This window comes from Macaca thibetana, chromosome 3 (genome assembly GCF_024542745.1).
Source record: "Macaca thibetana thibetana isolate TM-01 chromosome 3, ASM2454274v1, whole genome shotgun sequence".
NCBI lineage: Eukaryota > Metazoa > Chordata > Mammalia > Primates > Cercopithecidae > Macaca > Macaca thibetana.
The window spans coordinates 144745298-145026555 of NC_065580.1; the positions used below are offsets into that span (position 1 = coordinate 144745298).

A 281258-nucleotide genomic window follows, 5' to 3' on the forward strand; every position below is an offset into this window, starting at 1 on the left:
CCTGTAATCCCAGCACTTTTGGGAGGCTGAGGTGGGTGGATCACCTGAGGTCAGGAGTTTCAGACCAGCCTGGCCAACATGACAAAATCCCGTCTCTACTGAAAATACAAAAAATTAGCCGGGCGTGGTGGCGGGTGCCTGTAATCCCAGCTACTCAGGAGGCTGAGGCAGGAGAATTGCTCGAACCCGGGAAGTGGAGGTTGCAGTGAGCTGAGATCATACCACTGAAGACTCCATCTAATAAAAAAGTCAGGGGGCCGGGCACGGTGGCTCACGCCTGTAATCCCAGCACTTTGGGAGGCCAAGGCGGGCGGATCACGAGGTCAGGAGATCGAGACCATCCTGGCTAACACAGTGAAACCCCGTCTCTAGTAAAAATACAAAAAAATTAGCCAGGCGTGGTGGTGGATGCCTGTAGTCCCAGCTACTCAGGAGGCTGAGGCAGGAGAATAGCGTGAACCCAGGAGGCGGAGCTTGCAGTGAGCAGACATTGTGCTACTGCACTCCAGCCTGGGTGACAGAGCAAGACTCCACCTCAAAAAAAAAAAAAAAAAAAGGTGGGGGTGGATTAAGATGGGTAAATGTGATGTGCATTTTACCACAATTTTAAAAGAAGTGCCAAAGTTAGCAACTCAGGAGATGTGGCTTTGCAAGTATGGCCAGCATTGTCTAAACTCACCAATACCTGGTTTTTCTCCCCTTCCTGGGCACAGCAAAACTCTCCAGCACCCCTCAGCTAAGTGTGATCATGTGGGCTGTGAGCACCAGGGACATGGGAGTCTGTGCATGCCCCATGGTGACCTCACATGCAGGTGGACAACTCGTGAACTCTAAGTGGCTCAGGTTGTCCAGACACCACAAGGAGGTCAGTGGCCTGGGAGCAGCACCTGGGCTGTGTTGACAATATGAAGAGGAGAATATGTTTTTCTGTGTTGCATCAAGCCATTGAGATGTAGGGGATATTTCTCACTGCAGCATAACCTGGCCTATTCTGACTGATAGACCAGCTTCCCTGGAACAACAGCAGATCTGGCACCCTGGAGACAGCTGGTTGGAACTGCCAGGAGCTACAAGGGTCAATGGTTCTCACTTGACCCTTGTAGGCTCTTAGATTTGGGATGGTGTCTGAGTCTCTTTGAGCTGCCATAGTGAGGTGTCACTAACTGGTGGTTTAAACAACAGAAATGTATTCTCTTACCGTTCTAGAGGCTTGAAGTCCAAGATCAAGTCTCTAGTCCAAGGTGGCAGGTGTTGGCAGAGCGTGAGGGGTCTGTCCCAGGCCTCTCTGGTGTGTCCACCCCCCTCCACATCTTTCTACATTATCTTCCCTCCATAGCTGTTTGACTCCAAATATCTTCCTTTTATTGGTGACAGGATCTTGCTCTATTGCTCAGGCTGAAGTGCAGTGGCATGATCACAGCTCACTGCAGCCTCGACTTCCTGGGCTCAAGCCATCTTCCCACCTCAGCCTCCCAAGCTGCTGGGACTACAGGCATGTGCCAGTATGCCTGGTTAATTGAAAAAACAAAAAATTTGTAGAGGCAGGGTCTTGCCCAGTCTGGCCTCAAACTCCTGGGCTTAAGCAATTCTCCTGCCTCAGCCTCCCAAATTGCTGGGATTACAGGCATGAGCCACTGCACCCAAATGTCCTCTTTTTATAAGGACATCAGTCATGTTGAATTAGGGCCCACTGGACTCCAGTATGACCTGATCTTAATTACATCTGCAATGACCCTCTCTCCAAATAAGGTCACATTTCAAGGTATTAGGGGTTAGGAATCAAATATATGAATTTGGGGGGGACTCTCTTCAATCTACAACAGATAGCCCCACAGAGGAGGATCTGTGGCAATCGGGCCAGGAGAGGAGGGCAGGGGCAGGGGCAGGTAGGGGACGACCAGACACCTCCAGCAGATGGAACTAAGTGAGCAGGTCTTTCTGGCAGGAACAGCTCTAGAATATTCTTGTTTTGTTTTTTTGGAACAGAGTCTTGCTCTGTTGCCCAGGCTGTAGTACAATGACATGATCTCAGCTCACTGCAGCCTCCGCCTCTCGAGTTCAAGCAATTATCCTGCCTCAGCCTCCTGAGTAGCTGGGACTACAGACACCCACCACCAAGCCCAGTTAATTCTTGTATTTTTAGTGGAGACGTGGTTTCACCATGTTGGCCAGGCTGGTCTCGAACTCTCAACCTCAGGTGATCCACCTGCCTTGGCCTCTTAAGTGCTGGGATTACTGGCGTGAGCCACCACGCCTGGCTTAGAAGGTTCTTTAGAGAGTCTCCATGGCCATAGAAACTGGGTGTGTGTGTGCCTGTCTGTGTGTGTGTGTGATAGGATTCCTACCTCCTGCCCCTCTCTGGGGTGAAGGCAGACCAATACATGAAGAGAGAGTGTAGGGCAGCCGGGAGGGGCCTGTCAGGCTTGATCTCTGTAGGTTTGTTTTTGACTCAACGCTGGCTCTAGAAATGGATTGACATTGGGGTGGGTGTGGGATGGAGGCTGAAAGGAGAGGGAAGCTTTCAAAGCTGTAGCCATGGGAAATGTTTTTATTTTCTGCTTGAAAGAAAATGCCAAAGAAGGATAAAAAGGAAAAAAAGGGGGGGGGAGGGGAGAGGTGATGAGAGAGACTGTGTGTGTGTGTGTGTGTGTGTGTGTGTGTGTGTGAGAGAGAGAGAGAGAGAGAGAGAGAGAGAGAGAGAGAGAGAGAGAAAGCCGGGATGCCTTTTTGTATGAGAGACTTCTAGATTGGGAAATGAAGCTCGGCCAGGCGTGGTGGCTCACACCTGTGAGTGGCTTCCAGCACTTTGAGAGGCCGAGGAGGGAGGATTGCTTGAAGCCAGGAGTCCGAGACCAGCCTGCGCAACATCATTAGACCTCCCCTCCCCGCATCTCTATAAAACATTAAAAAAAAAAAAAAAAAAAGGCCGGGCGCGGTGGCTCAAGCCTGTAATCCCAGCACTTTGGGAGGCCGAGATGGGTGGATCACGAGGTCAGGAGATCGAGACCATCCTGGCTAACACGGTGAAACCTCATCTCTACTAAAAATACAAAAAAATTAGCCGGGCAAGGTGGCAGGCGCCTGTAGTCCCAGCTACTCGGGAGGCTGAGGCAGGAGAATGGCGTGAACCCGGGAAGCAGAGCTTGCAGTGAGCCGAGATAGTGCCACTGCACTCCAGCCTGGGTGACAGAGCAAGACTCCGTCTCAAAAAAAAAAAAAAAAAAGCTACCTGGCGTGGTGGCACACATCTGTAGTCCCAGCTACTTGGGAGGCTGAGGCAGGAGAATTTTTTGAGCTGGAAAGGCTGAGGCTGCAGCGAGCTGTGGTTGCACTGCTGCACTACAGCCTGGGCGACAGAGCAAGTCCCTGTCTCAAAAAGAAAAAAAGAAGAGACCCCAAGGGAGGCCAAGCTTGGTGGTTTGGGTCTGTAATCCCCGCACTTTGGGAGGCTGAGGTGGGAGGATTGCTTGAAGCCAGGACTTCAAGACCAGCTGGGGTAACATAGCGAGACCCCATCTCTCCAAAAAAAAAAAAAAAAAAAAAAAAAAGATGATCCCAAGGGACAGGGGATATGGATTCTCCAGGTTTGCCCTGAACCTCAGTCTTCGCTAGGTTCTGTGGAATTACACAGGAGCTCCTGCTCTCCAGCCACGGCTCTCCTGATCTCCAAGGTGACCCCTGGGTTACTTTGACCTCATCCCCCTACTGCGCCCCAGGCCAAACCAGGGTCTCATACTGCTCCTCTGACCTTCACTGCCCCCCTTCTTCACCATGCCAGGCCAGGGAAGGAGACAGCCTCTACCAAGTGGCAGGGAGGACTGATGGTTAGCACAGTACATGGGTGGCGGAGTGTGTCACGTGTCATGGGAGTGGCCTTGCCTCTACCTTTTTTTTTTTTTTTTTGAGACAGAGTTTTGCTCTTTTTGCCCAGGCTGGAGTGCAATGGCGCGATCTCGGCTCACCGCAACCTCTGCCTCCTGGGTTCAAGCGATTCTCCTGCCTCAGCCTCCCGAGTAGCTGGGATTACAGGCATGTGCCACCACCCTGGCTAATTTTGTATTTTTAGTAGAGACGGGGTTTCTCCATGTTGGTCAGGCTGGTCTTGAACTCCCGACCTCAGGTGATCCACCTGCCTCAGCCTCCCAAAGTGCTGGGATTACAAGCATGAGCGACCGCGCCCGGCCGCCTCTACCTTCTCTAAGTGAGTCTCAGCCAGGCTGGGGCTCCCAGGGGCACAGGGCTTCCACACTGGGGTCCCCAGCAAGCTGCCTGGTTTAGTTCAGGGTGCCTGCTACTTCCTGGCTGCATGGGCTTGTCACGTCTCCTTTCTGCCCTCAACTTTCTCATCTGTTAAATGGGTATGCCGGTGCCCCAATAATAGGGTTGTCAAAGCCTGCCTGAAGCAGGGCTCAGAGCGCACCACGAGGAATTCAGACAGGAAAAGAGGAAACTGGGAAGGCTCTGCGTGGGAAGGGGGTGGGACAGCCTGGATTTGGGACGCAAGGCGTGTGCTAAGGAGGTGGAGCTAGGAGAGGTGGGGCGTGCAGAGGTGCCTCTGAGGGCCAGGCTGGCAGTGGAATTTGCTGCAGAACTCTCAGCTTGCACAGGCCTGCCTGGGAGGGGATCAGAGGCCTAAACAAAGCGGGGAGCCGGCAGGGAGGGGGTAAGGGAAGGAACCTCTAAGAGAAGGAACAGTCCTCTCCCGGGGCACCCACTCCCCACCTAGGTGCAGCGCCTCTCCCCAAACACACGTGCTGCCAAGCCCTTCATCAGTCACCCTGGCACTGACATCCATAAATCCCATTAGTCACACCGCCACAAACACATCCAGTCCCAGGCAGACAAAGACACGGGGCCCCAAAGCGGCTGTGTCTGTCCCCAGTGGCGCTTTCCCCATGCCTAGAACTGTGCGGACACCGCAGGCGCTCCGTGCAATTGTTGAACCGACAGCAAGCAGCACTCCTCGCAATCACAAACGCCTCCTGATCGCGTAACTACAGGCCCCCGGATAACCACAGTTGTTCCTTTCCCCCATTCCAAGTCTCTCCCATCCCCTCTGGGTACACACGTACTGCTGTGATCACCCACGAATGCCCTTGGCCATTCCCTCTTCTGCGTCTCTCTGGAGGGGGTAGGGCTGACACTGCGCCCCCCTCCCCCAAGCCTGTGCTCCGACGGGTCAGGCAGAAAAACCATCCCCCAAGGTCACCAAAGCTCTTCAGCAGGCGCCCCCGGGAGCTGATTTATTGGCGGCTTATTTGGAGAAATGCTATCGCTCTTAGATTCCGGAGGGGGGAAAAAACACGCTCGCGGTGGACTTTAACCTTGGGCTGAAACCACAGCGCTTTGTTTTCAGAGGTGCTTCCTACGGCGCCGCGGCGGGGCTGGGGCCTAGCGGGGGAAGCTCGGCCGGAATGTGGCCCAGCAGCCTCTCCACTCCCAGGCTGCGCTCCCGCCTGCCCTGGCAAGCGCTCAAATTCCTCTGGGCCCGGCCGGAAGCCCTCGGTCCCTCCAAAAGTGCTTCTAGAAATTCTAGGAAGGAGCCGAAGCTCCTTGGATGAGGGCGTCCTTGGAGCGAGGTTTCCAAACCCTCCCATCCCAAGCCCCCGGCATGGGCCACCGCCGTTCGCAGTCGTGTTACTGGCATGGTGAGGTTTTCGGGAGGCACCCAGGAAGGGCTGAATGCTTCGGTTTCCGCGCACCTTAAGTCCGGAGCAAAACCCCGCTGGAGGTAGTTGGCTCCGATCGCGTGCATGGTTTGCTTGGCTGATGTAAGACACCAGCGCGAAGGCCTGTTCCCGCCCCTCTGGCAGAGATAAATTAAGCGTTATTATTGCAAATGCACCCTCTCTGGATCTGCTCCCCACGACTGTTCCGTGTGTCAAAACCGCCGCTTCCACCAGGCAGCCACAAGGGCGAGACCAATTACCGCTTTCCCCATGGTTGTGCCAAAGCACGCAGCCAACGAGGGCTCCAAGCCGGGACCCCGGTTGAGAAAAACCTGGGGCATCCGGCAGCACCGACGGTGGGAACCAGATGAACCCCCGCCTCCGCGCATGGTGCCCACAGTCACCCCCCCGCCTTGGTCCTCCTATGCCAAAAAAAAAAAAAAAAAAAAAAAAAAAAAAAAAAAAAGGCTCATCATGCGCCCGCAGAGGGCTCTGAGGAGACACGGGATGAAGGCAGGGTCCGCGGAGAAGTGGCAAGCTAAATTCTGAGAAGCCGCTTCGACCCTGACCCTGGCGTCGCCCCTCCGTAGTGCAGGTGGCACCGGAGTTGGGCTCGAGTGGACAGCTGCACGCCCATCCCAGTCTCACCGAGCCTTTCTAAGAGGAATGCCAGGCCCGGGCGCCCCTACCCCAAGGCGGTGATCCCGTGAAGCTCGGGCCACCTCAGGGTCCAGCGCCCTCAGGGATGGATGGTGCTGGCACCGAGGGACGAGGCCGTTCCCTCTCTTTGGTGAACGGAGAAGCTCTTGGCGTGGTTCCCTGCGCAGTCTTGGGGTCCCCAGGCCGTGATGGGGTGAGCAGGGCGTGCAGCGTGGCCTGGGATGCGAGACCAGTCTGGAGCACCCCCGCGTGAGCGACGGGAAGGAGGGCCCGCCCGGAGATTTATGGCCGCAGCCGGCCCCCTGCGCACCGACCGCGTCTCCGTCCTTTCCCAGCCAAACAGTGGAGTGGAGGACCCGACCCTGGCTGGAGGAAGAGGCCGGGGCCGGAGGCGGGGCCGAGAGGAGCTGGAATCCATCGGGGCTGGGCCTGGCGCTTCAGTCCCAATTCTGCCCGCCTTGCGCCCTGGTCTCGGTGGGGTGTGGGGCGATGGCGCCGTGTCCCTGGTCTTCCAGGCAGGTTCGGGCAGCTCCCGGCTGGGTTGGCCCAGCCGCGACTTGGCGCTGTATCTTGGCGCTGTATCGCGGCTGGGTCTGTCGCAGCGAGGGGACGGCGAACGTGGCTTTCCCGGGCACAGCCTCTCCGGGTTTTAGCCGCGCCCGCCAGACACGGGACCTGCGGAAACCGGAGCTTAAGACACCCAGCCACATGGCCTCTGAGCGGGCAGTAGAAGCCGGCAATCCCTCAGGGGGTGCCCTTCACCGAGATGCCAGCGGAGAATGGGGGGCTTCGGTCCCTGCCTGGAAAGGCGGTTGGGGAGATGGGTGAAGTGGCTCGGGTGGCCGCGCCAAGGAAAGGATGCTGGCTTTTTCTTCCCCCGCTGGGGGAAGGATAAGGGGAGAACGTGTCCAAGCGGCCAGCAACACCAGAATTTGGGAAGAACCGGGTTCAACGCCGAATTGAGGGAGGCCGTCTGATCGCGGGAGCTTCACCAGTCGGGGCTGAGCCTGCGCCAACAAAAGCGCGACAGGGGTGACGGCCGGGCTCAAGGTTGGCCTGTCCTTTGGTTTTAAAACAAAGAGGGAGAATTTTGTCAGTCGGGACGCGTCCAGGGAGCAGAGGCCGGAGCCGGTAGCCTAGGAACACAGGAAAGGCCTCGGCTCCGGTGGCCCAGACTGGCTGCGGAGAAGCACGGTGGGCCGGGCCTCAGCTAGCCAGGGCAGATTCTCCCGCAACTGCGGTGGTTTGGGGCTACAAGGAAGACCCACCCCGCTCCCCCAAGTCGATTTTTCACCCAGTCAGTAAAACACACACACACACCCACACCCACACACACACACCCACCCACCCCAACTGCGTCCACAGGGTTTTTGGCCACCTATCCCGCTGGGTAAACAAAAGTGTGAGGGGGCGGGGAGGGGGAAGGGGAAGGGACGGAATGGGGGTGGGGCGCGTAAGATGGCGGCTGGACCTGGTGGCCTATGGCCTGTGCCCTATGGCCGTGGCACCCAGGCCTGGTTTTTACATTTAAATGTGGCCCACCATACTGGGGAGGGCGTTTCCCTGGACCCTGAACCCTTGTTAGGGATGTCCTAGAGGCTCCCCTTTACGAATGGAGGCACCTGGGCTGCACCCACTACTTCGCTTGGGATCTGTCCTCCGCCCCAAGATGGCTCCCAGTCGCTGTTTACTCAGCGACTGCGGGGACACCAGGGCGCGGGGCTGGGGAGCAGGCGTTGATCAGGGCGCGTATAGATTGGCCTGGGCAGGCGGCCTCTCCGCGTAGCCCGCCCGCGCCCCCACGCACTTGGCATCCCTGGAAAACCAGCGTGGGCAGGATGCATCCTGGCCGCCCCCACCACCACCGCGTCCCCAGGCCCTGCGCCCTGGCCGGGCTCCGGTGGCTGCAGGGCCGCGCAAATGTGGAATGGGTGCTGGGGGCGGGTATGGAAGGGGCCCGCGCGAGGGGGCTGGGCGCACAAAGCCCAGGCACCACGGCCCTAATGAAATACCGGCTGGGTTCGTCACGCTGCCGAGGCGCACACTTGAAAAATGCAAACGCCATTGGCAAATCCAGGGCAAACAGGCAGAATTTTTATTAGCAACTAAATGATTTATGGCACACGTACCCCGCCGTTACAATTACGGCGTCTCGGAGCATCCAGGGGGTGAAAACATTAAACATTTATAAAAATGGGCCTTTGTTTTTTTCTACTCCGCAACCCTTTGTTTTCCCCACCCCAACTCTCTCAAGATATACATATTTTTTCCTTGAGCTATATTAAAATAAAGAAAAACATTCCCCAAATCCAGGGCGGGGTAATGCGGTGGAGAATTAGGGTCTGGGCTTGTAATATTGGTGGGCAAAGAGAGTGGAGAGGAAGCGATGGGGCCTCAGGCGTGGGAGGGCTTAACTAGGAACACACAAGACCTCTGCGTAAGGCTCAAGGGCGCTCTGCGCCCCCACACACGGCCCCCTTCCCCCGCCTGGGCTTCCAGCAGCCCCGCGCAGCTCGACTGCGTTTATTCGATTCCTGCAGTCCCCTCCTCCCCTAAGGCACACAGACACAATACCTCCTTTCTCTAACCCCCCTCTCCTCTCCGTCTTTGCTCCTGGCCGTCCCGGGGATGCACCGGGCGCCTCTCGCCGCCCCGAATGCCGAGGCCGCCACTGAGACCCGCACGGCCAGCTCCAAACGCGGACACCGTGGCTTGTTCCCCTCGGCTCCGGCTATTTTCGTTCCTTTCTTTCCTTTTCACTCCTCCTTCCTCCCCAGCGGAGCTACAGCTTCCAAAAGAGGGCAGCCTAGAAACCAACGCAGGAAGCTCCGGGAAGGGCAACTTGAAACTGCCCTCAAGAGGCTGAACTTTTTTCCTCAAATTTATCCTGGAATTAAATTAGACACCCCCCAGTTCGTTCTCGAAGCCTCCCCCCACCTTTTTTTTTTTCTAAAAGTGGAGAAAAGAAAATAGAACGAATGGGCACTAACGCGCTCATTTTCCCCCCTCCCGAAAAGTTGCCTTAAAAATTGATTTAAAAAAACAGAACGGGCAATGCGAAAACGCTGAGTCCGCAGCGCGGGGCGAAAGAGCGGGCTCCTCTTGTTTTAATTAAAATCTTATCACCGCAGTTGCTCTTCGAGGCAGGATTGGAAGGATTTCTGCCCCTCCAAGCTTCCTTTCCAGGGTACGTAATGCCTAGCCGGGCTCGGGGGCCTGCAGGGCTGCAGAGAGGGTGCGGGGGCCCCCAGGACAGTTCTGCTGGCGTGGTCCGCACTCCCTGCGCCCCCGGTCAGGTAGGTCGGCCGCGGGCAGCTCACGGCTACTCAACCCAGAAAGGATTTTGCTGAAAGAGCAAAATAAAAGTACAAAGTCTGGGGGATTGGGGCTCCCTTCCCCCTACGGCCGCCGTGGCCAGCCAAGCACTTTTTGGGCTTGGCGGCTACTTCCTCTGAGCTCAACAGATTTTTTTTTCCCCGGTCTCGCCCTCCCTGGAGGGGGCGCGGCGGATGGAAGGCGAGAGAGGCCCCCAGCCAAGAGGTTTTTAATATTACACTTTAATAGGTTTCAGAAGGCTCCGTGGAGAAATGCTAATAGGCTGAAATGTCAGAATCGAGAGGGATTCAGTTCGCGCTCAGCCGATCTAATCCTTTTTTCTGCTCTGATTTTTTTGTGGGGGGGGGGAAGGAGAGGGGAGCGCCCACGCAAAGAGGGACTTTGGGGAGGGGCGCGCTGTGCGAAGCGCCGCAGCCCCGGCCTGGGCCGAGCGGGGGGCGCGCCCCGATCCGCGTTTCTATAGGAACCCCTTTTAGAAGATTAGAGACTCACCCGCTGCCCGCCGCCGCGGCCTCTCCAAAATATTAATCAGTAACCATCTGACACCGCGTTTCAGGGAGGGACCCGCAGGCCAGTGCTAGGAAAACGGCCTTCTCGCCTGCCCATCCCACCCGACCGCGCTGCTGGGGGAGAGGGAATGAATCGCTGCTTTGTTTTAAAAGGAAGAAAAAAAACAAGGGAAAAAGCAGCCCTTGTCTGTTTCGGCGTCTCCACCGCGCGTACTAGAAGCGCACCCCAGGGGAGGTCGGGGCCCGGGGCCCGGGGCGCGGGGTGCAGCCCGCCGGGCCCCAGGCCCTCCCCGGCTCGCTTGGCTTGTCACCTCCTCCTGCGAGCAGGAAGCTGACAGGCGGCCCATTAAACCGCGCCTTGCAAAGCCCTGGATTGCGGCGACAACCATCTTCCTCTATTTTGATCACTCAGCCCAGACGCTGGGGGAGGGGGGAAGGAAAAGGGAGGAGAAGGAGAAAGGAGGGAGGGGGGGTCCGAGCTGGTGGAGGGGGAGGGCTGCCTAGAAACGGCCCGGAAAAATTCTCACCACCAGTTTTGATCATTCAGCCCCGCCGAGGGGAGCCTGGAAACTGCTGGAGCCCCTAGGTCCGTAATTGGTTTTATAGGAATGGCTGTGGGCCAAGGTGTTTACATGCGCGTGATTGGCGGCGCGCGCGGCCAATGCACGGCGGCCGGGGGCCGGGCTAGGGGGGGCGGGCGCCCGGGAACAATGCGTGTTTCTTTGCCGGAGAGTGCTCCCCTCCCCCAACCCCCTCCAACCTCCCCCCCCGCTGCCTTTTTTTTTTTTTTTTTTTTTTTTTTTTTTTTTTTTTTTTAGATCCAGCGAGAGGAACTTGAAAGGGGGGTTGTGTAATGTACCTTTTCCAATCCCGGGCTGTATATGGAGATTTGGGATTCTTTAAACCGGCGCTACCTGGATTTTATTAAAAAGCGGGGAGCTCGGCGGGAGGAAAGCTGGCTTTTCCGGGGGCTGCGGGAGCCGGGCCGCGGGAGGGCGGAGGAGTTGGCGCGCCGAGCGCTCGGCCCGGGGAGCGGTTTTCTACCAAAAAAAGGAAAGGCGGGCAAAAAGTGTGAGGCGGCTGCGGGTGGCGGAGGGGAGCGGCGGCCGCGGGATGGCAGGCAGCACGGGCGCCTAGCTGCGCCGGGAGCCGGGGCCGCCACCGGAGTCGTTGTCGCCGGAGCCCGGAGCCGTGAACCCAGCCGCGCCAGGTACGCCGCCGGTCAGCCTGCCGGCCCCCGGCCGGGCGCGATGGTCTTCAAACTTCTCCAGCTCGACCCTTCAACCACGCCTGCCCCTCGGGGTGCGCGGGGGGGATCCCCGCTACTGTCTGGCTCCCGATTACAGAATCGGGGACCAGGGCCGGCTGGGAGGGGGCGCCCTGGGAGGGGTGGGGGTGGGCTGCTGCGCCCCGGGCGCCCACGGGAGCCCCCAGCCCCGCTCCGGCCCGCCTGGCCCGGCCGAGGGGCGGCGGTTCCTCTCTTGGTTCCCAGCAGGCGGCGGGGGAGCCTGGGACGCCGAGACATTTTCGATTATAGGCTGTTTTTAATTAAAAGCCGGAATTCAGCCATTTTAACTCCATTTAAGAGGGGGAGAAAAGTAGGGAGAACGCAGCGGAGCCCGCAGATGGCCGATGCAGCTTGTTTGCCAGTGCGAGGGTGTTCCTGGGGGCTTCACCCCGACTTCCCCGAACTGGGGCGCCTGGTCATACTGCGAGGCACTGGCTTTTAAAAAGCTACCCAAAGAATCTCTTACCAAAAAAAAAAAAAAAAAAAAATCACGGGAAGCTCATCGCCTCCTTAAGACATGTATCCTCGGATGTGGCGATCTTAGATTTTTCCAAAGTAAACGCGGATCTGGTAACCAGAGCCTGATGGGAGAGAGCGAGGGAGGGAGGGGGTGTTTGTAACCAAAACCGAGTTAAAATAGGCACCCTTAGCAAAGTTGGGGAGGGAGGCTGGAGAGGAAGGCCGGCGGGTTTGGCCAGGGGTTTTGCAGCCAAGGGGGTCTCCTGCTAGGGGGCTGGGCGCGGAGTGCAGGGCGCCGGGCGGGCACCCGGGAGCCGGTGGCTTTGGCGTGATCGGCGGCTCTAAGAGCGCCCAGGCCTCCTAGAATCAGGAATGTGAGCTGCTGCAGACAGACAGATCGAGGGAAGGGTGGGCTCCAAGACCCCCTCCGATCCCCAAGAGAATCCGCAAACGACAAATCTTTTAAACAAACAGCTTTAAACTGGAACTACAGGGGGATTTACCCAACGGTGGGGGAGGCGCCCCTTGGCCGGCCCGCGCTGCAAAGGTTTTCTTTGTAGGTTATTTTGGGGGGTGGGTGTGTGGGGGGGAAGCTAGGAGTAGAAGCGAGATCCTTGATCCCTTTCCTTCTCCTCTTGACATCCCCCAAATCCCCCACGCCAGGCCACGTCCTCGGGCTGCAGGATCTCAGGCCAGGGCGTTGGAAAATGAAACCAAAGCTTGTTTTGTAGGATTCTTTCCAGTCCTTAGGCGAGAATGCCACGTCTCGGGTCCTCGGACTCGAGCTCTGGGACTCGTAGTGCCCCCGGGGGGAGAAAGGGGGGGGGGACCACGAGCCTCTTTAAAAATAATAATCCCGCTTTGGACCCTCCCTCCTCCCACCCCCAGAAAAACACCATTCCGTCGGCGGTTCAAGGCGAGCTCAGGAAAAACCAAACTCGGAAAAGGGAGGCGAGGTCTCCAAAAGGTTAAATATTAAACTTTGCGGATCAGATAGTGCCAGAGTGTTTTGGGAGACACTTCGGACCTCTTGTGGCAAGGCTTCACGGTTTTAAACCCCGGAGCATTTGACGCCCAGGAATAAAATACACTTAAGAGGTTTGTATTTACGCTGTCCGGGCGCAGCCGAGGAGCCCTGCCCGGTTTCGGGAGGACCCGGCAGCCGCTGAGGCAGAGTCTGGGCTGGGGCGCAGCGCGCCACCGCCGCCGGTCACTTTTCCGAGCCAGGTCCCGGGAGCCTGAAGCCGCCGGCGGAAGGAGTATGGATTTTACTTTTCACTGAAAAGGGGCTACTCCTGATTTCATTTCTGGCCACTTGGTCGGCACCCCCCGATCCTGAAGGGCGAGGCGACTTTCTGAAACTTATTTATTTTTTTTTCCCTTTTTCCTTTCCCCCTTTATATTTCTTCCGCGGCCCGTCTCCTCCCCGCCAAGACGCCGTGTGCGCCGCCTCGCGCAGCTCCGCCTGGCCGCCCGGAGGGGCCCCACCGCCGGCCGCCTGTGCGCCCCGGGCCGCGGGCCCGCCGCCGAGCGCAAGCCCAGCTGGCCGCCGCCATGCACGCCGCGGAGCCCCCGCCGCCCGAGGACTCTGGGACTACGCCGAGGCCGGACTTTTAGGTCCCACTGAGCTAGGCCTGCGGGCCGGGTGGGGGGCTGGCCGCGGCACTCCCGCGGAGGATGGATGGCCGAGACTTCGGGCCCCAGCGGTCCGTGCACGGTCCCCCGCCGCCGCTGCTGTCCGGCTTGGCCATGGATAGCCACCGCGTGGGCGCGGCCACTGCCGGACGCTTGCCCGCCTCGGGCTTGCCCGGCCCGCTGCCGCCTGGGAAGTACATGGCTGGCCTGAATCTCCATCCGCACCCGGGTAAGTGCCCCACGCCCTGCCCATCCCCTGCTGTGTTCCCCGGGAGATCCACTCGGCGGGGTCCTCCTGTGCACTCGCGGCCGGGGCTCGGCGACTCTCCTTCGGCCGGCCACGAGGGTGCGGGCGGACTCAGACCCCAGGGCGGGGAAACTCCTGGCCCTGGAGCCGAGGCCAGTCCGGCGGCTCCGGCAGTGGAAAAGGCTCGGTTGCCTTTTCCTCACCATGTCCGGCCCTAGTGAGCCGAAAGCGGGTGCCGTAGCCCGAGCCACCGGGGGCGATTCCAATCCCCGGGGGCCCCGGCGGCACAAGCCTGGGCTGGAGTTTTAAAAATCTGGGCGAGAAAAGAACAAACCGGCCCCCGCACCCCGCGAGACACCCGCTCCCCGAGCTCGATTCTTTTTCTTGGCAAACGCCCCTTTTGGCGCCCGTGGGCCCTCCTGGGTTCTGTTCCCAGCTCCACCACCCGCGCCGAGCCGGGTCCCTGGCAGTTACCTAGCGCCGGGGGATGCGGGAGTACGGTGACCCCAGCCCTGGGACCCTGGCCTCGTGGCGGGCGGGATGCCCCTTTCTTCCCGGGGAGAACGGCGGCCTTGGGAACCAGCACCCCGTTAGGAGGGCGGCGACCCGGGCCCTCGGGGACCCAGTGTTCTCCGGCGCTAAAGAGTGCGGAGGCGCGGCAGGGACGCCGAAATGGGGCCACCACCGTCCCGAACCTAGAGGGAAAGAAGAGAGCGGGTCGGGCAGGGCCCAGGCAGCGGAGGGGAAAACCCTGCTGCGGGAGGAGGTGGCCGAGAAGGTCCCGTGGCCTCCGCCATTTCCCAAGAGGGGCTGCCCAGGCACGGTGGGGACGGTGTCCGGGCAGGCGCTTCGCCGGGGCGGGAGATTATCGCTCTGGTCAGTCCGCGGCCGCTGCAGCCAGCGAGGCGGGAAGGAGCTCGGGGACCTCCAGACCAGCCCGGCCGCCGCCCCAGGACACCCGGTTCCTCCTCCTTGGGCTGCCCTGGCTTTTGCGCTTGGTGTCCCAAGTCTCGACTTAAAAAAAAAATCCACCTTCTCTTCGAATTGCAGTTTCGGATTTTTGCGTTTTCCAGAGTAGCCCCCGATGTCCCCCTCTTCTTTGGGGTCTTGCAGGAGACACCCCCGGCCCAGAGCTGCTGCCTCGGCCTTGCCTCGCCCGCTCGGCGGAACTCGCCGATTTTGCCTCTCTCTTTGATTTTTCTCCTGGAACTTTTCAGGAATTGGAGTCCCGGGGGCTCGGCGGGACAAAGGGCCTTTGTGAGGCGCCGGGCGGGGGAGGGGCGGGCGCCCGGGGGCCGGGAGCTCGGAGATCCCCGCCGGCCGGGGTGCTAGAACCGGGTCTTGGCCCTCGGACCTGCTTGTGCCCCTCCGGAGCTGGGGGCGCATTCCGCCCGGGGTCTGCGACCCGGGCAAGGGGTTGTTCCCGAGTGGTGTGTTGTGGCGAGGGAGGGGCGCGGGGGACCCCCGAGTAAGAAATTGGGGGGCAGCCCTGGGGTACAGAGGCCATCTGAACTGTCCCCTTCTGCGCTCCCCACAAGTCCACCGTGATGTGTGTGTGCATGTGCTTTTTGGGTCATTTGGTCCAGCCCGGAGTGGTGGCAGGGGGGGCCCCCCCAAGCCTGGCAATCGGTGCCCGTGTCTCTCTGACTGGCAGGGCCTGCGCTTGGCTTTTTCGAGGCTGGGAACGGGCGTCGCGCACTCCCCGCCTGCGATCTGGCTCCGGCCTGGCAAGGCAAAGTGCCCTAATGCGAAGCGGTGAAAACAGCTACTACTCATGCATGAGTGCACCGTGCCAGGGCCGCGCCTAATCTGACGCAGCAGTCAGACGGCCTAGTGCCCATTTGCTGGATGGTGAGGCTGAGGTGGAGGGAAGGCCAAGCCTCGGAAGCCCAGCGGGAGGTAGCCTCGGAGCTCTGCCTCTGCGCACCTTCTGCGCTCACTGGGAGCTGCCTGACTTCTACACGCCGAGGCTGAGGTCGGGGAGGAAACAGCAGGAGGACTGCTGCCGCCCCCTGAACCCCGTGCTCACCCGGGAGGGAAAGGGGGGGCCGGTGCTGCTTCTGGCTGCCCCCCTCCCCAACTTCGAGTGGCCGCACGGAGACCTCGGACCCCAGGCCAACGCCCAGAGCCAAGCCCGTGCTAATCCCATTAGCCACGAGGTGGGAGCAGCTCCCATTCACTCTCTGCTTGGGGCTGGGCCGGATTACACATTCCTCAGCCCAGCACACCCTCCCCCTCCCGGGTTTTCTTTGTGGGGTGCAGGTGCTAAATTTTCCCTTCTGACGCACCTCCCTCTCTTCCTTGACTGTCAGCACCTTAGGTCTTGCCAGCTTTATCAGTCCCATCTTTATTTGTTTATTTTTGTACCGGGAAGTCCTGAGTGGTTGAGCCACTTGCTTGGGGTCACACAGCTAGGGAGAGGCACATTACCGTTGGGCTCTGGGGACGTGGATGAGCGCTGCCAGGGCTTATAAAGCCCCTCCTAGGCCGAGGGAGGTTCCCTGGAGAGAGCTCAGAGCTGGAGGGGCCCTCGGAGAAAGATCCCCTGGGAGGAATCCCATCCAAGCTAGCATTGACAGCCATCTGCTGGGGTGGGTCCTCTGGAAGAGCTGGTTTCTGCTTATGGGTCAAGATGGAGGGGTTTGGCCTCTTCTCTGCAGAAGAGGAGGTGATTTTAAGAATGAATGGGGTTTGGGATCAGGAAAGGGTGGTTTTTTAAGTTTCCTATTATCTTGAGCCTTGCTACATTGTGAACAAAATAGTCATAGCCTGATCGGGGAGATGGGCATGTAACTGACAAGCACCTGGGGCTTGGCTCTGTGCTCTGGGCTTGGGAGGCCTGGACTCAGTTGTCCTCACAGGCTGCAATTAAAGAGTTATTAGTAGGATTTTGTACTTGGATGTTTATTCTCCCTGCCCCCGCACCCTAGGCTGGCCCTGGGAGGGTCCATGAATAGAGGATGGGACTCAGGGATCTGGGTGGGGAGGCCCTGCACTCTGGCCTGGCCAGCCGTCAACAGGGGGCCATGGACCTTCTCCAGGGTCTGATCAGATCCATCTCTGGAATCCAGTCTGTCAGCCTACTGGGATTGATTTGGAAAGATTCATCAGTGAAGACTGCTGGCAGAGTGATGGAGAGATAAGGACGATTTGCAAGGGGCTTCCTTCTCTGGTTAGAGGCGACAAGGGAGGCCCTGGGAGAGTTCTGGAATCTGGAAGGGCCACTTGGTGGGGAGGAGGCTCTCTCTCTTGGTTCTTCAGCTCCCAACACCGGTGCTTTCCTTCTTTTCTCACTTGCTCATTTACTCAGCAAATAATTTCCAAGTGCTTCCTGCGTGCCAGGCACCGCTCGGGTCCCAGGAATGCGGCAGTGAACCCAACAGACAGAAGTCTCTGCCCTCATTGGAGCTCACGTTATTCAGGGGAGTTGGAGTGAACACACAAATACCAGAAGGAAATTTTTTTTTTTTTTTTTTTTTTTGAGATAAGGTCTTTGTCTGTTACCCAGGCTGGAATGCAATAGCGTGATCTCAGCTCACTGCAACCTCCACCTCCCAGGCTCAGTCCATCCTCCTACCTCAGCCTCCTGAGTAGCTAGAGTTACAGGCGCGTGCTACCACGCTCTGCTAACTTTTTGTATTTTTTAGTAGAGGTAGGGTCTTGCTGTGTTGCCCACGTTAGTGTTGAACTCCTGAGCTCAAGTAATCCTCCTGCCTTGGCCTCCCAAAGTGCTGGGATTTCAGGTGTGTACCACTGCACCCAACTGATTTTGTTACTTAAATTTTTTTTTTTTATTTTTAAGAGACAGGGTTTTACTCTGTCACCCAGGCTGGAGTGCAGTGGTGCAATTATAGCTCATTGCGGCCTCAAACTCCTGGCCTCCCTGCCTTGGCCTACCAAAGTGCTGGGATTTCAGGGGTGCACCACTGCACCCAGCTGATTTTGTTACTTTTAAAATTATTTATTTGTTTACTTATTTATTTATTTTGAGACGGAGTCTCGTTCTGTCGCCCAGGCTGGAGTGCAGTGGCCAGATCTCGACTCACTGCAAGCTCCGCCTCCCGGGTTCACGCCATTCTCCTGCCTCAGCCTCCCGAGTAGCTGGGACTACAGGCGCCCGCCACCTCGCCCGGCTAGTTTTTTGTATTTTTTAGTAGAGACAGGGTTTCACCAGGTTAGCCAGGATGGTCTCGATCTCCTGACCTCCTGATCCGCCCGTCTCGGCCTCCCAAAGTGCTGGGATTACAGGCTTGAGCCACCGTGCCTGGCCAATTTTTTATTTTTAGAGACAGGGTTTTACTCTGTCACCCAGGATGGAGTGCAGTGGTGCAATTATAACTCATTGCAGCCTCAAACTCCTGGGCTTCTCCTGCCTTGGCCTCTTGAGTAGCTAGGACTAGGGTATGTACCACCATGCCTGGCTAATTTTAAAATTTTCTGTGGGAGACAGGGTCTTGCTGTGTTGTCCGGCGGGTCTCGAACTCCTGGGCTCAAGAGATTCTCCTGCCTCAGCCTCCCGAGTAGCTGGTACTAAAGTCCAGCGCCAGGTTGGAGTGCAGTGGTGCAGTCTTGGTTCATTGCAACCTCTGCCCTCCTGGGTTCAAGTGATTCTCCCTCCTCAGCCTCCTGAGTAGCTGGGATTACAGGTGTGTGCTGCGACACCCAGCTAATTTTTTTTATTTTCAGTAGAGACAGGGTTTCACTGTTGGCCAGGCTGGTCTCAAACTCCTGGCCTCAAGTGATCTGCCTGCCTTGGCCTCCCAAAGTGCTGGGATTACAGGCATGAGCCACGGTGCCTGGCCTAATTTTAAAATTTTCTGTAGAGACAGGTCTCTCTATGTTATCCAGCTGGTCTCAAACTCCTGGGCTTTAGAGATCCTCCTGTCTCAGCCTCCCGAGTAGCGGGGACTATAGTCCAACGCCACTGTGCTTGGTTAAGCAAATGATTTTTTTTTTCCGAGAGGGAGTCTCACTCTGTCGCCCAGGATGGAGTGCAGTGGCGCGATCTAGGCTTACCACAACCTCCGCCTCCTGGGTTCAAGCGATTCTTCTGCTTCAGCCTCCTCAAGTAGCTGGGATGACAGGCACCCGCCACCACGCCCAGCCAATTTTTTTTGTATTTTTAGTAGAGATGCGGTTTCGCCATCTGGGCCAGGCTGGTCTCAAACTCCTGACCTCAGGTGATCCACCTGCCCAGGCCTCCCAAAGTGCTGGGATTACAGGCGTGAGTGAGCCACCATGCCCAGTTTAACTTCAACTTATTTTTAAGTGAAAGTTTCCCAACAGTGAAAGTTGCCAATTTTCCCTGGACAACCAACTGGAGAAAGGATTCTCATATTGTTTTGTAATCTGATGTTTAAAAATGTAACGCTACACTGTGGAGTCTTATGCAGGCCGGGCTCAGTGGCTCACTCCTGTGATCCCAGCACTTTGGGAGGCTGAGGCAGGCTGATCACCTGAGGTCAGGAGTTTGAGACCAGCCTGACCAACATGGCGAAACCCCGTCTCTACTGAAAATACCAAAAAAATTGGCTGGGCGTGGTGGCGGGTGCCTGTAATCCCAGCGATTCGGGGAGGCTGAAGCAGGATAATCGCTTGAACCCGGGAGGCGAAGGTTGCAGTGAGCCAAGATCACACCACTATACTCCAGTCTGGGAGACAGAGATTCCATCTCAAAAAAATAAATAAATAAATAAATAAAAATAAATAAAAAAGGAACACAGACCATGCAGAAAACAAAATGGTAAAGGTCTGGTCTGGTCTGGTCCGAGAGGTGAGGGGCTGTATTAGTGCAGCCCACCCCCACCCAACTGATCTGGAGGGGTGACCTTTTTTCCTGCATGCAAAGGGCAGAAAAGTGTGGTGAAGGTGGACAGAACACAAAAATCAGAACCCGGCATATCTGAGCTGGCAGAATGGCTGTAGCTGGTGGGAGGGAATGTGGGGGAGGTGGGATCCTTCAGGTCCCTGAAGGCCAGTCATGAGGTCTTGGAATTTTAAACTGAGGAATGAGGAGGCAGTGGAGGGTTTAAGTGGAAGGAGTAATTGAAATTGAGGGACGTTTCACAGAACTGGTCTGGACTCTTAAAAAAATGTCAATTGGTGCTACTGCTAAAGGCAATGTGTGGCTCTCGATTGGATCTTGGGATCAGGGAAGAAATTGCTCCAAAGAACATCATTGGGACAATTGAGAAAACTGGAATATGGACTGTAGATTAGCAGATAGTATCAGATCACTGTTAGGTTTTATGAAGTGGATAACTGTGTGTGGTTGTGTAAGAGAATGTCCTTGTTCTTAGGAAATAAGAATACTGAAATATTTACAGGCAAGGGACCTAGAGTCTATAACTTGTCCTTGGAATGGTTCAGGAAAAGAAAAAATATATATATGGGAGACAATGGTACCTCAAGTATTAACATCAAAAAACACAGTGAGGGGGGCGTGGGGTTCATGCCTGTAATCCCAGCACTTTGGGAGGCTGAAGTGGGTGGATCACCTGAGGTCAGGAGTTCAAGACCAGCCTGGCCAAAGTGGCAAAACCCCATCTCTACTAACAATACAAAAATTAGCTGGGTGTGGTGGAGGGCACCTGTAATCCCAGCTACTTGGGAGGCTGAGGCAGGAGTATTGCTTGAACCCAGGAGGTTGCAGTGAGCCGAGATCGTTCCACTGCACTCTAGCCTGGGAGATAGGATGAGACTCCATCTCAAAGAAAATGAAAAAATAAGACAGTGAGAGACCAGCCAGTTGTTGGATCTGGTGAAGGTCATAGGGCAATTCATTGTACTATTTCTTTTTCTTTTTTTTTTTTGAGACAGTCTCACTCTGTTGCCCAGGCTGGGGTGCAGTGGCCGGATCTCAGCTCACTGCAAGCTCCGCCTCCCGGGTTTACGCCATTCTACTACCTCAGCCTGCCGAGTAGCTGGGACTCGCCCGGCTAGTTTTTTTGTGTGTGTTTTTTAGTAGAGAGGGGGTTTCACCGTGTTAGCCAGGATGGTCTCGATCTCCTGATCTTGTGATCCGCCCGTTTCAGCCTCCCAAAGTGCTGGGATTACAGGCTTGAGCCACCGCACCCGGCCTCGTTGTACTATTTCAAACTTTTCTGAATTGGAAATGATTTCAAAATAAGCATTTAAAAACAACACTAGGGGCTGGGCATGGTGGCTCATGGCTGTAATCCCACCACTTTGGGAGGCCTAGGCGGCTGGATTGCTTGAGGCCAGGAGTAGGAAAGAAGTCTGGGCAACATAGCAAGACCTTGTCTTTACAAAATGTTTAAAAAATTAGTCAGGCATGGTGGCAAATGCCTGGAAGTCCCAGCTACTTGGGAGTCTGAGACGGGAGGATTGCTTGAGCCCCAGAGACTGAGGCTGCGGTGAGTTGTGATTGCACCAATGCACTCCAGCCTGGGCAACAGAGTGAGACCCTGTCTCAAAACAAAAGAAATGAGGCTGGGTTGCTAGCCAGAGATAGTCTGGTAGACGAGGAGAGAAGCAGGAGATAATTAGGAGGTGTTGGTGACTAGGGAGGGAGGCTGGAGGTGGCCAGGGTTCTGTGCCCTTTGGAGGTGGGGCAAGTAAGACGGATGGGGAGAGGAGGGAAGGAGGAAGGGGAACTCAATGGCTTGGGTCCCAGCTGCTTGTGGAGGGATGGGGAGGGGCAGATTTGAGGAGAGGCTGGGGATTGGGTATTCTTGTTTTGGATGTGGCTGGCGGGGGCTGCTCTTGGCTCCCCGTCATGAACCAGTCTGTGGTCTGGCCCGACTCCTCCTATCCTGTCATGTACTGTAGCCTTGTCCTCCAACCAGACCCTTGCACCGGCTTTTCAGGCATCCCAGCCCAGCTTTTTAGGGGACAGGCTGGAGCTGTTCTCAGCACAGGTATCGGGCCTCCCCAGGGCCTGCTGGGAGCCCTGGTCAGTGGTCAGTCAGGGCCAGGGTCCTTACCACATCTGCTGCCCGCAGAGGCCTGGCATGTGCCTTGGGAGGAAGTCTAGGCCACTAGGTGGGAGCCACTCAAGTTCCTTGTCACTTCTCCCAGGCCACCAGTGTACTCAGCATTGCAGTGAGGTTTTTTCAGGCGATAAGGAAAGTGGTGGACCCTCAGCCTGGGGGAAAACCTTGACTTCCCACATCCTCACCAACCATTTGACACATTGCTGAGCCTTTTGGGGGTCCCGGGAAGCTCCTTGCAATCGCCAGATAGAACATTGCTCCATCTAGAGGAAGGATGGCCTCCAAGCTGAGGTGTGGGTGTTGTTCCCCCAGTTAAAGAGCATGTGATGACTTTCTAAACCTCAATTTTTTCATCTATAAAATGGGTTAATTAGAGTGAATGAATTCATTTGGTGGTTGTGAGGTTTGTTTTTATTTTGTTTGTTTTTATTTTATTTTTTTTGGGACAGTGTCTCGCTCCGTCTGCCAGACTGGAGTACAGTGGTGCAATCTCAGCCCACTGCAACCTCCACCTCCCATGTTCAAGCGATTCTCCTGCCTCAGTTTCCCGAGTAGCCGAGATTACAGGTGCCTGCCACCACTCCCGGCTAAATTTTGAATTTTTAGTAGAGATGGGGTTTAACCATGTTGGCCAGGCTGGTCTCAAACTTGTGGCCTCAGATGGTCCACCCACCTTGGGCTCCCAAAATGCTGAGATTACAGATATGAGCCACCATGCCTGGCTGAAAATTCATTTCTTTATTTTCTGGAGTTACTGTCTTTTTTTTTTTTTTTTCATTTGGAATTCCTTAGAATATTTGGCTTCCAGTTTCTCTCTCTCTTTTTTTTAAGAGATTGGGTCTCGCTCTGTTGCCCAGGCTGGAGTGCCATGGCATTCTCGTGACTCACTGCAGCCTGAACCTCCTGGGCTCAAATGAGCCTCCCACTTCAGTGCCTCCTGAGTAGCTAGGACTACAGGTGCATTCCACCACACCTGGCTAACTGTTACATTTTTTGTAGAGATGGGGTCTCTCGCCATGTTGCCCAGGTTGGTCTTGAACTCCTGAGCTCAAATAATCCTCTTGCCTGGACTATCCTAAGTGCTGAGATTATAGGTGTGAGTTACCTCACCTAGCCAGCCTTCTGGTCCCTTGATATATTTTTTTCATTTGTCATATCTATTGGATGAGCTGCTTTGTTTTCTTGGAGATTTCCTTCCTGGAATTTTCCATCTTCCTTCTCTAGTCTGGTTGGCCCGGTTCTTGGGTATGCTGTAGAGCCATTGTTCTTCAAACTCCCTTTACCTCTCTGCTGTGTGTCTGATTCCCTTGCCTTCCCGTTTCCTGTTTTACTGCCTCCTTTCTGTAGAGCACATCCTGCGGTTACTTTCTGTGAAAGGGTACGAGGAAGGCAACGTTTTTGGGGCCTAGTATGCCTGAAAAATGCTTTTGTTCTACCTTCACACTTGAGTGCTATTTGGGAAATACTTTCCCTTTCCCTCTAGGAATTTTTTTTTTCTTTTTTAATGAAGCCTTGCTCTGTCACCCAGGCTGGAGTGCAATGGCGTAATCTCGGCTCACTGCAAACTCCGCCTCCCGGGTTCAAGCGATTCTTTTGCCTCAGCCTCCTGAGTAGCAGGGATTACAGGTGTGAGTCACTGCATCCGGCCTTCCCTCTAGGATTCTGAAAGAATTGCAACATCACCTTCCATATTCCACTGTTACTTTTCAGGAATATGATGCCATTTTGAGTCTCGATCTTTGTGTATGAACCTCCCGCCACCCCCTTTCTTTTCCTTTCTTTTTTTTTTTTTTTTTTTTTTTTTTTTTTTTTTTGAGATGGAGTCTCACTCTGTAGCCCAACCTGGAGTGCAGTGGCACGATCTCAGCTCATTGCAACCTTTGCCTCCTGGGTTCAAGCGATTCTCTTGCCTCAGCCTCCCAAGTAGCAAGTAGCTGGGATTACAGGCATGTACCACCATGCCCAGCTAATTCTGTATTTTTTTTTTAACGGAGATGGAGTTTCACCATGTTGACCAGGCTGGTCTCAAACTCCTGACCTCAAGTGATCCACCTGCCTCGGCCTCCCAAAGTGCTGGAATTACAGGTGTGAGCCACCACGCCCAGCCTTCTTTCTTTTCCCTTCTCTTCTTCTTTTTTTATTATTATTATTTTTTGAGATGGAGTCACACTCTATTGTCCAGACTGGATTGCAGTGGCGAGTTCTCAGCTCACTGCAACCTCCGCCTCCCGGGTTCAAGCGATTTTCATGTCTCAGCCTCCCAAGTAGCTGGGATTATAGTCTTATACCATCACACCTGACTAACTTTTGTATTTTTAGTGAAGATGGGGTTTTACAATGTTGGCCAGGCTGGTTTTGAACTTCTGGCCTCAGGTGATTCAGCCACCTCGGTCTCCCAGAGTGCTGAGACTCCAGGCATGAGCCACTCCGCCTGGCTGCAGTTATTCTTATTCTTCATCACTGTTCTGAAATTTCATGTTGATGTGTTTTGTTACGGGGTCTTTTTGCATTTACTGTCTTGGGTGCCGTATAGACCGTAGCAAACTGGAAACTCAAGTCTTTCAGACTGAAAATTTTTGTATTAGTTTTATTTTTAAATTTCCTTCCCAGTATTTTTGCTCTTCTCTCTAGTATTCCTATTAGTTAGGTATCCTGGGTCTCCTAGGCTAATCATTGAATTTTCTTTTTGTTTTTTTGTTTTTTTGAGACAGAGTCTTGCTCTCTTGTCCAGGCTGGAGTGCAGCGGCATGATCTCGGCTCATTGCAACCTCCGCCTCTTGGGTTCAAGTGATTTTCGTTCCTCAGTCTCCCAAGTACCTGGGATTTCAGGTGCGTGCCACCGTGGTTGGCTAATTTTTGTATTTTTAGTAGAGATGGGGTTTTGCCATGTTGGCCAGGCTGGTCTCAAACTCCTGGCCACAACTGATCCGCCCACTTCAGCCTCCCAAAGTGTTGGGATTACAGGTGTGAGCCACTGCACCTGGTCTGATTATTGAATTATTTATTTATTTTTTATTTATTTTATTTATTTTTTTTTGAGACAGAGTCTCGCTCTGTCACCCAGGCTGGAGTGCAGTGGCGAGATCTCGGCTTACTGCAAGCTCTGCCTCCCAGGTTCATGCCATTCTCCTGCCTCACCCTCCCAAGTAGCTGGGACTACAGGCGCCCGCCACCACGCCTGGCTAATTTTTTTTTTTTTGGATTTTTTAACAGAGATGGGGTTTCACCGTGTTAGCCAGGATGGTCTCGATCTCCTGACCTTGTGATCCACCCACCTCGGCCTCCCAAAGTGCTGGGATTACAGGCATGAGCCACCACGCCTGGCCTTCTTTTGTATTTTGTATGTCTTGCAGTTTTTTCTTTCTGGGAGATTTTCTTAATATTTTCTTAATGGTATCTTCTAACATTTCAATTTTTTTTTTTTTTTTTTTGAGACAGATTCTCCCTCTGTTACTGGGGCTGGAGTTCAGGGGTGCAATCACTGCTCACTGCAACCTCAAACTCAAACGACTGGGGCTCAAACGATCCCTCCTGCCTCAGCCTCCTGGGACCACCACGCCTGGCGTACACCAATTTTTGTAGAATTTAATTTTTGAATTTGAGCTATCATATTTTTCTGTCCCAAGAGCTCTTATAACCTGGGTGCTCTGTTTTTTTTTTTTTTTTTTTTTTTTTAAATAGTATCCTGTTCTTGTTTCATGGATACATGATATTAATTGTATTTTTTTCCCCTGGCGTTTTCTTCTTCTTTTTTTTTTTTTTTTTTGAGACGGAGTCTCGCTGTCACCCAGGCTGGAGTGCAGTGGCGCAATCTCGGCTCACTGCAAGCTCCGCCTCCCGGGTTCACGCCATTCTCCTGCCTCAGCCTCCCCAGTAGCTGGGGCTACAGGTGCCCGCCACCGCGCTCGGCTAGTAGTTTTGTATTTTTTTAGTAGAGACGGGGTTTCACCGTGTTAGCCAGATGGTCTCGATCTCCTGACCTCGTGATCCGCTCATCTCGGCCTCCCAAAGTGCTGGGATTACAGGCTTGAGCCACCGTGCCTGGCCCGTTTTCTTCTTTCATGCATTGTCTTTGTTTTCTGAGTCTTTTTTCTCTTTTCTCTTTCACCTTGGAGACTTCCCGCGGGCCCCTGCCAATGATCATTCTCAGGTGCCCCTTGTTTAAGAAAAAGCAGATGGGATTCAGATGTAAGGGTGGGACTTGTTGGCCATTGAGGAGCTTCTTGAATGTCCTCTGTAGAAAGATCTTTCTTTGTTGACCTTGTAAATCTCACGGGCAAGAATTCACTGGTTTCTTGCCTGTTGACATTGAAGCCAGGCTGTTCCTGTCCCAAGAGCTGAGTGTGCATGTTAAGGTTGACGATTCGCACTCCGATTCCTGTTTTTCCTTTGGTCTACACCCTAGTCCTGAGACTGCATACCCTCAATGTTCCATCTTTCCCTAGTAAACAGAGGGATCAGTGCTTCTGTGGTGAAACCAACTCTTGTCAGCTATTCTGTGAACCCTGGCTTTACAGGCACTAGGGTCTCTGGGTTCAGTCTCCAGAACTGCTGGTTTCCTGATTGCTCCAAGCTTAAGTGTTTCATTTCCCCACTCACCACCCTGCCAAGCTGCACATCTTCTGTCCCTCTGCTTTCTTTTTTTTTTGAGACGGAGTCTCGCTCTGTCACCTAGGCTGGAGTGCAGTGGCCAGATCTCAGCTCACTGCAAGCTCCGCCTTTTGGGTTCACGCCAATCATTCTCCGGCCTCAGCCTCCCGAGTAGCTGGGACTAGAGGCACCCGCCACCACACCCAGCTAGTTTTTTTGTATTTTTTAGTAGAGACGGGGTTTCACCGGGTTAGCCAGGATGGTCTCGATCTCCTGACCTTGTGATCCGCCCGTCTCGGCCTCCCAAAGTGCTGAGATTACAGGCTTGAGCCACCGCGCCTGGCCCTCTCTGCTTTCTTGCTTCCAAATGGTGGTTTTTTTTTTTTTTTTTTTTTTTGAGACGGAGTCTCACTCTGTCACTCAGGCTGGAGTGCAGTGGCGTGATCTCGGCTCACTGCAACCTCCGCCTCCTGGGTTCAGGCAATTCTCCTGCCTCAGCCTCCTGAGTAGCTGGGACTACAGGCATGCGCCGCCACACCCAGCTAATTTTTATATTTTTAGTAGAGATGGGGTTTCATCATGTTGGCCAGGCTGGTCTCGAACTCCTGACCTCAGGTGATCCACCCGCCATGGGCTCCCAAAGTGCTGGGATTACAGGCGTGAGCTATGCGCCTGGCCAGGGGGGTGTTTCCTTTTTCCTTTCCACTTCTCTCCTGTCTCGCTTTCTTTCCTTTTTTTTTTTTTTTGTTAAGACAGAAGTCTTGTTCTGTCGCCAGGCTGGAGTGCGGTGGTGCTGATCTCAGCTCACTGCAGCCTCCGCTTCCCGGGTTAGGCACGCACACCACGCCCAGCTAATTTTTTTTATTTTAGCAGAGACGGCGTTTCACCATGTTGGCCAGAATGGTCTCGATCTCCTAACCGCATGATCTGCCCCTGCTGCGCCCGGCCACTTTCGTTCCTTTTGAAACTGTATTACTGTCATTTTTGTGAGGTTCTGGTGTTTGGGAAAGGATTTGTAAAGATCAAACACCGTGCAGTCTCTTGTAGGCTCACACTCCTCCTCTTGCTACTTTGCCTGGGAGACTTGGTTCTTCTGTCTCTGCTAAGAGGCATCTGATGTCTTCTAGCTTTTGCCCGAGCAGTTCCTAGAAGGCCCTCCACCCCTACCTCTTTTTCCACCCTGGGAGGTGGAGTCTCCGTAGGGGGGAAACCAATCACTGGGGAAATCCTTTGTGATTGCTTGAGAATTGACGAAGTCTGGAGCCCTAGGGGCAAGGCTGAGATGGACGTATTTGCATATCCTTGGCTGGCCTGAGGCCTTGACCTCTCCTTGGCCGCCTTTGGGATTCCTTTTATTTAAATTCGAGCACTTATTTTGTGGGCTGGGTACCTGATTGGAGCAAGACAAAGTCCCTGCCCATATTTGAGGATTGGGGAGGGACTGGGATTAAGCCAGAATTGCCTGCTCGTGCTGTGGTCCCAGGTGGGGAGTAACTGGGAGCCCAGCTTGATGGATATTTTTTGGAACTCTGCTCACCTGGTGGGGAGGTCAGCGATGGCTTTCCGCTGGAGTGGAGGCTGGAGGTGTAGGAGGGGCAGGATGGGGTGAGGAGGCTGGGAGGGGCAGGATGGGGTGAGGAGGCTGGGGTGGGCCCTCCTTCTCCCTGGGGCCATCCCCCAGGCCCTCCTGGTGGGGCAGGGTCGAAGCAGGTTGATCTGGGCTGGTGGCTACTGCAGTCTTGGTCCTGGTTCTGGTCCCAGCATAGCTTGGAGGAGACTGCAGCCTCGGACTCTAACTTGCCTCTTTTCTGTGCGGATGGGAGCTCCAGGATGGCGGCGGTGGCCACAGGTCCGATGGCCCAGCCGCAGTACCAAGGACATGCAGGGTGAGCCCCTGTCCCACCACCCTAGTCTCGAGCTCTGTCACCTGAGGGGAGGGGGGATGCCGCAGACGTCCCTGCGAGGCCGGGACACAGAACCTTGCCATTTTAGGCTCAGAGTGTGAGATGCCCACCCCAGGTCCCACAGTGGGAGGTGAGGGGTTCGAGGCCCTAGCTCCCTGCAGGAACACTGGGGGCTGGTAGGGAGGTGGGGGTGTTGATAGGAATTTGTCTTTTTTTTTTTTTTTTTTTTGCTTCTTGGTTTGTTTTTCTTTTCTTTTTCTTTTTTTTTCCCCGGAGACAGAGTCTCGCTCTGTCGTCCAGGCTGGAGTGCAGTGGTACGATCTCAGCTCACTACAACCTCCGCCTCCTGGGTTCAAGTAACTCTCCTGCCTCAGCCTCCTGAGTGGCTTCAATTACAGGCACCTGCCACCACACCCAGCTAATTTTTGTAGTTTTAATAGAGACGGGGTTTCACCCTGTTGGCCAGGCTGGTCTTGAACTCCTGACTTCAGGCGATCCGCCTGCTTCTGCCTCCCAAAGTGCAGGGATTACAGGTGTGAGCCACCGTGCCCGGCCTCTACTTTCTGTGTCTACGGATGTGAGTACTGTAGGTACCTCAAAAGTGGAATGACATACAGTATTTGTTTTTTGAAAAATTAAAAAAAAATTTTTTTTTTTTTGAGACAGAGTCTCGCTTTATTACCCAGGCTGGAGTGCAGTGGTGCGATCTCGGCTCACCGCAACCTCCGCCTCTTGGGTTCAAGCGATCCTCTCACCTCAGCCTCCCTAGTAGCTGGGATTACAGGTGCCCGCCACCACGATGGGCTATTTTTTGTATTTTTTGTAGATGGGATTTCACCATGTTGGTCAGGCTGGTCTCCAACTCCTGACTTCAAGTGATTTGCCTGCCTCGGCCTCCCAAAGTGCTGGGATTACAGGCGTGAGCCACCGCGCCTGGCCCTAGTATTTGTTGTTTATGTCTGGCTTATTTCACTCAGCTTCATGTCCTCAAGGTACATCCATGTTGTAGAATGTATTGGATTGTCCTTCCTTTTTAGGGCTGAATAATATTCCACTGGCTGGATGGACCCCATTTTGTTTATTGATTCATGGATGGACACGTGGGTTCTTTCCACCCTTGACTATTGTGAATAGTGATGCTGTGAACATAGGTATACAAATATATGTTCGAGTTTTGGATTTCAGCGTCTGCATACTTTTCTATTTTTTAAAATAGAAACAGGGTCTCATGAGGTTGCCGAGACTGGTCTCAAACTCCTGACCTCAGATGATCCTCCTGCCTTGGCTTCTCAAAATGTTGAGATTACGGGCATGAGCCACTGTGCCTGGCCTGATTTCTGTATACTTTTTATTTTTATTTTTATTTTTGAGACAGAGTCTTGGCTCTTTGCCTAGGCTGGAGTGCAGTGGCCCAATCTCGGCTCACTGCAACCTCCATCTCCCAGGTTCAAGGGATTCTCCTGCCTCAGCCTCCTGAGTAGCTGGGATTACAGGCATGCACCACCACACTTGGCTAATTTTTGTATTTTTAGTAGAGACAGCGTTTTACCATGTTGGCCAGGCTGGTTTCAAACTCCTAACCTCAAGTGATCCACCCACCTCGGCCTCCCGAAGTATTGGGATTACATATGTGAGCCGCAGTGCCTGGCCCTGGCTAACTTTTGTATTTTTAGTAGAGACGAGGTTTTGCCATGTTGTCCAGTCTGGTCTTGAACTCCTGAGCTCAAGTGATCCTCCTGCCTCAACTTCCAAAGTGCTGGGATTATGGGTGTGAGCCACTGTGCCCGGCCTAATTTCTGTATACTATTTTTTTTTGAGACAAAGTCTCACTCTATCGCCCAGGCTGGAGTGCAGTGGCACAATCTCGGCTCAGTGCAACCTCCACCTTCCAGGTTCAAGCAATTCTCCTGCCTCAGCCTCCCAAATAGCTGGGACTACAGGCGCACGTCGCCACACCTAATTTTTTTTTTTTTTGTATTTTAGTAGAGACGGAGTTTCACCGTGTTGGCCAGGCTGATCGTGAACTCCTGAGCTCAATCTTCCTGCCTCGGCCTCCCAAAGTGCTAGGATTACTGGCCTGAGCCGCCGTGCCCTGCCGTTTCTGTATACTTTTTAGAGACACCTTTTCATTTTACACACAAGTGTGCATGCGCTGCTGGGGTTTTGATGGGGATTACATGGAATCTGCAGATCATTTTGGTTGCAGGAGCATCCCAGTAGATAGGTCTGCCTGTTTCCTTAGGAGGGATCCCCAGAAGTGGGTCTGGGCGCCTGCAGTCCTCGGTAAGCCTTGTGGATTTGTTTTCGAAAAGCTGGAGATGAATTGGCTCAGTTGTCATCCTTCCTGGGCAGCTATAACCACCCAGCGCCCTCCACAACTAGAAGCAAAAATTTGCTGATTTGATGGAATGGAAATGACATCACTGTTTTAATACTTCTTTGTAATGCTGATGGCGTTGAAATTTCGATGGAGTTTGGCCATTTATAGGTTCTCTTTTTCAAATTACCTGGGATTTTTTTTTTTCTTCCTCAAGCCAGAGTCTTGCTCTGTCACCCAGGTTGGAGTGCAGTGGCACAACCTCAGCTCACTGCAACCTCCACTTCCCAGGTTCAAGCAATTCTCCTGCCTCAGCCTCCTAAGTAGCTGGGATTACAGGCGCCTGCCACCACACCCAGCTAATTTTTGTATTCTTAATAGAGATGGGGTTTTACCACGTTGGCTAGGCTGGCCTTGAACTCTTGACCTCGTGATCCAACCACCTTGGCCTCCCAAAGTGCTGGGATTATAGGCATGGGCCACTGCACCCAGCCCTGCCTGGGATTCTTACAACATTCTCAGAATCTTTATACAGCCAGAGTGATAACCCATTCTTTGGCTTAGATATTACAGAATTCTCTGGATCTTGGGATCCGTGGCAGTTTGAAGGTCATTCTATCCGGAGGGTCCTTGCAGGATTTTTAGCTATCTTGGAAACACCTACATCACCTGTCAGTGCTTGGGGCCAGAATAATGTCTTTCTGGGTGACAATTCTGGTTTGATTAAGTCTATGAAGATGCTCTCATCATCTGTTGACATAAGGAATGCAGCTTTTTTTCTTTTTTTTTTTTTTTTTTTTTTTAAAACAGCCAGGGTCTCACTCTTGCCCAGGCTGGAGTGCAGTGGCACAGTCTTAGCTCAATACTTCTAATTCCTGGGCTCAAATGATCCTCCCGCCTTCAACCTCCCGAGTAGCTGGGACTACAGGTGTGCACCACTAAGCCTGGCTAATTTTTAAATTTTTTTTGTATAGATTGCTGGGGGGGGGGTCTTGCTAGGTTGCCGAGGCTGGTCTTGAACTCCTGGCCTCAAACGATCCTCCTGCTTCGGCCTCCCAAAGTCCTAGGATTAATAGGTGTGAGCCACCAGACCGCGCAGTCTGGGATGCAATTGTTGTGAGAGGTCAAGATGTTTCCAAAAATGAAGATAAAGCAGGTGAGGTGGTTTGGGAGGCCAAGGCGGGCGGATCATCTGAGGTCAGGAGTTCAAGACCAGCCTGACAACGTGGAGAAACCGCCGTCTCTACTAAAAATACAAATTTAGCTGGGCCTGGTGGTACATGCCTGTAATCCCAGCTACTCGGGAGGCTGAGGCAGGAGAATTGCTTGAACCCAGGAGGTGGAGGTTGCGATGAGCCGAGATCACGCCATTGGACTCCAGCCTGGGCAACAAGAGCGAAACTCTGTCTCAAAAAAACAAAGTGAAGATTAAATGTTATGTGTTTGATTATGAAGGGCTGTTTGGGATTGAAAATGTGCAGCCTATGCCTGATGAATGCTTCTGCTCTGTCTGGGTGCGGCTGAGTGGAGAAGTGTAGGTTTGGGAGTCAGAGCCTCAGTCTCCTTATCTGTAGAAGGGACACCAGTCCCTCTCCCAGTTGACAGGAGTGGGGAGCACAGGGTAGAGAAGCAGGTCCCAGAGAAGCCTGCAGGGAAGGCCGGGGCTCCCTTCCTCTAGCTAATCAGGACCTTGCCCCATTCCACACCATAAATACTATTTTCTTTTCTCTTTTTGTGTGTGTGTGTGTGTTTTTTTTTTTTTTTTTTTTTTTTTTTTTTTTTTGAGACAGAGTCTCAGTCTGTTGCCAGGGCTGGAGTGCAGTTGCACTGTGTTGGCTTACTGCAACTTCCGTCTCCTGGGTTCAGGCAATTCTCCTGCCTTAGCCTCCCGAGTAGCTGGGATTACAGGCGTCCACCACCACGCCCGGCTAGTTTTTATATTTTTAGTAGAGACGGGGTTTCACCATGTTGGCCAGGCTGGTCTGAAACTCCCGACCGCCAGGTGATCCGTCTGCCTCGGCCTCCCAAAGTGCTGGGATTACAGGCGTGAGCCACCACGCCTGGCGGCATAAATATTATTTTCTGATTTTTTTTTTGTTGTTTGTCCTTTTGAGACGGGGTCTTGCTCTGTCACAGGCTGGAGTGTGTTGGCGCGATCTCGGCTTACTGCGCCCTCCGCCTCCCGGGCTCAAGCCATCCTCCCACCTCAGCCTCCTAAGTAGCTGGGATTACAGGCCCACACCGCCATGCATGGCTAATTGTTTTTAATTTTTGTAGAGATGGAGTCTCACTGTGTTGCCCAGGCTGGTCTCAAACTCCTGACCTCAAGTGATCTGTCTGCCTTGGCCTCCCAAAGTGCTGGAATTACAGGCATGAGCCACTACACCCGTCCTAAAATAAGTTTTTTTGGGATGGGGTCTTGCTCTGTTGCCCAGGCTGCTCTTAAACTCCTGGTTATCCTCCCACTTTGGCCTTCCAAAGTGTTGAGATTATAGACATGAGCCACAGTGCCCAGCTCCTACCATAAATACGACTTGAGTACCTCCTATGTGCAGCATAGGACTGGGAATAGAAAATAACCTGTAGCACTCCTAGTAATGCTGGGGTGAGCAATCTGGCCAAATGTGGCCCACGTCCTGTTTTTATAAAGAAAGTTTTATTGGTACAGAGCAACGCCCAGTTGTTTACTGTCTGGGTGCTTTCCTTTCAACAGGCAGCAGACACCCTTTCAAAGAAAAACTTGCTGTCTTAAGTGGGCAGAGACGATAAGGAACTAACACCTGTGATAACAGGTGATAGGCACTGGAGAAAAACATTTCAGGAAAGGGCGTGGTGGGGTAAGTTGCAACGTTAAAAAGGCAGTTAGGGAAGGCTGAGCTATAAGAGAAGGGAGTGAGGGAGTTAGGGTATAGACAGGCGGGAATGTGCAGGGTCTTCCCTGTATCTGGAGGGAGGACCTGATTCAGGGCGAGGTGCAGAGGTGGCTGGAGCTACTCTGGACCAGCCCATTGACAGTGACAAAGCCTTCTGGTTCTTTGCTGTGCAAGAAACTGATGTCATCGTCACCATGATCACATGCAGCCTCCCGCCCTGACTGGAACCAGGGAGAACTTCAGGTGCCCACCATACAGTTTCTGGAAGGGTCCCCAGCAGCTCTACTGTTGCAAAGGGAAGATTGCATTGCTGGGCCAGGCATGGTGGATGGATCACTCGGCCTCCCAAAGTGTTGGGATTACAGGCGTGAGCCACCGCACCTGGCCTTAGTTTTAATTTTATATATATATATATATATATATTTTTTTTTTTTTTTTTTTGAGACGGAGTCTTGCTCTGTCGCCCAGGCTGGAGTGCAGTGGCGCGATCTCGGCTCACTGCGAGCTCCACCTCCCGGGTTCACGCTATTCTCCTGCCTCAGCCTCCCGAGTAGCTGGGACTACAGGCGCCTGCCAACTCGCCCTGGCTAGTTTGTTTGTATTTTTTTTAGTAGAGACGAGGTTTCACCGTGTTCGCCAGGATGGTCTCGATCTCCTGACCTCGTGATCCACCCGTCTCGGCCTCCCAAAGTGCTGGGATTACAGGCTTGAGCCACCGCGCCTGGCCAATATATATATTTTTTGAGACAGGGTCTTGCTCTGTCTCCCAGGCTGCACGCAATCTCAGCTCACTGCAGCCTCAGCCTTCTGTGTTCAAGCGATCCTCCCACCTCAGCTTCCAGAGTAGCTGGGTTACAGGCGTGCACCACCACACCCGGTTAATTTTTTTGTATTTTTTTTTTTTGTAGAGATAAGAGTCTCTATCAGCCCAGGCTGGTCTTGAACTCCTGGGCTCAAGTGATCTGCCCACCTTGGCCTCAGGTAGTGCTGAGATTAAAGGTGTGAGCCACCACACTGGGCTAGAGCTTGCATTTTTTTTTCATGGAGGTGAAATTCACATAGTATACAATTAACCATTTGAAACGTGCACCCTTCAGTGGTATTTGGTGTACTCATCCTGTGTAATCACCATCTATCTGTGGTTTCAAAATTGAATATTTATTTGAGAGAGAGTCTCACTCTGTCGCCCAGGCTGGAGTGCAGTGGCATGATCTCGACTCACTGCACCCTCTACCTCCTAGGTTCAAGCGATTCTCCTACCTCAGCCTCCTGAGTAGCTGGGACTATAGGGACACGCCACCATGCCTGGCTAATTTTTGTATTTTAAGTAGAGATGGGGTTTCACCATGTTGGTCAGGCTGGTCTAGAACCCCTGACCTCAGGTGATCCGCCCGCCTCTGCCTCCCAAAGTGCTGTGATTACAGGCATGAGCCACCACTCCCAGCCCTGAATTTTTATTTTAAGCAAGGATAAATGGCATTTTGCTAGAAGCAGTCACGGACTCTGACGTCGTAGTAGGTGCTTAGCTTCTCTGAGCTCCAGAGTTTATAACCATAAAGAATAACAATAATCATAGACCAGACACAGTGGCTCAGGTCTGTCATCCCAGCACTTCGGGAGGCCAAGGTGGGAGGATCGCTTGAGTCCAGGAGTTCTAGACCCCAGACTGGGCAACATAATGAGATCTTGACTCTATGAAAAAAAATTAAAAGTAGCTGTACATGGTGGTGCATGCCTGTAGTCCCAGCTACTCAGGAGGCAAAGGTGGGGCAATTGCTTGAGCCTGGGAGATTGAGGCTGCAGTGAGTCATGATTGCACCACCTCAGCTCCCCAGGTAGCTGGGTCTACAGGCGCCTGCTACCACGCCAGCTAATTTTTGTATTTATAATAGAGATGGGGGGGGTTTCACCATATTGGCCAGGCTGGTCTCGAACTCCTGACCTCAAGTGATCCGCCTGCCTTGGCCTCCCAAAGTGCTGGGATTATAGGTATGAGCCATCGTGCCCGGCTGTGTGTTTTAGATTTTTTTTTTTTTTTTGAGACACAGTGTCGCACTGTCGCCCAGGCTGGAGTTCAGTGGTGCGATCTCGGCTCACTGCAGCTTCCGCCTCCTGGGTTCAAGCAATTCCCTTGCCTCAGCCTCCCAGTAGCTGGGATTACAGGTGCGTGCCACCACGCCCAGCTAATTTTTGTATTATTAATAGAGACAGGGTTTTACCACGTCTGCCAGGCTGAACTCCTGGCCTCAAGTGATCCGCCCACCTCGGCCTCCCAAAGTGCTGGGATGGCAGACCTGAGCCACTGTGTCTGGTCTATGATTATTGTTATTCTTTATGGTTCACAGGTGTGAACCACTGTGCCCAGCTTTGTGTTTTAGGTTTTGACAGTCATTGGTCTTCGCTTCTAAGGTGTCGGGTGAGATAATTACCGGGGTGAGCAGGCGGCAGCCAGTTACTTGATTTGGGGAGCTAGGTCTTGAGCTCAGCCTAGGGCGGGAGGCAGGGAGACCCCCATACCGCAGGTTGGCATGAGGGATTCCAACCAAGTCTTTGGAGAGGCCAGTGAGCTCTGGGCCTAACTCTGAGTGAGCCCTGACACCCTGCGGCCTGCACCCTTCTTGGTGAAACGGGGGGATGGCAACTGCTCGGTCCTTGGGTGTGGGTGTGAGCAGTGGGTGGGGTGGGGGGCACTGTGGGGGGTTGGGGTACAGTGTAGAGATACAAGGAGACAAGGCAGGATGGCCTGTGCTTCCTCAGGGTTTATTTTAGAGCCTCTCTTGTGGGTTGCGGGATGCCTTGACCCTCTCCTCGTCCTAATGTGAATTTCTTTGCTTTGGCCCTGGGAACACTGGAAATCTCATTTATGGCCAGGCGCGGTGGCTCACACCTGTAATCCCAGCACTTTGTGAGGCCAAGGCAGGAGGATTGCTTGAGGCCAGGAGTTTGAGATCAGCCTGGGCAACACAGCAAGATCCCATCTCTGCAAAAAAGAAAAAAAAATTAGTTGGGCATGGTGGTGTGTGCCTGTGGGCCCTGCTACCCAGGAGGCTGAGGCTAGAGGATTGATTGAGCTCAGGATTGGAGGCTGTAGTGAGCCATGATTGAGCCACTGTAGTACAGTGTGGGTGAACAGAGAGAGACCCTGTCTTTAAAAAAAAGAGGCCGGGCGTGGTGGCTCGCTCCCGTAATCCCAGCACTTTGGGAGGCCAAGGCAGGAGGATTGCTTGAGGCCTGGAGTTTGAGACCAGCCTGGGCAACATAGCAAGACCCTATCTCTGAAAAAAATAAAAAGAAAAAAATTAGGTGGGTGGCCAGGCACAGTGGCTCATGCCTGTAATCCCAGCACTTTGGGAGGATGAGGTGGTTGGATCACCTGAGGTTGGGAGTTCAAGACCAGCCTGACCAACATGGAGAAACCCCATCTCTACTAAAAATACAAAATTAGCCGGGCGTGGTGGTGCATGCCTGTAATCCCGGGTACTTGGGAGGCTGAGGCAGGAGAATCGCTTGAACCTGGGAGGCGGAGGTTGTGGTGACCCGAGATCGTGCCATTGCACTCCACCCTAGGCAACAAGAGTGAAACTCCATCTCAAAAAAAAAAAAAAAAAACAAAAATTAGTTGGGCCTGATGATGTGTGCCTGTGGTCCCTGCTACCCAGGAAGCTGAGGCTAGAGGATTGATTGAGCTCAGGAGTTGGAGGCTGCAGTGAGCTGTGATTGAGCCACTGCACTGCAGCCTGGGTGAACAGAGTGAGACCCTGTCTCTAAAAAAAGAAAACACTTAGCGATCGGATAATCCCCAATACAAGTATGCCCTGGGTGGCAGGTCACAGGTGGCAGGTTCCAGCCACTGTGATGTGGCAGGAAGTGAGGCAGCTAGTCCCCGCTTTCAGGGAGGGAACTCTCGGGAAGACAGAGGCATGAAATACACAAGGAGGCTGGCAGATCTGTTTCTGAGGGGCCGTGGATGGTCACAGTGTCACTTGGGGCCTGCTTGGGTTGTGTGGTTGTTGGGGGCTTCTCTGGGGCCCAGGGAGGCCTGAGGTGGGAGTGAAGGAGGAGGGTTCTAGGAGGCCTGGGAGCTCGTGCCTGAGGGGCCAGGCAGGAAAGCGGGCAGGCACGGGGATGTGACCAGGGAGAAGTTTGTTCTGGAGAGAGAGGTGGGGGCGGGTGATGGGCGAGTGCTGGCCTTATTGCCCTAGCTGAGTAGGGATCGTGTGTCCATTTTACAGAGTTGCAAACTGAGGCCCTGGGAACGGCACTGACTTGCTGGGGATGCTGGGGGTTCCCAGATGCCCCGCCCAGCCCGGGAGGAGGGGCTTTGGGTGCCGTTGAGCCCTGTGGCTGGCAGGAGCCGTTGGCTGGCATCCGGGCCTGGGTGCTGCTGGGCGGGTTTCACAAGCCCGGTCAGGGGCCGGCCTGGGCCGCTAGGCTTCCGTGCAGCCTGGGGCAGGAAGAGCTGGCGGCTGATGTAAGCTCTTGCGCAAACCCTGGCTGCTGGCTTCCGGAGCCTTCTACCCATCCGCCTGCCACAGCAAGGCGGAAGCCCGGGGCTCGGCAGGGCTCAGAGGCCCTGCTGCCCCGGCTTGGGCCGCATGGATGGACTGACTGGCCACCGAGGCCCTGGGGCCCAAGGGCTTGGCGCTGGAGTCCGGTGAGGGGGCTGGGCCTGGCTGGACTGGAGTGTTGGGGTCCGGACATGGGGCGGTGGTGACAGGGCATGTGGTCAGAGGGCACCCCCTGCTGCTCTGCCCACTCCTGTCTCTGGTGCCCAAGGTGGAGGCCCTGCCTTTCTCTGCCTCAGTTTCCCCACATGTACCCCAAAGAAGCTGGGTTGGACATTCTGGGATCTCTTACGGTACTTGTTGACTATGGGTCTCATGCTGGTATTTAGCCTCAGATGGAGTTTATCACACGCTTTGGGCTGCATTCCCAAGCAACCCGACTCCGGGAAGACCCGGGCCCGGCATGCCAGGGGTCGCTACCGGCCTCACACTGTCCACAGGCCGGGCCTTGATCAGAAGGACTTGGGCGGTCACTGAGGCCATTTGTTGGGGAGCCGGGGGGCACTTGGGACCCAGAGGCTGGACTTGGGCTTGTGAGCTCCCACAGGCTGGACCGGGGCCATCTGGGAGCCCGCATCTCCTGCAAAGCCACATAACTTATCCGTGCCACCTGTAAACAGTGTCCACGACACAGGGACTTAAAGGAGGTGGCTCTAGGGTACACACGGAATCCCTCCGCTGGGGGCTGGCTTTGCTGCCACCTACCTGAGGGCGTTGCCGGGAGGGTTTGAAATCACCTGCACGGTGCCTGGTGCATGCCAAGTTTTAGTGAATCGGTGCCACGGCTGGTTATGGTTGTTGTTATTTATATTTTGAGTCCAGGTCTTATTCTGTGGTCCGGATTGGAGTGCAGTGTGAAAACCTCACTCACAGCCCACCGCAGTCTCCAACTCTTGGGCTCAAGCCATCCTCTCGCCTCAGCCTCCAGAGACGACAGGCGAGAGCCACCTTGCCTGGCCTGTTGTCATTATTTATCGTTATATATATATATATATATTTTTTTTGAGACGGAGTCTCACTCTGTCGCCCAGGCTGGAGTGCAATGGCATGATCTCAGCTGACTAACCTCCGCCTCCTGGGTTCAAGTGATTTTCCCGCCTCGGCCTCCCGAGTAGCTGAAATTACAGGTGCCTGCCACCACGCCCAGCTAATTTTTTGTTTTTGTTTTTGTTTTTTTGAGACGGAGTCTCACTCTGTCACCCAGGCTGGAGTGCAGTGGCGCGATCTCGGCTCACTGCAACCTCTGCCTCCTGGGTACAAGGGATTCTTCTGCCTCAGCCTCCCAAGTAGCTGGGACTACAGGTGCCCGCCACCATGCCCAGCTAATGTTTTGTATTTGTCTTTTTAGTAGGGACAGGGTTTCACCATGTTGGCGAGGCTGGTCTCTAACTCATGACCTCGTGATTCGCCTGCCTCAGCCTCCCAGAGTGCTGGGATTAGAGGCGTGAGCCACCGCGCCCGGCCTCATTATGTTGTTACTGTGATTAAACATATGCTTCCTTCCTTGTCATTCCCAGAGGGAGGCATTTTTATCCCCATTTTGTTGATACGCAAACTGAGACCTGGTAAGGGAAGCCCCTTGCCCCAGGGCCTGCATGCTTCTCTCTGACCTGTTACCCAGAGGCCTGCCAGGGTCTTCCCTTAGAAGGGGTGGCGTTTGGGGCTTGTGGGACAGTGCCTTGGGTGGCAGCTGGGAGGCACCCTGTCCGATGTGGGCCTGCCCATGTGGGGTGTGGCGGGGCTGGCTGTGGCTTCCACCCCGGCCCCAGCTGATTTCCATCATCTTTCTGAGCAGCAGTCAGCCTGTGGCCCCTATAGGCAGTAACCCCAGGTGTGTGGGGCCTGCTGTCTGCAGGGGTTGCCCTTGATGGGGCTCCCTTAGTGACCCCCATGTCTGCCACTCCATGCATTCACAGATTCATCCCCTAAGCCACTGTGGCTCGGTGGTGCCAAGTCCCTGCTTTCTGGCTGTGTGACCTGGCACTTCCCATCTCTGAGCCTCACTTTCTTTGTCTGTTAAATGGGCACACGGGGCTGGCTAGGGCTGCCGTGGGAGGTCATTCTCCGGCTGGAGGGTGGGTGTCCTCTCGGCCTGCAGAGCTCAGCATATGAGCCACCCGCCTGTGAGTCCCCCACCGCCTTGCCCTGTGGCCTCTGGAAGTCCCAGTGCCCCACCGACTTCAGGATTCCCCCTGCAGATGGGGAGAACGGTGCCAAGCCGGATCTGGGCTGGTTGGGCGGCAGGGGTAGAAGGCCCTCCTCTGAGGGTGTGGGGTGCCGAGGGCTGAGGGTCTGCTGTTGGGGGCTTCCTGCCATCTTGTGCTTTCTCAAGCCCTGGGTCTGGTTGGGTTGACCCAGGCCCATCCTGCGGCCCAGGGGTGGGGCCGGAGCAGGGGAACCCTCTTGGTCAGTTGGCCATTATCAGTTCCACACAGTTGGGGAGAGGCGGGGGTCTCGGGGTGGTGGGCTGGGGCGGCGGCGCTGGCCTGACTGGCTGCCTGACGGTCCTCCCAACTTCTCTCTGCAGGCGAGGCCTTCTTGGGCAGTTTTGTGGCCAGCGGGATGGGGCCCTCGGCCTCATCCCATGGGAGCCCGGTGCCACTGCCCTCTGACCTCTCCTTCCGCTCCCCAACCCCTAGCAACCTGCCCATGGTGCAGCTGTGGGCTGCCCACGCCCATGAAGGTAAGGAGCATGCCGGGGTCGGGGCTGAGGGCTGCTGGGCTGACGTCCCAGCCACTCTGGCCACTTCATATGCCCCTCTATTGTCATCACTGAGCTGGGGCTGGTGGGCCCCAGGTCACCTGGCCTCCCTGTCATTTCTCAAACGCTCAGGGCTTCCTGTTGTCACAATCACAGGGCTTTTGTACGAGCTGTTCTCTCTCCTTCCAGCCTGACACCCCATGCCACAGACCACTTTCCATTTCTCCTCCAGCTCAGCTCAGAGACCCCCTCTTCCCCACCCCCTTCCATCACTCTCTTGTGACGACAGATTATCTGATCCTTCATGAACCCCTGCTTTCCCACCGGAGTGAGCCCTGAGTGCAGGGCCTGGTTTGATCTACTCAGCACTGTATCCTTGGTGCACAGTAGGCTCATTAATAATTAGAGGAGCAGGCCGGGCGTGGTGGCTCACAGCTGTAATCCCAACACTTTGGGAGGTTGAGGTGGGAAGATCACTTGAGGGCAGGCGTTCGAGACCAGCCTGGGCAACATAGCGAGACCCCATCTCTAAAAAAAAAATTTCCCGGAGCCTGGGGACCTGGGGCTGTTGGGGCCTCTTCTTTTGCATTTCTGCAGCCATGCCCCTCAATGTAGGGGCTCTGCAGGCCTGGCTTCCCCCAGGCCATGAGCAGATTCTGGATTTCTGTAGAGCCTCACTTTCATTCTCTGCCTGTAAAGGAATGGGCCTGAGGACCTCTGAGCTCCTCCTCTCCTCCTTTGACAGGTTCTGGATGTTGGGCGCTAGGTACCTCCTTCCTCCTTCCTCCTCCCTCCTCCCAGGTGTCCTGTAGGTGCTCATGGTTCCTGGAAGGTTACAGCCCTGGAGCTCCTGCTGCAGGCTTAGGGCTCTTCTGGCCCTCCCCAGCTACTGTCCCTCCCCTTCTTCCAGTGGGGTCAGGTCTGACCGAGTGCTCACCGTCATCCCGAATCCTGTGGCTACTGCGTTCAGCCCAGGAGGAGACAGGTTCAGCCAGAGGCGTCCCCAGCCACAGGACCCTATCCAGTCCTTACAGTACGGTGCCCGTTGTACAGATGAGGTCAGCGAGTCTGCTCCTCCTGGACACTCTGGGGAAGGCATCTGAATCCAGGCACGAGGGTGTCTGGCCTGCACAGAGGGGGCCTTCTAGGCTGGGGTCCCACCTGAGCCTGCCACTTTAACCAGCCAAGGCAGGTGCCTGGGCGAGAAGAGCCTGCCTCTCGGGCCTGTCTGCCAGCAGCTCGTTACCTCTGTCTCCCTGAGACTTCCTTTTCTCTTTGGCCAACAAATCCTAGTAATGACCGCAAACACACAGGGTGCTTACCACAGCCCAGTGCACACTCAGCTCACTTCAGCCTCAGAGCCAGCCCTGCCTGGGGGAGGGACTGTTAGGCCCTTATTTTTACAGACAGGGTCTTGCTCTGTCGCCCAGGCTGGAGTGCTGTGGTGCAATCTCGGCTCACTGAAACCTCTGCCTCCCAGGCTCAAGCCATTCTCCCACCTGAGCCTCCTGAGTAGCTGGAACTATAGGTGCATACCATCACACCCAGTTAACCACTAGATTTTGTTTTGGTGGAGTCGGGGTTTCACCATGTGTCCCAGGCTGGTCTTGAACTGCTAGGCCCAAGCGATCCCCCCACCTTGACCTCCCAAAGTGCTGGGATTATAGGCATGAGCCACTGTGCCTGGCCTATTAAGCCCATTAGGTCCATTTTACAGACGGGAGAGCAGAGACCTGGTGCCTGTGTGGGAGTGCTGTTTTTTTTTTTTTTTTGTTTGTTTGTTTGTTTGTTTAGACGGAGTCTCGCTCTGTCGCCCAGGCTGGAGTGCAGTGGCCCGATCTCAGCTCACTGCAAGCTCCGCCTCCCGGGTTCACGCCATTCTCCTGCCTCAGCCTCCGGAGCAGCTGGGACTACAGGCGCCCGCCACCTCGCCCGGCTAGTTTTTTGTATTTTTTTTTAGTAGAGACGGGGTTTCACCATGTTAGCCAGGATGGTCTCGATCTCCTGACCTCGTGATCCACCCGTCTCGGCCTCCCAAAGTGCTGGGATTACAGGCTTGAGCCACCACACCCGGCCTGTTTGTTTTTTATTGGTTGTATTTTTAAATTTTTTTTAATTTTTTGAGATGGAGTCTTGCTCTGTCGCCCAGGCTGGAGTACAGTGGCACGATCTCGGCTCATTGCAACCTCTGCCTCCCGGGTTCAAGCGATTTTCCTGCCTCAACCTCCTGAGTAGCTGGGATTACAGGCGTGCACCACCACACTTGTAATCCCAGCACTTTGGGAGGCTGAGGTGGGCGGATCACTTGAGGCCAGGAGTTCCAGACCAGCCCCACCAACATGGTGAAACTCCTTCTCTACTAAGAATACAAAGATGAACCGGGTGTGGTAGCAGGCGCCTGTAATCCCAGCTCCTCGGGAGGCTGTGGCAGGAGGACCTCTTGAACTCAGGAGGCGGAGGCTGCCGTGAACCGAGATCCTGCTACTGCACTCCAGCCTGGGCCACAGAGTAAGACTCTGTCTCCAAAAAAACAAAACAAACAAAAAATTGTGAATAGTTGAAGTCAGCAGGTCCTGATGCTGGGCATTGCTGGTGGGGGGTCTTTGGGGAGGCGGGGAGGATCTTTGGTGGGGGGAATTCCTTCCTGGCAGCTTCTGCCTGGGAGACCCAGCAGCTGAAGATGCTGGGTCCTCTGAGGTTCAGAGAAGGCAAGTGACCAGCTTGGGGTGACACAACAGAGAAAGGGCCCGTGTTAGGCTGAGGTTAAGAGTCCTGGCTCCAGGGTTTGATGGCCTCGGTCCAAAGCCAGGCAGCTCTGCTGTATCTCCTTGGGCAAGTGGCCTTCTCTGAATTTTCTCATCTTTAAAGTAAGGACATTAAGTCTCTTCCTCGTAGGTCGTTTCTGAGGTTTAAATGAGGATGACAGTGGCAAAGCTCTTGGTCATGTTTGGTAGACTGTTATCGGGCCCTGCTAGTTGGATCCATTCTGATCCTCTTCCTGTGGGGACTGGAGACCCCATCCTCCCATGAGGGCTTCCTGGGCCTGGAGAGAGACCCAGGGTTGGGGAGCAGGGGAATGCCCTGAGGAGCTGCTGTTAAACCTCGAAGCTCCCTACACCAGCGGTCACCTGCCGAAATAGTTTATTTCCAGGAGCTGGAAGGAAGCTCCTGGTGGGCAGCACAAATTGGCCCGGCCCAGCTTTTCTCTTTTCTCTGTTACAGGCTTCTCCCACCTGCCCAGCGGGCTGTACCCATCCTACCTCCACCTGAGCCACCTGGAGCCCCCCAGCAGTGGGAGCCCCCTCCTCAGCCAGCTGGGTCAGCCCAGCATTTTCGATACCCAGAAAGGTCAGGGGCCAGGAGGAGGTAAGACTGTGGAGTCCGGGGTGGGGGGTGGCACAGGGGCCTTCTGACAGGCTTCTGGGGCCTTTGGCAGCATCCAGCTAGCCACCAGCTCTGTCCAGGATGCTTGCTTTTTTTTTTTTTTTGAGACAGGGTCTCACTATGTTGCCCAGGCTGACGTACCCCACCACACCCAGCTGACTTTTTAACTTTTTGTAGAGGTGGAGTCTTGCTGTGTTGCCCAGGATGGTTTCAAACTCCTGGCCTCAAGCAATCCTCCTACCTCGGCTTCCCAGAGTGCTGGGATTACAGATGTGAGCCTCAGATGCTCTTTTGAGACCTGAGTCCCTAAGACCCCCACAGACTCCTTGGGCCCACCCACAGCCCTGGGTGCCTTCTGGTCACACTCTCCTCTTCGGGGCCCTGCTAGGCCTTCTGGGAAGCTCTGAAAACAACCCCTGGTCTTTCCTTTTACAGATGAGGAAACTGAGGCACGGGAAGGGTAGATTTAAACTTGGTTCTAGATATTTCCAGAGCCTGCACTCTCTAGCTGGGTTGCCCATTTCTTCTCTTCTTGCCCTGGGGAGATGCCTTGCCTTGCTGTGAAACCTCGGGGCTCCCTGCACCAAACTAGTTTAATTTCCAAGAGAAAGCACTGGGCCGAGTGCGGCTCACGCCTGTAATCCCAGCACTTTAGGAGGCTGAGACAGGTGGATCACCTGAGGTCAAGAGTTCAAGACCAGCCTGACGAACATGGTGAAACCCCGCCTGTATTAAAAATACAATAATTAGCCGTGCATGGTGGGGTGCGCCTGTAATCCCAGCCACTCGGGAGGCTGAGGCAGGAGAATCGCTTGAATCCAGGAGGCAGTGAGCCAAGATTGCGCCATTGCACTGCAGCCTGGGCGACAAGAGCGAGACTGTCTCAAAAAAACAAAAAAACAAAAAAACAAACAAAAAAAACACTGGGGGAGGCATGGGTTGGCCCAGCTCCCTCTCAGGTGTCCTCCTCCGCCCAGGCAGGGGTGGGAGGTGGCGCTCTCTCACTGCCTGCTGCTCTCTTCTCTGCAGACGGCTTCTACCTGCCCACCGCGGGGGCTCCGGGCGCCCTGCACTCTCACGCGCCCTCGGCCCGGACCCCTGGCGGCGGCCACTCCTCGGGCCCCCCTGCAAAAGGCTCGTCGTCGCGGGACGGTCCAGCCAAGGAGCGGGCGGGCCGCGGCGGGGAGCCGCCTCTGCTGTTTGGCAAGAAGGACCCGCGCGCCCGGGGCGAGGAGGCCTCGGGGCCACGCGGCGTGGTGGACCTGACCCAGGAGGCGCGTGCGGAGGGCCGCCAGGACCGGGGGCCCCCGCGCCTGGCTGAGCGCCTGTCGCCCTTCCTGACTGAGTCCAAGACCAAGAACGCGGCACTGCAGCCGTCGGTACTAACCATGTGCAACGGCGGCGCCGGGGACGCGGGGCTGCCCGCGCTGGTGGCCGAAGCGGGGCGCGGGGGTGCTAAGGAGGCCGCCCGGCAGGACGAGGGCGCGCGGCTGCTGCGGCGCACGGAGACGCTGCTACCCGGGCCGCGCCCCTGCCCCTCACCGCTGCCCCCGCCGCCTGCGCCCCCCAAGGGGCCTCCCGCACCCCCCGCGGCCACCCCCGCCGGTGTCTACACCGTCTTCCGCGAGCAGGGCCGTGAGCACCGCGTGGTGGCGCCCACCTTCGTGCCTTCTGTAGAGGTCTTCGACGAGCGCCCCGGGCCCATCCAGATCGCATCCCAGGCGCGTGATGCCCGGGCCCGCGAGCGTGAGGCTGGTAGACCAGGGGTCCTGCAGGCGCCCCCCGGCTCCCCGCGGCCTCTGGACCGGCCCGAGGGCCTGCGCGAGAAGAACTCGGTCATCCGCTCGCTCAAGCGGCCGTCGCCTGCAGATGCCCCCACGGTGCGGGCTGCACGCGCCTCCCCGGACCCCCGCGCCTACCTGCCTGCCAAGGAGCTGCTCAAGCCCGAGGCGGACCCGAGGCCCTGCGAGCGTGCGCCCCGCGGCCCAGCCGGTCCTGCAGCCCAACAGGCCGCCAAGCTCTTCGGCCTGGAGCCCGGGCGCCCCCCGCCCACCGGCCCTGAGCACAAATGGAAACCCTTCGAGCTGGGCAACTTCGCCACCACGCAGATGGCCGTGCTGGCTGCGCAGCACCACCACAGCCGCGCCGAAGAGGAGGCCGCCGTGGTCGCTGCCTCCTCCTCCAAGAAGGCCTACCTGGACCCTGGGGCTGTGCTGCCCCGCTCAGCGGCCACCTGCAGCCGGCCTATCGCCGACATGCACTCTACAGCCCACGGGCCTGGAGAGGCCTCTGCCATGCAGAGCCTTATAAAGTACAGTGGCAGTTTCGCCCGGGAGGCTGTGGCCGTGCGCCCTGGTGGCTGTGGCAAGAAGAGCCCTTTTGGAGGTTTGGGCACCATGAAACCCGAGCCTGCGCCCACCTCTGCTGGTGCCCCCCGAGCCCAGGGCCGACTCCCACACTCTGGAGGCCCTGCAGCGGGTGGCAGCCGGCAGCTGAAGCGAGACCCGGAGAGGCCCGAGAGCGCCAAGGCTTTTGGGCGCGAGGGCTCTGGTGCCCAGGGTGAGGCAGAAGTGCGACACCCGCCCGTGGGCATTGCAGTGGCTGTGGCCCGGCAGAAGGACAGTGGTGGCAGTGGCCGGCTGGGGCCTGGGCTGGCGGACCAGGACCGCTCTCTGTCGCTGAGTAATGTCAAAGGTAGGTCCTGGGTCTCTACCCCAGCCCCTTCCTTTCCTTGTTTTGTGCCACCCCGACATTCCATTTCTCCATCTCCCTTTCCACCTTCCCTGGCACACCCTCACATCTCCCTGCCTTCCAAGCACCATTTGTCCTTTCTCTCACTTGTGGGCTGTGGCCGCTTTTAGAAGTTTATTGGTTTTTCCTTTGTGCACATAGAAAAATGTGTAAAATACGGCCGGGCGCGGTGGCTCAAGCCTGTAATCCCAGCACTTTGGGAGGCCGAGACGGGCGGATCACGAGGTCAGGAGATCGAGACCATCCCAACATGGGCTAACATGGTGAAACCCCGTCTCCACTAAAAAAAATACAAAAAACTAGCCGGGCGAGGTGGCGGGCGCCTGTAGTCCCAGCTATTCGGGAGGCTGAGGCAGGAGAATGGCGTGAACCCGGGAGGCGGAGCTTGCAGTGAGCTGAGATCCGGCCACTGCATTCCAGCCTGGGGGACAGAGCGAGACTCCGTCTCAAAAAAAAAAAAAAAACTAGCCGGGCGAGATGGCGGGCGCCTGTAGTCCCAGCTACTCGGGAGGCTGAGGCAGGAGAATGGCGGGAACCCGGGAGGCGGAGCTTGCAGTGAGCTGAGATCCGGCCACTGCACTCCAGCCTGGGCGACAGAGCGAGCCTCCGTCTCAAAAAATAAAAAAAAAATAAAAAAAAAAAAAAAAAAAGAAAAATGTGTAAAATACAGAAAAAGAGAACAAAGGAAAAGGGCCATTATATTTTCTCAATACCCTGAGTCTTTCTGTGTCTTCTTCTGAATTCATTTTATGGTGCAATGTGCTTCTACCTGCAGAGCCCCTGGTGCATATAGGATCTTGGGCCTCTGTGTCTTTTCCCGAATGTTACCGTGTGGGTCCTTTCCCTTCGTTATTGCTAAGTCTTTATAAGTACAATTTTTTTAATGGCCTTAAATGTTCTGCTGAGAGCATGTACCGTGGTTCCGTTCTCCATTTCCTTGGTAGGCATTTTATTTGTTCCTTCTCCGATGTTTTCTGTTCCGAACGTTGCTTTCGGTCTGTGTGCATTGAACCTTCATGATATTTTTAGTCATTTCCTGAGAATAGATGGTCTTGGGAATAGACAAATATCAAACGTTCAATTTTAAGTCATCAAGGGACCTAACTGCGCCTTACTGATTCCAGTGGCCTCAGTACCTAGCCATCCTGGGCTCTGGCACGTAGTAGGTGTTTGATGGATGAGTGAATGAGTGTTTGAGGAACAGACAGAAACTGGGGTTCCGACATCCTCACCATCTTGATACTTCGTACCTGAGTGACTTTTTAGGTAGAGAGTTTACGTGCCTGTAAGCGGTTTATGAGTCTCTGTTATATTTTGGATTCTTCAGAATTGTTTTATTTATTTATTTATTTTTGAAACAGAGTTTCGCCCTTGTTGCCCAGGCTGGAATCCAATGGCAGGATCTCAGCTCATGGCAACCTCCGCCTCCCAAGTTCAAGTGATTCTCCTGGCTCAGCCTCCCGAGTAGCTGGGATTACAGGCATGCGCCACCATGCTCGGCTCATTTTGTATTTTTAGTAGAGACGGTTTCTCCAAGTTGGTCAGGCTGGTCTCAAACTCCTGACCTCAGGTGACCCACCCATCTTGGCCTTCCAAAGTGCTGGGATTACAGGCATGAGCCACTGCGCCCGGCCTGTTTTATTTTTTAGTTTATAAATTATTATTTTGTCTTAGAGATAGGGTCTTGCTCTGTCACACAGGCCGTGGTGCAGTGGTGCAATCATAGCTTAGTGTAGCCTTGACCTCCTGGGTTCAAGTGATCCTCCCGCCTCAGCCTCCCAAGTATCTGGGACCGCAGGTATGTGCCACCACACCTGACTAATTTTTTCTTTTTCTTTTTTTTTTTGGAGACAGAGTCTTGCACTGTTGCCCACACTGGAGTACTGTGGTGCCATCTTGGCTCACTGCAATCTCCACCTCCTGGGTTCAAGCAATCCTGCCTCAATCTCCCCAGTAGCTGGGATTACAGGCGTGCATCACCACGCCTGGCTAATTTTTGTATTTTAAGTAGAGATGGGGTTTTGCCATATTGGCCAGGCTGGTCTCAGACTCCTGACCTCAGGTGATCTGCCTGCCTTGGCCTCCCAAAGTGCTGGGATTACAGGCGCGAGCCACCGGGCCCAGCCAATTTTTTCATTTTTTTGTAGAGACAGGGTCCTCTTGTGTTGCCCAGGCTGGTCTCGAACTCTTGGCCTCAAGTGTTCCTGCTCTGGCCTCCCAAATTGCTGGGCTTACTTACAGGGGTGGCCACCACTGTGCCCGACCACAACTTGAGTTTTTATTTTTTTAAACTGTTGCTGCCAGGTAGGCCTGGGTGACAGAATGAAACCCTATCTCAGGAAAAAATAAAACTAAAATGAAAAGAATAAGAAGGTTGATAATTTCAGTAGGGGAGGATAGTGCATTTCTGTAAGTTTTGAGCGTTTCTGCAGATCTTGGCTGGCAGTCAAATTTCCTGTGTCCCTTCTTGTCTAGTTTGCTGTTGGGATTCCTCCTGGGATTTTGGGGGGAGTTCACATCTGAGGTGTGTTTGTTGGAACTCCTGACTTGGTCTGTCCGGAAGGTGGCCCACTGTTGAGCCAAGACCCCCGCCTGAGACTGTGTTTAGCCTGCGTGGTGTGAGGTTGCAGGCTGGAGTAAGGGCCAGGGAAGTGATGTTCGGCTGCTTCTAGAGGCTTGACAGTCAGCCTCTTCCCCCAGCCCCATGAGCCCAGCCCACGTCCCATGCTCACTTGCTGGGAGCTCACACCTGTCCCAGTGTCTGGGTCCTTGTTTGTGGCACCCACAGGACTCCTTTCCCTTCGTGTCCCAGACTCTACTACTGCAGGCTGCATAGGCACCATGGGTGCCTATCTTCTGGGGCTCCGTCCTTCCCCAGCCTGGCCTTCCAGGCCTACCTGGGCTTGGACCTTGGTCCATGGCAAGTGGCATGGCTGGGTCCTGTCACCACCACCTCCTACTTCCACTGTCTCAACCTTGTTTTCCCAGACAGCCCAGGAGGGCACAGGCCACCCTCGTCACACCAGCCCTGCCTCCCCAATGTTCGTGTACACCATGGCTGCAGAGGACCCTGTAGATGCCACTCTGTGTTCCCCTCCCAGAGTCCACCCCGACCCGCTACTCTGAGGATGGGAGTCTGGGCCTCTCTGGCTGAATCTCCTACTTGTGTTACTTTTTTTTTTTTTGAGACGGAGTCTTGCTCTGTTACCCAGGCTGGAGTGCAGTGGCACGATCTCAGCTCACTGCAACATCCGCCTCCCGGGTTCAAGCGGTTCTTCTGCCTCAGCCTCCCAAGTAGCTGGGACTACAGGCACGCGCCACCACACTTGGCTAATTTTTGTATTTTTTAGTAGAGACAGGGTTTCACCATGTTGGCCAGGCCAGTCTCAAACTCCTGACCTCAAGTAATCCGCCCGCCTTGGCCTCCCAAAGTGCTGGGATTACAGGCATGAGCCACCGCATCCGGCTTTTTTATTTTTTTGAAACAGAGTTTTGCTCTGTTGCCCAGGCTGGAATGCAGTGGCACGATCTTGGCTCACTGCAACCTCTGCCTCTCGGGTGCAAGTGATTCTCCTGCCTCAGCCTCATGAGTAGCTGGGTCACAGGCACCTGCCACCATGCCCAGCTAATTTTGTATTTTTTAGGTAGAGATGGGGTTTCACTATGTTGGTCAGGCTGGTCTCGAACTCCTAACCTCAAGGGATCTGCCCGCCTTGGCCTTCCGAAGTGCTGGGATTACAGGCGTGAGCCACTGCGCCCGGCCAGCTGTGTCACTTTCCCACCACCTTGACGCGTGCCCCAGCTGGTCCTGGGTATGTGATGCTGGACCTCCTGCCTGCAGCGCCCTTCCCACTTCCTGCACGGCCACGTCTCCTCATCCTCTGTGCCTTCACCTCCCCGTGGAGCCACCTTGGATGGGGGCTGCTTTGGCCGAGCTCCAGATGCTCCTGCCTTCTGGGGATGGCCCTGGAGTCTTTGGATTTTGAGTTGGGAGGTGGGGCTCTGTCAGGCTTGTCTTGGAATTCTCTTCATCCAGCAGGACTGGCTCAGTGAGCGATGCTCAGTGAGTGTTTGCTGACTGACTGAATGAGCACACGGTCCTGTGTGGAGCTCCGGGGAGCCAGGGAAGCCCCGCTACACTCTGACCCTGGAGCTTTGCACGAGCATCGGCCTTATTCTGGGACAGAAGGAGGAAGCGGCCAATAGCCCTTGGATTGGAGGTGGCCATTTGGTGATAGAAAAGTCTCCTGCCCAGAGCTTTGGGGCTGGGGGGCCCTGGGAGGCAGGAGATCTCTTTGAGCCTTTCTCTGGAAGGATCCTCCTGTCGCATGGGGTGGCACCTTTGTTGGGGGCTCACGGTCAGTGGAGTCCATCTGAGATCCCAGAGTACCTGTCTGTGTCCAAGAGGCCGTGAATGTGTGTGTGTGGAGGGGAGGGGGACAATGTGAATGTGAGAGAGGGAGGGAGGGTGTGCCAGAAGTTTGAGATGAGATGTTTGGGGATTTATCTGAAGCCGCCCTTCTCTGTTGGTGCTGATGTTTGAAAGTCGGTGACTGGTTGGGGGCCGGGCATGGTGGCTCACGCCTGTAATCCCAGCACTTCGGAAGGCCAAAGTAGGAGGATCACTTGAGCTTAGGAGTTTAAGGCCAGCCTGGGCAACCTAGCAAGACCTTGTCTCTACAAAAAATAAAATAAAAATAGTCTGGGCGTGGTGGCTCAAACCTGTAATCCCAGCACTTTGGTAGACCGAGGCAGGTGGGATCACCCGAGGTCAGGAGTTTGAGATCAGCCTGGCTAACGTGGTAAAACCGCATCTCTACTAACTAAAAATACAAAATTAGCCGAGCATGGTGGCACATACCTGTAATCCCAGCTATCTGAGAGGCTGAGGCAGGAGAATCGCTTGAACCCGGGAGGAGGAAGTTGCAGTGAGCTGAGATCGTGCCATTGCACTCCAGCCTGGGCAACAGAGCGAAACTCCACCTCAAAAAATGAAAAAATAAAAAATAAAAAAATCATCTGGGTATGCTGGTGTGTCTGTAGTCCCAGCTACTCAGGAGGCTGAAGTCGGAGGATAATTTGAGCCCGGGAGGTCAGGGCTGCACTGAACTATGCTTGTACTACTGCACTCCAGTCTGGGCAACAGAGTGAGAACCCGTCTCTAAAAGAATAAAAAAGTACGTGGCTGGATTCTTTCTGTCCTTAAAAAAAAAATCCCATAAGAAGTGGTCATTTCTCTCTGGGCAGCCCAGTCTGAATGCTGAGCAGCTTTGAAAGGAGGGAGGAGAGAGACGCACTGGGGTGCCTGTGCCTGGGCAGTTCTCCCAGCTGAGGACAGTCAGGTTGTCACCCTGGTCTCCTGGGGTCTCGCCCCAGTCTCTTGCTTTTTGGAGCGAGCCCTCTCCCTCTGTCAATGGTTTTAAGTCCAGGCTCTGCCCTTTGTAGCTACGTAACCTCGAACAAGAGCCTTGAGCCCTCTCGGCTCTGGGGGCAGCTCATCTGCTTGATGCCAGGTAGGCTGACGGGCACATAGTGGGCCTCTCTCTCATCTGCTCATATTTAGGCATTAGGGTCTTAGAGTGCGCCTGCCTGTACAGGGGAGCCCTGGGTCCTCCTGTCCTCACATAGGATCTAGGTCTGGCCTTAGGCTGTCTTGGACCTTGAGATGGATGAAGGACAGGCATTACTTACATTTGTGAGCCCCACGCAGTCAGAGCCCCCACGCCCGAGAACCCAGGAACCCTAAGAGTCATCCTTGCTAGATGCAGCGACTCATGCCTGTAATTCCAGCTCTTTGGGAGGCCAAGGTGGGTAGATCGCTTGAGCTCAGGAGTTGGAGACTAGCGTGGGCAACACAGTGAAACCCCAGCTCTAAAAAAAAAAAAAAAAAAAAAAAAAAAAAAAAAAAAAAAAAAGCCAGGCACGGTGGCTCACGCCTATAATCCCAGCACGTTGGGAGGCTGAGGCGCGTGGACCACAAGGTCAGGAGTTCAAGACCAGCCTGGCCAAGATGGTGAAACCCCATCGCTACTAAAAATACCAAAAAAATTAGCAGGGCGTGGTGGCGGGCGCCTGTAATCACAGCTACTTGGGAGGCTGAGGCAGAGAATCGCTTGAATCCGGGAGGTGGAGGTTGCAGTGAGCTGAGATCATGCCACTGCACTCCAGCCTGGGTGACAGAGACTCCACCTCAAAAAAAAAATAATAATAATAAAATAAAAATAAACGATCCGAGCATAGTGGCGTGGCACCTGTAGTCCCAGCTACAGGGAGGCTGAGGCAGGGGAGGATCACTTGAGCCCAGCAGGTCGAGGCTGCAGTGAGATTGCACCACTGCGCTCCAACCTGGGTGACAGAGTAAGATCCTGTCCCCCAACCGCCCCCCAGGAAAGAAAGCAATCATTGCCATTGAGCCAGCAGCCTGTATGAACAGACAGCTCCATGAGGCCTCCTGTGAGGACGTGGACCTGTGCAGAGGAGGGGCTGTTACTCTCCCCGTTCACAGATGGGGAGACTGAGGCCTGCAGGGATGAGGCAAGGCTGAGTGGGGAACCCTGAGCTGAGCTTTGTCTCTCCCACCTCTTCACTGGCCCATCACCTCTAGGGTGGGACCAGGTCTGGGAGGGAGGGGCTGTGGGGATGTCCCCACCTCCAGCATCACAGGGGGTGGCTGGGGGTGCAGAGCCAGGTGTACGCCATGGTGTTGGTGACAAGCCTGCTGGGGCCTCTATCCCTTCACGGCCCCCCCACCATCCACTTCCCCGGACCCCTGGAGAGCAACCCTATCTGGAGCTGTTCAGAGAGAGGCCAGGAAGGGGTTGCCATGGGAACGGGGCCTCTGCGTGATCCTTGGGCTCCTAATGGCTGCAGTGTGGGGCGTGTGACCTGTGATGGGGGTCGTTAGCGCTGCAGACTGGGGGGCTTTTGCTGCACGACACCCTCACCCCACCATGGGCCCTGGGGTGGGGCTGGGCCTCTGGGCGGCCTGCAGATAGGGGACAGCAGTGACGTGGCTAGACAGGGCCGTGTGGCACTCCCTACATGGGGCCGTGTATGTTGGCAGTCAGCAGGGCCGACTTGGACGCTGATCCCAGCCATGACGCGTCCATGTTAGTCTTGTGACCTGGGCGTGTTTCTTTATCTCCCTGTGCCTCAGCTTCCTCATCTGGAAGATAGGGATGAGGGCTGGGATCTACCTCCTGGGTTGATGGTGATTGAGTTCATGTGTGCAAAGTGGCCTGGTGCCCTACTGGGCACAGGGACAGCCTCTGTTTATTTATCCACTTTATCTTATTTTTAATTTATTTTTATTTTATTTTATTTATTTGATGGAGTCTGGCTCTGTCGCCCAGGCTGGAGTGCAGTGGTGTGATCTTGGTTCACTGCAACCTCCCTCTCCCAGGTTCAAGTGATACTCCTGCCTCAGCCTTCTGAATAGCTGGGATTACAGGCACCTGCCACCATGCCCAGCTAATTTTTGTTTTTTTGTTTTTTTTTTTTTTTTTTTTTTGAGACGGAGTCTCGCTCTGTCGCCCAGGCTGGAGTGCAGTGGCCGGATCTCAGCTCACTGCAAGCTCCGCCTCCCGAGTTTACGCCATTCTCCTGCCTCAGCCTCCCGAGTAGCTGGGACTACAGGCGCCCGCCACCTCGCCCGGCTAGTTTTTTGTATTTTTTAGTAGAGACGGGGTTTCACTGGGTTAGCCAGGATGGTCTCCATCTCCTGACCTTGTGATCGCCCGTCTCGGCCTCCCAAAGTGCTGGGATTACAGGCTTGAGCCACCGTGCCCGGCCAATTTTTGTATTTTTAGTAGAGACAGGGTTTCACCATGTTAGCCACTCTGGTCTTGAACTTCTGACCTTGGGTGATCCGCCCACCTCGGCCTCTCAAAGTGCTGGGATTCCAGGCGTGAACCACCATGCCCGACCTGAGTTTACTTCTCTTTCTTTCAGTCTTTCCTTCTTTCTTTCCTTCTTTTTTTCTATTCTTTCTCTCTTTTTTTCTTTTTTTGGAGACAAGGTCTCACTCCGTCGCCCAGGTTGGAGTTCAGTGGTTCTGTCATGGCTCACTGCAGCCTTTAGAACACAGATAGTGTTCAATAAGCAGAATAGCTGTGTGGAATCAAGAGAAGCGTGATGGAGCAGAGGTGGTCGGGGGGGGCTTCCTGGAGGAGGTGGCACTTGAAGCTGAGCTCTGATGGTGGAGGTCCAGGTGGTGGGAATGGTGTGTGTGTGGCCCAGAGGTGGGGAAGGGATGAGTGTGACATGTGCAGAGAGTGTGGGGCACCCTTGAGGGGCCAGCCAGGTCCCCACTTGGCCCCATGGGGTGACAGATGGGACCAGGATTAGAGCAGATGGGGGGGGGCGACAGAGTGAGGAGGGTAGAGCAGGAGCCTGGCAGGGGTAGGGGACAGAGGGCTCACTATATCTCTTCAGAGGCCAACCACATTTGTAGGGAGCAGCCTGGGGCTGTGACCCTTGAGGCCCTGAGGGGGGCAGGTGCTCTGAGAGGGGGCTGGCGAGTAGACTGGCTTCGGTGGCAGGTGGCGCCCAGGATGGAAGCCCCTGAGACCATTCGCAGTGACAGCCGGGACAGTCGGGGGCACAGAGGACTTGGGGCTGAGCCCAGGCTGCACGCTCAGTGCCCGCCTCTTCTGGGGGTACCAGGAGTGCCCTGTGCTCAAAATTTGTCCCAGACTCCAGGAGGAGCCAGGGGACGTGAGGGTGGCCCCTTCAGGTGGCTGAGCCTCCGGGATTCTGTAAGCTGGAACGGCTGTCTCCCCTGGGAGAAAGAAGCTTGAGCTCATGACCCGATTTCTCAGCACAGCTGTGGGACTCTGGGGTGGCCCTCTGTTGTCCCAGTCCTGCCCGAGACCTGTCACTGCCCTTCTGGGCCTCAGTTTCCCCGTGAGGTCCCCAGGCAGGGCCCCTTTCAGTCCCGACTAAGGGGTGCCTTGTGAGCTCAGGTTCTCCTTTGATACAGGAGCGACACTGTTGTTGGAGGTCCAGGTGGGCCTGGAGGCCCATGTCCAGCCGCCCTCATCGACATGCCCCTCCTGCTGCCGGGCTGCTCAGCAGTCCCTCCATACACTCGGTCCTGCAGGCATCTGGGCCGGCATGACTGTGCCCCTCTCTGGGTTCCTTTCTTCTGCTTCTGGGACGGGTGGATTCCCACCTTCCTCTTGGCTAATTTTTTATGTTTTTGTAGAGGTGGGGACTCACTGTGTTCCCCAGGTTGGTCTCAAACTCCTGGACTCCAGTGATCCTCCCACCTCGGCCTCCCAAAGTGCTGGGATTACAGGTGTAAGCCATTCTGCTGAGCCTGGGGCACTGCTCATTAGGAGCTCCCGGTATTTGGGGGTGTGGGAAGGGAGAGATGAGAGGAGAAGCTTGATTCCAAGGTTCCTCACCCATTAGGGTCATGGCTGTGGAGCCACTGTAGACCCCAGCTAGGGCAGCTGGGTGGGGACCTTGTCTCCAGCAGAAGGATAGTGTCTCTGTGCTGGGGGCCGAGCCCCTGACACTGCTGCTGGCAGTGCTGGACTGGGCCCTTGGGGGTGGCTGATGGCCGGTATCTGCCCGCAGTAGCCCTGGGTCGGAGGACCTAGCTCCCAGCCCACCCCTCTTCCTGGCAGCCCTGGGAAGGCCGGCCCCGAGGGGAGTATCAACCATGCCTCAGCCTGTGCGAGTGGCACCCGGGAGCCGACGGGCAGGTTTCTGAGCTGCACACCTGGTGGCCTCTGCCGTGGTGCTCAGCTTCCTCCCGTGCTCTTGCCTGTCCGGTGTGTCCCATCTCTGGCTCATAGTGTTAAACACTCAAAGAGGGGCCAGGGCAGGGTGGCAGGGACGAGGAGGGACCGAGAGGGACAGACGGGGCTCCTGCCACTCCACCGCTCCCCGTCCCCTCTCCTCTGGTGACCATCCATGTGCCAGGCCTGGGACTCAGGGGCTGGCCATGGGGAGGGACAGGGATGGGTGAGCCTGGTGGCATCTCCCACTCTGGGGGCCAAGGCCACCCCCTCCACCCAAGTGGATAATGTTCTTTGGGTTTACTTTTCTGTCTTAATTATTTTTTCTTTAGAGTCTGGGTCTCGCTCTGTCACCCAGGCTGGAGTGAAGTGGTGCAATCATGATAGGGGATCGCTGCAGCCTCGACTTCCTAGGCACAAGCGATCCTCCCACCTCAGCCTCCTGAGTAGCTGGGACTACTGGTGCATGCCACTATGCCTGTCTAAATTTTTATTTGGGTTTTTTTTTTCTTTTTGAGATGGAGTCTCGTTTTGTCTGTCGTCCAGGCTAGAGTGCACTGGGGCAATCTCGGCTCACTGCAACCTCTGCCTCCTGGGTTCAAAAGATTCTCCTGCCTCAGCCTCCCGAGTAGCTGGGATTGCAGGGCGCACACCACTACGTCCGGCTAATTTTTGTATTTTTTTAGTAGAGATGGGATTTCGCCATGTTGGCTAGGCTGGTCTCGAACTCCTGACCTCAGGTGATCCACACCCCCCTTGGCCTCCCAAAGTGCTGGGATTACAGGCGTGAGCCACCTTGCGCAGCTAGCCATGTGTATTTAAACTGTCTTGGGACACACAGCCTGCATGGTTGGGACCACAGCCTGGCTTAATGTGACCCAGGTCTGGCTAGTTTTTGGGTTGTGGTTTTTTTTCCATTTGGACTGTGCCCTATCCTCACCAAACCGCAGCTCAGAATCTGCTTTCCCATCATTAAAACAGCATTAGTGGCTGGGCGCGGTACCTGTAATCCCAGCACTTTGGGAGGCCAAGATGGGTGGATCATGAGGTCAGGAGATCGAGACCATCCTGGCAAACCTGGTGAAACCCCGTCTCTACTAAAAATATTAAAAAAATTTAGCCGGGCGTGGTGGTGGGCGCCTGTAGTCCCAGCTACTCGGGAGGCTGAGGCAGGAGAATGGCGTGAACTGGGAGGCGGAGCTTGCAGTGAGCCGAGATCGAGCCACTTTACTCCAGCCTGGGCGACAGAGCGAGACTCCGTCTCAAGTAAAAAAAAAAAAAAAAGTAAAATAGCATTAGCAAGTGCACCTAGCCTCACGTTTCATTGTTATGTGACAGGTTTTACGACATTTTCTTATAATATCCATGGCTGTTGTTCTAATTATTGCCACGGTTGCCTGTCTAGGGAACATAGGCCTTTTGGATGGGGGATGACAGAAGGGATGGATGATTCCTGGCCCTGAGAAACCCCGATTGGGGTTTGGGGGAGCTTGGTGTGTCATAAGGAAAGGTGTTGGGGTGAAGGTACTGCACAGATGGCTGTGCAGGACCGTTGGGACTCTGGGGGGCCCAGGGAGGGGTGAGGGCAGTGGGACCAGTGGGTCTGGGGTGGGCTGGGCGCTGGCTGGGGGCTCACTTCCGCCTGTCCCCCTGCAGGACACGGCCGAGCAGATGAGGACTGTGTGGATGACCGGGCCAGACACCGGGAGGAACGGCTGCTCGGGGCGCGGCTGGACCGGGATCAGGAGAAGCTGCTCAGGTGAGGGCATTGGGGGAGACTGAGGGTCTGGGGGGTGTCTGGGAGCCCCTGGAGGTGAGGGGCAGCTGGACGACCCCAGGTGGGCTTCGCCCCTTGACCCACGGATGCTGTGGTACTGAGAGCGGGAGCTGCCCTGATCCTCAGCACTGGGCCAGCCCTGCCCAGGCCAGATGACCCCACGACCCCTTCCAGTGAGTCTGGAAGGCCCTGGGAGGTCCTTCAGTTCCGAGCAGTGGTTGTCCTGACTCATGGCCTGGTGGCAAACAGTTCCTTGGGGCAACCCCCTTCTCCCTCTTGTCCCCTGGCTGTCCGAGCTGTCGCTGACACCTGTGATCCTCCTTCCAGAGAGAGTAAGGAGCTGGCTGACCTGGCCCGCCTGCACCCTACCAGCTGTGCTCCTAACGGCCTGAACCCCAACCTCATGGTGACAGGGGGCCCGGCGCTGGCGGGCTCGGGTCGCTGGTCTGCCGACCCCGCAGCCCACCTGGCCACGCACCCCTGGTTACCCCGCTCGGGCAGCACATCCATGTGGCTCGCCGGACACCCCTACGGTGAGTGTGGGGTGCAGGGACTCTCCCCTTATCTGAGGGAGGGGTGGGAGGGGGCGGGTACAGGACAAGAGTTCAGGGCTGACTCCTGCCTGCCGTTTCCTGGGGGTCCTGGGCCTGGCCTCCACTTTTGTCCGAAGAAGGAATGATAATGGCTTCTGCCTCATGGGGCCCCTCTGCCATACCTGTTCGGGGCAGATGCCCAATGCGGGTGGCTCTGTGAGGTTCTTTGCAGCCAGCGAACATCCCTGTCCCTTGGCTTCTCCACTGGAGGCCCCAGGAGGTTCAGGACTTGGGAGATGGTGCTGGGCTGGGGCCGCCCGAGGACAAACCGCCTGGGGTCCCCCAGCACTGACTCAGGCCTGGGCTTCTCCTCCTAGGCTTGGGCCCCCCATCTCTGCACCAGGGCATGGCCCCTGCGTTCCCACCCGGCCTTGGAGGCTCCCTGCCATCGGCCTACCAGTTTGTCAGGGACCCCCAGTCGGGCCAGCTGGTGGTCATTCCCAGCGATCACCTGCCTCACTTTGGTAAGTGGACCCTCTGGGTGGCCACCGTGGGCCAGGCTGGCCGTGCCCAGCGAGGTGGGCTCTGATGCCAAGGGCCTCCCGCTGAGGGGTGGCGGCCGGCAGATCCGGGGTTTGGGGAGGCGGACCGGGGTTCAGAGAGAACATCTGTTGCCAGCGTTATAAAGCCTTGGGATCTTTGTTGCAATGAGCTCCTGCCCAAAAACTCCACAAAGAGAAGCAAGACAGGCAGCCCTGGGTGGGGGCTGGGATTCCCCTTACCTGGCGCCACCGTCTCCTCGAATCCACGTCGAAGGCCGCTGGAGGCTGGGCGCGGTGGCCCAAGCCTGTAATCCCAGCACTTTGGGAGGCCGAGACGGGTGGATCACGAGGTCAGGAGATCGAGACCATCCTGGCTAACATGGTGAAACCCCGTCTCTACTAAAAAATACAAAAAAACTAGCCGAGCGAGGTGGTGGGCGCCTGTAGTCCCAGCTACTTGGGAGACTGAGGCAGGAGAATGGCGTGAACCCGGGAGGCGGAGCTTGCAGTGAGCTGAGATCCGGCCACTGCACTCCAGCCTGGGCGACAGAGCCAGACTCCGTCTCAAAAAAAAAAGACGATCACTGGGAGGGGCGGGAGAAGGTGTTCCCTGGGTCCTCACAGTGGACCTCTTACACGTCTGCATGCTGACCTGCTCTGGTTGTCAGGCTGTGGGGACATCCCATCCCGGGTGTGGACAGGGCTGTGTTCCCGAGCCTGGGGTGCACATGTGGCCTATGGAGGACAGGACAAGCTTCCTGCCCCTAGGGAGCAGCCGGGGGCCCTGCAGAGCCCAGCTCCCCGCTGTGTGTGTGGCCCCTCTCTGGCCTCGGCTTCCCCTCTGTAAATGGGCATGGTGGTGCAGCATCAGGCCGCAGGTGCAGCACACTGTCTGTGTCCCCGCAGCGGAGCTGATGGAGCGGGCCACCGTACCACCCCTCTGGCCCGCCCTGTACCCGCCAGGCCGCAGCCCTCTGCACCATGCACAGCAGCTGCAGCTCTTCTCGCAGCAACACTTCCTACGGCAGCAGGAGTTCCTGTACCTGCAGCAGCAGGCGGCCCAGGCCTTGGAACTGCAGAGGAGCGCCCAGCTGGTGGTGAGTCGGGGAGGATGAGGCGCAGCTCCCTCTGGGGGCCCCATGGGTGATGAGGCAGATGAGTCAGCCAGCAGAAACTCCAGACAGTTACAGGGAGGGAGAAAACAGCAGAGGGGCAGGTGGTCAGGGAGGGCTTCCTGGTGGAGGCAGCACTGGAACAGAGACCTGGAACCGTCTGTGGAAAAGCTCTCCAGGCAGAGGGAGCTGTGAACAGAGGTAGATGGAGCCTGGAAGGGCAGGGTGCAGGAACAAGGGGGAAACCAAGGCAGAGAGGTGGCCTTGGGGACTGGGGAAGGGTGATTGGACGCTGAAGGAGTCCAGTGGGCTCCCGCTGTTGCCTGAGCCCAGCCTGGCCTCTTCTCTCTAGGTGGCCTCTTGGAGAGGCACAAGGAGGCCTGGCCAGCTGTCTCTTGATGGCATGGTCCCATAAGATAGGGTACAGGAGGAGTCTGCTCTGGAGGAGTCGGCCCAGGTGGTACATACAGCAAGGAGCTCTCAGAGCCTGAGCCCCAGTTCTGAATCTTAGCTCTGCCAGGCCTGGCTGTGTGCTCATGGGGAAGTACCTTTACTTCTCTGGGCTTCAAGTTTCCTCTCCTAGAAACAGATGCTAGCGTTGTGTAGTCCTTGGGTTGCTAAATGTAACTGTTTAGTAATCGGGAGAGTGGCCTGTCTTAGAGCGCTTCATCCTGGTGTTTTTTGTTTGTTTGTGTAGTTTTTTTGAAGTGGAGTCTTGCTCTGTCGCCCAGGCTGGAGTGCAGTGGTGCGATCTCGGGTCACTGCAACCTCCACCTCCTGGGTTCAAACGATTCTCCTGTCTCAGCTTCCCGAGTAGCTGGAATTACAGGCGCATGCCATCTTGCATGGCTAATTTTTTTTTTTTTTTGAGATGGAGTTTCGCTCTTGTTGCCCAGGCTGGAGTGCAGTGGCGTGATCTCAGCTCACCGCACCCTCCGCTTCCCGGGTTCAAGCGATTGTCCTGCCTCAGCCTCCAAGTAGCTAGGATTACAGGCATGCGCCACCAAGCCCGGCTAATTTTTGTATTTTTAGTAGAGATGGGTTTCACCATGTTGGTCAGGCTGGTCTCGAACTTCTGACTTCAGATGATCCACCCGCCTTAGCCTCCCAAAGTGCTGGGATTACAGGTGTGAGCCACCATGCCTGGCCCTCTAGCGTGTTTTGTGTATTGACTGACCAGCCCAGGTAGGCACTGGTGGTCACGGAGCCGACTCCCTCCCATTTCCTCATAAGAGACATGCCTGGGCTCCTCCTGTCCGCTTTGGGGCATTGTGAGACCATAAAATGATGATGCAGTGAAGCAGGAAGGTTGAGCAGGTAGTGAGCGCTCCGTGAAGGCATCTGTCCCAATGCCATCGAGGGGTGGCCCCCCTGCCCTGACTGTGAGGGTCCCTGCAGGGCCGGGGTCCTGGTGGAGGTTCCCCATCAGCCCTGGTTCAAAGGGCCCCACCAGAGCTTCTCACCCCCAGCCCTGCCTTTTGGGGTTCTGCATGGAATGCTGTGCTTGTGACACATGGACTGGGATGGAATGTCCTCCGTCTCCAGCCTGGGAGGGGGTGGGCAGCCTGGACCCCAGGCCCTGCATGAGGTTCTCCTTGGGCTGGGGGACCCTAAGGGGACAGGGCAGGTGCGGGGGTGTGGGGCAGGGAACTCGTGCCGTGCTGACCCTGCCTGCCGGCCCCTCCCCAGCAGGAGCGGTTGAAGGCGCAGGAGCACCGGGCGGAGATGGAAGAGAAGGGGAGCAAGCGGGGCTTGGAGGCTGCGGGCAAGGCTGGCCTGGCCACTGCTGGCCCCGGGCTGCTGCCGCGGAAGCCCCCCGGCCTGACCGCCGGCCCCGCGGGCACCTATGGCAAGGCTGTGAGCCCGCCACCATCACCCCGCGCATCCCCTGTGGCTGCCCTGAAGGCCAAGGTCATCCAGAAGCTGGAGGACGTGTCCAAGCCACCTGCCTATGCCTACCCCGCCACCCCCAGCTCCCACCCCACCAGCCCGCCGCCCGCTTCCCCGCCACCCACCCCAGGTATCACCCGCAAGGAGGAGGCTCCCGAGAATGTGGTCGAGAAGAAAGACTTGGAGTTGGAGAAGGAAGCCCCCAGCCCCTTCCAGGCCCTTTTCTCAGGTAGGATGCAGCCGAGACCCTCAGGGTCTCACTCTGGCCCTGGCGCGGTAAAACTGCTCACCCATCTCTTCATTGACCCATTCGGTCGTTCATTCATTCCAACTCCACGGAGCACCTCCTGCGTACCAGACCCGCCGCCAGACACTGAGACGAACACAGGAGCCCACAGTCACATCCAGCCTCTCCCCGGCCCCTTCTCAGCAGTAGTGTCAGGGAAATGGGCGAAATATTAGAAACTGCTTCAGGACAAGTTGTTCTGAGCTTTCCACCGAGCCACACCTGTCGCATACTCAGTATGCAGTCAGCACTAAGTTCTACTTTGGTGATGATGGTCCAGGGACGCCCGTTCCGTGGGTCGCATGCACACACCCACTCTTCCCGTCTTCTGCATCAGGTGGCATTGCAGCAGGTGGCTTTGGGGGCTGGGACTGTGTTCTTCCTTCCTGGGGGGTGTTAGGCATGTGAGCGCGTGCTTGGGAGGACTTTGGTTCAAATTCAGATTCTGGCACCAAGGCTGGGTGAGCTCGGGTCAGTGGTGGCAGTTACTGAGCTTGGCCTGGCGCCTGTCTCTCCTTTGTCAGTTTCCTTTTGTGTGCCTCCAGCTGCTGGGCTGGGAGTGGTGCAGAGAATCAGGGGCACACAGCCCTACTCTCAGGGAGATTATACCTGGGGACAGAACTGGGTTGCTATTCCTTTTTCTTTTTCTTTTTTTTTTTTTTTGAGATGGGATCCTCACTGTGTCACGCAAGCTTGTACTACAGTGGTACAATCACAGCTCACTGCAGCCTTGAACATCTGGGCTCAAGTGATCCTCCTGCCTCAGCCTCCCAAGCAGCTGGGACCATAGGCACGCATCACTGGACTTGGCTGTTTATTTATTTTTATTTATTGATTTAATTTTGAGACTGAGTTTCACTCTTGTTGCCCAGGCTGGAGTGCAGTGGCGCAATCTCGGCTCACTGCAACCTCCGCTTCCCAGGTTCAAATGATTCTCCTGCCTCAGCCTCCCTCGTAGCTGGGATTATAGGCATGTGCCACCACACCCGGCTAATTTTGTATTTTTAGTAGAGACGGGGTTTCTCCATGTTGGTCAGGCTGGTCTCGAGCTCTCAATCTCAGGTGATCCACCCACCTCAGCCTCCCAAAGTGCTGGGATTACAGGCGTGAGCCACCACGCCCAGCCAATTTATTTTTTATATTCATACAGATGTGTCTTGCTTTGTTGCCAAGGCTGATCTTGATCTCCTGGGCTCAAGCAATCCTCCTACCCTGGCCTCCCGAAGTGCTGGGATTGTAGGCTTGAGCCACTGCAGCTAGCCCTGCTGTTGTATTTTGTTTTGAGATAGGGTCTCACTCTGTCACCCAGTCTGAAGTGCAGTGGTGCCATCATAACTCACTGCAGCCTTGATCTCGTAGGCTCAAGTGATCTTTCCACCTTTGCCTCCCAAGTAGCTGGGATTACAGGGGTGCACCACCATGACCAGCTAATTTTTCTTTGTAGAGATGGAGTTTTGCAGGCCAGGCACAGTGGCTCACTCCTATAATCCCAGCACTTTGGGAGGCTGAGGCGGGTGGATCACTTGAGTTTAGGAGTTTGAGACCAGCCTGGCCAACATGGTGAATCCCTGTCTCTACTAAAAATATAAAAAATTAGCTGGGCACAGCCGGGCGCAGCGGCTCACGCCTATAATCCCAGCACTTTGGGAAGCCAAGGTGGGCAGATCATGAGGTCAGGAGATGGAGACCATCCTGGCTAACATGGTGAAACCCCATCTCTACTAAAAATACAAAAAAAAAAATTTAGCCAGGTATGATGGTGGGTGCCTGCAGTCCCAGCTACTTGGGATGCTGAGGCAGGAGAAGGGCGTGAACCCAGGAGGCGGAGCTTGCAGTAAGCTGAGATCGTGCCACTGTACTCCAGCCAGCCTGGGTGACAGAGCGAGACTCCATCTAAAAAAAAAAATTGGCCAGGCGTGGTGGCTCATGCTCATGCCTGTAGTCCTAGCTGCTCGTGAGGCTGAGGCAGGAGAATCGCTTGAATCCAAGAGGCAGAGGTTGCAGTGAGCCGAGATGGCACCATTGCATTCCAGCCTGGGCGACAAGAGTGAAATTCCATCTCAAAAAAAAAAAAAAAAAAAAAAAAGAAATAGGGTCTCACTTTTGCCCAGACTGGTCTTGAACTTCTGATCTCAAGCAATCATCCCACTTTAGCCTCCTAAAGTGCTGGGATTACAGGCGTGGCCCACCACACCTGGCCTTGCTGTTACGTTTTGAACAACTGCTTTAATGGGGTGGAGCAGCAGGTTCGTGGGGAGTGGAGGCCAGACCACACAAGGTGGGTAAAGGCAGTTGTAGGCCTTTGCAGACCTCATGAAGTGTTTGCTTCTGCTCTAGCCTTGTGCTGGGTGCGGAGTGGGAAAGGGACGAGAAACAACTGTGGTTCTCTGCCTTCAACACCACAAGACCCTGGGGACAGGAAGGTGGCTGATTTTTCACTGTGGGGCCGCTGCATGGCCCTGGGGTCTCTGAGATCCCACCTAGAACAGCTCCCAGCCCTGCAGCTGGGTGAGCAGAGGGCAGCTGTGTCCCGCGTCTCTGGGGTGGTGGGCAGTGTCAATGGGGACATGGGATATGAGATCCTAGGGCTCCCATGCTGACCCCTGTGTTCTTGGCAGATATCCCGCCCAGGTACCCGTTCCAAGCCCTGCCACCACACTACGGGAGGCCCTACCCTTTCCTGCTGCAGCCCACGGCAGCCGCCGACGCGGATGGCCTGGCCCCCGACGTGCCACTCCCGGCTGATGGGCCCGAGCGCCTGGCACTCTCACCCGAAGACAAGCCCATCCGCTTGTCGCCCTCCAAGATCACAGAGCCGCTGCGGGAGGGCCCGGAGGAAGAACCGCTGGCTGAGCGGGAGGTGAAGGCAGAGGTGGAGGACATGGACGAGGGCCCCACAGAACTGCCGCCTCTGGAGTCGCCACTGCCACTGCCCGCCGCGGAAGCCATGGCTACCCCCAGCCCTACAGGGGGTTGTGGAGGTGGCCTGTTGGAGGCCCAGGCGCTGAGTGCCACTGGGCAGAGCTGCGCAGAGCCCTCCGAGTGCCCAGACTTTGTGGAGGGGCCTGAACCACGGGTGGATTCCCCAGGCCGGACAGAACCCTGCACTGCCGCCCTGGACCTGGGGGTGCAGCTGACACCCGAGACGCTGGTGGAGGCCAAGGAGGAGCCGGTGGAGGTGCCTGTGGCGGTGCCCGTGGTGGAGGCAGTGCCCGAGGAAGGCCTGGCGCAAGTGGCACCAAGCGAGTCCCAGCCCACCCTAGAAATGTCAGACTGTGACGTGCCCGCCGGGGAGGGACAGTGCCCGAGCCTGGAGCCCCAAGAGGCCGTGCCTGTGCCTGGCAGCACCTGCTACCTGGAAGAGGCAAGCTCTGACCAGTTCCTGCCCAGTCTAGAGGACCCACTGGCTGGCATGAACGCCCTGGCGGCGGCTGCGGAGCTGCCCCAGGCCAGGCCTCTGCCCTCCCCGGGTGCTGCTGGAGCCCAGGCCTTGGAGAAGCTGGAAGCAGCTGAGAGCCTTGTCTTGGAGCAGAGCTTCCTGCACGGCATCACCCTGCTGAGTGAGATCGCAGAGCTGGAGCTGGAGAGGAGGAGCCAGGAGATAGGTGAGAGTGCACAACCTCTGAGTTCTGCAGATCTGTGAATTTTATTTTTGTGGCGACGGGGTCTTGCTATGTTGCCCAGACTGGAATGCAGTGGCACAGTCTTAGCTGTCTGCAGCCTCAAACTCCTGGGCTCAAGTGATCTTCCCTTCCCAGCCTCCCAGGTAGCTTGGGCTACAGGCATCCACTACCCTGCCCAGCTAACTTTTTTAAAAGATCTTTTTTTTTTTTTTTTTTTTTTTAGAGATGGGGTCTTGCTCTGTTGTCCCAGTCTGGTCTCAAACTCCTGGACTCAAGCGATTTTTGCCCACCTCGACCTCCCACAGTACTGGGATTATAGGTGTGAGCCACTGTGCCCGACCCCTTAAACATTTTTTAATAAGATTTTTAAATTATGAAAAACTGGGAATGTGGTTTATTCATATTTGTTTTTTAAAACAATTGTGATAAGATACACATAACAAAATGTTCCATCTTGAGCATTTTTAAGCGTCCTGTTGAGTGGCATGTTAAGTGTGTTTGCACTGTGCAGCCGGTCTGTAGGTTTTCTGGTGGCGAAATTTCGCATTCTATCAATGGTGTGTTTTTGCAGGATTTCTTGGGTTGCAAGGAACAGAAACTCTTATTTAAATTGGTTTAGGCAGGAGGAATTAATTGGCTCTTGGAACTGAAGTCCAGCAGTAATTAGGTAATTTCAGGTATGGCTGGATCTAGGTGTTCAAGCCAAGAAACCAAGTTTCTCTTCTCCTACACAGGACCTTCCCTAGTCTCTCTCTCTGTGTCCCTATCTCCTTCCCTCTTGTTCGACTTTTCTCTCTGTTGGCCTCATTCAAGGCCGACTTACTGTCGCTTAACCGTCTTCATTGGGTTGGGGGGTGTGGTCTGTCAATTCCTCCCAGATCCCTGGGCCTGCTCAGCAGCCTCACAAAAGACGCCACCTCTTTCTTGCTAGCTTTGGCAAAAACACTGAGATTCACTCTCGTAGGCTGACTGCGGTTCATGCTTTGTTTTTTTTTTTTTCTGAGACAGTCTCCCTCTATCACCCAGGCTGGTGTGCAGTGGCATCATCTCGGCTCACTGCAGCCTCCGCCCTCCCGGGTTCAAGTGATTCTCCTACTTCAGCCTCCTGAGTACCTGGGATTACAGGCACGCACCACCATGCCTGGCTATCTTTTTGTATTTTTAGTGGAGATGGGGTTTCACCATGTTGGCCAGGCTGGTCTTGAACTCCTGACTTCTAGTGATCCACCCACCTTGGCCACCTGAAGTGCTGGGATTACAGGCGTGAGCCACCATGCCCGACCGTTTTACTTAAAATGTTCTTTTTTTTTTTTTTTTTTTTTTTGAGACAGAGTTTTGCTCTTTTTGCCCAGGCTGGAGTGCAATGGCGCGATCTCGGCTCACCGCAACCTCCACCTCCCGGGTTCAGGCGATTCTCCTGCCTCAGCCTCCCTCGTAGCTGGGATTACAGGCATGTGCCACCACCCCGGCTAATTTTGTATTTTTAGTAGAGACGGGGTTTCTCCATGTTGGTCAGGCTGGTCTTGAACTCCCAACCTCAGGTGATCTACCTGCCTCGGCCTCCCAAAGTGCTGGGATTACAAGCGTGAGCCACCGCGCCCGGCTAAAATGTTCTTTATTAAACAGTTTTCAAAGTTGTGGGTTTAAATTAATTTTTTTTTTTTTTTTTTTTTTTTTTTTTTTTTTTTTTTTTTTAACAAAAAGTAGAGGTGGGGTTTCGCCGTGTTGGCCAGGCTGGTCGCGAACCCCTGACCTCAAGTGATTTTCCCACCTTGGCCTCCCAAATTGCTGGGATTACAAGCATGAGCTGCCAGCTTAAAGCTGTGGTTAAAAAAAAAAAAATCATTGTTTTAGGAACTGCCCAATTTTCTGCCTGGTGGTGGCCCTGGCCCTCGATGACCCAGTCTTAGATGGTCAGGCATTTTCTTTTGCTTTAAAACAAAGTTTATTTATTTATTTTTTTCTGTTGCAAATAACGGGATGGTTATCCTTGAAGAAAAAAAATCTTTGTCCATATCTCTGAATTGCCTTGGATTATATGCCCAGAGGTAGAACTGTTGGGTCCAAACAAGGCCACATTTTTCAAGGCTTTCTGATTGTCATGGTCAGATGACCCTCAAGGAAGCCTGGAGAAGCCACGCTCCCATTGGCCTGTGTGAGCAACGCCCCTTCCCCACTGGGCGGCCGTTGTCCTAAAGTTCATTGCTGCTTTTCTCTCACTAAAATAGTTCAATAGAAACTTTTTTTTTTGGTAGAAGAAAATCAAAATTCCCTTGGTCGGCTGGGCATGGTGACTCACGCCTGTAATCCCAGCATTTTGGGAGGCCGAGGCAACAAGAGTGGAACTCCATCTCAAAAAAAAAAAAAAAAAAAAAAAAAAAAATTTCTTTGGTCTTCCTACCTGGTATTGGGTTTTATGTGTGTGTGTGTGTGTGTGTGTGTGTGTGTGTGTTTTGTTTTGTTTTGTTTTAAATTTTTTCTTGGACAGAATCTCGCTCTGTTGCCCAGGCTGGAGTGCAGTGGTGTGATCTCAGCTCACTGCAACCTCTGCCTACTGGGTTCAGGTGATTCTCCTGCCTCAGCCTCCCAAGTAGCTGGGATTACAGGTGCATGCCACCATGTCCAGCTAATTTTTGTATTTTTAGTAGAGATGGGGTTTCGCCATGTTGGCTGTGCTGGTCTTGAACTCCTGGCCTCAAGTGATCTGCCCACCTCGGCCGCCCGAAGTGCTGGGATCACAAGTGTGAGTCACTGCACCCAGCCCAGAATTCTCCACCCTAGTAGGACACCAGCCTTACGGAATTAAGACCCACTGTCATGACTTGAACTTGACCACCTCTGCAAAAGCCCTGTCTCCCACAGAGGTCACCTTCTGAGGTTACGGGGCGGTTAGGACTCTCACATATTAAATTAGTGGGGAAATGACTGAACCCCTCACTGCTTGGCATGCCTTGTCTGATCAGTTAAGAGCTTCGGGAAAATAGGTTTGTGGGAGGGTGAAGGAGGTGACACAGTTGTACCTTGGTCCCCTCCTGGAGAACAGAGCAGCCCTCCGTCCTTACCTGACATTGTAGACTCCACGTCTCGCAGGAACTTGGGGCGGGGGTAGGTGGCGCAGAGGCATCACCGTGGGGTGGGCGAGACGGTTTCAATCTAACATCAGCCTTTGGGAGCTGATCAGGTTTGCGGCTTTGTGGCCTCAGTTTCCCTAAAGATATAAGAAGAGCAGCTGGGCGCAGTGGCTCACGCCTGGAATCCCAGCACTTTGGGAGGCCAAGGCGGGTGGATCACTTGAGGTCAGGAGTACGAGACCAGCCTGGCTGACATGGCGAAACCCTGTCTCTACTAAAAATAAAATTAGCTGGGCGTGGTGACACATACTTGTAATCCCAGCTACTCGGGAGGCTGAGGCAGGAGAATTGCTCGAACCCAGGAAGCGGAGGTTGCAGTGAGTCGAGATTGTCACTGCACTCCAGCTTGGGCGACAGAGTGAGATGACAGAGTGAGATGACAGTGAGATTCAGTCTCAAAAAAAAAAAAAAAAAAAATATAAGAAGAGCAAAACAAGTATTCTCAACTAGAGGTGATTTTGTTCCCCCAGGGGACATTGGCAACTGCAGTTTTGGTTGTCACAGCTTGGGGGGAGCACTACTGCCATCTAGTGGGTAAAGGCAGGGACTCAGCAAGACACCCTACAGTGAAGGCAGAGGACAGCCCTCAGCAGGGATGCGAATGAATAGTGAAATGTGAATGGTGCCAAGGAAGAGAAGCTCCCCCCTCAGCAGCATCATTAGTCATGTCTGTCTGTGGAACTTTGCCAATAGAGAATATGGTTCTCGGCTCACCACAGTCTCCGCCTCTCAGGTTCAAGCGATTCTCCTGCCTCAGCCTCCTGAGTAGCTAGCACTACAGGCATGGGCCACCATGCCCGGCCAATTTTTTGTATTTTTAGTAGAGATGGGGTTTCTCCATGTTGGTCAGGCTGGTCTTGAACTCCTGACCTCAGGTGATCCGCCCACCTCGGCCTCCCAAAGTGCTGGGATTACAGGTGTGAGCCTCTGCGCCCGGCCAAAAATTGGTATTTTAGATCACAAAGAAAATGTCAGCTGGGCATGGTGGCTCGCGTTTGTAATCCCAGCACTTTGGGAGGCCGAGGCAGAAGGACTGCTTGTGCCCAGGAGTTTAAGACCCGCCCGGGCAACATGGCGAGACCTCGTCTGCATTAAAAAAATGAAATGTCAATTAAAAAATTGTAATAGGACTCATTTAAATTTGGTGGAGACCAAAGCAAGATCTCTGTGGTTGAAGCACTCTTTCTGGAGGGTTGGGGGAGTATTTATCAGAGAGAGAGAGAGAACTGCACACACCTGGTCATATTAATCACATTGGTGAGGCTTTTCCTACCACACGTGTCCCAGCTATGTGCCCATGTGCTCCTATTACAAAAAGACAGGAGGCTGGACACAGTGGCTCACGCCTGTAATCTCAGCACTTTGGGAGACTGAGGTGGGAGGATCAGTTGAGCCCAGGAGTTCGAGACCAGCCTGGGCAACGCAGCAAGACCCCATCTCTACAAAAAATATAAAAACTAGCTGGGTGTGATGGCATGTGCCTGTGGTCCCAGCTACTCAGGAGGCTGAGGCAGGGCGATTGCTTGAGCCTGGGAGCTTGAGGCTGTGGTGATGTGTGATGGTGAACTCCAGCCTGGGGCACAGAGTGAGACCCTATCTTTAAAAAAAAAAAAAAAAAAAGGGAAGAACCTAAATGCCATGAATGGGAGATGACTGACTTGGATGAATCAAAACTCATCAGTTCAAGAGGGTTCTAGGCTGCTCCTCCGCCCCGCCCCCTCGCATGATTCTGCGTCAGCTCCTTCTTTGCACGTTTGACCATTTAAAATTGCTGACATTCTAGTGTTTTTGACCTTTAGAGATGGCAATTTTTATAAGGTTCAAGCTGATAATAATGAGGTAAATGTTTGCTTTGTGCTGAGAAAAGACATTAAGCAGAAAAAAAAGCAAAGTGTGATACAGTGTTGAGATTTTTTTTTTTTTTTTTTTCCCCTGAGACAGTCTCCCTCTGTCGCCCAGGCTGGAGTGCAGTGGGGCTATCATGGCTCCCCGAAACCTCTGCCTCCAGGGTTCAAGCGATTCTCGTGCCTCAGCCTCCCAAGTAGTTGGGATTACAGGTGGTCACCACCGCATCCAGCTAATTTTTGTATTTTTAGTAGCGGGGTGGTTTTACCATGTTGGCCAGACTGGTCTCAAACTCCTGGCCTCAAGCCATCCACCCACCTCGGCCTCCCAGAAGTGCTGGGATTACAGGCATGAGCCACCGTGCCCAGCCTGAGATTTGTGTTGGTGTGTGTTTGTGTGTGTGTGTGTGTGTACGTTTTTTCTTTGAGACAGGCTTGCTATGTTGCCTGGGCTGGAGTGCAGATGTGATCGTGGCTCACTGCAGTCTCACCTTCCTGGGTTCAAGTGATCTTCTTGCCTCAGCCTCCCGAGTAGCTGGGACTGCAGGCACCCAGTTTACATTTATATATATATATATTTTGAGCCGGGGTCTCACTCTGTTGCCCAGGTTGGAGTGGCTCAATCTCAGCTCGCTGCAACTTCTGCCTCCTGAGTTTACGCAGTTATGCTTCAACCCGCGAATAGCTGCGACTACAGGTGCTGGCCACCATGCCCAGTTAATTTTTGAATTTTTAGTAGAGACAGGGTTTCACCATGTTGGCCAGGATGGTCTCAAAACTGCTCACCTCAAATTATCTGCCTGCCTTGGCCTCCCAAAGTGCTGGGATTACAGGCGTGAGCCACTGCGCCCAGCTTATTTTTATATTTTAAAAGATGCCCGTGGATGTCATGTGCATTTGAATATGCATAATCATTTCTGGAACTGTCTTCTGGAAACTGCACCCACAGTGGCCTCCCAAGGGGGGGACCTGTGTGTTGCAGGAGGAAGGAAGAAGACTTTTTTTTTTTTTTTTTTGAGACGGAGTCTCGCTCTGTCGCCCAGGCTGGAGTGCAGTGGCCGGATCTCAGCTCACTGCAAGCTCCGCCTCCCGGGTTTACGCCATTCTCCTGCCTCAGCCTCCCGAGTAGCTGGGACCACAGGCGCCCGCCACCTCGCCCGGCTAGTTTTTTGTATGTTTTTTAGTAGAGACGGGGTTTCACCGTGTTAGCCAGGATGGTCTGGATCTCCTGACCTCGTGATCCGCCCGTCTCAGCCTCCCAAAGTGCTGGGATTACAGGCTTGAGCCACCGCGCCTGGCCGCAGACTGTCTTTTTTTTTTATAACTTTCTGCTTGGTTTGTATTTTTCATCCTGGACTTTTTTCTGATTATAAGAGCCATGTATATTAGCTATGGAAAAATGTACATACAAATAAGTGAAAGGAGAGCTGTACTGCTGGGAAGTACCCTTCGGCCTTTGGAGGCCCTCCCTCTGGAGGTTTTGCTGTGCCCAGTGTACTCTGGGAATAGAGCACAGGACCCTGTGGCGGGCGTGCTGCCTTCTCTCCTGTTCTGTTGATAGATGGACTGAGACAGAGTCTCGCTCTGTCGCCCAGGCTGGAGTGCAGTGGTGCCATCTTGGCTCACTGCGTTTCACCGTGTTAGCCAGGATGGTCTCGATCTCCTGACCTCATGATCTGCCCGCCTCGGCCTCCCAAAGGGTTGGGATTACAGGCGTGAGCCACCGCGCCCGGCCTATTTTTTTTTTTTTTGGAGATGGAGTCTTGCTCTATTGCCCAGGCTGGCATGCAGTGGTGCAAACTCAGCTCACTGCAACCTCTGTCTCCTGGGTTCAGGCGATTCTCCCACCTCAGTCTCCTGAGTAGCTGGGATTCCAGGCGTGTGCCACTACAGCCGGCTAGTTTTTGTTATTTTTAGTAGAGATGGGGTTTCACCGTTTTCCCATGTTGGCCAGGCTGGTCTTGAACTCCCGGCCTCAGGTGATCCGCCCGCCTCAGCCAGCCAAAGTGCTGGGATTATAAGCATGAGCCACTGTGCCCGTCCTTCTCCCCCGTTCTTGTTGAGAGATGCTCAGGACTTCTGGCATGTCACAAAGGCCCCTGTCCACTCAGCACCTTGGGGGATGGGTACGTGTGGCCTGGGGCCTGTGCTTGCCCTGGGTCTTGCCATCCCCGTTTGGGGTCGGGTGGGGCGGTGGTCGGCAGCGCCCTGTTACCTGCCTCCTGTCTGCAGGTGCGGAGCGGGCCCTGGTGGCCCGGCCCTCACTGGAGAGTCTGCTGGCAGCGGGCAGCCACATGCTGAGGGAGGTGCTGGATGGGCCTGTAGTGGACCCGCTCAAGAACCTGCGGCTCCCGCGGGAGCTAAAGCCCAACAAGAAGTACAGCTGGATGCGCAAGAAGGAGGAGCGGGTGAGTGGCCGGCTGCTTCCTCCCTGGGGCTCGCGGGCTGAGGCCGGGTGGGAGTCCCCTCTGTGGAGGTGCCCTTCTGCTCGGGCGTGGCTGGCTTTGGCGCCAGAGAGGGCTGAGCTACATTCAGCTCCTTGTGCTGACATGCTATGTGGTCCCAGGCAAGTGGTTGCCCTTCTCGGGGACTCAGTTTACCCATCTGCTAGCATGTCGGGCACACCATACAGGTCGCGGTGTGATCCAGTGGCAAGAGAGTAGCCCAGGGTCACATGTAGCTCTGGCCTTAGGTGCCCACTGGGCCTGGGGCTGCAGCATCCCCTCACTGAGCCTCCGTTTATAAATGACACAATGGCCCTCACTGATGGAGCAGGTGTCATACGCAAGTGCTGTGCTTCAGGCATGCCATCTAATTGAGCTCTGCCACAGCCCCGCAGAGCCAGCACAGGGTCCTTTGCCTAGGATGAGGCCATGGCCTCAGTTAGGAGGTGGCAGCGGTGGGACTCGAGCCCCAGCTCCCAGTGCCGTCTCCCCTTCCTCGGGGCACCTGGGTGGGCGGTGGGCGTCGTTGGGCAGTGGCGTCCTCACCCCCTCCTCCTCTCCCGGTTCTTCCCCCAGATGTACGCCATGAAGTCTTCCCTGGAGGACATGGACGCCCTGGAGCTGGACTTCCGGATGCGGCTGGCCGAGGTCCAGCGCCAGTACAAGGAGAAGCAGCGTGAGCTGGTGAAGCTGCAGCGCCGCCGGGACTCCGAGTGAGTGTGTCCCCCGCCCGACCCGTGGGGCCCCGCCCCGGCCGGCCAGGCCCCCAGGCGCGCAGCAGCCGTCGAGGTGTGCGTGGACCCGACGCCGTGTGTGCGTCGTGTGCCCGTTCTCCACGTCCCGCCCGAACCCCAGCGTCACAGCCAAGCGTGTGATTCTTTTTAAGGGACAGGCGCGAGGAACCCCATAGAAGCTTGGCACGCAGAGGCCCTGGCAGGCCGCGGAAACGGACCCACGCCCCGAGCACCCTGTCGCCCCCCCGCAAGAGAGGGAAGAGCGGCCACAGTAGCGGAAAGTAAGGCTGGCCCCTCGGTGGGTCGGGGACTGGCACACAGCTTGAGGGGAGGAGCCCGGGCCCCACGCGGGGCCTGCCTCGGGGTACTGGGGGACCTCGCGTCCCTCGGGCTCTGACCTACCTGCAGCAGTGGCCCTCGGGGAGCACGGACTGTGCTGCCCGGGCCAGGAGGGAGCGAGGCCAGTGCTGAAGTGGATGGATGGCTCCTGCGACAGATTTTTCCCATGTCCTAACCCAGCGCTTCACCTGTCTTCCTGCCACGCCTGCCTCCTCACGCCTAGGGCCTAATTCCTCCTCTTTTACATGCGCCTCCTCCCTGCGGAAGGACCCGCTGGGCTGCCAGCCTTGCTTGCTGGGACGGACTGTGACCCGGCTGTGGCTCGGTCTCCGCCATGCCGGACCTGCTGGCTTGCCCCCGAGACCAGGGCTGGCTCCTTCTGGCACTTGGGGACAAGCTCCTCCTCCTCGGGTGGCGGTCGCAGCCTTGTGGGGCGCCTGTGTGGGTCTTTCTGAACGCCAGCTGGAACGAGAGCTTTTCCCGCAGGGCGAGGCGTACACAGAAAAGATGCTTCATCCTTCCCTCGGTGTCTGTAGCACGGGCGGAAAGGGGCCCGTCAAGGAAAGGGGCCGGAGTGTTCTGAGCCTGGGACAGGAGGGTGGGGTAGACGCTAGGTGGCTCAAGACCTGCCCTGAGGAAGCAGGAGGAGCCCGGGAGCCTTCGGGGGGCACAGGAGAGGCAGTAGGAAGGCCACAGGTCTTCTCAGGATAAAACAGCCCCAAGGCCCCCACGTCTTGCATTTAACATCCTTGGATGTTTCTGAGTGAAGAGAGGATGGAGAGTGGTAGAAATATCCCTCCCCGGCCACAGCAGGGGCAGGGAGAGTTTCCTGGAGAAGACGGCAGGAGGCTGCGGCCACTAGCAGTGTGGTGGTCAGGGGTGTGGCCTGCACTGGTTAAATTTCCTATTCTTGAGTCCCAGCACCATCCCTTAATGTGACTGACCTCAGGCCAGGTGTCTGCTTTTCTGAGCCTATTTTCTCATCTAAAAAAATTAAGTACACAGGTTGGCCACGGTGGCTCATGCCTATAATCCCAGCACTTTGGGAGGCCACCGAGGCAGGCGGATCACTTGAGGTCAGGAGTTTGAGACCAGCCTGGGCAACATGGAGAAACCCCATCTCTACTAAAAATACAAAAATTAGCCGGGCGTGGTGGTGTGTGCCTGTAGTCCTAGCTATTTGGGAGGCTGAGGTGGGAGAATTGCTTGAACCTGGGAGGCAGAGGCTGCAGTGAGCTGAAATTGAGCCACTGCACTGCATCCTGGGCAACCGAGTGAGACTCCATCCAAAAAATAAAAATAAAAAAAAATAAAATACAGCAGCACCAAACGTTTGGGGCCAAGATATATGTCACTAACAGTGCAAGACACACAGTGAGTGAGTGCCAAGTACAGATTGGCTGTTTCGATCACCTGTGAAGTTTCAGCTTAAGCAAGTGGGGCTTCTAAGCCATGTCTGTGTCCCCATTGCCACTGCGCACGGGATTCCGGAGACCAGCAAATGGCTCCTTTTTTGTTTTTTTTTCCTTGCTGGAGAAGAGAGACTGGAATCCTTCTTCGTGTAAACTTGTGTCCTAAACTCCCCCTGCCATCCTGGTGGATTTCGTTGGCGTTTCTGATCTTTGTTCTTGGCACGATATGGTTAATAGGTATCTGACCACACAGAGATGTGTGTGAGTGTACGCGTGAAAGCACACAAGAAAGAAAACGCTTTTTTCCTTCTTTCACCTTAAACTCTAATTCTGCCTCATTCACAAATATCCCAGAATTCCAGCACTGTTGTAATTTACAAGATCCATCTCCCCACGCCCATCACTCTGCCATCACTGTCCACGCTTCAGGGTCCAGAGCCCAACCCTTCAGGGCCACGAGGGTGGACCCCAGCCCGCAAGTCTTGTCTGGCCAGGGTGCTGACCGGTAGTGCGTCTGCGTTTCAGGCTGAACAGCAAGTCTCTGCTGACATCAGATGACTATGAGCTGGGAGCAGGGATAAGAAAGAGACACAAGGGGTCTGAGGAGGAACATGATGCCCTCGTTGGAATGGGGAAAGCCAGGGGGAGGAACCAGACTTGGGATGAACATGAGGCCTCGTCCGACTTCATCAGTCAGGTGAGTAACCCAGTCTTCCAGGTGTGTGAGATCTTTCAGGGAGGTGTCTGGAGGGTATGTTAAGAGTTCACGCTCCCTTTGCAGGCCCCTTGTTCCTGTACAGAAACCTTAGAAGTGGCTGTCTTAGTGCCAGAATGACGACTCTTCTCCAATCCTTATTTTACAGAGGGGGAGATTAAGGCCCAGAGGAGGTCAGAGACCTACCGAAGTAACACAGCCTCAGAGACAAGAGACCTAAAAGCTATCTCCCTCTGTGTGCTGCATGACCCTTTGCTAAAGCCAAGCAGAGATACAAGTTCTTAACCAAATAATGCAATTGCTCTGTTGTTTAACGGTGTAATTGTTTAATGAGTGGCTTTGCCATTCTATAGTTCTAAGAAACAAGGGCTTGGTGCCATGGTAATTTCCTCTCTGAACTCTCCAGGGGTAATGGGCTGAGAGCCAACTCCTTGAGTCTTCTTATTTCTTCAGAGCATTGAAATCATCCACTTAAGGTGCCTTTCTGTAAATACTAATGTACCTTGTCATCCCTCCCCATAAAGCCCAGTGCAAAGGGGTAGTTTTTTGTTTTGTTTTGTTTCTTTGAGACGGAGTCACTCTGTTGCCCAGGTTGGAGTGCAGTGGCACAATCTCAGCTCACTGCAACGTCTGCCTCCCAGGTTCAAGCGATTCTCCTGCCTCAGCCTCCCGAGTAGCTGGAATTACAGGCGCCCACCACCATGCCTGGCTAATTTTTGTATTTTTAGTAGAGACAGGGTTTCACCATCTTGGCCAGGCTGGCCTTGAACCCCTGACCTCAGGTGATCTGCCTACCTCAGCCTCCCAAAGTGCTGAGATTCCAGGTGTGAGCCACTGCACCCGGCTGAGGGGTATTTTGGTTGACCTGGCTGAGAAAGCATGTTTTCTTAAGAAAATAAGAAGTGTTTATGGAGTCAGAGTTAAGATATTGTCACCTGCTTTATGGGGCTGTTGGGGCAGGCTCAAGGAGGGAGACAGGGTCTAGGAAGAGAACGATCGCCAGTGTGTACACCAGATATTTTTTACTTTAAAATTGTGGTAAGGGATGCTTTTGTTTTAATTGCCACCATCCCAACTTTTTTCTTAAGAAATGTCACCTGATTAAAGAAAATCGAGATAAAATGTTCAAACGTGGGGCATCAATGGCTTTGAAACTGCATGTTTCACTTCAACAAATGACTACAGCTGACAATAGACGTGCAGGCAGGAATTTAATCTGTGAAATCGCTAATGGTTCTTTCTGCTTCAGGCATCCAAGGAACACTTGAGGCATTTTTTTTTTGGCAGGTTTGGCCCCTTTAGTTGGGCAAACTGGTTTGGACTGTGCACTAGTCTTTGTCAGCTGCTGTAGGTGACTGAGGCATATCAGCTGCGCTTCAATCTGGGGTTTTGATCTTGATTCCTTTCCTCCTCTCTTAATCCAGCTGCCTTCTCCAGGCCATTGGCAGCAGCACTTGCAAGTGCTTCCTTAGGAGACAGCAGGCAGTGCCACGGAAAGCCAGGGCCAGGGATTAATGTAACCACAGCACTGGCTGTTTAATAAGTGGTTACCTTGTACCAGACATTGTGGTCACTGCATACCTTACCCGAGTTCATCTTCAGAAGCACCTTGTAAAGCCAGACACAAGTATCCCCATTTTACAGAGTTAAACATTGAAGCTGGCCAGTTGTGGTGGCTTACGCTTGGAATCCCAACACTTTGGGAGGCTGAGGTGGGAGAATGCCTTGAGCCTAAAAGTTTGAGACCAGCCTGTGCAACACGGTGAAACCCCATCACTACAAAAATAAAAATAAAAAAAATTAGGAGTGGTGGCACACGCCTGTATTCATCCAGCTACCAGAGAAGCTGAGGCGGGAGGGTCACAGAGCCCAGAGGTTGAGGCTGCAGTGACTTCCGACTCCCAGCTAGTCGGGAGCCTGAGGCAGGAGAATTGCTTGGACCTGGGAGGTGGAGGTAGCAGTGAGCCGAGATCGCGCCACTGTGCCCCAGCCTGGGCAACAGAGCGAGACTCCGTCTCTAAATATATATATATATATGTGTGTGTATATATATAAAAAAATATATATATAAATATGTATATTTATAGATATAGAAGCTAAGAGGAGTTAAATCACAGAGGCAGGGGAAGGATTGGAGCCCAGGCTAGGCAGAGCATGTGCACAGACACCCACTACGCTGTTTTGTCAAATCTTTTAACCCATGACCCACCTTCCCTCTCCAGCTAAAGATTAAGAAGAAGAAGATGGCCAGCGACCAGGAGCAGCTGGCAAGCAAGCTCGACAAGGCCCTCTCCCTCACCAAGCAGGACAAGTTGAAGTCGCCCTTCAAGTTTTCGGACAGTGCTGGGGGGAAATCGAAAACTGGCGGGGGCTGCGGCAGGTACTTGACTCCTTACGACAGCCTGCTGGGGAAGGACAGGAAGGCGATGGCCAAGGGCCTCGGCCTGTCTCTGAAATCCTCCAGAGAAGGTAAACACAAAAGGGCCGCCAAAGCCAGGAAGATGGAGGTGGGGTTCAAGGCCAGAGGCCAGCCCAAGTCGGCCCATTCCCCGTTCGCCTCGGAAGTGAGCAGCTACTCTTACAGTAAGTAGCGAATGCCGCGCCACCTTTGGTCCGCTGCTTTCTCTTTCGCTCCCCTCTTCTCTCCACCGTTCTCCTCCCCTCTCTCTCTCTCTCTCTCTCTTTCTGGGGCGCACTAAAGTGCCTAGGCTTGGCATGGCCGCCAAGCCGGAAGTTGGGGGGAGGCTGCCTGAAGCGGATATGCCTGTGATTGGCGAGTGTGATGCCGGGCTGGTGCCGGTGATTGGTGGGCGCCCTTGATTGGCGATTGGAAGCCGACGTCCGCCAGCTCTCTCCTTACCCGCCGTCCGCTTGCCTTCCGGATGCCATTGGCGTGGAGGCCTTGCGCGTCATAGATTTTGCAGCTGTTTGGCCTAGACAGGTCTGGAGTGCGACTGCTCTTGAGGGTCCTAGAGGTGACTGGACTCCCCTACCCACAGGAAGCATGCTGTCTGTTGCAGACCACAGCTTTGTAGCGAAGTGTTGGCGGAAACAGCATTTATGGAGCGCCCAGTGCTGGGCTCTGGATGCAGGGCTTCACTGGCATTATTGTGTCTATGGCAGCTCTGACAGTGGTACCCACATGTTGTTGCTGGGGATGCTGAGGCCTGAGAGCCAGAGGGAGTGTGTGCGCTCAGGTGCGAAGAGGCGACTCGGGGTTAAAACTGGTTTGGCCTGACCCACCTACTCACTGGAACCTGCTGCCATCATGGCTGTGGCCCACTATTGAGTTGTTTTTGTTTTTTGGGTTTTGTTTTTGCTTTTTTTTTTTTTTTTTGAGACGGAGTCTCACTCTGTCATCCAGGCTGGAGCACAGTGGTGCGATCTTGGCTCACTGCAACTTCCACCTTCTGGGTTCAAGCAATTCCCTTGTCTCGGCCTCCGGAGTAGCTGGGACTACAGGCATGTGCCACCACGCCCAGCTAATTTTGTATTTTTAGTAGAGATGGGGTTTTGCCATGTTGGCCAGGCTGGTCCCGAACTCCTGACCTCAGGTGATCCACCCGCCTCGGCCTCCAAAGTGCTGGGATTACAGGAGTGAGCTACCGCGCCCTGCGTTTCTTGAGACAGTGTCTCTCCTTATTGCCTAGGCTGGAGTGCAGTGGGGCCATCATAACTCACTGCAGCCTTGAGCTCCTTGGGTCAAGTGATCCTCCTGCTTTAGCTCCCCCAAGTAGCTGAGACTAGGTGAGCACCACCACACCCGGCTAATTTTAAAATTTTTTTGTAGAGACAGGGTCTTGCTGTGTTTCCCGGGCTGGTGCCTGGGCTCAGGCAGTCCTCCCCTCTGAGCCTCCTGAGTACCTGGAACTACAGCTGTGTACCACCGCGTGCAGCTAATTTATGTTGATTTTCGTAGAGATGGGGTCTCCGTGTTTTCCAGGCTAATCTGGAACTCCTGACCTCAAGCAAGCCTCCCGCTTTAGCCTCCCGAATAGCTGGGACCGTAGGCGCACACTACTACATTCAGCTAATCTATTTTTATTTTATTTTTATTTTTATTTTTATATATTTTTTTGAGACGGAGTCTTGCTCAGTCGCCCAGGCTGGAGTGCAGTGGCCGGATCTCGGCTCACTGCAAGCTCCGCCTCCCGGGTTTACGCCATTCTCCTGCCTCAGCCTCCGGAGTAGCTGGGACTACAGGCGCCCGCCACCATGCCCGGCTAGTTTTTTGTATTTTTTTAGTAGAGACGGGGTTTCACAGTGTTAGCCAGGATGGTCTCGATCTCGTGACCTCGTGATCCGCCCATCTCGGCCTCCCAAAGTGCTGGGATTACAGGCTTGAGCCACCGCGCCTGGCCTTATTTTTATTTTTATAGAAGCTAAGTCTTGCTGTGTTGTCCATGCTGGTCTTAAACTCCTGGGCTCGAGATCTTCTGCCTCAGCCTCCCAAAGTGCTGCAATTATAGGCGTGAACTGCCTTGCCCAGCTGCTATTGAGCTCTTGAAATGGAGCAGTCCTGGTGGGACTGAAGAATGGAGTTTTATCTCATTTAATAAGAGACTGCCAGATTGGAGTGCCCTCATGGTCATGGCCTCTTGTGGCCCAGAGCCTGCTGCCTGTTTGGTTGAGGGTGCTTGCTCAGTATTTGTGGACAGGTGCTAAGTTTGTGGCTGCTGCAGGGAGGCCAGGAGGAGCCTCCTGGGTTCTAGCCCATGTCAGTGTCTGTGGTGGCTGTTCTGGGAATCCCCAGTCCCTGGGGCGTGTGGAGAGCTTTTGCATTGGCAACTGCCTGGTTCTGTGTATCTGGAGCTTTTGATTGGCTCTGGCCGGTTCATGGGCGGAGAAGGGGGAAGTTTGAATGTCAAGGGCAAAAAGTGGACACATTGGCCGGGCGCAGTGGCTCAAGCCTGTAATCCCAGCACTTTGGGAGGCCGAGATGGGCGGATCACAAGGTCAGGAGATGGAGACCATCCTGGCTAACACGGTGAAACCCCGTCTCTACTAAAAAATACAAAAAACTAGCCGGGCGAGGTGGCGGGCGCCTGTAGTCCCAGCTACTCGGGAGGCTGAGGCAGAAGAATGGCGGGAACCCGGGAGGCAGAGCTTGCAGTGAGCTGAGATCTGGCCACTGCACTCCAGCCTGGGCGACAGAGCCAGACTCCATCTCAAAAAAGAAAAAAAAAAAAGTGGACACGTTTACTGATACAGTAAAGTGTGTTTTCTTAAGGAAAGAAAATAAAAAGTGTTTGCTTTATGGGGCTGTTGGGGGGCCTTAAGTGAGCTCACGTGGGCAGAGAGTGGAATGTGGCACTTGGCACAGGATTAAGCTGCTGGTTTTTTTGGGGTACATGTGTTTTTCCTGGGCTAGCAGGTCACCAGGACTGATGCTCCCCATGGGTGTGAGTTAAGCTGCTGACTCGTGCCTTCTGTGCTGAGGACGTATGAGAGTGTCGTGGCTTCCGTGCCTCTCTGATTGGGATGGGTGTGATCACAGAAGTACAGCACAGGCTCCTGGCCAGTGTGCGTGGGCACAAGCAGGGAGGGACAGTGCCAGAGACTCATCACTCTGAGGGGGGAAAGGGAGGGGCTTTCTTTGGCTCTCTCAATCTCTGCTCATTTTGGAAAAGTAAAGGGGGTTCAGCAAAGTGGGGGGAGATTGCTGTTCTTTTGATCTTCTGAGGGAGTGGGGTCGGTGGATGCAGTCTGGGTGACAGCTGGAAGAATTCCCCACTTTCAGGCGGATGTGGATGGAGTCCAACCGAAGGTCAGAGATGAGCTCTGTCCCTGAGGTCTCTGGAGTGCTCCAAGCTGGTGTGTTCACTCTTGGCGCGTGTGAGGGAATGTTCGTTTTATTTATTTATTATTATTATTATTTTGAGATGGAGTTTCACTCTTGTTGCCCAGTCTGGAGTGCAATGGCATGATCTCGGCTCACTGCAACCTCCGCCTCCTAGGTTCAAGTGATTGTCCTGCCTCAGCCTCCTGAGTAGCTGGGGTTACAGGCACGCACCACCACGCCTAGCTAATTTTGTAATTTTTAATAGAGACAGGGTTTCATCACACTGGCCAGGCTGGTCTTGAGCTCCTGACCTCAGGTGATCCGCCTGCCTCAGCCTCCCAAAGTGCTGGGATTAGAGGCGTGAGCTGCCGTGCCCGGTCTGGGAATGGTCAGCTGGGCACCCTCACTTCATCTTGCCTTTGTTGAAAACTCCACTGTCCCAGATGAGAGAAACAGACTAATGTAGCAGTGAGGAATTCAGTGGGCCTGGCTCCAGTGGGATGGTGGCTGTGGGATTCACGTGGCTCTGCAGAGCGCTCCTCTATTTTTTATAATCTGCTTTTCTGCACTTCTGGGTCAGAGAGAGTGCAGGGTCCACAAGCAGGTAGGGATGTGTCCGGCAGGGAGGCGCTGAACTGGACGAGGTCGAAGCGAGAACGGTTTCCTCTTGCTTTTTCAGTTTCGATTGTAGGGGTCGGTGGCATGCCCTGTGGGTTTTTGTTTTTTGGTTTTTTTGTTTGTTTGTTTTTAGATGATGTCTTGCTCTGTTGCTCAGGCTAGAGTGCAGTGGTGTGATCTTGGCCTCACTGCAACCTCCACCTCCCGGATTCAAGTGATCCTCCCACCTCAGCCTCCTGAGTAGCTGGGATTACAGGCGCCGACCACCACAATACAATACAAATAGAAAATACAACAGTTTTTGTATTTTTTTAAAATACAGATGAGATTTCGCCTTGTTGGCCAGGCTAGTCTCGAACTCCTGGCCTCATGTGTGCTGCCCGCTTCAGCCTCCCAAAGTGGTGGGATTATAGATGCAAGCCACCATGCCCAACCTCCCTGTGGGTTCTTGTAGGAGGCCAAGTTGATTGTCACCCACTGGTCTCTCCAGCCTGGGACACAGCCTTGGGAGGGACAGATTGGAGCATACAAGAGAGAGTGTGCTTTGACTGGTAGATGGGCAGGGGCTGGTAGCCTGGCGGGGACTGGACCTTGTCCCACCCCAGAGTTGCCGGACCATCCTGAGGTTAGGGTCTTGCTGGAGTGAAAGCTTAGGTGTTGGTGGGAGCAGTCAGAGGAATGCCTGCCGTGGACGCGTGCATGTGGTTTCTCTTGGAGGTGGCAGGTGCTGCCAGAACTGTAGCTGTGCTGGTTCACGTTCCCCCCGTTGGCAGTGGATTTCAGCAGATCAAGGGATTATTCTGTCTCTGGAATCCCTGTCTTCCCATCTTGCCCAGTATGAGAAACAAATCAAAATGGCATGAGCATGGCGGGGACTGGAGCAATGCCTGCTTTGCAGGCTCCCCTCCCAAAGCTGGCGGTTGTCTCTCCGGAAGGTTTGAAGACTCCTGTCCTCCATTGTATAGTGAGGCTGGAGGCTTCGGGGCAGCCACCAGTGGTGTGTCGGCGCACCGGCTTGTAGAAAGAAGAGCAAGGGAATAGCTAGCGGTAACAGCATTTGCCCATTTCCATGGCGTAAACACCCTTACCGTGGCCTGTCTCGTGCTGCCATTAGGAGGCCGCTGGGGGGGGCGTTGGGAAGAGAACGTGTGATCTGCTCATGAGCCCTTCCCCTCCTGAGTCAGGTCCTCTGCAGTTGTTGCCCTTGGGTCATTGTAATCCCATGGGACAGGCAGTGACCACCGTGACCAGGGGACAGTCCTTCCTGAGCATAGGGCTCCTCTCATCCCCTGGTGCCCGGAAAGGCTGGAGTGACTGGTGGGTGAGGCTGGAAGCATCCAGTCTAGGAAGGGCCTGGGTCCAGCACTCGGAAGATGCCGTGCAATGGCCGAGGCACCTGGAGCAAGGAAGAAGCCTGGACTGGGAGGGGAGCTGGTGACATTGGGCAAGGCCTTCCCACGGCTGCCTACTAGGTATTCAGACCTGTTTGTTCTGGCACCTTCCAGTGCGTTCTCAGAACCATTAAAACCAATACAATGACACCAGCTCCCGCTGCCCTGTGACTTATCTCTATTAAAAACTACTTTGACTGCAGATACGGACTCAGAGGAAGACGAAGAATTCCTGAAGGACGAGTGGCCCGCCCAAGGCCCCTCCAGCTCCAAACTGACGCCTTCTCTCCTGTGTGGCATGGTGGCAAAGAACAGCAAGGCGGCTGGCGGCCCCAAGCTGACCAAGAGGGGCCTGGTGGCCCCCCGGACTCTGAAACCCAAGCCGGCCACCAGCAGGAAGCAGCCGTTTTGTTTGCTGCTTCGAGAGGCCGAGGCGCGTTCCTCCTTCAGCGACTCCTCGGAGGAATCGTTTGACCAAGGTTACTAGCTCCAAACACAAAATACCTTCCGTGTTTCCTAGCGAGAGAGTGCGTGCGAGTGAGCGAGAGGGAAGCGAGTGGGCGCACGGGAGAGATGGCGGGTGAGGAGGCCTGTGCGGATGGCCGCGAGAAGGCTGCCATCTGGGTTCTTGGCAGCGTAGCCTGCTGTTAATCAGCTGAATGGTTTTGATTTTTGCTTTGATTTGTACTGTATCATTGTGATAATATCACCGGCTGGCTCTTTTTGAGCTCTTATATGGACTGCTTTTGAGTCTGCGTTTTTCTCCACTTTCCCTCTTCCCTGCCCTCCTCCCCCTCTCCCCGAGTTCCCCCCAACTCCCGCACTCACCTTTTCTGCCCACCCAGAGACCCCAGGCTTGGGTCGGGTTCTCTTTGGGCGCGGGTTTGGTGGAGGCTTCCCGAGGAACATTTTGTAAATGGAATTCTGTCGTGTGGGCGTGTGACTTGATGTTTGTACTGCGATTTTGGTAATACCAAGCTTTATTAAACATATCGAGTTCATTTTTAACTAAACCTGTGTGCCTTGTCTCTCTTGCTGTGTCCTTACTAGACATTAGGTTGACGCTTCCCTCTCATTTTGTTTCTCCCCCACCTCCTCCCCTCCCTCCTCCCCACCCAGAAGGAGTAGGGACGGGACCGTGCCGCCTGCCGCTTGCCTGTGTTATTCAAATATCCCTGGTAGCGATTGGCATTCATTTCATTTTTCAGGTTTAAAATCAAGCGCCTTCACCTCCAGCATTGTCATGTTTTTTAGTTGCTTGTTTTGTCTTTTATTTTCTTAAAGCTCTGTTCTTACTTGCCAGTGGTTAAAAACTATTATTTATAAACACTTGGCTTCTCACGTGTATTTCTGTTTTGAAGGGCGTGTAGGCAGCGCAGGGCCCAGAGCCTTTGATACCCCCGGTCTCTGTCATTCAGTACGAAAGCGGCTCTGTTGCCGTGTCTAGGGACAGAATGTCATGCTTTGTTTGGAGAGAGGCTGCCCTGGTCTCAGCTTGGGGTCCTCAGCCACCTCGGTTCTCAAAAGAGAGCCGCCTGGGCCCTGAGAACCCACTGGCCTTGCCGTCTCCAGTGTCAGAACTGTGCTTCTGAGATGAGACATGTGTGAGCCTTTCAGGCCCTTCAACCAGAAATGCCCCAAGAAAGGAAAGCAGGTGAAGCTCTGACATTTTTTCCTAGCCCTGGTTTTAGGATTTGCTTCAGGGTAAACTCCCCCTAGGGCCAGCCGAAGGGATCCCCCAGGCCCTGGGTAGCCACACCTGAATGTCAGCTACTCCCTGAGGAAAGCCTGGGGAGGGATGTCATCATGTCCCTGGGTCTGACCTGGCTCGGGCACCCCGGGACCTGAACGCTGTCCCCCCACCCCGCCCTGTTTTTCCAGCCCTGCTCTCGAATTCCTGGTCTACCACCTCCCCTCCCAGACCTCCCCTCCAAATTGGCAGAGATCCATTTGGGTGACCAGGAGGTGGTATGGCAAGGAGTACGATGCCCCAGGGCCCATGTTCCCCTGGGCTGCTACTACCCCTCTGAGCGAACGCCGCCCGGGCCAAGAAGAAAGGCCCGTGACCCACTGGCCAGCCTCATTTTCTGAGGCCTCCCCCTGCCCTGGCCGTCCGTGGATGAGTCGGGTTAGTTTATGATTCCCTTGTCCCTCCCCAGCCTCCTCCCTCTCCCCCATCTCCCCCATGGGCTGGACCGCACGCTCCCACCCCACGCCTCCTTAAAGCCATGGTTCCCACTTCCAAGTTTTTGAGCCCTCCTGCCCCAGCTCAGACCCCACAGAGAAGCAGGCAGCCCCCTAGGCCTCTTAGGAAGGGGCTCCAGGCTGGATGCCGCAGTGCCAAGTGGACAGGACCCAGATAGGGGAGTGCGGGGGGCGAGGGGAGGCTGGGGAGGTCCAGGCTCCTCAGTGCCCCCCTCCACCCCCGCCAGTCCACCATTGAGCAGGTCTTGAAAGGGATATTTGGGTAATAGGGCCTCGCTGACCTGGTACTAAACTCCATAACTGGCTTGGCTTTTCTAGTGTGTCTGCTTCTTCCAGCAGCCCGACCATCCCTCCACCCTTGACCCCTCCCCATGACGCTTTGAATGTCTGTTTTGGTCTCTTGCATTTGCTCTCACGCTGCACTCTGGACGCAAAGCGAAGGCTGGGAGTAGGGCAGACGGCGCAGCGGGTCACTGAGCTTGGGTGCGAGCCTGGCTCGTTGCTCCGTAGGTAGGCAAAACGCTTTTCTTTCTGTCCTCCGTGCACCTCCCTCCTCGGGGTTCGCCCCCACCGGGTCTGGCAGCAGCAGATCGCTCTGACATTTACCACCAACCTGTCACCGCCAACCCCATGTCCTGAGCCAAGATCTTTTTTTGTTGTTGTTTTTTTCTTTAAATCATAATAAAAAAAAGTTTTTCTGCATTTCCTTGGGTTACTTTGATGGGACTTTTTTCCCCCCCTCCCTGTCCCCAACCCTTGGCAGGCTTTGTTGCCTCAGGTGTGGATAACTCCAGAAAGGTTTTCTTGGTCCTGAGAGCCCCTCTGCTCCCCGGCCTGCCGCAGACGCTAGCGGAGTGTGCCCCAGACCCCGCAGGGGCAGCAGGCGTGGCCTTGTCAAGCACGCAGGGAGGCGGGAGGGGCTCCCATGCCAGCATGCAGGCATCGAGCTGCTCCCGGCTTTCTGGGCTCTGGTGTGGACGTTGTGGGCGTCCAGAAACCCAGAGCTCGCCCTCCCGCCGCAGCCCCTGCTGGTTGAGAATTCCTCTGGATGGGAAAGATTTCTGGAGTCTGCACACCTGAGTGGCAAGAAGGGAAGATCCCTGGCCTCATGTCCAACCCTCCGCCCCCACCCCCTAACCAGCACCCCTCGGCACCACCCTGCTCAAATTGGCCCACCCCAGGGAGACCCGATGTGGGGGACCCAGGCGCTGTTGAAAGTCTGCCTACACTTAGCCTGCTTTGCCGCTGTGGCCCACTGGGGCGGAGACAGAGCCATGTGACGCCTGCAATGTGAATGATCGCAAGTGTGCACTGCCTGCCTGCCTGTCCCCGCCTGCCCGGCTGGCCTCTCCAGCCTGCTTCATCCATCGCTCTGGGGGCCAGTCTCCCTCTCACCCTCTTAACAAACCTCCTCCCTCTCCCTCTGGTTCCTCCCTCCCTCCCTCCCTCTACCCCTCTGCGGACTCCTCAGACTCATCACCGTCCTCTGTGAGGTGGCCCAGCAGAAATCCGGGCTCCCTCCAATACACGAGTAGACAGACAGAACCTCTGCCCTCATTGGCACCCCTGGGGCCACCGCTTTTGGCCACAAGTTGCTTAAGCAAGCAGGCGGCTTGGGGCATTGGCAGGAGACTGTGGAGTTGGCTGTCCGTCTTCCCCGTCCGTCTCCCCGAGCCTAGACTGCTCCCCATCCTGGAGAGAGAGGGTCTGGCATCTGCCTCTTCTTGCTGGAAGGGTCACCTTCCAGCCCTGCGGCACCCAGAGTCACCTTCCCGCTCCCAGCACTCTGGGAGCCACGAGGCAGACAGGCGCCCCTGTCACCTGCTTGTGGGTGACACTTTGGATGTGGCATCCCAGGGCGGAGTTTGCTCTCTGAGGCCTCCCACCTGCCTGTCCTTGGAAGTAAGTCTCTGCCTCAAGACAGTCTCTCTTTTTGGTGGGGGAGATTTTGGTTTGTGTGCAGGGAGCCTCTTGTCTGCCAGCTGCCTTTGTCCTGTGAGCCTGGGCTGGGCTCTGGGGGCTGCAAACTCTCAGGTAGGCAGGGAAGGTTACCGGATAATGCTCATCTTAAGTCACCAACCAGAGAGACAGGCTGGGGCTTCTTTATTTTTTTTTAAGTTTTTATTATTATTTTTTGAGATGGAGTCTCGCTCTGTCACCCAGGCTGGAGTGCAGTGGTGCGATCGTGGCTCCCTATGACCTCTGCCTCCCGGGTTCGAGTGATTCTTCTGCCTCAGCCTCCCGAGTAGCAGGGATTACAGGTGCCCGCCACCACGCCTGATTGATTTTTGTATTTTTAGTAGAGATGGAGTTTCACCAGGTTGGCCAGGCTGATCTCGATCTCCTGACATCGTGATCCACCTGCCTCAGCCTCCCAAAGTGCTGGGATGACAGGCATGAGCCACTGCGCTGGCCTATTTATTTTTGAGACAGGGTCTCGCTCTGCCACCCAGGCTGGACTCCAGTGGTGCCACCGTAACTCACAGCAGCCTCGGACTCCTGAGCTCAAGTGATCCTCCCGCTTCCGCCTCCGGCGTTGCTGGGACAGCAGGTGTGTGCCACCATGCCTGGCTAATTTTTAAAATTTTTTGGGGGGGCCGGGGGCGCTCACGCATGTCATCCCAGCGCTTTTGGGAGGCTGAGGTGGGCGGATCACGAGGTCAGCAGATGGAGACCATTCCTGGCTAACACGGTGAAACCCCATCTCTACTAAAAATACAAAAAAAAATTAGCTGGGCGTGGTGGCATGCGCCTATAGTCCCAGCTACTCGGGAGGCTGAGGCAGGAGAATGGCGTTAACTTGGGAGGCGGAGCTTGCAGTGAGCGAGATCGAGTCACTGCACTCTAGCCTGGGCGACAGTGCAAGACTCTGTCTCAAAAAAAAAAATTTTTTTTTTGGTAGAGACAAGGTTTGCTCTGTCGCCCAGGCTGGTCGCGAACTCCCAGCCTTGAGATCTTCCCGCCTCAGCCTCTCAAAGTGCTGGGATTACAGGAGTGAGCCACCTTGCCCAGCCCTGGGGCTTCTTTAGACAGTCTGCCAGCTCTGGGTTCGAGCCTGCTCTTCTACTGCCCAACTGCTTAACCCCGTTGGGCCTCAGTCTACCCCTGCCCTTCCTGGGCATCCCATGAGTGAAGTCACAGCTGGCTTTAGCTCCCTGGGCACGGGGACAGCACAGTTCCTGCCTGCAAGTCACAGGGGTGGCCCTGTTTCTGTTTGGTCGTCTTTAAGCTTGCAAATCGCTTCCTCCTCCATGCAAATGATTCTCTTTGGACCCTGCCCTTGGCTGAGCCAGTGGGCTGGGGAGGGTCACCCCTTGCTTGCTGCAGGTGAGAAAACAGAGGCTCAGAGAGGGCCAAGCACTTGCCCAGCCTCCTCAGAATGGGGGATTGCTAGGAGTCAACTTAATTTTTTAAAATTAATTTTTCTAAAAAATTAGACATGGGGACTCTCTACGTTGCCCAGGCTGGTCTGAAACTCCTGGGCTCAAGTGATCCTCCTGCCTCAGCCTCCCAAAGCATTGGGATTACAGGCGTGAGCCACTGCGCCCGGTCAGGAGTCAACTTTATTTTATTTTATTTTTTTGAGACCAAGTCTCACTCTTGTCACCCAGGCTGGAGTGCAGGGGCGTGATCTTGGCTCACTGCAATCTCCACCTCCCGGGTTCAAGCGATGCCAGGAGTCAACTTTAGACTCCAGATCCCTTCTCAGGGCTGAAACCATGGGGGTCCCCTGGCCCCCAGGAAGAGTCTGAACTCCACCTTCTCCTGCCGCCAGCCTCCAGGACTCAGCTGGTAAAGCTGCCGCGGGCACCTGTGCCCAGAACCCCTGGCCTGAGCCCCCAGGGCCCTCTTCCCTGCTCACCTTCCTCCGCTTCCTCTTTCCTTCTCCTCTCCTGCCTCTGTGTTGTGTGTTGGGGCGTGTGTGCGTGTGACCGTGGAGAGCGCTGTCTCCAGTCCTTGTCCGTGTGTCTGGCCCCTGCCACAGCACAGGTGCATGTTGGTGCCCTTCACAGAAGCCCACCCTGACACACAAGGCCGCTGCCCACCTCTGGGCTTTCCGGGATGCCCGCATTGGGCTCAGCTGGCCGGGGGCATTGGGCCATCGGGTGGGGGGAACCGTGGGCTGGGTCTGCATCCATCCCCGGCAGCCCCCTGCTGAGGACTGAGGGGCTAGGCTGGAGCCCAGAGGCCACTCCAGGCCAGGGGGTGGTGGGGGGCGGCCCTCGCCAAGGCTAAGGCTCTGACTCGGTCCCTGTTTTCTGCACGCCAGATGAGAGCTCGGAGGAGGAGGACGAGGAGGAGGAGCTCGAGGAGGAGGATGAGGCCAGCGGCAGCGGCTATAGGCTGGGTGCCCGGGAGCGGGCCCTGTCGCCGGGCCTGGAGGAGAGTGGGCTGGGCCTGCTGGCACGCTTTGCCGCCAGCGCCCTCCCCAGCCCCACGGTGGGCCCGTCCCTGTCTGTGGTACAGCTGGAGGCCAAGCAGAAGGCCCGGAAGAAAGAGGAGCGGCAGAGCCTGCTCGGTGAGTAGCAGCAGGTGGGCTGTGGTAGGGGGGCGCACACCATCGCCCCATCCCACAGGTGAGGAAACTGAGGCTCAGAGATGCAGGTGCAGAGCTGGGAACGGGCAGAACCCCAACCTCGTGGGCCAGCCCCATCCTGATCAGGGATACTGGTGACGGGCCCCAGCCTGCTATCTCCAAGGAGCGGACTCCTCGCCTTGCAAAGGGCAACCTCCTTCACTCTCATGCTTCCAGCAAACACGGTCCTGTTTGGGGCACTTGGGGGGCTGCGGGAGCTCCATGGAGGCCCCTGACCCAGCCTGGGGTTTGTGGGGGCCATTCCAGGTTGGTGACACCCAGTCTGGCCCGTGAGAGAGACGTGGGTGCTAGCTGAGACACAGGTGCAGGCGAAGGAACAGCCACGCCGTGGTAGGAAGAAGACAGAGCGCGTCTCGTTCAGGCTTTGCGGGGTGGTGGGGGTGCAGGCTGTGCCACGGGAGAATGGCTGGGACGGGCCTCATACGGCCTGGGCTTGAGCCTGGAGGAGTCAGGTGGGGTGGGCAGACACCAGGCTCTCTTCGACTTGCCCGCAATCCAGATAGGTAAACCAAGGCAGCAGGCGCTTACCCCAGTCCATGTCCTTCATGTGTCTGCATCTCTTGATTGTTTCCCTGCATCAGGGCCCTGCCTTCTTGGGACCCTCTCGTGGACCCTCCCTATTGTCACTAGGCTGAGTGCCCTCACATGGATGCAGCTCACCTGCAGCTGGGGTTGGTGCCGGAGATGGAGATGGTCATGCATGTGTTCAGGCTCTGAGTTCCCCTGGCCCCAGCAGGGAAGGGTCCTTCTGACCCCTCAGGCGTCCTTTTCTGAGCCACAGTAGGGGTAGGTATGAGGCCCTCCTGTCGGGCTGGGACAGAAAAACAGGCATTGCTTCCCCTGAAGGCCACCCAGCTGCCCCTGGCTTCATGTCCTCTGTAGGTTTGTGTAGCAAAGCCCCCCCCCGACCTCCAGTGTCTCTTGGAACCCCATTTGTGGCACCCATGCCAGGCTCCAGGCCCTGCCTTCCCCTCCTCCCTCTCACTCCCACACCCTGCCATTGTTTGCTGGGCTCCAGGCCTGGCTCTCCTAATAAAGAGGCACCAGGGCCCCCTACAAGGCTACCTATTCTTAGGTATTCTTCATACAGAAGCAGCTGGAGGGCATCTTCAGAGTGCACGCTTGGCCAGGCCACTCTTCTGCCCAGAACCTCCAAATGGCTTCCCGCTGCCCTCTGATCAGTGCTATCTGTCTGACTCACCACCATCAGACTGACTGCTTGGACAACATTATCCTGTCCACAGCTGCTACATGCACCAGCCGGGCTAGTACCCTCAGGCATTTACACTTGCTATTAATACAGCCCCAAATGTCCATTTCACCCAAACCGTCCAAAGTATTGGCATATGGTCCAAATTATTCCTTTATTCTACATTGACTGTCTGAAGGGTCTGTAGTGATGTCTCCTTTTTCATTGCTGATACGGATTGTTTCTTCTTACTCTATTGCTTGGTCAGTCTGCCTAGACGTGATCAGTTTCATTGGCTTCTACTCTTTGTTATTTTCTTCCTTCTCATTCCTTTGGGTCCACACGCATGTCTTGGAGATACTGCAGGATTGCTTCCAAACCATAAAGCGAATATCACAGTAAAGCAAGTCACATGAATGTTTTGGTTTCCTAGTGCATATCGAAGTTATGTTTAAACTATACTGTTGTCTATTAAGTGTGCAGTAGCATTATGTCTGAGAAAACGATGTACACACCTTAATTAAAAAACAGGTTATTGGCCATGCATGGTGGCTCACACCTATAATCTCGGCACTTTGGGAGGCCAAGGCAGGAGGATTGCTTGAGCTCAGTAGTTCAAGACCAGCCTGGGCAGCAGGGCAAGACCCCATCTCTACAAAAAAATAAACAGAAAAATTAGCCAGGCATGCACCTCTGGTCCCAGATACTTGGGAGGCTGATGCAGTGGGATCACTGGAGCTTGGGAGGTCGAGGCTGCAGTGAGCCGAGATTGCGCCACTGCACTCAAACCTAGGCAACAAAATGAGACCCTGTCTCAAAAATAAAAGACCAGGCAAGGCACAGTGGCTCACGCCTGTAACCCCAGCACTTTGGGAGGCCGAGGCAGGCAGATCACGAGGTCGGGAGATTGAGACCATCCTGGTTAATATGGTGAAACCCCATCTCTACAAAAAATTACAAAAAATTAGCCAGGCGTGGTGGCGGGCGCCTGTAGCCCCAGCTACTCGGGAGGCTGAGGCAGGAGAATGGCGTGAAGCTGGGAGGCGGAACTTGCAGTGAGCCGAGATCACGCCACTGCACTCCAGCCTGGGTGACAGAGCAAGACTCTATCTCAAAAAAAGAATAAATAAATAAACAAAAATAAAAGACCAAACAAAAAGCATATGTTTACACTATCCTGTAGTCTCTTAAGTGTGCAATAGTATTGTCTTTTTTTTTTTTTCTTGAGATCGAGTCTCGCTTTGTCACCCAGGCTGAAATGTAGTTGCGCAATCTCTGCTCACTGCAATCTCCACCTCCTGGGTTCAAGTGATTCTCCTGTCTCAGGCTCCCGAGTAACTAGGATTACAAGCACACACCACTACGCCTGGCTAATTTTTGTATTTTTATTTATTTATTTATTTATTTTTTGAGACAGAGTCTCGCTGTATCGCCCAGGCTGGAGTGCAGCGGCACAATCTCGGCTCACTGCAAGCTCCGCCTCCCAGGTTCACACCATTCTCCTGCCTCAGCCTCCCGAGTAGCTGAGACTACAGGCGCCCACCACCACGCCCGGCTAATTTTTTGTATTTTTAGTAGAGATGGGGTTTTACCGTGTTAGCCAGGATGTTCTCAATCTCCTGACGTCGTGATCTGCCTGTCTCGGCCTCCCAAAGTGCTGGGATTACAGGAGTGAGCCACTGCGCCCGGCCTGTATTTTTAATAGAGACAGGATTTCCCCATGTTGACCAGACTGATCTTGAACTCCTGAACTCAGGTGATTGCCCACCTCGGCCTCGCAAAGTGCTGGGATTCCAGGCATAAGCCACCGCGCCCGGCTGTCATAGCATTATGTCTAAGAAAACACTGTACGTACCTTAATTTAAAAATAGTTTATTGCCGAAAATGCTAATGATCATCTGAGCCTTTAGTGAGCTGTAATCTTTTTGCTGGTGGAGGGCCTTGCCTCGATGCTGATGGCTGCTTACTGATTAGGGTTGTGGTTGCTGAAGGTTGGGGTGGCCGTGGCAATTTCTTCAAATGAGATAACAGCGAAGTTTGCTGCATCGATTGACTCTTTCAAAGAAGATTTTTCTGTAATATGCAATACTGTTTGATAGCGTTTTACCTACAGGACTTCTTTCAACATTGGAGGCAGTCGTCTGAAACCCTGCCCCTGCTTTATCGTCTAAGCTTATGCAGTATTCTAAATGCTTTGTCATTTCGACAGTGTTCACAGCGTCTTCACCAGGAGTGGATGCCATCTCAAGAAGTCACTTGCTTTGCTCCTCCATAAAAAGTAGCTCCTCATCTTTTAAAATTGATCATGACATTGCAACAATTCAGTCCCATCTCCAGGCTTCATTCTAACCTGAGTTCTCTTGCTGTTTCCACCACGTCTGCAGTCACTTCCTCCAGTGAAGGCTTGCGCCTTTCATAGTTGTCCACGAGGGTTGGAATCAACTTCTTTTTTTTTTTTGAAATTGGGTCTCGCTGTGTCACCCAGGCTGGAATGCAGCGTTGTGATCTCGGCTCACTGCAACTTCCGCCTCCCTTGTTCAAGCGATTCTTGTGCCTCAGCCTCCCGAGTAGCTGGGATTACAGGTGCCTGCCACCATGCCTGGCTGATTTTTGTATTTTTAGTAGAGACAGGGTTTTGCCATGTCGGCCAGGCTGGTCTGGAACTCCTGGCCTCAAATGATCCACCTGCGTTGGCCTCCCAAAGTGCTGGGGTTACAGGCGTGAGCCACTGCACCTGGCCTAGAATAGTGAATTCTTTCCAGAAGGTTTTCCATTTACTTTGCCCAGATCCATCAGAGGAATCATCATCCGTGGCAGCTATAGCCTTACAAATTATATTCCTTAAGTAATGAGACTTGAAAGTCAAAATTACTCCTTGATCTATGGGCTACAGAATGGGCGCTGGGCTAGCAGGCATGGAACCAACATTCATCTCCTTGTACATCTCCCTCAGAGCTCTTGGATGACAAGGTACATTGTCAATGAGCAGTAATATTTTGAAATGAATTTTTTTTTCCTGAACAATAGGTCTCAACAGCAGGCTTAAAATATTCAGTAAATCATGCTGTGAACTGAGGTGCTGTTACCAAGGCTTTGTTGTTGCCTTTTTTTTTTTTTTTTTTTCCTTTCTGAGACGGAGTCTCGCTCTGTCACCCAGGCTGGCGTGCAGTGGCACGATCTGGGCTCACTACAAGCTCCGCCTCCTGGGTTCATGCCATTCTCCTGCCTCAGCCTCCCGAGTAGCTGGTACTATAGGCGCCCCCCACCATGCCCAGCTAACTGTTTTTGTATTTTTAGTAGAGACAGGGTTTCACCGTGTTAGCCAGGATGATCCTGATCTCCTGACCTCGTGATCCGCCTGCCTCAGCCTCCCACAGTGCTGGGATGACAGGCATGAGCCACCGCGCCCGGCCTGTTGTTCCACTGGTAAGAGCACTGGCAGAGGAGATTAGCATCATTCTTAAGGACCCTGGGGTTTTCAGAATGGTAAATGAGCATTGGCTTCAACTTAAAAGTCCCCAGCTGCATTAGCCCCCAACAAGAGTCGGGCTGTCCTTTGAAGCTTTGAAACCAGGCACTGACTTCTCCTCTCTATCGATGAAAGGCTTAGATGGCATCTGCTTTCAGTGGAAGGCTGTTGTGTCCACATTGCAAATCTGTTGGTTGGTGTAGCCACTTTAATCAGTGACCCTAGCTGGATCTTCTGGAGAACTCGCTGCAGCTTCTCCATCAACACTGGCTGCTTGTCCTTGCATTTTTATGTTATGGAGACGGCTTCTTTACTTTTTTTTTTCTCTGAGATGGAGATCTCACTCTGTTGCCCAGGCTGGAACACAGTGGTGCAATCTCAGCTCACTGCAACCTCTGCCTCCCGGGTTCAAGTGATTCTCCTGCCTCAGCCTCCCCAGTAGCTGGGATTATAGGCACCCGCCACCACGCCTGGCTAATTTTTGTATTTTTTTAGTAGATGTGGGGTTTCACCACATTGGCCAGGCTGGTCTCGAACTCCTGACTTCAAATGATCCGCCCGCCTTGGCTTCCTAAAGTACTGGGATGACAGGCGTGAGCCACTGCGCCCGACTGACAGCTTCTTTCCTTACACCTCATGAGACAGACTCTGCTGGCTTCAGACTTTTCCTTTGCAGCTTCCTCACCTGTCTCGGCCTTCACAGAATTGAAGAGAGTTGGGGCCTTGCTGTGGATGAGGATTTGGCTTTTGGCTTAAAGGAATATTGAGGGTGGTTTTTCTTCTCTCCAGATCACGCAGATTTTCTCCATGTCAGCAATGAGCTGTTTCACTTTCTTATTTGTGTGTTCACCAGAGCACTTTAAATTTCCTTCAAGAACTTTTTCTTGGCCGGGTGCGGTGGCTCAAGCCTGTAATCCCAGCACTTTGGGAGGCCGAGGCGGGCGGATCACAAGGTCAGGAGATCGAGACCACAGTGAAACCCCGTCTCTACTAAAAATACAAAAAATTAGCCGGGCGCGGTGGCGGGCGCCTGTAGTCCCAGCTACTCAGGAGGCTGAGGCAGGAGAATGGCGGGAACCCGGGAGGCGGAGCTTGCAGTGAGCCGAGATCGCGCCACTGCACTCCAGCCTGGGCAACAGCGTGAGACTCCGTCTCAAAAAAAAAAAAAAGAACTTTTTCTTTGCATTCGTAGCCTGGCTAACTGGCACAAGAGGCCTTGCTTTTAGGCTATCTCGGCTTTTGATTGGCTTAAGCCTTCCTCCCTAAGTTTAATCATTTCTAGCTTCCTTTTTTTTTTTGACACCGAGTCTTGCTCTGTCACCCAGGCTGGAGTGCAGTGGCCAGATCTCAGCTCACTGCAAGCTCCGCCTCCCGGGTTCACGCCGTTCTCCTGCCTCAGCCTCCCGAGTAGCTGGGACTACAGGCGCCCGCCACCTCGCCTGGCTAGTTTTTTGTATTTTTCAGTAGAGACGGGGTTTCACGGTGTTAGCCAGGATGGTCTCGATCTCCTGACCTCGTGATCCGCCAGTCTCGGCCTCTCAAAGTGCTGGGATTACAGGCTTGAGCCACCGCGCCCGGCCTCTAGCTTTCAATTTAAAGTGAGAGACATGTGACTCTTCAATTCACTTGAACATTTAGAGGCCATTGTAGGATTAATTGACCTAATTTCAATATTGTTGTGCTTCAGGGAATAGGGAGGCCCAAGGAGAAGGGAGAAAGATGAGGAAGGCCGGTTGGTGGAGCAGTCAACACACGCTTTTTTTTTTCTTCCTTGCTATATAAAGAACATACGGCTGGGTGCGGTGGCTCACGCCTGTAATCTCAGCACTTTGGGAGGCCGAGGTGGCTGGATCACTTGAGGTCAGGAGTTCGAGACCAGCCTGACCAGCATGGTGAAACCCCATCTCTACTAAAAATACAAAAATTATCCAGGTGTGGTGGTGGGCGCCTGTAATCCCAGCTACTCTGGAGGCTGAGACAGGAGAATCACTTGAACCTGGGAGGCGGAGTTTGCAGTGAGCAGAGATCGGGCCATTGCAGTGCACTTCAGCCTGGGTGACAAGAGTGACACTCTGTCTAAAAGAGAACACACATTGAGTCAGGTATGATAGCTCGCGCCTGTAATCCCAGCACTTTGGGAGGCCGAGGCAGATGGACCATCAGAGGTCAGGAGTTCGAGACCAGCCTGGCCAACATGGGGAAAGCCCATCTGTACTAAAAATATAAAAATTAGCCAGGCGTGGTTGTGGGCACCTGTAATCCCAGCTTCCTGGGAGGCTGTAGCATGAGAATCGCTTGAGCCCGGGAGGCAGAGGTTGCAGTGAGCCAAGACTGCACTGCTGCACTTCAGCCTGGGCAATAGAGTGAGACTCCATCTCAAAAAAAAAGAAAGAAAAGAAAAGAAAAACAACACATTTATCAGTGAAGTTTCCCATCTTATATGAGCATTGTTCATGGAGCCCCAAAACAGTTGCAATTTTTTGTGGAGAAGAGGTCTCGCTCTGTTGCCCAGGCTGGTCTCGAACTCCTGTCCTCAAGTAATCTATCTACCCTCATTGGCCTCCCAAAGTGCTGGGACTACAGGTGTGAGCCATCGTGCCTGGCCTTGTCTAGTAGTTTTGGATTGTGTCTTGGACGTTGTGGGGCTGAGGTGGTGGAGAGTCAGAATGCCTTTTTTTTTTTCTTTTGAGACGGAGTTTCGCTCTTGTTGCCCAGGCTGGAGTGCAGTGGCGTGATCTCGGCTCACCACAACCTCTGCCTCCCAGGTTCAAGCGATTCTCCTGCTCAGCCTCCCAAGTAGCTGGGATTGCAGGCATGCGCCACCACGCCCGGCTAGTTTTGTATTTTTAGTAGAGATGGGGTTTCTCCATGTTGGTCAGGCTGGTCTCAAACTCCCGACCTCAGGTGATCTGCCCGCCTCGGCCTTCCAAAATGCTGGGATTACAGGCGTGAGCCACTGCGCCCAACTCTTTTTTTCTTTTCAAACACGGTGTTGCCCAGGCTGGAGTGCAGTGACACACTCTCAGCTCACTGCAACCTCTCTCTGCCTGTTGCCCAGGCTGGTCCTGACCTCAGCTGATCCGCCCACCTTGGCCTCCCAAAGTGCTGGGATTACAGGCCTGCGCCACCACGCTTGGCCCCTTTTATCATTTTAGAATGTTCTTCTTTGTTGCTAGTGACAATTTTTGTCTTAAAAAGTCTATTTGGTTTGTTGTTAGTATAGCCACTCCAGCTCTCTTGGTTCCTGTTTGCATGGTACACCTTTTTCATGCTTTGCCTTTCAATGTATTAGTGTCTTAGTCTTTAGTTTTTTGTCTAATTTTTGGTTCTCCTTTGCTGCCTTTTAAACAGATTTATTTGAATATGTTTAAGAATTCCATTTTAATTTTCCTGTTAGCTTTCTCAGTATCATTTTGTCATTTTTAAAAATAGAAAATAGAGATAACAATATACATTCCTAACTTTTTACATCCACTTATCATGTGTTTTATTTCACATCCACATATCGTGTGTTTTTTTTCACATAAAATACAGAAATCTTGCAACTTTATCAGTCCTTATCATACCTCATATTTTATATTATATGTAATACTTCTTCGCATGGTATCAACCCCTGAAGACAATGTTACAAACTTAGTGTTTTTTTTTTTTTTTTAGGCAGAGTCTTACTCTGTCACTCAGGCTGAAGTGGAGTGGTGTGTTCTCAGCTCACTGCAACCTCTGCCTCCCGGGTTCAAGCGATTCTCCTGCCTCAGCCTCCCAAGTAGCTGGGATTACAGGCACCTGCCACCTCGCCTGGCTAATTTTTTTATTTTTAGTAGAGACAGGATTTCACCATCTTGGCCAGGCTGGTCTTGAACTCCTGAGCTCATGCTCCACCTGCCTCAACCTTCCAAAGTGCTGGGATTACGGGCATGAGCCACCGCACCCGGCCACAAGCTTAGTTTTAATGATTTAAATGGCTTATAAGGAAAATTTTTTTTTTTTTTTTTTTTGAGACGGAGTCTCGCTCTGCCACCCAGGCTGGAGTGCAGTGGCTGGATCTCAGCTCACTGCAAGCTCCGTCTCCCGGGTTCACGCCATTCTCCTGCCTCAGCCTCCTGAGTAGCTGGGACTACAGGCGCCCGCCGCCTCGCCCGGCTAATTTTTTGCATTTTTAGTAGAGACGGGGTTTCACCGTGTTAGCCAGGATGGTCTCGATCTCCTGACCTCGTGATCCGCCCGCCTCGGCCTCCCAAAGTGCTGGGATTACAGGCGTGAGCCACCGCGCCCGGCTAGTTTTATAATTTCTTTGCGGTGTTTGAGACAGGGTCTTGCTCTGTCACCCAGGCTGGAATGTAGGAGCACAATCATGGCTCACTGAAGCCTCAACCTCCTGGGCTCAGGTGATCCTCCCACCTCTGCCTCCTGAGTAGCTGGGACCACAGGTGCGTGCCACCATGACTGGCTAATTATTGTATTTTTTGTAGAGACAGAGTCTCACTATGTTGCCCACGCTGGTCTTGAACTCATGACCTCCTGACCTCTAGGGATCCTCCCACCTCAGTCTCCCAAAGTTCCGGGATTACAGGTGTGAACTGCTGTGCCTAGCCAGTTCTGTACTTAAAGTTGGTTCATTTGGTTCTTTTCTGTTGTTTCTGTTAGTCCTTCCTATTTCTCTGGTGAGATTTTCATGCATTGAAAACAAGTTTTATTTTACCTCTTTGAGGATTTCAGAAGCCTTGGCTGTTCGTTCCAACATGTGGTTCATCTCAGGGTCAGGTTCAGTTGCTTTTGTTTTCTCTCTGGAATGTGATGCATTTTCTTGGTTCTTCATTTGTCTAGTAATTTTTTTTTTTGAGACAGAGTCTCGCTCTGTTGCCCAGGCTGGAGTGCAGTGGTGTGATCTCTGCTCACTGCAAACTCTGCCTCCTGGGTTCAAGTGATTCTTGTGCCTCAACGTCCCAAGTAGCTGGAATTACAGATGCATGCCACCACGCCCAGATAATTTTTGTAGTTTTTGTAGAGATGGGGTTTTGCCATGTTGGCCAGGCTGGTCTCAAACTTCTCACCTCAAGTGATCTGCCCACTTTGACCTCCCCAAAGTGCTGGGATTACAGGTGTGAGCCACCGTGCCTGGCCTTGTCTCGTAATTTTGGATTGTATCTTAGACATTGTGGGGCTGAGGTGGTGGAGAGTCAGAATGCCTGCCTTTTTTTTTTTCCATTGAGTATTATCTCCTTTATTTTAGCAGATATTTCCTTGGTAGGGCTTGAAGTCCAGTTTCTTGGGTGGTGTCTCTGGCCTCTGTTCAGATCACTTTTTGCTGAGCCCTGGGCTGCTTGGAGTCTATTCTGTGTGTAGGTAGTTTCAGGGCCATTCAGAGACATGGGGGAGAGAGAGAGCACATGGGGACCCCTCTCTGGCTCCCTTTCTAATTTTTTTTTTTTTTTTGAGATGGAGTCTCACTCTGTCACCCAGACTGGAGTGCAATGGCACGATCTCAGCTCACTGCAACCTCTGCCTCCTGGGTTCAGGCGATTCTCCTGCCTCAGCCTCTTGAGTAGCTGGGACTACAGTGTGCGCCACCATGCCTGGCTAATTTTTGTATTTTTATTGGAGATGGGGTTTCCTCCTATTGGCCAGGCTGGTCTCGAACTCCTGACCTTGTGATCCACCCGCCTTGGCCTCCCAAAGTGCTGAGATTACAGGTGTGAGCCACCGCGCCCGGCCTCTGGCTCCCAATTTTTTTTTTTTTTTGAGTCAGATTCTCACTCTGTCGCCCAAGCTGGAATGCAGTGGTATAATCTCTGCTTACTGCAACCTCTGCCTCCAGGTTCAAGTGATTCTCCTGCCTCACCCTCCCAAGTAGCTGGGACTATAGGCGCCCTCCACCGTGCCCGGCTAATTTTTGTATTTTTAGTAGAGACAGGGTTTCACCATGTTGGCCAGGCTGGTCTTGAACTCCTGACCTCAGGTGATCCGCCCGCCTTGACCTCCCAAAGTGCTGGGGTTACAGGCGTGAGCCCCCGCACCCGGCCTCTGGCTCCCTTTCTACTCTCTTCTGTGTTGCTAGTTTCTAGACTTTTCTTTCCTGGTGCTGAGGTCAGTGGGACTCTATTTCTTTTCCATGTGGGCCCCACCTTCCCTGCTGTGTGTGCCAAGAAGACCGTGTCTAGTGCCAGGGTAGAAGGTGCAGGGGGATGTGCCTCCTGTGACTTCACTCTCTGCATTCCACATGAGCCTCGTCTCTGTCCACTGTCCCTCCCTGAACGATACACAATGGGCCCGTGAGGGATTATGGAAGCCAGGTGTTCCAGTGGATCTCTGGGGGGACTGTTACCGGGTGGTGCCTCATTCCGTCACACCCAGAGCAGAGCACTCAGGCTTGTGGCCTGCACCCACATCAGCCTCAAAAGCCCCTTGCTGCCTCCCTGCACCGTGGGAAGTTGGAAAGTCTGTTGGCAAAATATTAACGATCATGCCTGCAATCCCAGCACTTTGGGAGGCAAAGGCGGGTGGATCACAAGGTTAGGAGTTCGAGACCAGCCTGCTTAACACGGTGAAACCCCGTCTCTACTAAAAAAAAAAAAAACAAACGTAGCCGGGCATGGTGGCGGGCGCCTGTAGTCCCAGCTACTCAGGAGGCTGAGGCAGGAGAATGGCGTGATCCCGGGAGGCGGAGCTTGCAGTGAGCTGAGATCGCACCACTGTACTCCAGCCTGGGTGACAAAGCAAGACTCCGTCTCGAGAAAAAAAAAAAAAAATTAACGAATAGGATCATTACACTTTGCCGGTGACTCTTTCCCACTGGGCAGCCCCCGCCGGCCCCCTGTTGCTGTGACTTCCTCTACTGGCACAGTGCAGGGCAAGCCTCTCACAGCTGTCCCTGGGGTCGGTAGGCCTGGGATTGGGCCTTGGCTTTTCGGCTCCTGTGCTGGAGGATTTAAGGCAGACCACTGGCTCTCCGTGAGGTTGTTAACACAAGGGACTGTCACACAGATTGCATCCCTGAGTGAAGGCACCTTGGAGCCCCTGTCCTGGGGAGCAGTGCCGCCCACGCCTCACTCACACGCTCTTCCTGGATACCAGCTCTGACCTGGGGCTTTAGCTGGAGATCTCAGAGAACTCAGGGATCTGCTTCCCAGGGGCAGGGCAGGCTGGGATAAGCTGGGACCTGGGCATGGACAGAAATGCTAAGGTGTGGCATTGCCTGTGACAACAGAGGTGTGGCCAGAGAGGACTTCCCGGGGTGTGGGGTGGGTCTCCTTCTGAAGGACTTAGCGCTGTTCCAAGGAGAGGTCAGGGGAGCTGGTGCTCTGTGCAGAGGGGATGGCAGAGAGCAGAGCTTGCAGCTGGGAATGAGTGGGGATGGTAGGTGCTGAGCAAGTGCTGGGTGGCCTGTGCTCAAGAGGCTGTGCGTTCAAGGAGCCCAGGGGCTGGGACCCAGGATCCAGGACAGAGGGAAGCAGGCCCTTGGCTGTGCAATGGGTGGGGCTTGGGGTGGAAGGAGGGCTGTTGGGGTGGCCCTGTCGTGTAGAGAGGGCAGTGGGAGTGGACGATTCCTGGGACCACCCAGCTCTGACAGGCAGCACCAAGAACAGGGGAGAGAAGGCGAGTGGAACTTGGGGCTTCTCTGGGTTTCCCCGCCTGCCTGCCTTAGAGGGCTGCTGCCCTGCAGGTGTGGGGCCGGCCCGGCCCGCCCCGCCCAGCTGCCCTGGCTTTTGGGATTTCCACAAGTCACATGGGGCCTCGGAGGAGCTCAAGGGGCCCAGGATCTTTCCATGGGGCGAGGGGTTGGGAGCAGCGTCCGGTCAGCGGAGGTGGGTGAGGACAGGCATAGTAGGGACAGGCGTGGGCCTTGTGAGTCCTTTTCTGGGCCTCAGTTTCCTCTCCTGGAAACGGGGGAAGCGCTGCCATCGGCGGGGAGGTCCTGCGGGGGAGGAATGGTGCCCATGGGGTTGGGTCCCCACAAGCTTGTGACCAGCACGCTCTCCTCCCGCGTTCAGGAACAGAGTTCGAGTACACCGACTCGGAGAGCGAGGTCAAGGTGCGCAAGCGGTCGCCTGCGGGGCTCCTGCGGCCCAAGAAGGGACTGGGGGAACCGGCACCCTCCCTGGCCGCACCCACGCCTGGCGCCCGCGGCCCCGGCCCCAGCAGCCCGGACAAGGCCAAGCTGGCGGTGGAGAAGGGGCGCAAGGCCCGGAAGCTGCGGGGTCCCAAGGAGCCTGGCTTCGAGGCGGGGCCCGAGGCCAGCGACGACGACCTGTGGACACGGCGCCGCAGCGAGCGCATCTTCCTGCACGACGCCTCAGCTGCTGCACCAGCGCCCACCAGCACCGCGCCCGCCACCAAGGCCAGCCGCTGCGCCAAGGGCGGCCCCCTGAGCCCGCGCAAGGACACCGGGCGTGCAAAGGACAGGAAGGACCCCAGGAAGGTAGGGGCCGCGTGGGGAAGGGAGCCGCAGAAGGGTCCCTGGGGTTCCGTGAGGGAGGGGCCCTCCTCCCCTCCCAGCCTAGGGAAGCGGCTTCACTGTTAACGGACTCGGACTCGGCTCCAGGCCCGCCCAGAGCCCCTGCTAGGACTCAGCCCCAGGAGGAGCTGGGCACCTGTTCCTTTGTTTCTTAAGAGTCAAGTCTTGCTCTGTCACCAGGCTGGAGTACAGTGGCCTGATCATGGCTCACTGCAGCCTTCACCTCCTGGCCTCTAGCAGTCCTCCTGCCCCAGCCTCCCAAATAGCTGGATTTTCAGGCACATGTCACTGCAGCCGACTAATTTATTTTTTGTAGAGATGGGCTCTTGCCGTGTTGCCTGGGCTGATCTTGAACTCTTGACCTTTAGCGATTCTGCTGCCCCAACCTCCCAAAATGCTGAGATCACAGGCATGAGGCCACCATGCTTGGCCACCCATTTCTTTCTTTTTTTTTTTTTTTTTTGAGACAGAGTCTGGCTCTGTCACCCAGGCTGGAGTGCAGTGGCGCGATCTCGGCTCTCTGCAAGCTCCGCCCCCGGGGTTCACGCCATTCTCCTGCCTCAGCCTCCTGAGTAGCTGGGACTACAGGCCTCCGCCACCGCGCCCGGCTAATTTTTTGTATTTTTAATAGAGACGGGGTTTCACTGTGTTAGCCAGGATGGTCTCGATCTCCTGACCTTGTGATCCGCCTGCCTTGGCCTCCCAAAGTGCTGGGATTACAGGCGTGAGCCACCGCGCCCGGCTTACCACCCATTTCTTAGAGAGGCCCTTACTGTCTCTTCTTCTGTCTCAGAAGATGACTTTAAAAAGTGACTAAAATACTTGGAGGAGGCTGAGGCAGGAGAATGGCGTGAACCCGGGAGGCAGGGCTTGCAGTGAGCCGAGATCGCGCCACTGTAGTCCAGCCTGGGCGGCAGAGTGAGACTCCGTCTCAAAAAAAAAAAAAAACAAAAAAAAAAACCTGGGACCCCAAAGGAAGACAGTGATATTGACCACAGTTATCAAAATATTGAAAAGACCCTTCTGTGATATGGTACCTATATGTTCCTTTAGGGATGTATTTAATTAATAAGCACATCTGGCAGTGGGTCTAGTAAATACCATACTTAAAATTTTATTATTTTATGTTTTAGAGACAGAGTCTCACTCTGTCACCCAGGCCAGAGGGGAGTGCTGTGATCATGGTTCACTGTGACCTTGAACTCCTGGGCTCAAGCAGTCCTCCCACCTCAGACTCCTGAGTAGCTGGGACTACAGGTGCACACCATCATGCCCAGCTAATTTTTAAATTTTAAGTATAGACAATGTCTTGCTGCGTTGCCCAGGCTGGTTTCAAACTGTTCTCCTGCCTCAGCCTCTCAGAGTGCTGAGATTCCAGGCGTGAGCCACCGCACCCGGCTAGTGCAGTACTTCTGAAGCAATGAGTATAAAGGATGGTTTAAGGTCCCTGCAGTTAACTGTTGTGTGCTGCAAGACTCCGTGGTTTCCGTAGGTGGCAAAGTCACCGGTACTGCAGGTACTTTTGTGGTTTGTGGCCTCTACTCTCACCTGAAGGAAAACCCCCTTTTTTTTTTTTTTTTGAGGTAGAGTCTCGCTCTGTCGCCCAGGCTGGAGTGCAGTGGCCGGATCTCAGCTCACTGCAAGCTCCGCCTCCCAGGTTCACGCCATTCTCCTGCCTCAGCCTCCCGGGTAGCTGGGACTACAGGCGCCCGCCACCACACCCGGCTAATTTTTTGTATTTTTTGGTAGAAACGGGGTTTCACCATGTTAGCCAGGATGGTCTCGATCTCCTGACCTCGTGATCTGCCCGTCTCGGCCTCCCAAAGTGCTGGGATTACAGGCTTGAGCCACTGCACCCGGCTGAAAACCCCATTTTTTTAAAAGATTAAAATATGAAAATACAGGTGGGATTTTCTTTCCTACCCATTTACAGATTTCCTAAATTCTCTCTATGAACACCACAGAGTAAGAAAACTTGCTTTTCGACAACTTTATGATAATTGGACCTGTTACCCTTTTTGCACTGGCCACTGGGAAGCTAATGGCCAGTTGCTTCCTCCTCTTATTTGGATGCGTTCAGACTTAACAGCTAGGTTTTGACGGTGTTCTGACTCGGGCCTCTCCACCCTGAGCCCTGGATGTAGGACGAACCCTCAAATAACAATGACATTCTAGAGAAAATCACAAAAAAGATGAGAGTCACATTGATTTCCTGACAGAGGGGTAGTAGTGAGGAAGGGACCAATGTAAGCACCATCCATAGGCACCTTGGATTTGTGCTCTTGTCTCCTCGTGGCAGAGGCCAACTCAGGTTTTTGAAGGCCTTGCAGGACAGGTGTCAACAATTAGTAACAATAATAATAATGATCCAGCCAGGCGCGGTGGCTCATGCCTGTGATCCCAGCACTTTGGGAGGCCAAGGCCGGTGGATCACTTGAGGTCAGAAGTTTGAGACCAGCCTGGCAAACATGACAAAATCCTGTCTCCACTAAAAATACAAAAGTTAGCCGGGCATGGTGGCAGGCACCTGTAATCCCAGCTACTCGGGAGGCTGAGGCAGGAGAATCTCTTGAGCCCAGGAGGCGGAGGTTGCAGTGAGCTGAGATCACGCCACTGCCCTCCAGCCTGGGCAACAGAGTGAGACTCTGTCTCCAAAAATAAAGTAACAATGCTACCAAGTAGCACATAGTAGGCCCAGACATGTTCTAACCCCTTCACTGCGCACACTTAACATGCAGGACCATGTGAAGTGGGTTCCTCCTATGAACCATACTCTATAGGTGGCTTACATACTGACAGGCACCAGACTGGCTGTGGTGGCTCACACCTGTAATCCCAGCACTTTGAGGTGGGAGGAGCCCTTAAGGCCAGGAGTTTTGAGACTATCCTGGGCAACATAGCAAGACCCTGCCTCTACCCCAAAAAAAAAAAAAAATACAATTAGCTGAGAGTGGTGGTGGCAAGTTACTGTAGTCCCACCTACTCTGGAAGCTGAGGCAGAGAGATTGCTTGAGCCCAGGAGGTAAAGGCTGCAGTGAGCTATGATCTTACTGCCTCACTCCAGCCTGGGCAACAGAGCCCAAGACTCTGTCTCAAAATAAAGAAAAACACTGAGGCCGGGCGCGGTGGCTCAAGCCTGTAATCCCAGCACTTTGGGAGGCCGAGACGGGCGGATCACGAGGTCAGGAGATCTAGACCATCCTGGCTAACACCGTGAAACCCCGTCTCTACTAAAAAATACAAAAAAAACTAGCCGGGCGAGGTGGCGGGCGCCTGTAGTCCCAGCTACTCGGGAGGCTGAGGCAGGAGAGTGGCGTAAACCTGGGAGGCGGAGCTTGCAGTGAGCTGAGATCCGGCCACTACACTCCAACCTGGGCGACAGAGCGAGACTCCGTCTCAAAAAAAAAGAAAAACACTGGATGCAGTGGCTCACGCCTGTAATCCCAGCACTTTGGGAGGCCGAGGTGGGCAGATCACCTGAGGTCAGGAGTTCAAGACCAGCCTGGTCAACATGGTGAAACTCCATTTCTACTAAAAATAAAAAAAAAAATTAGCCGGGCGTGGTGGTGGGCACCTGTAGTCCCAGCTACTCGGGAGGCTGAGGCAGGAGAATCTCTTTAACCTGGGAGGCAGAGGTTGCAGTGAGCCGAGTTTGCGCCACTGTACTTCAGCCTGGGCGACAGAGTGAGACTCCGTCTCAAAAAAAACAAAAACAAAAAGAACAGCTATCTGTCCAAGGTTCCAGCAGCGAATGATCAACAGAGCAGGGCTTCAAACACTGGGGACATAGCTTCAGTTCTGGCTTCTTAACCGCTGCCTCTTTGGGCGTTTCCCAGGCGTTCCTTCTGTTGGAGCCCAGGGTTTCCAATTCCTGGCATCTGAACAGCTGAATACCCAGCTATTATATCCAGCTATAATACCAGAGGCTCACCCAGTGTCTGCCTTTTGATAGTGTAGCAGGAACCTGGAACAGAACGGATTCCTTGTTGACAAACAGAGGCTCAAACACCCAAGGAAAATCACCCCACATCCTAGCATCCCAAGAACAGATACTGTTAATGTTTTTTGTTTGTTTTTTGAGACAGGGTCTCCCTCTGTTGCCCATGCTGGAATACAGTGGTGCAGTCATGGCTCACTGCAGCCTCCACCTCCCAGGCTCAGGTGATCTTCCCACCTCAGCCTCTGGAGTAGCTAAGACTATACATGTGTACCAACATGCCTGGCTAATTTTTTTTTTTTTTTTGAGACGGAGTCTTGCTCTGTTGCCCAGGCGGGAGTGCAATGGCATGATCTCAGCTCACTGCAACGTCTGCCTCCTGGGTTCAAGCGATTATCCTGCCTCAGCCTCCCAAGTAGCTGGGATTACAGGCATACACCAGTACATCTGGCCAATTTTTGTATTTTTAATAGAGGCAGGGCTTCTCCATGTTGGCCAGGCTGGTCTCAAACTCCTGACCTCAGGTGATCTACCCACCTTGACCTCTCAAAGTGCTGGGATTACAGGCATGAGCCACCGCACCCAGCCTGCCTGGCTAATTTTTAAAAATTTTTTGTGGAGACAGGATCTCACTATGTTGCCCAGGCTGGTCTTGAACTCCTGGTTTCAAGCAGTTCACTCACCTCAGCCTCCCAAAGGGTTGAAATTATAGGTGTGAGCCACCACACCCGGCCCAACATTTTTTTGAAATATACTTTCATACAGTATTCCCCCCTTAGCTGTGGAGGATATGTTCTAAGGAGCCCTGTGGATGCCTAAGACCACCATGGATAATACTAAACCCTCTATTATAAGCAATCAGGTACTGTGGCTGTAACTTACAGCTTGAGGTGCAACAGCAAAACTAGCACAGGTGTTTTTCCTTCTTTACAGTTTCACAGATAGAAGAGTCTTTTTGTTTGTTTGTTTGTTTTTTGAGACACAGTCTTGCTCTTTCCTCCAGGCTGGAGTGCAGTGGTGCGATCTCAGCTCACTGCAGCCTCCGCCTCCTGGGTTCAAGCAAGCAGCTCTCTTGCCTCAGCCTCCCGAGTAGCTGAGATTACAGATGCCCACTACCATGCCCAGCTAATTTTTGTATTTTAGTAGAAACATGGTTTCACCATGTTGGTCAGGTTGATCTCGAACTCCTGACCTCAAATGATCTGCCCACCTCAGCCTCCCAAAGTGCGGAGATTCCAGTCACGGGCCACCGCGCCCGGCTGTATTCTGCTTTCCAGACTTAGTTCAGTCTGTGTTAGAGCATGTGTACTGCCACGTGGGACGGGCTTTTTCTTTTCTTTTTTTTTTTTTTGAGACGGAGTCTCGCTCTGTTGCCCAGGCTGGAGTGCAGTGGCGCGATCTCGGCTCACTGCAAGCTCCGCCTCCCAGGTTCCCACCATTCTCATGCCTCAGCCTCCCGAGTAGCTGGGACTACAGGCGCCCACCACCTTGCCCGGCTAGTTTTTTTTCTATTTTTTAGTAGAGACGGGGTTTCACCGTGTTAGCCAGGATGGTCTCGATCTCCTGACCTTGTGATCCGCCCGTCTCGGCCTCTCAAAGTGCTGGGATTACAGGCTTGAGCCACCGCGCCCAGCCTTTTTTTTTTTTTTTAAAAAAGACAGAATCTGTCCCACTGCACAGACTGGAGTACAGTGGTGAGATCTTGGTTCACTGAAACCTCTGCCTCCCAGGTTCAAGCGATTCTCTTGCCTCAGCCTCCCGAGTAGCTGGGATTACAGGCGTTCACCACCATGCCCGGCTAACTTTTGTGTTTTCAATAGAGACAAGGTTTCGCCATATTGGCCAGTCTCATCTCGAACTCCTGACCTCAGGTGATCTGCCCACCTCAGCCTCCCAAAGTGCTGGGATTACAGGCACGAGCCACCACGCCCGGCCTTCTATCTATATTTTTATTGTATTTATTTATAAGAGACAGAATATTGCTCTGTTGCCCAGTCTGGAGTGCAATGGCAATTGTAGCTCACTGCAGCCTCGAATTTCCAAGTTTAAGCAGTTCTCCTGCCTCAGTCTCCTCTGAGTAGGTGGGACCACAGGTGCACGCCACCACACCTTGCTAATTTTTTTTTTTTAATAAGAGATGGTGGTCTCTGCCAGGCGTGATGGCTCATACTTGTAATCCCAGCATTTTGGGAGACCAAGGCGGGTAGATCATGAGGTCAGGAGTTCGAGACCAGCCTGGCCAATATGGTGCAACCCTGCCTCTACTAAGAAAAATACAAAAAAATTAGCTGGGCATGGTGGTGGGTGCCTGTAGTCGCTACTTGGGAGGCTGAGGCAGAAGAATTGCTTGAACCTGGAAGGCGGAGGTTTCAGTGAGCCGAGATTGTGCCACTGCACTCCAGCCTGGGTGACAGAGCGAAACTCTGTCTCAAAAAAAAAAAAAAAAAAAAAAAAAAAAGGGGACAGCGGTCTCACTGTGTTGCTCAGGCTGGTTCAAACTCTTGGGCTCAAGTGATCCTCCTGCCTCGACCACCTAAAGTGCTGGGATTACAGGTGTATACCACCACGTCTGACTAATTAAAAAAATACATATTTTTGTGCAGATGGGGTGGGGTCTCCTTATGTTGCCCAGGCTGGTCTCGACCCCCTGGGCTCAAGCAGTCCTCCTGCCTTAGCCTCCCACAGTGCTGGGATTACAGGCATAAGCCACCACGCCTGGCCATCGGTATTTTTGTTTGTTTTTTGAGACAGAGTCTCACTCTTGTGACTGGAGTGCAGTGGCGCGACCTCAGCTCACTGCAACCTCTGCCTCCTGGGTTCAAGAGATTCTCTTGCTTCAGCTTCCTAAGTAGCTGGGATTACAGGCACATGCCCTCGCGCCTGGCTAATTCTTGTATTTTTAGTAGAGTTGAGATTTCACCATGTTGGCTGGGCTGGCCTTGAACTCCTGGTCTCAAGTGATCCGCCTGCCTTGGCCTCCCAAAGTGCTGGGATTACAGGCGTGAGCCCCACCACGCCTGGCTGTCAGTATTTTTGAATGGTTGAATGCCATCCCACTGCCTGCCTGTCTCCCACCACTGACCCTGCTGGCGGTTGGTGGTTTGGGTGATGATGGTGTTTTGCTGTCATAATTACCAAAGCAGTGAGTGTCTCTGTTTTGTGTACAGAGCTTCTATCATGTCGGAAGTTATTTTCTTATTTATTTTATTTTTTTTGCAAAAAAGTAGGGGAAGGCTCCCAGCCATGGGTGTTCTGATCAAAGGGAAAGAAAGAGTTACTGGTTTTATCTGATTATAACAGTAATTTGGAAGATAAAGAAAAGAAAAATCCACTCAGGCTTTTTTTTTTTTTTTTTTTTTTTCTGCTGTCATTTCCTTTTGTTCCCTTATGGGTACAGCTGCAGGGACATGTACCAGGAGCTGCAGCTATCTTCTTAATGACAGATCCCAGAGATATGGGGACAGCGCCACTAATATTCCTTCAACGCCTAAGATGCCTCTGATTCCAAAAGGATGACTTGCATTAAAGAGTTCAGCAGAAACAAGAAAATAAAACACACACACACACACATATACATGTATATATTTCCCCCCCAAAACGGGGATTAAACTGTATACTCTTTTTCCCTAGAACACGCTATTTTTTCTTTCTTTTAATGCTCTTTGCTTTGACTTTCATTTTGGATACGGACACTGTGACTTCTGTTGTTGTCTTGGTAACATTTGACCATTATTATCTTTATTTATTACTTTTCTACCTCTCCTGGCCTTGGTTATTTGGTTTTTTTTGTTGTTCTGTTTGTTTGTTTTTTGACAAAGAGTCTTGCTCCGTCATCCAGACTGGAGTGCAGTGGCCCAATCTCGGCTGACTGCAACCTCCACCTCCCACTTCAAGCTATTCTCCTGCCTCAGCCTTCCGAGTAGCTGGGACTACAGGCGCCCGCCACCACGCCCGGCTAATTTTTTTGTATTTTTAATAGAGACGGGGTTTCACCATGTTAGCAAGGATGGTCTCGATCTTCTGACCTCGTGATCCTCCCACCTCAACCTCCCAAAGTGCTGGGATTACAAGCATGAGTCACCACGCCTAGCCTTGTTTTTTTTTCTTAACTTTATTTTATTTTTGAGACGGAGTTTCGCTTTATTGCCCAGGCTGGAGTGCAATGGCATGATCTCGGCTCACTGCAACCTCCGCCTACCAGACGCAAGTGATGCTTCTGCCTCAGCCACCCAAGTAGCTGAGATCACAGGCACCCCCCACCATGCCCAGCTAATGGCCATTTGTTTTAGACATGTCCTTTTTAGAAAGTGTAGACTTTTTAGCTGGGCATGGCGGTGCATGTCTGTAGTCCCAGCGACTTGGGAGGCTGAAGCAGGAGGATCACTTGAACCCAGAAGTTGAGGCTACAGTGAACTGTCATTGCACCACGGCTCTCCAGCCTGGGCAACAGAGCGAGACCCTGTCTCAAAAACAACAACAAAACAGAGAGTGAAAAAACAGAGGCAGCCTACAGGTCCTTCTCACCGCGGGGGTGGTTAAAGTAAATGAATTACAGTTTCTCCATACCTTGGCTCAATAGGCTGCTGTTAAAATGAAGCTCCTTTTATGTGTATCAGTTGTGTTACGGGGGAAACGTTGCAAGGCAGGACTATTGGTAAATTCCTACCTGTGTGTGGGTGTTTTTTTTTTTTTTTTTTTTTTTAAATACTGTGTGTGCATGGTTGTGTCTGCATAGCCTTCATAATTACAGGGTTGTGTGTGTTTGTGGAAAGTTCTAGAAGGACACACCATGCTGTTACTAGTAGCTGACTCTGTGGAGTTGGTAGGAGAGTCACTGGAGAGGAACTCACAACATATATACACTTCAGTGTTGTCTTTTTGGGTAGAGGGGGCAACAAGTAATACTAGTAATAAGATAATACACATTAAAAACAGCCTGTAATCCAGCACTTTGGAAGGCCAAGGCAGGAGGATTGCTTGAGGCCAGAAGTTTGAGACCAGCCTGGGCAACATAGCAAGACCCTGTCTCTAAAAAAAATAAAAATAAAAATTTAGCTGGGTGTGGTGGTGTGCACCTGTAGTCCAGCTACTCAGGAGACTGAGGTGGGAGGGTTGCCTGAGCCCAGGAGGTCGAGGCTGCATTTAGTGGTGATGACGCCACTGTCCTCTGGCCTGGGCAACAAAGCGAGACCCTGTCTCCAAAAAAAAAAAAAAAAAACCCAAACCAAAAACTCTTGCAGGGGGAGAGAGAAGGGACGTTTTGTTCCTCCCGGGAGGGCACACTTGGGGTGGTACAAAACTTGGGGGAGTGAGTGAGTGAAGGGGACAGGGTTGCTGCCTGCACTTTCCCTGCCCTCTGATGGCTCCTCTCTGCTGCTTCCTCCTCCAGAAGAAGAAAGGGAAAGAGGCCGGGCCAGGAGCTGGGGTGCCGCCGCCCCGAGCTCCCACCTTGCCCTCTGAGGCTAGGGCTCCTCACGCCAGCTCCCTGACTGCTGCCAAGAGGAGCAAGGCCAAGGCCAAAGGGAAGGAGGTGAAGAAGGAGGTGAGGCTCGCGGTGCCCTGGTGGGGCACCGTGGGGGGGCTCAGCCATGCTCCTGTGGTCAGGGTAGGGGGCTCCACCTGCTGCTCTGTATTTACCCTCCCTGTAGCTGTGGCTCAGAGAGGTTGCAGGTGATGGGGGTGACCTGGCCGTCCCCGTGCTCCAGGGATAAGGAGATACTGGAGACTCCGCTCCTGTCCTCAGGAAATGCCTGCTGTAGCGGGGATGGGGGACACTGGAACAGAGACCAGGAGACCTGGGTGACAGGCCCCCAGCCCAGCACCAGGTCCTCACAGGGCCCTCAGGTTTGGGTGAATTTCTTAGCCTGAGTGGCGGATGATGGCGTGCCCACTCCCCACACCTGCTAGCCCCTGCCCGAGTGGTTTTTCCTGAAGCCCATTAGGTGTGGCTGGAGATGCTGCTGAAGTTTCTTTAAGGAGGGAACAGAGGCACTCACCGTAGTGATGAACAGAGGTGTGGTAGTGAGTGCTGAGCACTGAGTGTTGATACTGAGCACAGAGTACTGAGTATTGAGCACCAAGTACTGAGCACTGGCCAGCTGGGTTTCAGGCCTATTTCACCCTCCCCCTGGCCTCTGGGGTGCCCCCAGCTGGGATCCCCGCCATGCACGTGACAGATTCCCCCTGTGGCCTGATTGTGGCTCCAGGTTTCCAGAGGGGTCCCTAGCTCGGCAGGACCCCCGTGCCAGATCCTAAGTCATTTGTCGGCCGTGCTCTGTCCCCAGAACCGCGGCAAGGGGGGCGCCGTGAGCAAGCTGATGGAGAGCATGGCGGCCGAGGAGGACTTTGAACCCAACCAGGACTCGAGCTTCTCGGAGGATGAGCACCTACCGCGTGGCGGGGCCGTGGAGCGGCCGCTGACCCCGGGTGAGTGGCCGTGATGCTGCATGTGCCAGGCGGGGCTGCTGGAGCCTCCCTTGGGGAAGGTAGATCTGAGCAAGGCATGAGACGGAAGGGCTGGGCTAACTGGGGGCAGGGAACCGTAGGAGCAGAGGTCCTGAGGCCGTTACCCCGGTTGATGAGAAGGCTGGACTGGCTGCAGCTCAGTCCACTCTGGAGATGGGGCAAGAGAGCTGCCTTGGGGCCAGGGAGGAAGCAGGTCCTGTGGGGCTTGGGAAGGAGTTCCGTGTTGGCCCCAAGGAAAGTGAGCAGCTCTGTGAGGTTAGATGTGGAGATGCGATATGCTCAGATTGACTTTAAAATGAGCTGTCTGGGCTGGGCAGGGTGGCCCATGCCTGTAATCCCAGCACTTTAGGAGACCGAGATGGGCAGATCACTTGAGGTCAGGAGTTCCAGAGCAGCCAGGCCAACCTGGTGAAACCCTGATTCTACTGAAAAGACAAAAATTAGCTGGGTGTGGTAGCAGGTGCCTGTAATCCCAGCTATTAGGGAGGTGGGGGCGGGAGAATCGCTTGAACCTGGGAGGTGGAGGTTGCGGTGAGCCAAGATCATGCCACTGCACTCCAGCCTGGGCAACAAGAGCGAAATTGTCTTACCAAAAAAAAAAAAAAAAAAAAAAAAGCTGTCTGGTGCTGCACAGAGAATGAGTGGGGGCCCCAGGAAAATCAGGGAGTCTAGTTAGGAGGCTGTGCTGTCCAGGTGAGAGTGGGTTGTGGCCTGGGGCTGCCACAGGGGCAGCAGGGGGGGAGGCGGGGCAGGGCGTGCACATTAGGAGGGAGACTGGATGGGAGGCAGTGTTGGGGGTGCAGGCAGATGAGAGGGGAAGGGAAGGGTGAGGACAGGTTTGGGGGGGGCTGGGCAGAGGCCCTGTCCCTGAGACCCGGGTCAGAGAGGGTCATGTGCTGGGCTTTGATAACTCGAGTCTGGGGTGCCTGGGAGGCACCCCGGGAAGTCACGCCCAGGCTGGGACCCAGGGGTCTATAGCCCAGAGGCGAGATTGTGGGTATATAGGGGAGCGAGTGAGAGAAGGAGTTGTCTACCCCAAGGCTGCACTGGTGAGCAGCCGCTGTGTGACAACCAGCCGCCGCCGTGTGCATCTCGGGGCGTGCAGGGCTGCTGGGTGGCTGTGCAGACCCCCACTGGCCTTGCTCCTGCAGTGATGAGCTGGCCAGGGGTCAGCTGCTCCACGTCTGTGGTCCTCTCTGCATGTGTCGTTTATCCTGCCAGACCCGTGGCTTAAGAGAAGTTGAGCGTACTAGCTCTCTTGCCTAGGCTCAGCATTGGGCCCCGGCCACTTCTGAGAGTCACGTGGCCAAGCCCAACGTCAAGGCGTGGGGAGTCCAGTCTGCCTGTGACAAGGTCACGTGAGGGCTCTGTGCAGGCACAGGCAGGGATACGGCAGTCCCAACCATCCCTCTCCCAGCGAGCCATCTGGGTCTTTTTATATTCATAATGGGAATGTTGGGGACCGGGTGAAAGGTCCCACTGAGAAGGAAAGGCAGGCCCAGGTCAGGGGCGCTCCAGAGAAAGGGAGGCGCCCACAGGGAGAGGGAGCAGAGGGCTGGGGCAGTGAGAGTTGACCGCCATTGGGAAGTTTGCCCCTGGGCATTCATTTCCACCAGAAAGAAATAGTGGACGGAAAGTCTCAGAGGTACGTGGGGTGTGGTCACCTGCACCTGTAATCCCAGTGCTTTAGGAGGCTGAGGTGGGAGGATCACTTAAGACCAGGAGTTTGAGATCAGTTGGGCAACATAGCGAGACCCTGTCTCTACAAAAAATAAAATAATTAGCCAGGCATGGTGGTGTGCACCTGTAGTCCCAGCTACTCAGGAGGCTGAGGTGGGAGGATGGCTTGAACCCAGGAGCTCGAGGCTGCAGTGAGCTATGATCTTGACACTGCACTCTAGGCTGGATGACAGAGCAAGCAAGACCTTGTCTCTGAAAAGATGATGATGATGATGATGATGATGATGATGATGATGATGTTGAGATGAAGTCTCACTCTCTGTCATCCAGGCTGGAGTACAGTGACGTGATCTCGGCTCACTGCAGCCTCCGCCTCCCAGGTTCAAGCAATTCTCTTGCCTCAGCCTCCCAAGCAGCAGGGACTACAGGTGTGCGCTGCCAAGCCTGGCTAATATTTGTGTTTTTAGTAGAGACAGGGTTTCACCATGTTGGCTAGGAGGGTCTTGATCTCCTGACCTCGTGATCTACCTGCCTCAGCCTCCCAAAGTGCTGGGATTACAGGTGTGAGCCACCGTGCCTGTCCTGAAAAAAATTATTTAAAAAAAGAAAGAGGCCGGGCACGGTGGCTCACACCTGTAATCCCAGCACTTGGGAGGCTTGAGGTGGGTGGATCACCCAAGGTCAGGGGCTCGGGACCAGCCTGGCTAACATGGCAGAACCCTGTCTCTACTAAAAATACAAAAATTAGCCAGGTGTGGTGGCAGGCGGTTGTAATTCCAGCTACTTGGGAGGCTGAGGCAGGAGACTCACTTGAACCTGGGAGGCGGAGGTTGCAGTGAGCCGAGATTGTGCCATTGCACTCCAGCCTGGGCGACAAGATTGAAACTCCATCTCAAATAAATAAATAAAATAAAATAAAATAAAAAGAAAGTCCTAGAAGTTTGGCTGAGGGCAGCAGTAAGGGGGTGGACGTCATGATGGAGGATGGTGGCTGTGAGTGTCCGGTGATGGCTGGAACCCAGAGCTTCGTGCCAGTCCCAGAGGCTGCCTTGGGGTGGGAATAGACAGCACGTGCAGGCTTTCATCCCTGGGTTCACACCTGCCTGGGGTCTTTGCAGACATCTGGGGCCAGGCAGGGAAGGGGGCTGAGAGGAGAGGGGCTGCCCACGGCACCCTGTGTGTGCCCACCGGTACACACAGGTCTGCACAGGTACACACATGGGCAGACAAAAGATGTGCACACATCTCAGCCCCACAGGCCCACCTGGCACCAGGGCCTCCATTTCAAGGGGATGACTTAGGGGTGACGGGAGGAGGGAGAGGTGTCGCAGACGCCCCTGGTTCCAGCCTTGCCTCACGGTCCGACCCCTGCAGCCCCTCGGTCCTGCATCATCGACAAGGATGAGCTGAAGGACGGCCTGCGTGTGCTCATCCCCATGGACGACAAGCTGCTATATGCCGGCCACGTGCAGACCGTGCACTCGCCAGACATGTGAGTGGGGTGGGAGGTCCGGCGCAGAGCCCCATGTCCCTTACCTGCCCCGTGTCTCGGCCTCTGTGCCTGGCCGCTTCTCCTTTCTAGGCTGTGGCTTCCCCCGATGGCAGAGGGCAGGGGCATGAGTGGGCTCAGAGCTGACAGGGAGGCCCTGGGCACTTTGAGGGAATACTGGGTGAACCCTCCCAGGGGCTGGGCACGGCGGCTCCATGGCAGGAGCTGTAGCGGGAAGGGGTGAGAGGGAGCGTGCTGGCCTCTCTCAGGATCTGGACTGCACCAGCCTGGCGTGCTCTGCAACCCCTAGTTCTACAGATGAGGAAAATGAGCCCAGAAAGGAGGAGAATTGCCAAATTCAGCAAGCCAGCAAACCTCTGAGTCCTGGTGTCACCTCCCAGTGGTCTGGGAGGTAGAGCTGGTGCTGGCGGAGTTGAGGCCCTCTGGGAGGTCTCGGCCTCTGCCACTTCATGCCTCCTTTGCTCCCGCAGATACCGCGTGGTGGTGGAGGGTGAGCGCGGAAACCGGCCTCACATCTACTGTCTGGAGCAGCTGCTGCAGGAGGCGGTGAGAGGGGGAGGGCGGGGCCTCGGGATGCTCGGGGTGGGCTGGGTGTCCAAGGCCATGGCCACAACTGTGTCCACACCTTGCACTCATCCCATGCCCTCCTAGATCATCGATGTGAGGCCAGCCTCCACTCGCTTCTTGCCACAAGGGACCAGGATTGCAGCTTACTGGAGCCAGCAGTACCGCTGCCTCTATCCAGGCACCGTGGTCCGAGGTGAGATGCCTCCTCCCCAGCTCTCCCCTGCCGCCTAACACCTCAGTATGGACTTATTTGGCTACTAAAACCTAACTCTAACTGGCTTAAGAAGAAAGACTTGTGGGCTCACATAATTGAAAACTATATGGCCTTCAGGCATGGTTGGATCCAGGCGCCATTTAAACAATGTCATCAGGACTCCAGCTCGGAGTATCTGTCAGCAGTGCTGTCCTCTGTGCTGGCTTCACACTAGCTCCTTGGAGATTGTATTTTGCCATCTTAAGAAATCTTACCATTGGACGATTTCTCAGTCCCAGTTTTCCCACACAAGTTCTAGTGTGAACTGACTTGGGCCACATGGTTTTCATTGATCCTACCGCTGTGAGTCTGATCGACTGTGCCTGGGTCAGATTCTCATCCCTGGGGCTAAGGAGTGAGGTCACCTCCCTCTTATTCATGGGCTGCGAAAGATGGGAGGGTGACTTCCCCTGCAAAGTGGACATGTTGTTAGAATAAGAGAGAATGAGGCTGGGTGCGGTGGCTCACACCTGTAATCCCAGCGCTTTGGGAGGCCAAGGTAGGTGGATCACTTGAGGTCAGGAGTTCAAGACCAGCTTGGCCAACGTGGTAAAACCCCATCTCTACTAAAAATAAAAAAATTAGCTGGGTGTGGTGGCAGGCGCCTGTAATCCCAGCTACTTGGGAGGCTAAGGCAGGAGAATTGCTCAAACCTGGGAGGTGGAGGTTGCAGTGAGCCAAGATTGCACCACTGCACTCCAGCCTGGGTGACAGAGCGAGACTACGTCTCAATAAAAGAAAAAAGTATGGAGTCTGGATGGAGAAAAACAACAAGTACCCTAGGAAATGTAGGTGTGGATATCAGACAGGCAAGAAAGACAGTCAAATGGTCCAACCCTTAGCTCTTGCAAAAGCAGTGTATCCTAGAGAAGGGGGTATGGATGTGGATTAGACATTCTTCGCCCCTGCAAAAAAAAAAAAAGCCCACCCACATGCCAAATACAGTCCACTGCTTGGCCTAACATCCATTCATACCCAGAAAATGGAAACCAATGCCAGCTCAGCAGAACAACAGATGACTGGTCCAGCCTGAGTAGAGGATCTCAGGCCAGGAAGATTTATTTTTTTCCACCGTATTAGTCACTCATTTATCATCCAAATTCTGAAAGTGCTGTTAATAAGGTAGAAGTTGGCTTTAGATTCAGATTTCCTGGCACACGCTGTGCCCCTGTACTGGGAGGTGCTGGCTGTGTTCTAGGCCTGCCTCATGGGTATCATTCTGGATTCTTGGGCCTTCCCTGTCCCTCATCCTGGGAACTGCTTTTGTTGCATTGCATGTTTTTCTCTTTTTTTGGTTCAGTTCCTTGTTTTAAGCAGTGGATCTTTCAGTAGCTTTCTGAGGAAGAGTATGTGGGAGTTAAATTTCTCACATCCTTGTGTGTTGGTACTCTCTTCATTCTACCCTTATTTTTTTAGAGATAGTTGAGCTGGATACCCTTATTCTTTAGAGATACTTGAGCTGGATATAAATTCGCAACTGGAAATAGTTCCCTCTCACCATTTCAAAGACATTTTTCTATTTTTATCTTGCTTCCCATGTTGTTGAAGACATTTAACGTTGTGATTCCCAAATCACTGTAGAAGGCTTGTTTTTTTTAATCTCTGGAAACTTTTAGGACCTTCTCATTATCCCTAGATCTGCAATTCCGTGTGTGTGTGTGTGTGTGTGTGTGTGTGTGTGTGTGTGTGTGTGTGTGTGTGTGTGTTTCTCATCATGCTGGGTATCTGCAGAGGGAGGCTTTGATTTTGAAGCAAATTTCCTTGAGTCCTGGAAGCTCTACTTGTGAGCACAACTTGGATAACTGCCCTTGTGAATTTCATGTTTTTTCTGGAACTTGGGCTAGTCCCATGGTCCCTGGCGTGCGTGTCTTTTTTCCTGTTTTTATTTTCTTACTTTGTTCAACTTATGGAGATATTTTCTCTACTTTTATCTTCTAACCCCATCTGCTTTCTTGAATTTTTTTGTTTTTTTGAGACGGAGTCTCGCTCTCTTGCCCAGGCTGGAGTGCAGTGGCCGGATCTCAGCTCATTGCAACCTCCGCCTCCCAGGTTTACGCCATTCTCCTGCCTCAGCCTCCTGAGTAGCTGGGACCACAGGTGCCCACCACCTCGCCCGGCTAGTTTTTTGTATATTTTAGTAGAGACGGGGTTTCACCGTGTTAGCCAGGATGGTCTTGATCTCCTGACCTCGTGATCCGCCCGTCTCGGCCTCCCAAAGTGCTGGGATTACAGGCTTGAGCCACCGCGCCCAGCCTGTTTTCTTGAATTTTAAAAATTTCTGCTGTCATTTAAAAACTTCTCCACCAGCTGCGGTGGCTCACGTCTGTAATCCCAGCAATTTGGGAGCCTGATGCGGGTAGATCACTTGAATCCAGGAGTTCAAAACCAGCCTGGGCAACATAGCAAGACCCTGTCTCTACAAAAAGATAACAAAAATTGGCCAGGTTTGGGCCGGGCGTGGTGGCTCACACCTGTAATCCCCACACTTTGGGATGCCAAGGTAGGCAGATCACCTGAGGCCAGGAGTTTGAGATCAGCCTGGGCAACATGGTGAAACCCCATCTCTACTAAAAATACAAAAATAAGCTGGGTGTGGTGGCAGGTTCCTGTAATCTGAGCTACTCGGGAGGCTGAGGCAGGAAGAAATACCTAAACCCAGGAGGTAGAGGTTGCACTGAGCCGAGATCACACCACTGCACTCTAGCCTGGGTAACATAGTGATACTCTGTCTCAAAAAAAAAAAAAATTATCTGGGCTTGGTGGTGTGCACCTGTTGTCCTAGCTACTTGGAAGGCCGAAGTGGGAGGATCACCTAAGCCTGGGTGATTGAGGCTGCAGTGAGCTATGATTGCAACATTGCACTCCAGCCTGGGTGACAGAGCGACACCCTGTCTCAAAAAAAAAAAAAAAATCCTGAAGAGTTATTTCTTATTCTCTGAGTATTTTTTAAAAAATTTTTTTAGTTGGGCACGGTGGCTCACGTCTGTAATCCCAGCACTTTCGGAGGCTGAGGCAGGTGGATCATGAGGTCAGGAGATCAAGACCATCCTGGCTAACACAGTGAAACCCCGTCTCTACTAAAAAAAAATGCAAAAAATTAGCCGGGCTTGGTGGCGGGTGCCTGTGGTCCCAGCTACTGGGGAGGCTGAGGCAGGAGAATGGCGTGAACCTGAGAGGCGGAGCTTGCAGTGAGCTGAGATCGCACCACTGCACTCCAGCCTGGGCGACAGAGCAAGACTCCGTCTCAAAAAAAAAAAAAAATTTTTTTTTTGTTTTATCAACACATTTGTTTTTAAACTTCCTGAGAGGATTGTTTTTCATTTTAACTTTCTGTATTTTTTTTTTTTTTTTTTTTTTTTTTGAGACAGAGTCTTGCTCTATTACCCAGGCTGGAGTGTGGTGGAGTGATCTCAGCTCACTGCAACCTCCACCTCCTGGGTTCGAGTGATTCTCCTGCCTCAGCCTCCCGGGTAGCTGGGATTACTGGCATGCATCACCATGCCTAGCTAATTTTTTGTGTTTTTAGTAGAGACAGGATTTCACCATGTTGGCCCGACTGGCCTCGAACTCCTGACATCAGGTGATCTGCCTGTCTCGGCCTCCCAAAGTGCTGGGATTACAGGTGTGAGCCACTGCACCTGGCCTCATTTTAGCTTTCTGAAGCTCCCTCTCCCTTCCCGGTCTCCGTTCCTTCTGTTTGCTGGTGCTGTGCCCTTCCTCTGGTTAGAACTCCTTAGGCTTCTGGGGACCTTGAATGAAGGAAACATTATCAAGCCGGTGGGAGCTCTGTGCACTCACGAGTCTTTGTCATCGCGAGTGGACGGGAATGTTTTGTTAAGGGACTGCTCAGATTCTGCAAGACTCACATCCTTGGGGATATAGTCCCAGCACCTGGCGTTTGGGAAGAGGGCTGGGCTGTCACCCTTTGGGGGGCCTATCCAACCTCCTCCCTGCACTCAGTGTCCTTCAGTCTGGAGCCTCTCTCTGGGGTAAACCCCCCAGCTCCTGCCAGCTGGGCCTCCCTCAGCCCATTCAGTGTTGAGGTCTCCCTCAGCCCTGCCTCCGGAGGTGCTTGGGGCCTTTCGGGTCCGAGCCTTGGCAGGATTCTCTTGGGAACACCACCACCTCCTCGTGGGTATCACCTCCTCCTAAGAGATCAAAGCCCGCTCCTGCACGTTCATCCCAGCATCTTTCCCAAAATGCCACCATTTCCCGCTGCTGCCCTCCCCTTTCCCATTCTTAGTGTCCTTCAGGGTTGACACCCGCTTCCCTCCTTTGCTGTGGTTGCAGGAGGGTCTTGGGTGTGAGCGGGCACAGGTGCATGTGCTCCGCTGCCTTTTGTCACCCAAAGTCAGCTAGAAATGGGAGACCCAGGCCAGGTGCAGTGGCTCACGCCTTTGGGAGCCACTTTGGGAGGCCGAGGTGGGTGGATCACCTGAGGTCGGGAGTTCGAGACCAGCCTGATCAACATGGAGAAACCCTGTCTCTACTAAAAATACAAAATTAGCCGGGCATGGTGGTGCATGCCTGTAATCCCAGCTCCTTGGGAGGCCAAGGCAAGAGAATCACTTGAACCCGGAAGGCGGAGGTTGCGGTGAGCCGAGATCGCGCCATTGCACTCTAGCCTGGGCAACAAGAGCAAAACTCCGTCTCAAAAAAAAAAAAAAAAAAAAAAAAGGGAGAGCCAGTTCTCCTGCCCAGATGGCCTGGCTCTAACACCCACATTCTGAGCCACTGTAAACCCTCACCCATGTCCCCACTGCTGTACCGTAGAGACCAGGGCTGCACAGGGGCCAATTTCTGCTGTCCCCACCCTTGTGCCTCACTAGGGAGCTGGAGGTCCAAGGGCCTCCCCTGAGCCTCTCCTCCCACAGGGTTACTGGACCTGGAGGACGATGGGGACTTGATCACTGTGGAGTTTGACGACGGAGACACTGGCAGGATCCCCCTCTCACACATCCGCCTCCTGCCCCCCGACTATAAGATCCAATGTAAGTGACAAGCTTGTGACACCCGGGCTCCTGCCAGGGGCCGCCCATCCAGGCTCTCGCCCTCCAAGCCCAGCTCTGGGCTCTGTCTGAAGTCATTTGGAGCCATAGGTGATGGAAGTAGCAGAAACCAGGGATGGGCTCCTGTGAGATCCCAGGGCTCCCAGGTCCTGGGTCCATGAGGACAGCCCAAGCCCAGTGGCCCAGGCCATGGGAAGCTGATCAAAAATTATTAATGGCTGGGCGCAGTGGCTCACACCTGTAATCCCAGCACTTTGGGAGGCCAAGGTGGCCAGATCACAAGGTCAAGAGATCGAGACCATGCCGGCCAACATGGTGAAACCCTGTCTCTATTAAAAATACAAAAATTAGCCAAGCGTGTTGAGACGCGCCTGTAGTCCCAGCTACTCGGGAGGCTGAGGCAGGAGGATCCCTTGAACCCGAGAGGGAGAGGTTGCAGTGAACCGAGATCCTGCCACTGCACTCCAGCCTGGCGACAGAGCAAGACTCCGTCTCAAAAAAACAACAACAACAACAACAAAAACCAAAGTCAGCATCTTTATCCACCTGTCCCAGTTCCACAAAGTGCTTTGTTTTACTTCATTCATTCAGGGGCCTCTGGCTGCTCCCTGCAGATGGGATTTCCCCCGCTGGACCTCACAGCCTATCGTGGGAGCCCACCCGGGGTCAGCCACCCGGCGTTGGTTGCTTCCGCCCCCATCCCTGACCCCAGGACAGACCAGGGTCTTGGAAGCTCCAAGCTGGGGACCCCAGGCCTGATGAGCCACTCTGTCCTTTGCCCTGCAGGTGCTGAGCCGTCCCCAGCCCTCCTGGTGCCGAGTGCCAAGCGCCGTAGCCGGAAGACCAGCAAAGACACTGGGGAAGGCAAAGACGGTGGTACGACTGGGTCGGAGGAGCCAGGAGCCAAGGCCCGTGGGCGTGGGCGGAAACCCAGCGCCAAGGCCAAGGGTGGTACGTTGAACCGGGCCCCAGGGCAGGGGCGGTGGGTAGAGCTCCTTTGTGCATCCAAACTTGGGGCTTGGGAACCTGCCCAAGTGCCTACCTGCTGTCTGTAAGAACTCTGAGCTGGGTGCGGTGCCTCACGCCTGTAATCCCAGCACTTTGGGAGGCCGAGGTGGGCAGATCGCCTGAGGTCAGGAGTTCGAGACCAGTCTGGGCAACATGGTGAAACCCCGCCTCTACTAAAAATACAAAAATTAACCGGGCATGGAGGTGAGCGCCTGTAATCCCAGCTACGTGGGAGGCTGAGGCAGGAGAATTGCTTGAACCCGGGAGGTGGAGGTTGCAGTGAGCGAAGATCACACCATTATACTCCAGCCTGGGTGACGAGTGAAACTCCGTCTCAAAAAAAAAAAAAAAAAAAAAAGACCTCTGCACCTCTGCACCTGCACCGCAGGATTGTTCTGACCAGGTGACAGATGAGGAAACTGAGGCTGAGGGAGGCAGGTTGGTTTGTCAGAGGCAGAGCTGAGCTGCAGCCGGCCTGTGTTTCTTTCCAGAATCCAGAGAAAATGCTTTGTACAGGCTGAAAGCAGAGGCTATTGGGGGACCCACTTTGGGGCCAACACAACTTAAGGTTGTTATAGGGGAACCGCCGAAGGAGGCCTAAGAAGGCCACAACCGGGTTCCGCTCAAGAAGTAGCAGAGCCAGGATTGAAACCAGGCCGTTCTGCTGGGCTCGGTGGTCCACGCCTGTTCTCAGCACTCTAGGAGGCCCAGGCACAGGGATTGCTTGAGCCCAGGAGTTTAAGACCAGCCTGGGCAGCAGAGCAAAACTGTATCTCTACAAAAAAAAAAAAAATAATACAAAAATTCCCCAGGCATAGTGGCGCATGCTTGTGGCCTCAGGTTACTTGGGAGACTGAGGCTGGAGGCTCACGTGAGCCCAGGGAGGTTAGGGCTGCAGTGAGCCCTGATCACGCCACTGCACTCCAGCTTGGGTGACTGAGACCCCATCTCAAAAAAACAAAAACAAAACCCACAGAAGCAGGCCTTCCTGATGAAAGCCACAGCTCGTCTCTGCCAGGAAGCCCCCGCCCCAGCCTCTCATCTGTTTTCTTTTGTTTTGCAGACAGAGCCGCTACCCTGGAGGAGGGGAGCCCAACAGATGAGGTCCCCAGTACCCCCTTAGCCCTGGAGCCGAGCAGCACCCCAGGTTCCAAGAAGAGTCCCCCAGAGCCTGTGGACAAGCGAGCCAAGACCCCCAAGGCGCGCCCAGCACCGCCACAGCCCAGCCCCGTACCACCCGCCTTTACCAGCTGCCCAGCACCCGAGCCCTTTGGGGAGCTCCCAGCCCCTGCCTCCACCCTGGCCGCAGCACCCCTCATCACCATGCCCGCCACACGCCCCAAGCCCAAGAAGGCGCGGGCAGCCCCGAGGAATCCAGGCTGCCGAAACAAAAAGGCGCGCCTCGGAGGCCGGGCGGAGGACGACTGGCTGTCTTGTCAAAACTGGACCACGATGGGTGTCCAAGCCCAAGAAGGCGCGGGCAGCCGAGGAATCAGGTGCCAAAGGCCCTCGGAGGCCGGGGGAGGAGACTGAGCTGCTTGTCAAACTGGACCACGAGGGTGTCACGTCACCCAAAAGCAAGAAGGCTAAAGAGGCTCTGCTGCTCCGGGAGGACCCAGGGGCCGGGGGCTGGCAGGAGCCCAAGAGCCTCCTGAGCCTGGGCAGCTACCCCCAGGCGGCCGGCAGCAGCGAGCCCAAGGCACCCTGGCCCAAGGCCACGGAGGGGGACCTCGCCCAGGAGCCCGGGCCGGGGCTCACGTTCGAGGACTCTGGGAACCCCAAGAGCCCGGACAAGGCCCAGGCCGAGCAGGACGGGGCGGAAGAGTCCGAAAGCAGCAGCAGCAGTAGTGGCAGCAGTAGCAGCAGCAGCAGCGGCTCGGAGACGGAAGGGGAGGAGGAAGGCGACAAGAATGGGGACGGGGGCTGCGGCGCCGGGGGCCGTAACTGCAGCGCTGCCAGCTCCAGGGCAGCCTCACCGGCCTCCTCCTCCTCCTCCTCTTCCTCGTCCTCATCCTCCTCTTCCTCCTCATCCTCCTCTTCCTCCTCCTCCTCCTCTTCCTCATCCTCCTCCTCCTCTTCCTCTTCATCTTCCTCCTCTTCCTCCTCCTCCTCCTCTTCCTCGTCCTCATCCTCGTCCTCCTCCTCCTCCTCTTCCTCTTCCTCCACCACAGACGAGGACTCTTCCTGCAGCTCAGACGATGAGGCAGCCCCCGCCCCCACGGCTGGCCCTTCTGCACAGCCGGCGCTCCCCACCAAGGCCACCAAGCAGGCCGGCAAGGCGCGGCCCTCGGCCCACTCCCCAGGCAAGAAGGCGTCTGCGCCCCAGCCCCAGGCGCCTCCTCCGCAGCCCACACAGCCCCTGCAGCCCAAGGCTCAGGCCGGGGCCAAGAGCCGACCGAAGAAGAGAGAGGGCGTCCACCTCCCCACCACCAAGGAGCTGGCCAAGCGGCAGCGCCTGCCGTCCGTGGAGAACCGGCCCAAGATCGCCGCCTTCCTGCCAGCCCGGCAGCTCTGGAAGTGGTTCGGCAAGCCCACCCAGGTAACCAAGCTCGCGCTCGGGCGGGGCGCAGGGGCTGGGGGCCTTGTCTCTCTCTGCTGAACCCACGGCTTCACGCCGTGTCTCCGCGTGTGGTAACCTCCCAGAACCCCAGGGTGGAGGACTGGCGTCCCACTTGATGGATGAGTACACTGAGTCTCAAAGTGTCCTCAGGTACCTGGGTCTGTCGGACTCCGATGCCTGAGTCCTTCAGAGCAGAGCAGTCCTGCCCTCTGGTCCCGGGACGCAGAGCCACCCTCATGTGGAGACCAAATGAAGGAAACCGCAAAGATCAGCACAGACCCACAGGCGTCAGCGCCACGTGGAAGGAAGGGGTTTTCCAGGCCTCTGGGTTTTTTTTTTTCCTTTTTTGAAACCGAGTCGCTCTCTGTTGCCCAGGCTGGAGTGCGGTGGTGCGATCTAGGCTTATTGCACCCTCCACCTCCAGGGTTCAAACAATTCTCCCGCATCAGCCTCCCAAGTAGCTGGGATTACAGGCACCCGCCCCCATGCCTGGCTAGTTTTCATATTTTTAGTAGAGATGGGGTTTCACCTTGTGGGGCAGGCTGGTCTCGGACGCCTGGCTTCAAATGATCTGCCTGCCTCGGCTTCCCAAAGTGCTGGGATTACAGGTGTGAGCCACCACGCCTGGCTTTTTCTTTTCTTTTCTTTCTTTTTTTTTTCTTTTAGAGACAGGATCTTGCTCTGTCACCCAGGATGGAGTGCAGTGGCGCTATCACAGCTCACTGCAGCTTTGAACTCATGGGCCCAAGCAGTTTCCCCGCCTCAGCCTCCTGAGTAGCGGGGACTCCAGACGTGTGCCACCATGCTGCCCAGCTGGTTTTTAAATTTTTTTGTAGAGACAGAGTCTCACTATGTTGTCTGGGCTGGTCTTGAATCCCTGGGCTCAAGTGATCCTCCTGCCTCAGCCTCCCAGAGTGCTGGGATTCCAGGTGCTAGGCCTGACAGCCTGTTGTGTGTGGCGTTTGCAGTGTTCCCAGCCATGCCCCGGGCTCCCAGCCACCAGTGTGGCAGTCCCAGCAGAAGGTGCCTCCTTCCCGGGTTTGCCAGCAAAAGTCCAGGGTTGAATCTCCTTGGCCTGGCCGGGATCTCGTGTCCATCCCTGAGTGAATTAATATGGCCTGGAAGACAGACAGTCCTGGCTGGCCAGGTCGGGGTCCTGTGTCCGCTGCCTGTAGCAGTGGGTTGGTTGTTCAGAAGGTGCCCTTCCAGCCTGCCTGTGGCTGGCTATACACTCGCACACACACATGCACACAGTGCACTCACAAACACAGCCACATGGACACACGCATACATATGCATGCACATGTACACACGAATGCACGTACAGCCACACACAAAGGCAAGTACACGCACGCAGACATACACGTGAATGCACGCATGTACATGAACCATGTAAACATGAACATGCACACAAATACACTACACACTACACCCACACATGCACACAAGTACACTACACCCAAATGCACGCTTGCACACGTACACAAATGAAGGTGCATACATGTGTACACATGCATCCATGCACACGAACACCTGCACAAATGCACAGATGAACATGTGCACACACAGGCACATACACATGGCAGGACCCAGTGTGAGAAATGAGAGTGGTTCAGACAGGCTGGCAGTGAGCCCCCAGTGTGCCGTAGGTGTGGGGCAGGAGCACCTGTTCCGGTAGGAGTCAGTGGTGTCTCAGGCAGCATTTCCAAAGCTGCTGTAGAACAGAGTTTCCAGTCTGTCTTGCCCACGTGCAGTGGTTGAAGTCTGTAATCCCAGCACTTTGGGAGGCTGAGGCGTGAGGATCACTTAAGCTTGGGAGTTCAAGGCTGCAGGGAGCTTTGATTGTGCCACTACACTCCAACCTGGGCAACAGAGTGATACCTAGTCTTGAAAAAAATAATAGTTTTAGCTGGGCGCGGTGGCTCACACCTGTAATCCCAGCACTTTGGGAGGCCCAGGCAGGAGGATCACTTGAGGTCAGGAGTTCAAGACCAGCCTGCCAACACGGTGAAACCCCGTCTCTACTAAAATACAAAACATTAGCTGGGCGCGGTGGCAGGTGCCTGTAGTCCCAGCTACTTGGGAGGCTGAGGCAGGAGAACTGCTTGAATCTGGGAGGCGGAGGCTACAGTGAGCCAAGATCGTGCCACTGCACTCCAGCCTGGGCGATAGAGTGAGACTTCGTCTCAAAAATAATAATAGTGGCCGGGCGCGGTGGCTCACGCCTGTAATCCCTGCACTTTGGGAGGCCGAGGCGGGCGGATCACGAGGTCAGGAGATCGAGACCATCCTGGCTAACATGGTGAAACCCCATCTCTACTAAAATACAAAACATTAGCTGGGCGCGGTGGCGGGTGCCTGTAGTCCCAGCTACTCGGGAGGCTGAGGCAGGAGAATGGCGCAAACCCGGAAGGCGGAGCTTGCAGTGAGCCGAGATCGCGCCACTGCACTCCAGCCTGGGCAACAGAGTGCAGACTCTGCCTCAAAAAAAAAAAAAAAAAATAATAATAATAATAATAGTAACAAGTTTTAAAAGATAAAAAAGGCCAGGCATGGTAGCTCACGCCTGTAATCCCAGCTCTTTGGGTGGCTTATGTGGGAGGATCACTTGAGGCCAAAAGTTCGAGACCATCCTGGGCAACACAGACCCCCATCTCTACAAAAATAAAAATTTTTTTTTTTTTTTTTTTTGAGACGGAGTCTCGCTCTGTCACCCAGGCTGGAGTGCAGTGGCCAGATCTCCGCTCACTGCAAGCTCCGCCTCCCGGGTTCGAGCAATTCTCCTGCCTCAGCCTCCCGAGCAGCTGGGACTACAGGCGCCCGCCACCTCGCTCGGCTTATTTTTTTTATTTTTAGTAGAGACGGGGTTTCACCGTGTTAGCCAGGATGGTCTCGATCTCCTGACCTCGTGATCCGCCCATCTCGGCCTCCCAAAGTGCTGGGATTACAGGCTTGAGCCACCGCGCCCGGCCAAAAATAAAAATATTAACCATGCATGGTGGTGCATTCCTGTAGTCCCATCTACTCAGGAGGCCGAGGCAGGAGGATGGCTTTAGCCCAGGAGATTGAGGCTGCAGTCAGCTATGATAGTACCACTGGATTCCAGCCTGGGTGACAGAGCAAGACCCTTTTTCTGAAAAAAGTAATTTTAAAAAGAAAAATAAGGCCAGGTGCAGTGGCTGACACTGCAATCCTAGTGCTTTGGGAGGCAAAGGTGGGAGGATGGTTTGAGGCCAAAAGTCTGAGACCATCCTGGGCAACATAGTAAGACCTTGTTCTCTACAAAAATTTTAAAAAATCAGGCCGGGCGCGGTGGCTCAAGCCTGTAATCCCAGCACTTTGGGAGGCCGAGACGGGTGGATCACGACGAGGTCAGGAGATCGAGACCATCCTGGCTAACACGGTGAAACCCCGTCTCTACTAAAAAATACAAAAAAACTAGCTGGGCGAGGTGGCGGGTGCCTGTAGTCCCAGCTACTCGGGAGGCTGAGGCAGGAGAATGGCATAAACCCGGGAGGCGGAGCTTGCAGTGAGCTGAGATCCGGCCACTGCACTCCAGCCTGGGCGACAGAGCGAGACTCCGTCTCCAAAAAAACAAAAAACACAAAAACAACAACAACAAAAAAATAAATAAATAAATAAATAAATAAATCAGCCGGGCGTGATGTGCGCCTGTATTCTCAGCTACTCAGAGGCTGACGTGGGAGAGGATTTCTTGAGCCTAGGAGTTCGTGGCTGCAGGGAGTCATGATTGCGCCACTGCACTCCAGCCTGGGCAACAGAGTGAGACCCTGTCTCAAAAATAAAAAGTCTCGTAGTGGCAGAATCCTTGGATTAAGTGAAGCGCCTCTTGGAGACCCAGCATGTCAAAGAGATGGAAGAGGGGCTTCCCCAATTGGAGCGAGACAAGGGGCTTCCTCCTCTCCCCAGAGTTGGATAGGGGTTGACTTGGAGGCCGAGGGCCCGGAGTCCCAAGTGGCAGAGCCTGCTAGGCGGCGGGCTCGGCGGGGCTGGGCCAGGGCCGTGCCGTGACACACGTGTCCTTGCAGCGGCGTGGCATGAAGGGCAAGGCCCGCAAGCTCTTCTACAAGGCCATCGTGCGCGGCAAGGAGATGATCCGCATCGGGGACTGCGCCGTGTTCCTCTCCGCCGGCCGTCCCAACCTGCCCTACATTGGCCGCATCCAGAGCATGTGGGAGTCGTGGGGCAACAACATGGTGGTCCGAGTCAAGTGGTTCTACCACCCCGAGGAGACCAGCCCGGGCAAGCAGTTCCACCAGGGCCAGGTGAGCCTGCGGCACCCCCAGCTGGGTTCCCCAGTCCTAGGCAGTAGAGGGCAGACCTGAGGGTGTGCAAGGCATTCTGGGTGCTGGAGGATCAGTGGCCCTGCCCAGTGGGTCAGCCCTGTCCTGGGGCCTGGGGTCAGGTGCGGCGGCTTCTCCGGCTCACCCAAGCCCCTCCCCTGTCCCCCACACAGCACTGGGACCAGAAGTCCAGCCGCAGCCTCCCGGCGGCCCTGCGGGTCTCCAGCCAGAGGAAGGACTTCATGGAGGTAGGTGGTGGTGGTGGTGGTGGTGGTGGGCAGGTTGGGGGTGGCTGCCTCCTTCTGGGCAGCTCAGACAGGGCCTGGCTCAGCATCCACTGCTGTCCCCCATGGTCTCCCTCGGCCTCTGACCTCCTGTCCCTGCCACTCTCAGTGCCTGGCTCCAGTTCTCTGTCTTTCCCAGTCTCTGCGTCTGTCTCCATCTCTGGGTCTCCTCTGCTCTCCCGGTGTCTGTCCCTGAGTCTCCGGCCATTCTTACCCTCTGACTCTCTCTGGGTCTCTCCCAATCTCTGTCTTTCGGTCTCTGGGTCTCTCTCAGTCTCTGTCTCTCTGGGTCTTTGGATCTCTTGGTCTGTCTGTCCTTGTCTTCTATCTCTCATTTGTTCTCCATCTCTCAGTCTCTGTCTCTCTTTTGTTGGTCTGTCTCTTCCTCAGCCTCTGTCTCCGACTTGGTCTCTGTCTCTGTCTCGGTCCCTGGGGCTCCCTCTGCTTCTGTTTCTGTCCCTGTGGCTCCCCGGGGCTCCCTCGGCCTCTGTGCCCCCCACCCGCCATCCTGATATCCCCGCGTGCCCACAGCGCGCGCTATACCAGTCCTCACATGTGGACGAGAATGACGTGCAGACGGTGTCACACAAGTGCCTGGTGGTGGGCCTGGAGCAGTATGAGCAGATGCTGAAGACCAAGAAGTACCAGGACAGCGAGGGCCTGTACTACCTCGCGGGCACCTACGAGCCCACCACGGGCATGATCTTCTCCACGGATGGCGTGCCCGTGCTCTGCTGAGCCCACCGGGCCCCATGGGCCACTGGCCACCTGTGCCCCGAGGGCGGCCAGGGACCCCTCTCCATCACTGCCACGGCGCGGGGACCACGTGCGTTGTGTGCATGCGAGTGCTCCTGCAGGCATGTGCATGGGGCCAGGTGTGCACGTTGACGCCCGGGTGAGCGTGTGTGCATGTGTGTGCCCATGTGCATGCACGTGTGTGCACACATGTGCACAAGCCTCCAGCTCCACCTTCCAACCCCTCAGTGCCCCTAGGACAGGGGCCCCTCTTAGCTATCAGGGTATGGCCCTGCCGTCCCCCTCAGGGCAGCCTCGGCCGGACCGGCCCTCTCTGCCCAGCACGTTGCAAGCACTTGGCCAGGCCGGCCCTCCAGGCTGCTGCTGCGTGGGGGCCCGGGGGCCCCCAGGCCCATGCAGACTGGGGATTCTGGTGGGGAGGGGGGCTTCTAAGGAACCAAACTGACGTTCACTCTGGGCTTCTCGGGCACCCTTAGCATGGAGCCCACCCCAAGGCCTCCCACTGTGCATGGGACGGGGTGGCCCGATGCCAGCCGGCCTCCTTGACCGTGCCAGGGGCCCTGCCCCCACCCTCTCAGGATGGCCTGGACTTGGGGAACAGAGCCGGGTGGGGTTGCAGCCCGGAGCATCAAAGGCACCAGGTGGATTGGGCCCAGCAAAGGCCCACCCTGGTCCAAACCCTCACACTACAGAAAACCCCAATGGTGCTGAAACCCTTGCCCGGCCACGCCCGGCCCCTCCCCACCCAGGAGGGAGGTGGCACTTCTTAACCTGTACAGTTTTATTGTACCAAGAGACTCGCCCCGCCCCTGTATCATAAGCCTTTAAATGGAGTCAACTTTTTAATTATATATATAAAGATAAATATATATAAATATATATAAATATAAACTTTTTAAAACTGTGAAAAATAGCTATGAAATTATAAAAAAAAAAAAAAAAAAACGAACACATTCTGACGTGCAGAATATTATTTTTTATTTCCTGTTAGATTGTAGTGTCTAGCACCGGCTTCACCGGCCTCCCAGTCCCCAGCACACCCCCACCCACCCCGCCAAGTGTACTGTACTCACCCCCCAGGATAGAGAGAAGAGGGAGAGAAGAGGGAGAGAGGCAGGAGCCGGCCCGAGCCCAGGGTCCCTGCTTGGGCCGCAGAAAGCACTTAACCAGGCCCCAAGCCTTCCAGGGAAACCAAGGCCTCGACAATCTTGAGGGAAGGAAAAGCCAGACTTTGGGTTTGTTTTTTGGGGGAATTGTTTTTTTTTTAAGTTTCTTTTGGAATTTTGTTTGTTGGCAAATTCTGTGTGATCTTTTTCATAAGAAAAAAAAGAAAAAGATTTAATTGGAAAAATAAAATGGTTTGGAGTGGTTTATTTCAGGGGCCGGAGTGGGGTGGTATCTGGGGGGATTCTGCCATATCAGGGCACTGGGAAATAGGATTCAACTGGAAGTTGGGTACCACCCATGCAGGGGCAGTGACCTGATGGCCATCTAAATGAACTAATCAGCCAGGCACGGTGGCTCACGCCTGAATCCCAGCACTTTAGGCGGCCGAGGTGGGAGGATCACTTCAGGCCAGGAGTTAGAGACCAGCCTGAGCAATGTGGTGAAACCCTGTCTCTACTAAAAATACAAAAATTAGCCGGGTGTGATGGCACACACCTGTAATCCCAGCTACTCGGGAGGCTGACGTGGGAGAATCACTGGAACCTGGAAGGCAGAGGTTCCAGTGAGCTGAGATTGTACCACTGCACTCTGGCCTGGGGGTGACAGAGAGAGATGGTCTCAAAAAAAATTTTTTTTGAGCAAATTTACATGAGAAAAAATTAAAAGTTAAGTTGGCTGGGTACGGTGGCTCACGCCTGTAAAATCCCAGCACTTTGGGAGGCTGAGGTAGGCAGATCACTTGAGGTCAGGAGTTTGAGACCAGCCTGGCCAATATGGTGAAACTCCATCTCTACTAAAAATACAAAAAAATTAGCCGGGTGTGGTGGTGCATGCCTGTAATCCCAGCTACTTGGGAGGCTGAGGCAGGAGAATTGCTTGAACCCGGGAGGCAGAGGTTACAGTGAGCTGAGATCGTGCCACTGCACTCCAGCCTGGGCAACAAGTCAAGACTCCATATCAAAAAAACAATTCCAGGCACGGTGGCTCACGCCTGTAATCCCAGCACTTTGGGAGGCTGAAATGGGTGGATCACCTGAGGTCGGGAGTTCGAGACCAGCCTGACGAACATGGAGAAACCCCATCTCTACTAAAAACACAAAATAGCCGGGCGCGGTGGCTCAAGCCTGTAATCCCAGCACTTTGGGAGGCTGAGACGGGCGGATCACAAGGTCAGGAGATCGAGACCATCCTGGCTAACACGGTGAAACCCCGTCTCTACTAAAAAATACAAGAAAACTAGCTGGGCGAGGTGGCGGGCGCCTGTGGTCCCAGCTACTCCGGAGGCTGAGGCAGGAGAATGGCGTGAACCCGGGAGGCGGAGCTTGCAGTGAGCTGAGATCTGGCCACTGCACTCCAGCCTGGGCGACAGAGCCAGACTCAGTCTCAAAAAAAAAAAAAATAAAATAAATAAATAAATAAATAACACAAAATGAGCCGGGCACGGTGACACATGCTTGTAGTCCCAGCTACTCGGGATTCTGAGGCAGGAGAATCGCTTGAACCAGGGAGGCAGAGGTTGCAGTGAGCTGAAATCGAGCCACTGCACTCCAGCCTGGGCAACAAAAGTGAAACTCCCCTCTCCCCTACAAAAAAGCAAAGCTGCACATTCCCAGCCATGCCTATCACAACTGAAGAAAATGATACTAATGGTAAGAGTGGCCCCACGCCCTCACCTAGATGGGGGTGGACAGCCTCTGCACTGGGGCTAGGGAAGCTATAGGTGAGGGTCTGGCTGCCCAGCGACTGACCTGGTTCGTGTGGGTGGCCTGCAGAGGACAATTGGGGCTTTGCAAAGAGGGTAACCCAGAGAGGGTAGCCAGCTGGCCTCAGGCAAGGGAAGGGCCCGGCGTGGGCTATGGGAAACACTGTGGTGTCACCTGGTGTAGTCTTGGCCCAAGTGGCCGCCTACCTGGACCCCAGGGAGGATGCCTGCCCTGTATCCTGGAGGCTGCAGACCCGGAGCACAGGTGGCCCTTCTGCCCTCCTTTAAGGGACCCACATCAAAACCTGGACCAGCCTCACTGCTTGGGGAAACTAAGGACAGAACAGGCTGGGTACAGTGGCTCACACCTATAATCCTGGCACTCTGGGAGACCGAGGCAGGAGGAACACTTGAGGCCCAGACTTTGTGACCAGTCTGGGCAACAGCAAGATCCCATCTGTACACCAAATAAAAGAATCTAACCAGGCGTGGTGGCATGTGCCCATATTCACAGCTATTTGGGAGGCTGAGGTGGGAGGATCACAGGAGCCCAAGAGGTGGAGGCTGCAGTGAGCTATGATGGCAGCACTGCACTCCAGCCTCGGCGACAGAGCGAGAGCCTGTCTCGCAAAGAAAAAACAAAAATGAGGCACAGGCCGGGTGCAGTGGCTCATGCCTGTAATCCCCCAACACTTTGGGAGGATGAGGCAGGTGGATAACTTGAAGTCAGGAGTTTGAGACCAGCATGGCCAACATGGTGAAACCCCATCTCCACAAGAAAAATTAGCCAGGTATGGTGGCAGGCGCCTATAATCCCAGCTACTTGGGAGGCTGAGGCAGGAGAATTGCTTGAACCTGGGAGGCGGAGGTTGCAGTGAGCCAAGATCGTGCCACTGCACTCCAGCCTAGGCAACAGAGCGAGACTCAGGCTCAAAGAAAAAAAAAAAAGAAAGAAAATCAGGAATGGAACAGTGCAGGATTTCGTCCAAATTGCACAAATCAGTAAAAGGGCTGAGGCTCGAGGCCAGGAGGCTCTGACTTCTAGGACGCAGTGTAGTCCCTGAGGGGTAGGGGACAAATCATGCCCGCTTTGTTTCCCCTTCAAATGGGCTGCATGCAGCCATCCTCCCTGATCCTCATGGAGACTGGGGGGTCAAGGTGAGCGACAAACCACAAGTGCTCCCAGCTGTCACCCCACCACCCAGCCCTGCCCACAAACCAAGCCTACCTGGTATGAGGACACCCTCCTGCTCCCTGATCCGCCCCGCCCACCTCGCAGATGGGAAGACTGAGGTCCGGCTTACACGGGGCGACCCGAGTTCCACCGGGATCCCAAGATGGCAGTCCCGGCCCCCGTCCACGCACAAACTCTGCTGGAGGCGGCAGTGCAGCGGTCTGCTTTATCTTTTAATGGCCAGTGCGGTACAGTTAGTGGACAGACGGGTGACGGGACACAGCAGGGTTGAAACAGGGCAGTCACAGCCAGGGCCAGGGTTCTGTAACGGTGGGCCGTCCTCCCCCTGGAAACGCTGTCTCTGGAAGGACACCCTTAGAATCCCCCGACCTCAGGGTGCCACCCACACGGGCCTGGTGTTCTGGGGGACCCAGGCTGGAGTGCCCCCAGCCCCTCCCTACTTGCTAGGGACCCTTGGGTCTGTCGGGTCCCTTGCTGGATGAGGGTCAAACCTAGGTCAAGCTGACTTCAGCCAGGGTGTGGGGGCCCTACTTCGCAGCCCCCAGACTTACCTCCCCTCTTCTGTCATGGGCCAAGGCGGCAATGGGAGGGCTCCCTAGTCAGGCACAGCCCCCTGGCCTGTGGCATCGCGTGGGTGTGTGGGGAGGTCCTGATGTGCCTGGCTGGCACCACTGCTGTGGTTCCCGAGAGGCTGACGCAGACCGCAGGCGGGTCCCTTCGGACCCAGGGCTCCAACTCCTTCATGGCTAACGCGTTTTGTTTGGGAGAAGCAGTCTCTAAGAATGAGGACAAAGGGGGAGGCCTGAGGGTGACAAGGTGGGGGGCTGCCTCTCTCCTCTCAGGGCTCCAGGGTTCATGAGGGGTCCTTGGTGGAGGCTGGCCAGGTGGTGCCCCAATCAGTGGCAGCGGGTGATGAGGGCCGGGGTGCAGTCACCGGGCACGCACACTCTGGCGGGCGTCTGCTGTCCTGCGTGGGGACACGGTGCGTGTGACCCCACAGAGTGCTGGCTGGGCTGGAGCTGGGGCCGCTGGACACAGATGGAAGGTAGAGGCAGGTATGAGACCAAACACAGAACACAGTGCTGGCCAGAGCCCCGGGTCACAGAAATGTGTCCCGGTCCTCGAAGGACTTTGCAGAACTTCAGGCCAGGATTGGGGATGGCTGGACCCAGAGGGGGTGGCGCTGCTGGCACAGGGAGAGGCTCAGGGCCCCGCAGGCACTGAGGTGGGGACGGGGGAGGGGCCTCCAGGCCTCGGGGCCCCTGGTCAGGCCCTCGGCATCCCTGGCAGTGGGCAGAGCTGGCTCAGAGGCCTGAGAGGATGGAGCCATTGGCGGTGGAGGGGTGCAGGCAGCTGCCGTGGGCGTCGCGGGTGAGGCTGTAGGTGCAGTAGGCCACGGCGGACCCCAGTGTCAGCCCCGACATGTAGGACACGGTCATGGTGTTCCCTGTGGACAACACTGGCCTGAGGGGAGCAGGGCCGGGGCGACCACCTGGTGGCCACGGCTGCTCGGGTGTGAGGTGCGGTGACACCCGCATGAACCGTGCCGCCCCTCCAGGACCCGCTGCCCCATCGCTCTGCATGGGAGCACCCTCTCCGGATCCTGTCCTTCCTCATTCCTTCTCCCCGGGGCCATCTGCTATGCACACCAGGCCTCGCCTGCTTCTCTGGGTCCCCCAAACCCCCATTTTTAAAATTTAAAGACAAGGTCTTGCTCTGTCGCCCCGACTAGAGTGCAGTGGTACAGTCACAGTTATCTGCAGCCTTGACCTCCTGGGCTCAAGTGATCCCCCAACCTCAGCTTCCCAAATACCTGGGACCACAGGCACATACCACCACGCCTGGCTAATGTAAAAAGAATTTCTGTAGAGACTCAGTCTCACTATACTGCCCAGGCTGGTCCCAAGCGATACTTCTACCTTGGCCTCCAAAACACTGGGATCACAGTCCTGAGCCAGTGCGGCCGGCCCCAACCCTCCCCATTTTAATCTCCAGTCTCAGCCAGGTATGGTGGCTCACGCCTGTAATCCCAGCACTGGGAGGCTGAGGTGGGCGGATCACCCGAGGTTAGGAGTTCGAGACCAACCTGGCCAACATGGTGAAATCTCACCTCTACTAAAAATACAAAAATTAGCCAGATGTGGTGGTGGGCATCCATAATCCCAGCTTCTCAGGAGACTGAGGCACGAGAACTGCTTGAACCTGCGAGACAGAGGTTGCAGTGAGCCGAGATCATGCCACTGCACTCCAGCCTGGGGAACAGAGCAAGACTCCATCTTAAAAAAAAAAAAAAAAAAAAAAAAAAATCTCCAGTCTCCGATCTCCAGCTTCCTCCCTATCAGGGACAATTTGGGATGTCCGATGGGCACCTGGAACGTACCAAATCCCAAACCCAACCCCAACACCTCCCCGCAAGCCCCCTTCCCATCTCAGCCAGCCTTCTTGCCTTGAACAGTGGACCCCAAACCTGAAGCCCCCTTCCCTCTCTCACACCCTACCTCTTAACCCATCAGCCGGTCCTGTGGGCTGCCGTTCAAACAAGACCTGGAATCCGGCACCTCCCAGTGCCACGTCGACCTCCTCCAGGTCTGGGCCCCGTCCTCAAGGGCCTGGACTGGTAAAGTAGCTCCTCACTCACCTCCATGCCCACGGCAGCTGGAGGGATGCTTTATCAACCATCAGACCCCATTCCTCTCCTCTCCAGCCCCTGGCCTCAGTGCCCGCAGGACCTTTGCACATGCCATTCCCTCTGCCTGGACGCCTTTCCCTTGCATCCTCACATGGCTGTTTCCCTTGCTACTTCCTCCAGGTCTTTGCTCAAAAGTCACCTCCTGGCCGGGCGCGGTGGCTCAAGCCTGTAATCCCAGCACTTTGGGAGGCCGAGATGGGTGGATCATGAGGTCAGGAGATCAAGACCATCCTGGCTAACACGGTGAAACCCCATCTCTACTAAAAAATACAAAAAATTAGCCGAGTGTGGTGGCGGGCGCCTGTAGTCCCAGCTACTCAGGAGGCTGAGGCAGGAGAATGGCATGAACCCGGGAGGTGGAGCTTGCAGTGAGCTGAGATCCGGCCACTGCACTCCAGCCTGGGCGACAGAGCGAGACTCCGTCTCCAAAAAAAAAAAAAAAAAAAAAAAAGTCACCTCCTCAGTGAGGTCTTCCCAGATTGCTCCATTTACACTGCTGGCTCTTGAGCCTGACTCTCCCCATCCCATCACTCCTGTTTCTCTGCTTTATTTTTCCCCATAGGACTTCCTGCCATTCAACCAGTCACACCAATCTAGGATTTTTTTTTTTTTTTTTTTTTTTTTTTTCCCGAACAGGATCTTGCTCTGTCACCCAGGCTGGAGTGCAGTGGCGTCATCACAGCTGCAATCTCAAACTCCTGGGCTCAAGTGATCCTCCCATCTCAGCCTCCCGAGTAGCTGGGACCATAGGCGCACGCTACCATACCCAGCTAATTTTTAACACTTTTGTAGAGAGGAGAGGCTCTCGCTGTGCTGCCCAGGCTGGTCTTTAACTCCTGGGCTCAAGTGATGCGCCTGCCTTGCCCTTCCCAAGTGTTGGGATTGTAGGTGTGAGCCACTGCGCCCAGCCTGGGCTGCCTCCACATCTGGACAGTCAGTCCCACAGCACGGGGAGTGCCGTTTTGTCGCCACTGTGTCCCCAGTGCCTTGAAAAGCAGTTGGTCCACAGGAGGGGCTCACCAAGTAGTTGTGGGGTACACGAATGAATGAGTGAATGAATGAGTGAATGAATGAAGTGGTTGAGAATGTCTCCACACCTACGGCCTCCCAGACATTGACTGTTCTGAACCTTCAGAACCCAAATGCACCTTCTTGCGGTCTGCCCTGGTTTTCCTTGTGAGGGGGACGTTGCGCTGCTGGGAGGACCACCCCCCTCCATGCCCCATGGGCCTCACCTGCCAGCTCCCGCTGCTTGGGGCTCACTTTGCCCGCCGCCAGGATCATGGGCACGCTGCCGAAGTAGCCGTTGCTGATGCCCATAAGCAGCGAGAAGATGCAGGGCCAGGCGGGGTGGCGCAGGGCGGGCGTGCCGCTGGGGTAGACGCACAGGATGAAGAGAGGGATGAAGACTATGCGCAGGCAGGAGCAGGCCAGCAGGTGGGTGCCCCGCCAGTCCACGGGCAGAGCTGCCAGGATCTGCAGAGAGCCAGGCATGTGGGCGCCCTGTCCCGGCCACCCCCACTCCTCTCACAACCCCCCCAGCCTCCAGCCACGTCCCCATCCCCAAACACTCCTGGGTCTGTCCAGCTCGGCCTGCACCCCTGCCCTTCTCCGGATCGCCCCTCTAAAATCCCCCAAATCCCACTTAAAACTTTTTCCCTTAGAGTCAGGGTATCGGTCTATCCCCCAAGCTGGAGTGCAGTCGCACGATCGTGGCTCACTGCAGGCTCAAACTCCTGGGCTCAAGCAATGCTCCCACCTCAGCCTCCAGAGTAGCTGGGACTACAGGCACATGCCACCACGGCTGGCTAAGTGTTTTGTTTGCTTGCTTGTTTTCTGAGACAGAGTCTCATGCTGTCGCCCAGGCTGGAGTGCAGTGGCATGATATTGGCTCACTGCACCCTCCACCTCCTGGGTTTAAGCGATTCTCCTGCCTCAGCTTCCCGAGTAGCTGGGATTACAGGCACACACCACCATGCCCAGTTAATTTTTGTATTTTCAGTAGACACGGGGTTTCACCATGTTGGCCAGGCTGGTCTGGAACTCCTGGCCTCAAGTAATCTACCCATCTCTGGCCTCCCAAAGTGCTGGGATTACAGGCATGAGCCACTGCACCTAGCCATTTCTTTGAGCCATTTCTGAGGGTCCCTGCCCTCTCTGGATCCCCCTCTGGGGCATCCTCCTGTGCTCATCCCCGGAGGACCCGTGACTGTGAGGCAAGAGGGTGAGTGCCACACCTGTCCTCCGAGATGCAGCTGATACTCCGGAGAGCCCCAGTGGGATCAGGCTGGGGCCACCCTCCACAGAACACTGTCTGGCATGGTGCCACTGCATGGCTCTTGCCCTTTCCACCTGGGATCCACATGCATCCTTCACTCAGAACCCTTCCCGGATGGACCAAGGTCTCCCCATCACCTCCACCCCATGGCGTCCCCCGACACTGGGCAGGGCGGGCAGCCCACCTTGCCCACGAAGTCTGACAGGTTGAACACAGCCATGATGAGGATGGGCAGCCACTCGCCCAGGATGCAGTGGCGGATCTCAGACTCGAGGCCAGGGAACAGGCACAGCGTGATGAAGTAGGTCACAGCGATGGAGAGCATGTCGGCCCAGATCACCCGCGCCACCACGTAGCGGTGCAGCAACAGGGCTGGGGGCGGGCTGGGGTCAGAGGCAGTGCCCACAGGGACCCCTGCCTGCCTCCCACCCCCGGCCTGGGTACCAGCGCCAGGGCTGCAGAGGGACCCCCCGCACTCACCTCTGAAGGTGGGCCAGCTGCGCTGGACCCTTGGCCGCGGCACATCAAAGCGCATGTAGGCCCCGCCGCTGCCGGTCACCTCGTGGGCTGGGCTGTCCTTTGGGGACCCACTGGGGGCCAGGGCCGGGGCTGGGTGCTCCTGGAAGGAGGACAGAGTGGGATGGGGTTTGAGTGGAGGACAGGACAGGAGAGGAATCCAGGCCCAATCAGAAGAGCTGCACTGGGGCTGGCGCTGACATTCAGGTGGTGCCTACTGTGTGCAGACACCCCTCTCCCACTTTATCAAGGTCTCTCACTTCACATTTCTGTTTCAGAGAGAGGGTCTTGCTCTGCTGCCCAGGCTGGAGTGCAGTGGTGCAGTCACAGCTCACTGCAGCCTCAACTTCCTGGGCTCAGGCAATCCTCCCACCTCAGCCTCCCAAGTAGCGGGGACTACAGCCATGCACCATCACCCAGACCAGTTTTTTTGCTGTTTTCTTTTTTGTAGAGACAGGGTCTTGCTATGTTGCCCAGGCTGATCTCAAACTCTTGGGCTCAAGCGATCCTCCCACCTTAGCCTCCTCTATAGCTGGGATTGCAGCTATAGAGGCCTGGCTCTCACACTTCTGATGCTGCAAATTCCACCTCACCACTCCCATGAACACTCTACCAGCTTCCGACCAAACCAACCAGAGCATCTTGTCCCCCATGACCCCTTTACTCCTCCTCCAAACACACGGAGCTCCTCCCAGCCTCTGAGCCACTGCACACACTTTTCCCTCCACCCCAACACCTTTCCTGTGGGTCAGGTCTTAGCCCAAAAGTCCCTCGGGGAATGTCCCTGGCCATGAGAGGGATGCACCCCTGCCCCGGCTTGTCCCTTTCCATCCTGGGTCCCTCTCTGGGTGTGGGTGCTCCCCTGGGGATGGTGTTTCTGGTTCACTTCAGTGTCCCCAGCCGAGGGCCCAGGTGACTCACTGGATCAAGGCCTGCATGACCATTCTGGTTCTGGACCCTCAGGAATGAGGACCAACGGCTCCCTCACCCCGCCTCTGCATGGTCTGGCACTCCTGACCTCACCCTGCAGGTGTCCCCAGGACTGTACAACTGCCAGCCCTGAGCCTGGGGGGCTGTGCAGCGCTGCTGCCACCAGAGGGCACCCCAGCCCCCCAAGGACAGCTGCCTGCCCCAGGGATGGTGGGACAGGGCACTTCCTGGCAAGAGCTGTCTGTGCTGGGGACCCCACAGGGGCAGTGTGACAGGGAAGCCCAGCAGAACCAGGGGCCACAGAACAAGCCCCTGGCCCTCCCTCTCTGCCTGTCTATCCTCACCTGGGAGACCACTCCCTTTCCTGGCTGGCTGGTGGTGACTTATATGGGAAACTCTGGGGGCCCCGCTACACCCCCTCAGGGAACCCAGGGTTATCCCTGAGCCCTGATTTCCCTCCTGGTGTCCTGTCTCTAGGGAGGAAGGGTGTGAGCTTCCTAGAGAGTTTGCTGCCACGCTGAGCTTGCAGGAGGAATCTCCAACGTGGGTTGGCACAGCCAGGAGGGCTGAGACCCCCCCAGAACCAACGTGGGCTGTCCTAGGGATGGAAACTTTAGTGTACGTCATGTGGGGTGTCACTGCGGACAGGAGCCATGCACGCCGCACGCCTCACGCCATGGGATACAGCAGCTGGGCAGAGCCCCAGACCACAGATGCAGGCGGGGTGGGGCCTCAGGCCACGGGATGTGGGGGTGCCACTAAGAACCCACAGCTGAGTCCACAGAATAAAGGGAGCTGGCAGGAAGTGGTCTCCGCCACAGCGGGAGGCCGCAGCCTGGGGTGCAGGGGACGGGCTGGGCCGCGGGTACTTCCCAACCTCGCGGTGGGGACAGAGGAGGGAACAGAGGTGGGCGATGCGCACTTACGAAGTGGACGTCCCCGGCGGCGACGTCGTGGTGCACGCGGTAGCCAGAGCCCTTGCCCAGGCCTGGCCTGCCCCGGCGGCTGTCACGCGGCCGTGTGGTATAGAAGAGCACGAAGCGGCTGCGCCGCACTAACAGGTGCAGCAGGAAGCACAGCAGCTCCAGTGCCACTGACACCAGGAAGAAGATGAGAGTGCTGGCGCGCTCGTCGGGCAGCAGCAGCTTCGTGAGGATGCGGCTCAGAGAGATCATCACGCCCGCGGTGCCTGGAGGTCATACACAGTGGGCCCGGGCCTGATCCGCCCAGCTCCCTGCACCACTCCGCCCCGACCCATCCCCGCCCACACAGACCCCTCCCCACCGGCGCCCCCTTCCACGCACAGGCCCCTCCCACCACCGCCGACCCCGCCCTCCACCACCGGCCCTGCCCCCACCCACAGGCCCCACCCACTTCCACCGCCCCGCTCCCACAACCAGACCAGCTCCACCAGCCCCTTCCAGCAATTCCTACAGTAAGCGCCCCAGCAGCTTCCCGACCCCATTCAGCTCCGCCCCCACTCAGCCACGCCCAGCTCCATCCCACCCTCCACCCCCACTCAGCTTGGCCCCACACAGCCCCGCCCCACCTCCCTTCCCAGCCACGCCCCCTGCCGCTCCATCAAGTCCTGAGTCCCGTTTCTCTCCGGCCCCAACTCCGGTTGCCCCCAGCTCCGCCCCAGCCACAAGAGGAGCTGCTCACAGGAGCTGCCCCTCACAGCAGCCCCACCCCGACGCCGCTCACACACCCCCACCGTGGGGCATTTACCCAGTGCCTGCTGCGTGGCTGCACCCTCCTGCTCTGAGGACGCAGTAGGGCCACGATGACACACGGACGCAGGGTGGGAAGAGGATGGATGCAAACAAGATTGTGCGTGATTCAGGCAGGGGGCAGAAAGAAACGGAACAGAGGGCGCGCAGAGGTGGGGGGCAGTTAGAGGACCCCTGTCCCATTGGGGGCCTTTGACGCGGAGGTCTGTAGGACAGGGCCGGGAGTGCAGCCTGGGGACGGGTGTTCCTGGCCGGGGACTGTGAGCTGAGTGCTCATGTTTGAGGCGCTGGAAGCTGCGATTAGGGTCACGAGGCTGGGAGGGAGGGCCTTGGGGTGGGCGGGCTGTGGGTTTTTTCTTAGTGTGGCCATGGGCCACTGCCCAGTGTGAGGCAGGGTGGGTCAGGGCCATGGTGGGCCACCCCGTGAGGGTGGGCAGGGCTCTGAGCGCGTCTTTTCTGCGGGGCCCTTGGCTCCATAAACCACCTGACATCAGTGTGCCGGCACAATTCTGCACCCACTCTGGCTCAGCCCCACCACAAAATCTACCGGCCAAGATGGGAGTCTGGGAGCTCCGGGGCGTCTGGTCTACCTCAGCACCAGGCAGAGGGTTGCAGAACGCCCCCAAGGGGAGAAACGAACCGGGCCCACGTGGGTCTTGATCTGGGCTTCTGCTTCCTGCCTGGGCGGCACTGACCCCGGGCGGTCCAGGCACAGAAGGAAGCTTGGGGACCCTGGGAGGAAGGGGCTTGCACGCACACAGTGTCGCTGCCAGGGGCCAGTGCTGCCCCTCTGCAGGGGATGGAGGCCAGGGGACAGAACTAGGACTTGGAGAAGGGCCGGGTGTCATATAAGGTTCAGGCATGAGCAAGGGGGTGCCATTTGCTGAGAAGGGGCGGGTGTTGAGTGGCAGGGTGGGGGGAGGAGACGTGAGTTTGAGAAGCCTGTGAGACACCCACGTGGGGTGCTGACCAGGGGGTGGCTTGTGTGTCCGTGGCTACAAGGAGAGCATGGTGCTGTAGGCATGGCGTGATGTCCATGACATCACAGCCATGGATGGGGCCCACTCCCTAACACACGCGCACACACAGACTTACAAAACGCACACCCAGCCACATGCTCAGAGACACACAAGCTTCCCCCATCACAAAGGATCACACACCCCAGAAACAGCACACACATGTGTGGGCCCACATGTCCCTCCCATGTGGGAGTCCACCCCTTTTCTACCCCCAGCCAGGCCAGGAAAGATGGTGATCACTGTCCCTAGCTCAGTGTGCCCAGGGATTGTGAGCCTCCCTCCCAGACCGGGGCGCATCATGGGGAGCCCCTGGGAAGAAGCTTCCAGAGCCCAGGGCAGCTCAGCACCCCCTCCCCGGGGGATCTGCAGATACTCACTCTCCCCGGTCATCACCCCTTGTGTGTACCGCTTGGGTAGCATCCCCGTGTATCCGTAGAAGCTGGATTGCTGCACTTGAGAGAGAGAGAGAAAGAGGAAAAATCCGGAGACACCATTATCACCTGTCAACTTGGGTGAAATGCACTAGCTTGAGAGAACTCAAGGGTGCATAAACAGCCGTTAACACCACTAATGGCAGAGAGATTTGACACGCAGCAGTAGGAACACCAACCAGTGTACCCTTGGGGTCAGCCAGGGTCATTGACAAGCTCTGGCGGATGAAACATCAGCAGAAATGACACGTCATTTCTGGGCAAGGCAGTGAAAAGCCTGCATGGACTGAACCTTTCTTTTTCCCATGGGCAGGGACAGGAGAGGCCATGTGTTATGGACTGGGGAGAGGACTGTCTGCCTGAGGCCCTGAGAGACCGTGTGGAGCATAACACCCTTCACCCTCTAGACAGGACAGGCAGCAAGAGTGAGAAGTCAGGCTTGTTCTATGGAGCCACTGAGATTTCTGGGTTAATTTGCTATACAGCAATAACCCCCCTCATCCTAAATAATACGGCCAGAAATCGATCAGGATCTAGGGAAAATAGAAGTGTACAGGCCCCTACCTTGGAGTCTAGCAAATCCATGACTGGAAGTAGCCTTGGGGGCAGTCTTTGTCTAACTAAAATCTTCTGGTCAAGGCTGGGCACTGTGGCTCACCCCTGTAATCCCAGTGCTTTGGGAGGCTAAGAAGGGAGGATCGCTTGAGTCTAGGAGTTCAAGACCAGTGTGGGCTACAAAGTGAGATCTTGTTTTTATGATTTTTTTTTTTTTCAGATAGAGCCTTGCTCTGTCGCCCAGATTGGAGTACAGTGGCACTATCTCGGTTCACTGCAACCTCTGCCTCCTGGGTTCACGTGATTCTCCTGCCTCAGCCTCCTGAGTAGCTAGGACTACAGGCGCCCGCCACCACACCCGGCTAATTTTTTGTATTTTTAGTAGAGACAGGGTTTCACTATGTTGGCCAGACTGGTCTTGAACTCCTGACCTTGTGATCTGCTCGCCTCAGCCTCCCAAAATCCTGGGATTACAGGCAAGAGCCACCATGCCTGGTGACAAAAATTTTTTAAAAATTAGCTGGGTGTGGTGGCCTGTGCCTGTAATCCCAGCTACGTGGCGGGGGCCTGGGCTCTCCGTTGAGCCCAGGAGGTCGAGGCTGCAGTGAACCATGATCCCACCACTGCACTCCAGCCTGGGCAACAGAGTGAGACCCTGCCTCTAAAAAAAATAAAATCAAGTCACAGCATTTTTTTGTTTTTTAACAAAACAGAACAGTAGCATTGGGAGTATTATTTCATGAAGGCTTGATGTCATTTATAAATACACACATGTGTTTACAGGGCCATAATACAAAATGTATTTCTTTCTTCCTGAAAGTCACGGTCAAAAAGAGTTTGAAAGTCTACCAAGCTGGCTAGGCACAGTGGCTCACGCCTGTAATCCTAGCAGTTTGGGAGGCTGAGGTGGGCAGATCACAAGGTCAGGAGTTCAAGACCAGCCTGGCCAATATGGTGAAACCCCATCTCTACTAAAAATACAAAAAGTAGCCAGGCGTGGTGGCGGGCGCCTGTAGTCCCGGCTACTCAGGAGGCTGAGGCAGAAGAATCCCTTGAACCCGGGAGGTGGAGGTTGCAGTGAGCTGAGATTGCGCCACGGCACTCCAGCCTGGGCGACAGAGAAAGACTCCATTTCTAAAAAAGAAAGAAAAAAAAGAAAGTCTACAAAGCCTGGCCTGGACCCTTGCAAAATGTCACTGCCATGAAACACAGGGGTGGGTGAGGGACTGTCCTGGATTAAAGGAAAGTTATGAATCTAGAGAGTATGTTGGGTCAGAAAAAAAAAAAAAGCTATAAAGAACATTATCGGGGCCAGGCACAGTGGCTCACGCCTGTAATCCTAGCACTTTGGGAGACTGAGGCGGGCGGATCACGAGGTCAGGAGATGGAGACCATCCTGGCTAACACAGTGAAACGCCGTCTCTACTAAAAATACAAAAAATTAGCTGGGCGTGGTGGCGGGCGCCTGTAGTCCCAGATACTTGGGAGGCTGAGGCAGGAGAACGGTGTGAACCCAGGAGGTGGAGCTTGCAGTGAGCCGAGATCCACCACCGCACAGGGGGAGACTCTGTCTCAAAAAAACAAACAAACCATTATCAGAATGACTGGAGAAGTTTGAATATGGGTTGTAGCTTAGAAAATGGTATCGCGGCCGGGCGCGGTGGCTCAAGCCTGTAATCCCAGCACTTTGGGAGGCCGAGACAGGGGGATCACGAGGTCAGGAGATCGAGACCATCCTGGCTAACATGGTGAAACCCCATCTCTACTAAAAAATACAAAAAACTAACCGGGCGTGGTGGCGGGCGCCTGTAGTCCCAGCTACTCAGGAGGCTGAGGCAGGAGAATGGCGTAAACCTGGGAGGCGGAGCTTGCAATGAACTGAGATCCGGCCACTGCACTCCAGTCTGGGTAACAGAGCGAGACTCCGTCTCAAAAAAAAAAAAAAAAAAAAAAAAAAAATGGTATCGCATCAGAGTTAAATTTCCCAATTTTGGCAATTGCAATGTGGTTATAGAAGAAATGTCGGCCGGGCATGGTGGCCCACACCTGTAATTCCCTGCACTTTGGGAAGCTGAGGCAGGCGGATCACCTGAGATCAGGAGTTTGTAACCAGCCTGAGGAACATGGTGAAACCCCGTCTCTACTAAAAATACAAAAATTAGCCTAGCATGGTGGTGCGTGCCTGTAATCCCAGTTACTTGGAAGGCTAAGACAGGAGAATCGCTTGAACCCGGGAGGCGGAGGTTGCAGTGAACTGAGATCGCGCCACTACACTCCAGCCTGGGCGACAGAGCGAGACTCTGTCTCAAAAAAAAAAAAAAAAAAAAAAAAAAAAAAAAAGAAAAGAAAAAAGAAAAGAAATGCCTTGACTGGTAGAAAATACACTCTGAAGTATTAGTAATTAGGCAAGAAAGGTGATGACATCTACAACTAACTCTCAAATGGTACAAGGGGAAAGATGTATTTTATATTTATATACTTAGGGAGAAATTTAAGTACAGAGAGAGAGGGGTGGAGGGAGAGGGGGAGAGAGTGCTGGTGTAGGACTTCACTGTATCATTCTTGCAAGCTTTCCTGTAGGTTTGAAACTTTTGCAAAATAAAAAGTAGCTTTCAAAAGTTTGTAAGGCCAGGCACGATGGCGCGTGCCTGTAATACCAGCACTTTGGAAGACCGAGGTGGGAGGACTGCTTGGGGCTAAGAGTTCAAGACTAGCCTGGGCAATATAGAGAGACCCCTGTCTCTACAAATAATTTTGTAAAATCAGCCAGGCTTGGTGGCATGTGCCTGTGGTCCTAGCTACTCAGGAGGCTGAGGTGGGAGGCTGGCTCACCAGCTTGAGTCCAGGAGGTTGAGGCTGCAGTGATCTATGATCATGCCACTGCACTCCAGCCTGGGTGACAGAGTCAGACCCTACTGAAAGCCATTGCCCAAGAGAAACAGTGACATAGTGACAAAGGCAGAACAGTCCTTGAAGCCCTGTTTATACCAGGGAAACCAGGAGATGCCTCAGAGTCTCTGTGGCTACATGCTGTGCATACACTGCATACACAGGCTCGTGTGGGTGTGAGCCAGTGTGCCGGGGTGTGCAGGTGTGCACGCTGGCATGCAGGTGGACACACACCTGGCACCCAGCCAGCCCGGCTCCCATCATGTCACATGCCACCAGCAGGAGACCAGGGCTGGGGTGGGACAGGGTCAGAAGTGGGCACTCAGGGCCTCACCCCTGGGCCCCGGTTCCTACCTGTGCAGCCGAAGGCCACGGTGCCCACAGCGGCCAGGTTGATGGCGTAGGCCTGGTCCCGAGAGAAGAGCTGCAGCCACACATCGCAGATGCTGATAAAAAGGAGAGGGCCCAAGGCTAAGAGGTAGCCTGTTGGGGGAGAGGCCAGTGAGGGGAGCGGTGGAGCCAACTGGGTGGGGGTCCCCCTCCTCCTCGCCCCTCCTGCATAGTCAGTCGGAGGCTTTCTCTGCCCTTCTTCTTTAAGGAGGGCCAGGGATGCTTTATAAGTCTAACAGGGGCACCCGGAGGGCTTCCTGGAGGAGGCGCCATTTGAGCCAGGCCTTGAAGCTGGATGACACCATGCGGAGGAATGGGAAAGGAAGAACACACTGGGTGTGGGGAAGAGCTTGGGCGGGGCCCAGGGACATGTGGTGGGGTACAGAGGCCCCACCACGGCCAGACCCCAGGGCAGCCCTAGGAAGTGTGCCCATTTTACAGACGAGGCGAGTGAGGCTCAGGGAAACTGGGCGAGTGGATGACCGGCCAGGCACATGGGAGCCACAACAGGTAGGCATCCCGTGGTGGGGCCCGGCGCACCTGCGGTGATCCTGGTGTGCAGGGTCAGTCTCTCCACCAGGACGTTGTTCAGGAGCACGGCTGCCAGCGCCACCAAGATGTAGGTGAGGCTCATGTCAAACACGATGGAGGTCCCTGTGGAGGGCCAGAGACAGCAGGTGCTGAGGGAGGCCCCACCCTCTGCATTGACCCCTGCCAGATGCAACCTCCCAGAAGGGTCTCGCTGCCCAGAGGGGTGAGTGGCTGCCCTGAGGTCACTCAGCAGCTCACAGTGGAGCCGAGATCCGAATAAAATGGGTCCCTGGGTAGGACTCTCCCACCCGGGGGGTTTCTGGGAAGCCCCAGGCCATGATGGAGTATGCTGAGTGGCCGGGCGTGACCGTGGAAGGACCCACCTGGGTACTTGTGATGCAGGTAGTCCACGTCTGTGATGAAGCTGTTGTACGGCAGCAGGAAGCCCACGCCAGCCAGCAGCATTGCAAAGTAGATGGCGTGGTAGCGGTCATCGGGCACCGGCTCCTCCAGTGCTAAAGCCAGAGACACCAGGTGAGACGGGGCACCCTCCATGCATGGCTGCGGCCTCCGCACAGGACGATGGCCATCACCTCGGCCTCCATCACCAAGGCCACTGTCCATCGCTGTGACCCCTGCTCCCCTCTGCTCCAGATACCTCTGTCATCTGACCATTATCAAAAGCCACCAAATACTGTGGCTACGGCTACCACACCCACGCCATCACAGCCACTGAAGCCACCAGCTTGATGGACGGGAAACCAGCTCACGCCTGTAATTCCAGCACTTTGGGAGGCCGAGGTGGGCAGATCACCTGAACTCAGGAGTTCGAGACCAGCCTGGCCAACATGGTGAAACCCCATCTCTACTAAAATAGAAAAAATTAGCTGGGCATGGTGGTGCAAGCCTATAGTCCCAGCTACTCAGGAGCCTGAGGCAGGAGAATAGTTTGACCCCAGGAGGTGGAGGTTGCAGTGAGCCAAGGCTGCGCCACTGCACTCCAGCCTGGGCAACAGCACGAGACTCTGTTTTCAAAAAACAAAACAAAACAAAAATTATAGGATATGGAAGGGGAAGAGTGAGCACCCTCTGCCTGTCCTGCTGGGGAAGGGGTCAGCATGTTTAAGGTTGTACAAGGTTCTTGCATCATGTTCGGTGGCCGTATGACCTTGTCACCGCCTTTGTTTGGAGAGAAGACATGGTTTAGGGAGATGTCTATGGGAGCCACATTGGCGAGGGGGGGACCGTGATGGTTTGTTTATGGTCACCTTGACAGGCTGAAGGACAGTCCCCAGGTTCAAACATTAGCCCTGCTGCTGCTGTGACGGCGTTTTGCAATTCAAGTTCCTTCTCCATCAACTTTCAGTTCATCAAAAGGAAAATGACCCTGGGTGGGTCTGACCTAATCAGGTGAGGCCTTGAGGTCTTCCTGGAGCTCAGAGACTCCAAGAAGCTCTTGTCCGTGGATTCCAGACTGTCCATGACCTTCCTGACTGCCTGCCTGCCTGGCTTAACTAGCTCCCACTTTAGTTAGCCAATTTTTCTTTTTTGTTCAGACAGAGTCTCACCGTCGCTCAGGCTGGAGTGCAGTGGCACGATCTTGGCTCACTACAACCACTGCCTCCTGGGCTCAAGTGATTCTCCTGCCTCAGCCTCTGAAGTAGCTGGGATTACAGGTGTGTGCCATCACACCTGGCTAATTTTTGTAGGTTTTTGTAGAGACGAGGTTTTTGCCAGGTTGTTCAGGCTGGTCTCAAACTCCTGGGCTCAAGCGATCCTCTGGCCTCAGCTTCCCAAAGTGCTGGTATTATAGGCGTGAGCCACCGTGCCCAGCCTTAACCCAGGTTTCTGAGCCTAAAGTACTAGCATAAACAACAGCTCCCTGCAAAAGAACTATAGCTTACAGGGTGCCTCCTGAGTGCCAGGGACAGGCCCAAGCAAGATTCTGTTGATTCTGGTGCAGCCACATTGACACAATACCATCCCCCTTTTCCAGAGGAAGAGACCGAGGGCCAGAGAAGAACAGTGACTTGACCGGAGCTCCTGGTGGGTGAAGGATGGGAGGCAGTCTTGAACCTGAGCCTGTCAGACTCCAAGCCTGTGGGCTGTCCACTCTGCAAGTCTGATCTCAAAGTCAGTTGGCCCAATTCCTCAATGTAGTGAAACTGAGGTTCAGAGAGGTTCAGGCCCTTGCCTAAGGTCACACAGCTGGTCTGAAAACCAGAGCTTTGAACCTCACATCCAATCCTGCTCAGGCACTTTCCTGGCTCCTTTGCAGTGAGGCATAGCTTGCTTTGGCCAACGAGTGTGACCAAAGTGACATGTGTTACTCCAGATAGAAGTTTTATGGATCAGCGCATGAGCCATGGATCCCTTCACCCACCCAGCGAGCACGAAAGCCCATGTTAAGACAGAGCCTCCTGGCCGGGCGCGGTGGCTCAAGCCTGTAATCCCAGCACTTTGGGAGGCCGAGACGGGCGGATCACGAGGTCAGGAGATCGAGACCATCCTGGCTAAACTGGTGAAACCCCGTCTCTACTAAAAAATACAAAAATAACACTAGCTGGGCGCGGTGGTGGGCGCCTATAGTCCCAGCTACTGGGGAGGCTGAGGCAGGAGAATGGCGTAAACCCGGGAGGCGGAGCTTGTAGTGAGCTGATATCCGGCCACTGCACTCCAGCCTGGGCAACAGAGCGAGACTGTCTCAAAAAAAAAAAAAAAGAGCCTCCTCTGCCAGGGGCTGTTGGCAGGGCCCCAAGTACGGACACACAGCATCAGGGCGGAGACATTGAGACGGTGGGCGTGTTTGTTATGCAGCAGATCTAATCCACACTGACAGGCACTGCCTCCAGTCCATGACCACCCATGGCTCCCCAATACCCCAAGGCTTCACTGGGGGTCACACAGCTCAGTCTGCTTCGGGGCAGGACACGCACCTTGCCCGCACCCCTACTTACTGGAGTCCGTGAAAGCCGGGATGCCCCTGGCCCTAAGGCCCTGGCCCTGAGCCACCTCTGCCACCTCCTCCAGCTGGTGACTGTCGAAGGTGAAGCTCATCACTATGCCCGGGTCTGGTGTGCCTGCCACGCTGGGCTCCTCAAGGCGCTGGCTCCCGACAGAACCCATGGCAGCCTGTGCTTTGGAGAAAGCAGAGAGAGCAGGGGAGGGAAGAAGAGTGAGATGATACCCCAGCCCCGAAGCCATGAGGCCGGGACTGTATCCCCTGGGGGACTGTCCTTTCTATCCATCCAGAGGACGTTAATTTTAAGCAGATAAGCAATGTCACCTGGTGTCTTTTTTTTTTTTCCTAGACAGGGTCTCACTCTGTCACCCAGGTTGGAGTATGGTGGCGCAACCATCACTCATTTCAGCCTCCACCTCCTGGACTCAAAGTATCCTCCTGATTCAGCCTCCCAAGTAGCTGGGACCACAGGTTCGAACCACCATGCCTGGCTAGTTTTTTAAAAATTTATTTTGTAGAGATAGGGTCTCACTACATTGCCCAGGCTGGTCTCCAACTCCAACTCCTGCCTTGGCCTCCCAAAATGCAGGGGTTACAGGCGTGAGCCACTGAGCCACTGCACCCAGCCCTCACCGGGTGTGCCTCAAGATGCTCATCCTCATTGCTATCTAGGGAGAAGGGGTCGGAGGGCAGGAGGGCTCAGAGACTGCTGCCTTGGGGAACAACCAAGGTGGCCTGCATGGTGGCAGTGGGCACGGTAAGAAATAGATGGAGTGGAGGAATACTTTGGTGGTGTGATACCAGAACTTGGGGGGCAGTCGGAAACAACAGATGACATGAGTGAGCCTCGTGCGTGCCTGCACTGGGCTGCAGTGTCCTCTGGGAGAAAGGCGCCTTTACCACTCATTTTTCAGCTGAGGAAAGTGAGAGTCCCCTTGGTCTCACAGGTAGAAAGTGGGGGAACCCAGACCCCAACCCAGGTCTGTGTGACACTCTGAGCCACCGTGACCCTTGGTCCTGGGGCCAACCACCTTCATGGCGGAAAGTTCTTTCTGTGGTCTTGCCTCAGTGCTTCTTGCTTCAATTTGGATCTGCCAGCCCTGACCTTCAGAAGGAAAGGAAGGAACTAAGTCATCTGTCATGGAGATGCTTGCACTGTGTGGGCAGCCCTGTGTGTGCCTGGGGCAGGCTAGCTTTTTCCCCTAAAATGATTTTTCTTTTCTTTTCTTTTTTTTGAGACGGAGTCTCACTCTGTTGCCAGGCTGGAGTGCAGTGGCGCGATCTCAGCTCACTGCAACCTCCGTCTCCCGGGTTCCAGCGATTCTCCTGCCTCAGCCTCCTGAGTAGCTGGGACTACAGGCGCCCGCCACCACGCCTGGCTAATTTTTGTATGTTTAGTAGAGATGGGGTTTCACCATGTTGGCCAGGATGGTCTCAACCTCTTGACTTTGTGATCCGCCCACCTCGGCCTCCCAAAGTGCTGGGATTACAAGCCTGAGCCACCGCGCCTGGCCAATGATTTCTTTTTCTAATAACATGTATTTATTTATCTGAATGCAGAAAGGATTTGTGTTCATCGCAGAGTTTGAGGCTAACAGAGAGGACAGCACAGCACTGAGTGCTGAATGTAGTGCCTCAGTTTCCCCAGTATGTGGGAGAGCCGTGGAAAGGCTGGAAGAAGCTCACCCTGAGGGGTCCCACAAACCCAGAGGAAACTTGATTTGTTTGTTTTTTTTGAGACACAGTCTCTTTGTTGCCAAGGCTGGAGTGCAGCGGCACGATCACCACTCACTCCAGCCTCTGCCTCCCAGGCTCAAGTGATCCTCCCACCTTAGCCTCTTAAGTAGCTGGAACAGGTGTGCACCACCAGGCCCGGCTAATTTTTTTTCTTTTTTTTTTTTTTGAGACGGAGTCTCGCTCTGTCACCCAGGCTGGAGTGCAGTGGCGCAATCTCGGCTCACTGCAAGCTCCGCCTCCCGGGTTCACGCCATTCTCTGGCCTCAGCCTCCTGAGTAGCTGGGACTACAGGCGCCCGCCACTGCGCCCGGCTAATTTTTTTCTATTTTTAGTAGAGACGGGGTTTCACCATGGTCTCGATCTCCTGACCTTGTGATCCGCCCGCCTCGGCCTTCCAAAGTGCTGGGATTACAGGCGTGAGCCACCGCGCCCGGCCATTTTTTTTCTTTTTTGTAGAGATGGGGTCTCATTATGTTGCCCATAGTGGTCTTGAACTCCTGGGCTCAAGTGATCCTCCCACCTTGGCCTCCCAAAGATTATAGACATGAGCCACTGCACTCAGCCCACCCTGATTTTATTTGGGGTTGACCCATGTTACCTCTGCCTGCTCTTGTCCCATCTCCTGGGTCTCATTTCCTCCAGCTCCCCTGACTCAGTTTACTCCCTTCCCAGCCTCCAGGCAGGTTTCGATGATCAGGTTACCAAGCACCTCCCTGTGACTCCACGTCCCCCTCTTCTAGCTCACTACAGAGTTTTAACTGGAGCCTGAATGGGGGCCTGGGGCCTCACTGGGGCTTTGAAGCCAGAGACGTCCCATTTCCAGGTTTTGGGGGACTGGGGAGATTCAGCCCCTGACAGCTGGGGACCAACCCAGGTGATGAGTGCCCACTACCAGGGGAGAGGCGGTCCCGGACTTCTGGGGGCTGAGAAGCCTGGCGTATCTCCTCTTCTAGGCTCAAGGCTCTCCTGACTGCCCCTTGTCAGCCCTGGCCCTCCTGCTACATCTGGAGCTGGGGGTGGTGGGGGCGAGCAAGGCTTAGAGCAGAGCTGGGCTTGAACTGGAGTGGCCCTGGGAGGGCTCTGCACACCTGTCCTCCCCTGTGAAGTGGACACAAGCCTGACCTTGAGAGTCGTTGGGAGGTGCCAGAGTCAGCAAAGGCTTAGAGACCCCGGGGCCCTTCTTCGGCCTGCAGGGCCAGGGAAGGGGATGGTGTCAGGGTGACAGTCTTCAACAATCAAATGCTCCTCCTGCCACCTGCTCAGGATACCAGCCCAGCCCAGGACATCCGAACCCAGAAAGGTCTGGTCTGTGTTCAGTAAGGGCCCCCGAGACGCTCCCCGGGACGTGCAGTGCCCCGAACAATCCTGGCCAGAAAGCCGACGTTTCTGCCTTGCCCAGAGGCCACACCACCCAGGAACGTGGACGTGCTTGGCATCCAGCCAGGAGGCGGCTGCTGTCCCCTCTGGCTCAGTCAGCAAAGTGGGCAGCTGCCACCCACACTGCCCGGCTTGGCCAGCCACTGTCCCCATGGTGGAGGGTGTGGGGAACCTGCTGCAGCCGCTCGCCCCCACCTTTCCTGGGCCACAGGCTTCCAACTGTGTCCTTCCCAGCCCCCAAAATCCAAGCCTACTGCCCCCCCGGGAAGGCAGCCCAGGGCCTCCTGCCCTGTCCCCCGTTAATTAAAATTTAACCACATGCACATTGGCCTAACCACCCCAGCGTTTAAGGGGCTTGGCTCTGCTCCGCCACTCTGAGCTGCTGTGACCCCTCGATGCCTGCCCCGGGGGGCCGTTGAGAAGACACAGGTCACTTCTTTGGCCTTGAGGTCATCCCTCAGGTCTCAGTTTCCCCACCTCACAACTCAGTAGAGGAAGGAGAGGCTGAGAGTATGTCACAAACAGGGACTGGGTGGGTGGCTGGTGGGGTAGGCTCGGCTACACACAGTAGGCATTCAACAGTTGCACAAGCTGCCACTTAAAGAACACTGCTATGGGCAAGGCAGGGCTCCCACCCCTTCCCTCTTTTTTTTTTTTTTTTAATTTCTATTTTTGTAGAGGTGGGGTCTTGTTCTGTTGCCCAAGCTGGTCTTGAACTCCTGGCCTCAGGTGATCCCTCAGTCCCAGCCTCCCAGAACTGAGATTACAGGAATGAGCCACTGCGTCTGGCCAAGGCCTCTCACCATTTTGCAGGGAGGGCGACTGAGGCACATAGAGGTCAAGTCGGGGGTGGGGGGGGTCATGCAGCTCAGACTGGAGCCTGGCCCAGTGACCCCCTCCAGCTCCTCCCATTTCCACGGGGCCTGAAGTGCACAGCAGTCCTGAACGTGGCCCCGGGCAGCTGGAGGCGCTGGGGGTCTGGACCCCAAAGCCAGTCTGGCCTCACTCTGGGGCCGCGCTCCTCCGGCCCGCCAGGGAGAACCAGGGGAACCGAATTCCACTTGGAAAGCGGGCCTGGGCTCGCACTCCTGGCTCAACTACCAGTCCTGGTTAGTTGATGCCTGGTACACCCCTGGTCCCCGTTAACCGGGGCTAACGATGTCTCTGTTGCCCTTTCCGAAGCCCAGCGGTCTAAGCTGCTCCAACTCCTCTGGGGGTGGGTTTCAAGCCCCTCCGGCCACCCCCTTCTTGCAGCCCCCCCAGGGACCGATGCATGCAGGGGCCACAGGCTGGCCCCTGGACCCACCACCCTCCCCGGCCTGGGTCCCCGCGCCTTTCTGCCGCTCGCCCCCGGACATCATCAGCCGCAAAGTTGGCTCGCAGACCTGCGCCTCCAGGCAAAGGGCAGACCCCCTGAGCCGCCCCGAGGTGACCCCGGAGGCCAGGCCCCGCCTCTCCCAGATGCTTTTTCGAGAACAAGGAAGGGGTCGGCGGGGGCAGGGGGGCGATGGGGCGGCGCGGGAGGGTCCGGGGAGGAACTTCGTGCGGGAGGACCCCCGCGCGGTGCTAGGGGAGGCGGGGGCGCCGACACCCTCCATGGCCGGGGCCCAGGGGTCCGGGTCCGCGCTTGTCGCCGGGCGCCGGGGGCTGGGCCGCACAGGACGTGGTCGGGGCTGCCTCGGGTTCCCGGGACAGGGGCGGTCTGGGGAGAGGGGACAGCGCCCGGACGGGCGGGAGGGGGCGGGGGGCCGCGCGCGCCGCAGACAAAGGCTCCGACAGGTCCCCGCCGGCGCCTCCCCGCGTCCCGCGGCCACCGCTTACCTCCGCCCGGCCCGGCCTGGGGTCCTCTGCGCGCCTGCTACGCCGCCAGGCGCCCGACACTGCGCGCCCGCGCCCCGCTCCCCAGCCTCGGGCCGGGCGCGCCCGGCGTCCTCCGCCGGTCCCCGAGTCCGCCCGGCCCCTGTCCACGAGCGCGGCGACGAGCACAGCCCAGGCCACCACGCCCCGCCTCTGCCCGCCCCCAGCGCTCGGCCCCGCCCCGCCCTCCTCCTCCTTCCTCCTCCTCCTCCCTCAACCCTCTCGCTCATCCCTCTTCCCTACCCCTCCCCTCCCCCTTCCTCCCTCTCTTCCCTCCTCCCGTCACCCTTCTCTCCTCCCTCCCCCTCCTCCCATTCCTCCTCTCTTCCCTTCCCATTCCCTCCTCCTCCCTCCCCTTCTCCCTCCTCCCCACTCCTCTCTTCCCCTCTCCCTCCTCCTCCTCTCCATTCCTCCTCTTACCCTCCCTCTCCCTCCCATCCCTTCTCCCTCCTCTCCATCCTCCCCACTCCTCCTCTCATCCCCTTCCCTTTCTCTCCTCCCTCCCCTCCTCCGTCCCACTCCTCCCCATTTCTCTTCTTCCCCCCCTCTCCCTCTCCATCCTCCCACCCCTCCCCTTCAAAGTCCTCCATTACCCTCTTCCTGCCCTCCTCTCTTCTTCCCTCCTCTCTCCACCCTCCTCCCTTTCTCCTCCCCACTCCTCTTCCTCCCTTCCTCTCTCTTCTCCTCCCTCTCCCTCCCTCCTCCACCTTCCGCATTCTCCTACCCAGTCCTCCCTCTCTTCCCTCCTGCCCCCATTCTATCATCCCCACTCCTCCTCTTTTCTCCCCCCCCCTCCTTCCCCTTCCTCTTCCTTCTCTCCTCTCCTCCATCTTCCCCCTCCTCCTCTCTGCTCCCATCTCCTTTCTTCCTTTCTCTCTCCCCCCACCCTTCCATCCAGCTGGGCTGTGCAGGGGCCAGGCCCAGCCAGAGGCTGAAATCAGGATCCCCAACACACTAGGGTGCAGCATAGTGGCCCTGGTAGATCCGGGTGACCTGTGCTGACCCAGCCCACCACCCTCGCTGCCCACCCCTCAGCCTTGGTGCCCAGGCTGCTCCCCCTAAACAGGTCCACTCACCTGGGAGGCTAGCAACGCCGCTGGCGGGTGGGTAGGTTCAGTCACAAGGCCACTGGGTGACCAGATTGAAAGTTTTGAAGGATGAGTAGGAGTTCACGTGCTGGAGAAGGTGCAGAGAGCAAGTCCAGCTAGGAGTGGGGGCTGTGGCCAACCCTCAGTCATGTCCTGCCGTCACTTGGTCCTACCTCCGCCAGCTCCCTTTCTCCTCCCAGCTTGGGATCAGAACTGGCTAGATTGCTTCCCATGACTCCCTTCACCTGGGAACCTCTGTGTTTCTCCCAGGTGAATGGAATCATGACCCCGCCCTATTCTCCCTGTACTCACCTGTAGCCTGGCTCTAGGGCAGACTGAGCAGAGCCCAGGGGGCCCAGGCATAGGACATCAGCTAGCCCTGGGGGGCTGGGAGTGTTACTGGCTGGGAGAAGGGTCCAGCCTCAAGATGAAATCAGGAACCAGGTGGGAATCACACCTGTGGGGGCCTGTCTGTGGGGATCAGGAGCGGCCCTCCAGGTCTGAGCCACCAGGTGGGATGCATCCAGGGGCCTGCCCAGGCCCCCATCAGGCTCCTACCTGAGGCCCTTCCTTCACTTTCCACCAGATCAGCTCCTTCTCCCTGTTAAGCCCCATCTCCAACGTGAGCACCTCCAGGGAGCCCCCAGGGTTTCTTCTGCCACGCAGCCAGTGGAGTCAGCACCTTTGCTCCAGGCCTTGCCCATCCCTTCTAAAGGACTGGGAGCCCCCTGAGAGTAGAGACCTGCTTTCGTTCTCTGGATCCTCAGTGCTCAGCGAGGCATACAGAGGCTGGCATACGGCAGGAGCCAAATATTTGCTTGAAGGGCAGACTGCACTGGGAGCTGAATAAGGAAGTGTTGAGTGAAATGACTCCATTCACCTGGGAGCCTCCGTGTTCTCCTAGGTGAATGGAATCACCTGGTGGGAGGCGGCTACACACTCTTATGGTGGGACACCCCTCTCCTTCCTGTGCTGCTGTCTGGGCAGAGGTGGGGGGTGCCGCTGCAGGGGGGCCCAGTTCGTTCCTCCAACTAGTTACAGTTCATGACGGCTGGGCACGGCGGCTCACACCTGTAATCCCAGCATGTTGGGAGGCCAAGGTGGGCGGATCACCTGAGGTCAGGAGCTCGAAACCAGCCTGGCCAACATGGTGAACCCCCCCCGTCTCTACTAAAAATACAAAAATTAGCTGGGCGTGGTGGGCGCCTGTAATCCCAGTTACTCAGGGGGCTGAGGTGGGATAATCGATTGAACCTGGGAGGCGGAGGTTGCAGTGAGCCGAGATGGCACCACTGCACTCCAGCCTGGGTGACAAGAGTGAAACTCCATCTCGAAAAAATAAAATAAAATAAAATAAAAATAAAGTTCATGAGCTCCAGTGCTTCCCGTAAGCCTAGAGCTTTCAGCGGGGTTCCTTGCCTTGTCCTGGATGTGGGGAGGTTTCCAGATAATAATTATTTGGTAGGCCAGGTGCAGTGGCTTACGCCTAAAACCCCAGCACTTTGGGAGGCCAAGGTGAGAGGATGGCTTGACCCCAGGAGTTTGAGACCAGTATGGGCAACATAGCAAGACTCCATCTCTACCAAAAAAAAAAAAAAAAAAAAAAAGCGAAAATAAGCTGGGCACGGTGGTGTGTGCCTGTAATCCCAGCTACTCGGGAGGCTGAGGCGGGAGGATTGTGTTAGCCTGGGAGGTGGAGGCTGCAGTCAGCTGTGATCATGCCACTGCACCCGAGCCTGGACAATAGAGCAAAGCCCTGTCTCTAAAAATAAATAAATATATAATAAAAAACATTATTAGGTGCATGTGAGACATTTTCTAGATGCAGGGGACGCTTCCAGGGTCCCTGCTCCCATCCAGTTGCACTTAAATGGTGGGTGCTGGCAATAAACCAGTACAGTAATTTCGGAAGCATCAAATGCTTGGAAGACTAGATGGGGATGGAGCAGGCACCAGCATGTGACCAGGGCCCAGGGGTGGGCTTTGATATTCAGGTGGTCTGAGAAGGCGATATCTGAATTGAGAGATTTGAATGATGGAACTGTTAGTGGGAAGGGTGTTCCCAGCACAGGGAACAGCCAGTGCAAAGTACTGAGTCTGGAAACAGCTCATTTAATTCGAGAACAGATGGAACTGTTCTTGCTGTTGTGGGAACAGAGGCAGTGGGGAGAAGGGAGGTGAGGTTGGAGAAGGCAAACAGCCAAGGGAGGTCTCATTGGCCATGGTGAGGGCAACGCTTTTTTTTTTTTTTTTTTTTTTTTTTGATGCAGTCTTGCTCTGTCGCCCAGACTGGAGTGCAGTTGCGCGACCTTGGCTCACTGCAAGCTCCGCCTCCCTGGTTCATGCCATTCTCCTGTCTCAGCCTCCGGAGTAGCTTGGACCACCATGCCCCGGCTAATTTTTTTTGGTATGTTTTGTAGAGACAGGGTTTCACCATGTTAGCCAAGATGGTGTCCATCTCCTGACCTCGCAATCCGCCCACCTTGACCTCCCAAAGTGCTGTGATTACAGGCGTGAGCCACCACGCCTGGCCCAGTACATTTTTTTTTTTTTTCTGAGACAGTCTTGCTGTGTTGCCCAGGCAGGAGTACAATGGTGTGATCTTAGCTCACTGCAGTCTCTGCCTCCCCAGTTCAAGCGATTCTCCTGCCTTAGCCTCCCAAGTAGCTGGGATTACAGGCACCCACCACCACACCTGGTTAATTTTTGTATTTTTAGTAGAGACAGGGTTTCACCACTGGTCTCAAACTCCTGACCTCAGGTGATCCGCCCACCTCAGCCTCCCAAAGTGTTGGGATTACAGGCGTAAGCCACTGCGCCGGCCACAAGGCTTTTCTTTCCCCCCCCCCAGATCTCCCCATTGCTGGGTTGCTGGAGGGAGTGAAAATGGGACCAACCCTTTTGGAACATAAACTGGCTTAAAAGACATGCTTACCATTTGGTCCAGAAAAATCTGGCCTGAGGAAATATTTCTAAATGCAGAAAAGTTTTTATATACAAAGATGTTCGTCATAATAGCCAAACACTGCAAATCGTCCCCTTTGGCCAAGATGAGTCCCCGATTTACATTGCTCGTCCCGGGGGAACAGATGACATGATTGTTGTATTTGAAAAGCCCAAAGAAATCAGTGGAATAATATGTAACCCTGCAGAGAAATCTGAAGTCACCGCCAGGCTATGCGGTTAGGAAGATTTAGAGTAATATGGAAAGCTGGCAGCGTGACAGTGTTAAGGGATACAGAACAGCAAAGGGAAATACAAAAGATGCTTTCCACCGTGTGCAAAAAAAAAAAAAAAAGGAAAAACTGGGTAAAATGATTTTCTGGTAAACTATAAATAAGCAGAAAAGCTGTTATCAAAAAGAAAGAAATCTAAATAGCACAATGACTGGAAAGGGCATGGGGAAATTTGTTAAAGAATTTCTACTTCCCTGCTGGGCACGGTGGCTTATGCTTGCAATCCCAACACTTTGGGAGGCTGAGGCAGGCAGATCACTTTGAGCTCAGGAGTTTGAGACCAGCCTGGGCAACAGGGTGAAACCCCGTCTCTACTAAAAATACAAAAATTAGCTGGGCGTGGTGGTTCGTGCTTGTAATCCCAGCTGCTTGGGAGGCTGAGGCAGGAGAATTGCTGGAACTCAGGAGGCGGAGGTTGCACTGACCTGAGATCTTACCATTGCACTCCAGCCTGGGAGACTGAGACTCTGTCTCCAAAAAAGAAAAAAAAAAAAAAAAAAGAAATTTATGGATTTCACTGTTTGTCAATTTTGCCTAAAAACAAAACTAAACAAAGCCCATACCAAATTTTGACCTCGGCCGAGCGTGGTGGCTCACGCCTGTAATCCCAGCACTTTGGGAGACCGAGGCAGGCAGATCACAAGGTCAGGAGATCGAGACCATCCTGGCTAACACGGTGAAACCCTGTCTCTACTAAAAATACAAAAAATTAGCCGGGCGTGGTGGCGGGTGCCTGTGGTCCCAGCTACTCGGGAGGCTGAGGCAGGAGAATGGCGTGAATCCGGGAGGCGGAGCTTGCAGTGAGCCGAGATTGTGCAGCTGCACTCCAGCCTGGGCGACAGAGCGAGACTCCGTCTCAAAAAAACAAAAACAAAAACAAAAACAAATTTTGACCTCTAGTTAACGATATGCGTGTTTAAGAGTCAAGTGCCCTAATGTCTGCCACTGACTTTGAAATGCATGGAAAGTTGGAATTGGCAGGTGGATGGGGAGCTAGATAGACAGACAGGTAGGGATCAGAAAAAGCAGAGAGCAGAATGTGGGCAGTGAGCACATGAGTGTTCACTGTATGATTTTTTCTACTTTTTAAAAAATAGAGATGAGGTCTCACTGTGTTGCCCAGGCTGGTCTCAAACTCCTGGCCTCAAGTGATCCTCACACCTCAGCCTCTGCCTCCCAAAGTACTGGGATTACAGGGTGAGCTGCCACCTCCTGGCTGCCTTCTTCTTCTTCTTTTTTTTCAGATGGAGTCTCGCTCTGTCACCAAGGCTGGAGTGCAGTGGTGCAATATCGGTTCACTGCAACCTCCGCCTCCTGGGTTCAAGCGATTCTCCTGCCTCAGCCTCCTGAGTAGCTGTGATTACAGGGTGCCCACCACCACACCCAGCTAATTTTTGTGCTTTTAGTAGAGACGGGGTTTTGCCATGTTGGCCAAGCTGGTCTCAAACTCCTGACCTCAGGTGATCCACCCACCTCAGCCTCCCAAAGTGCTGGGATTACAGGTGTGAGCCACCACGCCCAGCCCTTTTTTTTGAAAAAAATAGAAATGGGATTCTCGCTATGTAATCCAGGCTAGTTTTAAGCTCCTGGCCGCAAGCGATCCTCCCACCTCAGCTTCCCAAAATGCTGAGATTGTAGGTGTGAGCCACCATGCTCAGTTTCCACTGTTTTTTTATGTTTAAAAATTTCATAGTAAGGTGAGGCAGGAGGACTGCTTGAGGCCAGGAGTTCGAGACCAGCCTGGGCAACATACTGAGACCCTGTTCTCTAAAAAATGTTTAAAAATTAGCTGGGCATGGTGGTCCACTCCTGTAGTCCCAGCTACTTAGGCAGCTGAGATGAGAGGATTGCTTGAGCCCAGGAGGTGGAGGCTGCAGTGAGCTGTGATCCTATCACTGTACGCTAGCCTGGGAGACAGAGCGAGACCCCGTCTCTTTAAAATAAAACACAATAAAATGTTGGGGGGAGGAGAAGCCGGGCACGGTGGCTCAGCCTGTAATCCCAGCACTTTGGGAGGCCAAGGCAGGTGGATCACCTGAGGTCAGGAGTTCGAGACCAGTCTAGCCAACATGGTGAAACCCCGACTCTACTAAAAATACAAAAATTAGCAGGGTATGGTGGCGGGTGCCTGTAATCCCAGCTACTTGGGAGGATGAGGCAAGAGAGTCACTTGAACCTAGGAGGCAGAGGTTGCTGTGAGCTGAGATCATACCTCTTCACTCCAGCCTGGGTGACAGAGCAAGATTCTGTCTCAAAAAAAAAAAAAAAAAAAAAAAAAAAAAAAAAGTTGGTGGAAGGAGAGACACATAAAGAGAGCCCAGTGGGGCATCCCCCCACCCAGCCCTTGCCGCCTGCCACTGCTCTAGCCGGGCTGTTCCAGGCCGGGCAGCTGTGCCATCTGCTTCTGGCAGAGATCAAACTTAATTTCTTCCCAGCTTATTAACTTAAAGCCCAATAGAATCTTTCCCGTCAATCCGTACACGCAGTGGAGATCAGACGGAGATGGGGTGAAGGGCCCTGCTCGGGACACGGTTCCCTGGGGAGGCAGAGGGAGAGGGCGCTGGCTGGCTGGGCTTTCGGGGGACAAGGGCCTCCCCCCTCCTCAGTCTCCCTGGGTGCAGGGAGTGGCTTTCATAGAAGTCAGCTCATCTCATTTGCACAGGAACCTGGGTACCCAGTGAACCACCTTTTGCAGACCAGGGAGCCAGCTGGTGAGTGGCGAGGCGGGGGTCCCACTGAGGAATGGTGGGTCTGATAGCATGGCAGCAGCCATCATTGTGGTGACACATTACTGCGTTTCTGCTAACAGCAACTCTAAGACAGGGGCAGGACTGGGCGAGTCCGGCCCGGCCTGGAAAGCCCGGCTACAGGAGTGGCAGGCGGCAAGGTCTGGGTGGGGGGATGCCCCACTGGGCTCTCTTTATGTTTCTCTCCTTCCACCAATATTTTTTTTTTTTTTTTTTTTTGAGACGGAGTCTTGCTCTGTCACCCAGGCTGGAGTGAAGAGGTATGATCTCAGCTCACAGCAACCTCTGCCTCCCGGGTTCAAGTGACTCTCTTCCCTCATCCTCCCAAGTAGCTGGGATTACAGGCACTCGCCACCACACCCTGCTAATTTTTGTATGCTAGGCCCAGGGACCAAGGCTTGCAAGCCTGACCATGGGCAGAAACGCCCCTTGCAAACTCCCTGAGCCCCAGGATCAGAGTTCCTGGGCCGTTCCGCATTAGCCCCATGTCTGCCTTTGCCAGGACAGGACACCGCCTGCTTCCCCTGCATTCAGGTACCATGGAATCAAACTTGCAAGAGAAAATGAGACCCATGGCCAGGCGTGGTGGCTCATGCCTGTAATCTCAGCACTTTGGGAGGCTGAGGTGGGTGGATCCACTGAGGTCAGCAGATCGAGACCAGCCTGGCCAACATGGCGAAACCCCATCTCTACTAAAAATACAAAAACTAGCCAGGCATGGTGATGCGAGCCTGTAATCCCAGATACTCGGGAGGCTGAGGCAGGAGAATGGCTTGTATACACAGGAGGCAGAGGTTGCAATGAGCCGAGATCACGCCACCGCACTTCAGCCCGGGTGAGGGAGCAAGAAAGAAAGAAAGAAAAAAGAAAACGAGACCCAACCATCTGGGCCAAACAAGCAAATTCAATCAACAAATGAAGCCCCATGATCCTCTCTGGAGAGGGCAAGGCAGCCTGTGTGCACTGAACGGCAGGGCTCTGCAGGAACAGGGAGGGGTTGGCGCTCACCGCACCAGCTACGTGCCAGGCTCTGGGCCCAGAGTGTCCTCTGCTCAGAACCTCACAGTGACTACGGGAGGGGAGACATCCCACACAGTCGGGAAGCCCAGGCTCAGAGAGGTAGAAGAGCTCACCCAAGTCACACAGTGTGGCCAGGCAGATTCTGGTTCCTCCCCAGGCCCTGGTCCCTCCCTAGGTCCTGGTCCCGTCGGCCCTGACCAGTTAAGCTGCCTCACTGGACGCCTCCACTCTCATTCCAGATCCCTTGTCCTGAAGACCAGAGAGGCGCACCCCAGGCCAGGCTTCTGGGACTGGGGCCCCAAGCCACAGGTGGCCTCCTGGAGCTTCATCCCCCAGGATGCCCTAGGCCAGAGAGGTGCGGTAAAGTCTTCCTGGGACTGCAGGCAGCAGCTCGGAGGCAGGCCTAGGACAGGAGGAGCCTCCTGGCCCGGCTCCAGGAGCTGTCAGCTGGAAGGAGCACTTCATTACCGGCTGGGCTGCTGTGAACGAGGTTGCGGGGGAGGGAGACCCAAGGGACCCGAAGTCCGCTTACAGTCCCCCTTCCAGCCGGCTCCAAACCCCTCTATGCAGCTGGGCATCCCAGGCCCTGCTCGAGCCCATGAGGTGCCTCCGCACCCAACCCATCCCTGGAAGCACCAGCCATACCCAATCATGCCCATGCATCTGTAAAGTGTAAGGACTAGTGTTGCCTCCTCCAGGAAGCCTTCCCTGATTGCTGCATGGTAGGAGTAACTCTGAGCACTCTGAGCACACATCATCTTACGGAATCCTCCCTGTGACCTCTGCGGGAGGCTCAAGGGAATGAAACCCAGAGAGGCAAAGGGAGCTGTCCAAGGCCACCCAGTGCAGAAGGCTTGAATCAGCTCCTCTCTGGGCCTGGCGACAGGGCTGGGTACTGAGGAGGACCTGGTAAGTGTTGTTGGAAGAATTCTGTCATAAGGGCTGGGTGAAGGGACTACTGTTGGGGACAGAGGGGCAGGGATGCTGCCCAGGGTGCAGCCCCCACCCTGTTGACCCCTGATGAAGGCAGGAAGGATGGCTAGATTCCTACAGATTCATCCAGTCCCTGAGCGCCTACATAATAGCTCCTGTTTTACGCCTTTGGCATTAACATGCCCATTTTACAGATGAGAAAACTGATGCCAGAGGGCCTGAGGCCAGTGCAAGTTTCCCAGCTGGGCTCCAAGGGAGCACAGAGCCAAGACCTGAACCCAGACCTGCCGGGGCCCCGAGCCACTGTCCTTCCCATGATCCCCTGGTCAGCCAAGGATCCTAGCCTTACCTGGGCCTTACCTGGTTCTTAACCTGGGACTTTCCTGTGCTCCTTCTAAGGCCTCTCCCCGTGGCATCAGCGTCTGCCCGGCAGACACGCTACTCGGAGGAACCTTTGTACTCTCTATTTACAAGAGGAGTCTGTGAGCAAATTAGCAGGGTAACCAGGGAAAATGTTTGGCATCCGTGGGTGAGAGTTGGAGCCATCTGTTCCCAAGTGCTGAGAAAACACTGGAGCACTCCCTGGAGCCGTGGTGCCCGGCAGAGCTCCAGGAAGTGGAACCAAGCACCTGCAGGCTGTGCATCCTAGGGCAGGGCGCTCACCCTCTCTGGGCCTCAGTGTCTGGATCCGTAAAACCTGCGGGTCTGTCCAGTCTTGTGACTCCAGGATGCTCCCTGTCTCCTTTGCCCTCCCGTCTCTCTGCTCCTGGGCTCCCCACAACCTTTCTGTGTCCCCCACCCTGAGACCAAGCCCTTCCCGGGAAGGAAGGCTGGCGGCCTCCACCGTGACGACAGCACAGGCCTGCCCAGCACCGGCCTTGGGAGTTTATTTACCATTGGACTCATTTGTTTCCAAGCTGAAAATAGCTTTATTGTTCCTTCTAAAGACAAAGATAATGTTTCACCAATCCAGAAATGTATGCTGTAGAAAAGTAAACTGAGAGAGAGCGCCTCCCCGCCTACGCCAGGCACCTGTCCCTGAGAGCAGTGGCCCAGGCCCTGCCAAGCAGCTGGTCACATAGTGGGCCGTGCACAGGGTGGGATCCTTGACTGACTTATTTCAGAGACAGAGAGATAGAAAGGGGGTGCAGGGGCTGGGTGCATTGGCTCGTGCCCGTAATCCCACACTTTGGGAGGCCGAGGTGGGCGGATCACCTGAGGTCAGGAGTTAGACAGCAACCTGGCCAACATGGTGAAACCCGGCCTCTACTAAAAATACAAAAATTAGTTGGGCAGGTGCCTGTAATCCCAGCTACTCGGGAGGCTGAGGCAGGAGAATCGCTGGAACCTGGGAGGCGGAGGTTGGGGTGAGCCGAGATTGCACCACTGTACTCCGACCTGGGTGACAGAGCCAGACTCTGTCTCAAAAAAAACAAAAACAAAAACAAAAGCAAGCGGTAGATGCGGGGGAGGGAGAGAGAGGGAGGGAGAGAGAGGGAGGGAGAGAGAGGGAGGGAGAGAGAGGGAGGGAGAGAGAGGGAGGGAGAGAGAGAGAGGGAGGGAGAGAGAGGGAGAGACAGAGGGAGATGAGAGAAAAGGAGAGAGAAGTGCAGGGGGAGAAAGAGACAGAGACAGGGAAAAAGAGAATGACTTCTCCCCACCTAGGACCCCTCAGCTCCTCATCAGGGTCCCTGGAGGCCTCAGGGGTGGCTCCTTGGGGACAGGTGCCCTTTCCCCCACCTTGCTCTCCTCCCCTAGTCAGGACAGAAAAAAGGTTTCCAGTCTGAGTCTTACCGTCTCCTAACCACGTGTCCTAAGACAAGCGCCTTCCTCTTACCCAGCCTCCGTGGCCTCAGCTGTAACGTGGTGTAACCATGGCACAGGATTACTGTGAGTTACATGGACCACGTGTGACAGTCCCTGAGCCTGGGCTGGCGCTGAATTAGTGCCCAGCGGCCATTTGCCGTGGTCAATAGGATCAATAAAACGCCCGGGATATCTGGCTGCTTGGTAGAAACTGACCCACGCGGGGCCTGTGCCGGCAGCACCGGGCCTCTTGGTGAGGCTGGGGCGTATCACCTTGACCGTGAGTGGACGTGGATGTGGGCTACTTCGCTGGAGGGAACAGCTCTGTGCTGCCCTGGAACTGCTCCCAGCAGCTCCAGAGAGCCGATTAGCACATTTTCAGGAAATATTACGAGAAGGTTGTTAAACGCAGACACTGCTTATTTTATTTTATTTTATTATTTATTTATTTATTTATTTTTTGAGACGGAGTCTCGCTTTGTCGCCCAGGCTGGAGTGCAGTGGTGCGATCTCAGCTCACTGCAAGCTCCGCCTCCCGGGTTCCCGCCATTCTCCTGCCTCAGCCTCCCCAGTAGCTGGGACTACAGGCGCCGCCACCGCGCCCGGCTAGGTTTTTTGTATTTTTTAGTAGAGACGGGGTTTCACCGTGTTAGCCAGGATGGTCTCCATCTCCTGACCTCGTGATCCGCCCGTCTCGGCCTCCCAAAGTGCTGGGATTACAGGATTGAGCCACCGCGCCCGGCCTTTATTTTATTTTATTTTAAGATGGAGTCTCGCTCTGTCGCCAGGCTGCAGTGCAGTGGTGCCATCTCGGCTCACTGCAACCTCCGCCTCCCGGGTTCAAGTGACTCTCCTGCCTCAGCCTCCCGAGTAGCTGGGACTACAGGTGTGCACCACCACGCCTGGCTAATTTTTGTATTTTTAGTAGAGGCGGGGTTTCACCTTGTTGGCCAGGATGGTCTCTATCTCTTGACCTCATGATCCGCCCGCCTCAGCCTCTCAAAGTGCTGGAATTACAGGCGTGAGCCACAGCACCCGGCCAGCCATTGTTAAAAATTGAATGAAATAAACGTACGAAGGTAATACAAACTCAAAACTCATCACTGTCTAATTATTTGACTAGGGTCTGCATTCTCCGGTTTATTTCCGTCCCTGGTATCCTGTAGGGTGGAAATGCCAAATGACAGTGTGCTGTGTGGCTGTGTTCTCTCCCCAAATCCAAGTCCAGTGATGTCATCTCAGCACCTTGAAATCAACCATGGACCAGTACCATGGTTCACATTGCTAATCCCAGAGCCTCAGGAAGCTGAGGCGGGAGGATGGCATGAATCCAAGAGTTTGAATACAGTCTGGGCAACATGGTGAAACTCCATTTCTACAAAAAATGCGAAAGTTAGCCAGGCTTGGTGGCATGCACCTGTAGTCCCAGCTACTTGGGAGGCTGAAGTGGGAGGATTGCTTGAGCCTGGGAGGCAGAGGCTGCAGTGAGCTGAGATTGTACCACTGCACTCCAGCCCCAATGACAAAAGTGAGACCCTGTCTCAAATTAAAAAAAAAAAGAAAAAGGAAAAGAAAAAAAAGAAAGATATGAAACAGGAGCTAAGTGCCTGCCTCTAGTCCCAACTACTCAGGTGGAGGCTAAGGTGGGAAGATTGCTTGAGCCTAGGAGTTTGAATCCAGCCTGGGCAACATAGCAAGACCCTGTCTCTAAAAAAAAAAAAAAAAAAAAAATTAAAAAAAGAAAGGTATGAGACAGAATGTATTTGCCTAGCAGTTTTTCCGCTTGATTTATAACTCTTAACTATGATGTGTGAGCGTTTCATCATTTGGCCCTCATCCCAGGCCTTGTATATTTAGGGGTGGGCCTGACCTCAAGTTCCAGCCTCTGTATCTTCTTCTTTTTAGAGACAAGCTCTTGCTCTGTTGCCCTGGCTGGACTGCAGTGGCGCAATCATAGCTCACTGCAACCTCAGACTCGTGGGTTCAAGTGATTCTCCCGCCTCAGCCTCCCTGAGTAGCTGGGACTACAGGAACATGCCACCATGCCTGTAGTCCCAGCTACACAATTAACAAATTTTTTTGTAGAGACAGAGTCTCACTATGTTGCCCAGCCCAGTCTCAAACTCCCAAGCTCAAGTGATCCTCCTGCCTCAGCCTTCCAAAGTGCTGGGATTACAGGTAAGAAACACTGCACCCAGCCTCAGACTCTATATCTTTGTTTGTGCTGTTTTGTCTTCTGAAAACACCAGTCCCCTTGGAAGCCTTCCTGGGCTGTCTGAACACGGCTGTGGTTGTTATAATTATGGGCTGTGAGCCTGATGAGGTGGGGATGGGTTCGAAGGTCAAGCCTCCTTGAGGGGCTGGTCCCAGCCCACTAAGAGCACGGGTTGGTGAGAGGCGGCTGGTTTGTCCCTGAAGGAGATTATCTTGGCTGAATTCTCCTAATCCTCTTGCAGGATTAAGGAAACTCCATGTACGTCCCATTGATAATGCCCTTTAAGGATTTAATAAGCTTTGGGCTTTCCAGGAGAAAGCCTTGGATAAGGAATTTGAAGAATTTGCCTCAGCTCCAGACTTTGCTTCTCACTCACTGGCTGACCTTGATCTGTGGCTCCGTTTCTCTACCTGCAAAGAAAAGGGGTGAGTGGTGGCCTGTGGTCCCTGCGCTGTTGTGTGTCTCAGGGGAGGGCTGCGATCGCTATAGTGTGTATTGGTTTGGAAAGCTTCCACCCCGCCCGCCCTGGGGGGAGGTAGGGCTGTGATTCACCAAGCATCACCGAGGCCAGTCATGGGACAGTATCCACTGGAACACAGAGGTTGGTCAGGGAAGGGCATATGGCTCGAGCCTGGCCCATCAGAGTCTTCCTTGGAACTTTTATGAGGTCTTCCTGGATGGGTTTATTTTATGGCACCTCAACTTGGGAAGATAAGATCAAGCTGCCGTGGACACCTGTTCACCATGTGCCCAGCACCTATGTGCAGAATGAAGTTCATGAAGACAAACAGAACAGCAGATGCAGCCAGAGCCCTGGCAGCATTACTTGTGACCCTGGATCTAGCCTTACCTGACACCCACTCTGTGGGCCAGTAAATTCCCTTTTTAGCATAAAGCTGTTTGAGTGGTGTTTCTGCCACTTGGAACTAAAGGAGTGTGGATGTACCTGTTTCCAGGAAGAGGAGTTGATGGATTTCATCAAATTCTCCTTGATTCCCCCAAAGACTAAGAAGCTCTGCTATGGTTTAAATGTTTGCCTTCTCTGACACTCATGTTGAAATTTATCCCCAATGCGGCAGTATTGAGAGGTGGGGACTTTAAGAGCTGATTAGATCATTCGGGCTCTGCCCTCTCGAATAGAGTAATCCATTCATTAATTAATGGATTAATGGGTTATTATGGGGGTGGGATTGGCGGCCTTATAAGAAGAAGAAGAGAGACTGGAGATAGGATGCTCAGCCCCCTCACCATGGGATGCCCTGTGCCTCCTTGGGACTCTGCAGAGAGCAGTCCCCACTAGCAAGAAGGTCCTCACCAGACGCTCCCCCACAGCCTTGGACTTCCCAGCCTCTAGAACTCTAAGAAATAAATCGTTTCCTTTCCTTCCATTCCTCCCTTTTTCCCTTCCTCCCTTCCTCCCTTCCTTCCTTCCTTCCATGGAGTCTTGCTCTGTCGCCCAGACTGGAGTGCAGTGGCGCAATCTGGGCTCGCTGCAAGCTCCGCCTCCTGGGTTCACGCCATTCTCCCGCCTCAGCCTCCTGAGTAGCTAGGACTATAGGCGCCCACCACCACGCCCAGCTAATTTTTTGTATTTTTAGTAGAGATGGGGTTTCACTGTGTTAGCCAGGATGGTCTCGATCTCCTGACCTTGTGATCCACTCGCCTCAGCCTCCCAAAGTGCTGGGATTACAGGCGTGAGCCACCCTGCCCGGCCGTTTCCTTTAAAAATTACCCAGCATCAGGTATTCAGGTGTAGCAATAGCAAATGGACTAAGACAAACCCTGCGGTAGTTTTATTCTGGCTCCAGGTGCTCAAATCTCTCAGCAGCCACTGGCCAGTATAACCTGGGAGAGGTCATCACCAGACTGTGCAAATCATCCTCTGATTTCCCCCACCCTTCTCTACCATGCTCAGTGCCCTGGGGAGCTGCCCTGTATGGGCCACATCAACGGACTCCCTGCCTCTGTCTTCCAGTGAGATTTGGCTAATGGAAGGAAGACACAGGGGGTTGTAGGGAGTGAGAAAGGGATTCGAGATCAACCATATCTTCCCCTGACTCCCTCCCCATGAGGTCACCCTGCCTAGAGTGTTCCTTGACATAGATCACAGCTTCCCAAGGCCCCTCTCTCTCATCCAAATTCTGGTGTCTGGTCCTTTCCTACTGGTTTGGGCTTAGGGGCAGTCAAAGCTCTTTTTTTTTTTTTTTTGAGATGGAGTCTTGCTCTCAGCTCACTGCAAGCTCCGCCTCCCAGGTTCAAGCAAGTCTCCTGCCTCAGCCTCCCGAGTAGCTGGGACTACAGGCACACGCTGCCAAGCCTGCGTACTTTTTTTTTTTTTTTTTTTTTTTTTTTTTTTAGTAGAGACGGGGTTTTACCATGATGGCCAGCTGGTCTCAAACTCCTGAGCTCAGGCAATCCGCCCACCTCGGTCTCTCAAAGTGCTAGGATTACAGGCTTGAGCCACCGCGCCCAGCCGGTCACAGTGCTTTTTTTCTGCTATCCCAGGTCACCGTAGTGTCTGGCGGTTCCTGACCCCCCGTCCTCTCTCGTGTGAACCATCCCTTTGTAAATAACCCTCCTTGAATTACCCTGATCTCAATCTGCTGTTTTCTGTTGGAGTCTCAGAAATGCAAGCGCCACCAAAAAACTTTATGATCAAGGAAAACATGGTGGCCCAGGGATGACCACGTAGACCTTGGGGTGGAGCAGAAAGGGTGCTGAGCTGCCAGGAGATGGGACACACTCGGGATGTTTCTTGGGTGTGCAGAGTCACTTTTGGATACTCTACTTCATCATCAGTAACATGAAAGTTTACCTAAAGGCCGGGCGCGGTGGCTCACGCCTGTAATCCCAGCACTTTGGGAGGCCGAGGCGGGCGGATCACAAGGTCAGATGATCGAGACCACGGTGAAACCCCGTCTCTACTAAAAATACAAAAAATTAGCCGGGTGCGGTGGTGGGCGCCTGCAGTCCCAGCTACTCAGGAGGCTGAGGCAGGAGAATGGCGTAAACCCGGGAGGCGGAGCTTGCAGTGAGCCGAGATTGCGCCACTGCACTCCAGCCTGGGCGACAGAGTGAGACTCCGTCTCAAAAAAAAAAAAAAAAAAAAAAAGTTTACCTAAAACAGTACAACATCTCTCTGGTCTAGTCCTAACTCCTATAGCATCCTTTTTTTTTTTTTTTTTTTTTTTTTTTTTTTTGAGGCAGGGTCTTGCTCTGTTACCCAGGCTGGAATGCAGTGGCACCGTCATAGCTCACTGCAGCCTCGATCTCCTGGACTCAAGTGATCCTCCCACCTCAGCCTCCCGAGTATCTGGGACCACAGGTCCCTGCCACCACACACGGCTAATTTTTGTGGTTTTTGTAGAGATGGGCTTTCACCATGTTTCCTGGGCTAGTCTCGAACTCCTGGGCTCAAGTGAGCCTCCTCCTGGGAGGATCCCAAATTGCTGGGATTACAGGCGTGAGCCACCATACCCGGCCTGAACATCAATTCTTGAGAGCAGCATATTTCATGTTTACAACACTAACTTAATTTTATTTCATTTTTAAGAGTCAGGGTATGGCTGGGCGTGGTGGCTCACACCTGTAATCCCAGCACTTTGGGAGGCCGAGGTGAGCAGATTGCTTGAGATCAGGAGTTCAAGACCAGCCTGGCCAACGTAGGGCAACCCCATCTTTACTGAAAATACAAAAATTAGCCGGGTGCGGTGGTGCACATCTGTAATCCCAGTTACCTGGGAGGCTGAGGTACAAGAATTGCTTGAACCCGGGAGGTGGAGGTTGCGGTGAGTCGAGGTTTTGCCACTGCATTCCACGCTGGGCTACAGAGCTAGACTCTGTCTCCAAAAAAAAAAAAAAAAAGTCAGGGTCTCGCTCTGTTGCACAGGCTGGAGTGCAGTGGTGTGATCACATGCTGCACTGTAGCCTTGACCTTTTGGGCTCAAGCTATCCTCCTGCCTCAGCCTCCCAAGTAGCTAACAGGCATGCACCCCCATGCCTGGCTAATTTTTATTTCTGTAGAGATGGGGTCTCACTGTGTTGCCCAGGCTAAATAACATAATGAACGTAAGCAATCCTCTGGCCTCGGCCTCCCAAAGTGCTGGGATTATAGCTGTGAGCCACCCACGCCCAGGCAGAGGGAAGTTCTTAAAAAGGAAGCCTGGTGAGATGAAGCAATGCACACAATATAATATTCCGTGGGAATGCAGAATGCGCATTGCTTTTTGAAATGTGTGTCAAAGTCAGGTTTTGTTGGGTGAAATAAATACGCACGTGGGGGAGGGTGGGAAAGAACTCTGTCCTTAGCTAAAAGTTCACCTGTGAATTCTTGGAGCACTTGCCTGTGCAGCTGAGGTGAGTGTGAGAGTCGTATTTCACCGGGCCTTCCCTGCTCCCCCAGGATGTCAAAGGGACTACCTGGAAACCACTCTGCGGCTCCCAACATCTTGTTCTTTTTTTTCTTTCTTTTTTTTTTTTTTAGACAGAGTCTTGCTCTGTCACCCAGGCTGGAGTGCAGTGGCGCAATCTCGGCTCACTGCAACCTCCACCTCCCAGGTTCATGCCATTCTCCTGCCTCAGCCTCCCGAGTAACTGGAACTATAGGCGCTCGCCACTACGCCCGGCTAATTTTTTGTATTCTTTAGTAGAGATGGGGTTTCACCGTGTTCGCCAGGATGGTCTCGATCTCCTGACCTCGTGATCCACCCGCCTCGGCCTCCCAAAGTGCTGGGATTACAGGCATGAACCACCGCGCCCGGCTCCAACATCTTATTCTAAGCGAGGCTTGTCGTTATCCCAGGGATGCCAAAACACTGAGAATTCCTGCCTTCTGCAATATGTGGATTAACTCCCCATGAACTTAATTTTTCCTTTTTTTTTTTTTGAGATGGAGTTTGGCTCTTGTCGCCCAGGCTGGAGTGCAGTGGTGCAATCTAGACTCACTGCAACCTCCACCTCCTGGGTTCAAGCAATTCTCCTGTCTCAGCCTTCCGAGCAGCTGGGATTACAAGCGCCCACCACCACACTCGGGTAATTTTTGTATTTTTAGTAGAGACTGGGTTTTGCTATGTTGGCCAGGCTGGTCTCGAACTCCTGACCTCAAGTGATCCACCCACCTCAGCCTCCCAAAGTGTTGGAAATACAGGTGTGAGCCACTGTGCCTGGCCTTAATTTTTCCTTTTTAGCCAAAGGGTGTGAGTGGTCTGATGTCTTCTGATCCAGTCCCATCTCAGTTTTCTTGGGCTTTTAAGGACATTTAATAATTGATGGGGCGGCTGCCTTCTGAGCCATCGGGAGTGGAGGGTGCTTTGGATTCTAGTGCTTTGACATGCAGGAGGAAGGGAGCATCTCTGGGACCTTATTGTTCGGCACCCTGCACTGTATGGCCTTGGGTAAGTAATGCCTCCTCCTGGGGCCTTGGCCATCAAATCTATGAGATGGGCCATGTTGCCCAGGCTGGTCTCGAACTCCTGACCTCAAGTGATCCTCCCACCTCACCCTTCCAAAGTGCTGGGATTACAGGTGTCAGCCACCACCGACACAGCCACCCACTTTTATCTCCCAGGAGGGCCCAACTCTTCTCCCTTGGTTCCAATGTGAAAAATGCCAGGGGAGAATCTGATTGGCCCAGCTTGGGTCACATGGTTGCCCAGGGCCAGGAGGGTGGGGCATCCACCTGACTGGGGTTGGGGAGGAGGGGCTCTTCCTGATAAGGGGTGTCTGTCCAGAACAGAGAGGGTCCCAGCTTTTGAGTGATGGAGGGTTGGTTGCACTATAGCCTCTAGAGTCTTCTTCAGAGGGAGGAGAGAGCATGAAGCTTGGGAGAAAAGGCTTCCCGGAGTTAAGTGGGAAACAGAGCTCCTCGTCTATTCTTGTCCCTTTGATCCTCAGTGGTATTGTCAATTCCATGACAACGGGAGATGCAGGCTTTTAAGTCACAAGTGATTTTCGCAAGCAACAAACTTTATATTTTTATCACTCTGAATCCTCCCAAATGACTGCTTTCTCAAGGGCTGTGTGTGGGGCCTGCCAGAGTCTCCTTGAGGATCCACAGTGCCTCCAGAGGTGGGTGACACCCCACTGGTCTTGGGGCGCTCTTGGAATCTGCCCGTTGACGTCATTTCTGCTGCCAGGCACTGCCTCTGTCTGGCTCCTGCCTCCTGCCCCCTCCACTTCTGTCTCCTCTGCCTCTTGAAGGACATTTGCAAGCAAATTGAGCTTTGTAGTGGAGAGCATCAGCCTCAATTTCACTTGAAACCATCATCTTCAGCTTGAGAGGCTACACAGTCACATGAACACACACACACACAAACACCCCCAAAACGCTGTCACACACAGAAATGCATATGTGCTTGGACACACATATAGACACACACAGACATACGCGTGCATGCAAGACACACACGCTGATGCACACTCAGCCACAGACACATTCAGACACACAGAGGCGTGCACAGAGTCAGATAGGGACAGACAGACGAGCAAAGCAGGATACAAAGGAACCGCACAGATGGACAGACCCAGACACACATATACAAGGACACGCACACACACACTCAATCTCACGTAGACGTATACACTTGTCAGTGCTGGACTGGTCAGTATTTAACACAACCAGCGTTCTGACTTGTAGCAGTTGCTAATTTCCTTGGTGTCAATATTCCCACCGGTTTCCAGCTATCATTATGAGGTCAGAGTTGGGGAGAGGGCACACGGTTGAGCTGGGAGGAGTCGGCTCTGACACCCGTAGCCACTGCCAGGCTCACACACTCACAACAATAGACACACGCACACGTGCTCTGCTGAAACTCTCTCCCCGCTGGTGTCCCAGCAGTCCTGGATTTAACCCCTGGGTATGCTGTGTGTCTTTGATCACATTTCTCAACCTCTCTGAGCCTGCCATTTCTTGTAAAATGGCAAAAGGCCAGCCAGGGCTGACGGAAGGATGAGTGGTCATTTGGAAGTGCCCCCACATGGAGCCTGGCACCCGGTGGTGGCTTGGCCTTGCACAGAAGAGAGAGTACTCTGTGACCATCTGCTTGGTCCTGGGGTCTGGGCGCTGGGCTGACACAGATGCCTGTTCAGCTGCCTGTTCACCAGAGCCCCAGGACCACAGCTGGTGTGTGCCCACCAGCCCGTCGGCAGCCCTTTGGCACTCTGCTGCTCTGGAACAAGATGTGGGGTATGTCCCCTGGTACAATTTAGGGCCCCCACCCTCTGCAACCTGGTCCCCCAGGCTTCCCAGATTTGTGTCTTGGGCTGGTCTCTCTGCCTAGAGGGTCCTGCCTCTGGCCCCTCACCTTCTGACCATCAGAGTTCATGCTGTGGCTGCGCGTGGTGAGGTCCATCTGTAGTTCAGCTACTTGAGAGGCCGACGGGGGAGGATCTCTTGGGTCCAGGAGTTCGAGGCTACAGTGAGCTGTGATCGTGCCACTGCACCCTAGCCTGGGCGACAGAGCAAGACCTTGTCTCTACAGAAAATTTTAAACAGCATTAGCCAGGTGTGGTGGTGGTGCACCTGTGGTCCCAGCTACTTGGGAGGCTGAGGTGGGAGGATCGCTTGAGCCTGGGAGGTCTAGGCTGCAGTGAGCTATGATGGCCCCACTGCACTCCAGCCTGGGTAACAGAGCGAGACCCCCAACTCTTGGGAAAAAAAAAAAAAAAAAGAATTGGCCAGGCGCGGCGGCTCAAGCCTGTAATCCCAGCACTTTGGGGGGGCGAGTAGATCACCTGAGGTCAGGAGTTCGAGACCAGCCTGGTCAACATGGTGAAACCTCATCTCTACTAAAAATACAAAAATTAGCAGGGCGTGGTGGCACATGCCTGTAATCCCAGCTACTTGGGAGACTGAGGTAGGAGGATTGCTTGAACCTGGGAGGCAGAGGTTGCAGTGAGCCGAGATCTCGCCACTGAACTCCAGCATGGGCAACAAGTAAGACTCCATCTCAAACAAACAAACAAAAAAACAAAAAACAAAAACAAACAAAAAAGAGGCCAGGCATGGTGGCTCACGCCTGTAATCCCAGCACTTTGGGAGGCCAAGGTGGGAGGATCACCTGAGATCAGGAGTTCAAGACTAGCCTGGCCAAAGTGGTGAAACTCTGTCTCTACTAAAAATACAAAAATTAGCCGGTTGTGATGGGGTATGCACCTGTAATCCCAGCTACTAGGGAGGCTAAGGCAGGAGAATCGCTTGAAACAGGGAGGTGGAGGTTGCAGTGAGCTGAGATCATGCCACTGCCTTCCAGCCTGGATGACAGAATGAGACTCTGTCTCAGAAAAAAAAAAAAAAAAAAAAAATTACCAGATAGATTCCACAAACTGTCTCCAAAGGAGAGGAGACAAGAGGTGTGCTTCCAGATTTCCAGAACCTTCCCTGCATCTCCTCAACAAACCTAGTTCCCCTCAGCTCTGGAACGGGCTCAGGGCCTTGCCTGGACCCTAAGTTTACTCTGCATATGAATGTGATCTGAACTGGGGTGAGGCCGGGGGATGACCCTGCCCCCCAGTCTGGGCCAGAGCTCCCATTTCCCAGGCTCATGCTTGGCTGTGGGTGGGCCCTGAGGGACCCTTTGCTGGCTGGGTCACAGATACAAGGTCCTGGTTTGTGAGCAGCCTGTTCACTTGCTCATGCAGTACGGGGGCCCTGTGGAGGGGACACGCTGTCCCCCAGGCCACCTCTGTCTGGCCTGGGAGGAGTCTGGGCAGGTCCCCGCCCCAGGGCCAAGTCCACCCTGTGGCCTCTTTGCCGTCTCTTCCCTCAAAGGGTTTCCTGCTGCTGGACTGGAAATGATTTCTTCTGATATTTCGGAGGCAGAAGGCATTTCTCACCTTCCCAAGAGCCAGGAGAATGGAGTTTAGAAAGAGTGGGGTCGTTTCCGGCCCAGGGAGGCCAAGTGGGAACCCTGTGACCGATCCATTTGTCCTGGTTCCCGGGAGGATGTCACCCAGGCAGGGCTCAGGGGAGGAGGTGGAGATTTGGGGGTGGAGGGGCTCCCACAGCCTGGGCCTGAACCCCCTGCTGGGCTCCTCCACCTCCCAGCTCTGCCTCTGGAGGGAGAGGCTAATCTTCCTCCAAACACTTCAGGCTTCAGGAAATCACAGGCTCTCAGAGTGCAGGGCCCCTCTCGGCAGAGCGAGTGCGATTTTTCCCGGGAAGTGGCTCTTATAAGATGCTCTAAGGGGTCCCTGACCTGAAAAGAAGGTTCAACAGCCCTGCCTCGGAGGAGGAAAATGAACATTCACTGTGCGTACAAAAATAGCTTACATGCTCGGAGCCTGCGTTTGAGGGGTGCAGGCCCAGCGCACAGGGGTCTGGGTCCAAGCCTCCACCTCGCTGGCACTCTCAATGAACTTGGGAGCAGGCACGTCCCCTCCCCGGCAGGTTCATTCCCCATCAAGGAGGGAGAAACGGGCCATCTTCATGGGCCTCGGCAAGGCAGGAAGGGCTGAGTGCAGTGAGGGCTGAATGCTCGCTCCTCCTGGACACTGTGGCCCTGGCAGCCGCGGGGAAGATTCAAGGCATGTGTGGCTGGGCGGAGTTGTTTCAGCTCTGCCCTGAGCAGGGAGCCGTGGTGGTGGGCAGTTGGGTCCTGAGGGGTCGGGGTCTAGCTGGTCAGGTGACGTCTTCCACTCCCAGACTCTAGGAAGCAGGCGACATGTCGTTTGTACCGGGCACAAGTGGCCAGGGAATGACCGATGGCAGGCTGTTGTGACAGGAAGGAGGACAGAACCGGGACAGTGGAGGTCTTGGTTCTAGTGGCTGCTGTGACATTGTCCTCTCCTCTCTCTGCTTGTCTCTCTCCCTATCCTCATCCTGATCCCCACCCCTCCTCTCTCCCTCTCTTTTCTCCTCTGTCCTGGAGTCTCGCTCTGTCGCCCAGGCTGGAGTGCAGTGGCACGATCTCGGCTCACTGCAACCTCTGCCTTCTGGGTTCAAGCGATTTTTCTGCCTCAGCCTCCTGAGTAGCTTGGACTACAGGCACCTGCCACCACGCCCGGTTAATTTTTGTGTTTTTAATAGAGATGGGGTTTCACCATGTTGGCCAGGCTGGTCTCAAACTCCTGACCTCAGGTGATGTACCCATCTTGGCCTCCCAAAGTGTTGGGATTACAGGTTTGAGCCACTGCACCTGGCCTAATTTTTGTATTTTTAATAGAGACGGGGTTTCACCATATTGGCCAAGCTGGTCTCGAACTCCTGACCTCGTGATTCTCCTCTGCCCTCCTTTTCTTTCTTTCTTTTCTTTTTTTTTCTTTTTTGTGAGACAGGGTCTCGCTCCGTCCCCCAGGCTGGAGTGTAGTGGCGCAATCTCAGCTCACTGTAGCTTCCAACTCCTGGGTTCTAGTAATCCTTCTTCCTCGGCCTCCCACATAGCTGGAATCACAGGTGCATGCCACTATGTCTGGCTAATTTTTTGTAGAGATGGAGCCTCACTATGTTACCAGGCTGGTCTTGAACTCCTAGGCTCAAACGATCCTCCTGCCTCGGCCTCCCAAAGTGCTGGGACTATAGGTGTGAGCCACTACACCCAGCCCCTTCTGCCTGTCTTGCCCCTAACAGGTGGGTGCCAGTCACCTTTCACCTGAGGGCATTCCCGGTGCAGGTGCACGGCTGGGGCTGGCCCTAGGAGCGGCCCTCGCCTATGATGGGTGGCAGCTGGTGGATACACTCGGGCTTCCTGGTGCCTGGGTTGGGACAGCCACAGCAGCCCAGGGGCTCCCAAGAGGGTTGAGTTCCCCTTCCCACCGAGGTTCCGACTGTCTAAAGAACAGGCTTGCTCAGACCCACAGCCCTTCTCAGGTTGTCTGCACACTTGCTTCAGGGTTGCTTTGGGGACACCCCCCTCCCGGGGCTTCCTGCTCCCACTTCTGCTAACAAGGGTCTTGGAGGCCTGGCGCAGTGGCTCATGCCTATAATCCCCGCACTTTGGGAGGCTGAAGTGGGCAGATCATGAGGTCAGGAGATCCAGACCATCCTGGCTAACACGGTGAAACCTCGTCTCTACTAAAAAATACAAAAAATTAGCTAGACATGGTGGCGGGCGCCTGTAGTCCCAGCTACTCAGAAGGCTGAGGCAGGAGAATCACTTGAACTCGGGAGGTGGAGGTTGCAGTGAGCCAAGATTACGCCACTGCACTCCAGCCTGGGCGACAGAGTGAGACTCAGTCTCAAAAAAAAAAAAAAAAAAAAGAGGCATGTTTGTGGCTAGACATGGTGGCTTACGCCTGTAATCCCTGTATCTGAGGTCAGGAGTTCAAGACCAGCCTGCCCAACATGGTGAGACCCCCGTCTCTACTAAAAATACCAAAATTAGCTAGGCGTGGTGGCACACACCTGTAATCCCAGCGACTTGGGAGGCTGAGGCAGGAGAATCGCTTGAACCCAGGAGATGGAGGTTGTTGTGAGCTGAGATTGCACCATTGCACTCCAGCCTGGGTGAGAGAGTGAGACTCCGTCTCAGGGGTGGGGGGGGGGGGGGGGGGGGGGGGGGGGGGGGGGGGGGGGGGGGGGGGGGGTGGGGGGGGGGTGGGGGGGGGGGGGGGGGGGGGGGGGGGGGGGGGGGGGGGGGGGGGGGGGGGGGGGGGGTGGGGGGGGGGGGGGGGGGGGGGGGAACAAAACAAACCAAACAAATAAAAAAAAAGGCATGTTTGTGTTGGAGACATTCTGTCGCAGGAGCTAGGGTGGAGGCCCCGGGGCACCCTGCAGCCAGGACCCCTTTCACTCAGCTTATGTGAGCAGCCACTGTGTGCCTGGATCTGTGCTGGGCCCAGGGATGGTGAGATGAGGCAACTGACGCCACCTGTCCTCGGGGGGTTCCCAGGCTACTGGGGAAGGCAGGTGGAAGAGCCGGCAGGCCTCAGATGAGCAGGCTGTGGGGGCTGACGGCCTGCAGCTGCATCCAGGATCTCCTGTTATTGTGAGTTAGTACCTCTCTCCATGCCTCAGTTTCCTCATTTGCAATGGGCACGATAATAGCTTCCTCCTCAAAGGGCCATCGTGAGGCAGAAATGATTCCCATGAAGCACCTCCAGTGGGGCCTGGCCCGTGGTCGGATCTCAGTCGCTGTGAGATGTCAGTGTTAGGAACAGGGCACTGAGCAGGCCTGGAGCTGGGCCAGGGACCTCTCGGGAGGGCTGCAGAGAGTGGCCACCAGGCAAGCGCTGGGCGTGGCGGATTGAAGCAGGGCCTCTCTGTGACAGGGCCTGCCAGGTTCCTGGAGAAACTGCCTTGAGTTGGTGATGAGATAGGAAAGCCTGTTAAAACAAAACATTTAACTTATTTATTTATCTCTCATTTTATTATTATTATTAATTTTTTTTTTTTTGAGACAGAGCCTCGCTCTGTCACCCAGGCTGGAGTGCAGTGGCACGATTTCCACTCACTGCAAGCTCCGCTCCCCGGGTTCACGCCATTTTCCTGCCTCAGCCTCCTGTGTAGCTCGGACTACAGGCACGTGCCACCACGCCCGGCTAATTTTTTGTATTTTTAGTAGAGACGGGGTTTCACAGCGTTAGCCAGGATGGTCTCGATCTCCTGACCTCATGATCCGCCCGTCTCGGCCTCCCAAAGTGCTGGGATTACAGGCTTGAGCCACCGTGCCCGGCTTATTTTACTTTATTATTTTATTTTTTTTGAGACAGAGTCTCCCTCTGTTGCCCAGGCTGGAGTGCAGTGGCATCCTCTCGGCTCACTGCAACCTCCACCTCCCAGGTTCAAACTATTATCCTGCCTCAGCCTCCCCAGTAGCTGGGATTATGGGCATGTGTCACCACACCTGGCTGATTTTTGTATTTTTTAGTACAGACGGGGTTTCACTATGTTGGCCAGGCTGGTCTCAAACTCGTGACCTCAAGTGATCTGCCTGCCTGGGCCTCTCAAAGTGCTGGGCTTACAGGTGTGAGCCACTGCGCCCGGACTAACTCTTGTTTTAGATGCTGAGGGCACACGTGCGGCCTTGTTACATGGGTAACTTGTGTGTCATGGCGGTTTGGGGTACAGATTATTTTGTCACCCAGGTAATAAGCACAGAACCCAGCAGGTAGTTTTTTAGATCCTCACCCTCCTCCCCATCTCCACCCTCAAGTAGGCCCTCGTGACTATTGTTTCTTCTTTGTGCAAATACATATAACAGAGTCTCACTCTGTCGCTCAGGCTGGAGTGCAGTGGTGCAATCTTGGCTCACTGTACCCACGACCTCCCAGGCTCAGATGATCCTCCTGCCTCAGCCTCCCTGAGTAGCTGGGACCACAGGCATGCACCACCATGCCTGGCTAATTAAAAAAAAAGTGGTAGAGATGAGGTCTCACTCTGTTGCCCAGGCTGGTCTCGAACTCTTGGGCTCAAGCAATCCTCCCATCTTGAGCTTCCTAAGTGCTGGGATTACAGGCCCACCTTGGCCTCCAGAAGTGTTGGGATTACAGGGATGAACCACCTCGCCTGACCTGCAAAAAATTTTTTTTTATATAAAAGGAGTTTCTCCCCATCACTGATGCAAACCTGCTGGAGAGCTCAAGATACACTGCACGGTTTTCCAAAGGAACGTGCTATATTTATGTGTGTCTATTTCTGGGCTTTCTATTCTGCTCCATTGATCCATCTCTCTGTTTGCTTGCCAATTCCACAGGGTCTTTATTTATTTATCTTTTAGAGACCAGGTCTCGCTCTGTTGCCCAGGCTGGAGTGCAATGGTGTGATCATAGCTCACTGCAGCCATGACCTCCTGGGCTCAAGGGATCCTCCTAGCTCAGCTTCCTGAGTAGCTGGGACTACAAGTGTGTACCACAGTGCCTGGCTAATTTTTTATTTTTCATTTTTGTAGAGATGAAGCCTTGCTATGTTTCCCAGGCTGGTCTAAAACTCCTGGCCTCAAGCCATCCTCCCATCTTAGGCTCCCAAAATGCTGGGATTATAGGCGTGAGCCACTGCACTGGTTCCCCTACCTCTTTTTTTATTTTTATTTATTCATTTATTTATTTATGTATTTACTTTTTGAGACTGAGTCTTCCTCTGTCGCCCAGGCTGGAGTGCAGTGGCGCGATCTCAGCTCACCACAACCCCCACCTCCCGGGTTCAAGTGAGTCTCCTGCCTCAGCCTCCTCGGTAGCTGGGATTACAGGCGCCCGCCACCACGCCCAGCTAATTTTTGTATTTTTAGTAGAGACAAGGTTTACACTATGTTGGCCAGACTGGTCTCGAATTCCTGACCTCAGGTGATCCACCCACCTTAGCCTCCCAAAGTGCTGGGATTACATGTGTGAGCCACCGTGCCCAGCCCTGTTTTTATTTTTTATTTTTAAGAGATGGGCTCTCTTTGCATTACCCAGGCTTGAGTGCAGTGGCTATTTACAGGTACAATTGTAGTGCACTGCAGCCTTGGACTCCTGGGCCCATGCTATCCTCCCATCTCAGCCTTCCACATAGCCAGGACTACAGGCATCCCCTACTGTGCCTGGCTTATGCCTTGATTACTGTAGTTTTATAGTAAATATTAAATCAGTCTTCCAACTTTCTTCTTCAATATTACGTTGGCTATTCTGGCTCTTTCGTCTCTCCATATAAACTTGAAAATTAGTTTGTCATTATCCACAAAACAATTTGCTGGGATTTTGATTGGGATTGTGTTGAATCTACAGATCAAGTAGGGAAGAGCTGAAATGTTGACAATATCAAGTTCTCCTATCCATGAACATGGAATATCTCTCCATGTATTTGGTTCTTCTTTGATTTCATTAGACTTTTATAATTTTCCTCATATCAATCCTGTATATATCTTGTTAGTTTCATAGGTATTTCAGAACTGAGGTACTAATATAGGTGGTACTGTGTTTTAAATTTCTTTTCTTTTTTTTTTTTTTTTTTTTTTGGAGACGGAGTCTTGCTCTGTTGCCGGGCTGGAGTGCAGTGGTGCCATCTCAGCTCACTGCAATCTCCGCCTCCTGGGTTCAAGTGATTCCCCTGCCTCAGCCTCCCAAGTAGCTGGGATTACAGGCACGTGCCACCATGCCAAGCTAATTTTTTTTTTTTTTTTTTTTTTGAGACGGAGTCTCACTCTGTCACCCAAGCTGGAGTGCAGTGGCCGGATCTCAGCTCACTGCAAGCTCCACCTCCCGGGTTCACGCCATTCTCCTGCCTCAGCCTCCCGAGTAGCTGGGACTACAGGCGTCCACCACCTCGCCCGGCTAGCTTTTTGTATTTTTTTAGTAGAGACGGGGTTTCACCATGTTAGCCAGGATGGTCTCGATCTCCTGACCTTGTGATCCGCCCGTCTCGGCCTCCCAAAGTGCTGGGATTACAGGCTTGAGCCACCGCGCCCGGCCCTATTTTTTGTATTTTAGTAGAGAAGTGTTTCATCATGTTGGCCAAAATGGTCTCGATCTATTGACCTCGTGGTCTGCCCGCCTCGGCCTCCCAAAGTGTTGGGATTACAAGCATGAGCCACCATGCCAGCCCGTGTTTTAAATTTAAGGCCAATTGTTCATTGCTGGTACTTAGGAGAACAATTGACCTTTGTAAATTAACTTTTTATCCTGCAGCCTTGCTATAATCGTTTATTAGTTCCAGGAAGTTTCTGTGTTGATTCTTTGTAATTTCCCATATAGGTAATCATGTCATCTTGGAACAATAATGAAGTCATTGGCTTTAGAAATATTTGTGTTATTGAAAAATTCAAATTATACAGAAGCCAAGAGAATAAAACAATGAACTCACCTTATGTCCTCATCACCTAGCTTTGGCAATTGTCAACTCACAGGTGAGCTTGTTTCATCCATACCTGAACCTGTGCCTCCTCCCGTCCACATTCCAGACTTTGAAAATCCCAGATATCATATCACACCATTAGATTATATATCAGAATCTACTTCTAAAAAAGGATGCTTTTGAAAACCATCCCATAAGGCTGGGCGCAGTGGCTCATGCCTGTATCCCAGCACTTTGGGAGGCTGAGGCAGGCGGATCACGAGGTCAGGAGATCGAGACCATCCTGGCCAACATGGTGAAACCCCATCTCTACTAAAAATACAAAAAATTAGCCAGGCGTGGTGGTGGGTGCCTGTAGTCCCAGCTACTTGGGAGGCTGAGGCAGGAGAATGGCATGAACCTGGGAGGCAGAGCTTGTAGTGAGCCGAGATCGTGCCAGACAGAGCAAGACTCAGTCTCAAAAAAAAAAAGAAAAAAAAAAATTACCTGGGCATGGTGGTGGACACCTGTAGTCCCAGCTACTCGAGAGGCTGAGGCAGGAGAATCGCTTGAACTCGGGAGGCGGAGGTTGTGGTGAGCTGAGATCGCGCCACTGCATTCCAGCCTGGGCAACAGAGGGAGACTCCATCTCAAAAAAATAAAGAAAAAGAGAAAATAGAAAACCATCTCATAATACCATTATCCCCCATTATCCCCCTAAAACAAATTAACAATGTTTCCTTAATAGCACTGACTGTCCAATCAGTGCTCAAATGTTTCCAATTGCTTCATGAACTTTACAATGTTTTGTTGTGAAATTTTTCAATGTCACAACATGTCTAGAAGAACAGCATGATGAACCCCTGCAGGCGCTTCACCTGTTTTCACTGGCTGTTGAGATTGTTCCCCCTTTTTTTTTTTTTTTGAGACGGAGTCTGGCTCTGTTGCCCAGGCTGGAGTGCAGTGGCCGGATCTCAGCTCACTGCAAGCTCCGCCTCCCGGATTTACGCCATTCTCCTGCCTCAGCCTCCCGAGTAGCTGGTACTACAGGCGCCCGCCACCTCGCCCGGCTAGTTTTTTTGTATTTTTTTGAGTAGAGACGGGGTTTCAACGTGTTAGCCAGGATGGTCTTGATCTCCTGACCTCGTGATCCGCCCATCTCGGCCTCCCAAAGTGCTGGGATTACAGGCTTGAGCCACCGCGCCCGGCCTGTTCCCTTTCATTATTATTGCAAGAGTTTTACAAGTAGGTACACATTGTTTTTAGCCATTCCAAATGAGTCATTACCCATTGCTTTGGTTTCTTTTTAATAGTCAAGTCTTTTTTTTTTTTTTTTTTTTTTTTGAGACAGTCTCACTCATTGCCCAGGCTGGAGTGCAGTGGCACGATCATGGCTCACTGCAGCCTCCACCTCCTGGGCTCAAGCGATCCTCCCACCTTAGCCTCCTGAGTAGCTGGGACTATAGGAGTGTGCCACTATATCTGGCTAACTTAAAAACATTTTTTATAGAGATGGGGTCTCATTATGTTGCCCAGGCTGGTCTCAAACTCCTGGACTCCAGCAATCCTCGCATCTTGGCTTCCCAAAGTGCTGGGATTATAGGCATGAGCCATCGTGCGTGGCCAATAATCATTCTTTGTACCAACAGGGTTATTCCAATGTCTTGGATTATTATTGCTGTTTTTTCCTATAAAAAAGTGGTAAATATTTTTTCTTGTTTCTTTTATATCCCTATAAAATTTGTAATTATTCATTTGTTTAACAAATATTTCCTGAGCCACTCCAGATACTGTAGCTGTTTTTCATATAAATTGTATTCATTTCATTTAATTAATTACTCAGTGTTTCATATCTTTGCTGCATTGTGAGTGATTTCCTGTCAGTCTTGTGGTGCTTCCCCTCCACCACTGTTTTTTCTAACCTATCATTGCTGGCATGTAGAAAATGATTGATTCGGCCAGGTACGGTGGCTCACGCCTGTAATCCCAGCAGTTTGGGAGGCCGAGGCGGGCGGATTGCCTGAGGTCAGGAGTTTAAGACCAGCCTGGCCAACATGGTGAAACCCCTCTCTACCACAAAAATACAAAAATTAGCCAGCTGCGGTGGTGGGCGCCTGTAATCCCAGCTACTCAGGAGGCTGAGGCAGGAGAATCACTTGAACCAGGAGGTGTAGGTTGCAGTAAGCTGAGATCATGCCACTGCACTCCAGCCTAGGTGACAGAGTGATTCCGTCTCAAAAACAAAACAAAACAAAACAAAAAACAAAAAAAAAGAGATTCATGAATATTACTTTCATAATCAGACAACTAACTAAGCATTCTTTTTTGTTTTTTGAGTTGGAGTGTCACTCTGTTGCCCCGGCTGGAGTGCAACGGTGCGATCTTGGCTCACTGCAAACTCCACCTCCCGGGTTCAAGCAATTCTTGTGCCTCAGCCTCCCGAGGAGCTGGGACTACAGGTGCCTGCCACCACACCCAGCTAATTTTTTTGTATTTTAGTAGAGACAGGGTTTCACCACATTGGTCAAGCTGGTCTTAAGGTCCTGAACTCAAGAAACTTGCTCGGCTCGGACTCCCAAAGTGCTGGGATTCCAGGCATGAGCCACTGCGCCCAGGCTGTTTTGGTTTTAATTGTGGGGAAATATACACAATATAAAAGTGACAGTTGTAGCTATTTTAAGTGAACAATTCAGTGCCATCGTGTGCATTCACGATGTTGTGCAAACCATCTGGTTACATAACTTTTTCACCATTCCTAACAGAAGCTCTCCACCCATGAAGCAAACCCTCCACATTCCAACCTCCCCCAGGCCCTGGCAAGCACCTGAGCTCCCTGGATACGCCAGACATCCTGAGCCTTCTTCAGGAATCCCTCTTGACTGGGCAGCTCTTTAATGATTTGCTTTTTTTTTTTTTTTGAGACGGAGTTTCGCTCTTGTTGCCCAGGGTGGAGTGCAATGGTATGATCTTGGCTCACTGCAACCTCCACCTCCCTGGTTCAAGCGATTCTCCTGCCTCAGCCTCGCGAGTAGCTGGGATTACAAGGGCCCGCCACCACTCCCGGCTAATTTTTGTATTTTTTACTAGAGATGGGGTTTCACCATGTTGGCCCGTCTGGTCTCAAACTCCTGACCTCAGGTGATCCACTTGCCTCGGTGGCCCAAAGTGCTGGGATTACAGGCGTGAGCCGCCGTGTCCGGCCTGTGATTTGCATTTTGAGCCATCTCTTTTCTTGCATCTCAAACAAATTTAAGGTCAAGTCTCAACTGGCGTGGATATTATACTGCAGCCCCCAAGCTAGGGCCTGGATCTGGGCTTCACGCCCCTGGTCGCAGGTGCCATCAGACAGCCGGCCTTCCTGCTCTCATACTTGAGAATTCGCCTCTCTTTCTTTTGAGCTCAGCCATGTGTTTATAGCTGGGGGATCTGTGTCCACCTGGTTCATTTCTGTTGCTAAAACCCTCCACGTTTTTTCTCACCCTCCCACATAACCTCTGATGGCAGCCTTTCCATTTACAGCGCAGAAATAATGGTGCCTACCTCCCCCAGACGTGAGCTGGGACCGTAGGCTGGTGCGTCGCTTCTGAAAAGTGAATACCGAGTGTATTCCAGGACCAGCTGAAACGCAAAGTCAGGCCACCACTTAAGAGGATTGGAGGGCCGAGCGTGAATTTAAAATGACTACTAGGTAATCACACCTTCTCTTAACTGGCCTGCTTCTTTGCTGGGTTTTATTTTAAGCGCTTCGGAGCATTTGTGTTGCTTTTGTGATCCTTCGTTCGTTCGTGGTTCTTTTGCAGCCAAGCCCTCCCCCGGCTTATGCAAATATGAGTCCCCCAGAAGGCAGCCTCCACACCAACTGCAAGGGACAGAGATAGTAAATTCCACAGCCAGGTTCTGGGTTTCGCCACCATCAGGAGAGATGAGGCCTGGAGTTCGGGGCTGGGGGCAGGGCACAAAGCCCCTCCTAAAATATCCCCACTGCCCACAGAGCCCCGTCTCCGTCAGCTCTTCTGCAACAGAAGGCACATGCCTTTGGACTGTTGTTACCAAACCAGTCTGCCCACCTCGCATGGCAAAGCCTAATTCTGACATCAGGGCTGCAGTGAAGAGAAAATGAGGCGTTTCACGCAGGACTCCCAGCAGGCAGAATTGGCCAGCTCATGCTTAAAACCCAGACTCCCCGACGGCTTCCCAATGGCTTATGGGTAAGGGTTTTTAAAGGTGGGGAGGGTCCGGGCACAGCAGCTGAGGCCTATAATCCCAGCACTTTGGGAGGCCAACACAGGTGGATCACTTGAGGCCAGGAGTTCGAGGCGAGCCTGGGCAACATGGTGAAACCCTCTCTTTACTGAAAATACAAAAAGTAGCTGGGTGTGGTGGTGCGTGCACCCCTGTAATCCCAGCTACTCGGGAGGCTGAGGCATGAGAATTGCTTGAGCCCAGGAGGTGGAGGTTGCAGTGAGCCAAGATCACGCCATTGCACTCCAGCCTGGAAGACAGAGCGAGACTCCATCTCAAAAATAAATAAATATATAAGTAAATAAATAGAAGTAGGATATCTCGAAGCAGCGGCCCACAGGTCATAGGTGGATTTGAAGTTTTTTTTTTTTTTTTTTTTTTTTTTTTTGATGGAGTCTCGCTCTGTTGCCAGGCTGGAGTGCAGTGGTGCAATCTCAGCTCACTGCAACCTCTGCCTCCCAGGTTCAAGCGATTCTCCTGCCTCAGCCTCCCGAGTAGCTGGGACTACAGGCATGCACCACCACACCCAGCTAATTTTTGTATTTTTAGTAGAGATGGGGTTTCACCATGTTGGCCAGGATGGTCTTGAACTCCTGACCTCATGATCAGCCCACCTTGGCCTCCCAAAGTGCTGGAATTACAAGCGTGAGCCACCGCACCCGACCTGAAAATTTTCTAATTTGCAATTGCTTTAAGCAGGCGATGCTTTGTCTAAAAATCTGGGATCAGTAGAAAAGAATGCTAGCTCTGGCCTGTGGACAGGACCTCCTCCAGGCCTCTTGGGAAAGAATTTAGAACAAAGAACAGGGGTCAGAGTTCTGTCCTCAGCTCCCCCTTATCTGAGGTACCTGTCAACAGATCGTTTGGTGGGGGGGCGGGGGTCCAGGTTTCTGAAAAACAACTCAAGGACCTATGTTAAGATGTCATCTTTAGCTGGGTGCATTGGCTCTCGCCTGTAATCTCAGCACTGTGGGAGGCTGAGGCGGGCGTATCATGAGGTCAGGAGATCGAGACCATCCTGGCTAACATGGTGAAACCCCGTCTCTACTGAAAATACAAAAACATTAGCTGGGCACGGTGGCGGGCGCCTGTAGTCCCAGCTACTCTGGAGGCTGAGGCAGGAGAATGGCGTGAACTCAGGAGGCGGAGCTTGCAGTGAGCCGAGATTGTGTCACTGCACTCCAGCCTGGGCGATAGAGCGAGACTCCGTCTCAAAAAAAAAAAAAAAGTCATCTTTAGCTTGGTGAGTTGGCCTTCGCCTGTAATCCCAGCACTTTGGGAGGCCAAGGCAGGCGGATCACCCAAGGTCAAAAGTTTGAGACCGGCCGGGCGCGGTGGCTCAAGCCTGTAATCCCAGCACTTTGGGAGGCCGAGACGGGCGGATCACGAGGTCAGGAGATCGAGACCATCCTGGCTAACACGGTGAAACCCCGTCTCTACTAAAAAATACAAAAAACTAGCCGGGCGAGGTGGTGGGCGCCTGTAGTCCCAGCTACTCGGGAGGCTGAGGCAGGAGAATGGCATAAACCCGGGAGGCGGAGCTTGCAGTGAGCCGAGATCGCGCCACTGCACTCCAGCCTGGGTGACAGAGCCAGACTCCGTCTCAAAAAAAAAAAAAAAAGTTTGAGACCAATATGGAGAAACCCCATCTCTACCAAAAATAAAAAATTAGGCCGGGCGCGGTGGCTCAAGCCTGTAATCCCAGCACTTTGGGAGGCCGAGGCGGGTGGATCACGAGGTCAGGAGATCGAGACTATCCTGGCTAACATGGTGAAACCCCGTCTCTACTAAAAATACAAAAAACTAGCCGGGCGTGGTGGCGGGCGCCTGTAGTTCCAGCTACTTGGGAGGCTGAGGCGGGAGAATGGCGTGAACCCGGGAGGCAGAGCTTGCAGTGAGCCGAGATCACGCCACTGCACTCCAGCCTGGGAGACACAGCGAGACTCCGTCTCAAAAAAAAAAAAAAAAAAAAAAAAATTAGCTGGACATGGTGGCGCATGCCTGTAATCCCAGCTACTCGGGAGGCTGAGGCATGAGAATCGCTTGAACCTGGGAGGCGGAGGTTGCGGTGAGCCGCAATTGCTCCATTGCCCTCCAGCCTGGGCGACAAGAGCGAAACTCCGTCTCAGAAAAAAAAAAAAAAAAAAGAGTTTGAGACCAGCCTGGCCAACACAGTGAGACCCCCGTCTCTACTAAAAATACAAAAATTAGTTGGGCGTGGTGGCACGTGCCTGTAATCCCAGCTATTAGGAAAGCTGAGGCAGGGGAATTAGGCACAGCAAAGCCTATTTTTGACATCAGGGCTGCAGTGAAGAGAAAATGAGGCGTTTCGCGTAGGACTCCAAGCAGGGAGAATCGGCCAGCTCATGCTTAAAACCCAGACTCCCTGACGGCTTCCCAATGGCTTATGGGTAAGGGTTTTTAAAAGTGGGAGGGTCCGGGCACAGCAGCTGAGGCCTATAATCCCGGCACGTTGGGAGGTCAGCGCAGGTGGATCAGGGGAATTGCTTGAATCCCGGAGGTGGAGGTTGCAATGAGCTGAGATTGCACCATTGCATTCCAGCCTGGGTGCCAGAGCGAGACCCAATCTCATTAAAAAAAAAAAAAAAAAAAAAAAAAAAAGGGATGGTCTGGGCGTGATGGCTCACACCTGTAATCCCAGAAACACCTGTAATCCCAGAACTTTGGGAGGCTGAGGCGGGCAGATCACCTGAGGTCAGGGGTTCAAGACCAGCCTGGCCAACATGGTGAAACCCCCATCTTTACTAAAAATACAAAATCAGCCAGGTGTGGTGGTGTGTGCCTGTAATCCCAGACATTCGAGAGGCTGAGGCAGGAGAATCGCTTGAACCTGGAGGTGGAGGTTGCAGTGAGCTGGAATTGTGCCATTGCACTCCAGCCTGGGTGACAGAGCCTGTCTCCGAGAAGGAAGGAAGGAAGGAAGGGAGGGAGGGAGGGAGGGAGGGAGGGAGGGGAAAGAAAGAGAAACAGGGTGAGTGCAGATGTAATTAGTTAAGGGCCTTGAGATGAGGTCGTACTGGATTTAGGATGGGCCCTAAACCTGATGACACAGAAGAAGACAGAGACACAGAGAGGTGACAGCTGGGTAACTACAGAGACCCAGGCCGGAGCGATGCAGCCTCAAAGCGAGGAACGTCTGGAGCCACCAGAGGCTGGAAAGGGCAGGGAGGATCCCCACAGAGTCCTTGGAGGGAGCGTGGGTGGCCCTGGCAGACACCTCAGTCTCAGACTTGTGACCTCCGAAACAGTGAGAGAATCCAGTTCTGTGGTTGAAGCTGCCCAATCTGCGATACTTTGTCATGGCAGTCCCAGGACATTAACCCAGCTGGCACGTGGTGGCGCTGGGATTTGAACTGTGAAGGTTGATCATCTGAACTGGGTCATTCTTGTCACACTCAACTAACGCAGCATCGAGAGGCCAGGGGGGGAAAACTGACACAGAACACTGCTCCAAAAATGTCATTCTCTGCAAGCCCCAAGGCTGGCACTGCTGCTGTACTCCGAGACCAGTTTTCCGTACAGCTGCTGAGGTAACTCACTGCAACCATAGGGCTAATTTTGCCCACCTCCATCACCTGTCAATCAGAGATTCCCAGGTTCCCTTCCTGGGAACCTCACTAGCACCAAGGATCTTTCTCAAAGAGCAGTATGGGCTGGGTGTGGTGGTTCACACCTGTAATCCCAGCACTTTGGGAGCCTGAGGCAGGAGGATCGCTTGAGGCCAGGAGTTCAAGACCAGTCTGGGCAACATAGCGAGACCTCATCTCTACAAAAACAAATAAAATTAGGCCGAGCGCAGTGGTTCATGCCTGTAATCCCAGCACTTTGGGAGGCCGAGGTGGGCGGATCATCTGAGGTCAGGAGTTCAAGACCAGCCTGGCTAACATGGTGACACCCCATTTCTACTAAAAAATACAAAAATTTAGCCGGGCATGGTGGCGCGTGCCTGTAATCCCAGCTACTCAGGAGGGTGAGGCAGGAGAATTGCCTGAACCTGGGAGGCAGAGGTTGCAGTGAGCCAAGATCCTACCATTGCACTCCAGCCTGGCAACAAGATCAAACTCCATCACAAAAAAAGAAACACACACACACACACACACACACAAAACAAAGAAAATTAACTAGCATGGGCCGGGCATGGTGACTCACACCTGTAATCCCAGCGCTTTGGGAGGCCGAGGTGGGTGGATCACCTGAGGTCGGGAGTTCAAGACCAGCTTGACTAACATGGAGAAACCCCGTCTCTACTAAAAATACAAAAATTAGCTGGGCGTGGTGGTGGGTACCTGTAATTCCAGCTACTTGGGAGGCTGAGGCAGGAGAATCACTTGAACCCAGGAGGCAGAGGTTGTGGTGAGCCAAGATTGGGCCACTGCACTCCAGCCTCGGCAACGAGAGTGAAACTCCATCTCAAAAAAAAAAAAAAAAAAAAAAAAGAAAAGAAAAGAAAGAAAGAAAATTAGCTGGCACGGTGGTGCATGACTGTAGTCCCAGCTACTTGGGAGGTTGAGGTGGTAGGGATACTTGAGCCTGGGAAGTCCAGGCTGCAGTGAGCTATGATTGAGCCACTGCACTCCATCCTGGGCAACAGAGTGAGATCGTGTCTCAAAAACAAACAAAAAAAAATTAATTCAAAGAGCAATATGTAACTTTTCCCCTGTTTCCCTCCCTCTCTCTTTTTTTCTCTACAAAACCTCCGACCTCCATTTTGTTCTTGCACATACCTAGTCAGAGTGGATGCCCTGAATTACAGTTCTGTCTTCTCAAATAAAACATCGTATTTTATTTATTTGTTTGTTTGTTTATTTATTTTTTGAGATGGGGACTCGCTCTGTCACCTAGGCTGGAGTGCAGTGGCACGATCTCGGCTCACTGCAACCTCCACCTCTTGGGTTCAAGTGATTCTTCTGCCTCAGCCTCCTGAGTAGCTGGGATGACAGGCATGTGCCACCACGCCCGACTAATTTTTGTATTTTTGGTAGAGACGGGGTTTCACCATGTTGACCAGTCTGGTGTCTAACTCCCGACCCCAAGTGATCTGCCCACCTCAGCCTCCCAAATTGCTGGGATTATAGGCGTGAGCCACCCCACCCCACCCAAATAAAACGTTTTAATTTCAGAGACTCGTCTCTGCATTTTTCTTCCTTTCTTTCTTTCTTTCTTTTTTTTTTTTTTTTGAAACGCAGTCTTCCTCTGTCGCCCAGCCTGGAGTGCAGTGGCGCGATCTCGGCTCACTGCAACCTCCACCTCCGGGGTTCAAGCGAGTCTCCTGCCTCAGCCTCCTGTGTAGCTAGGGCTACAGGCGTGCTCAAGTGGTCTGCCCACCTTGGCCTCCCAAAGTGCCCGGCCCTCCATTTTTATTGTGACTTCGAAGAACCCTGATTTACCAAATCAGAGTGGACACAGGTCTTGAGCTCCTCAATACTGAAAAGAACCCCTAAGAATCACTTACCTCTGCGATGCTGCATGCAAAATTCTCCCTGCTCTTCAAATAGCCCAGGCCCCTCACTGTGTCCTCGGGGCCTGCCCTCAGCCTGCAGGCTAAGGCCCAGAGCCTGTGGCCTGGAAGGGGCTGCCCTGGGCAGGAGATGAGGAAAGAAAGCCCTGGCCGCTCCTTCTGGGCACGCTTCCTGGACGGTGACAAGGGCCCCGCGTGGCCAGAGGGGCAGGAGCTTAGGCTGAGTGTGTTTTCTCCTTGCAGTTCAGGGCGAGGTCTGGATTTGCCACAGCTGCGGCCTGCAGGGCTCGTGGCCAGCGGGCTCCCAGGAGGCCCTGCTGGGTGGTACTTAAGTGAATGATAAATGAGATGGACTGTCTGCATTGATCCAGCCTGGGCCTTACAGAATGGGAACTGTCGGATAGATACTGTGGCTGCCCGGGAGACAGGGTCTCCTGGGAGCAGCTGTTATCGTGGCTACAGCTGCCTCGGCCCCCACCACCCAGGTGCGCCTTGGCCATGGTCACGGTGGGGAAGCACCTGGGCCCTGTAGCTCAAGGGCTCCAGGCCGCCCACTGGGATCTGCATGATCAGTTTCGCAGTGGCCCCTTCTCCTCCTCCTGGGGAAAGGCTGGAACTCAGCATCATCTGCTGACTCAGCGGATTCGGAGGGGGGCCCTGCTCCGCTGACTCTAGGATAATCCTCTCCAAGCAGGACCGAGGCCAGGAAGTGTGTTCCTTCCCTACTCGCTCTCTCTTTTCAAAATGGCTTTCTTTAGGCCTAGCGCGGTGGCTCACGCCTATAATCCCAACACTTTGGGAAGCTGAGGCTGGTAGATACTTGAACTCAGGAGTTGGAGACTAGCCTGGCCAACATGGTGAAACCCTGTCTCTACTAAAAGTACAAAAATTAGGCGGGTGTGGTGGCACACACCTGTAGTCCCAGCTACTTGGGAGACTGAGGCATAAGAATCACTTAGTCCCAGGAGGCAGAGGTTGCCGGGAGCTGGGATCGAAACATTGTACTCCAGCCTGGATGACAGAGTGAGAACCTGTCTTAAAAAAAAAAAAAAAAAAGGCTTTATTCGTCGAGCACGGTAGCTCACACCTGTTATCCCAGCACTTTGGGAGGCTGAGGTGGGTGGATTCGTTGAGGTCAGGAGTTCGAGACCAGCCTGGCCAACATAGTGAAACTCTGTCTCTACTAAAATTATAAAAATACAAAAAAATTAGCCGGGCGTAGTGGTACGTACCTGTAGTACCAGGTACTCGGAAAGATGAGGCAGGAGAATCGCTTGAACCCAGGAGGCAGAGATTGCAGTGAGCTGAGATCATGCCACTGTACCCCAGCATGGGCGACAGACCCAAACTCTTATCTCCAAAAAAAAAAAAAAAAAATAGAGACAGAGTCTCATTGTGGTACCATCACAGCTCACTCCAGCCTCGAAATCTTTGGCTTAAGCAATCCTCCTGCCTCAGCTTCCCGAGTAGCTGAGACTACAGGCGTGCACCACCATGCCCGGCTAATTTTTGTATTTTTTGTAGAGATGAGGTATCGCTATGTTGCCCAGGCTGGTCTCAAACTTCTAGCCTCAAGTGATCATCCCGCCTCCGCTACCACAGCGCTGAAATTACAGGTGTGAGCCGCCATACCTGGTCTGCACTTGAAGTTTTTGAACTGTTTACTGCTTGATGTCCAGAAATGGCCAAATTCCAAGTATTGGTGCTTTTGCTCTTGTCACTTTGCCACCTCCTCTTCCTCTTGGTCATCGTTGGAGACTTGAACACAGGACAGAGGAGCCAAGGCTGTCTTCCTGGTTCACACACTCTCCTTGTCAGGGGGCAGTAGGCTGTGTATTTGAGTTGCTAACCGCTAAGAAGGAATATACCAATGATGGGGGTGGTCCCTGAAGACCTAGCTAACACAGTGAAGCTGGCTGGGTGCTGTGGTTCATGACTATAATCCCAGCACTTTGGGAGGCCGAGGTGAGCGGTTCACTTGAGGTCAGGAATTTGAGACCAGGCTGGCCAACATAGTAAAACCTTGTCTCTAGTAAAAATATAAAAATCAGCTGGGGATGGTGGTGCGCGCCTGTAATCTCAGCTACTCGGGAGGCTAAGGCAGGAGAATTGCTTGAACCTGGGAGGCAGAGGTCGCGGTGAGCCGAGGTCGCGCCACTGTACTCCAACCTGGCAAGAGAGTGGGAGACTCCGTCTCAAAATAAATACATAAATAAAAAATAAACACAGTATAGCTGCGGGGCACGGCAGGGCACTCACAGGGAAGCAAGCACCCCCAAGGCCTATTTCTGCAGTAAGGAAGGTGTCGGCCTAAATGGAAGAGATAGAAAATCGCCAGGTTCCCTGGGCAATGACTGTGTTCAAAATCAAACGAGCAATCTTGATCAAAAAGACAGGGGAGAACCTGATAGGGTCAGGCTTCGGGAGGCTGTGAGAACAGTGAGTTCAGAGTTTGCATGAGCAAACTGGGTTTAAACAGTTCTGCATGGCAGATGATGGGAATTTTCTGAAAAACCCAGGAGAAAATTATATTTAGATGTCATATTCTAAATACATCCTCTAGGATCCTGTGACTGTGTCTGCAAAAATGGACGAAAAGTCTTTCATTTCCTTCATCCATTCATGGGTCCTGTCAAATATCTGTGGATCGTAAAGTGTCCCATGGTTAAGAAACTGTGGAATGGACCTTGAAGGGCTTCCCCGCCTGTGCAGGAGGGAAGACTCGGGACAAACTGCAGGGTGGCCAGAGAGAGGAAGCACCTCTCCAGGCAGGGATAGGGTGGGGAGGAACAACACAGTGTGCCCTTTAAAACATATACTGGCAGGGCTGGGTGCAGTGGCTCAAGCCTGTTAATCCCAGCACTTTGGGAGGCCAAGGTAGGAGGATCGCTGGAGGCCAGGAGTGCAAGACCAACCTCAGCAACATAGGGAGATGCCCCGTCTCTAAAAAATTTTTAAAAATTAGCCAGGGCTGGTGGTGCACACCAGTAGTCCCAGCTACTCAGGAGGCAGAGGTGGGAGGATTGCTTGCCCAGGAGGTTGAGGCTGCAGTGAGCTATGATTATGCTGCTGCATTCCAGCCTGGGTGACAGAACGAGGCCCTGTCTAAAACAAACAAACAAACAAATAAATAAGTAAACAAAAAACAGGCTGGGCGTGGTGGCTCATGCCTGTAATCCCAGCACTTTGGGAGGCCAAGGCGGGTGGATCACCTGAGGTCAGGAGTTCGAGACCAGCCTGGCCAACATGGTGAAACCCTGTTTCTACTAAAAATACAAAAAATATCAGCTGGGCATGATGGCGGGTGCCTGTAATCCCAGCTACTCAGAAGACTGAGGCAGGAAAATCGCTTGAACCTGGGAGGCGGAGGTTGCAACGAGCTGAGATCGCACCATTGCACTCCATCCTGGGGGACAAGAGCAAAACCCCATCTCAAAAATAAATAAATAAATAAATACACAATAATAAACAAACAAAAAACATCCAATGTCTCCAATGATCAGGACCTGTGATGACTCCACAGACATTAGTGCAATGGCCACATAATGCAGGACATAGCCTACTCGGCTTCCGCATCCAACCATCTGCAGCCACACGGCCCCATAGAGCCCATGCTGGAATCCTGGTCTGGGACAAAGGCCAGCGATCTTTCCAACACTGCGTGCACAGGAATCACACACATCTACACACATGTGCACACGTGCATGCAACTGAACATGCCACCCCGGCTCCACGCCATCCTCCATGCTTCCCGGTGGGGTGGGCACGGTCTTGCATTCAGACACCCTGCTCTGTGGTCTCAAGCCTTTCTTTTTTCTTTTTATTTATTTATTTTTGAGATAGTCTTGCTGTGTTGCCCGGCTGGAGTGCAGTGGCGCAATCTTGGCTCACTGCAACCTCCGCCTCTGGGGCTCAGGTGATTCTCCTGCCTCAGCCTCCTGAGTAGCTGGGACTAATGGCATCTGCCACCACGCCTTTCTTTTTTTTTTTTTTTTTTTTTTGAGACAGAGTCTCGCTCTGTTGCCCAGGCTGGAATGCAGTGGCATGATCTCGGCTCACTGCAAGCTCTGCCTCCCGGGTTCATGCCATTCTCCTGCCTCAGCTTCCCGAGTAGCTGGGACTACAGGTGCCCGCCACCAGGCCTGGCTAATTTTTTTGTATTTTTTAGTAGAGACGGGGTTTCACCATGTTAGCCAGGATGGTCTCAATCTCCTGACCTCGTGATCTGCCCCGCTCAGCCTCCCAAAGTGCTGGGATTACAGGCGTGAGCCACCGCGCCTGGCCTCTAATTTTTGTATTTTTTTTTTTTTTTTTTTTTTTTTTTTTTTTTTTTTTTTTTTTTGAGACGGAGTCTTGCTCTGTCACCCAGGCTGGAGTGCGGTGGCCGGATCTCAGCTCACTGCAAGCTCCGCCTCCCGGGTTCACGCCATTCTCCTGCCTCAGCCTCCCGAGTAGCTGGGACTATAGGCGCTGCCACCTCGCCCGGCTAGTTTTTTGTATTTTTTAGTAGAGACGGGGTTTCACCGTGTTAGCCAGGATGGTCTCGATCTCCTGACCTCGTGATCCGCCCGTCTCGGCCTCCCAAAGTGCTGGGATTACAGGCGTGAGCCACCGCGCCTGGCCTCTAATTTTTGTATTTTTAGTAGAGACGGAGTTTCACCCTGTTAGCCGGGCTGGTCTCAATCTCCTGACCTCAAATGATCCATTTGCCTTGGCCTCCCGAAGTGCTGGGATTACAGGCGTGAGCCACTGCGCCCGGCCCGTCTCAAGCCTCTCGAGTACCTCCTACATTCCTATCACTCAGCACGCACCCTTTCTAGGCAGTCTCTTTTGTCCAACACACAAATCCATTGTCAGACAATGGATTCCAATTTTGGGATTGGAATAAAAAGGTTCCCATTAGTGATGCAGGGAGAACATAGAATCACTGTGGGGCTACATACTAATGGAAATAAATCAGCTCCTAACAGGATGTCTCTGTTAGAAAAGTCACCAGAAGGAAACACACGGCGGTGTTAACCCCAGGTTAGCTCTGGCACTGGCAGTCACAGGTGATCTGTCTTGTCTTTTCTTTTTTTCTTTTTCTTTTCTTTCTTTCGTTCTTTTTTTTTTTTTTTTTAGATAATGTCTCGCTCTATTGCCCAGGTTGGAGTGCAGTGGCATCATCTCAGCTCACCACAACCTCCATCTCCCAGGTTCAAGCGATTCTCCTGCCTCAGCCTCCCGAGTAGCTGGGACTATAGGTGCCCGCCACCACACCCTGCTAATTTTTCTATTTTTAGTAGAGATGGGGTTTTGCCATGTTGTCCAGGCTGGTCTCAAACTCCTGACCTCAGATGATCCACCCGCCTTGGCCTCCCAAAGTGCTGGGATTACAGGCATGAGCCTCTGTGCCTGGCCAAGGACTGTTTTGTTGTTGTTGTTGTTTTTGTTTTTGTTTCGAGACAGGGTCTCACTCTATCCCCCAGGTTGGAATGCGGTGGTGTGATCATAGCTCACTGCAGCCTCAATCGAGCCCCTGGGCTCAAGTGATCCTCCCACCTCAGCCTCCCCAGTAGCTGGGACTACAGACGCATGCTGCTATGGCCAGCTAGGGACAGGGACAGTTTGTGAACAGAGCCACTTGCTGCTGTGCAGGACGAGCTCTCTCTCCTCGATGACCCCATCCAAGTCCTTCTGGAGGACACTGGAGGACACAGGGCCTGGGGAGGGTCCCCTGCTCCGAAGCCCCAAAGCCTTCTCTGAGGGAAACTGCCCTGTGATGGGGGCACAGCCCTATATGTCTTCATCTTTCCAGAAGCCAGCCCAGCGGCTCCTCCAGATTTGGGGGTGCCTCCTTAAGACCAGCACCCTGGTCTTAAGGGACCCCCAGCAGCCTGACACAGTCTGACCCCTGGAGTCAGGGGGTGGGGACAAGAGCTGATCCCTTGAACTTCCTCAAAAGGAGGAGAAAGCCGAAAATAACCAGAAAAGATGCCTCCCAGAGCCTTAAGCAAAGGAGCTCGTCTGAACAAATTGTGGGTTTTTCTCCTTCACCGGCAGCGCGGCAGCCACAGCCCTCAGGCCTGCCTGCGGTGACCACCTGAAGCAAACGGAGTGACTCTGCCAGCCACGGTGATGTTCTGTATTGCTGTAGGTTTCAGGACGGAATGGAGCAGCCTGGGGGCTCCCACTAAGGTCAACAGGGACATAAATGATGGAGTTGGCCAGCGGCCAGGATGCGGGGCCCATGGCAGGTTCTGGGGCAGTGGCCAGGCACCCTCTTGGGGGCCATTTGTCAGCACCAAGGAGGCTGCAGGGACGTGGCTGCGAGTCTGTCAAGAAGAGGGGCCGCAGGCAGCCTGGGGCATGGTGCCATGGTCTGGGCTGGGGGGTGGAAGGTGGCCAATCCCAGCATGCATCTCTGCATCTCAGAAGGGGCCCAGGGAAGCCAGGGTCGGGGCGGGGGTGGCTGAGGGTGGGGAGCTGTGCAGATCCTGGCTCTTCAGACAAGGACAGCGGGGGCCTCCCCCGGCCCTGCTCCTTCAGCCTCTGCCAGGAGCAACTGAGCCCTGTCCTGCCCAGTGCCACCAGCTGGGATGAGTTACCTTGCCCAGGGAGGGTCTTCTATTTGGGGAGGGGTGTTTTGTGAACAACATGCCCTGAAGCCAACGGGTCACTGTGCACACCATGAGGTGTTTCCTTCATTCTAAGACGTCACTTAGTTACGGATTTCCAGGGGACAGGTGGCCAAATTAATGACCCTGGACTGTGAAACACTCCAATTTCTTTTTTTCTTTTCTTCTTTTCTTTTCCTTCTTTTTTTTTTTTTTTTTTTGAGACAGAGTCTCACTCTGTCGCCCAGGCTGGAGTGTAGGGGCGCGATCCTGGCTCACTGCAACCTCCGCTTCCCAGATTCTCGTGCCTCAGCCTCCCAAATAACTGGGATTACAGGCGTGCACCACCAAGCCTGGTTAATTTTTGTATTTTTTAAAGGAGATGGGGTTTTGCCACGTTGGCCAGTCTGGTCTTGAACTCCTGGCCTCAAATTATCCACCTGCCTTGGCCTCCCAAAGTGCTGGGATTACAGGCGTGAGCCACCGTGCCCAGCCCCTAACACTCCAATTTCAGAAATGCCACCACAGGGAAGGAATGGTCTTAGAATGAGTAGGTGGTTGCGTGCGGTGCCTCATGACTGTATCCCCAGCACTTTGGGAAGCTGAGGTAGGAGGATTGCTTGAGCCCAGGAGTTCAAGACCAGCCTGGGCAATGTACTGAGACCCTGTCTCTCTAAAAAGACATGGTAGTGTGCACCAGGAGTCCCAGCTACTTGGGAGACTGAGGTGTGAGGATCACTTGAGCCCAGGAGGTTGAGGCTGCAGTGAACTGTGATCACACCACTGCGCTCCAGCCTGGGTGACAGAGTGAGACCTGAACTCTAAAAGATAAAAGAAAGAATGAGGTTGGGCGGGTGGCTCACGCCTGTAATCCCAGCACTTTGGGAGGCCGAGGTGGAAGGATCACCTGAGGTCAGGAGTTCGAGACCAGCCTGGCCAACATGGCGAAACCTTGTCTCTACTAAAAGTACAAAAATTACCCAGATGTGGTGGCGTGTGCCTGTAATCCCAGATACTCAGGAGGCTGAGGCAGGAGAATCACTGGAACCTGGGAGGCGGAAGTTGCAGTGAGCTGAGATTGCACCACTGTACTCCTGCCTGGGTGACAGAGTAAGACTCTGTCTCAAAAAAAAAAGAAAAGAAAAGAAAAGAGAAAAGGAAGGAGGGAGGGAGGGAAGGGAGGGAGGGAAAGAAAAGAGAGAAAGGACCATGTCTTGCCTGGGCAGAGTCTTATGGTTTACACCCACTGATCTAACTTCACTCCCGGTACCTGGTACCTGCTGTTATCTCCGTGGGATGCAGGGAAGCCGAGGGCCTCTCCAGCACTTTCTCTGTCCTGAGGTGCTGGACAGCTCCCTCCTCAGGCTCTCGAAGGAGCTGTCTCTGCTTGGCCGCCCTCCTTCCCCGGGGACATATCAGACTACACAGTGCCTGCTTCAAAGAAGAGAGCGTTTGCTGGTGCGGTGTGTGTGTGTGTTCGTGTGTGTGCGTGTCGGGAGAGCCTCTGTCTCAAGGCTGAGGTCAGGAGCTCAGAGTCAAGCCGGCTGGGGGTGATGCTCTGGTCGCTCTCCCTAGATCTGACCGGCTTTCTTCTTCTTCTTTTTTTTTTTTTTTTTGAGATGGAGTTTCGCTCTTTTTGCCCAGGCTGGAGTGCAATGGCACGATCTCAGCTCACCACAACCTCCACCTCCTGGGTTCAAGCAATTCTCCTGCCTCAGCCTCCCGAGTAGCTGGGATTACAGGCATGCGCCACCATGCCTGGCTAATTTTGTATTTTTAGTAGAGACGGGGTTTCTCCATGTTGGTCAGGCTGGTCTTGAACTCCCAACCTCAGGTGATCCGCCCGCCTCGGCCTCCCAAAGTGCTGGGATTACAGGAGTGAGCCACCGCGCCCGGCCGCTTTCTTCTTCCTTCTTCTTCTTCTTCCTTCTTCTTCCCCTTCCCCTTCTCCTTCCTCTCCTCCTTCCTCTCCTCCTCCTCCTCCTTCTTCTTCTTCTCCTCTTGCTCTTCTTCTTCCTACTCCTCCTCTTCCTCCTCTTCCCCCTCTTCCCCCTCTTCTCCCTTCTTCTCCCCTTCTTTCCTCCCCCTCCTCCTCCTTCTCCTCCTCCTCCTCCTCCTCCTCCTCCTTCTTCTTCTTGACATGCACTGTCACTCTGTCGCCCAGGCTGGAATGCAATGGCGCAATCTTGGCTCACTGCAACCTCCGCCTCCCAGGTTCAAGCAAGTGTTCTGCCTCAGCCTCCTGAGTAGCTGGGATTACAGGTGGCTGCCACCACACCCAGTTAATTTTTGTATTTTTAGTAGAGATGGGGTTTCACCATGTTGGCCAGGCTGGTCTCAAACTCCTGACCTCAGGCGATCCGTCCACCTCAGCCTTCCAAAGTGCTGGGATTACAGGCGTGAGCCACCGTGCCCGGCCTGACCTGCTTTTTCGATTCACCATTTTAAATAGTGATGAATTGGCTCTCCCTTGGGGGGAATGGCATGATTGGGAAACAGGTCGTTGAGAGGGGAGCGGTGGCCAATAAGAAGGCAGGCTGTCAGGAGGCCGCGGGGCTACAGACGGGGGAGGGAGCTGCCGCTGGAATGGAGCGCCATTGTGGCAAGGTCACCTTCTCCCCAGAGGCAGAGGCGCCCTCCAGACCCACGCTCATCCACAGGCGGTAACAAGAACAGTGAAATTCCCCTGGTCAGAGGAAGCCAGGTTTCTCCACGGCCACCTTTTGCCATTTTTGCATTGGGAGTTCATTCAAACTAGTGCACTGGTGGAGCTCCCGGTGCGACCGCCCAGCCCCCAAGGACACAGTCTGACCAGGGCACCCCCATCTTGTCAGCCCACCAGCCCCGCAGATGTCTGCATAGCTGAGAGACTTCCGCCACCTAGTGGCTGTGAGGAAACCTATCCACCCTCCCCAGAGCTCGGTGTTGGGAGGAGACTCAGGCGAGGGCTCCTGATGGTCTCTCCATCTCTCGCAGTGTTAGGGTCCAGAGAGGCACAGGAAAGGCAGGGCGGGGGTGGGGAGGGGTGCAGCGGAGCTCACCTGGTCCGGCCTGCCTCCCTTGTCTACCCAGCTCGCAGGGCTGCAGCAGCTCCAGGAGTCTGACAACAGCGCTCTGGGAAGGAAAATCTTACCAAGGAAGAGTTTGTAACTGTAGCATGCTTGTAAACTAGAATATTATTATTATTTTTTGGTAGAGGCTGCGGGAGGTGGGAGGGGGGGCGGTCTCAAACTGTTGCCCAGGCTGGTCTCGAACTCCTGGCCTCAAGTGATCTTCCTGTCTCAGCCTCCTGAGTAGCTGGGCATATCAGCACAACTGGCTAATTTTTTTTTTTTTTTTTTGAGATGGAGTCTCCCTCTGTCACCCAGGGCTGGAGTGCAGTGGCGTGATCTCGGCTCACTGCAAGCTCCGCCTCCCGGGTTCACGCCATTCTCCTGCCTCAGCCTCCTGAGCAGCTGGGACTACAGGCGCCCGCCACCACACCCGGCTAATTTTTTTGTCTTTTTTTAGTAGAGATGGGGTTTCAGCATGTTAGCCAGGATGGTCTCGATCTCCTGACCTCGTGATCTGCCTGCCTCGGCCTCCCAAAGTGCTGGGATTACAGGCGGCTATTTACTTTTTTTTGAGACAGTCTCACTCTGTCATCCAGGCTGGAGTGTGGTGGCACCATCTCGGCACACTGTAACCTCTACCTCCCGGGTTTAACTGATTCTCCTGCCTCAGCCTCTCGAGTGGCTGCGACTACAGGCATGTGCCACCACCCCCGGCTAACTTTTGTATTTTTTGTAGAGACGGGGTTTCACCATGTTGGCCAGGCTGGCCTCGAACTTCTGACCTCAGGTGATCCTCCCACCTCGGCCTCCCAAAGTGCTGAGATTACAGGCCTCAGCCACCACTGCGCCCGGCTAGATACCGGCATTTTTTAATTTGGAAAGGTACACAGCTGCTGCAGAAGAGAAGAGCATGGCATCTTGCCACCACATGCGGGAGGAGCTGGAGGCCTGCCCGAGGGCAGCAGGACAGACGTCCTGGGCATCAGACCGGGCAGGTGAACCATCAGGCTTCCATTTCCCAGCCTCCCGACAGGACAGACATGAGGAAAGGGTCCCTTAGAAGAAGGTGGCCCAGGGTGACACAGCGACAGAGACCTCCAGCGGCCTTGCCCCAGCCAAGCACCACCCCGCAGCCACTTTCGGTTCCGTCCTTCCTCAGGGGCACATGGAGTGACAATGGAGGTGCCCCGGCATTTCCACCAAGGAGAATCCTCCCCACATGCCCGGGATGAACAAGGACAAGCTCAGGAAGCCGGCGGCAGCAGCTGGATGAATATAAACGGGAGGTGGATGCTCGGCTTTTTTTTTTTTATTTTTTTTTTATTTTTTTTGAGATGGAGTCTCTGTCGCCCAGGCTGGAGCGCAGTGGCACGATCTTGGCTCACTGCAACCTCCGCCTCCCAGGTTCACGCCATTCTCCTGCCTCAGCCTCCCGAGTAGCTGGGATTACAGGCGCGCGCCACCACGCTCAGCCAGTTACTTGCATTTTTAGTAGATACGGGGTTTCACCGTGTTAGCCAGGATGGTGTCAAACCCCTGACCTCGTGATCTGCCTGCCTCGGCTTCCCGAAGTGCTGGGATTACAGGCGTGAGCCACTGCGCCCGCCGGGTGCTTGGCTTGAAAAGTTACTTGTCCTCCCACCCACACCATTCCTGAGTCACTGCAGGACTGAATGGAGAGGGCAGGCGGCAGGAGGCTCCAGGGCTTCCTTCAGAGCCTGTTTCATTTTACTCAGAGCTTCGGCTAGTACCCGTGTGCTCTGGAATGCAGGTTTAAGCAGGAAATCCCAGCCGTTATTTCCAAAGCTGGTGGCGGAGTTCAGAAGGTTCTCGACTTCACATGCACCCTGCCTCCTCATACCGAGCTCCTTCATCCCTGCAGATCCGCGCCCTGCAGACAGAGCTGTGTGGGCAAGGAAGCCGGTTCCCCGGCCCTACCGTTCTGCGGCCGGCCCTCGGTGGACTTCGGTCTGAACTCTCCCAGGCAGGTCCCCAGGCTCAGGCACAGGCTCAGCACTAAACGCACCAAGGAAGGTCAAGAGGAGAGCGCTGAGGGAACCTCCCCGAGGGAGAGGAAAGGCAGGGAAAAGCTACGTTCTGCTCCCCGGGTTCCCCGGTCTTCAGATTCCCCTGAGGAAAGGTGCTTTGCTATTGCGGGGAGCCCAAGCGCATTTCTACCCTGACCCACTAAAAAGTAATGCCACATAGGAAGAAAAAGCCACTTCTGAAAGCAGCAACGGGGCTGGGCGCGGTGGCTCAGGCCTGTCATCTCAACACTTCGGGAGGTCAAGTCGGGTGGATCACCTGAGTCAGGAGGTTTTTTTTTTTTTTTTTTTTTTTTTTTGAGACAGAGTCTTGCTCTGTCGCCCAGGCTGGAGTGCAGTGGCACCATCTCGACTCACTACAACCTCCGTCTCCCAGGTTCAAGTGATTCTTCTGCCTCACCCTCCCGAGTAGCTGGGACTACAGGCACACACCACCACGCCCGACTAATTTTTTTTTTTTGGTATTTTTGTATTTTTAGTAGAGACGGGGTTTCACCATATTGGCCAGGTTGGTCTTGACCTCCTGACCTCAGGTGATCTGCCCACCTCGGCCTCCCAAAGTGCTGGGATTACAGGCGTGAGTCACTTCACCTGGCCAACGCCAGGAGTTTGAGAACAGCCTCGGAAACATGGTGGAACCTCATCTCTATGTAAACATGCAAAATTAGCCAGGCTTGGTGGTGTGCGCCTGTAATCCCAGCTACTCCCGAGGCTGAGGCAGGAGAACTGCTTGAACCTGAGAGGCGGAGGTTGCAGTGAACCGAGATCACGTCGTTGCACTCCAGCCTGGGCGACAGCGAGACTCCATCTCAAAAAAAATAAATAAATAAAATAAATAAAATTAGAAGCAGAAGGAGGAACAGAAACAGAAATCAGCACATGGAATAGTGGAGTCTTGTGTGTGTCCGAGGGATGACATGATGCTCAGCGTCTGCTCAGACAGACGGTGGCTGTGAGAAGCCCCGATGCGAGAACCGCCACCCTGGACAGTCCGCTGTGAAGACTCCACGCCGACCAACGCCCCACAGGCCCCACGGAGATGGGCGGGACTGAAACACATGAGGCTTGGCCTTTGATGTAAAAGAACTCCCCATGCTGCCGGGCGCGGTGGCTCAAGCCTGTAATCCCAGCACTTTGGGAGGCCCAGACGGGCGGATCACGAGGTCAGGAGATCGAGACCATCCTGGCTAACACGGTGAAACCCCGTCTATACTAAAAAATACAAAAAACTAGCCGGGTGAGGTGGCGGCGCCTGTAGTCCCAGCTACTCGGGAGGCTGAGGCAGGAGAATGGTGTAAACCCAGGAGGCGGAGCTTGCAGTGAGCTGAGATCCGGCCACTGCACTCCAGCCCAGGGGATAGAGCGAGACTCCGTCTCAAAAAACAAAACAAAACAAAACAAAACAAAAACTCCCCAAGCCAGAAGGAAGTGCGTGGTGAAGCAGTTCGGCTCAGAGAAGGATGTGCTTCTGAAAGAACTGCCACGTCAGCACTGTGTTTAAACTCATATGCTAATCCAAACATGGTCCGGCAAGAACGCAGGCGGAACAAGTCCACCGTGTCCCGGCCCGTGCACAAGCAGGCCAGCTGTTCCACCGACACCATCACTCAGCTGCGGGGACACCTGGACGGGCTCACCTGTGTGATGCCGCCCATCCTGGGAGGGTCGGGTTTCTTTAAGAGATTTGAGTCAGGCCTCTGGCATTTTGCTGTAATATTCTAGGTAGAATTATAGGGCAATTTGGTACAAATTAGATGTTTAAGGCTGGGCGTGGTGGCTCACGCTGTAATCCCAGCACTTCGGGAGGCCGCGGCGGGTGGATCATGAGGTCAGGAATTCGAGACCAGCCTGACCAACGTGGTGAAATCCCCTCTCTACTAAAAGTACAAAAATTAGTTGGGCATGGTGGCGGCGCCTGTAATCCCAGCTACTCGGGAGGCTGAGGCAGGAGAATCGCTTGAACCCGGGAGGCAGAGGTTGCAGTGAGCCGAGATGGCGCCACTGCACTCCAGCCTGGGCGATAGAGTGAGACTCTGTCTCAGAAACAAAACAAACCGAACAAACAAAAACAAATGAGATGTTCAGCCTGTGAGTAGGCAATGAACAACAACAACAACAAAAATAACCCAGAATACCGGTTTTAAGAGAGGGGGTCTTGCTGTGTGGTTCAGACTGACCTCAAATTGCTGGCCTCAAGCGATCCTCCTGCCTCGGCCTCCCAAGAAGCTGGGATTATAGGTGTGAGCCACCATGTCCAATTCTTTAACGTGTTATAAAATGCTGATAGCAATGGGCTTTCAGTCAGATTTGGTGGGGGAATGTAATCAGTATGTTTACCTGAAGCTCAGGCAGGTGCGCACACACATACACTCACAGACACACACATGCACGCACACTGGCAGCACCAACAACAGCTTCACCTAAAATGAAGTGTTAAGAGGAATCAGTCCGGGCGTGGTGGCTCACGCCTGTAATCCCAGCACTTTGGGAGGCCGAGGCGGCTGGATCACGAAGTCAGGAGATCGAGACCATCCTGGCTAACACAGTGAAATCCCGTCTCTACTAAAAATACAAAAAATTAGCCAGGCATGAGGGCAGGCACCTGTAGTCCCAGCTACTCAGGAGGCTGAGGCAGGAGAATGGCGTGAACCCGGGAGGCAGAGCTTGCAGTGAGTTGAGATCGCACCACTGTACTCCAGCCTGGGCAACAGAGTGAGACTCTGTCTCAAAAAAAGGAGGAATCTATTTACATTATAACTAACTATAGGAACGATGTGGAAGTGAGGGATCAAGACAGTCTTCACATTCTGAACCTTAGAAAGATTTCATTTTTCTTTTTCTTTTTTTTTTTTAAATTTTTTAAATTTTTTCTTTTTTTTTTTTTGAGACGGAGTCTCGCTCTGTCGCCCAGGCTGGAGTGCAGTGGCCGGATCTCAGCTCACTGCAAGCTCCGCCTCCTGGGTTCACGCCATTCTCCTGCCTCAGCCTCCCGAGTAGCTGGGACTACAGGCGCCCGCCACCTCGCCCGGCTAGTTTTTTGTATTTTTTTTGTAGAGACGGGGTTTCACCATGTTAGCCAGGATGGTCTCGATCTCCCGACCTCGTGATCCGCCTGTCTCGGCCTCCCAAAGTGCTGGGATTACAGGCTTGAGCCACCGTGCCCGGCCAAATTTTTTAAATTTTTTCGAGACGGAGTCTCGCTCTGTCGCCCATGCTGGAGTGCAGTGGCCGGATCTCGGCTCACTGCAAGCTCCGCTGCCCGGGTTCCTGCCATTCTCCTGCCTCAGCCTCCCGAGTAGCTGGGACTACAGGCGGTGCCACCACGCCCGGCTAGTTTTTTTTTTTTGTATTTTTTAGTAGAGATGGGGTTTCACCGTGTTAGCCAGGGTGGTCTCGATCTCCTGACCTCGTGATCCGCCCGTGTCGGCCTCCCAAAGTGCTGGGATTACAGACTTAAGCCACCGCGCCGGGCCTCTTTTTTTTTTTTTTGAGACAGAGCCATGCTCTGTCCCCCAGGCTAGAGTGCAGTGGAATGATCTCCGTTCACTGCAAACTCCGCCTCCTGGATTCAAGCGATTCTCCTGCCTCAGCCTCCTGAGTATCTGGGACTACAGGCACGCGCCCACACCCAGCTAATTTTTGTATTTTTAGTAGAGACGGGGTTTCACCATGTTGGTCAGGCTGGTCTCGAACGCCTGACCTCAGGTGATCTGCCCGCTTCTGCCTCCCAAATTGTTGGGATTACAGGCATGAGCAACCTCACGTACATTTCAAACAAGTGACTCGGTCATTCCCTGCATGCAAAGGTCTGGTATACAAAGATGTAGGGCAGGGGACACACGAAACAGGAAGCCTGGCCCATCCTCACCCTTTGCCAATGTGGTTATGAAAACCAAGAGCAGCCAGGCGAGGTGGCTCACGGCTGTAATCCCAGCACTTTGGGAGGCCGAGTTGGGTGGATCACTTGAGGTCAGGAGTTTGAGACCAGCCTGGACAACATGGTGAAATCCGGTCTCTACTAAAAATACAAAAATTAGCCGGACGTGGTGGTGCATGCCTGTAGTCCCAGGTGCTTAAGAGGCTGAGGGAGAATTGCTTGAACCCAGGAGATGCAAGTTGCAGTGAGCTGAGATTGTGCCACTGCACTCCAGCCTGGGCGACAGAACAAGACTCCGTCTCAAAAAAACAAAAACCCAAAAATGAAAAACTAAACCAGAAAAACCGGATGAGCAACAGGGATGAGTCAGGAATGTGTTTTCTGCCACCCCTCGTCCCATTTCCTTGGCTAAGCTGTGGCCAAAGCACTCCCGGCCTTTTACACGTGGGACCTGCTGCTGGCTGTGGAGGCAGGAAGACTCTCCTCTCCAAATGAAACCGTGCGTGGGAAGAGTCACCCAATTCTCTCTGTGGCAGGGAGCGGCAGCCATGGAGCTCCTGGGTCTCCTGACAGGGGCAGGGCCTGCTGTTCCAGGGTGCCCGCCACCTCCCAGACCAGCTTGCACCACCTGCCTGTTAAGCTTGGTGTTAAGAGAAAAGGCAGGGATGAAAGAGACCCACGTGTAATCTCCATGTGAATTACACTTTTTTTTTCAGACAGAGTCTTGCTCTGTCCTCCAGGCTGCAGTGCAGTGATGCAATCTCAGCTCATGGCAACCTCTGCCTCCCAGGTTCAAGTGATTCTCCTGCTTCAGCCTCCCGAGTAGCTGGGATTACAGGCATGCGCCACCACCCCCAGCTAATTTTTGTATTTTTAGTAGAAACGGGGTTTCACCATGTTGGCCAGGCTGGTCTCGAACTCCCGACCTCAAGTGATCCGCCCACCTTGGCCTCCCAAAGTACTGGGATTAGATGTGTGAGCCACCATGCCCGGCCTCTGAATTACACTTCTTACCCGTATTGTCACCTCCCTCCCTCCTGGCTCTTTATTCAAACACCAGAACCGAATAAAAATCGTGTTTAATTGCAGAAGACACATTTATGTTGTAGCGTTTATTGGGTGCCCACCGCCGGCTGGGCACTGAGTTGGGCGTTTGCAGGACACGCAGTCACACAACACCTCACAACAGCCCTGTGAGGTAGGGATGAGTCGCGCGAACAGTCCAGAAAATGTGGGCTCCCAGGCACCCTGCCCACTCCCACAGCTAGGCAGGCGGTACAGCGGGGACTGAAGCAGTTCTTTTTGACTCCAGGTTCTATGCAGCTCTTGGTCCCATTGTTTTGGAGATTACAGGTTTGGTCCCAGAGTCCACTGAGCCCATTCACAACGTTTACAGGTTTTGTTTCCTATCCCCCACCCTCATTGTCCTTTTTGAAGTCTGGAAAAATATAATTTAAAAATGAATATGAGTGTACAGTTTGGAGTTCGGCAAATTAGTACACGTTCTGTTTGGTTCAGGGTCCCTCTCCATCTGGGTCTCTGGCGCAGCAGTGAGTTCTAAAGGGCATCTCAGCGGCCTCTCTCTGTCCCCGTCACTCCCAAGCACGTCTGAGGCCGCCAGTGAGGCTGGGACTCATGGGTTCCAGCAGAGGAAGAGGAGCTGGTGGGAGTGAAACGGGCAACAGCAAAGTGGAGGCGGGTAACCCTCCACAATGGCTGCTCAGCAAACATAGACATCCTCTTCATTCTTCTTGACCAAGAATCTGCAGTCCTCCTCCCTTCTTTAGAGCGCACGGCTTAGCTCTGACCCAGGCAAGCACAGGGCTTCCTGTGGTCTGCATGGAAAGCACCCAGCCAGCCCTGCCTGGGCCACCCGAGGGGGAGTGTGGGCCGAGGGTCACAGGACATCCGAGGCCTCCTCTGCAACTGCCTCATCTTACAGTGTGGGAAGCCGAGGCTGCGCGAGGAAGAGAATTCCCCGCATCTTCTAGTACTACCAATCCCAAAGACAGACAAAAGGGACCTGGCAAAGGAGATTCGAGTCTCCAAATCCTCACGACAGGCAGGCACCAGAACCAACGGCACTTTAACACAGAACTGGAAATGCAGCTCTCTTTGGTGATGGGGAACCCTAGCTCAGGGTTCCGTATCTCTTGTGCACTTTTTTTCCCCCCACGAACACACTCTAGCCAAACGTGCCTCCCAGGAGATGGAGTGCACGCTCAGGTTCTAGAGAGCCCTCTGGCCTTGCACCACAAGCTGCGGGCGTGGGTCAAGGCTGCGTGCTGCCGCGGCCCTTCTCATCCCTGCTCAAGCATAGCCCGCTCTGGCCTCAGTGGTCCCCACCGCCTCAGCCTGCGTGACCGGGATCCCATTTCATCAAAGGTCCAGGACAGACATGCAGGGTTTGAAGGAAAAGTTCAATCAGTCCACCTGCACCTCTGCCTAATGCAGATGTGCTGTGTGCCGCACACCAGCGGCTGTGAGGAAGCCGGTGTAGTTGAGTCCGACTCCAGCGTCCCCTGCATTTAGGAGTTTGCCGTAAAGCCAACCCAGGAACACTGGGGCATTTCACTGCAGCCGCTCAGCGGAGGTGGCAACTCCCCTCCAGCTCTTCACCCAGTGTGACCATGACAACCATCTGGAAACAGGCGTCCCAGCCTTCCTCGGTTCAAAAACCCGAGCCTGCAAAGGCAGGGTAAATACAGTTTTTGCCTTTTCCCTTCTATCCGTAACTTACACCACTCCAAAGATTCTAAAACCATCTCTCCTGCCATTAACTCCACTTAAATGCCCTCAACACTTTGGCTGCTAGGTGTCTTGGTTTGGAATGCAGAGTCTGAGGTACTTGAGGTTGTTTTAATTCCGTAAATAGGAAAAGGGAAGTGAGGCAAATACTGAAGCTTGCAACCACAATCTCTCATCGGTTTGCTGAGGAAATTTTCTAAGATGAAAATAGAAAGGCACATGTCGCCCTGTGAAGGACGTGGCCCAGCCGCCTTCTCTCTGTCGCTGTCTCCCGCTACGACCTCTCACACAGGTAGGAAGCCCCTGCAGACAGCAGGGCCAGAGAAAGGACAGCTCGGACGGCCACCACACTTGAATTCTGTGCTTTCCTGGGCATAGGAGTAGCTAAACTTTCCTTAAAAAAAACAAAAAAAAAACACACAGTTTTTCAACAGGAAGAGTAAAGTAGAAGAACAGATCATTTAATTATACAAACAAAATCGCTTTCCTTTGCTCCAGGGAGTCCAGGCAACCTTTTAAGTTCATTTGCTGCCTGAAAGAAAGGTTTTTAGTATCAGAAAGAACCTCGCTCTCCTCCAATATTCACATGGAAAACAAGATCAGAAACAAAAGTCCACCATGGAAGAAATCCCAGAGTGATCCAATTTGGAAAGAATTTAATTAACAAAATAAAACGGAGGGAAAATGGTCCAGGTGGGGCCCCAGGGAGAGAGGGCTCCTGCCCCAGCCGAAGTCCGCCCGGCACACCTGGTGGGCAGCCCCTGGGCCTGTCACTGCAGAACTGGCCTTGACAACCAGACCCACTGTGCACAACGCCACGGCTTCCTTATGCACTCAGCATTATGTACAGATATTAAAAAACCCAACGGCAGGTGGCTGGAAAGTGGCTTCTAGCTCCCCTATGCTGGCTTGGCACGTTCATGCATGCAAAGCGAGGAGGTTTTGCGGGCTTCACCAAACAGTTAATTTTGGCAAAAAGAGAAAACAAACAAACAAAAAGCTAAAATTCATAAGCAGGATTTAAAAGCCACTGAAGTGAAAACGATGTATGTCCTCAGCGTTATGGAGTTAGACTACCACTACAATCTTTTTTTTTTTTTTTTTTTTTTTAATAAAGTCTCTGCCATCCTCTCCCCCGACTCAGGTCAAAGTTCATAGCAGCAATGCACAAAGTCCTCTGTGAAGCCAGTGTTCTCTGCTCCCCGGGTCAGAGGTCACAGGTCAAGTTCAGTCAGTCCGAAGAATCATGGGCGGGTGCTCGCTGTCCTCATCCAGGCGCAGGGCACTGGCCTCGTCCTCCAGGCAGGCGCCACCCACAGCACCCAGGTCGTCTGTGTAGGCTGCAAAGAGACGATGAAGTCACCCTTCAAAGGCTGGGGACACACCACAGACCCCATGACACAAACTGAGGACTGTGTTTTGGAAACACTGGTGTATGTTTATAAACTGCAGCCTGTATTAAGATGTTCTGAATTCTGATTGCTTTCTAATGAAATCTTTGCGGCCTTTGGCAGCTTGAGATGAAGTCATTTGTTCTCTGACATTCATAAATGTCAAAATGACACCTGCCCAGTAAACAGGGGCTCCCTAATGGACAGGCCACAAACTCCCTCAAGCTGGTTACACAGAGCTCAAAAATAACACCAGGAAAAAATAACGATACTAAGAGACTTTCAGGGCGGGCCTCACGAACCGGAAAGCGCCGGTTCACGGATGGGAGTGGCGGAGAGCAGTGGGACAGCCCCACGTGGGTGTAAAACCACAGGCTCTCCCGCTGGAGTGCAAGTTGGTTTTTTTAAGAAGGTGCCTCACACAGCCAAGGCTGTGGCTGGAGGATCTCGCACATGGGTCTTAGTGCTGCTGCCGGAGGGGAGCCCACTGGCCTCGTTCCCCTACGGCTTCTGCACTTCACAGGCCCAGCACGAAGGCGGTACTCAATGCAGATTTGCTGAAGGATGAAAAAAAGGTGGGAGGGAAAGACCGAGGCCAAACTCTTGGCAGTACTTTTCAGGGTGGTATCTTAGCTGAGAGGTGGCCAGTCTGGGTGCAAGTCACATGCCCCCAGAGTCACCTGAGCTAGGATGACCACATTTTCTTCAAAAATGGAGAAGATGGGCCTGGTACGGTGGCTCAGGCCTATAATCCCAGCACTTTGGGAGGCCGAGGTGGGAGAATCACTTGAGCCCAGGAGGAGTTTGAGACCACCCTGGGCAACATAGGGAGACCCCATCTCTACTTAAAAAAAAAAAAAAAAAAAAAAAGGAAAGGAAACTGAATTCAGCCTTGAGAGGCCTTGGCAGACCCATTTACCAACCTCGCCTATGTCCTCAGAACCAGTCCCCCACTTTCCCAATGAGGAGCCGGTAGGGTAGCTCCGGAGCCAGCAGGAGGCAGGAGGAGCCGGTAGGGTAGCTCCGGAGCCAGCAGGAGGCAGGAGCACTCCGGGGCAGTGGGTGGGGCTAATTACCTTCCAGGTTTGCATCACGCCCCTTACCAAGTCTCGTTGGGGATGAAGGCACGTAAGTACCTTTTGCTGTGGCTGCGCCGTATGTCTGAGTGACTAAGGGGCAGTCGTGAGAGGCAGAGTCCAAGATCTCATTGGCCGTCTCCAGGCTGCCATCTAGCCTGGAGGGGAGAAAGCGACACAGCTCAGTGTCTCCACACAGGGCGGCCTCGCGGGCAGCACACACTGGCTGCCTTGCCGCAACAGAGCCGACGTGCTACTCACCACACAGGATGCCAGGCATTCATCACGAAACTTTCATCTCCTTGTGTATCTGTACACATTTTTACATGAAGAGTTTTACGTGGAAAGTCTAAAGAGGGAGTTATACCTAACAAGGCAGTGTTTCTCTTTTACGATGGAAGAACATAATAACTAGGATTCATTATTTTAAGAAAAAGTCAGGCTAGGCCAGGCGCAACGGCTCACGCCTGTAATCCCAGCACTTTGGGAGGCCAAGGCGGGCGGATCACGAGTTCAGGAGATCGAGACCTGGCTAACACAGTGAAACCCTGTCTCTACTAAAAACACAAAAAATTAGCTGGGCGCGGTGGCAGGAGCCTGTGGTCCCAGCTACTGGGGAGGCTGAGGCAGGACAATCGCTTGAACCCGGGAGGGTGGAGCTTGCAGTGAGCCGAGATCGCGCCACTGTACTCCAGCCTGGGTGACAGGGGGAGACTCCGTTTCACACAAAAAAATAAAAGGCTAGGTGCAGCGGCTCACTCCTGTTACCCCAACACTTGGGGAGGCCAAGGCAGGAGGCTCACTTGAGCCTAGGAGTTCCAGACCAGCCTGGACAACCTAGCAAGACCCTGCACAAAAAAATAATTAGCTGGATGTGCTGTGTGCCTGCAGTCCCACCTACTAGGGAGGCTGAGGTGGAAGAATCCCTTGAACCCGGGAGCTTAAGGCTGCAGTGAGCTGTGAATGCACCACTGCACTCCAGCCTGGCGAGGGTGACACCCTGTCTCTAAAATAAATAATTATATTGCTGCTGGAACTTTTTGATCATAAAAAAATGTGTGAGACAGAATGAAAATGCATTACTTCTCGATGAACAACTGTTAACTCCCTGTTTTCCAAGGACAAACCTGTACCTCACAGTGAGACAAGAGGCTCTCAACCACGCGCACTGACTTGTGGCGGCCACCACGCTGCACCCTTCCTTTCCGAATGCGAAACTCCACCCTGCGGACGAAGGCCTGGCCTCCCCGCGCCTCTCCCCCAGCTAAGAACAAATGCGGCTCCCCCGCCACCCCTGCGTTGTCTCTGTGCCCAGTCCCTGAGGGAGCCCTGATGCCGCCAGCCACAGCCCGGGGCTCGGGGCTCCCTGTCCTGCAGTGGCATCGATTTCACCTGGGAAAGCAAAGCTCCCGACCTGCGCGGCATGGGCCGCCATGCTGGCATCTGCCCCTTTATGTCACTGGTTTGCAAGGAAATAAACCTGGTTTGCCAGGTGCCCCAAAAGCGCGGAGCAGCTCCGTGAAGCGGCCGGAGCAGACTCACCGGTGCTGCTTCATCAGGGCGCACTCACCGCCCTCCTGGGGGTCCAGGTTGTACATGTACAGGTACCCATCGGAGGCACCCACCAACAACCGCGGGATCTTCTGAATTCTAGGGAGAACAAAGAGCAGCCACATTCTAGCCAACTGTCACAAAACGGTCTCATTACACAGCAGCCTCACTTTTGGCAGGCCAGGGAGGAGACCCCAGCAGAATGAGCACAAGAGCAGCTGCAGGCGCCTGGTGCCCACTGACCTCAGCTCACAGGGCCAAGGCTGCACCTGTGGCTGAGCCCTGACGCCCATGGGAGACGAGAGCGGGACAAAACTGGTTTCGTGGCTTCTGGGATCATTATGGGGCCCTGAAGCCCACAGGAGAAGTAAGCGGGACAAAACCAGTTTCGTGGCTTCTGGGATTTATTATGTGGCCCTGAAGCCCACAGGAGATGAGAGTGGGACGAAGCTGGTTTCGTGGCTTCTGGGATTATTATGGGTAGTCGTTGTCAGAGAAGTTTTCGAGGACGCTAGTCAGATAACAAAACTGGAAAACGACGTTTAAAGACGCATGGAAGCCCAAAGCCCTGCTGTCACTGGATGTAATGACAATCTTTCCTGCACTCAGCACAGAACCTTAGACGATCCCAGAACGTTCACAGGCCCCATTTGTGTTCTGAAGCTGGACCCTGGGGCCGGCCAGACGCCTGAGACTCAGCAAGTGTGGTTTCTGTGGCCCCAAAGGGTTAACTATGGCACACTCAAAAGGTTTGACTTAACGTCTTTCATTAAAACCACAGACTGTCCACAAAACAGAACGGGAGACCGTGTGGAAATGGACCCCACACAGAGCGGCAAGCCTAGTGCCTGCCAGGGCGCCTCCCATCCCTGACAACTCTCGACGGAGTGTCGGCTCTAAGGAGCTGCTCCTGTTCAGGAGAAACACGGAAGGGGTCACAAGCTACCAGGACTGGGCCCCTCGGCCTGAGGCACACGGGGTGGGGGATGCAGGCGCCGGCTCTACTCACGTGGCTAGCGAGCAGATGTTTTTGTGGCCGCAGAATGGCAGGCGGACCGTGGCGAAGGCTCTGCCCTGGTTGAACATTTCTGTCACTTGGGAAGGCAGGTAGCTGGTGGAGGCCATGAGCACTTTCCCGAAGTACCCGGTCCAGGTGGTGGGCTCCTCTGGGGGTCTGGAAGGAAAGGCCACTAGACACATGAAGCTGTACCCTCCCTGGGGGGATGGCCACCCCCTACTCACACAGACGCACAGCTCTGGAGCCAACAGCAAAAGTCTCCATTCTTCACAGGAAACTTAAGAAGGGTTGGTTATAAGCAGACACTCAGGGCCCCGGGGGCGTCATGGGGCTTCCTCTGGGAGGTGTCAGAGGAGGGGCGCTCAGCTTCAGGGAGAAGCAGCCGCAGCCTTTGAGTGGCCACAGCCAAGACGTGGCAGGTGATCACACATCCCCTTTACAAGGGTGTGAGGACGTCTAGGGCCTAACTGATGACCCCTGCTAGGTCTCTGTAACAGAAGTCTCCAAAAACCTTGAGTATAGACCCCAAAACGTTATTTTCCCATAGCCTATTTGTGTTGTTATTCATCTTTTTTGGGGGGGAGGGCGGGGCATGTTCCATTTGTCTTTTTAAAAATTGTGATGAAATATACATAACAAAATTTATTCTGACCATCTAAAGTATGTTATTGTAATGCTGATCTGAGTGGGATGTTCTTTTTAAATTTTTTAAAGAGAGGCTGGGCACGGTGGCTCACAAGCAGATCACTTGAGCCCAGGAGTTCCAGACCAGCCTGGGCAACATAGCGAAATTCTGTGTCTACAAAAAATTTAAAAATTAGCCAGGCATGGTGCATGCCTTAGTCCCAGGTACTCAGGAGGCTGAGGCAGGAGGATGGCTTGAGCCCAGCAGCTGGAGGCTACAATGAGTAATGACTGTACCACTGCACTGCAGCCTGGACAACAGAGTAAGACCCTCTTAAAAGATAAGACCCCCGTCACGCTACATATTCATGGCAATAATAAATACTGTGGAAGCCATCCATGTCTCTCTCTGCTTACCCGTGGGCAGGTAAGAGACAAGCCATTCATGGGCTGTCTGATCACGAACGCTTTCGTAGTGAGGGGAACCTGAGGAGGGGCCATCCGCACTGACTAGAGGATGTCCACCTGGGCCCTCCGTGCCCTACGCAAGGCCTCTGTCTATTCTGCATGCTGCCCGCGGGAGAAGCTCATCTGCTGGGGCCCGTCCTCCTCACTGCCAAGCCTGGATGCGGAGGTGCTCGTTCCATGGCCAGCTTCAAGGTCTTCACTGGTTAACAATGTCAGAGGGTGAGCGGACCCGTGCTTACTTCCCATCCCGGCAGCAAGAGGGGACAAAGGGTTTTGCATCATTTTTAAAGGAACGTATATTTGCAACTCACTTTTCTTTCACAGTCTCGAGTTTGAAGATGTGCACGGTCTCCGTGTTGCTGGAGGCGGAGAGGAACATGCCGTCCATGCTGAAGGCCAGGGAGCAGATGCTCACACACCTGGGGAGATGCGCAGGTCGGGGCGGGCCACCGGAGCCAGCAGCTGCCCCAGGGGTTCAACTCAAGTGGAGGAGAAGAGTTCCTGTCACGGGCACACTTGGGCCTGCTGGTAAGTTTTATTCCCCTCCAACCACCTTCTCAAACATTTTCCTTGAGAGAGGAAAATGTTCGAAAGGAAATACTAAGAACAATTCGTTAACAGAGCTGCAACCTTCCAGATGACAAAAGAAATAGGAATTCACTAAACCACTTTTAGCTGAATTAGGATGGATTTATAGTCCTAAGGTGAGTAAAAGAAAACTCAATAATTTAAGTTATAGCCATTCTTTCCACACCAGAGGGTAAATAGGCAACCTTGGTGAAGTTTAAGAACAGAGCAGGCCGGGCGCGGTGGCTAAAGCCTGTAATCCCAGCACTTTGGGAGGCCAAGACGGGCAGATCACGAGGTCAGAAGATCGAGACCATCCTGGCTAACACAGTGAAACGCCGTCTCTACTAAAAAATACAAAAAACTAGCCGGGCGAGGTGGCGGGCGCCTATAGTCCCAGCTACTCGGGAGGCTGAGGCAGGAGAATGGCGTAAACCCAGGAGGCGGAGCTTGCAGTGAGCTGAGATCTGGCCACTGCGCTCCAGCCTGGGCGACAGAGCAAGACTCCGTCTCAAAAAAAAAAAAAAAAAAAAAAAAAAAAAAAGAACAGAGCAAAGGGCTGGGCATGGTGGCTTACACCTATAATCCCAGCACTTTGGGAGGCTGAGGTGGAAGGATCACGAGGTCAAGATATCGAGACCATCCTGGCCAACACAGTGAAACCCCGTCTCTACTGAAATTACAAAAATTAGCTGGCTGTGGTGGTGGGTGCCTGTAGTCCCAGCTACTCAGGAGGCTGAGGCAGAAGAATCGCTTGAACCTTGGAGGCAGAGGTTGCAGTGAGCTGAGATCGCACCACTGCACTCCAGCCTGGGTGACAGAATGAGACTGTCTCAATTAAAAAGAAAAAAAAAAGGGCCGGGTGCAGTGGCTCACGCCTGTAATCCCAGCACTTTGGGAGGCTGAGGCGGGTGGATCACAAGGTCAGGAGATTGAGACCATCCTGGCTAACACGGTGAAACCCTGTCTCTACTAAAAATACAAAAAAATTAGCCGGGCGTGGTGGCGGGCACCTATAGCCCCAGCTACTCTGGAGGCTGAGGCAGGAGAATGGCATGAACCTGGGAGGCGGAGTTGCAGTGAGCCGAGATCATGCCACTGCACTCCAGCCTGGGCGACAGAGCAAGACTCCGTCTCAAAAAAAAAAAAAAAAAAGAACAGAGCAAAACTTTCAACAGGCAAAGTGGTTCAAGTGTATCTTAAAAATTAACTGACATTCCAAAGCCACTAAATTCATGTGAATTTCTTCATAACACTAGAAATACAAGATACTTTCAGCCCTGTCCCTAATAGCAAGGGGTTTTCCTGGCGTCAGTGTTGACCATGTGTATTAATAGGTATGGGTATGAATTAGGAATGGTTCCCGCCTTAATGCAGCATCCAACGATGGGAGTGGGGTCAGGCAGGTGCGAATGAAACCGCCTTTGAAAAATGATGCCTGAAATGGGGTAAGAGATCTGTTCACTGACTCCATCTTGCTTCTAATCTCCAAGCTATCCTTGTTCATTCCTGGGCATAGGCTGTTTTAACTTTGGGAGGAACTTTGCTTACGATATTTTGCAGACCCTGCACCTGATGGATCCGCTGGCCCCACACAGATCAATCAACTGGCTCATCTGATCTTGTGGCCCCCACCCGGCAACTGCCGAGTGCAGGAAGACAGCTCCGACTCCCTAAGATTTCATCTCTGACAATCAGCCCTCCTGGCCCACTGGCTTCTCCCCACCCAAGTTATCCTTAAAACCTTTGCTCCCCGAATGCTCAGAGAGACTGATTTGAGTAGTAATAAAACTCCAGCCTCCTGCACAGCTGGCTCTGCATGAATTACTTTCTCTACTGTAATTCCCGTCTTAATGAATTGGCTCTGTCTAGGCAGCGGGCGAGGTGAACCCCTTGGGTGGTCACCCAAATATTCCATTTGCTACAGGCAAAGGAATGTGAGAAAAATACACGTGGAAGGCACTAGAAATCTTGGAGAAAGGGATTTAACCCAAGGATCAAAAAAAGGCCTCCTTGAGAGTGACACCTGACTTGGACTCCCAGCGTTACGGAACCCGGCCAGGCCACCAGATCCGCCAGCCCACGCAAGACCCTGGTGGGTAAAAGAGATCAGCTCTTCCGAGGATCTGAAAGTGTGGTACTGCTGGAGCCAGGACAGGGACAGTGAAACAGAATCAGGATGGGTGGAAGGGCTGGTGCCAGGAGGCCTGGTAAACCAAGGCAGGGAGCTGGGGACTCACCCTGCAGGACAGAGGGGTGATGGGAGATGTCAGGTGGGGTGTGATTGGATTATATTTACATTTTCAAAGAACAGCCTGGGTGAGAGTCTGAAGAATGGCCTGATGGGAATCCAGGGCAACAGCAGAAACCAGGCAAAGCCTGGATCAGGCGGCGTGGCGAGTGGGGCACAGGCCAGGCCCACAGCTGGGAGCTCCCTAGAGGCACTGTTCAGGCAGAAGGCTGCAGGGCCCAGTCCTTCTGGCTTGGGTGCCAGGGTGCTGGCGGGGGTGGCGAGTGGCGCTATTTACCAGGATGGGGGTGTGAGGGATGAGGGGCAGGGGCAAACTGGCCTGGGTGGCTTGAGGTGCCCAGTAGGCAGGAGGAATACGGGCACCTCAAGGAAGCCAGGCTACACGTCTACCCCGGGATCGGCACACACGCAGGCCACGGGGGTGAGGAAGGGGGTCAGGTGAGGAGCGGCTCCAGGGCAGAAACAGGCACAGGAGGGGAACTGAGCAGAAGCAGCAACACAGGAAAAATACAGAAAGGTGTGGTGTGAGGAGGACCAAGGGACACGAGGAGGCAAGAGCTGGAGGAGCGGTGATGTTTGGGGATACCGAGGTGCACCTGCTGCACCTGTGGGGATCCCATGAGGAAGGAGGACCAGATGGCGGGAGAGTCCCCGAAACACAGCCCCTCCCTCTTTCAACGGCCACCCTCAGGGAGGGAGGTACTGATCTGAGACGAGGAGCCAGAGACTTGAGGTCGGGTCCCGCTGACCACCGCCATGCTATTGCAAGTGGTCCCTAGGGCTCCCATCTGAGGCACTGGCTCCAGAGCCTGAGGCCTCCCCTGCTCTGCTGTCCGATGAGGGAGGGAGAGTCCTGCCTCCAAAGCAGGCACCACAGGGGGCATGCTAAGCACAGATGAGGGAAGCTTTGCAGCCTGGAGTGAGGAAGACAAGGGAACTCCAAGCTGTGACTTCTGGGTTAAAAGAAGGGGCCGACGCCACTTGCTGAGGGTAAAAGCAGAGCTGGAGAGCTGCGAACAGGTTCTCAGAGCACAGCCTTTAAAGGGGAGGGTGTGCTTCCCATGAGGTCGCTGCCCCGTCCCTTAGTGCCAGCTGGGAGCACAGGGCACAGGAGGGCCCAGCTGGTTATGTGAGTTCTTCGCAACTCTCACGCTAGCTGATGGGATCGCAAACACACACCCAGTTTGCTTTTCTGAAAGTGCTCGTGAACTCCCGTGACAAGACCGACTCCCTAGATCTCACCCGGTGACCCAGCTGGGATAGAAATGTTCGTGTGGAATTCTCCTGGGGTTTCTACTTGTTTGTAGACAACATATAACTGAAATCCAAATACAAGTTCTCCAGAACCCATTCCGGACATTCATAGACTTTACCTCTTCACTCCTCTCCGAAACTCAAAGAGTTTTTGTCCTTCTGGAATGGAAAATACCCTAATCACGGTCCCCTGTGGAAGGAAAAGAGAAAAGAAGAATTGGAGCTGAGTTAGAACAGGAATTTCCGATCTTCCACAGCAGACTGCAAATGCGCCACAGGGCTATCTCCAGGACAGCTCTGCCCTGGGCCACCAGGCAGTTTGGGGTCCCCCAGGGCCCCCCTTTAGTGTCACCTCCACACTTTTTGCCCCGAGCATAGAAAAACACCTCCCTGTTCTATTGTTGACTTAATGTTCAATCTTTTCTTTAAACCTATTTTAATTGACTACTTACCCTCGACACTAACAGTCTTGAGGGCAAAAGTGGCATATCATTCTATTGTTCTGAGTCGTTTGAAGTTTAAACTATTAAAAATAAAAGCCTGGGCCAGGCGCAGTGGCTCACGCCTGTAATTCCAGCACTTTGGGAGGCTGAGGCGGGCAGATCACCAGAGGTCAGGAGTTTGAGACCAGCCTGACCAACATGGAGAAACCTTGTCTCTACTAAAAATACAAAATTAGCCGGAAGTGGTGGCGCATGCCTGTAGTCCCAGCTACTCAGGAGGCTGAGGCAGGAGAATTGCTTGCACCTGGGAGGCGGAGGTTGTAGTGAGCCGAGATCGCGCCATTGCACTCCAGCTCTGGGCGACAGAGCAAGACTCCGTCTTGGAAAAAAAAAAATAATAATAAAAAATAAATAAAAGCCTGGACTTGTGTGTGGCACACAGGCAAGACCCCACCAAGGTCTTTTCTGCCACTTTAAATTCAGTTCCTGACCAAGAGTCGATTAGCTGGAAATCTCAACTACCTTATAAGCAGTCAATCCCAACTCACGAAATGGGAAGATGCACATGAAGAAAATCTTACTAAGACAAAGAACTAGGAATACAAGCATGTGCCTGCTTTAATGGGAAGTGTCCTGAAGATGCCAACTTCCCCCAGTAAGTTAATATCAGATGTGCAGATAATGAAACAGATATGAACATCCGGGGGAATAGAGAAGCACCAAGAAAATAGTGAGCAGGACTTTCAATGCTTGAATATTAAAAGAATACTAATCAAGTGATATAATGGTATTAAATCAGCACAAAAAGAAACAGACGGATGGAAAGCAAGGCCTTAAAATGGGTAGCATTCCAACTTTGCAGGGCAGGAAGAATTATTCAACATTCACACCCCTACTATACAAATTTCAGGAGGTTCAAACTGTTTTTTTTTTTTTTTTTTTTTTTTTTTTTGAGACAGAGTCTCGCTCTGTCGCCCAGGCTGGAGTGCAGTGGCCGGATCTCAGCTCACTGCAAGCTCTGCCTCCCGGGTTCACGCCATTCTCCTGCCTCAGCCTCCCAAGTAGCTGGGACTACAGGCGCCCGCCACCTCGCCCGGCTAGTTTTTTGTGTTTTTTTTTAGTAGAGATGGGGTTTCACCGTGTTAGCCAGGATGGTCTCGATCTCCTGACCTCATGATCCGCCCGTCTCGGCCTCCCAAAGTGCTGGGATTACAGGCTTGAGCCACCGCGCCCGGCCTTCAAACTGTTAAATATGAAAACTGTTCAGAATATTTAGACTGACGGAAGGCCGAGGTGGGCAGATCTCCTGAGGTCAGGAGTTCGAGACCACCCTGGGCAACATGGTGAAACCCTGTCTCTACTAAAATACAAAAAAATTAGCCGGGTGTGGGCTGGGTGCAGTGGCTCATGCCTGTAATCCCAACAGGTGCCCAGTAGGCAGGATGAATATGGGCACCTCAAGGAAGCCAGGCTACACGTCTAGCCCCAGGATCGGCACACACACAGGCCAAAGGGGTGAGGAAGGGGGCTGGGTGAGGAGCGGCTCCAGGGCAGAAACAGGCACAGGAGGGGAACTGAGCAGAAGCAGCAACACAGGAAAAACACAGAAAAGTGTGGTGTGAGGAAGACCAAGGGACACGAGGAGGCAGGAGCTCTACTAAAAATACAAAATTAGCTGGGCGTCAGGGTGCATGCCTGTAATCCGAGCTACTCAGGAGACTGAGGCAGGAGAATCGCTTGAACCCGGGAGGCGGAGGTTGCAGTGAGCCGAGATCACACCACTGCACTTGAGCCTAGGCGACAGAGCAAAACTCCATCTCAAAAAAAAAAAAAAAAAAAAAAAAAAAAATTAGCTGGGTGTGGTGGCACGCACCTGTAGTCCCAGCTACTTGGGACGCTGAGGCATGAGAATCGCTTGAGCCCCAGAGGTGGAGGTTGCAGTGAGCTGAGATTGTGCCAATGTACTCCAACTTGGGCTACAGAGAGACTCTGTCTCAAAAGAAAAAAAAAAAAAAGTGAAGAAAAGAATATCTAGGCCAAATACAGTACCTCATGCCTGTAATCCCAGCAGTTGGGGAGGCCAAGACAGGAGAAACAAACACTAGAGCCCAGGTGTTGAAGACCAGCCTGGGCAACATAGCGAGACCCCATCTCTACAAAAAACAAACAAAAAAAGCCAAGCCTGATGGTTCACTCCTGTTGTCCCAGGAGTGGAGGCTGCAGTGAGCCATGATCACGCCACTGCACTATCTCTGTGTTTATAAATAGTACAAAGCGGCCGGGCGTGGTGGCTCACTCCTGTAATCCCAGCACTTTGGGAGGCCGGGCGCGGTGGCTCACTCCTGTAATCCCAGCACTTTGGGAGGCCAAGGTGGGTGGTGACGAGGTCAGGAGTTCAAGACCAGCCTGACTAACATGGTTAAACCTCATCTACTCAAAATACAAAAATTAGCTGGGTGTAGTGGTGTGCGCTTGTAATCCCAGCTATTTAGGAGGCTGAGGCAGGAGAATGGCTTGAACCCAGGAGGCGGAGGTTGTGGTGAGCTGAGATCACACCACACTGTACTCTAGCCTGCGTGACAGAGCAAGACTCTGTTTCCAAAAAAAAAAAAAAAAAGCAGCAGATGACCTACAGTGTAGAACACCAAAGAATTGTTTAGATAGGCCGGGCGCGGTGGCTCAAGCCTGTAATCCCAGCACTTTGGGAGGCCGAGACGGGCGGATCACGAGGTCAGGAGATCGAGACCATCCTGGCTAACACAGTGAAACCCCGTCTCTACTAAAAAATACAAAAAACTAGCCGGGCGAGGTGGCGGGCGCCTGTAGTCCCAGCTACTCAGGAGGCTGAGGCAGGAGAATGGCGTAAATCCGGGAGGCGGAGCTTGCAGTGAGCCGAGGTCCGGCCACTGCACTCCAGCCTGGGCGACAGAGCGAGACTCCGCCTCAAAAAAAAAAAAAAAAAAAAAAAAAAAAAAAAAAAAAAAAAGAATTGTTTAGATAAATTATGGTAAACTTATACAATGGGAGAGTATACAGCCATTAGAAATCAGGATACAGGCCAGGCACAGAGGCTCCCTCCTGTAATTCTAGCACTTTGGGAGGCTGAGGTGAGTAGATTGCTTGAGCTCAGGAGTTAGAAACCACCCTGGCCAACATGGAGAAACCCCATCTCTACAAAAAATACAAAAATCAGCCGGGTGTGGTGGTGGGTGCCTGTAGTCTTGGCTACTTGGGAGGCTGAGGTAGAAGGATCACTTGAGCCTGGGAAGTGGAGGTTGCAGAGAGCAGAGATTGTGCCACAGTACTCCAGCCTGGGCGACAGAGCAAGCAAGACCTGTCTCAAAAAAAAAAAAATTGGTACTTGAGGATAGTTGGTTCTCTCTGGATGGAGGGACACAAACTGAGTTTGCAACATTGAGAATTAGAGAATGAAATATTTTCTGCATCCATATATAAAAATAACCATGGCAAAGGTTTTGTCCTCTGCAGCCTACACTTTTAGATGGAGACATGATTTTTTGGTGCACATCTACCATGCAATACTCATTAATTAAGAGTTGTTTTGTTGCCACATGACTGCAAGATTCTTGAAAGTAGGATTAAGTCACAGGCTTCAGTGGGGCCTCAGCACCTGGCACAGAGCAGGGCTAGGAAGGCCTTGCCGCTCTCACTCAACAGGTAAGAGGATTCCATGTAAAATAAATCAAGTTTCCTCTTTATAGTCCAGAAAAAAATTATTCTATTTTTATGGGCCTTAAAATTCCATCAAGTACTTTTGGGCCTTTGTAAGAGCTACTAAAAAACTTAACAGTGAGACTTTGATTAGTCAAAGGGTAACAGAATTTCAGGGCCATTTCAAAGGGAAAAGAAAAGGACAAGGTGATATTGGGACAGTCCAGCCTAATCAGAATCAAAGTCAGGCTTGGAGTCTGACCCCTCTGTTGCTGCCCGACTGGGCAGCCCCGGGCACACTGCTTAACCTCTCTGAGCCCTTGCTATGAAAGAGAAATATTTACCTTGCTGAGGGGGAACAAAGGAGGTAATGAAGATAAAAGATCCAGGATAATTCACGACCCAGAAGTGACCCATAAGCGGTGACATGATTATTACAGAACTCAGGTGTGAGACTGAAGAACAAAGATCCAGGCGGGAAAGCTAAGGAAGTGAGCCGACTTTTTATTGTATCTTATCTGGTCCATAGTTTGAGGGGAGAGATGACTTGAAAGGGGAGGCTATTTTAGGATTTCAATGAGAAGCAAAATCATATCCAAATCAAAGTAAAGGTCATCGGTGGGCAATGGAGAGCAGACTGGCATCCAGAGGGGACAACGGAGGTGGGAGAGCAGACGCGACCTCAAGACAGAAGAAGAGAAGACGGAACTTTCAAGAAAAGAGGAACCAAAACGAAAAGAGAGGCACAGTTCAAGTGAGGAAGAGAACGAGGAGCCTTCAGGCTCCTGGAGGCTGAGGGAGCCTCGCCACGCGGTCACAGGTACACAGGGACATTTAGAGGCCATCCATCTCCTTTAAAGCCAGACATTCTTCTTACTGGAATCTCTTAAATTCGTAGTTAGAAATACACATGAAAGATTGAGACAAGACTTAAATACACTACTACCTATGGCAGCAACATATTAGAAACGTAAAGTCCCAAAAGGGTGATGTGGACATAAATCACAACTGAATACTGCACGGCCATTACAAGTGTTTTTGAACTTAGAGAAATGTCATGAAGAGTGAAAAAGGATAAATTACACCCATAGTAGGATCCCAATTTTGTTGACTAAAGAGAAAATGAAAGGAAATACATTGAAATGTGTTCAGATTGGCTGGATAGAATTCTGTCCTTGCTTTTTCACGTTTCATCACTGTCTGGGTTCTTTACTGTTATGTGTTAGTTTTATCATTTAGAAACACACTGGGTGAGCAGTGTGGTTACACACGGGACTTCTGTCTCTGGACATTTCTGTAATTTTTTACTACAAACATGGACCAGTTCTCCCGTCCCAGTGGCACACCGCAAGCGCCGCTCACTCTCGGGCAGCACACGCCCACGGCCTGACAAGCAGGTGGCTGTCTTTGCTTCTCCCGAAGCTGGTAAGCATAGGACCTTGCCTCTAAGTTGGCTGTGTGAACAGAAATGAAAAAGTCTGTGGACGCCGGGGCACCAGTACTCCCCCAGGGAAAAGCAGACTCACCTTCTCTGAAGCTGTGGCAAGTTTAGTTCCGCTTGCATCAAAGGCCAATGCCGCTAAAGGACTGTCATGAGCCGGAATCATGTTTGCAGCTCTCTGAAAAAGGGACACCAATAAAGTGTGGCCGCCACGCAGTGACAGGCCACGCCCCAGGGCTGGCACTCGGTCTGCAGTCTGAAAACGCCAATTAGCTGTTCCTAAAACACCATTGCAGTCCATACAAATGCCAAACCCACTTGATTTTCTGGGGCTGGGCATTCAAGGAAATGTTGCTCCAACTTTAGAAAAAGCAAAGCAGTTTATCCCGAAGGTTTTCTATGTTCCTTCAAACATTCCCGTGGTGAGGAGCTCAGCACTGGTCTGAACGCTGCAGCAGATCCAGAAGCAGAATGAGCCAGACCTGCTCTGCTACTGACAGAGAGTAGCGGGGCTGGGCGTGGGGCACCCACCTGTAATCCCAGCACTTTAGGGGGCCAAGGTGGGAGGATGGTTTGAGGCCAGCCTGGGCAACCCAGCAAGACTCCATCTCTACAAAAATAAAAAATTAGCTGGGTGTGGTGTTGCATGACTGTAACTCCTTGGGAGGCTGAGGCAGGAGGATCACTTGAGCCCGGGAGGTTGAGGCTGCAGCGAACTCGGACTGCATCACCACACTCCAGCCTGAGCGATAGAGCGAGACCCTGTCTCAAAAAAAAAAAAAAAAAAAGAAAAAAAAAAAAAAAAAGAAAAAAAATGCAGTGGTTGTATTGCTGAGCCAAGAAAATCAGGATGTCAGGGACACCGCAGTGCTCCTCTTCAGGAAAAAGCCACACTTTAGAGAGCTATTCGAGTAGGAAAGGCATCTCACCAAATTAATGGTATCGAAGACCTGCACCTCTCCGATGGTCGCGCTCCCTGGGTACGCCAAGTAGCAGTTGTCGTTGTTGATTGACAGTGCACACAGGCCTGCAAATGACACACGGAGGACGAGATGCAAACTTCACCTGAGAGCTCCTTCTTGGATGTCAGACATAATTCAGCATTTATTTAACAGAGCATTAGGAACAAATAATAGCTTGGATACAATCTTGTTTGCTGTGTTAAGAAAGTTCTGCAACCCCAAATCCCCACCTTAGGTGACACCAGTATTGTAAAGAGATTAAACGCCTTTGGTTTGAACTGATCAGTAACCTCAAACTTGAAAGTTGATCAAACCAATGAGTTTATGTGGTCACATGACCAGCATCAGTAGGCAGGCAGCTTGGTTTGGGATCAATACTTTTAAAATCTGTCTCATCTGCGGAACCTATAAAAAGAAAAAATCTCTCTCACCTATAGCTATCTTTCAAGGGCAAAATCAGAAAAAGGATTCTTTCCTCACAAGTTAGCTCACCTGCAGGGTTTGGAGGCGTCTCCCTGATTGTATGCAGCACCTTCATGTCCCGAATGTTGTGGATGTACAGGGACTCCTCCAGACACACTATCAGCCTCTAGGCGAGAGAGGAAACGAAACCAAATGTGAAGCAAAGCCAGTGCAACATCTGCCCCAACCTCCACTTGACTGACTCCTGGACTAGACACTCTAGTTTCTTCTATTGCTATTGTATTTTATTTTTTTGGAGTCAGCGTCTCACTGTGTCACCCAGGCTGGAGTGCAATGGTGTGATCTTGGCTCACTGCAACCTCTGCCTCCCGGGTTCAAGTGATTCTCCTGCCTCAGCCTCCCAAGTAGCTGGGATTACAGGTGCCTGCCACCATGCCTGGCTAATTTTTGTATTTTTAGTAGAGATGGGGTTTCGCCATGTTGGCCAGGCTGGTCTCGAACTCCTGACCTCAGGTGATCCACTCCTGCCTTGGCCTCACAATCTTAGTTCCTTCTAGAACACCATGCAGACCAATGTTGGAAGCGCCGAGGATACAGCTGTTTTCTACCAATAATCAAGAAGGAGCCGGTCCGGGTACACTTCTCTCTCATACTCACCCCAGCTCCACTGGGAATTCTAACGAGATCATTTTAGTTCAGTGTTAGGCAAATGCTAACCTACAGCTAAGACAAGTGTGCTGTCAATAGACTTGGAAAGATTTGCTTTTTAAAACTGATGCTGAGTGCGGCACAGGTAAAATGAAAATAAGGGGGTTTTAAAAGGTCTAACACTTTATTGTGCACTCAGATTATTTTGCAAGTTCCTGCTCCATTTGGAAGAAAATGAATGTGGACATGCAGACAATGCATCGCTGCGACGATTTATGCAAGAAAGATGACGGGCATGCACCCAGCTCTACATTAGTTGGATGTGAACACAATTTGTATGCTTTACAATTTTTAAATGCTGAACATATTATGCCTTATAATTTCCCATTCTAACCAACTCTGTCAGTTAACAGACCCGTTCCCAGTTTCAAGTGTATAAGGTAAGAGCGTCTTTACTGTGACTTCACCTAGTCACCGTATCTCAGAGTGCAGCTACTGGCTGTCAACGTGTCCACTCTACAGCCAGCAGCCTCATCAGCTTTCCCCGCGGGGAATGTGGGCAGAATCAGATTGTGAGGGGTCCCCCGGGTGGCGCTGTTACCCTGGGCGTGAGCACAAGCTGGGAGACGGCCTCGTGAAACACGCACACGTGCCATCCACCATGTCCTTCCTCCGTGCCAGTCTTATTAGTTTAGGGGGAGATAAAGTAATAAATGCTTCATTTTGAATTCAAAGTTAAATTAACAATTTACAAAAGGAAAAAAAAGTCTAAAACTTTTTTTTTCTTTTTGAGACAAAGTCTCGCTCTTGCTGCCCAAGCTGGAGTGCAATGACATGACCTCGGCTTATTGCAACTTCCAACTCCTGGGTTCAAGCAATTCTCCTGCCTTAGACTCCTGAGTAGCTGGGATTACAGGTGCCTGCCACCACACCTGGCTAATTTTTGTATTTTTAGTAGAGATGGGGTTTCATCATGTTGGCCAGGCTGGTCTCAAACTCCTGACCTCAGGCAATCTGCCCACCTCGGTCTCCCAAAGTGCTGGGATTACAGGTATGAGCCACTATGCCTGGCCAAATATATATATATATATATTTTTTTGAGACAGAGTCTCACTGTTTCGCCCAGGCTGGAGTGCAGTGGCCAGATCTCAGCTCACTGCAAGCTCCGCCTCCCGGGTTCACGCCATTCTCCTGCCTCAGCCTCCCGAGTAGCTGGGACCACAGGCGCCTGCCACCTCGCTCGGCTAGTTTTTTGTATTTTTTTAGTAGAGATGGGTTTCACCGTGTTAGCCAGGATGGTCTTAATCTCCTGACCTCGTGATCTGCTCGTCTCAGCCTCCCAAAGTGCTGGGATTACAGGCTTGAGCCACCGCGCCCGGCCAATATTTTTTGTTTTTAAGTAACATTTATAAAAGCAAAACCAGGTAATAAGTGAAAGAAACTCTGACATCCACCCTCTGGGTGGGGCCGGGGACGCCTGTATGGGAACAGTGTGGCAGAGGCCTGGGCATCTGTTGTGAATGGAACAGGCTGAGCAAAGCTGGTGGGTGAGGAAACAGAGCTGGTCGCTGTAGGCAAGGATCTGTGGCCGGCAACGTGGGGCCAGGCAGCAAGGGAATGATGGAGGGGCATGCCGGTTGGGTGGGCTTGTCCCAGAGTGCTGGAGGGAGCAACAGACAAGCCCACACCCAGGTGGGGCTGCGCTCACCTGCCTGTTGAGCTTCACAGCCAGAATCGTGTTGGAGTAGCTGTAGTTGCAGATCTCAGTTCCCTTCTTAAAGTGGCAAACCTTTAGCTTCCTTGGTGCTTTAAGGCTCACGATGGCCACTAGGCTGCTGGAGAACAATCTCTCTACGATGCACACATCTTCCGTGTCAGCTGAAATCACAAAGGTAAGTACATGCGTGAACATCTCCACATGGCTATGGCCATAGGTAGAGTCTGCGCTCAAAAACAAACACCTGCCTGGGTGACACGCAGGGCACAGCGCTGGGGGTGCCTGCAGAACATGTGGTCATGCGGTGGGGACAGCCCCGGGGGTCTGAGGGTCTTGACTAGCTGCAGCCTCAGGAGCGTTTCCACTGTAAGGATGGCCCCTCATGAGCATTCACACGAAAGACAAAGGTTCCTTTCAATCAGTTCTGTTGCTGGATTTGAATGGTATAACCTAAAAACACACGAGTTCAGGAACCAAACTACCAGGTAAAGTGAAAGAGTAAGGTCTAGGGGCTCCCTTCATTAAGACACAAACTACTAGGAAACTGCAGTTGCTTCCCCTGGGTTCCACAGACTCATGTGCTGAGCGCTGGCCTACGTGCTCGCATACCGCGGCTGGCCAAAGAACCACACGTCCCAAGTGGCCTGACACATATTTACTTATTAAAAGATGTTGCTCTTACACTCATGTGTCACAAAACGCTGACATACATTCTAAGAAATGCCCTGTAGGGGCCGGGTGTGATGGCTCACGCCTGTAATCCCAGCACTTTGGGGGGCTGATGCGGGCGGATCAGAGGTCAGGAGAGGGAGACCATCTTGGCTAATATGGCGAAACGCCATCTCTACTAAAAATAAAAAAAATTAGCCGGGCATGTTGGCGGGTGCCTGTAGTCCCAGCTACTCGGGAGGCTGAGGCAGGAGAATGGTGTGAACCCGGGAGGCGGAGCTTGCAGTTAGCCGAGATCGCGCCACTGCACTCCAGCTTGGGCGACAGAGTGAGACTCCGTCTCGGGGGGGGAAAAAAACAAACAAACACACACTAAGAAACACCCTGTAAGCAATTCTGCCGTGCAAACACAAATCTAGATGGTAGGCCTACTACGCCCCTAGGCTGTATGCTGTGGCCTGTGGCTCCTGGCTCCAGATTTGCACGGCATGTGACTAACTGGATACTGTGGCCAGCGGCAGCACAGTGACAAGTACTCGTGTGTCTAAATGAAACATGGGAAAACTGCAGCAAAAACATGGCCTGCTCCTCTCACAGGACCACCGTCGCACCCGCAGCCCCTCGCTGCCCCACACGCCATCGTGCAGCGTGACACCACTTCAAATGGAACAGGCCATAAACACAAGTGCATCATCCTAAGCTCTTCACAGCGTCCATTCAGTGTCTTCTCAGTTGCTTTTACCAGAAAGCTGCCATAAAACCTTCTTTCTGACAACAGCAAGTGACCTTCATTCAAAAGGAACACATGCAAGTGTCTGCCACAAATAGGGAGACGGTGGCGTGGTTGCAGGGCCAGGGAGGACAGGCTCTGTCCGCAGCTTCTCTGCTCAGGAGCATCTCAGACTAGGGGCCACCGTCTTCCAGGATCTATCAACGAAAGGCACAATCAGGAGGGATCACGCCAGTGCGTGGACACAGGAGTCTTTGTCAGCAGATGCACCTCTAGCACCTGGCACGCAGCACCACTCAGACACGAGGCCAACCCAACTCAGAGACAGTGCATAACACGGAATGTCAATTATTTGCAGTAAAAATAATTTCCCTAAAGATCAGACCCTGGTTCTCCGACCAGTCCTCTCTTTCCCTCAGGAGATCGACATGGATACCAGGTTATGGCAGCCCTGCTTGCTAGGCGGTGGGCGACAAAGAGGGTTGGGGCCAGATGCGGTGCTTCACACCTGTAATCCCCGCACTTTGGGAGGCCAAGGTAGGAGGACTGCTTGAGGCCAGGAATTCGACACCAGCCTGGGCAACACAGTGAGGTCCCATCTCTACAAAAAAATACAAAAATTAGTTGGGTGTGGTGGTGCATGCCTGTGGTAGCTGAGGTAGGAAGAGTGCCTGATCCCAGGAGGCTGAGGCTGCAATGAGCTGTGATCGTGCTCCTGCACGCCAGCCCAGGCAAAAGAGTGAGACCCTGTCTGTAATACCAGCCCTGCCCCCAAAAGGAGGGTGGGACTGAATGACGATCGTGGCTGGTGTCCTGAGGCTGCTACCCTCACTTCTCGAATCCAGCAGCCAGATGTGCAAATCCAGTGGCACAAGGCCCTTCCTCCGCCACTGTCCAGCCTCTCACTCTCCAGGCACCCTGTTCTCAGGTAGTACTTGCTAGTATTTGGGGCTGCACGCACTGGCCCAGTTGCATCCTGTACCTGTCGCCTCTAGCAGTCACCACGCTTACCACTGAGAATCTAGGCAATGGCTGAGCGACAAAGTTCCCAGCTGGACCGATGGTCTGAGGACAGGTGCCGTGTTTGGCCCATTCACGGCTGCACCCCCAGGTCTAATGTCACCTGTCATGGAGGAGGAGCTCCTTCCACACTGGCTGAACGGATGGAATGGACCTTATGACCAGATTTTGGATATTTCTCAAACTCCCCCAAATGATGTTGTTTTAAAAACACCATTAAAAACAAAACCAAACAAACAAAAAAACTCAATCTCTGTGCCATTCAGTTTCAGTGGTGAAATGCTGTTACCCCCAGTACTACACCAAGAGGCAGAAGTGCTCTTGGTGAAGCTCAGCGGCATGCGTCCTAACACATGCGCTGGGCGTGCGTGCAGCACCGCAACCTTGGCGAGTACTGGGTGCAACGGCGACCATGCAGGAACACAAATTTAACAATCACATTCCAGTCTCAGCTCTCTTCTAATTAGCTGTAAGGCCTGGTACCTATTTCCCGAATGGTGATAGAAGAGTTGGACTCTCGACTTCAACTCCAGGGCTGGGACACATAGGAAAACCTGGTATACACAAAACTGGTTTTTTATTAAGTAAAATTTTATTTAAATCCACTGGCCTCCTAAATCCAATCAGTGGTAAAAAGAACTGACTTCCAAATAGGGCTGCTCCTGCACACGCACAGGCTCTGCATCCGTGAACTCGCCTGCCTGGGAAGGTTTATTTGTGACCCCACACGAACACGCACAGTGGTTTACAGCCCTCTGTGGACACGTGCAGAGCGGGAAGTTTTTTCTGTTTTTTTTTGTTTGTTTGTTTGTTTTTGAGACGGAGTCTCACTCTGTCGCCCAGGCTGGAGTGCAGTGGCACAATCTCGACTCACTGCAACCTCCGCCTCCCGGGTTCATGCCATTCTCCTGCCTCAGCCTCCTGAGTAGCTGGGACTACAAACGTCCGCCACCATGCCTGGCTAATTTTTGTATTTTTAGTAGAGACAGGGTTTCACCATGTTGGCCAGGCTGGTCTTCAACTCCTGACCTCAGCTGATCTGCCCACCTTGACCTTCCAAAGTGCGTCACTGCGCCCAGCCTCGGGAAAAGATTTGAGTCACATGACGCACATGTTCCTGGCTGAGATCACACAGGGCAACGTCCTGTCTTCTCGTGTTGATTCTGAAAACAACTGTCCTTTTCGTGGTCTATTTAGGGCTACCGAGTGTCTGCTTTTTGCACTTTTGCGTTTTTGTTGATTTCACTGTTGGCTCCGGCACAGTGCTGAGCGTCGTCCAGTGTCCCTAAGCACAAGCAGCCTGTGATGCGCCCCACAGAGAAAACATACATGTGGGCTGAGTTCTATATGAGCTGCGAGTTCAATGTTAGTGAACCAACAATCCGCATTCCGTCAGCATGTCCGGAGGCAGGGAAGCACACACAAAATGAGGTTGTCTTTTGATCAGCTGATGCAAACACTGCGACCAGAGGCTACCTAACAATCCTTCCCCTGGGAGCAACACTTCATGATTCGCTAATCCAGCATCCCAGAGATTTACAGACTAGAACTGCGAATAACAAGAATCAACTGTATTTTTAGTTTTTTTTCAAAGAATAGGTTCTTACTGCTTTGCTTGGTAAAACTTATTTACTTCACCCATTCAACACAAACAGCAGATCCTACCAGGAGAGACCATCCCAAGTATACAGTGGTAAACAGGGCGGTGCCTGCCATCACGGAGAGGGGGCCAAAGAGATGTGCGCCCAGGGCCCTGTGTGGCACCGAAACTGTCAAGGGTCAGCAAAGGAGACTGTGTAAGAGAAAAGCCAGGACCGTGCATGAGATGGAAGCCAACAGAAGAGGGTATCTGAAGAACAGCAAGCAGGCAACCGTGCCCAGCGTTGCAGAGGAGGGAAGAGGAAATGAATACGCGTCCCCTGTGTCTGGGAACGAGCAGCTTACACGGAGACCTTGACATATTTTGATGGAGATGGCTGAAAGGAAGAATGGCTGAAACATGAAAGAGAATGAGAAGTGGAAAAAAACTTAGGCAACTACCTATAGGAGTTATGCTACAAGCCGGGCACAGGGGCTCACGCCCGGAGTTCCAGCACTTTGGGAGGCCGAGGCAAGCAGATACCTGAGGTCAGGAGTTCGAGGCCAGCCTGGCCAACATGGTGAAACCCTGTCTCTACTAAAAATACAAAAAATGAGCCGGGCATCGTGGTGGGCACCTGTAATCCCAGCTCTTTGGGAGGCTGAGGCAGGAGCATCACTTGAACCTGAGAGACGGAGGTTGCAGTCAGCCAAGATGGCACCACCACACTCCAGCCTGGGCAGCAGAGCGAGACTCTACCAAAAAAACAAAAAGAAAAACCAAAACCAAAAAAAGAAGTTATGCTCTGGAGAAGCAGAAATGTGGGAGGGGCTGGGGGATATGCATGGGCAAGGGAACTTTCTGTCTTCAAATACAGGAGCTACTAGATACACTGAGATGGATTTATGGTTGAGACTGCATGCCTGGAGGAACAAACCACTTACGAGGCTGGTCAGGTGAAGAAGGAAAGAGAAGGGAGCCCCAGGCCGACAGCACCAACCTCTCTTGAAGCAGCAACAGGTGTTAATTGTGATGGGATGGAGGTGGGAGATTTCAGAGTGAGGACAGTATGAGACAATCATCTCAAAGAGCAAGCAACACAGTTATAAGAAAAATGCAGGACCACCAGCAGGCACTGGCAGGTCTCCATTAGAGGTGGTGATAAATTCCAATTCAACTAGAAAGAGAAAGATTGTACCAACCCAACAGATGCAGAAAAAGCATGAGAAAATGCAATGCTCATTTATGGTAGAAATTTAAGAAACCTAGAATGAGGAAGAACCTTCTTTCGCTGATGAACAACAGTTAAGAAAATCTACAGCTGACACTGTACTTAATGGTGAAGACATCTAAACTCTTCCCATTACGACCAGAAACAAGGCAAGGATACTCCCTCTCCCTACTTTGTGCTGACGAGTCTTACACACTGCAGTGAAGCAAGAAAAAGAAAGAAAGGCACAAACATTAGAAAACAAGACGCCAAACAGTCTCTACTGCCACCTTAAGGAATCTATAGGCAACTATCCAATACATGAATTTAGCAAAGTCATAGGATACAATATTAAAATATAAAAAATCAATTATATGTTTAGGCCAGCAGCAAACTGGAAAGGTAAATGAATTAATTTTCTTTTACGATACTGTCAAAATCCAAAGTGTTAGAAATAAATTTTACTGAAGATGTAAGACCTCCATATCAAAAAAAAAAAAAAAAAATCATAGAATATTACCAAAACAAAATTAAAAAGAGGTAAATAAATGAAGAGATTACCATGTTCATGGACTGGGTATTCAATATTATTAACGTATCAACTCTCAAATTGATCTCTAGGTCCAATCCCATCCCAATCATAATCCCAACAGGCTTTTTTGCAGACGAAGTGGATTTTAAATTTTATATGGAAAGAAAAAGAAACTAGAAAATGCAAAGCTATCCTGAAAAAGAACAAAGTTGAAGACTGACACACAGACCATTAGAAGAGAATACACAGCCCAGAAACAGACTCTCAGGTATAGGACTGTAAAGCACCAAAGCAATCCCAGGGGGGAAGGAAAATCTTCTCAACAAATGATGATGGAATAGGAATCCATTAGGAAAAAAATAACCTTGATTTACACCTCACAACATACATGACAATTAATGAGATGGATTACTGGCTTAAATATAAAAACTTCAGCTTTTATGCATAGTGTTAACTATATAAAGCTTTCACAGAACACACAGGAAAACACCTTCCTGACTCTAGGGTAGGCAAAAGTTTCTTGGACACGGCCTAGAAAGCAAAAACCATAAACGGAAAAAAACAAAACAAAACAAAAAACCATAAATAAATAGGACTGCATCAAAATTTAAACCATTTGCTCAAAGAAAGAAAACAGGCAAGCCACAGACGAGGAGAAAATAGTCACAAAACATATCTGACAAAGGACTACTATCCAGAATATGTAAAGAGCTCTAACAACTCTATAATAAAAACATAAACAACCAAACCTAAAAAGCAACAAAAGACTGGAACAGACATGTCACAGAAGAAGATATACAGATGGCCAACAAGCACATGAAAATGTTCAGCATCATTAGTTACCTGAGAAATTCAAATTAAAACCACGAAGATATCATTACACATACATCAGAAGGGCTAAAAAGAAAAAAACTAATAACATCAAAAGTTGGTGAGGAGGCTGGGTGCTGTGGCTCACGCCTGTAATCCCAGCACTTTAGGAGGTCGAGATGGCCAGATCGCTTGAGGTCAGGAGTTCCAGGCCTGCCTGGCCAACACGGTGAAACCCTGTCTCTACTAAAAATACAAAAATTAGCCAGGTGTGGTGGTGAGCATTGTAATCCCAGCTACCTGGGAGGCTGAGGGAGGAGAAACACTTGAACCCCGGAGGTGGAGGTGGTTGCAGTGAGCAGAGACTGTGCACTGCACTCCAGCCTGGGCGACAGAGAGAGACTCTATCTCAAAAAAAAAAAAAAAAAAAAAAAAAAAGTTAGTGAGGACGTAGAGCAATCAGAACTCTCATACAGCACTGATGGAACCACAAATGGTATAGTCACTTAGGAGAAGGTTATGGGGGTTTCTTACAAAACTAAACACATACCTACCCAACAATTCCACTACAATATTTATCTAAGATAAGTGAAAATATGTGTCCACTAAAAGACTTGTATGAGAATGTTCACAGTAGCTTTGTTCATAATAGCTAAACTACAAAGAGCCCAGATATCTGTCATGAAGAGAATACATCAACGACTGTCATATATTCACATACTGGGCAAATGAGACAAGATGTGGATAATCTAAAAAAAATGCAGAGCGAAAGAAACATCATCAAAAGAGTAGATGCTCCGTTCATATCAAGTTCTAGAAAAGACAAAACTAATCTATAGTAGAAAAAACCAGAACACTCGTTGCCTCTTGGGGAATGTTGGCAGAAGGGAGCTGAGACTGGAAGGAAGTATGAGAGAACTTTCTGGAGTATGGTAAACCTTGATAGGGTTTCAGTTCACAGAGATGCAGGCATTTGCTAAAGCTCACATAGTGTTCACTCAAGATACATGCATTCCACTGCAAGTACATTTTACCTTACAAGAAAAAAACAAACATTGAACTCTACTCAGTATTGAGGAGAAATGTACTGATGCCCATCATCTACCTGGAAACGCCCACACAAAAAATATAGCCAGGTGTGGTGGCTTGTCTGTAATCTCAGCACTCCGGGAGGCTGAGGTGGGAGGATCATTTGAGCCCAGGAGTTTGAGATCAGCCTGGACAACACAGCCAGATCTTGTCCCTATAAAAAAAATCGAAAATTTAGCTGAGCATGGCGGTGCACTCCTGTAGTCTCAGCAACTCTGGAGGCAGGGGCAGGAGAATCGCTTGAGCCCCGGAGGTCAAGGCTGTAGCAAGCTATGATTGCACCACTGCACTCCCAGGCTGGCAGCCTGGGTGACAGAGCTAGACGCTGTCTCAAAAAAAGAAATAAAAGTAAAAAAAAAAAAATGGATGGGGGTATGAGGGTGAGGGTGTGTGTGTGTGTGTGTGTGTTAGGACAAGTATAGTAAAATGTTAAGGGAAGGGCCAGGCACGATGGCTCACGCCTGTAATCCCAGCACTTTGGGAGGCTGAGATGGGCAGATCACAAGGTCAGGAGATCGAGACCATCCTGGCTAACACGGTGAAACCCCATCTCTACTAAAAAAAACACAAAAAACTAGCCGGGCGAGGTGGCGGGCGCCTGTAGTCCCAGCTACTTGGGAGGCTGAGGCAGGAGAATGGCGTGAACCCAAGAGGCAGAGCTTGCAGTGAGCTGAGGTTGCGCCACTGCACTCCAGCCTGGGTGACAGAGTGAGACTCGTCTCAAAAAAAAAAAAAAAGTTAAGGGAAGAATCTAAGTGGTGGATACACAGGTGTTAGCTGTAAAATACTTTCAACTTTTCAGTTTGAAAATTTCCTTTAACAAAATGTTAGAAAGAAAAATGATGTCTTCAGTTGCTTACGTGCAGGTGCTAAGAAGGTAATACCACCAACCATCATTTGGAAATGGTTTTCCTAAAATGTTAATGGGAAAAAGCAGGGCTTTCAGAATGTTTTAAACAGGGATGAGAGGATGAAGGCAGAAAAGCTCTTTTTTAACTGCAAATATTCACAAAAGAGAACAGTAAAATGAACCTCCATATACTCACCACCTAATCCAACAAATATTAACTTTCCACCATTTTGCTTCAACGATTTTTTCTTTATTGAAGTTTGGAAGAGAAGCTCCTTCCGACACTCACCCTAAATGCTTCAGAGTAAGCTCCTCTACATAAGAAAGGTCACAGGCAAGCATCCTTCCCAGCCCCTGAATGCAAGGGAGGGATTCCTTACATCCAATACACTCCAAGTACTGAAGGTAAAACACGACCCCAAAGTATTAGAGGACCACCTTGGGAAACGTTTTATGTACATGCCGGGAGTAGGAAAAACCCTTTCTAGCATTTAGAAGCCTTACAAAAAAAGACCAATGCATTTAAGTATATAGAAATTCAAGACTTCAGAATGGTGAAAAGAATCATAAACAAGGTCAAAAGGCAAATGACAGTCCAGAAGAAAAATATTTGCAACCCCTAACAAATGGCTAATTTGCTTTAAGTCATTAGGAGATAAATAACTCAACAGAAAAACAGGCAAAGGGCAGAAACAGGTAGTTAAGAAAACAACAGCAGCAGCACATGACTGCATGGAAAAAAAAAAAAAGAACTCAGTTTGAGTTGATTTAAGAATTACGAATAAAGCCTGGCACGGTGGTTCAGGCCTATAATCTCAGCACTTTGGGAGGCTGAGGCAGGTGGATCACTTGAGGTCAGGAGTTTGACACCAGCCTGGCCAACATGGTGAAATCCCATCTCTACAAAAAAAAAAATACAAAAATTGGATGAGCGTGGTGGCATATGCCTGTGGTCCCAGTTACTAAGGAGGCTGAGGCAGGAGAACTGCTTGAACTCGGGAAGTGGAGGTTGCACGCAGTGAGCCACCTCCTCCTGTGCGGACATGGGCAGCAGCAGAGGCAGGCCAGAAACTAAGTGTCAGGGCCAACCGCAAAGACCAGGTCTCCATGGATAAGTGGATGGGCTTCAGGAGTCTCTAACACCGCTAAAACCATATGATAAACACTGAGTGTTCTGGGGGAAATAGATCTATAACTCTCATCACATTTACACGAGTCAGTAACCAAAAGTAGGAGAGGTGGCTCTGCAAAGGGCAGAGATGAACCACCAATCATTCTGGAGTGAACACATTTTTGTCATTACTTAAGACTAATAGGCCAGGGCCAGGAGCAGTGGCTCCTGCCTGTAATCCCAGCACTTTGGGAAGCTGAGGCGGGTGGATTACCTCAGGTCAGGAGTTCGAAACCAGCCTGGCCAACATGGTGAAACCCCATCTCTACTAAAAATACAAAATGTAGCCAGGCGTGGTGGTGCATGCCTCTAATCCCAGCTACTCGGGAGGCTGAGGCAGGAGAACTGCTTGAACCCAGGAGGCAGCGAGCTGAGATCTTGCCATTGCACTCCAGCCTGGGCGATACAATGAGACTATGTCTCAAAAAAAAAAAGAAAAAAAAAACAACTAATAGGCCGGGCACATTGGCTCATGCCTGTAAGCCCAGCACTTTAGGAGGCTGAAGCAGGAAGATGGCCTGAGCCCACAAGTTCAAGACCAGCCTCGGCAACACAGGGAGACCCCAACTCTTAAAAAAAAAAAAAAAATTAGCCGGGCGTGGTGTACCTATAGGCCCAGCTATGTGGGAAGGGGGAAGATCACTTGAGCCCGGGAGGTTGAGGCTACAGTGAGCCATGTTGACACCACTGCACTCCAGCATGAGTGACAGAGTGAGACCCTGTGTTTTAAAAACGCAGTAGTAGTAGTGGTGGTGGTGGTAACAGCCATAACACAAAAGGATGCACTTCGCAGTGACACTGAGTTCTACAGACCAATCTGACTAGATCTTTTCAGGAATACACCTTTCAGAAAGCAACCTACTTTTATATATTGCTAGTAGTTTAGGCTTGTTGCCATTTTTCTACCATATTATTTTAAGATGCTCTAATATTTTTCTATTACACTTCACATACAGATGAACTTTCTTATTTTTTATTATTTTTGAGACAGAGTCTTTTCTGTTGCCCAGGCTGGAGCGCAGTGGCACAATCTTGGCTCACTGCAACCTTTGACTCCCAGGTCCAAGTGATTCTCCTGCCTCAGCCTCCCGAGTAGCTGGGATTACAAGAGCGCGCCACCATGTCTGGCTAAATTTTTGCATTTTTAGTAGAGGCAGGGTTACACCATGTTGGCCAGGCTGTTCTCGAACTCCTTACCTCAGGTGATCCACCCGCCTCAGCCTCCCAAAGTGTTGGGATTACAGGTGTGAGCCACCGCACCCGGCCCAGATGAGCTTTTAAACACATAAATATACATGGAACCCGCATACCCAGAACAATCACTTTCCACTAAACTGAAGTACAAACCTGGCTCAGCCCTCCCATGAAATAACGGTGGACAGTGGATCAGGCTGCTAGGTGAAAGACACCATAAAAATCAAATGAAAGCAAAGAAACCAGACTGCACAGATGTACTGACTCAAGATGACACGTCCCAGGACACCGGTGCCAAGAGGCATTCAGGCTGACACTAAGAAAGGCTGAATATGGCAGGGTGTGGTAGCTCACGCCTATAATCCCAGCACTTTGGGAGGCCGAGGCAGGCGGGCCATGAGGTCAGGAGATCGAGACCATCCTGGCTAACATGGTGAAACCCCGTCTCTACTAAAAATACACACACACAAAAATTAGCTGGGTGTGATGGCGCTACTGTAATCCCAGCTACTCGGGAGGCTGAGGCAGGAGAATGGCGTGAACCCGCGAGGCGGAGCTTGCAGTGAGCCGAGACTGTGCCACTGCACTCCAGCCTGGGTGACAGAGCGAGACTCCAACTCAAAAAAAAAAAAAAAAAAAAAAGACAAAGGTTGAACGCAAACTCCAGTGATCTACAGGGTCAAAGGCCTTGCTTTTAGCACTCATTCTAGGTGGCCTTAGCCACCGTTTCTGCCAAACTTCCCTCCTAGAGATTGCCTGACTAAAAGTTAAGAAATTAATTACTTGATTTAAAAAAGAATGTTGCTTTTTGCTTCTGCTGGCGTGGTTTATAGCTGACAACGATGAACCTCCTGGAGTGGGAAGGGAAGAACGAGGCCATGAGATAATTGCTTGAATCCACTTCCACGTGTGCCTGCGGCTCCGCCAGGATGCAAGGTAGCATTCCATCACCACAGATTTACGCCAAGAGACGCTCGTGGTTTCTCCTCTGTAGGATCCATTACTATAAATCTCACTGAAATTAATATTCCAACCAATGCACCGCCTGTCAAATAGGACTAACATCAGAAAGCACCATTTCTCAAACCTTAAGACGTAGATGATGGCCCGTAAAGTAAATGATTAGTTTCTTGGCAAAGCAGGAAGGTTTGATAAAAGGTGTTATATGTCAACGGCTTCGCTTCCATAATCAACGCAGGCTCTAATCACTTTTGCTGAGCTAAGGAGCAATCTGCTTGTGCTGGGTTTCAGAACTGAATGTTTATGAGATCTGTTTTCCTAGCTCAGAAACCAGCTTAGCAAATGCAAAGAAAACACACAGTGCAGCTTTTGAAAAAAGCCAACTTCTAAACTTTTGTGATCTTTTACAAATAATAAACCGATATCCTTCATTTATTTTGCCTAACAGTGTAGGATATTGTTGTAGAATATTTTAGAGAAAAGAGACCACATTTTGTGCATTATGTATATTCAAAAAACGAGGACGACAACAAAAATGCACATGGAGAGAGAAAATGATCACATGAGAGGCTGGGCGCGGTGGCTCACACCTGTAATCCCAGCACCGATCATGAGAGAGGCCGGGCGCGGAGGCTCACGCCTGTAATCCCAGTGCCGATCATATGAGAGGCCGGGCGCGGAGGCTCACGCCTGTAATCCCAGCGCCGATCATATGAGAGGCCGGGCGCGGAGGCTCACGCCTGTAATCCCAGCAATGATCACGAGAGGCCGGGCGCGGAGGCTCACGCCTGTAATCCCAGCGCTTTGGGAAGCTGAGGTGGGAGGACTGCTTGAGACCAGGAGTTCAAGACCAGCCTACGCAACATAGTAAGACCCCGTTTCTACAAAAATTACAAAAAAATTAGCCATGTGTAGTGGTGCGTGCCTCTGGTCCCAGATAGGAGGCTGAGGGGGGAGGATCACTTGAGCTCAGGAGGTCAAGGGTACAGTGAGCTATGATTATGCCACTGTACTCCAGCCTGGGTGACAGAGCGAGACTCTGTCCCCATATATATATGTATATGAGGTGTCCATAAACAATGAGCAAAGCCTATCTGGCAGCTCCTGCAACTTTCAAGTCCGAAATGATAACACTGATAGTAGAAAATCTATCTTCCAGTACTGCTTGACCAAGCTTTTGTGTGTGTGTGAATTTTCTTTTCTAAGTAAATAAAAGAAGAACAAGTAGTTGTCCATCATGTTTTTCTCTAAGACCAGCTCTGGCTCATTCTTTCTGTAACAGCCACAGTGAGTGACAGCAAAGATCTGATTTTATGATGGACTGTTAAAGAGTTTTGAGAGTAGAAGTCAATACTGAGTCTGAACTAAACACTGAGACATGAAGAAATATTCTTTCTTGTGAGTCTACCTACAGAAAAATGCTGGAAAACAATCTTGACATTTCACTTAGTAGCCGACCTGTTTTCTAAGAGACATTATCTTATCTACTAAAAAAAAAAAAAAAAAAAAGGATGTGAAAGAGGAAAGACAGATAACATTCTAGGAATAGAACAACATAATAGCTTCAGTTTATAGTATTAACCCTTGCCGGGCGCGGGGGCTCCCGCCTGTAATACCAGCACTTTGGGAGGCCGAGGCGGGCGGATCACAAGGTCAGGAGATTGAGACCATCCTAACGCGGTGAAACCCTGTCTCTACTAAAAATACAAAAAATTAGCTGGGTGTAGTGGCGGGCGCCTGTAGTCCCAGCTACTTGGGAGGCTGAGGCAGGAGAATGGCATGAACCTGGGAGGCAGAGCTTGCAGTGAGCCGAGATCGCGCCATTGCACTCCAGCCTGGGTGACAGAGCAAGACTCCATCACAAAAAAAAAAAAAAGTATTAACCCTCAAAACATTCTTTGTCCATTTCATCATCTATTTTTAAGGGCCAAGGTTCACTAAGAAGAACACAGAAATTCATGCACCTACCGTCGTACCATGTTGGTCAGTAAACATCCACTCTTTATTATTTATTTATTTATTTATTTATTTTTATTTATTTATTTTTTTGAGACGGAGTCTTGCTCTGTCACCCAGGCTGGAGTGCAGTGGCCGGATCTCAGCTCACTACAAGCTCCGCCTCCCGGGTTCACGCCATTCTCCTGTCTCAGCCTCCCGAGTAGCTGGGACTACAGGCGCCCGCCACCTCGCCCGGCTAGTTTTTCGTATTTTTTAGTAGAGACAGGGTTTCACCGTGTTAGCCAGGATGGTCTCGATCTCCTGACCTCGCGATCCGCCCGTCTTGGCCTCCCAAAGTGCTGGGATTACAGGCTTGAGCCACCGCGCCCGGCCTTTTTATTTATTTATTGAGACAGAGTCTCACGGTCACTGAGGATGGAGTGCAGTGGCACAATCTTGGCTCACTGCAACCTCTGCCTCCTGGGTTCAAGTGATTCTCGTGCCTCAGCCTCCCTAGTAGCTGGGATTACAGGTGTGAGCCACCATGCCTGGCTAATTTTTGTGTATTTTCAGTAGAGACAGGGTTTTGCCACATTGGCCAGGCTTGTCTTGAACTCCTGGCCTCATGTGATCCGCCTGCCCTGACCTCACAAAGTGCTGGGATTACAGGCCTGAGCCACTGCGCCCGGCCAATATCCACTCTAAAAGATACTATCAAGACATCCCATTTTGTTCCACTAAAAATCTCTGGGAAATAAGGCACTAGAAGTCAGTAACCAAACTTCAATTTGAGGAAAAGGAAAGACCAGGATTTGGCATTCTTCCACTCTTTCTAAGCACTGGCCCCCCATAGGGGAAAAAATATTCTGTGTGTTTGAAAACAGATGACTATAGTGACTCCAGCAACAATTTAATAGCACAATTCAAGTACTTCATCTGGATCTGGACTGAATAGATCTTTTAGTCATTCATAAAAGCCTGGAGACAGGGCTGCCCTCCACTGCAGAAACCCCCCATGGGGAGCAATCCTGTGTGCCTCACGTGAAGGCAGCCAGGTGGCAGGGCTTCAGGAAGGCGGGTGGCACCTGGGATAAACAGTCCTGGTTCACACCTATGTTATCACCCAGATCACATCTCCCAGCCTCCATGGCAGAAGAAAGGCTTTTTTGGAAGATTTAGTAAGCACCAGTAGGCAAGTCTAAGGACAAAGAAAGGAGTAAAACCTAAGCCAGCCAGCAGGAGCCATGAGTCAGGGACGCGGATCATGTAAATTCTGCTGCCCCACTCTCTCCCTGCAAAGGGCCTGGGTACTCGCTGTTGGGGGCAGCAACAAGAAAGACACTGCTGGGGAGAATCAGACACATCCCCTCATGGAGGTGAGGGGCACCTGCAGGCTCACCTGCAGAGAGGCCAGGGCCCAGGAGGGAGTCTGAAAGGCCCCACCTGCTGGCGGGCCAGGAGAACGCCATAATTTCAAGTCACCAGCACAAGTTCAGAATTGCTGGAACCCAGGGGAGACAGAGGGTGTGGTGAGCCAAGATGGCACCACTGCACTCCAGCCTGGGCAGTAAGAGCGAAACTCCGTTTCAAAAAAAAAACAAAAAAGACTGCACAGAACCTACGCACACACAAATAAGCACAAGGAGGACTGGAGAGTGTGCCCAGGAGGGGTGGATGTCAACATCCTGGCTGTGATATTACACTGGGGCTTTGTGAGATGTTACCATTGGGAAGAACAGGATAAAGGATGCAAGAGACCTGTATTATTTCCTACAACTACATGTGAATCCATAATTATCTTAATTAAAAATTACACATGTGGAAAGAGTCCAAAGCTTCCCGTCACAGTCTCCATCATGGGGTTTACTCAGCAAATACCATTTTTGCACACTGTTAAGTATACATATACATAATCTCTAACCCCCGCAATAATCTTATAGATGTGCATTATTTCTGTTTTGCAAAAAATAAAAGAAACTGAGGCCCAGAGATGAAGGAATCCATCTAGAACCACACAAAATATGACTGAGCAAGAGGCCAAAGCGCATGGCCTCCCGCTGTTCCATGCGCCTCTCCAACATGTGGGCCACTTCAAGGCTGTAAAATGCCAATGCGAGAAAACAAATTGTTCCTACAGGGGCTGTAAAATTTTCAATTTTCTGGAAGCCCTTTATGATAGTAATCTAGACGGTTTAAATGGCATTAAAAACGGAGAGAAGTCAGCTGGGCACGGTGGCTCACGCCTGTAATCCCAGCACTTTGGGAGGCCGAGGCGGGCAGATCATGACGTCAGGAGATTGAGACCATCCTGGCTAACACGCTGAAACCCCATCTCTACTAAAAATACAAAAAAATTAGCCGGGTGTGGTGGGCGCCTGTAGTCCCAGCTACTCGGGAGGCTGAGGCAGGAGAATGGCGTGAACCTGGGAGGCAGAGCTTGCAGTGAGCCGAGATCGCGCCACTGCACTCCAGCCTGAATGACAGAGCCAGACTCCGTCTTAAAAAAAAAAAAAAAAACAAACCGTGGGGGGAGAAGTTACAGACCAGTACATATGGTATGAGCTCACGTACTGAAGACCCTCGTGAACACAGCTCCCTCGGTATCTGCACTCCTATGTAGGCAAATGCACAGATCGGGGCAGACAGCTACAGGTATCACCAGTTGCCACCTCTTGGAGAGATGAAGGCAGAAGCAGAGGACTGGTCAGAGGGTGTCTGGACTTCAACCACAGTGTCTGAATTTTAGACCGCATTCCAATTCAACTTTTTTTTTTTTAGAGAAGGGGAAAAATAAAGCAAACACTTACTGCATTCATAGATCTGTTCCAGCTTATCCACAGAAGAAAGGGAGAAAAATTTATAACCGGACTTACTACCAACAGCTAGGGACCTGCAAAAAAGCCAAATTCAGAAATAAGAGCTGATACGTGCAGACAGTGACAATGTAGATAACTAGCTCCCACATTCCCAGCGATTTCCCAGCAAGTTCCCCTCATGCTCACCACAAGTCAGCACAGAGCAAATCATTTCATACTGTTTGTATCAAGTGCTTGGCACAGGAAGATGCCACAAGGTCAATAAAATACAGACAATATTATTACTTAAATCCTATAAAACTTTTCTGAGGCTGGATGTGGTGGCTCACGCTTGTAATCCCAACACTTTGGGAGGCCGAGGCAGGAGGACTGCTTGAGCCCAGGAGTTCAAGATTAGCCTGGGCAAAATACTGAGACTCCATCTCTACAAAAATAACAATAAAAATAAAACAATTAGCTAGGCATGGTGGTGCCCTTGTAGTCCCAGGGAGCTACTTGGGAGGCTGAGGTGGGAGGACTGCATGAGCCCAGGACTGGAGGCTGAGGCTGCAGCGAGCTAAGATCGATCCTGCTACTGCACTCCAGCATGGGAGACGGAGCGAGAGACTGTCTCAAGAAAAGAAACCAAGAAACTTTTTCTGGAGCTCTAACATACAGCATAGTAACTGTAGTTGATAATACCGTATCATGTACTTGAAATGTGCTGAGACAGCAGATCTTAAGTGTGCTTATCACAAAAACGTAACTATTTGAGGTGATACATATGTTAATTAACTTGACTGTGGTGATCACTTCAAAAGGCATGTGTATATAAACATCACACTGTATACCTTAAACAGATACAATTTTAATTATACCTCAATAAAGTGGAGGGAAAATTAAAATAAAAATACCAAAAAACAAACTCTATACAATTTTAAATATAAGTTTGGGATATAAGCACAAGTAATCAGCCTTATTGTTTCCCTCAAAACATACTGGGGTTTCTCAAGTGGTCTGATATATACATACAGTATACGTCAGAGTATGAGAGTTAAGCAAGCTGGTCAGGTGCAGTGGCTCACGCCTGTAATCCCAGCACTTTGGGAGGTCAAGGGGGCAGACTACTTGAGGTCAGGAATTCGAGACCAGCCTGGCCAGCATGGCAAAACCCTGTCTCTACTAAAAACACAAAAATCAGTCAGGCATGGTGGTAGGCACCTGTAATCCCAGCTACTTGGGAGGCTGAGGCAGGAGAATTGCTTGAACCTGGGAGGAGGTGGCTGCAGTAAGTAGAGATTGCGCCACTGCACTCCAGTCTGGGTGACAGAGCGAGACTCCATAAAAAAAAAAAAAAAAAAAAGTTAAGTAAGCCAATTTTCTAAAATTTTTTTTTTTTTTGAGACGGAGTCTCGCTCTGTCGCCCAGGCAGGAGTGCAGTGACGCCATCTCGGCTCACTGCAAGCTCTGCCTCCTGGGTTCACGCCATTCTCCTGCCTCAGCCTCCTGAGTAGCTGGGACTACAGACGCCCGCCACCATGCCTAGCTAATTTTTTTTTGTATTTTTAGTAGAGACGGGGTTTCACTGTGTTAGCCAGGATGGTCTCGATCTCCTGACCTTGTGATCCACCCGCCTTGGCCTCCCAAAGTGCTGGGATTACAGGTGTGAGCCACCATGCCCGGCCTAATTTTCTAAATTTTAAACAAAGGTATTTACAATGGAGGTGGACGCAGGCATCTCTCTGTGCTTCTGCAGGCCTTTAACACCCGTGACTCCATCCCCTATGCTGTGCCATGGCTGAGCAGTGGGTTGGAAACGAAACAGACTCAAAAGCTACCTTAGAGTCTGGAATCAAAGGCCCCATTGTCGGCTTACAAGGAAAAAGCAGAGGACTGGTTTGATGGCCTTGCGTTTATGATTCCATATTCATCACCCAACACCACTGCTTCTGCAAGGAGGCTCAAGGAACCCACAGTTCAGCAGTCCCTCCCAGCAGGGGCCTCAGGGACACCACAGAAGGGGTTTCCTCATCAAAAAAGTGCCTCTCCAGAACCCAGCTGACCAAAGAAAGCAAAACAAGAAGCAAGTCCAGCAAGCAAAAGAAAGATGAGCGAATGAGCAGGAAGCACTGGGGTATGGAGGAATCAGATACCAGGATCACTTTTAACATCTGGGAGAACACGAAAACGAGCAGGTAAAACAGAAGGCTGAAACAGGGAAAGGGGATGTTTCACACTGAGTATTTGTACCCCAAGACAGGATCAGGGCTATTTTAATGATCATGTCATTTATTACAAACTTGAGATTTACAACTACTCTTTCACATATATGTGGAAGAAATGTATTCCAAGAAGGGAGTTACTGTAATCAGTATTAATCTGTAAAATCACACTGATTCATCTTAGAAGTATAAAAAGAACAGAAACAAAACTCTACCAGCTCATATAATTTTTCCTCGCAAAATTTTTTTGCTTTACTATACTGAATTAGTTGTATCAATTGTTTTATTAATGAAATAATTAGGTATTATTACCTGTAAATATTTTGAAAATTAATAAAAGAACCAAGAAGAATACAGTAATATCCCCAGGCTAAAAATAAAACAAAATCTCAGCAACCCAGAACTTTTGGGAAACTGATGTTCAGGAAAACATTTTCCAGATAACTAAGGGTTGCTATTTTAAGCATGACTCCCGCACTCCCAATTTCTGATTAAAAAAACAAATTGTTCTTAAATTGTATACCTTCCCGCGTCCTTAAAACAAGGGAAGACAAGTTCTTTTGAGTTGAGGGTTTGGTATCAAACAGCCAGACTGTAGTGCTGAGTTTATTTTATTTTATTTTTTGAGATGGAGTCTTGCTCTGTCACCCAGGCTGGAGTGCAGTGGTGCGATCTCAGCTCACTGAAACTTCTGCCTCCTGGGTTCAGTCAATTCTCCTGCCTCAGTCTCCTAAGTAGCTGGGATTACAGGCACCTGCCACCACCACGCTCGGCTTATTTTTATATTTTTAGTAGAGATGGGGTTTCACCATATTGGCCAGCTGGTCTTGAACTCCTGACCTCAGGTGATCCACCTGCCTTGGCCTCCCAAAGTGCTGGGATTATAGGCGTGAGCCACCGCACCCGGCCTGTAGCGCTGAGTTTATAAAACTATTTTTCTATCTCTCGTTTTGCCGACAGTTATCACTTTTCCTTGTGACCATCCTACCATCATTAGCAGCCCGTCCTTTCTAATTTCTTGGTGACTTGGAAAGTAAATCACCAAGCTTATTAGCATTATGTATAAAATGAGCTTGTGGGGCGGGGGGACTTCTCCCACGGGCAAAATTAACGAGCCTTCGTCCCTGATCCTTGGGTTAGACATCCCAGGTCTCTGCTGTGCTCCCTACACACGGAATTTGTTAAAACTGGACTCTGCCAATCTAGTTCAGATATTTGGAAGCTGATGTAGGATATTAAATACCTCAGCTAGAAGTTTAACCCCATGGTTTATAAAACTGTGCATTACAGTCAGTTAAGAAAGGGAAACAAAAATATTCCAAATATTTTTTGAGATGTATATATACCATAGTATGAGGACACTTTATTGTAAAGATAAGTTTTTTTTTTTTTTAGATGGAGTGTCGCTCTGTCATCCAGGCTGGAGTGCAGTGGCACAATCTCGGCTCACTGGAACCTCCACCTCCTGGGTTCAAGCGATTCTCCTGCCTCAGCCTCCCAGGTAGCTTGGATTAGAGGTATGCACCACCATGCCCAGCTAATTTTTTGTATTTAGTAGAGATGGGGTTTCACTATGTTGGTCAGGCTGGTCTCGAACTCCTGACCTCAGGTGATCTACCTGCCTCAGCCTCCCAAAGTGCTGGGATTACAAATGTAAGCCACCATGCCTGGCAAAAGTTTTTTTTGTTTTTTTTTTTTGAGACGGAGTCTTGCTCTGTCGCCCAGGCTAGAGTGCAGTGGCGCTATCTCAACTCACTGCAACCTCCGCCTCCTGGTTCAAATGATTCTCCTGCTTCAGCCTCCTGAGCAGCTGGGATTATAGGCACCCACCATTGCACCTGGCTAATTTTTGTATTTGCAGTAGAGACGGGGTTTCACCATCTTGGCCAGGCTGGTCTCAAACTCCTGACCTCGTGATCCACCTGCTTTGCCTTTCCAAGGTGCTGGGATTACAGGCACGACCACCGCACCCGGCCTAGATGAGTATGTTTAAAGAATGGTATTAAATATAAATGTGATTGATATTTTTGTCTCAACATCAACAATCAAGTTCTACAACCCTTTGGAGATTTTGCCTTAAACAATTTCAAAATTGACCTGACCATAAAATGGCAGACATATTAACGGGAGAGGCAGAGCAACAGGTAAGTATGAGATTTTTCCCTAATACACAGTTTTATTGCCAAAAAGTGTTTATTTATTTATTGTTAAGTCAACAGAGTGGGGTTTTTGTTTTGTTTTGTTTTTTTTTGAGACAGGGTCTCACGCTGCCACCCAGGCTGCAGCGCAGTGGTGTGATCTCGCCTTACTGCAGCCCCAACCTCCTGGGCTCAAGGGATCTTCCCATCTCAGCCTCCCGAGTAGCTGGGACCACAGGCGCGTGCCACCACACCTGGCTAATTTTTGTGTTTTGTGTAGAGTCGAGGTCTCCCCATGTTGCCCAACCTGGTCTTTAACTCCTGAACTCAAGGGATCTTCCCACCTTGGCCTTGCAAAGTGCCAGGATTACAGGCGTGAGTCACTGTGCCTGTCCCCATCAGTGGGCTCTTTCATTGACAAAGGGGAAAACTAGCAAATCATAACCAAATATGTATTGGTTCAATCCCCCATTTTGCCACTATTCCTCACCTTCAACTGTGCCTGGTGCCCAAACCCAGAGACCAGGCCTGTCCTTTGCCAGGGAAGGACAGAGTCACTGCATTTTAAACACACTTGAAACCCATCCTCCTCATTTCACACCTGCACAACTCCGCCTCTGGAGCCCTGGACTGCCCATTCCCGAGCCTGTCGGGGATTCTGCAGTTTAAACTACGTTGGTTCTCTGCTTTCTTCACTAGCAATTTTAGATCCCACTTCCTTTACCACTCGCTAGCTTCCAAATTGGCTAATATCGCCTTTCTCATTCTTTCTATCCTATGAATTTAAGCCTTTTAAAATATCTTTTTGAGGCCAAGGGTGGTAGCTTGCGTCTGCAATCTCAGCTACCCAGGTAGGAGGATCACTTGAAGCCAGGAGTTTGAGACCAGTCGGGGCAACAAAGTGAAACCCCGTCTCTACTAAAATAAAAAATTAAGAAATGTTTAAAATTAGAAAATATATTTTTTTCGCATTTTACTGATTAACATTTTATTAGGGTCTGGGGATGGAACCAAAATAAATGCTTATGTTTGATCCATCATTTTTAACTGAAAGTCTCTGTCAATGAATTGAAACTTGAACATTCAACATCAAAAAGACAGTGACTGCCACTCAAAAATGAAGATGTGAGTCAGATTTTTTGCTTTTCTTCCTTTTCTCCCCCATCCCTAATTGTCAGTCCATAAAGATTCTCCTTCTTCATCCTCTTTGCGGAGAAGCCATACTTGATTGCGAGCTTAGGTGGATACAGCCCGACACTGTAAACCAAAAGCAACCTCAACTGTAGTTGCCAGCCCAGACCTGGTAAGGCCTGGTAGGCCCTGGTAGGCCCTGGTGCCGTCTCTTTTAGGGCTATGGACAGCCCACCCCTATCCCTGCTCCACCTCACATCCTCCACCTCCACATCCCTGCAGCCTTTCCAACTCATCAGTATCCCAAGTAGAGCTCTCTCCTCCTTGGCTTCTTCACCACGATGTTATCACATTCACTCGGAACCCAAGCCAGAAACTGGGTGACATCTAAGTTCTCCCTTGGCTGCAGGACGCACACCCTGTGGGTCACACAAGTCCTGACGGCGAGTCAGTCTCCTTCTCACTGGTCACTGCTGTTGAACAATATCTTCCTAAGTCACCCTCTGCCCTCCTCAAACATATCCTTTGCAAAGCAGGCAGAATGACTTAAAACTTTAAGGGTGAAGGATCTTAAAAACCATCTTTAGGCCGGGAACAATGGCTCATGCCTGTAATCCCAATACTTCGGAGGCCGAGGCAGGAAGATCGCTTGAGGCCAGGAGTTCAAGACCAGCCTGGTCAACACAGCAAGACCTTGTGCCTACAAAAACTATAAAAAAAAAAAAAAGAATTAGCCAGGTGTGGGGCTCATGCCTGTAGTCCCGGTTTCTCGGGAGGCTGAGGCAGGAGGACCGCTTGAGCCCAGGAATTCAAAGTTGCAGTAAGCTATGATCATTATAATTGTGCCACTGCACTTCCAACTGTGCAACAGCGAGACTCCATCTCAAAAACAAAAACCCTTGATTTACAGATGAACCAAGAGAACAGAGCAGTACCTTCCCAGGACAATGAGCATAACCTAGAAGAGACATGGTGGAAGAACACAACAGGTTTCTCCTACTGTCTCCAGACACTTCATAACATCCATTCTACAAACACAAGACTTGGAAAGTCAAGTCCCTTTCTTCATTCCATCCCTTTTAGACATGGTGTTTAAAACAGACATTGCTACATCACTAACTTCCCACAAGCTGTGGTGTCCACTGGAAAAATGCAGTCCTTGGTATTTCCATTTCATATTCAAGTGATCCTCTGCCACTTATTAACTGGTTCACTTCAATTTCAAAAAGCCAAAAAGTCCTCTAACATAAGCCTTCCGAGGTGATACTTTTAGAAACCAGGGTTGGAACTAACCAGACAACAGCGCGACGGCCAAGACCAGCTGCTCTTGATGCCCTTTTCACTTCTCTAGGTAAAAAAAACAAAACAAAACAAAAAACAGATGGTAAAAAACAAATAAAATGTATGCACACTTTTAGGACAAGAATCATGAAAAAGTACGACATTGGAAATCATATTACCAGTACAAGGAGAAAGGCAGGACAGTTATAGTTTGGCATGTAACGAATACAAAAAGAATTTAAAAGACAAAAAAAAGGGAAATGATCCTATAACATATATATATTCCAGTAAGTGAACTGGCTTCCAAAGTTTCTCACTCAATACAGTAAATGTGAGTTCTAGACGGACGTTCTTTCTCTTGCTAAAAATTGTGCTCCTCAATAATTTCTGGAGATTAAGAAGGAAAAGGTATAAGCCATAAAAGCTCTCTCCGGGAACTTCTATTTCTTCCAAGTGTAGATTTAAAACAAATTACAGTCATTTTAGCCCAGTCAACTTCTAGTATAATCCTAGCTTACTATTCATTCCAATTTAGGTTTACACTACATCAAGGTCTCTCTGGCAAGTCAAAGTTATGAAATCTCAAAGTAACAGAAATTTCTTGAACTGTAATAACTTCAGGGAGCATAGAGAAGTGGGTAAGTGTGAAAATGTCCTAGTTCAGGCCAGAGTGACACTCTCCTGTGACACAGGGAACATGGCAGTCCAGCTGAAGTAACAGCAAAAGAGAATGCTTTTCTATATTTGATTTCATTCTGACAGAAATAATTAATGAAAAACTGAAAGAGTGGCCGACAATGTTTTGGAAACTAATTTATACATGGCATAAACCCCTTTACTACTACCATTTCTTACTAGTCTCCAAATACTGTGGGCTTGGGCTTAAAAGCGAAATTAGAATTGGGTTGTGATGTCCTTTTCCCTATCTGGATTAAGATAGTCTATTCCACTTCAACTGCAACAGGTTGTCTGAATTGTTTGTTGTTCTGGCTTTTGGTCACACAGAACACTACAGTACTTGGGAGTTTTAATCTTTATACGTTGTTATGTTATTATTTCTAAATTCACTGTCTTCAGAATTCTACTCTGTAAATAGAAAAAAAAACAGCGCGGCAGAGCAGAAAGAACACTGGAAGAGAACTCAGGAGGCTAGATTCTACTCCTGCCCCCACTCCACTATTAACCAATTCGAAGACCCAGGCCAGCTTGGAGCCTTTCGGAAGGATTTCCTCATCTCTAGTTGGATGAGGTGATTTGCCCCTTCCGATTATCAATGCAGTCCCACTGTGCGACTGTCTTCACAGCTTTGGTAAGCTGCTATTGAGCGCCTCCTGTACACCACTCACTGGGTGTTGGCCATTCTACAGTTCACTTTTAATTTCCTAAAGAGTCTCATTTTCTGCTTTCTTAATTCCACTCAGCTAGTAACAACTCAACCAATGACTTAGTAAGATGCCAAATGACCCACTCCTCCTCCTCTTTCCTCACTTCCTGTTACTCACTTCCAAGATGGCTCTCCTCCCTGCCAACCCCATAACTCATCCTTCTCTCTCCAGAAAGCTCGCTCATCTATTAACCATCCCCACAAGCCCTCCTCCCAGGCAGCATCCAACCCGTATCAGTGTGGACAAACAGCGTTCCGAATGCACGGGCTGTATGGGCTGGCCTTAAGGCCTTCTCTTGCCCAGAGGATGACCCGCCCCGTGGAGCTCTGAGACTCCTGGGGCACTGGTCTGTAACGCCTCTCTTGGCTCGGTTTCTCCCTAGCTAGGTCAGACACCAAGGTTATTGCTAAGTTTGTTACTTGCTGCAGAAGACATCAAAGTTACCTCCCAAAAAGAACAGTGTGGGCCGGGCACGGTGGCTCACACCTGCAATCCCAGCACTTCGGGAGGCTGAGGTGGGCGGATCACTTGAGGTCAGGAATTCCAGACCAGCCTGACCAACATGGTGAAACCCTGTCTCTACTACAAATACAAAAAAGTTAGCTGGGCCCAGGGTCGCGTGCCTGTAGTCTCAGCTACTTGGGAGGCTGAGGCAGGAGAATCGCCTGAACCCAGGAGACGGAGCTTGCAGTGAGCTGTGATCGCACCACTGCACTCCAGCCTGGGCAACAGAGCAAGACTCCGTCTCAAAACAAAACAAATCCCAAAAAACAAAAACAAAGAAAAAAAAAAAAACAGTGAGAAACGAAGAAAAGAAAATCAAGAGAGAGAGAAGGGACCTTAAGACGATGAAGAGACAAGGAGAAGGGCCTGATTCAAAGGAGAGTGAGTGGGAGACGCTGAGCAAGAAGCGGGCAGAGAGGAGAGGAGAGGAAGCGACCCACTGCCAGCGCTCCACAGGCGGCCAAGACAAGTCAAGCCCCAAAGTTCGGCCCCAACTTTGCGAGAAGTAGTGAGGTCTGAAGCCAGGGGGCCTCCCCGCAAGATGGTGAAAGCAGGTCCCCTCTCCACCACCTCTCCCGCTCCGGGGCCGCAGCTCCAGGCCAGGGCCCGAGGGTCTCCCTGGAGGGCGCCCCTCCCTGCGCGCCCCGGGCCCGCCCCCTGGGACGCCTCTGCCCGCCTTGGCCCGCAGGCAGGCCAAGCCTGCGACCCCGCCGAGCTTGGCAGCGAGGCCCTCCCCCTAGCCCGGGTCCGACCGTGGCCTCACCCCGACCCAGACCCCCGACCCCGGCCTTACGTGATGTCCTGGTTAAAGTTGGCGAAGAGCAGCTGGCCGGCGCCGGCCTCCCCGCTCTGGCTCGCCAGGTTCATGGCTGGGCGCGCGGCGAGTGGGCCCGGCCGGGGAGGGCGCGCGCGCGAGGGCGGGTCAGGCTGCACTCAGGGTCGGCGCCGGGCCCCGCTAGCCGCCTGGGTCGCCGCCACTAGCCGCCCTAAGATCAACCGCCGCCTCATCACGTCCCCGCTCTTGTTTATGCTCCGGAGCCGGGGCGCCCGCTGCGCCTGCGCGCCCCGCCCCCGCGACGCACGGCCTCGCGCGGCGCAGTCGCACTGCGGAGGCCCCGCCCCCTCACCTCCTGCCTAGGCTTGGGTTCCGGTGGATCACGCACGCGTGGGGACGCGTTGGGGCCCGCGGGGTCCGGCTGAGGGCGCGCCGCGGCCGCGCATGCGCATGGGGCAGAGCGGGCGGGAGTGTTTTCTTCGTACCCTCCTCTTAATAATACTCAATGGCCTGGCACGGTGGCTCACGCCTGTAATCCCAGCATTTCGGGAGGCCGCGGCGGGCGGATCACCTAAGATCAGAAGTTCGAGAGCAGCCTGGCCAAAATGGTGAAACCCCTTCTCTACTAAAAATGCAAGAAAAATTAGCCGGGCTTGGTGGTGCACGCCTGTAATCCCAGCTACTCGGGAGGCTGAGGAAAGATAATCGCTTGAACCCAGGAGGCGGAGATTGCAGTGAGCCGAGTTCGTGCCACTGCACTCCATCCAACCTGGGCGATACAGCGAGACTCTGTCTCTAAAAAAAAAAAAAAAAAAACTCAATGGCCCCTCCATGTGCCAATCACTGTGCTGAATGCTTCTGCGGATTACCTTATCATTTTATTATTTTTAAAGACAAGGTCTCGCGCTGTTGCCCAGCCTGGAGTGCAGAGGCTCAATCACAACTCACTGCAGCCTCAAACTCACAGGCTCAAGCGAGCCTCCCACCTCAGCCTCCCAAGTAGCTGGGACCACAAGCACATGCCACCACACCCTGATAACTTTTAAATTTTTTGTAGAGATAGGGGGAGGGGCGGGGGGGGGTCTTACTATGTTGCCTAGGCTGGTCTCGAATTCCTGGCCTCAAGTGATGCTCCCACCTTGGCTTACCAAAGCCCTGGGATTACAAATGTGAGCCACTGTGCCCGGCCACATTATCTTATTTGATGCCCATTACAATCCTATGTAGAGAATAGTACATCTTTATTTTACAGATTTGAAAATTGAGGCTCAGAAATAATTATTTGCCAAGCACTAGATCTGAGACTGGAAACGTCCTTGTTTCTCTGAGGTCCATACTGTCTGGGTTCCTGGGACAGAATCTTCCCTTAAATTTATTCATTCATTCAACAGTATTTAGGACGAACCTCTCATGTGAACTAAATAGGCCTCCTCCTTTCCCTCAGAGAAGTTATAATGGGGAGATATTTAAATATAATTAGAAGGCCGGGTGCGATGGCTCTTACCTGTAATCCCAGCACTTTGGAAGGCTGAGGCAGGTGGATCACCTGAGGTCGGAAGTTCCAGACCAGCCTGGCCAACATGGTGAAACCCCGTCTCTACTAGAAATACAGAAATTAGCTGAGTGTGGTGGTGGGCACCTGTAATCTCAGCTACTAGGGAGGCTGAGGTGGGAGAATTGCTTGAGTCCAACAGGTAGAGGTTGCAGTGAGCCAAGACTGCACCACTGCACTCCAGCCTAGAAGGACGAAAGAGTGAGACTCCATCTAAAATAAAATAAAATAAAATAGGCTGGGCATGGTGACTCACGTCTGTAACCCCAGCACTTTGGGAGGCTGAGACAGGTGGATCACCAGAGTTCGTGAGTTCGAGACTAGCCTGCCCAACATGGTGAAACCCTGTCTGTATGAAAAATGTAAAAATTAGCCAGGTGTGGTGGCGCAGCCCTGTAATCCCAGCTACTCAGGAGACTGAGGTGGAAGAATTGCTTGAACCCGGGAGGTGGGGGCTGCAGTGAGCCGAGACTGCACCACCGCACTCCAGCCTGGGCAACAGAGTGAGACTCTGTCTCAAAAAATAAAATAAAAAAATGTAATTAGAAACGGGGGTACAGCCGGGCGCAGTGGCTTATGCCTGTAATCCCAGCACTTTGGGAGGCCGAGGCGGGTGGAGATTGAGACCATTCTGGCCAACACCGTGAAACCCCATTTCTACTAAACAAAAGACAAAAAATTAGCTGGGCGTGGTCGTGGGCACCAGTAGTCCCAGCTACTAGGGAGGCTGAGGCAGGAAAATGGTGTGAACCTGGGAGGCGGAGCTTGCAGTGAGCCAAGATCATACCACTGCACTCCAGCCTGGGTGACAGAGCAAGACTCTGTCTCAAAAAAAAAAAAAAAGAGAAAGAAACGGGGGTACAAGGTACGCATATATGTTCTTTTTTTTTTTTTCTTTTTGAGATGGAGTTTCACTCTTGTTTCCCAGGCTAGAGTGCGATGGCGCAATCTTGGCTCAGCGCAAGCTCCACCTTCCGAGTTCAAGTGATTCTCCTGCCTCAGCCTCCTGAGTAGCTGGGATTATAAGCGAACACCACCACGCCCAGCTAATTTTTGTATTTTTAGTAGAGACGGGGTTTCTCCATGTTGGTCAGTCTGGTCTCGAACTCCCGACCTCAGGTGATCCGCCTGCCTCGGCCTCCCAAAGTGCTGGGATTACAGGCATGAGCCACTGTGCCCGGCCGTGAATGCATATCTGTAAGTCACACAACCTGGATGTAAGGGACAGGGACTGTGCTATTGAGAAGGCTCCTGGAAGAGATGAGACCTGAAGTTTGAGTAACTAGTCTAAGGGAATGAAAATGCTGTATATGGGAAGGGCTTGGGGATGAGGGTGTGACCTGTCCAAATAACTCTATATTCAGAGTGGAAAGGCAGACACAAGGCGAGATTTGGCAGGAGAGACAGCAGGTGACCAGATCAAGTTGGGTATTGTTAAGCAAGGAACTGATCATTATCTGATTATTGTCCATAAGAGCAATGGTCTGCCGCTGAAGACAGGTAGGAAAATGCAACGATCTAATGAGTGCTTACGGAAGTTAACTCTAATTATAGGGTCAAGAACGCATTGGAAATCATTGAGGAAAGGACGGTCTTTTCAATAAAGGGAATAAATACCCCTACCTCACACCACATTCAAAAATTAATTTGAGATGGATTATAGTCCCAGATGTGAGAGGTAAAAACAATAGAATTTCTAGAAGGAAACAAGAGAATGCCTTCATGATTTTGGGATAAACAAAGTGGTCTAAACAGGTACTTTAAGGCGGGTGTGTTGGCTCATGCCTTTAATCCCAACAGTTTGGGAGGCTGAGGCAAGCAGATTGCTTGAGTCCAGGAGTTTGAAACCAGACTAGGCAACGTGGGGAAACCTGGTCTGTACAAAAACACAAAAATTAGCCGGGCGTAGTGGTGTGTGTGTGTAGTCCCAGCTCCTTCAGAGGCTAAGGCAGGAGGATGGCTTGAGCCTGGGAGTTTAAGCCCGCAGTGAGCTATGACCACGCCAGTACACTCCAGCCTAGGTGACAGAGCAAGATCCTGTCTCAAACCAAAACAAGTTCTTTAAAAAGCAGTAACCACAGGCCCGGCGCCGTGGGTCACCCCTATAATCCCAGCATGCTGGGAGGCAGAGGCGGGCGGATCACGAGGTCAGGAGATCAAGACCATCCTGGCTGACACCGTGAAACCCCGTCTCTGCTAAAAATACAAAACATTAGCCGGGCGTGGTGGCAGGCGCCTGTGGTCCCAACTACTCGAGAGGTTGAGGCAGGAGAATGGCATGAACCCAGGAGGTGAAGGTTGTAGTGAGCTGAGATCGCGCCACTGCACTCCAGCTTGGATGACAGAGCGAGACTCTGTCTCAAAAAAAAAAAAAAAAGTAGTAGTAATCACAAAATGAGCGATTGGCCTTCATCAACATTGAGAAGAATGGGCTGTTTTCAAGAGACCATTAAGAGAGGAAGAAAAGGCAAGCCTTAGGGATACATATATTTGTCATATATATATACATATATGTATATATATTTTTGAGACGGAGTCTTGCTCTGTCACCAGGCTGGAGTGCAGTGGCACAATCTTGGCTCACTGCAACCTCTACCTCCTGGGTTCAGGCAATTCCCCTGCCTCAGCCTCCCTGGTAGCTGGGACTACAGGCATGCGCCACCACACCAGGCTAATTTTTTGTATTTTAGTAGAGACACAGTTTCACCATGTTGGTCAGGATGGTCTCGATCTCGTAATCTCATGATCCGCCGGCCTCGGCCTCCCAAAGTGCTGGGATTACAGGCGTGAGCCACCACGCCCAGCCTGCAATATATATTTTTGACAAAGGAATTACACCTAGAACTTCTGCACATCAATAGGAAACATATAGAGAGCTCTCTCTCTCTCTTTTTTTTTTTTAACGAGGTAGAATACTTGAACACAGGCACGTCACAAAAGAGGATATCAGAATGGTTAATGAGCATCTGAAAAGGTGGTAATCATTAATACTCATTAAGAAGATGCAAATTAAGCCTGGGTGTGGTGGCTCACGCTTGTAATCCCAGCACTTTGGGAGGCCGAGGTGGGTGGATCACCTGAGGTCAGGAGTTCGAGACTATCCTGGCCAACACGGTGAAACCCCGCCTCTACTAAAAATGCAAAAATTAGCCGGGTGTGGTGGTGGGCACCTGTAGTCCTAGCTACTCGGGAGGCTGAGGCAGGAGAATTGCTTGAACCTGGGAGGTGGAGGTTATAGTTAGCCGCGATGGTGCCACTGCACTCCAGCTTGGGTGACAGAGCGAGACTCCATCTCAAAAAAAAAAAGAAAGAAAAAGAAAATGCAAATTAAGAGCAAATGAGATATTACTAAGCATCCACCAAATTGGCTAAAATTAAAGCAACTGACAATCCCGAGTGTGGATGACCATAGAGTGCAATTGGAACTCTCATACACTGGGGATGAAAGTCTATTTATTTATTTATTTATTTGACACGGCGTCTCGCTCTTGCCCAGGCTGGAGTGCAGTGGCGTGATCTCCACTCACTGCAAGATGAAAGTCTAAATTGTTTCAACTGCTTTGGAAAACTTGGGCACTATCTACTAAAGGTTTTTTTTTTTTTTTTTTTTTTTTTTTTTTAAATAGAGTTTTGCTCTTGTCGCCCAGGCTGGGGTGCAGTGGCATGATCTCGGCTCACTGCAACCTCAGCCTCCACCTCCCAGGTTCCAGCAATTCTCCTGTCTCAGCTGCCCGAGTAGCTGGGATTATAGGCATCCACCACCACGCCCAGCTAATTTTGGTATTTTTAGTAGAGACGGGGTTTCACCTTGTTGGCCAGGCTGGTCTCGAATTCCTGACCTCAGACCACTGCGCACGGCCTATCTACTAAAATTAAACATATATATACCTTATGACTCAGTCAAATGCACTGTATATGCATTTATAGGTGCATATATGGTAGAATTAGTGCATATTTTCACCAAAAGACATAAATAAGAATGTTCATAGCTACTGTATTTATAATAATTCAAAACCAGAAATAACCGAACATCCACCTCAGGTGGAATAAGTAAATAAATGATGGTCTATTCATCCAAAAGAATACAGCAATGGAAAGGACATACATGATCTGGATGAATCGCACTGACATAATACTGAGTGAAAAAAGTCAGCCAGGCCGGGCGTGGTGGCTCAAGCCTGTAATCCCAGCACTTTGGGAGACCGAGGCGGGTGGATCACAATGTCAAGAGATCAAGACCATCCTGGCCAACATGGTGAAACCCCATCTCTACTAAAAATACAAAAATTAGCTGGGCATGGTGGCACGTGCCTGTAGTCCCAACTACTCGGGAGGCTGAGGCAGGAGAATCACTTGAACTCTGGAGGTGGAGGTTGCAGCGAGCTGAGATCGTGCCACTGCACTCTAGCCTGGGCGACAGAGCGAGACTCCGTCTCAAATAAAAGAAAGAAAGAAAAAAAATCTCCAGCAAGCCTTCATTTCCTTATGGTCACCTCCTCTTCTGCCGATTCGATCCGTTGCTCCCTGGCAATGTACTTTCATACTTTCTTTTCTTTCTTTCTTTCTTTTTTTGAGACGTAGTTTCACTCTTGTTGCCCAGGATGGAGTACAGTGGTGTGACCTCAGCTTACCGCAACTTCCACCTCCCAGGTTCAAACGATTCTCCTGCCTCAGCCTCCTGAGTAGCTGGGATTACAGGCATGCACCACCTTGCCCAGCTAATTTTGTATTTTTAGTAGAGACAAGGTTTCTCCATGTTGGTCAGTCTGGTCTCGAACTCCCGACCTCAGGTAATCCGCCTGCCTTGGCCTCCCAAAGTGCTGAGATTACAGGGGTGAGCCACCACTCCTGGCTTGGTAATGTACTTTCATACTTTCTTTAATAAGTCTGCCAATCCCAGCACTTTGGGGGGCTGATGAGGGCAGATCACGAGGACAGGAGATCGAGACCATCCTGGTTAACAGGGTGAAACCCTGTCTCTACTAAAAATACAAAAAATTAGCTGGGCGTGATGGCACGCGCCTGTGGTCCCAGTTCCTTGGGACGCTGAGGCAGGAGAATCGCTTGAACCCAGGAGGTGGAGGTTGTGGTGAGCCGAGATCGCACCACTGCACTCCAGCCTGGGCGACAGAGCGAGACTGCGTCTCAAAAAAAAAAAAAAGTCTGCCTTTTTAAACTTACCACTGTATAGTCATCTCTCACCCGCCGTGGTTATTAGTGAATGAAGATATATAAAGAGGTGCCTGAGTGGATCCTCGCGATTCTACACATAGTTCTTCTCCATCTCATTCTGAGCTGCAACCCAGCTTTCCCTTGTTCATAACAATCTACGATCCCGGCTGGAATAGTAACTCCTCTCTCTATTGGTTCAGTGAATGAAGATCCAAAAATGATCACGAAGTAGACTCAGTTTCCAATGGACCAGAACCACAACTCTGTTCACTGGGATAAAACAGGGAATTCCATGGCCTGAGTGCGGTGGCCTACGCCTGTAATCCCAGCACTTTGGGGAGGTTGAGGGGTGTGGATCACCTGAGGTCGGGAGTTCGAGTGCAGCCTGACCAACACGGAGAAACCCCGTCTCTACTAAAAATACAAAATTAGCCAGGCGTGGTGGCGCCTACCTGTAATCCCAGCTACTCAGGAGGCTGAGGCAGAAGAAACGCTTGAACCCAGGAGGCAGACATTGTGGTGAGCCCAGATCACACCATTGAGCTCTAGCCTGGGCAACGAGAGCGAAACTCCGTCTCAAAAAAAAAAAAAAAAGGGGAATTCCTTGTGTATTAGGATCTCAAACTCCAGTGAGCGGCTGGGCGCGGTGGCTCAAGCCTGTAATCCCAGCACTTTGGGAGGCCGAGACGGGCGGATCACGAGGTCAGGAGATCCAGACCATCCTGGCTAACACGGTGAAACCCCGTCTCTAAAAAATACAAAAAGCTAGCCGGGCGAGGTGGCGGGCGCCTGTAGTCCCAGCTACTCGGGAGGCTGAGGCAGGAGAATGGTGTAAACCCGGGAGGCGGAGCTTGCAGTGAGCTGAGATCCGGCCACTGCACTCCAGCCCGGGCGACAGAGCGAAACTCCGTCTCGAACAAACAAACAAACAAAAAAAACAAAACTCCAGTGAGCCCCAAGTTGTGTAGCTGAAAACAAAAGTTCCTTAAGTGAGTTATTAGATGTTACCTGCAAGGGGGCCGGGCGCAGTGGCTCACACCTGTAATCTCAGCACTTTGGGAGGCCGAGGCGGGTGGATTACGGGGTAAAGAGATCGAGACCATCCTGGCTAACATGGTGAAATCCCGTCCCTACTAAAAATACAAAAAATTAGCCAGGCATGGTGGCGGGCACCTGTAGTCCCAGCTACTCGGGAGACTGAGGCAGGAGAATGGCGTGAACCCGAGAGGTGGAGCTTGCAGTGAGCCAAGATGGCGTCACTGCACTCCAGCCTGGGTGACAGAGTGAGACTCCGTCTCGAAAAAAAAAAAAAAAAAAAAAAAAAAAAAAATAAATAAAATAAAATATATGCAAGGAAACACTACCACCTCCACTCTTGGTTTGTAGGCCTGTACTGCATATTGTTGAATAACAGCTCAGTCTTACAGGGTGTGGTCTCTTAGCTGGAGTCACAACTGACTTTTTTTTTTTTTTTTTTTGAGACGGAGTCTGGCTCTGTTGCCCAGGCTGGAGTGCAGTGGCCAGATCTCAGCTCACTGCAAGCTCCGCCTCCCGGGTTTACGCCATTCTCCTGCCTCAGCCTCCCGAGTAGCTGGGATTACAGGCGCCACCACCTCGCCCGGCTAGTTTTTTGTATTTTTTAGTAGAGACGGGGTTTCACCGTGTTAGCCAGGATGGTCTCGATCTCCTGACCTCGTGATCCGCCCATCTCAGCCTCCCAAAGTGCTGGGATTACAGGCTTGAGCCACCGTGCCCGGCCCATAACTTACTTTCATAGGCTTGCTTCAGTAGCCTTCTGTAGGCCACTCTACCATCCATCTAGGTGATAGGGTACATGGTGAATCGCAAAGGCATGAGCCCATTGTCAAAATTTCTTCACCTTAGTGTAAAGTTCTTAGTCAAAAGAGATGTGAATGGCCGGGTGCGGTGGCTCACGCCTGTAATCCCAGCACTTTGGGAGGCTGAGGCAGGTGAATCACCTGAGGTCAGGAGTTCGATACCAGCCTGGACAACATGGTGAAACCCCATCCCTACTAAAAATGCAAAACTTAGCCGGGCATAGTGGAGGGCGCCTGTCATCCCAGCTACTCAGGAAGCGGAGGCAGGAGAATTGCTTGAACCCGGGAAGCAGAGCTTGCAGTGAGCTGAGACTGCACCACTGCACTCCAGCCTGGGCGACAGAGTGAGAGTCTGTCTAAAAAAAAAAAAAAAACTGGGAAGATCAATTTCTACGTTTATTCAAAGAAACCATAAATACCAGTTCCATGGGGACAATTGTGCTGGTTTCACCTCAAGAACTAAACCCTGGGCCTCCTTTCCTGGTGGCCAGGATGGGCTGGAGCTGAGAGCCGCTGCTCACTCGTCCAGCTTTTGCTTCATTGCTCTATCATCTGCGTGGTATTGGAGAAACTGCCAGAAGGGCGCTGTTGGAGAGCAGGCTGGGTTTCTGCCAGGGACATGACCTGCGTGTGACTCAGGAATGCACCTGCATGTCTTGGCTCACCTGGAGACAACATCAGCTGACATTCCTGATGGCATGGAGAGCAGGAAGGATGCTCAAGGGCTTCTATCATCACTTTGGGATTCCTCCAGGTGACCGGCCCAATGCCTAGCTCAGAGAGAAGAGACTTTCTGCTTTCAACGTGAGAGCAGAACCCTCATCTGCAGGTGTGTGGAGTCTCCTTACGTGCAAGCTTTGGAGCTGAGTGATCCTCCCACAGACCAGCGCCTAAATAAACTTGTGGGATAAACAGCCGGTGTGGAGGAGGGAACTAAGGACTGCAGTGAAAAAGGGTACATGAGTGGGGGAGGGACTGGACATGCAGAACACTCATCTCAGACAGGTGTATTGGGGTTCAAACCCTGGCTTGGTTCTCCAGGGGTATATGAATTTACATTAGTCACCTAACCTCGCTGAGCATCTGTTTCTTTAAAAAGAAGGACTACCGCCGGGCATGGTGGTTCATGCCTGTAATCCCAGCACTTTGGGAGGCCAAAGTGGGTGGATCACCTGACGTCAGGAGTTCAAGACTAACATGGTGAAATCCCGTCTCTACAAAAAATACAAAAATTAGCTGGGCTTGGTGACTAACGCCTGTAATCCCAGCTACTTAGGACGCTAAGGCAGGAGAATCACTTGAACCTGGGAGGCGGAGGTTGCTGTGAGCTGAGATCACACCACTGCACTCCAGCCTGGGCGACAGAGCGAGACTCCATCTCAAACAAAAACAAAGACAGAAGGGCTTGAATATCTCACTTCCTAAGAATGCTATTAAGATAGAATGGGGAGCCAGGCGCAGTGGCTGATACCTGTAATCCCAGCACTTTGGGAGGCTGAGGTGGGTGGATCACTTGAGGTCAGGTGTTTGAAACCAGCCTGGCCAACATGGCAAAACCTCGTCTCTACTAAAAATACAAAAAAATAGCTGGGCGTGGTGGCTTGCGCCTCTAATCCCAGCTACTTGGGAGGCTGAGGCAGTAGAATTGCTTGAACCCGGAAGACAGAGATTGCAGTGAGCCGAGATCATACCATTGCATTCCAGCCTGGGCAACAGAGTGAAACTACATCTCAAAAAAAAAAAAAAAAAAAAAAGCAGGGCGCAGTGGATCACGCCTGTAATCCCAGCACTTTGGGAGGCCGAGGCGGGCGGATCTCGAGGTCAGGAGATCGAGACCATCTTGGCTAATACGATGAAACCCTGTCTCTACTGAAAATACCAAAAAATTAGCCAGGCGTGGTGGTGGACGCCTGTAGCCCCAGCTACTCGAGAGGCTGAGGCAGGAGAATGGCGTGAACCCAGGAGGCGGAGCTTGTGTAGCAGGACGAGCCGCAGACAAAACCTCTCAGACACCGAGTTGTAGAAGGAAGGGCTTTATTCAGCTGGGAGCATTGGCAAGCTACTGCCTTAAAATCCGAGCTCCCCGAATGCACAATTTCTGTCCCTTTTAAGGGCCTCACAACACTAAGGATTTCATATCGGGAGGCTGAGGCAGGAGAATGGCGGGAACCCGGGAGGCGGAGCTTGCAGTGAGCTAAGATCCGGCCACTGCACTCCAGCCTGGGTGACAGAGCGAGACTCCGTCTCAAAAAAAAAAAAAAAAAAAAAAAAAAAAAAAAGATTTCATATGAAAGGGGTGTGATTGATTAAGCAATCTAGGGGATACGTGACAGGGGTTTCATGCACTGGTAGTCAGAGAGAAACAGAACAGGGCAGGGAGTTTCACATTGTTCTGCTATACAATGTCAGGGACATCGGTTTCTAAGTCAGGAGTTGATTTTTAACTACTGGGTTTAGGCCAGGCAGACCCAGGCCTAGTTCTCGGCCTGGTGCCGGGCTGCCTGTCTTTGGTTTTACTTCATTGTTTTTTCTTAAAACAGGTACTGAATATAAAACAATATAAAACAATATGAGAGGGTCTCTCTCTTTCCTCACTTGCGGTGAGCCGAGATTACACCACTGCGCTCCAGCCTGGGTGACAGAGCGAGACTCTTCTCAAAAAAAAAAAAAAAAAAAAAAAGATAGGATGAGGGTTGGAGGAAATGTGGTAATGATGGTCAAAAGGTACAAAATCAGGTTGGGCGCAGTGGCTCACGCCTGTAATCCCAGCACTTTGGGAGGCCGAGGTGGGCAGATCACGAGGTCAGGAGATCGAGACCATCTTGGCTAACACTGTGAAACCCCGTCTCTACTAAAAATACAAAAAATTAGCGGGGCATGGTGGCAGGTGCCTGTAGTCCTAGCTACTTGGGAGGCTGAGGCAGGAGAATGGCATGAACCCGGGAGGCGGAGCTTGCAGTGAGCCGAGCTCTCACCACTGCACTCCGGCCTGGGTGACAGAGCTAGACTCTGTCTCAAAAAAAAAAAAAAAAGAAAAGAAAAAACAAAAAACAAAAACAAAAAAAGTACAAAGTCTCAGTTAGGAGGAATACTTTTTTGGGAACTATTGCACAGCCTGGTGAATGTAATTAACAACAGCGTATAGCACATTTCAAAACTGTTAAGAGGTCAGGTGTGGTGGCTCACGCCTGTAATCCCATCACTTTGGAAGGCCGAGGTGGGAGGATCACTTGAGTTCTGCAGTTAGAGACCAGCCTTGGCAATATAGTGGGACTCCATCTCAAGAAAATAATTTTGAAAATTAGCCAGCCATGTGGTACACAGCTCTAGTCCCAGCTACTTGAGAGGCTGAGGTGGGAGAATGTCTTAATCCTGGGAGGTTGAGACTGCAGTGAGCCATGATCATGCCACTGCACTCCAGCCTAGGTGACAGAGTGAGACCCTGTCTTTAAAACAAAAAAAATTGTCAAAATAAATTTTAAATGTTCTCGCCACCAAAAAATATAAGTATTTGAGGTGATGGATGTATTAATTAGCTTGATTTAATTATTCCACATTGTATTCATAAGCCATAACATCATATTGTATACCATACATACACACATGGTCAATTGAGAATAAAATTTAAAAAAAAATTTAAGTATGGCAATGAAAAAAAAGATTGAATGGATAAAAAGAAATGCTTCCAGAATAGTGGAGCAAGAATCTCCAAAAACCCACTCCTCCATAAAAGCAAAGAAAACGCTGAAAAAAATGGTCAAAATCAACTTCTTCTGACCTGGAAATTATCTAAAGGCTTGCAACAATTTGAAGAGGATGTGTTCAAGTAAGAGGGCTGAATCTCAGTATAAACACTGATTTTGTGGCATTTTAATTTGCTCTAAAAGCATCCCTGTCTCCCAGATCCATGAAAATATGCCTGCTTTTAACCATGGTAGCTGTGAAAACAAGCATCTTGCCACCACTGGAAGAGGCAGGCTGGGCTTGGAGTTCCCTAAAAGCCCCATCCCCAGAAAACTGTCACTATTTGACTTGTCTGGCAGTTTGCTGAAAAATGCTATTCTCAAAGCTTGTCTTTATTTGATCCAAGAGTTTGTCAGTATCTCTGCAAATAGCCCTGTGGCCAAGGCATTTGTCCAAAACAATCAGTGGCAATTGTTTAACATTTCAACTACCTGATGCCATGTAACTGTGGCAAGGCAAGGGTTAAAAAGAAAAGAAGAACAAGTTTTCCTCTGCTTAGCCAACTCACTTCAACTTCAAGGACAGTTACAAGATAACGCTGTCTGAAAAGTCGAAGCCAAAGGAATGGGCTCCAGACACCTGCCTCTTGAGCAAAGTTGAAAAGAAAAAAATTCCTTCACTGTCTCTCCTTCTCTGAACCATTAATTATGACTATGTTTGCCAATGCTTGCATTTAGTAAGATATGTATATTCTCTTTTTCTCCCTAATCCTCTATTTCCCACAACATAACTCGTTGGGGCTAAAAAGAAACCGACCAAAAATTTTTAAAAGAAATAACTGGGAAAAGAGATGTCAATAAGATATTTTTTTAAAAAACCCTGCTGTGTTTCTGAGAATCTGGTGGGCTACGTGTATGTAGAGGACTGTGCGCATGCCCAGGAAGACCTGAGAAGGTCCTAAACTCTCACCTCTGACTGACCTTGAGTGTCTACACAAGAGGAAATGAAGGCTAAGGTAGAGTTGTAAGTTGCTTGCTGGAGTATTGAAAACATGCCTCAACACACACAGAGTTCCTCAGCAAATGCTGGGAAACTTAATGGTCTAAAACATTTAAAAAGATCTCTTTTTAGTTTTAATTTTTTTTTTTTAAATATGGAACAATTCATGAATTTGCATGTAATCCTTGCATGAGGGTTAGATAATCTTCTCTGTATCACTTTAATTTTAGTATATATGCTGCTGAAGCCAGTAGACATCTAGGAATATTTCTGTCCAGTTATTAGCTGGCCACTGAGATGACTAAGCAAAGTCTTCAGTGGTTGCACAGAACAAAGAACACAGATTTTACAGAGTTAAGTCCAGAAAAGTCACTAAACAAACAACAGCAACAACAAGCAACAACAACAGCAGCAAACCCCAGGAAGTGGGGAGAGAGGAATTTGATTTCCAGAAGTGCCATATTGTTTAATTTAATTTTGTTTTTCTTTTGTAGAGACAGAGTCTTCCTATGTTGCCCAGGTTGATCTCAAACTCCTGGGCTCAAGTGATCCTCCTATCTTAGCCTTTCCAAGTGCGGGGATTACAGGTGTGATTCACTGCGCCCAGCCATAGACCATGATGTTTGCCAGGCTAGGTGTTTTGAATGCATTTTGACTTACAATATTTTCAACTTAAAGTGGGTTTATCAAGACATAATTCTGTTGTAAGTTGAGGAATATCTGTATATGCATAATGGGAGTCCCAGAAGGACAGGATTGAGAAGAGAGGGAAAAAGAATATTAGAAGAAATAGAGGGTGAAAACTTCCTGAATTTGATTTTAAAAGCATTAATCTAAATGTTCAAAAAGTTTGATGAACTCCAAGTATGATAAACTAAAAAATGATTAACAACTAGGCACATTATAGTCAAACTGGTGAAAGTCAAAGAGAATCATGAAAACAGCAAGAAAAGGGTAATTCACCACATACAAGGGCCCGTCAATAAAATTAACAGCTGAGTTACTATCAGAAAAAATGGTCACGATCCAGTTTTCCCAGCACCACTTGTTTGCAAAGACAATTCTTTCCCCCTCAAATTGAAACACTTGTCAAAAACATAAGGGCTTGCTTCTGGACTCTTAATTCTATTCTATTGATCTAATGTCTATCCTTATGCCAGTACTACACTGTCTTGATTACTGTAGCTTTGTAGTAAGTTTTAAAACTGGGAAGTGTGGGCCAGGCGCGGTGGCTCAACCTGTAATCCCAGCACTTTGGGAGGCCTAGACGGGCGGATCACGAGGTCAGGAGATCAAGACCATCCTGGCTAACATGGTGAAACCCCGTCTCTACTAAAAAATACAAAAAACTAGCCAGGTGTGGTGGCGGGCACCTGTAGTCCCAGCTACTCGGGAGGCTGAGGCAGGAGAATGGCGTGAACCCGGGAGGCGAAGCTTGCAGTGAGCTGAGATCCGGCCACTGCACTCCAGCCTGGGCGACAGAGCAAGACTCCGTCTCAAAAAAAAAAAAAAAAAAAAAAAAAAAAAAAACTGGGAAGTGTGAGACTTCTAACCAGATACGTCTGTTTTCCACATTGTTTTAGCTATTCCAGGTTTCTTAATTTTCATAGGAATTTTAGGACCAGCTTGCCAGTTTTTGCAAAACTACAGTCAGAATTTTGATAGGAATTGTGTTGACCCTGTAGGTAATTTTTGAGAGAATTGGTATCTTAACAATATTAAGTCCCGGGCATGGTGGCACATGCCTGTAGTGCCAGGTACTTTGGAGGCTGAAATAGAAGGATCATTTGAGCTCAGATGCTCAAGTCCATCCTGGGCAACATAGCAAGACCTTCATCTCTAAAAACAAAAGCAAACCCCACAATATTAAGTCTTTTGATCCATGAATATGGGATGTGTTCCTGTTTATTTAGGTCTTTCATTTCTTTCAATGATGTTTTGTGGTTTTCAATATACAAGTCTTACAGTTTGTTTATTTATTTGAGATGGAGTCTCTCTCTGTCCCTAGGCTGGAGTGCAGTGGTGTGATCTCAGCTCACTGCAACCTCCACCTCCTGGGTTCAAGCCATTCTCATGCCTCAGCTTCCTGAGGCTGGGACTATAGGTTCACACCACCATTCCCGGCTAATTGTTTTGTGTTTTTAGTAGAGATAGGGTTTCGCCATGTTGCCCAGGCTGTCCTTGAACTCCTGACCTCAAGTGATCCACTCACCTCGGCCTCCCAAAGTGCTAGGATTACAGGCATGAGCCACTGTGCCCAGCTGATCCTATTTCTTTGCATGTCTTGTAATTTTTTCTTGAAAGCTGAACGTTTTATTTTTTTAATTATTATTATTATTTGAGACAGAGTCTCACTGTCGCCCAGACTGGAGTGCAGTGGTGCGATCTCGGCTCACTGCAAGCTCTGCCTCCCGGGTTCATGCCATTCCCCTGCCTCAGCCTCCCGAGTAGCTGGGACCATAGGCGCCTGCCACCATGCCCAGCTGATTTCTTGTATTTTTAGTAGAGACGAGGTTTCACTGTGTTAGTCAGGATGGTCTTGATCTTCTGACCTTGTGATCCACCCACCTTGGCCTCCCGATGTGCTGGGATTACAGTCATGAGCCACCATGCCCGGCGAATCGCTGGACGTTTTAGATAATATATTTTAGCAACTCTGACACTTGATTCCCCCAACTCCAGGCAGGGGTTGTGGTTATTGTTGTTTGTTTGGTGACGTATTACTTTGTGACTGGGCTGAACAAGTTTCACCATCACGATCCTCATCTCACACTATGCAGACTCAGATGTCCCTGCTCAGATTTTTTCTTCCTGTTTTTAACCTTTTAACTTGGCTACCTAGGGGTTGCCCCTGGGTCAGCATAAACCACTTAATGGTTAAAGATTGTGCTTGGCCAGGCACGGTGGCTCATGCCTGTAATCCCAGCACTTTGGGAGGCCGAGGCAGGAGGATCACTCGAGCCCAGGAATTCAAGATCGGCCTGGGCAACATAGCAAGACCCCATCTCTAAAAAAAATAAAACAAATTAGCCAGTCATGGTGGTGCATGCCTGTAGTCCCAGCTGCTTAGAAGACTGAGGTGGGAGGATTGCTTGGGCCCAGGAGTTCGAGGCTGCAGTGAGCCATGATCATGTCACTGCACTCCAGCAGCCTGAGTGACAGAGTGAGACTTTGTCTCTCTCTCTCTCTCTCAAAAAAAAGTTGTGCTTAATCCCCTTGGCCAGTTAGATTTTTGCCCTTTCCCATTGGATGTGTGTGTGGCTTGGAGGCTGCTATGACCATTCAGAGAATTTCCCCTTTTGCCCCAGGGTCAGCCAGGGACTGGTAGCTTGGCATTCTCCCTGTGATCTCTCCCGAGAAGGCGAAGCCTTGGGCAGGCAGCCTTCCGGATGGCTGGGGATGGCTATGACATCATCTTTAAGCCTGGCTTCCTCGGAGTCACCACTGTGCCAGAGTGGCTAATCGTTTGCTCCGTGCTGGTCACAGCTTATGCTAAGCCCCTAGTGCCTGTGACGATGGGTCTGGGTACGTGTGGGGAATGTTTTGGGTCTACTGATTGCTTCGAGTGGGTGCCGCCAAGCACAGGTGCATAGAATTCCTGACCACCCCCCCAAATTTGTCTATGATCCCAGTGGAGATATTCTTGGCTCTCTCTCTGTTTCTCTCTCTCTCTTTTTTTTTTTTTGGAGACAGAATCTTGCGCTGTTGCCCAGGCTGGAGTGCAGTGGCACGATCTTGGCTCACTGCAACCTCCACCTCCCAGGGTCAAGCGATTCTCCTGCCTAAGCTTCCCGAGTAGCTGGGACTACAGGCACGTGCCACCACTCCCAGCTAATTTTTGTATTTTTAGTAGAGACGAGGTTTCACCATGTTGGCCAGATTGGTCTCAAACTCTTGACCTCAGGCAATCCGCCCGCCTCAGCCTCCCAAAGTGTTGGGATTACAGGCGTGAGCCACCACGCCCGGCTTCGCTGCCTGTTTTTATGTCAGAGATTTGTTGGTGAGACTGAAGCCCCTGTCCTACAGAAGGTCCCGCATTCTGGATATGGCCAATTGCGTTCCTGTCGTTTCGTTTAACACAAAGATGAGACTATTCTTGTCTCTTTTACTTAGAACTAGAGGAAATCTGTTTGGGCAAGATTTCTGTGATTCCCGTAGGTCAGAGAGTGTCTGTATTTTAAATTTTGACTTGTGCTGCTGAAAAGGTTGCACTAATTTACAGGCCTCTAACCCTGTATGGAAATGCCGTTCCCACCCCAGCCATAAGCAGAATCAACCCTTAATGTGATCTTTTAATATTTTTAATGGAGACAGGGTCTTGCTTTGTTGTCCAGAACTACTCCTGGGCTCAAGCGATTCTCCCACCTGGGCCTCCCAAATTGTTGGGATACCGGCATGAGCCACTGCGCCTGGCCTACTTTGATCGTTTAAAAATTTTTTTTGAGACAGGGTCTTGCCCTGTCACCCAGGCTGGAGTGGAGTGGCATAATCATGACTCATTGCAGCCTTGACGTCCCAGGCTCAAGTGATCCTCCCACCACAGCCTCCCAAGTAGCTGAGACTACAGGAGCGTCCCACCATGCCCAGCTAATTTTTTTTTTTTTTTTTTTTTTTTTGAGATGTAGTCTTGCTCTTTTGCCAGGCTGGAGTGCATTGGTATGATCTCGGCTCACTGCAACCTCCGATTTCCTGGTTCAAGCGATTCTCCTGCCTCAGCTTCCCGAGTAGCTGGGATTACAGGCACGTGCCACCACGCTCAGCTACTTTTTGTATTTTTAGTAGAGACAGGGTTTCACCATGTTGGCCAGGATTGTCTCGATCTCCTGACCTCGTGATCCGCCCACCTCAGCGTCCCAAAATGCTGGGATTACAGACGTGACCCACTGCGCCGGGCCTCCCAGCTAATTTTTATTTTTTTTGTAGATGTGGGGTTTTGTCATGTTGCCCAGGCTGGTCTCAAATTCCTGGGCTCACCTGGGCTTCCCAAAGTGCTGGGATTACAGCCAAGAGCCACCGTGCCCAACCTATTGTGATTTCTTTTTTTTTTTTTTTTGAGACGGAGTCTCTCTGTGTCACCAGGCTGGAGTGCAGGGGTGTGATCTTGGCTCGCTGCAATCTCTGCCTCCCAGGTTCAAGTAATTCTCCTGCCTCAGCCTCCCGAGTAGCTGGGACTACTCCCGCCACCACGCCCGGCTAATTTTTGTATTTTTATTTTTATTTATTATTTATTTATTTATTTATTTTTTTGAGACAGAGTCTCGTTTAGTCGCCCAGGCTGGAGTGCAATGGTGCGATCTTGGCTCACTGCAAGCTCCGCCTCCCGAGTTCACGCCATTCTCCAGCCTCAGCCTCCCAAGTAGCTGGGACTACAGGCGCCCGCCGCCTCGCCCGGCTAATTTTTTGCATTTTTAGTAGAGACGGGGTTTCACCGTGTTAGCCAGGATGGTCTCGATCTCCTGACCTCGTGATCCACCCGCCTCGGCCTCCCAAAGTGCTGGGATTACAGGCGTGAGCCACCGCGCCCGGCCTAATTTTTGTATTTTTAGTAGAGACAGGGTTTCACCATGTTGGTCCGGCTGGTCTCGAGCTCTTGACCTCCTGATCCGCCTGCCTCGGTCTCCAAAAGTGCTGGGATTACAGGCGTGAACCACCGCGCCAGACCTGTGATCATTTTTAATATGTGGTAATTCCACTTCTGGCCACAAGAGGCCACCAACGCCCATGTTGGACCCAAGGGGACCCTCATAGGCTGGCTGGCTTGGCATGGACTCCCCTCTTGGGAGGCGGGGATGGGACTATTGTTCCAGGAAACACCTCAAGTCCCGTGATCAGGAGAAGGGGAGTGGGACTGACAGGGCAGGATTGGACAAGAGGCTGCGCATGTCAGAGAAGGGCTGGGCTGAATTTCAGACCTGGTGGTCGGCTCCTGGAAATTCGAGCACTGAACCTTTCTGTAATTAAAAATGCATGGTATTTAAAGCTGCCAGCCATCGTTATGGCAGCAGGTGTGCCTGCAAACACTCTTCTTCCCACCCCTGCTATGCACGACACACACACACACACACACACACACACACACACAGAGTACAAAGATGTGGAGATGCAGTCTCTCTCTTTTATGTTGGTATAATTATGTATATCTTCAGGTGCTTTTTTTTGGTTGACTGAAGTATAATTTACATATGGCAAAATTCACCTATGTTAGGTGTATAGTTCTATACTTTTTTTTTTTTGAGATGGAGTCTCACTGTCACCCAAGCTGGTGTGCAGGGGCACAATCTTGGCTCACTGCAACCTCCGACTCCCAGGCTCAAGCGATTCTCTTGCCTCAGCCTCCTGAGAAGCTGGGATTACAGGCACCTGCCACCACACCTGGCTAATCTTTGTAGTTTTAGTAGAGACAGGGTTTCCCCGTGTTGGCCAGGCTGGTCCCGAACTCCTGGCCTCAAGTGATTCACCCACCTTGGCCTCCCAAAGTGCTAGGATGACAGGCATGAGCCACCACACTTGGCCTGTTGTGGTTTAATTTGCAATTCTTCATGGCCAGTAATGTGCATCTTTTCATGTGCTCATTTGCATCCGTATATCTTCTTTGATAAAGTGTCTGTTCAAAAATGAGTGCATTTTGGCCGGGCGCGGTGGCTCACGCCTGTAATCCCAGCACTTTGGGAGACCAAGGCGGGCGGATGATGAGGTCAGGAGATTGAGACCATCCTGGATGATACAGTGAAACCCCGTCTGTCTCTACTAAAAATACAAAAAAAAAAAAAAAAAAAAAAAAAAAATTAGCCGGGT

At 52.9% G+C, this 281258-nt stretch overlaps 3 protein-coding genes, 1 long non-coding RNA gene, 1 other non-coding gene and 1 pseudogene across 17 annotated transcripts; 2 read left to right on the top strand and 4 right to left on the bottom strand.

The window, feature by feature from the left end:
- Positions 1–5222: 5222 nt before the first annotated feature.
- On the top strand, positions 5223–7708 carry LOC126950519 (uncharacterized; annotated as a pseudogene). Its single transcript, XR_007724186.1, has one exon. The product of XR_007724186.1 is annotated as an uncharacterized LOC126950519 (transcript).
- Positions 7709–8401: 693 nt separating this feature from the next.
- Positions 8402–10783, bottom strand: LOC126950550 (uncharacterized). Its single transcript, XR_007724214.1, has 2 exons — positions 10158–10783; positions 8402–9675 (listed from the first exon to the last, which is right to left on the bottom strand). It is a non-coding gene; the product is annotated as an uncharacterized LOC126950550 (long non-coding RNA).
- Positions 10784–10996: 213 nt separating this feature from the next.
- TNRC18 (trinucleotide repeat containing 18) lies at positions 10997–134363 on the top strand. 5 transcript variants are annotated; one of them, XM_050783935.1, is made up of 30 exons: positions 10997–11384; positions 40535–40690; positions 43931–44074; positions 45122–46786; positions 58246–58348; positions 58694–58899; positions 59277–59423; positions 60348–60538; positions 62243–62672; positions 65348–66334; positions 73560–73735; positions 74348–74484; positions 74658–74786; positions 76782–76953; positions 79194–79554; positions 84966–85241; positions 91238–91486; positions 104211–104638; positions 114001–114153; positions 114896–115037; positions 118131–118248; positions 118737–118812; positions 118918–119026; positions 123961–124077; positions 124882–125046; positions 126167–126456; positions 126578–127642; positions 131713–131949; positions 132141–132215; positions 132783–134363. In XM_050783935.1, exons 2-30 carry the CDS (start codon positions 40570–40572, stop codon positions 132987–132989), a joined length of 8676 nt encoding a protein of 2891 aa, XP_050639892.1. In that variant the 5' UTR covers positions 10997–11384; positions 40535–40569; the 3' UTR covers positions 132990–134363. The 5 variants fall into 5 exon arrangements, with proteins under 5 accessions (XP_050639892.1, XP_050639893.1, XP_050639889.1 ...); XM_050783936.1 differs by lacking the exon at positions 10997–11384 and adding an exon at positions 12117–13019; XM_050783932.1 differs by lacking the exon at positions 10997–11384 and adding an exon at positions 13034–13785.
- Positions 134364–137262: 2899 nt separating this feature from the next.
- On the bottom strand, positions 137263–154166 carry SLC29A4 (solute carrier family 29 member 4). 2 transcript variants are annotated; one of them, XM_050784020.1, is made up of 10 exons: positions 153987–154166; positions 151413–151544; positions 151039–151152; positions 150463–150554; positions 146611–146680; positions 144411–144673; positions 142519–142657; positions 142223–142410; positions 140996–141236; positions 137263–138518 (listed from the first exon to the last, which is right to left on the bottom strand). In XM_050784020.1, exons 1-10 carry the CDS (start codon positions 154153–154155, stop codon positions 138376–138378), a joined length of 1551 nt encoding a protein of 516 aa, XP_050639977.1. In that variant the 5' UTR covers positions 154156–154166; the 3' UTR covers positions 137263–138375. The 2 variants fall into 2 exon arrangements, with proteins under 2 accessions (XP_050639977.1, XP_050639976.1); XM_050784019.1 differs by having other exon boundaries at positions 146611–146685; positions 150463–150591.
- Positions 154167–214078: 59912 nt separating this feature from the next.
- Positions 214079–261549, bottom strand: WIPI2 (WD repeat domain, phosphoinositide interacting 2). Of its 7 annotated transcripts, XM_050784046.1 has the most exons (14): positions 261237–261519; positions 258567–258620; positions 251795–251877; positions 237143–237235; positions 235227–235396; positions 232940–233036; positions 232415–232512; positions 231571–231663; positions 226049–226119; positions 222169–222276; positions 220757–220921; positions 219739–219846; positions 218257–218354; positions 214079–217069 (listed from the first exon to the last, which is right to left on the bottom strand). In XM_050784046.1, exons 1-14 carry the CDS (start codon positions 261308–261310, stop codon positions 216957–216959), a joined length of 1425 nt encoding a protein of 474 aa, XP_050640003.1. In that variant the 5' UTR covers positions 261311–261519; the 3' UTR covers positions 214079–216956. The 7 variants fall into 7 exon arrangements, with proteins under 7 accessions (XP_050640003.1, XP_050640006.1, XP_050640005.1 ...); XM_050784049.1 differs by lacking the exon at positions 237143–237235 and having other exon boundaries at positions 218224–218354; positions 261237–261541; XM_050784048.1 differs by lacking the exon at positions 258567–258620.
- Positions 261550–274611: 13062 nt separating this feature from the next.
- On the bottom strand, positions 274612–274713 carry LOC126951795 (U6 spliceosomal RNA). Its single transcript, XR_007724655.1, has one exon. It is a non-coding gene; the product is annotated as a U6 spliceosomal RNA (small nuclear RNA).
- Positions 274714–281258: the final 6545 nt, after the last annotated feature.

What these genes read in the sequence shown, in the direction of transcription:
- SLC29A4 (XM_050784019.1), bottom strand. Translation starts at nt 154,155, where the DNA reads ATGGGTTCTGTCGGGAGCCAGCGCCTTGAGGAGCCCAGCGTGGCAGGC. An exon ending in GCACACCAGGATCACCGCAG is followed by an intron (nt 150,592 to 151,038) that starts GTGCGCCGGGCC and finishes CTCCCCCAACAG; the next exon opens with GCTACCTCTTAGCCTTGGGC. An exon ending in CGTGGCCTTCGGCTGCACAG is followed by an intron (nt 146,686 to 150,462) that starts GTAGGAACCGGG and finishes CTCTCTCTCAAG; the next exon opens with TGCAGCAATCCAGCTTCTAC.
- TNRC18 (XM_050783932.1), top strand. Translation starts at nt 13,599, where the DNA reads ATGGATGGCCGAGACTTCGGGCCCCAGCGGTCCGTGCACGGTCCCCCG. An exon ending in GGAGCGGCAGAGCCTGCTCG is followed by an intron (nt 91,487 to 104,210) that starts GTGAGTAGCAGC and finishes TCCCGCGTTCAG; the next exon opens with GAACAGAGTTCGAGTACACC. An exon ending in GGAGCGGCCGCTGACCCCGG is followed by an intron (nt 115,038 to 118,130) that starts GTGAGTGGCCGT and finishes CGACCCCTGCAG; the next exon opens with CCCCTCGGTCCTGCATCATC.
- WIPI2 (XM_050784046.1), bottom strand. Translation starts at nt 261,310, where the DNA reads ATGAACCTGGCGAGCCAGAGCGGGGAGGCCGGCGCCGGCCAGCTGCTC. An exon ending in GGAACAGATCTATGAATGCA is followed by an intron (nt 237,236 to 251,794) that starts GTAAGTGTTTGC and finishes ATTTTTTTGTAG; the next exon opens with AGATGGGACCTCACTGTGTT. An exon ending in GACGCCTCCAAACCCTGCAG is followed by an intron (nt 232,513 to 232,939) that starts GTGAGCTAACTT and finishes TGTCATTTGCAG; the next exon opens with GCCTGTGTGCACTGTCAATC.